The 288,358-nt window shown below is 46.0% G+C and overlaps 1 protein-coding gene across 5 annotated transcripts; it reads right to left on the bottom strand.

Annotated features, from left to right (window-relative positions):
• Positions 1–47,052: 47,052 nt before the first annotated feature.
• Positions 47,053–280,687, bottom strand: glra2 (glycine receptor, alpha 2). Of its 5 annotated transcripts, none has more exons than XM_038802489.1 (9): positions 280,547–280,687; positions 279,425–279,561; positions 213,852–213,919; positions 187,070–187,293; positions 173,725–173,807; positions 172,970–173,107; positions 149,765–149,979; positions 101,319–101,468; positions 47,053–47,659 (listed from the first exon to the last, which is right to left on the bottom strand). In XM_038802489.1, the coding sequence occupies exons 1-9, from the start codon at positions 280,612–280,614 to the stop codon at positions 47,381–47,383; spliced, it is 1,362 nt and encodes a 453-aa protein (XP_038658417.1). In that variant the 5' UTR covers positions 280,615–280,687; the 3' UTR covers positions 47,053–47,380. The 5 variants fall into 5 exon arrangements, with proteins under 5 accessions (XP_038658417.1, XP_038658418.1, XP_038658419.1 ...); XM_038802490.1 differs by lacking the exon at positions 213,852–213,919 and adding an exon at positions 213,691–213,758; XM_038802491.1 differs by lacking the exon at positions 280,547–280,687 and adding an exon at positions 213,691–213,758 and having other exon boundaries at positions 279,425–279,566.
• Between the last annotated feature and the right edge of the window lie 7,671 nt (positions 280,688–288,358).

The following is a 288,358-nucleotide window of genomic DNA, read 5'->3' as shown; positions in this document are numbered from 1 at the left end:
GACTATGTCGGCTTTCAAACTTCTCAAATGGGCAAAGGCTCTGGATCTTTTAACTGGGACGTTAAGTCCTCTGACATTCCAGGTGTTAATACTGATGGGAGATTTTTGTCCACACCCTTCCTGCAGGATCAACCATACTTACCTGGTGGATATTCCACCTTCATCGTTGCCTCGGCTGCCCCTTGTCCCGGCCGTTTGTCCACACAAATTTATTTGTCTCCGCCGGAATGTTAAAGTAGTGCTCCTTGTTCTGGAACGTGACCCAGAGCCTGGCTGGGAACAGCATTCCGAATCTTACCTCGTTCTTGTACAGGGCCGATTTTCCCTGATTACATTTCGCCCTGAGTTTTACCAAGTCTGCCCCAATGTCCTGATATACTCGGATTTTGTGTCCTTCCCAGGTACTCACCTTGGTCTGTCTCGCCCACCCCAGGATCCTCTCACGATCCTGGTATTGGTGTAGCTTCACAATGACTTCCCTCGTTGTTCCCCCGGCTTGGGTTTCGGCCTGAGCAACCTGTGCACTCAGTTGATCTCCGGGGTGATGGGGAAGCTGTCTCTCCAGACTAGGTTGCCCAGCATTTGGGCGACATAGTCCATCGGGTCTCTGCCCTCAATACCTTCTGGCAGGCCCATGATCTAAATGTTCTGGCATCAGGACCTGTTATCTTGGTCCTCGACTTTTGCTTTAATTTTCCCTTGGGCTGCCACCAACCTTTTAACTTCTGCGTCCTGGGTGACGATCCTGTTGTTCTGCTCATCGAGGCTTTCTCTCATTCGTGGATTATCCTTTCCTGTGCTTCTCCTTCTTCCCCAATCCGCCGATTGCTTTTTGCATGGTGACCATCGCCTCTGTCACCGCCACCTTGATTGCCACCTGGATTTAGACCTTTCCCACCTCTTTCATGGCAAACAGTTCCTTCATAAGGAATGTCTTCCATCTGTCTTCAGGTGGTGGGGGAGGAGGCTGATGCTCGGATCGTCGGCCTCCCGCTCTCTTGGATGGCCGGGGTCCCCTCACCTCATGGGTCCACTGGCTTGTTCGCCTGTTGCTCGTGGCCTTTTCTACCATTTCTGACCCCTCGACCTCCTGCTCACTGGCTCTATTCTTTTCTTCTCTCAGTTGAGGTTCATTTTCCTTCATGTTTTCAGGCAAAATTTACCTAAAGCTGCCTTTTTGGTTCTGGTCTGGAGGAGAGCTACCTGATTTGTGTCCACTCAGCACATCACCATCACTGGAACCCCACAAGTCAATCTTTAATAGTGAGAGATAAGGAGATATGTAGTTTGAAAGGAGTATTGCCAATAAAAGTTGGTAATATGTGGCTCAGTGGTGAGAGCTGTAGTGTGCCCTATCTAAAATAAGGTGAGAGAGTCTGGTGGAAAGTGGTGTATTGGTAGGAGTAATAGAAAAATTACTTTTTTCAGGGGTAAATTTGTCCTAGGTAATGATACAGCTGGATCATAGGTGGGATCCTACTGTGGTTACAAAGCTAGTGGAAAGTCAAATAACTGAGATGCTGCAAGAGGTATATCCTGGAAGTTTCCTAGTTGGATGGTAACCAGGTTAAAAAGCCACACATTGAGACAGGAGAAAGAGAACTTGAAGAGTGCCGATAGGGAGGCTGAGATTCAGTTATCAGAAACCATTTTTAATCAGGTGGTTAGTAAAGAACAAGAGATAGATGGTGGATGAAGCGGATATCTTCAGTTCAAGCAAGTTTGCTGAATTACAACAGAAAGATTCAAGGTAAAGCTATTGTATCAGAAAGCATATAATGAAATGGAATCAGAGTGGATGCCAGAGTGTTATTACCAGAGTGCTATTGCATTAAAAATAATGGATTCAGGAGAAAGCAGACGAAAAATTGGGCAGAAGTGCTGTTGTAACACCAAGTAGTGCCTTTCTCAACCTCAGGGGACCTCAAAGCAATTTACGATGAAGCCAGTGAAGTACTTTTGAAGTGTAGGATCAGATTTCCATGTCGGGTGTGCAGAGATGTGAGATTTCCCAGCTTTTCAAGAATGCTCCCTGCAAGTCAGGTTTTTTGTTCTGGGGCCAGCCTGGATTGGAAGTAGCATCCAACTCCAGTCCATGTCTCTCTATTCATGCCTATGTCCTAACATACTCCCTGTGCTCCTTACATCTCCACGGCCGTTTATCCTATAGAAACTAAGTGCCAATTCATGTCAACTGTCACACCCCACCCACCACCCTTTGCACTTATGCCCTCGATGCCAATCTATCTAGTATTCCTTGACAAGTTTGACAGTTCCTAGATAGGCTTTGACCACTATACAGTTATTTGACAGTTCTTTGACAGCTAAACTGTTTATGAAAAATGAAATGAAAAATGAAATGAAAATCGCTTATTGTCATGAGTAGGCTTCAAATGAAGTTACTGTGAAAAGCCCCTAGTCGCCACATTCCGGCGCCTGTTCAGGAAGGCTCTTACGGGAATTGAACCGTGCTGCTGGCCTGCTTGGTCTGCTTTCAAAGCCAGCGATTTAGCCCTGGGCTAAACAGCCCCTTTTATCCTGCCGTTATCCTACTGTTCCAAAGTATTCTCCATCAGGGGACCACTTCATGTTCCACTGAGTCTGTGCACATTTTAAGTACAATGAATTTGAATTTGCACAATCCCAATGAATGCCTTGCACTCTCAAAGAGCACCTTACTTCTCCCAAAGAGTACTTTACCCATCCAAAGATGTCATGTGACTATATCTAAAGGGGCATCTTTCGTCTCCAAAGCGATAGACTGGCTGAACAAACAAATCCACCTCTTAACGAGTCTAATCCGCACACTCTGGGTTCACCCCATTTCAATGGCAGAAGTTGGTGATTTTAATAGCCTCTGCGAATCACGGACATTGCAAAAATGGAACATGCCACCTTCGAGTTTGGGACTTGGAATTTTTGGCCATTTTGGGATTTTTGCAACAATTGAGAGCCTCTCTGTCATGAAGAAAACTGTCTCCGTTGTTACACAGGAATTAGATTTTTGGCAGATTTGTCATGGGAATATGTGTTTAGAATTTCAAGCCCTATGAAAATTATTAATTTACCAATCTACCTGCACAGAGGAATTGCTGGGATTATTGCAGCACAGGTTGAATGTTGTTCTTATTTTCACTTTCAATGGCATCCTAACATATCCAAAGGACCATTTGGTCTTTCTGTTATGCACACATTGTAGCCCTTTAAGGCTACTGTTCCTCTTGGAGCAATTGCGAATTTTATGGAATTTTACCCTCTTCCACTAATATTGGCTGTCTGCCATGGATAGATTATAGAGTTCTTGGCTGGAAACGATTACTGTCTCTATATTATTTTTGGCAAGTAATGTTCCCTCGGATTTTGCTTTGCGTGTATAGACTATAAATTGCAATGTATGATACATTAAAGATAGCTGTGTGGCTGCACAGGTGCACATCTCTGAGGAAACACAGTCCAAAATTGTCCAGATTAGATGGGTTGGCCATGCTGAATTGCCCCGGGATGCCTAAAAGATGTGCAGGTTAGTTGGGGTTATGGGGATGAGGTGGGGGAGTAGGCCTGGGTAGAGTGCTCCTTCAGAGGTCGGTGCAGACTCGATGGGCTGAATGGCCTCCTTCTGCACTGTAGGGATTCCATGATTCTATGATTATTTTCTTCATTTATCATCAATAGTGTGAAAATGCTGTGCCATTTGTATAAATTAGTGGACCCATCTACTTGTTTAATGCAATGTGAATTAAACATTATAGTTTAGCATAAATAGCTTCCAAGTGCAGAAATAAAATTGGAAGAATAAAGTTGCAGCTTTTTGTCGTTACATAGGTTTTGTTGATCTCTTGATTATAAGAAATGTTGCCTTGTTCTCAACCAGTATTATTTAAAAAAAATGTAAAAAATTAATTTAGAGCACCCAATTGATTTTTTCCAATTAAGGGGCAATTTAGCATGGCCAATCCACATACCCTGCACTTTGGTTTGGGGTTGTTGGGGCGACAGCAAGCATGGGAGAATGTTCAAACTCCACACGGACAGTGACGCAGAGCCGGGATCGAACCTGGGACCTCGGCGCCGTGAGGCAGCAATGCTAACCACTGCGCCACTGTGCTGCCCTCAACCAGTATTATTTAAACTTTTTTTTCCCAGGACTCACTTTTTCCAATAGGCTGATCTTCGGGATCCATGCCAACGTTCCTGCGCGACCCATGCCGGCCGACCTTCGCGACCCACGCCACCCAACCTTCGTGACCCATGCCGACCAATCTTTGCGGCACATTCCACATTCCCTTACCTTTAATGTGAAATCAGAGCCTGCTTGGTCCTCATGATCTCACTTGAATCAGGTTTAAAGGAAGAGCGGGCAATGCGCATATCGCATATATGTGCGCATAGGTTCAAACTTCAGTCGTTTCCTTTGTACTGTCTTTATCTTTATGAAAACTGAAAATCCAAACTCGTACATGGAGATCGTTGTGAAAGGCAATAGCAACAAACTGCCTGTTTTACTCAGCACCAGATACGCCTGGCAGATATTACACCAGAATGCTGATAGCTTCATGGGCTTTTGCCATGTTTTTAATGTCGTATTACATGTAAGCTACAGCAGTCTAGACTTTTAATTTGGAGTCAGCTTTAAGTTAATTACTGACTCTGGGGTCGCAACCTCAAAAGGAATTTTTCATTCACCACTTCTCTTTCAAAATCGGAAACTTCTCTCATTTGCCAGTACTTCCCTGTATATAACAAACATGGGCTTTGTATCTTTATTTGAATTGGCACGTAACAAAACCATAACTCAAGAAATCATCTTGATACTACCTTGTTCCCGAGTTAAATTTCTTCTTTGTAGGCTGTTAACCAGAAGCCTGGAGCTCTGTGCAGAGCTAACACTTGCATTGCTCTGCTCTGCTCTGGTAACTCCTGTCCAGCTCTCTCCAGCAGATTCTGTTGTAAGACCCTGTTCAATGGGTAAACTGTCTATTTGACATCCTGGCCTTCTCTTACATTTAAGGAAACCTTGCATCTTCACATTTCACTTGCCTTGCTTGCCAGAAGCTGGAAAATGGAAGCGACTCCACTCCGCGATTTTGCATCGAAAGCATGTACCTTGAGGGCACTTGATGTCAAGTGTATGTGCAGTACACGTGATCTGCTCTCTGCTGCCGCTTCTGCTGGAAGAATGCACACAGTCCCATTTACTTCCACTTAAAAGGAAGCAGTGGCTATTGGGCACTTCTCCCACGTTTTGGACCACCATGGCAATGGCACGACCGATCACTCTGTGATCCTCCCGAAACCTGCCCACAAACACACCCGTGGGTCACGACCTGCACTTTTAAAAACCCTGCTCTAAACAATATAAGGCAATGTTGTTCCACAGATAAACGCTTCATCTTCCAATCAACTGCTGTTAATCTAGCTCAGATAGGTTTTATGTGGATACTCTGACCTGAACTTGGGTGGAATTCTCCCATCCGGGACTAAGCCCCATGGGCAGAGGTGGGGTTGTGGACAGGGAGTGTTTTCTGCTGCCGAGGCTGACGGGAAACTATGCCATAACTTCCAGCCCTGACCTCAGTAATTAAACATCTGAGGGTTGAGCACCGTATTCCGTTGGCTGGCAGGCTTGACTGCATGCGTTCCGCCATCATATCTGTGTGCCATATGTAAGAGGTGCCTTACATCACTGACCCACCATTGAAAAAAGAAAACTGAATGAAGAAGGTGGACCTCCTGAAAATGAAGGTGGATCTCCAGGAACACACTGAGGCTGGAAGATGGACATCCTCGATGACTCTGCACCTGGAAGATCCACTTGATAATACTCCCCCGACCCACTGCTGTGGGTTTCCAGGGTTCGGGGTCACTGGTGGCTGTGGTGATAATCACTGTAGATATGCTTACATGCAGTAGGGGGATGTATGGCTGTACCTGTAATACAGGTTCCTCCGGTAAGCCCCTGCCGGCTAGCTCCGCCCACAGGGAACTTGTGTATAAATATGCGTGTGAGTCACTCAGACCCTAGTCTACAGTTGCAGCCGGAGGAATAGCATCACACAGCAATAAAGCCTCGATTGTACTTGTCTCTCGTCTTTGAGTGCAATTGTTAGAGTCACAGTGGCCTCCATCCCAAACTCCGTAAGCAGCCCCACGCATTCTTCATGTAAGCTCTGACTTCAGCACGCCATGTTGTTCCAGATGTGTGTTCCTGCTGACATTGTGGAGAATTGAGCATGAGTTGGATGGAAAATATTAGCTGGACATTCATCCGCATCCCATTTGCAGGATACAAATCAGTTTCACACCGGCCACCAGTGGGTTTCCTGATCTGCCATGGTGGCACCAGTGTAGAATCCGGTGGGAAATTCAAGGCAGCATAAGAACAATTTTTGGGCCTCCCACCGAATTCTACCCCCCCCCCAACAGCGTGCAGACCAGTTTCCAGCCACCAAGCCTGAAGGCCAAGTTTACAGAAAATAAGCTTCTAATTCTTAGAGCCAAGGCAGCACAAAAATCTTTTGTAACAGCAGTTTTAAAATATCTTTGCTGGACCAGGAAAAAGATGGTTCCCAGATTTGAGTATTACCTCTGCATTGTGTGCTAACAATAGTTGGTTATTCAATTTGGATGTTGTTTGGGGAACACGGGAAGTTTTACAGAGTTCAGATATCATAGATATGCTTTGTAACAAGGGGTACGTTCTGTATAAACTGTGTGTGTTTAATAATTCATACCTATGAGGGCAGAATGGTGGTGCAGTGGCTAGCACTGCTGCCTCACGGCGCCGAGATCCTAGGTTTGAATCCCGGCTCTGGGTAACTGCGGCCAGTTTGTGGAGTTTGCACATTCGCCCCGTGTTTGCGTGGGTTTTGCACCCACAACCCAAAGATGTGCAGGATAGGTGGATTGGCCACACTAAAATTGTCCCTTAATTGGTAAAAATGAATTGGGTACTCTAAATGTATTAAAAATATAATAATTCACACCTATTGATTGTGTAAGAGAAGAGTAGTCCTGTTTGTGTGTATTTGCCTTTACGTTAATAAATAATTTTTAGTAATTGTTACCTGATGACATTCTCACTGGGGTTTCACTTGTCTCCTCACACCCAAACAAAATAAAACTACACACCCCCAAGAACCGATGCTCCAATTTGGGAAATCCTCACAGATAACATCAGCATGCTTTGTGATAATATCCAATGATTTTTTAAAAAGCATTATTCCATTAGATAATAGGCGAAGCCACCACAGTCCCAGAGACTGCTTTTCTTTGTTGAGGAGGGAGCGCTGACTGGTGGTGATTTGACCTGAGGATCACCACACCTCAGGCAAGGGGCAAGCTTGAGAAGGCGGAGCCTTCATGAATAACCTCAGCTGGTAAGGAATTGAACCTGCTCTGCTGGCCTTCCCCTGCAACTTCATGCAATCATAGAATCTACAGTGCAGAAGGAGGCCATTCGGCCCATCGAGTCTGCGCCAGCTCTTGGAAAGAGCACTCTACTTAAACTCAGGCCTCCACCCTATCCCCGTAACCCAGAAATCCCACCTAACCTTTTTGGACACTAAGGTCAATTTATCATGGCCAGTCCACCTAACCTGCACATCTTTGGACTGTGGGAGAAACCGGAGCATCCGGAGGAAACTCATGCAGACACGGGGAGAACGTGCAGACTTCGCACAGACCCAAGCCGGGAATTAAACCCAGGTCCCTGGAGCTGTGAAGCAACTGTGCTAACCACTGTGCTACCGTGCTGCCCATGAACCAGCTGTCTAGCCAAGTGAGCTAAACCTGCTTATTTAAATCCTGTTCCTCCCTTAGTGATGACAACTGTCAAATTATAATTGTCCAAATTGATCAAATGTACACTCCTCTAAAGGGATTGCTTGATCCTAATGAATGCAAACTCCACTGTAAAATGGACTTTATAGTAATCTCTCAAGATTAAAAAAAATGTTCTCTGAAAATGCCAGGAAGAATGGCAAAGAAAAACCCTGATCTCACTAGCAATAGTTCAGAATGCCTGTCTCCTAGCTATACTCAAGCCTCGGACACAACAGCTAATATTATTCTCTGTATAAATCACAGTAACATTGGCTTAAATCACTGCAACATTATCAGAGATCACAACCCGAAGCTACAATTGCTGTCACTTTCAGTGCTAACAACTGAGTATGAAGTGTCTTAATATAGATGCTTTTCTGAAACCACAGAGCTCCTTTCAGTATGATTCAATCAGGATATTCTATTGCATTCAGTTTGGTTTTGAACACACTGAGGAAGCACTATATGATCCATGTTCTAATAGGGTGTGAGAATGTCTGTTAGCAATGCCTGATTGCAAAGTGTTTCAACGTATGCATTTATGTAGCTCAGCAGAGATATATCATGGCAAAAATGATCATTATCCAGCTGAAATCTTTTTTGTCTAAGGATTCTCGATCAACTACACTTTTTGTGTCACGAATCATAGCGAGAGAAATTGGAGTGTGCAAGTGATCTTTATCCCTTCCTTATGCTGTAGGTAACATGTTAAATTGGAGCTGCCTGCACCAATTCTGCATATAGCAATGTACCCATGGAGTACATCAGCATGGAGTCTTTCAAGAATGGCCAGTGCGATTTAAAATTGTTGTGAAATGATGACTTTAAGGGGGTTAAAAACTACTGGGTGAGATTCTCAGCTCCCTGTGGCGTGTTTCTCGGTGGCGGGAGGTGGCTCGGCAATGGCATCTTCTGGTCTTGCCGCTGTCAATAGGATTTCTGATTGAATCCACCGCAGGGAAATCCGCGGAGTACACCGTCAGCTTGACTGGATGATCCCGGCAACATGAATGGCAGGAAGATCTTGCCCACTACCTATCAAACAAAACAGGATGCGATGTATTCATTCCATGACTTGTAGTTAGTCTGCAATCTGCTAGGGTAGAGATTAGGGGATGGATTTTCTGGGCCCCCAGCAGCGTGTTTTTCAGCAGCAGGAGGCGGCACGCTGGGAAACCTGCGGGTATGGGTGCGCTGCCGGAGGGGCCAGAGAATCCCACCGCCGGTGAATGGACGTAGTATTCTGTCCAGGGTGTACAATGCTTAGTCTCTCAGTTGACACTATCAGTATAAAGTCTTACGTTCAAATAAAGAACCTGCATCATTGTTTCATCTAGCCTTGTGTTCGATTGGTACATTCACAGTGAAGAGGATAAAAATGTAAAAGGCAGCCCTCCCCTCTTCAAAAGGGGATACATTGTAGCTGCAAGAAGTGTTTAGAATTGGTTCAGAAGTCAACCTGGGCTGTAATACTTTGAGCAATTGATGAATACCTGAAGGAGCAGACAGCAATGATTGTCAGATAACCCACATCAAGTCTTCATGGAGGAAGTAAGAAAAGAGAGACATCCTGTATCAACATGGTTGTCAGGAGACCCTCCAGACATATCCTCATGCAACAGTGGGAAATAATGATGGTGGAGGTTGATACGAGGAATGTTGTCCCAAAACTTTGGAGCAGGCACAGGTAAAGACTTACCAATCTTACTCAAATTGGCAAGGTGAGTCCATCTTCAAATGGAATAATGACTTATCCTACCAAGCCCCATTTCTCCTCCAGTATTCCTCCCTCAGCTTTGATAACTCTGGGGCCCATAGCCATTTAGGTAAAGGATTTTGAAAGTGCACTGTGGTGTTTCCCCATCCCATATCTTTGTGCAGGCTCCAGTATAGTATCAATCTTCAGACAAATCTATAACATTTTGAACAACATTAGATTGTTAAAATGGCTGCTGAAGACCATGTGACTTTTAGCAGTAACAACTACAGACAGTTCTGAGACTCTGAATTAAATATTCACAGCCATCTGGGAAATTCAGATATCCCTTTGTTTGAGGATCGAATGTAAACAAAAGAACTATAGCATTCCAACCCATTCATCTTTCTGGTTCACCATGGACAAAAGACACATTAAAACTCAAGGTGCGATATACAAATGTGAAGGGGCTCCCATCGGCTTCCTGTTGTATAATGAATGTCCCACATCCGAACATAGATTGAGTAAATTTCAAAGTTTCACACAGAAACAGGTTAGTTGGGCGAGTTCATCATGTTTGTTGGCTGCTTTTAAAACAGCAAAAATAAGCTCTGCAGAGACAGAGTGATCATCAGAAAGCCTTTGAATAGCCGCTGTCGGTTTTGCAGCCTATGTAATAAACAACAGAACACTGAAAGTTGCAGAAGGACGGTCCCCGACCTGTTCCCCCTTCAGGTTCACCTGAGTACCAACTATCTGGAAATTCAACTACAGGAAGCCTCACCTCTTGCTGAGAAACCTCTGCTTACAAGACTTTTACTTCAACTAAAAGCATCAACTTACCTAAGAAACTGCAAGCCTGCCACAAAAGAGCCACTGAGGCAATTATACATTGCAATTGTAATTCTTCTCATCTGTATCTAATCTTTGTGTGAGTGATAGTGTGAGTCAGTCGACATGTTAACTCAGGGGCAAGTGTGAGATAATGAATAACATTAATTTTAAAATTCATATAACAGCTTGCTGTAGGGATTATTTAAATTGTCTGAGGGTAAAATATGCACACCTCACATACAAATAAAAAACACAGGAGGTGGAATTTTACAGCCCCTCTCATAGGCACGATTTTCTAGTCCTGACGAAGTCAATGGAATTTTGAATGGTGCGCTGCATTTCCAACCCCATCCCACTGCGACGGGGTTGTTAAGTTCTGCCCATAAATTCTGCCCAAGACATTTGTTAAGTCAGTCAAACAAGTATTACTGCTGCAGAGGCTGTTTTCCAGGATTAATTGCTCTTCTAACCTCCAGTTTTGTGAAAACTTTCAATGCAGTTTATGGAGAATATTCTCTGCATGTACGACCTCTTCTTCAACTCTGCAATTCTTTTAGTTTCTCGGTGAAGATTCCCGATGTCTTCCTTTACTTCATCTGCCACCTCGATTTCACAAGATATGATAGTATTAAAGCAGTTTAGATGAGAGCAAAGGCTACTAACGCATGATATATGGCCAGAAGGGGCTTGCTCTGATTTGCTTTGCCAGTTTTGGCGTGATTTGCCCTTAAACATCAACAAACATTTACAAAAGGCAATATTCCAAACTCATATTTTGTCAGTTCAAATGGTTAACTTTATGAAAGACTGTCAGAACCTCTCACAATCTGCATCCATCTTCCTACTGTGAATCGTGTGATTGCCTACTAGAGAGGTGTTAATATAATGTTGGTTATTCTTCTACCTGACAAACAATATTAGGAAGGATCATTTAACTTGTAGTGAGGAAATTATGTGGTGAATCTGATAGGTGATTGAAAGAAGGCAATTCCTGCAGTGCTGATAAACACGGATGGATTTGTAGATGAGTATTCAATAAACAGAATACAATGTTTTATTGGTTTAGTATTCTATTAAGATTGATTTGGAGATTATCCCTCATGTATTCTATTTGCAATATTTGTATAACAATAATAATTTGCATTTATAATCTAACAATTTTTAAAATTCAATATTGCAAAGTTGGCAAATAATCGTTCTTATCAGTTCTTAACCTTCGACTTCATTTTCTTCTTGGTTAAGGGTTGAATATTCAGGTTTCTCCTCGTGCTGGGAAAATCTGAGTAGGACAGCTGATCCCCTTTGTTAGCTATCATCTCCATTTTATATAATATTGGAACGTAAAATCAGAATGGATCTAAATTAGATCAAGTCACCTGGAATTAGCTGTGGACCTCTTGGAGCTGTCACTGTTTGTCTTTCATTTACATTCTTTCTGCGCATACAACATACCATCATTACATTTAAACACTTCAATAATTTTGTCGAATGTGCTTCTGGTAAACATCACACATAACTTCTGCTGCTGCATTTCAGGCATAAAGGGTGGGATCTCCGAAACGGCAGCTAAGTGTTCACGCCAGCGTAAACACCGGAGCGGTTCACGCCGGAATCAACGGGCCCCTTGGCCCAGCATTCACTTACCTGAAGGGGGCCAGCAGGGCACCGAGAGCTGTGTGCAGCTTCGGCTGCCAATATGAAGCCCTGCTCTACTGGCCGTGGGTCCGCACATGCGCGCGGCGGCCGCCAGTAGTGGTGGCCCAATGCATCATGGCTGATCCATACAGGAAGCTGACCCCAACAACATAGGCCACCCCCCCCAGATTGCATATGCCCGCCGATCGGTGTTCCCCGATCAGAACCCTGGCTGTCCTGGAGGACCCTCCCTGGTGACGGATCCCCTCGCCCCCCCCACCAGGACGGCTGCAATAGCCGGCACTCCGAGTGCCTGCCGGGTGGAACCATGTTAGAACCACACCGGCGGGAACCTGGCCAGCTGCCGGCGCAGTATCACCGTGGGGGCCTCTTTCAATGGCCCCCGACCGGCGCTGCGCCGACCGCGCTTGCGCGACTGGCGGCGATTCTCCGGTCTGCGGAGAATCACGGGAAGCGTCGGACCCGATTGTGGGTCTGACACCTCATTCTCCACCCCCGCACCGAGTGCAATTTCAGCACGGAGGCCCGGAGAATCCCAGCCAAATGGTTTACATATGCTTTGGCAATCTTTTGAGATCTTCTAATGACCGACTATGTCTTAATCATGGACGGGATTCTCTGTTGGCCGAAATCGGAAAACGTGATTGGGTGGAGAATAGGTTCCGATTACAAAATCGTGGGGGACATCGATTAGATGGCAAATCGCATTTCTACGTCAACTCGACAGCGGCGTCAATGCGGTCCGGAACGCACGTACAGTAAACCACTGTTTTCATATAATTAGCGGGTCTGACCTGGTATTCTCCTGGTCCTCTGTGATTCTCTGCCACCGATGGACCGATTTTCCGATGGCGCAGTTCGCTTGTGCCTTCAAAAATTGTGGAACCTGCGTCATGGCTGTTGAGAGAGAGAGGGGAGGTAGGACACAGAGAGGAGCGGCTGTGGGCTGCTGGGCCAGACTCTATCCGGGCCGGCTGGGATGGGGGGGGGGGGGTCCCTGGCTGGGCTGGAGGATGGGTGATGGGGGAACAGGACGAGTGGTCAGGGGAACCCCCCCTACAGGACTTGGGCAGTGTACAGGCATTGACTGCCATTGCCAGAGCCTGCAAGATCGCAATCTTCCTACACACCCAACTGACCACCCACCCTGGCCCCTGGTTTTGCAGAGTGACAATGGCCTGATGGGTGCTACAGTGTCCTGAGTCTCGGGTTGAGGGCTGTCATCCGAGCTGCTCTCCATGTAACTGCTCAGCTCAGAGTGGGGGTGGGCTCCGGCTGTGGCACTGGCTGGGGACGGGCCACTGGATGGACCTACCCCACCTCCAGCAGGTACTGCAAGCCACACGACAAGATGCACGATTAGACCGCGGGCCGGGGGATGAGTGGGAGTGATGGGGGTGTGGATGGTGTGGGGGTGAGGGTGGGGGTGAGGGTGGTGTGGGGGTGGTGTTGAGGCATGGGGAACTCAACAGGGTCTCACTTATTCGCCCGTGGCCGAACTCCACCCCAGCGACCTCCCTTTCCTCTGGGCCACTGACCAGATCTCTGCTCTGCTCCACTCAGGGGTTGCAAATCCGGTTGTTCACCTCCAGTTTTCTCCCACTTCCGTGGGTTATGGCCAGCCTTCTCCTGGGTGGGGGGAAGGAAATGGACGGCACACTAGGACAGTGGTTAGCACTGTTGCTTCACAGCACCAGGGACCTGGATTCGATTGCCGGCTTGGGTCACTGTCTGTCCGGAGTCTGCACATTCTCCCCGTGTCTGCGTGGGTTTCCTCCGGGTGCTCCGGTTTTCTCCCACAAGTCCCAAAAGAGTTCTGTGAATTGGAATTCTGAATTCTCCCTCTGTGTACCCAAACAGGTGTGGAGTGTGGCGACTAGGGGATTTTCACAGTAACTTCATTGCAGTGTTAATGTAAGCCTACTTGTGACAATAAAGATTATTGTTCTTAAACAGAAAATGACAGTGTTAGACAGTCCAATGCATGCAGCCCAGGGGTGGGTAGCTTTAGTGGCCAGGCTACCTGACCATGGTGGCTGCTATGCGTACCGGCATGTGGTGCAGGGTGGGGGTTTGGCCGCCCTCCGGGTTGTGGCGGGCAGGAGGGATTGGGGGTAGGGTTACAGGTTTGTTGGACAGGGGACAGGGTTAGTGACAGGCACGAGCTGCCTACTCACCCTGGCTACCTGAGGAGGTCATGCAGTTTCTTCCAGCACTGCTAGACGGTCCGGACAGTGTTGTTGGTGGCGCTGGCCGCCTCTGCCACCTGCGCCCAGGCACGAAGAATGGCGGTGGCTGGCAGCCTCCTTCCCAGGCCAGGGTACAGGGTCAATCGCCTCTCCTCCACTGCTCACAGGAGAGTCTCCAGCTCGGCATCAATAAAATTTGGGGCCAGCGGATGGAGGCGGCGTCATGTAAAGACACCAGTCTGGGAGCATTGGTAACGGCACCTCTGCCATTCCCGCTGGCCCAATACTCCACAAGTCCGGTGGTAGTGGTGGCTCTGAGGGTCTGGGGGCAGTGGAGGAGATATAAGAGAGTGGAGGGAGCATCGATTTGGACCCCGATTTATAACAACCACAGGTTTGTACCGGGTAGGCTATGTGGCGAGTTCCGTATTACGTATACGGTCTGCCAAAGTTCACGGTGGAAACAGACCATAGACTCTTAGTCCACATCATCCAGAAGGACTTAAATGACATGACGCCCTGGCTACAGCGCATTCTTTTGCGACTCCGCCGATAAGACTTTGACCCTGTCTACGCACCGGGCAAGGAGCTGATAATCGCGGATGCCCTATCCAGATCCATCGCCATGCCCTGTGAACATGTAGACTTCATTCGCCAAATCGAGGCACAGGTGCAGATGGTGCGCCAGCAATTTCCCTGCCACTGATGAACGTGTCATCCAGATACGAGCAGAAACTGGTCCAAGGCGGGAATAGACCTCTTTCACGCAAATAGGCGTGACCATGTACTTCTGATCAATTAATTTTCGAACTACTCAGAAGTTGTGAAGCTGGCGGACCTCACATCAAAATCAGTAATCAAGGCCTGCAAGGAGATGTTTGCCAGGTACGGTATACCACACACAGTGATGAGCGACAATGGTCCATGTTTCCACAGCCAAGTGTGGTCCAACTTTGCACAATCCTACCACTTCAAATATGTCACATCTAGTCTCCACTACCCGCAGTCAAACGGGAAGGTGGAAAAAGGGGTCCACATTGTCAAGCAGCTGTTCTGCAAGGCTGCAGACTCTGCATCTGATTTCAACCTTGCACTGTTGGCATACAGGGCAACCCCTGTCAACTGGTCTGTCTCCTGCTCAACTACTCATGAATCGCAACCTGTGGACAACTGTTACAACCATCCACATTCCAGACCTTGATCACCTCCCGGTGCTAAGCGAAGTGCAGCAACTCAGGAACCAGCAGAAGATCACGTATGATGCGCATGCCACTGATTTGCCTGTGCTGTCTCCAGAAGATGTTGTTCACATCAAGCTGCCTGAGGGAGGTTGGTCAGCCCCAGCTGTTGTTGTATGACAGGCTGCCCCCAGGTCTTTTGTTGTTCGCATGGCTGGATGGCTCCATTCTCAGGTGCAACAGAAGGGCACTGCACAAAGTTGCCTGCCCACCACGGGGATGGGACAATTGGGCGCGGCCGTTTTGGCGCGGCCGTTTGGACGCAGCCGTTTGGGCGCCATGGGACAATTGGGCGCAGCCAATTTGGCGCGGCCGTTTGGGCGCAGACGACAGAAAACCTTAAATTAGTTCATTTAGTTTAGTTCATTTGGTGATTATGAGCAAGGCTCCTCAAGTACTCAAATTTTCAAATATAAGAACACTTTCATGTATTCTTTTATCTTTATTGTAAATTAAAAACCTTAAATTAGTTCATTTAGTTAAAAACCTTAAATTAGTTCATTTAGTTAAAAACTAAAGTTAAAAAACCTTTAGTTTAGTTCATTTGGTAATTATGAGCAAGGCTCCTCAAGTACTCGATAGCATCCATGTTTTCAAATTTAAGAACAGTTTCATGTATTCTTTTATCTGCATCTCTATACTTTTTTAGTTTTTGTGGCGGTTCATGGCCGGCTAGTAACCTTTCATAATATGCATCTCTACCTTTCTGTACTTTACGCAGGCCATCAATTAGTTTCCATATGGTGGGATGATGCATGCCAAGTTCATATTTCAATCGACGGTGGGCTGCCTCCGCATTATTGTTTGTGCGGTCTTCCCCGTTTAATGTTCTCTGATAAAGGTTCCAAATCTCAGGGCGAAATAAAGGTGTTCGCCTACCATTTCCTCGTCTGTTCAGACGACCAACACATGTATCTTCAAACCAGTTCAGTAAATCTTGAAGTTCTTGCGGCAGTTGGGTCGCTAAAGCATCCAGATATTCATCGATTTTGTTCAAAGGGACGAAGGCAATGGCAATAATAATTTTAGCTTTTAACGCGAAATCTGGATCAGTGTTATACAAACTACGGAACCCCATACTAGCTAGATGTTTTTGCATATTTTGCGCTAAATGAAAAAAACATCCTTTTATTTGAACATCAGGGAATATGTCTTTCATAGCACTGTGCGCAGCTTGTTCATAATCACAGACGATTGAACTGGGTTTCAAGTTGGGTTCAATTTCTTTCAATAATGCGAACATTCTCGTATATGTGGTGCGTTGCTTGTTGGGCAAAAGAGCATAAACCGTAGGAGTAACTCCTCCGTGTTTTTTTACCATAATTACATATATCTGAGAAAAGAGACTGGGAGCAATACTGAATGTGCCATCTGCAAACCACATATCAGATGTCAATAAGTGCTGTAGCCAGCTCTGTCTTCCGAAGATTAATATCCGGTCGTGACCTGGTCCGCTATCACAAAGTAAAAATTTTTCTTCCACTCCTGGTTGAGGGACATATATCCTGTAGCATTCTGGCACAATCAATTGTTGTAAATCACTTGGATTGGTGGGGGCGTTCAATACATAATTACGCTTTCTGCTTATCATTCTCCTCAAAGCAGATATATTAGGAATGGCTGGTAGACTAGCTTGGGATATGTCTGTCAAACATTCATTAACAACTACAGTCGGTGCCTCAAGGGTTTCCTGTGCTCTCTTTTTTATTTTAGTTTTCACGAGTGCAACCTCTACTTGTGCAGCAGAAGCATCATGCGAATGGCTGTTCAGCTGCCTCACCACGTTTGCAACTTTAGTATGGAGACGTGCTTTGCACCGATTTTTTTGCTCACAACGCCAAAATTTCACTTCGCTGTCACCTTTGCTTGTTTTGTCAAAGACGTAAAGGAATCCGTTATGAACAAATTTTTCTTTACCACTTTTCGTTGATACTGCCTCAGCCATCATATGGGTATGCGAATTGGTTTAGTTACAAAATATATAAAAAGATGGTGATAGAACGCACCAGCACCCAACTCAACGCACCCGCACCAGCCAACTCAACTGAGGCTAATTCACAAATAAAGAAATGTTATTTTGGTGCCAAAACGTCAATAATGCCAATATATAACGCCAATATATAAACAGATGGTGATAGAACGCACCAGCACCCAACTCAACGCACCCGCACCAGCCAACTCACCTGAGGCTAATAATAAAGAAATGTTATTTTGGCGCCAAAACGTCCGGCGCCAAAACAGCCGGCGCCAAAACGGGTTGGCGCCAAAACGGCCGCGCCAAAACGGCCGCGCCCAAATGGCTGCGCCAAAAAGTACCTAACCCCCCACCACCACCTGGCCACACCCCTCTGTATGTCGAGGCACCTCCTCCGGACATTTCAAACTATGAGCCCGCCAATCTGGCAGCAACCCTGCCTGGCGAGACAATGGCGTCCCCCCCGCCACCTCTGAGGCGGTCGACACGAATCCGCCGCCCACCACAAAGACTGGACTTATAGACTTTAACTGTGTAAATTTTGTTCACCTTGTTCTGTATATGCACGATTGACACCTTCCCATGTATATATGTTCACTCACTCACCATTCTGCACAGTCGCACATGTAAATACAAGCACATAGCCACAAGCATCCAAAATTTATTTAATATATAATATGCACTTATATTCATAATGAGATACAGACACGCAGTGATGGACACACACAGGAACCAATCACCACACAGAATACAGAACAACCAATCACCAGGCAGGACACTACGGGGTACATTACCAGTATAAAACACACGAGGCAGGAAGGCTCGGTCTCTTCATACTGGTGGTAGCTGTAGCAACAGTCAGGGTGCAATGTACAGTCAGCACCTACAACACATAGCATAGAGCAAGTCTGGGCAAGCCAGACCAAGGTTAGCAAGCTTAGATTGATAGAGTGTCGACTCACAGCGCACTGTGTACATTACTCAGCAAGTTCAATAAAGAAGTGTTGAGCCATCTACAGCGTTGGAAGCCTGTTTTCAAGTGATACTGCATCGAGTTGCAGTCCGTGTTAATCCAACGTAGATAACACATCAGAAAGGGGCAGCATGGTAGCATTGTGGATAGCACAATCGCTTAACAGCTCCAGGGTCCCAGGTTCGATTCCGGCTTGGGTCACTGTCTGTGCGGAGTCTGCACATCCTCCCTGTGTGTGCGTGGGTTTCCTCCGGGTGCTCCGGTTTCCTCCCACAGTCCAAAGATGTGCACGTTAGGTGGATTGGACATGATAAATTGCCCTTAGTGTCCAAAATTGCCCTGAGTGTTGGGTGGGGTTACTGGGTTATGGGGATAGGGTGGAGGTGTTAACCTTGGGTAGGGTGCTCTTTGCAGGACTCCGAATGGCCTCCTTCTGCACTGTAAATTCTATGATTCTATGAAACCTCTTCGAGAACCCTATCTGTGGTTTGCTTAGCCTCCGTGGGACCCCAAGGGGATCACGACGCCGAGATGGCTGACGTTGTCGACTCAAATACAGAGATGGAAATACTGGTGATCTCTGCTGGGGAACAGCCTCAGGAGCAGCAGCCACCATGGCGTTCGTTCGCCCTCGCGATACAGGCCGCCCGACACCCAGCCAAATGGCAAGAGGGTCTGGCGTCCTCCTTCGCCATGGTCTTCGGAGGATTCTTCAGGCGTTTTGGTGGGGGTGGGGGTGGGGGTTGGGTTGGGTTGGGGGGGGGGGGGGGGGCTGATGGGACGTTATAACCTGCACGGGTCTTATAGAGTAGGGATGGTTCACTACCCCGTGGAGCTTGCCGAATATAAGCTCCCCCCAATAAGGGGAGGTGGAGAGTCCCGACTAGAGAAGACGTAGTAGGGAACTACTGGAGCTGTACATATTAGATAAGTGTAAAATAAAGTAAGTTTTGTTTTTCTCTGCCAACTCGGTGTGGACTCTTCCTTGCCCCTTTACAAAAAATAGTGTTAAGGGATAGTTTGCTTCCAGCTGAGAAGGCAGATGGAAGGCGGTATTTCCAACAGTGCAGCATTCCCTCAGCACTGCAATGAAGTGCTAGCTAAGGTTTGTTGTCAAAGTTCTTGAGTGACACTTAAACCCACAACCTTTGAGTAAGGGGCAGGGAAGCTATGACTGGGGAACAACTAATATTGCTGTTTCATATTCTGGACTTTGCAGTACAGTTCATTGTTAATTTTCCTACAAAATCAGCATGTATGTGCATAGGATCTGGTTCACAATACACTCGTTAAATTGCCTTTATTGTTTAATCTCATTCATGGGATGTCGGCATCACTAGCAAAGCCATCACTTATTAAACATCTCTAATTGCCCTTGAAAAAGCTCTGCAGTAGGTTTGGCCAGGTTCTCGAGTCTTCTAATGTGGCTAAGAGAGTTCTGAAGAAAATAAAAATGCAGGTAGCAAAAATAATTTAAAGGTTTATTGATCACATCTAAAGTAACTCCTTCCAAAGGGACATTCCTATCAGTTCCTTAAATTGAGAATCATCCAAGCAGAGCACTTTCAACACTTCTGCTGTTTTAGATATTTTCTCAGTAAAACGCTGCTCAATTAATTTTATATTAACAAAGAAGAGACACGTCATTTCCACATAAATGAATGGTATTTTGTGAAAAATATTATTGAGATCAAAAAGCCCATTAAGTCATGAGATACACGAGGAAGCAGTGGAATGTTTATGAGGAGATCTGAGAAATACTTGTGACACGGTCACACTTTAATGGTCTTTTTCACAGGGAGCTAAGTGCACAGTTTGCCCTTGTTGCCTCGTGATGAACACATGGCAAACCAAGTGCAGTTTCACTTGTATATTTTTGGACTTAAAAGACCTTTGTTCTCATAAAGTATTGAGCAAACAAGCGACTTTTCTGAAATTATTTGGTTTGCTTTTTTTAAAAGGAGTCTCATGATCCGTGTTCGATTCCCGGCTTGGGTCACTGTCTGTGCGGGGTTTACATGATCTCCAGTGTCCTCCAGCTGCTCCAGTTTCCTCCCACAAGTCCCGAAAGACATGCTTGCTAGGTGAATTGGACATTCTGAATTCTCCCCCAGTGAACCCCAACAGGCGCCAGAGTGTGGCGACTAGGAGATTTTCACAGTAACTTCATTGCAGTGTGAACATGAGCCTACTTGTGACACTAATAAATATTGTTATTATTGGCCTTCATTTCTCACTATTTCTGGAGGAAAAACTGTGTTATGTAACAAATACATGTGTGTATTATTCAGCGGCGACCATCGAAATGGTCTAAGATTGGGCTTACACCAAAGATTCTCAGTAAAGCAAAAAAAAAGTTTGTTTTATTTTTAAAAGGATTTGATTGAACTGAAAAGAAGTGAATCCATCACTCTGCCACAGAGATTGTTTCACTGAAATTAATTACTTGTAAATTATAATCAAAGCTTAGAAAAAAGGAGTAAATAAGGAAAGAAGTATGGAAGTATTTCTCCTAAAATAAGTACTTGTAAACAAAATGATTCAAAATGAGGTAAGGTACCATAGAAGGGACTTTTCATTCCCCCCCCCCCCCCCCCCTTAATGGTTTAAATTGTTAAAAATGGTAGACCTCACAAAATTGTTCTGGCACTGACCTCAAACCCCAATCCACTGCAAGTGTGTCTATATCCACCTCAACCACAATGGGTTTTGAGGTTGGCCGGGCAACCCATTCTGGAGAGACGGGTCAGTGATTTTCACATGGGTTACTGAGGTTCCATTCCTCAAAGTTTGACAGCCACTTAAATGTAATGAATGGTTTAACCAGGACTTCGGAAATCCGGCAGCTGAAGGGAGGCGGGAGCTGTCCGATCCTCCAAGCAAGCACTTTTCCAACAGTGCTTATGGGCCAGGAGAAACTAGGAGTGTTTCCACCACTAACCCTGGCCTCTCAAGCTGAGCTGCAGTGACTGCTCCCCAGTCTCTGTCTCTTTTGCCATCTCCTCATCTCCCATCATCTCTATATTCCTCAGTGCAGGAAATGCAACTGAGTGCGGCCTTAGCAGGGCGTTCCCCACTGAGGTCCGGAAAAATAACAGAGTGCCATTCAAAAGTGGGATCATTCCTGCCATTACAAGTGCTGGGAACACCCCATTAATCCCATCCAGAGCGGGACTCTTTTCAATAAATCGCAACCTTTAATTTTTAACAAAGTTAGTGTGAAGGCACCTTCTTGTTGAAGAACCCCCTCAGTTACCTATCCTTTACTGCAGCCTGCTGCTTTGCTTAATGTGAGAAGCCTCTGAATTGCTTTATGGTTTCAAGAGCCTGCCTTTAAATGGACAGCAACCTGTTTCCATGTCAATTAAGGGGGTTCCCTGGTCAAATCCCCAGGTCTGTGACTGTTTCCCCTGAGTTGAAGACCCGGAAACAAAACTGACTCCTGCTTCCTGTCCCTGAAGTGAAAATTCAACCTTCCGATGCCAGCATCAAAGGACTTTTAACGTACAAGAGGATGGAATGTTGTGGCCTACTGTGGTGGGGGCAGGGCTGGACAACGTGGCCCAGTATTTAATCGGACTTGATGCCAGAATGAGCCTACATGAGCTTCTCGCCATTACTGGCTGTCTCACTGTCTGATTCGCCAGACTCGCAACTCAGCATCTCGTCACTACCAAGGGGAAGCTGCTTTTAAATGTTCTCTCACCACTCACTCCTAGTCAACACACAAACATGGCAGCGCACAGACCTGCTCCTCACTTTGGTGATGCCAGCCTGGCCAGGCTTCTCAACGCCATCAATGCTGTCGCACGGCGAAGGTACTGACACAACTTGGCCCTCCAGCTCCAGGACCTTGGGACGACGTCCTCCAGAGGAATCAAAGGCCACAGGGCATGCAAGGCTGCCTCCATCTCTGATATGCAACCTGGGGACACACCTCAACAGCAAGACATAGCAGTATACCACGTAAGGCCAAGATGATTGAATATAGCCGATTGGGCACAGGGCGGGGGGGGGGGGGGGGAGGAAAGAGGGGGGGGGGTTGAGGTGCTGGCAGGATGGAGGGCTCTATCTGTAGCTAGGAGGAATGGATATGTCAAACGTTCACAATTATAACACTTGATACATGTGGAGCCTCTGATACGTCAATCTTCACAGTGGGCCTGCCTGCACCCCCCCGCCCAAGACAAAGATATATCAGCTCATTTTCACAAAAAAACCCCACACGGTATCACCAAAGTCCAAAGATGAGCAGGTTAGGTGGATTGGCCACGGTAAATTGTCCCTTTGTGTCCAAAAGGTTAGATGGGGTTACTTTGTCACGGGGATAGGGTGGAGGCATGGGCTTCAGTAGAGTGCTCTTTCCAAGGGCCGGTGCAGACTTGATGGGCCAAATGGCCTCCTTCTGCACTGTAGGGATTCTATGACCCCTCGCAGTTTCCTCAACAATAATGGAGGATAAGCCTGAGAATGTGTTATTATGTCTAGAACTTTGTCATAGAAATGATCTGTCCAGCAAGCACTCCCACAAGGACCAATCTCACTGGAACCAAATCCTGGCATCCACATATTCCACTGGCACTCAAGGTGTCATTGAACATCAAGTATGTTTAACCTGCAGTGACATGCAAGTTACATGTAGCACTCACCACACCAGCAACAAAAGCATCAGCAATCTGCAAAAGCATTTCTACAACTGCATCATCAGGTGACCCATTTGGATCAATGTAGCGCACCATGTCCCACAGCGTCTTCTTGCTTCAAACCTGGTTGCCTTCTGGACACATATGTCCCCATGAGCCCGGTTTCACAGGACCCAGATATCATAGCAAAATTGTTCTTCTTTCCGGGTACTGAAAAGGAAGGAAACAGCAACAGCAGCCTCCAGCCATCGGCAGCCATCAGCAGCAGCAAACAGCAAACACAACCAACAACTGTGAAGTGCTCTCACAAATAACAAGGTGAATTTTTCATTAGCAATAGCCTGTAGCTGTGAAGCTAGAGGCTGCCCACAGTCAAAGGGAGTCAAAATGACCTTCAGCTTAGAACCTGGAAGTGTTTGGTACGACAGACAGGCAGCAGCTCTAGTTGCCCCATTTATGGGTATGCACAACATTTTAAGATGGTTTGAAGGCCTCACAGATGAAATGCCCCTCACTACCCCCTCTGCCCTCCCACCGGCCCAGGGCGACCGCAATCTGGAACGCTTCAGCCCCCCGACCAAGCCCCAGCACCTTGAGGGGTCCCTCCTGCTCCATTGCTTCCCTGTTCCATGCTTCATTGTGCATTTGCTGCCCCTATTGAAATGCTTTCTCAGGAACCTGAACAGCAGTGAGTCATTCAGCCTCTCAAGTCTGTTCCTCCAGTCAATGACATCATGGCTGATCTGTATCCTAACACCATTTTCTCAGCTTGTCTCCATAACATAAGCAAAGTTTGCTTGAAATGCGATGCATTTATTGCTGCAAGGTTTAACATTTTAATGGAGTTAGCTTCTACTGATTTTAAGAGAGTTCCACACTTCGACCAAACTTTGTGAAAAAGTTCTACATCTCTTTCTGTCTTAGTTGCGTTGGCAGCAAAGATTCCGCCCATATATTAATGGGTGGTGCAAGCTGAACCAGGACCTTCTGAGGATGTAAACTTTCAAATCAAAATAATCTGAATATTTCAAGTGCTGGGGCTATGACTATTTCCTATGGCAGGTACAAATTTGTCCAGGCACCTGAAGTGCATCTTGAACATGCCAATGGATTGCATGATGACATATCTGTTTTGAGTTGCAATGTGACTAAACTTTATTCATGGTTCCTCAATGTGTCATCAGCCAGGGTGTGAAGTTGTGCACTTTGGAAGGAGAAATGGAGGCATTGACTATTTTCTAAATGGGTAAAGGCTCAGCAAATCAGAAGCACAAAGAGACTTGGGAGTCCTTGTTCAAGGTTCTCTCAAGTTAACGTGCAGGTTCAGTCAGCGGTTAGGAAGGAAAATGTAATGTTAGCATTAATGTCGAGAGGGCTAGAATACAAGAGCAGGGTTGTACTTCTGAGGCCATATAAGGCTCTGGTCAGACCCTATTTGGAGTATTGTGAGCAGTTTTGGACCCCGTATCTGAGGAAGGATGTGCTGGCCTTGGAAAGGGTCCAGAGGAGGTTCAGAAGAATTATCCCTGGAATGAAGAGCTTGTCGTATGAGGAACAGTTGAGGACTCTGGGTCTGTACTCGTTGGAGTTTAGAATGATGCGGGGGGGGGGGGGGGGGGGGGGGGGGGAGGGGGGGGGGATCTTAATGAAACTTACAGGAGACTGAGAGACCTAGATAAGGTGGATTTGGAGAGGATGTTTCCACTTGTAGAAAAAACTAGAAGCAGAGGACACAATCTCAGACTAAAGGGATGATCCTTTAAACCAGCGATGAGGAGGAATTTCTCCAGCCAGAGGGTGGTGAATCTGTGGAACTCATTGCCGCCGAAGGCTGTGGAAGCCAAATTATTGAGTGTCTTTAAGACAGAGATAGACAGGTTCTTGATTAATAAGGGGATCAGGGGTTCTGGGGGGGAAGGTAGGAGAATGGGGTTGAGAAAAATATCAACTGATTGAATGGCGGAGTGGACTCGATGGGCCGAGTGGCCTAATTCTGCTCCTATGTCTTATGGTCTTATGGTATGAGCTAATATTCAAACACTTGAATGAATGACTTTAATTAATACAGTTTTATATTTCACCTCAATCTCATCTGCATCTTGCTGGGTTATAGAAATTGAAAATGATGAAAACAGATATAAGCTGACAATGTAATTTCATGTCGTGACTATCACGCTGATAATATGACTGCCTTTCTGGAGGGAGGCTATCATTATGCAGTTGTCATTGAATCCTAAATTTGTTTTCTTTGATATTATTGTTATAGCCATGTAATAGCAAAGAATGCACACTGAATATCCTCTTTCAGGCAACAGATACCACAGTATACCCAATACTAGTATTTGAATGAGTATTTTGATACAGCTGAAGTCTAAGACATAGATTCAACTCAAGGACCATCGCGCCAAATGCAAGTAATGGAACATTGAAAAACAGGTTTGATGAGCATGGTGGTGATAATATTTTCTCTCTAATATTTATAACCTTGGGCGAAATTTTCCCCTACCCGGAGGGGCGGAGGGTCCCAGCGTAGCGGAGTGCCGCCAACCACTCCGGCGTCGGGCCTCCCCAAAGGTGCGGAATTCTCCGCACCTTTAGGGGCTAGGCCCACGCTGGATTGGCTCCCGCTCCGCCGACTGGCGACAAAACTGGCGCCAACGGCCTTTGGCGCCACGGCGTCCAGTGTCAGGGCTGGCCAAAAGGCCTTCGCCGGTTGGCGGGAGTCCGCGCGTGCGCCGGAGCGTCAGCGGCTGCTGACATCACCACCGGCGCATGCGCGGTGGAGGGGGTCTCTTCCGCCTCCACCATGGTGGAGGCCGTGGCGGCGGCAGAAGATAAAGAGTGCCCCCATGGCACTGGCCCGATCGCGGTGGGCCCCGATCGCGGGCCAGGCAACCGTGGGGGCACCCCGCGGGGTCCGATCGCCCCGCACCCCCCCCCCAGGACCCCGGGGGCCCGCTCGCGCCTCCAATCCCGCCGGCACAGAGGTGGTTTAAACCACGTTGGCGGGAGAGGCCTGACAGCGGCTGGACATCGGCCCATTGCGGGTCGGAGAATCGCTGCGGGGGACCCGCTGATCGGCGGGGTGCGATTCCCGCTCCGCCGATTCCCGGGTGGCGGAGAATTCCGGCCACGGCGGGGTCGGGTTTACGCCGGCCCCGGGCGATTCCCCGACCCAGCGAGGGGTCGAAGAATTCTGCCTCTTAAGTCAATATCCAAATCAAGAAAAATATGCCTGGATGCGGAAATTAAGAAACTTAGATTTAGATTGATTGTCATGTGTACCAAGGTACAATGAAAAGTATTGTTCTGTGTACAGACCAGACAGATCATTCCATACATGAAAAACATAGGACATTGTGCGGAATTCTCCGCAAGGCCCGACGCCGTCGTGAAACCTGGAGAGGTTCACGACGGCGTCGGAAGCCTCTCCCGGTTCCCTATTTGCCCCGGGGGGATAGGTGGGCCGCACCGGGAAACCCGGCTGCCAGGCCTTGTCCCTGGCTTCAAGGCCCGGCACGCCAAGAATGACGCCGCGGCGGCACCTAATGACGTCAGCCGCGCATGCGTGGGTTGGGCAGCTCAAACGCACGCATGCACGGTTGCCGTCTTTCCTCTCAGCCGCCCCCGCAAGATGTGGCGGCTTGATCTTGCGGGGCGGCAGAGGGGAAAGAGTGCGCCCCCTTGAGACGCCGGCCCGACGATCGATCGCGGTCCCGTCCCCTCCCGAGCACGGTCATGGTGCTCGATCCCCGATCCGCCCCCCCACAGGCCCCACACTTACCTGGCGCGCCATGTTCACGACGGCAGCGACCAGGTGTGGTTGCCGCCGTCGTGAACAGGTCGGGAACGGCAGGCCGCTCGGCCCATCCGGGCCGGAGAATCGCGGGCCGCTGTGAAAAATGGCGGCCCGCGTTTTTCCAAGTGGCGTGTCGCAAAACCAGACACGCCATTTTGGGGGGGGTTGGGAGAATAGTGGGAGGTGCGGGAGCAGACCTCCCGCTATTCTCCCACCCATTGTGGTTGCGGAGAATCGCGCCCAAGATAAATACACAATGTAAATACATTGATATAGATATCGGGTGAAGCATACAGAGTGTAGTCCCACAATAGAGAAGATGTGTAGAGAGATCAGCTCAGTCCATTAGAGGGTCATTCAGGAGTCTGATAACAGCGGGAAAGAAGCAGTTTTTGAATCAGTGTTCTCAGACTTTTATATCTCCTGCCCATTTGAAAAGGTTGGAAGAACGAATAACCTGGGTGGAAGGGGTCTTTGATTATGTTGCCTGCTTTCCCAAGGCGGTGGGAGGTGTAGACAGAGTCAATGGATGGGAGGCGCGTTTGCGTGATGGACTGGGTGTGTTTACGACTCTTATAACTTTCAAGAAACCTACTGTAAAAATGCCAACAAAATTCATTCATGTTCTTACATGATTACAAAAAATGGTTGGGAATAGGAAAGGAGCCAGAAATCTTTCTGTTCAAAATTCTATCCTTTCTGGGACACTTCACCAACAACAGGCTTTCAGTGAAAATTTTTGTATAGGTCATTCAACTGGATACTTGCTTACAAAGATTTATGAAATGAAAAATGGACAATAAATCTTATATAGAGGACTGCTGATTTTAGTGCCTTGCTGTAAATCAGTTCTAAATGTTTAAGGACAGGTGAAAATCATGCCAATAGCAATCAATTTCCAGGGAACAGCAATTTGCATAATTTTTTATGATCCGAGCTAATGTTACAACTGGATCAGTCAGATCTCAGGGTGGAACCTGGCTTGATAGGTCCTAACTTCTTGGGCTGGATTCTCCACCCCGACAGTAAAATTGCGTCTGGCGACGGAATGGAGAATCCGTTTTGGCGCACAAAATCGGAACTGGCACCGGTTTCGCAATTCTCCGGCCCCTGAAAATCAGCCTACTCGTGGAGTACACCGCACCGAGTATCCACCGCCTCAGGCCATTGCCTGAGGTCTGCCCCGTGATGCTACGTCCCCGGCTGCCCGAATTACCGACGGCGTGGGTCTTATGTGGTCCCACCATCAATGATCCTTGCATGGCTGCTGCGGACACAGTCTGGAGCCGCCACAGTCGGGGGAGGGCCGATTTGCAGGCGGGGGGGTTTCATTCGGGACTGGGGGAAATGTGTGATGGCAGTTCGGAGCACGCAAGCTGCCGATGCGGGGCACTATTTCGGCGGTCCAGGTCCGCGGACTGAGTCCGCCATCGTGCACGGCGCGGCCACTGGAGGCCACCACCGTGTGCATGCGCGACCTCTGACACAGAAGTGCGGGGAGCCGTATCGGCAGCTAGAGCTGCGAGCTCTACGACAGCTGCCTGCTAGCCCCCAGCAAAACAAGGAATGTGTCGCCTTTTGACGCCGGCTTTCCTGGCGTAAAAGACCACAGTTTTCCCGACGGCGTGGGAACTTAGTCCCAAAAACGGAGAATCCAGCCCCTTATTTTTAATGGAGGACAACGACTGAACAGAGCCACAGGAGTCTGTTGATGAACATTTAACAAAATAATAAAACATTTATCAAACAAGAAAAGATATATCAAAGAATTTACAGTGCAGAAGGAGGCCATTTGGCCCATCGAGTCTGCACCAGCTCTTGGAAAGAGCACCCTACTTAAACCCATGCCTTCACCCTATCCCCGTACCCAGTAACCCCACCTAATCTTTTTGGATACTAAGGACAATTTAACATGTCCAATCCACCTAACCTGCACATCTTTGGACTGTGGGAGGAAACCGGAGTACCCGGAGGAAACCCATGCACACACGGGGAGAACGGGCAGACTCTGCACAGACAGTGACCCAAGCTGGGAATTGAACCTGGGACCCTGGAGCTGTGAAGCAACTGTGCTAACCACGGTGCTACCGTGCTGTCCACGGATGAACTATAGTACATTACCCCTTTACCCAACTATATCTTTAGAGATATATACAGATTTGTAAAGATAACATTAGTTACAAAGTTTAACTTATACTCCAATGTTCACAGTAAGGACAGTCCATGTAAACAAATTGGTGTCCTGTGGTCAGACACACCATATTCTGAAACCAAGTGACAGATGCCACTCAAAACAGATGCCATGGATCTCTCATCAACTCACCCTCCAGACACTTGTCAAATCGTGAGACAACTGGTCTCCCAGAAGCTAAAGGGCTGGATTCTCGCATTTGGCTCAGGGGCGGAGAATCCAATTTCACACTAAAATCGGGCCTAGAGTTGGTCCGGCGATTCTCCGGGACTGAGAATCGGCATGTTTGTGGTGTACTCCTCGTGGCTGGGGGCTCATTGCCAGAGGCCCGCCCAGAGATTCTCCGCTCCCGACCGGCCGAGTTCCTGATGGCATGGTTCTAACCACCTATCGCCGGCCGGGATGCTCACTTGGCGGCTGCGGTCTCAATCCGCGTCCGCCCTGGTGGGGGGCGGGGGGAACGGACTTTGGGGAGAGGCCTTATAGGCAACTGGGAGACAGATCGGCATGGTCAGATCTTCGGGTGCGTAGCCGATCGGTGGGGGTGGGGGGGGGTTCATTTTTTATCTGACCCCGCGGTACGAGTCCATCATGTGCTTGTCATGGCCGCTGGAGGCCACCAAAGTGCATATGCGCGGACTCAAAATCGGAAGTGCGGGAACCCGTATCTGCAGCTAAAGCTGCGTGAACTACTCTGGGTCACTGCTAGCCCCCTGCAGTTCAGTGAATCGGCTCCACTTTTTCACAGGAATCTTCAGCATAAAATGCCAGCATTTTTACGCTGGCATAGGGACATAGTCCCATTTTGGGAGAATCCAGCCCAAGGTCTTTTAACTTGGGTTTCCAATCTCCACTCTCGAAAACCCGCTTTGGAATTTTCTCCGAAATTACACTTCCTCTCAGATGTGTTCAACATGGGTCCACCTCCAGAGTTTTGATCTCTCCTTCCGATGCTCTCTACCCTGGATTGCCATGTGCCTTCCTCGCACACTCTCAGAAACTCAGCCATGCCAACAGAACCCCACTGCTTCATCGGCCCATAATAAGGATTCAGAAACCTTGGGCTGTCTCTTGGGTCTTCTGGCTTCTCACAAGCCCACTTTGCCTTGATTCTGCTCCCTGCAGCTTTCACACTTTAATTCAGAGTATTTTCTTCTGCCGAACAGGACTTTGTTCAGATTCATGTTCTTGTTCTTTAATTTAGGTGTCTTCTTGGGCCTTTCTCTCTTGTCCCACTCCCAGTTTCCGTGATCTCCTCCTGTTCATTTGAGAAATCCACTTCCCGCAATTACCTCTCCTGTCCAGCTCCACCTGGAACCCGCTTCCAACTGAGCTGAAGCTGCTTACTGTTTCTCCTATGGGCCTCCTGTTGCTAAGCAACACCACAATTTTTTCTCCTTTAAGAGTCGTAACACCTCATTAACAATTCAGTAATGCTAACAAATCCACAGATGTGCAGGAAATTTTTGAAAGTGAAAGCAAAACACAGGTTCTCCCTTTCTTAACACACAAATACAATTTACTTAAAACTGTTGGTTAGGACCCGGGTTCAATTTTTATTTTTAAAAAATTGCCAGCTGGATTTTCCGTTGCCCACCATTGGTAGCGGAGTTCCTGATGCGGCGGAGAATCCAGCGCTGACCAGGGACTGATCCCTGGCATCAAGGTTGGCACCTGTGCCAACAGGAAACTGTAATGCGTCAGATTGACCCATTTGCATCCTATTAATGGGTTGGGCAATGGAGTCTCCAAGCCCAGGTGAATCTTCTGTCCTCTGGGCCAGGATTCACGCTGGTGAGAATTGGTGCAGGTATTTCCTAGCATGGTTTTGAGGCAGTGGACCTTGCGATAGACAGAGTGAGGTAACTCTTTAAGAGAGTTTCCCCAAAGTCCATCAGTGGGCACCCTCCTCCTCTTCACAATGCAAATCCTGCAAACCCCATCCCCACCAGACCCCTACTGGCCCTGACCTACCAGAGACCTCCCCCAACCATAAGAGGCACCTCCATCAGAAACCCCCCTTTTACAGCGAACCCCACCAGAGACTCCCCATAAGAGAAATCCCCATTATAACCCCCCCCCCCCCCCCCCCCATTACAGAGTCTCCCACTAGGTTTTGGCCCTACTTTAATGACTGGGCCTTATTATCTCATTAATGAATGACTTATCTGGCCAGCCAACTGCCTTCCCAAAGGGACCATCCAGTTGCAGCTTGCCATCTTTGGGCCTTCAAAAAAATCAAACAGCTTGAGACCATCAAGCAAGCAGTCAGTTAAGAATACATGCTCCAAGAACTTTATAAATAGGCAGCAGAGTCAAATTTTCAAAAGTTGAGCACTTACGTGTTTTATGTAGGTCCTAATTTCAAGAGAGGAACGAGGTGAAAAAAAAAACTGGTTGGTGCTTTGTACTTTTTCAAATCTCTCTTGCTCCTTGCCACATCCCCATTGTTCAGCTTGCTGCAGAATACAATAGCTCGAGTCCTATCCCATACAAAGTCCCATGCAACCATCACCTAACTTCAACTCTCACCTAATTGTTTCTAACTCTCTCTGTGGCTTATTTTCATAATGGTCTCCAGCCACACGTTCCAGCTTTTATCCTCGACAGTTTGTTTACTTGTTCTGCTATCCAAGATATGAAGGCCAATCTTTTAATTATGGCTGAGGTTTTGCAACTTGCCCCTCCAGTTTCCTAATACATTTAGGATAGGTGGCAGTGGTAATGTACTGGAGAATAAGCTGTTTCATTCCAAAGTCTCAGTCCTTTTCTGAAGGGCAGATTTTGTGGCATGAAATGCGTGCAGTCATGTGATGATGGGCATTTGGTGAACCCCGTTCTAATGAGGGAAGCATGGTTGCCCCCTTTTTCTTGTCACTCGCCCTGATTGAATTCTGGGCATCAGGCAATGCCAATTGATGGCATTGGCAATGCAGAATTCAAAGGATGACAGAGAGTGTCTCAGATTTTCTTTCTCTCTCTCAGAGGGCCTTGTGCATTTATTCTTAGAAAATGTCTCTGCACAGGCTCCAGCTGGAGCATTAAACATCTTCCTCAAAGAATGAGTCAATCTGTCAGGCTGTTCATCGACTGCCTGTGCTGCACCTGCTGAATCTTTGGCAGGGGTTGTAGGGAAAATGGCCAAGGTCAGACATCTTTTGTCTCACCAGAAGGTCCATATCACTGTCCTCTGGAATTAGCTACCCAAACCACTTTGATTTGCTAGCTCTTCCAGTCCATTCAAAAGACTCTTCGCCCTGAAATTCTGCAGAGGTTCTTTCATTGGGTCCCTGCTATTTATTTGGTGAGTGTGGCGGGAGATCTTTTATTAGAGTTACAGTGGGGAGAGGAGAACCTCCACAGAATTTCAGGACCCCTGTCTCTTCAACTATACATTCAGTCTTCCCACTTAGTTTCTCCCTTTCTGTTTACAGTCTGCATCTCCCTTTGGAAAATAGTCTCAGAGGTGAGAAGAATGAGATGAATATCAAAATAATGTGGTGGTGGAAAATAATATATTCAGGTCCCTGATTGGCTACAGGAATGTAAGTGTTGTCATTGAGAGAAAGATTCAAACTTCTCCTTCACCAGGAACCAAATGAGGAATGCAACTGCCTAAATGACAAAATAATGAGTAGCCACGCCAACATTTCAGGATTTTAATGAAACTGCTTTATGTTTGACCTTTGTGAATAAATATTAATTATTGTTACTCATACGTGGGATGTGAGCATCACTGGCAAACAAAGAACAAAGAAAATTACAGCATAGGAACAGGCCCTTCGGCCCTCCCAGCAAGGCTAGTATTTATTGCCCACCCTTAGGGTGGGGATTTCCTCCCCCTCATGGTGAATTTTGCAGGGGCCATTGACTGATGATATTCTGGTCACGCCGCTGTCAATGGATTTTTCTGTTGTTCACGCTCCCTGCCACAGGAGAACCCATGACAGGGTATCGCTGTCAGCGGGATTGGAAGACCCCCTTGGCGGGAACAGCTGTGAAATTTTGGCCCTGATCTCCTTTGAGATGGTGGTGGTGAGCTGTCTTCTTGAACTGCGGGCCATGTGTTCTCGGTACACCCACAGTGCTTTTGGAGAAGGAGTTGCAGGATTTTGACCAAGTGACCAAAATTCTGATGTAGTAATCGGTGTACAACAGCATGTATTAAGGATAAAACTCAAATCCATGCCAAGTAGCTTTATCAGGAGATCAGTATTAAAGAGTGTACATTCCCATGATGTTCTGTTTTAATTTAACATGATTCTTACCTCGAGGGTTCCAGTGTCCTGTGATGTATGTCTCAGCAGAAGACAGACCTCAGTGACGATCCATTCTAATGTATTCTGAAAGCCAGTGTGAGAGAATAGATCACAACGTGATGTATAGTTGAAGCTGCTTTGGAAACCACCTGTATAAAAAGGTCACCTGTCTGTAAGTGGCACCTGGCCCTAGTCTCAAGTGACATTGTTATAAATGGAGTGCAGAATTACTTAACAGAATGATCTATCTGGCTCGTCCTTCCAGTTTCTGTGTACACAGATTTCTTTTCCCCAGGTTCAGAGGTGGCTGTTGCAAAACAATGATCTCATAATCTGTTCCAAAGGCAATTCATCCACATAAATGAATGTACCTGTTTGTAAACAACTGAGTGGAGTGACATGCTTGGTGAATACAATTCATCAGGTGGTATAAAAATTCCAAGTCTGCCATCTCAGGAACTTCAATCGTCACAAGAGACAGGCGCACATACATCATTGAGCTCGCTGGCTATATTTAACATTCCAGAGCCAATTACTTTACTATTTTTCTATTATGAATAAAGTGTGAATTAGAAGAATCAGATTGGGCAGAGAAGAGTCAAAGCTGTAAATATTTTCGAAAGCTAAACTAGAATTGTCCAATTCCTCAACAAACACCTAAAACAGATGAGCTGGTCAGTACATTATTGTTTGTGGGAGCTTTTTTGGGGCAAATTGGCTGTCACATTTCCTATATTACAACTGTGACTATACTTTGAAAAGTACTCCATTGGCTGTAAAGCACTATTGGATGCCCTGAGGTTGTAAAGACATCCATGCAGGGAGACACAAATGGTTGAGGCACAGTTGACAATTTGAATTGTTAATGGAATATGAGGTTAGATGGCACCAGTTTGATATTAGCTTTTCAGGGTTAAGTAATTTTGTACTCCATTTATATAGCAATGCTGCCTCTCACTGCTCGAGACCCAGGTTTGATTCAGGCCTTGGGTGACTGTCTGTGTGGAGTTTGCACGCCCTCTGCGTGGGTTTTCTCTGGGTGCTCCACTTTTCTCCAACAGTCCAAAGATCTGCTGGCTAGGTGGATTGGCCATGCTAAAATTGCCCCTTAGTGTCCAAAAGATGTGCAGGTTAGGTGGGTTACGGGGATAGGATGGGGGAATTGGGTCTAGGTAGGGTATTCTTTCAGTGAGTCGGCGCTGATTCAATGGGCTAAATGGTCTCTTTCTGAACTGTAAGGATTCTACGGATTCTATGGAGACTTAACTCTTACCAACTTTTACAGATGTACCATAGAAAGCATCCTATTTGGCTGCAACACAGCCTGGTAGGGCAACTGCTCAGCCCAGGACCGCAAGAAACTTCAGAGTCTTGAACACAACCCAGTCCATCACACGAACATGCCTCCCATCCATTCGCTCCATTTACACCTCCCGTTGCCTGGGAAAGCGGGCAGCATAATCAAAGATCCCTCTCACCCGGCTTACTCACTCTTCCAACTTCTTCCATCGGGCAGGAGATACAAAACTCTGAGAACACGCACAAACAGATTGAAAAACAGCTCCTTCTCCGTTGTTACCAGACACCTAAATGACCCTCTTATGTACTGACCTCATTAACACTACACCCTGTGTGCTTCATCCAATGCCGGTGTTATGGAGTTACATTGTGTACTTTGTGTTGCCCTTTTGTGCATTTTCTTTTATTTCCTTTTCTTTTCATGTACTTAATGACCTGTTGAGCTGCTCACAGAAAAATACTTTTCACTGTACCTCGGTACACGTGAAAATAAACAAAATCCAAATCCAAACCAATGCAGAAGACCCTCCAGACACATGGGCCAGGATTCTCAGAGCCTCCTCTCCAAAATCGGGCTCGGCTCGGGGGCGGAGAATGGGGCGTCGGACCCGACCAAGGATCCGACGCGGGACGCAAACCTCCGGCGACCGGATAATCGGCTGCAGTCACGGGCGGTCGAGGCGGCGCCAGTTGGGGGCCATTGAAAGAGGCCCCCGCAGCGATTCTCTGCTGTCGACAGGCCGAATTCCCACCGGAGTGGTTCACGTATGATTCCACCCAGCGGGAGTTCGGCGTTGCGGCTACGGTGGCCGTCCTGGTGAGGGGGTGGGGGAATCAGTCTCCAGGGGGGCCTCCAGGATGGCCAGGCCCGCGATCGTTGGCCACCGATCGGCGAGCATGCACGATCTGGTTGGGGGGCTTACCTTCTCCCTCGCTGGCCCGCTGTGTGGCTCCGCCATGTCGCGCGGGCCCGGCGCGGAAGCGGCCACAGCATGCGGGCGCGGACCCACGGCTGGCAGTGCAGAGCCACGTATCAGCGGCTGGAGTAGCACGGAGCACTCGGGCGCTGTGCTGGCCCCCTGCGGCGTCAATACTTAGCCGCGTTTTTTGGAAAATCCTGGCCATGATAAGCAGTTGAAACAGATTCTGAAAAGGTAAATGCGAGGATTATAGTTCCATGGACCAAAATACAGCGCTTGAAGATGTTGAATGGTTTCACATGCATGGACAAAGTCAGTGCATGCAGTACCAGATACCTTGTCTCACCAACTGCACCAGAGGCCTCACACACTGCTCAACTCATTGCACCCCCATCACACACTTGCCAGCAGTCTTTATCATTTAGGACTCAAGCTGACCACTTATGTGCTTCATGTCACTCTCACACACTCAGCACTGTTACCAGCCTCACGCCTACATCTCATAGCACGCATGCAGTGGCAGCTATTCAACTATTACAGCTATAGCACTCAAATACCGCAGCACAACTCTCGCTGACACGCTTCCCCTCTTCTGCAGGAGAAGGTGGCACATAATTTCAGCCAGCAGGAACTAACCTAAGAGGGTGAGACTCACCTGCATGTTCTTCCCCTCCCATCTTTGAGGAGACAGTACTGTCCACTATGGGGCAGACATCGCTGAGGCTGGGGCCAACATCGGGGCAAGTTGGTTAATTTGGGATGGCAAGGAGTTTGTTTAGTTGAAGTAAAACTTTTATCCTTTTTTTCATTTCAAGAGGCCAATGACGAGAAAGAAACAAATTACAGAACTATACAAGGAAAAATCAAACAGTTAAGGTATACATTTCATCTACTAAAATTGTAAAAAGAGTAAATAACAGATTTTGATCACTGAGTAGGAAATTTAGATGCTTGAGGCTTTGTGTTGGAAAACTCTGACGACTCGGGGTGTGTGATTGAACAAAAAAATAGAGTCCTCTTGTGGGCGGGTTTAACGGGTGTTCGAACAGGACTCTGTTATTGTTTTGGGCTTCGGCGGGGAAGGCCCCATCAAGACTGTACTTACCTTTGTTTCCTGCACTGAGATAGTGGCCTGATCCACTGATCTCCCAACTCGACCCCTCCCAACTTACTGTTGGGGATCCTCGTGCCCCCCACACTCCACTACATAAGGGCGGGACACCTGTGGGCTTGATCCCCAGTGCAGGAAAAATGCAGTCCATTCTAAATCCTTTTTCCACATGTTGCCTCTGGTCCATTTGCCAATCACTCTAAATTAGTGTCCTCTCATTTTACTTTACCTTCCAACTGGCATTTGATAAGACATTGCATTCATCTTTTTGGCAAAATTGACAAGAGCAGCAAGGTACAAAATTGACTATGCCGCATAAAACAGAAAGCTGTGTTAAGTGGCTGTTTTTCAGATTGGAGTGAGGTGAAGAGTGGTGTTCCCCAGGGTTCAATACCAAGGGCTGTTTTAATTGATATACATGAATGACTTGGACTTGGACTTGGGGATACAGAGGGGACAATTTCAAAATCTGCAGGCGACATGGAATTTGGAGGAGTAAGTAGTTAGGAAATTGTAACGGATTTCAAGAGGACAGAGGATAGGCTTGTGGAATGTGTGATGCAGAGGAGATGAAATTGCACTCAGAAAGTTGGGGTGATACGTATAGTCAGCAAGAATAAATAAACAATTCATTCCAAATTGTACAATTTTAAAGTGGGTGAAAGAGGAGAGAAACCAGGGATTTATTGTGCACAAGTCTTTGACAGGTTAAATAAAGGAATTCATAAGGCAGATGAGTTCTTCAGTTGTAATAGTGGCGATCCATATTATGAAAGCGAGGAGGTTATATAAATATAATAAAACTGAAACATTAGCTTGGTCCCTGGTGGCTTATGGCATCAAAGTCTGAAAATCAGGGCTGGATTCCGCTTGTCGGGATTTTCTGTTCCCGCCAGCAATGGACCCCCGCCCACGTGTTTCCCAGCGGCATGTGTTGTCTTCAATAGGAAAGTGGCGAGAAGAGAGAATCCCACTAGCAGATGAAGGTTTGGAGAGCCTCCAGAGGGGTGAGAATTTCAGCTATTAGTACAGACAGGCGAAGCTAAGTTAACAGAGAAATCTGAGACGAGATTTGATGGAAGTGATTAAAATTATCTTCAAATTGTACCCTGTATTCCCATGACTATCTCATTAATGCATATCATGAAATCAGCAGTAGTCTAGTCTGGAACAATCAGGACTGCTGTAAACCTTCCTTCAGTCTGAAAAAAGCCATTCATCTCAACTCTCTGCATTTGGTTCCTTAGCCAATTTGTATCCATGTTGCTACTTGCTTGCCCCTTCATCCCATGGGCTTTAATTTTGTTGACAAACCACACATCTGAAACTATATCAAATACCTTCTAAAAGTTCGGGGGTGGGATTCTCTGACCCCGCGCAGGGTCAGAGAATTGGCGGGGGGAGGGGCACGATTCACGCGACACCGCTCTGACACCAGTCCACCGATTCTCCGGTCACCGGTTGGCGCGGCGCCGTTTGGGGGCCGCTCTACGCGCCCCCCCGGGCGATTCTCCGCACGCGATGGGCCGTGTGCCCGCCAAGATAGGCCGAGGAGTGGCGGCGCCATTCACGTGTGGTCCTACCCGGCGGGACCTCGCCGTTCATGCTGCAGGGGGGCGGTTTGGTGGGGGAGCAGGGAGCTCCGACCCCAGGGGGGCCACCATGATGGTCTGGCCCATGATCGGGGCCCACAGATCGGCGGGCGGGCTTATCCTGGTGGGGGCCTATGTTCCTCCGTGCTGGGCCCCTGCATCCCTCCATAATGTTGCGTCGGGGCTGGCACGGAGAAGGCAACCCACGTGTGTGCGCGAAGTCACGCCAGCCGTAGCGCGCATGCGCGAATCCGCGCCGGCCGTAGCGCACATGCGCGGACCCACGGTGTCCGTTCTGACGCCGGTATCGGCAGCTGGAGTTGCGTGAAGCGCTCCAGTGCCGTGCTGGCCCCCTGTGCAGCACAGGATTGCTGCTCCTCAGGGCCTGTTGACACCGTCGTAAAACGCGACGCCATTTACGACGGTGTCAACACTTAGCCTCAGGATCAGAGAATCCCGCCCCATATATACAACAATCACACTGTCCTCAACCACCCTCGATGTTACCTCATCAAATAACTCAATCAGGTTAATCAAATGTAATTTGCTCTGAACAAATCCATGCTGACTCTCCTGTGTTAGATCACGCTCGCCCAAAAGGCTATTCATTTTCTCCCAGTTTATTGTTTCTTAAAGCTGCCCACCATTCAGGTTAAACTGACTGACCTGCAATTGGCAGATTTATCCTTCCCCCATTTTCTGAACAACGGTGTAATATTTACAATTCTCCAGTCCTCCAAAACCACCCCTGTATCCAGAAGGATTAGAAGATTGTTGGCAGTACCCCTGCAAAACCCTGCTTCCCTCAGCAACCTAGGACAATACCACTTGCCCATTCCATTTGTCCCATCCAGTGCTGCCAGCTATTCCATTGCCTCTTGTTTATCTGTTTTTCTCAAATCCAGTATGCCAACAACCTCCTCATTTACCATAGCTTTCGAGTCCTCCCTCTTGGTTAAAACAAAATGGCAAATACAGGGGGCATCGAGTAAGTGGCACAGTTTTAATGTCCAGAATCTTGGTGTTACATGTTCATATCCCACCATTGCATCTAATGGAATTTGAATTCAATTAAGTAAAAGTCTGGAATTGAAAGCTAGTCTCCGTAATGGTGACCATGACAACCATCGCCAGTTATTGTAAAAAGGCATCTGGCTTACTAATGCCCTTAGAATCTTTGAATTTACAGTGCCAAAGGGTGCCATTCAGCCCATCGAGCCTGCACCGGCCCTTGGAAAGAGCACCCTACTTAAGCCCACGCCTCCACCCTATTCCTGTAACTCAGTAACCCCACCTAACCTTTTGGACACCAAGGGGCAATTTAGCATGGCCAATCCAGATAACCTGCACATACTTGAACTGTGGGAGCAAACCGGAGCACTCGGAGGAAACCCATGCAGACATGGGGAGAAAGTGCAAACACCACACAGATAGTCACTCAAGGCCAGAATTGAACCCAGATCCCTGAAGCTGTGAGGCAGCAGTGCTAACCGCTGTGTCACCGTGCTGTCCACTTCAGGGAAGGAAATCTGCTGTCCTTACTGGGTCTGGCCTACATGTAACTCCAGATCCAGAATGGTGCTGTTGATTCCTAAATGTGCTCTGGAATGGTGGATCAAGTCACTCAATTCAAGGGCAATCAGGGATGGGCAACAAAGGCTGACCTGGCAGTGATTCCCACATTCCATGAAAGAATCAATAAAAAAATACTAATTTCATGGGCTGGATTCTCTGTTCTGGAGACGGCGAGAAAACGGTGAGAAAGCTGGCGCAAAATGGCCACCGATTCTCTGTTCCAAGGGAGTCTAGCAGCTCCAGCTGCCCCCGGAGAAATGCCGGGTCCATGGCTGCGCATGCACACAGCAGTGGCCTACAGCGGCCATGCAGTGCTTCATGGCAGCTTCCGCTCACGGACTCAGCCCACAAAATAGTCCCGCCTTCGGCCGGCTCGCGCGCTCTGGACCGCCCCACCACAATGCCCCCCGCCCCGAATATGTCCCCCCCCTACCCGTGGATCGCCCCCCACCCCCGACTCTGGCGGCGCTGGACTGAGTCTGCAGCTGCCATGCTGGGTTCCCGGCGGGTGAGACCACACGCGCCGCACGCCATCGGGAACTTGGCCGGTCGGGGATGGAGCATCGCTGGGTGGGCCTCAGCCAATGTTCAGAGGTTGTGGATACGGCGTGCGGTGTATTCTCTGAGTATGCCACTTTTCATGGGGCGGAGCATTGAGAAAGCGGCGCTGATCCCGATTTTGGCATCATCGGGGATTCTCCGCTGGGTCACCGAACATAATTTCAGCGTCGGGGATGGGAGAATCCACCCCCATACTTCACCACTCCCTCTGCCTTTATCAATAGATCTCCATTTTGGTCTCTAATTGGTCCCATCCCTCCTTGACAACCTTTTCACTAATATACCTGGAGAATACCATTGCATTCCCTTTGTGGAAAAAATTTTGATTATTCAACAACGCAGAATTTTCATATTTCATGGAGTATTTGGCCAATCCTCTCTGTATCTATCCTTATAGCATTTAATTCATCCTAACCATATATTTATCCAGTTATCCTAGGCCAACAAGCTGTAATGTAATGCACTGAAAACATTGACCTGTATTGTGTCTGGAATGAAGCAGGGGGGTGTTTATCTGTGAATTTTCTGCACAGTAAACAGTAGGTTCTTAAATTTTAATGAGTGCATCCCCTTATTCTAAGAAAGCACTCATGCGAAAATGTAATTCTCAGTTCCAATTCGCCTTCCTGATTTATTCTAATGCAAGGAAGATTGAAATAACAAAATTCAGACGAGAAACCCATTGGAAGATATCAAAAAGAGAATGCAGCAAGATGTTGAGTTAATGCTATAGGTAAGTAACAGGGCATGATCGCGTGCACTTTTTTTTCCCCCGAGAACCATTCAAGCATTTTTGTAGTGAAAATCTTCCAAAAATAACATTCAGCATGAACAATGTATACTTTGCCAGTTAGTACAAACAAGGGGCTATATTAATATCTAGGAAGACAAGATCAGGAGTAGGTCATGCAGCCTGTTAAATGTTTTCTAATATTGAATTAGATTATTGCTGATCTGCATCTTAACATAAACTGCCATCCACCCTGTCCCTTTGATTAATACCTCGGTTCAGCAAAAATCTAACAATCTAAGTTCAAAAATTATGAATTGAACCCTAACCTCAACATGCGTGTGGACAGAGATGTGAATTCCACATTTCCAGTCCACTTTTTGTGAAGATGTACCTCTTGACATCATCCCACAATGACCTAGCTCTAAGTTGAAGGTTATATTGCCTTGTTCTGAATTCCCACACCAGAGAAACAAATTCTTTTTGCCTGATCAGAAATGGTATTCCATGGTCGCGAACATTGTGCTATAAAAATCAAAGGATTCGAGGCAGGAATCATGAGTAAGGAGATTTCCCGACATCAGGATCCTGCTTCCTCCTGGCCGTGCCCATACACCTTTATTTTCATGGTGGGGTTGCAGGGGTGGCCAGTTGGCGCCACGGCCTCCCTAAGCAGGCCCGAGGCAAGGACAGGGACAGGCCGAAGTGGTAGCAAGCAGGTTAGAAAGCCCACCTCTGTTCTCTGGGATAACAGCCCAGTTCTGCACATACGAGTTAAGCACCCTAGCTCTCACCCGCCCCAACTCACAATCCAGTCATCCCCTTGCCTCCTCCAAACCCACCCCGGACTTGCCATACTCCATTGCCTACATCTCTGTTCAATATACCTCATGCTGCCTGTCCCCATGTCCATTCAGTCGGTATCCAATATGGACATAATTCATGAGGCCTATGATAACATTGGAAGGCTTTGGGATGTGCATGAAAATATCAAAATAAACAAAGAGACATTCAAATTCACTTGAAAAAAATCTTAATCCTTTTAGGAAAGGCTTTTCAAAGTGTGGATCGTGATCCTTGGGTGGGTCGTGGGTGGGTGTTGGGAAGGGTGCAGGACAATCGGTTGCACCATTCCAGCAGTGGGCCTGATCGCAGGTGAAGCACCCAATGGCTGCTGCCAGCATTTAAATTGTGAATGGCTGCTGCGACCGGCTTTGAAATGAGAAAAAGATGAAGCTGTGAGCAGTCTTCTGACCATGAGTGGCAGCAGTGAGCAGGTCATGTGCCCTGCAGGTACACTTGACGTTAAGCACCCTGTATGTGCCATATCATGTAGAGCTTCTTTCATTTTCTAGTTGCTAGCAAGCAAGGCAAGAGGACTGTGAAGATGGACCATTTAGTTACAAGTAAGAGATGGCCAGAGATACAAATAGGCAGTGTACCTACTAGCCAGGATCTCACATCTGAATCTGATGGAGAGAGCTTTTCAGGCGAATCCATGGCAGGACAGAACAGTGCCAGTGTTAGCTCTGGACAGAGCTCCAGGGCCTCTGGTAAACATCTTACGAAGAAGGAACTTTACTTGGGGACAAAGACAGTATAAAGATGATTTATTGAGGTATGGGTTTGTCAAAGTGCCTGTGCAAATAAGGATGCAATGCCCAGGTGTGTTATATATAGGGAAATATTGGCAAATGAGAGGGGAAGTTTCAGATTTCAAAAGAGAAATGGTGCATGAAAAATTTCAGTCTTACAGCTGACTGTAAATGAAAAGACTAGGCTTCTGTAGCTGACCTATGACAGCACATTAAAAACACACCAAAAGTCCATGCGGCTGTCAGCATTCTGGTGTAGCATCTCCTAGGTGTATCCAGTGCTGAGTAAAATGAGCATTTTGTTGCTGTTGACCTTCACGACAACCTACATGTGTGAGGCTGGATTTTCTGTTTGAACAGAGATGAAGACAGCACAAAGGAACTAGCTGAAGTGTGCACCTTTATGCACATTGCCCTTTCCTCCTGTGAACCTGATTGGAGTGAGATCGTCAGGACCAAGCAGGGCCCCCTGCTGCATTAACGGTAAGCGAACATGGCGTGGGTCATGAAGGTCGGTTGGCATGGGCCGTGAAGGTTGGTTGACGTGGGATTGGATTGGATTGGATTTGATTATTGTCACATGTACCGAGGTACAGTGAAAAGTATTGTTCGGCGTGCAGCTCAGACAGATCATTCTGTAGATGACAAAAACCCATAATAGGGCAAACATAAAATACACAATGTAGATATATAGACACAAGCATCGGGTGAAGCAAACAGGACTGTAGTACTACTCAGTAGGGAAGATGTGTGAAGAGATCAGATCAGTCCTTAAGTCCATCAGTCCATAACAGGGTCATTGAGGAGTCTTGTAGCAGCGGTGAAGAAGTTGTTTTTGAATTTGTTAGTGTGTGTTCTCGCGTGGATCGCGAAGGCCGGCTGGCATGTGTCACGAAGGTTGGCTGGCATGGTCCCATGGCTGGTTGGCAAAAGTCGGTTCCGGGAAAAAAGGTTGAAAAACACTGCTGTTAGGGGCTCATGAAACTGCCAGTTAAACAGGAAGCCATTCATACTACACTTGAAAAAAATCATTAATCTCATTAAATGGTAATGAAACTAAACAATCCTCCTCGGAGCTCATAAAACTGCCAATCTGCACGGTGGCATAGTGGTTAGCACTGCTGCCATAAAGCCAAGGACTCAGGTTCGAATCCAGCCGTGAGTGACTGTCTGAGTGCAGTTTGCATGTTCTCCCCTTGTCTGCGTGCGTTTCCTCCAGATTCCTCCCAGAGTCCAAAGATGGGCAGGTTAGATGGATTGGCCATGCTAAATTTCCCCTGAGTATCCAAATATATGCAGGTAAGGTGGAGATACAGGGATGGGGTGGGGGAATGGGACTATGTACGGTGCTCTTTCAGAGTGTCAATGCAGACTCGATGGGTCGAATGGCCTCCTTCTGTACTGTAGGGATTCTATGAATTCTTTGGTAATAAAGCTCACAGTCCCCGTAATCATTGTATCAACAACCCCTCCTGAGATAAATCCATCACTGGGGTTTTGAGCCCTACCAAGCATTCAGAATGATATTCCATTGTACAAGTGTGTCAACAAAACACCACAGCTGGCGACATTAAAGCCTTTGACATAGTGTTGGAAAAGATGGCCATCTTTTGCATCACATCAAGGGCTGAACAGATGGCTAATTTGTCAATCAATAAAAATATCAAAGCCCTTGTTTAGTACAGAAGAGCACTTTATCCAGTGGATACATTAATCTATAGCATCTGAAGACTTAGCCACTTTCATAATGCTGTTCAATTTAATGGTCACTTACCTTTGCTAAACAAAGGCCTGTTATTAATCATTGCATTAAAAAAAACATACTTAACTTACTAAACAGCATCATATTATGACATGCAAAGTTAGCAACACGTTTTAATCTTGTCTGTCATCAGGTTCCTGACTTCCAAACAGACTGCCCCCATTCTTCATGGCATCTCTGAGCTGGTATGAACCAGGTTTCCTTCAGAAGTTGGCCCAACTCCATAAAAATTAAAGGAGCTCTAAAATCACCAACCCACAATGGAGCCACCATCATTGGGATTGCTGCATGCAGCCTTGCAACCTGCATCTTTAAACCTACCACACAATCAAATGTAGTTGGGGGTTTTGCAATTATGTCCCAACTGTGTCTTTCTACCCCGCCCAATGCAGGTTCGCCCTGCGTTCAGATGGCAAAATCTGGCGTAAGGCTTACTTTATTCTTATTCTGTCTTCATTCTCGTGACTGAGGTTTGAGAAACAGCAGACCTAATTAATGAGTAGAACTAGGAAGCAAAGTGCAACACAATTGTCATAATACTTTATTTTCTGTTTCAGTAGAGATGGTTCCTTCACATATGTACAGAAAATAATCCCCCTATTTCTATAATGTGCTCTATCGACAATACCTATAAATTAAATAAGTGTGGAATGAGATATCACATCTGATGTCTTCTATCCTCCATGGCATTCCTGGTCCTCACTTCTCCAAATCCTCTTCTGTGAAGTTGTCAGTTTTTTATCCTTTGTGTTCAACCTTGCCACAGATTCATGTCTATACTTAGTATCATAGCTGTGAGAGGCAGAATGCAAGGCCAGCTACTTGTCAATTCAATAATCATACACAATATTCCCATCTCCACCTGTAAATGCAGATAACAGGATTCCCTTTGGGAGACGGTTCCCGGATGCCTCCGGCTGCTGCTGTTGGAGGCAGCCAGAATGAATAGTGGTCAGCAGCAGCCATTAGGTGGTGTCCACCTGTTGCATACCAGCTACAAAGGGCTTCATTTCCCATTACTATTAGTCTGAACCTTTCCCCGACATCCAAGAAGATTGGCAAAATTGTGCATGCATGACATTGGGCAATTTTTAAAGCACTCTTGCAACTTTAAAAGAACTAATCACATGCCAAGTTTGAACTTGAAAGGTTATCCACCCTTTGCTGACTCTGTCCGATAGGATGATGGGGCAGAGTCGACTGCAGGGGAATGAGACTAAGGTACAGAGCCACATCCATCAGCCTACGCTTTCATTCCAAGGTCGCTACTAATGTTCATGTCCAAAGGATTTTGTATAGGACATAAATGATTCAAAGATGCACTTTGTTGCGTGAGATAAGTTGGCAGAAATTTCATTACAATCGACAGCTCAGTATTTTTCCAGCAATCTAATGTCTTTACTCTTTTCAGCAGAAGAAATTAATTGTGTTCCCAAGGTTGGAGTCCATCCAAATCTTTTTTCAGTACTTGACAGAGAGACAGGAAGGTTTGTAAGGTATTGTGAAATGGGAACAAAATATATTATAGCCACCTTATTTATGCTTTGTTTTAAATTAATTTGGCAGTTCCAGATAAGTAGACATGAACAGTTTCATATTTCTGAAAGATTTGCTTTACTGTCTCAGAATTGTTATTTTTTACGGGGTCTGTGAAGGTGAAACTAAATGAAAAAGTAAGTGTCTCTCATTTTGCTGTCAGCATCAAAACTTGTTAAATAATCTCTTGTTCAAAATAACCTCACACCAGTAAAAAAAAAGTGGTTAATTGTCTTTCTAATTGCATTAAAATCGAAGAACAATAAACATTTTATATCAGAAGCAGATTAAATAAGGAATAAATTAGAAGTATTTAATATTCTTTAACACAATAACCTATCTAAACGCTATTGGTTTTACTTATTACTAACATAAAAAGCTATAGCATTAAGACCTATTCAAGGCTAAACTGAGCTACACCATTAAGGAAACAACAATCTTATTAACTATACAATGGTGCAAGTTACACAAGATATTTACAATTTGGCACCTTGAGATACATATGAAGCAAAGCAACAGGATCTTTTAAAGCTAGTGCACAACTCCCTAAAAAAATCAAATTAATAATCAAAAGAGTATGCATTCTGAGTATATACCATTAAATAAATCACACAACATGAAACATTGTTTGACTACCTTAGTTTAACGAGCGATGGTTTTTCCTGAAGTGTTAACATTTTCAAATGTTTTACTAGAATATCAAAGTATATGATGTTTTTTGTTTTATATATATACATATGTAGAAATAATGTTTCAAAGCACAAAATGATTCTGGTAAACTGCTAACACCTATATGACCATGGAATGTAGCTCAGTTGGACATTGTTTAAATATAAAGGCAGTGATTTCTTGTAAAATTTTGGTCCACTCTTGATTCATTGTACTGGAACCATTGTAAACATACCAATCTTTGAAAAAAAATGTGAGATCTTGTTTCCGTTGCATGTCCGTAAAAACTACCATTCCTTAAAAATATGAAACAACTGTGGATTTGCTTTCTTCTTCTAGGTGCTTTCTTCCTCTTCCCTCCCCATGCCATCACCTACTTCCTCCCCTCACCCCTTCCCCTGTTCCCCCCCCCTCCCCCTCCCACCCACCAAATCCCTGCCCTTTAACATGGTGCGCTGGGCTCATTTGCCTCAGTCTGCCATTACTGGCATGGATACGTTTACAGGGGAAAAATATCAGCCAAGGTTAGACACTGGAAGAACATGTCCCAGCAGACAATGCAGTACGTTACGGCCTGTTTTAAAGTTCTCATAGGTGTTGCACTCTATTGCTGACCCAGCAGAATGCAAACATTCAGCCTTCTTTCAATCTGGGTTAGTCACTTAGCGAGAAACAGTCAGCAAACAACAAAGACAACTTAGCATAACTTGGTCACAAGCAGTCCAAGTGAAGAGAGGCCTTCTGGTGGGACATTGCCTACTGATGATGGACAGTTTCGTGCCGTATAATTTTGTACGTAATCCAATAAAAGATGTTAAAAATGAGGAATGCTAGAGGGAAGGCAGCTCGGGATATCATGTCAATCCTTTTCGCCCTGTCGATGAACTTCTTTCGGATGGCTTCTGCATCCTTGGGTTGTGGCGGCGGAGGATTTGGAGCGACTGTTTTGACAGCTGTTCCATCCTTGACTTGAAGGCAATGACCCATTCCATAGCCGCTGAAGTTAAAGCGACCCTCCCGAACGAGTTCGTCATCCTGTGAGAGAAACGGGACAACAAAACAGAGAGCTCAGAATAAAGTTGAAGCAAATCTGACAAGGTGGCAACTCGATTTGAATACAGTCCCATCATCTGTACCCTGAGGATGTTATCTCGGCAAACCATCTAATTGTATAATTGTGGAGATTATTTAATCTCATCCTTGAAGTTGTTTGAGAAACAAGTTTCATGTTACTTCCTGGATCAAAATGTTTAGATCTGTCCTCTTTCTGGACATTGGGGTGTTAGTAATTATGTTACCAACTTGGAACACTGCAACCTGATATCAGTCCTGAAGGCAGCGCCTGATGTAGTTTTTTAAAGTTCTGAACAGACTGAACATTTTTCTTCAATAGAAAATTAGATAAATGGTTGGTTTGCTAATGCCCAGCTGAGGGCAACATGACACGCGCAGATACAACTGTGGATCAGAGGTGTTCAGCAGAGTTAGCACCCAATCTGCATTTGGTCTCCCTATGTAGAGGAGGCTGCATCGTGAGCTGTGAATACAGTTTTGTAAATTGAAAGAAATTTCACGGTTGGACCTGTAAGGAACATTCAAGCCCAATCAAAGAAACAACAGTTTGACTGAATTTGCATCGAGTCAGGTAATGTGGGCTGATTCCATGGACACTCAGCACACTGGCCAGCGATTTGGGGAGGAATAAAATTGCTATAAATTCATTGCTTCAAAATCTGCAAAATACCAGAATCTAAAGGAATGATTCAATTTCATCCTGCCATTTGAGCAAAGACATTTTGCTGTTCCCATGAGGATATTTTGCACGAGAAACAACTGCCCAATCCTCAGCCCAGAATCTGAATCCCTGGCCAGGATTCTCCGAGACTCCGTGCCACAATCGCACCCGGCGCGGGGGCGGAGAATGGGGCGTCGGACCCGCGACACCTTCGCGTGATTCTCTGGTGACCCGAGAATCACCGGCAGTCGCGCGTGCGCAGTCGACGCAGCGCCAGTCGGGGGCCGCTTTCAACGGCCCCCACATCAATTCTCCATAGACGGCTGGCCGAGTTACCTCCGGTGGTTCACTTATGGTTCCACCCGGCGGGAGCTCTGAATCGCAGCTACCGTGGTCGTCCTGGTGGGGCGATCCGTCACCAGGTTGGGGGGGGGTGGGGGAGGGCTCCACGACAGCCCGCGATCGGGGCCACTGATCAGTGGGCACATTCGATCTGGGGGGGGGGGGGGCTACTTTTTCGGCGCCGGCCGGCTGTATGGGTCCGCCATGTTGTGCGGGGCCGGCGCAGCAGAAGGCTGCCTCGCGCATGCGCGGACCTGCGGCCTGACTCCGGGACCCTGCAAGCCCCGTGAAAAATGGAGAATCACCCCGGACTGTCTAGCAAAAGGTGATTCACGTCCATTTTCTCGCAGTCGTGGGGACATAGCCCCATTATTGGAGTATCTAGCCTCCTGTGTCCAAATCTGTTTGGACATAAAACTACCCACTTATCTGCATAAATCGAAGAGACTCTGGACTGGGTCTAACAGGAGAAGCACTAAGTGCGGCTGGGAGCGCGATTTCATAGAATCTTAGAATTATAGAATTTGCCGTGCAGAAGGAGACCATTCAGCCCATCAAATCTACACCATCCCTTGAAGGAACATCCTACCTAAACCCACACCTCCATCTATCCCCGTAACCCAGTAATCCCACCTAATCTTTGAACACTAAGGGGCAATTTAGCATGATCAATCCACCTAACCATTGTTGGACTGTGGGAGGAAACTGGAGCACCCGTTGGAAGCCCACGCAGACATGGGGAGAAAGTGCAAAGTCACCCAAGGCTGGAATTGAACCCGGGTCCCTGGAGCTGTGAGGCAACAGTGCCAACCACTGTGCCACCATGTTGGGTGCTTCCCGACGTCCCGCCCGGCGAGACCGTGACCGGTAACTAACGTCAATTAGGACCGCTAACGCTTGTCCGTGGGCTTCACAGTGGCAATGCCTGTCCCACCAGCTGATTCGGCCAGACTGCACCCGGCAACTCCGTGCTAACGACAGGGGGCAGCACATGAACCGCTTCCTCCAAACAAACCCCAGACAGCATGCAGCATGCCAACACGCATACCTGCTCCACGTTTTGGAGATGCCTACCTGATTAGACTGTTAGACACAGTGGAGTCGGGACTGGACAACCCGTTCCCCTGAGGCATTTGGAGGGTCAGCCACAGGTCATCCGGTGCCACCTGGCAGGCAGTGGCAATGGCAGTTAGCTCGTGGAGTGCGCCAAAGGGAACCTCAGCCCAGTGTCATAAGATGCACAACGACCTCCTCTGGGCTGGGCGGGTGAGATGGCATTGACCCCTGGCACCGCATGCCGACCCCGGACCTCACCCCCCCCTCCCCAATGAACTGGTGGCTGGCACCACACTCCACACACCCATCCCCAGCATATTACCATGCGTGTGCCCCGACACAACAGCACAACCCACCAGCAGCAGTGCCCACGTCTGTCTCCGCTGTAGACCAGCCGCCCCCACCTGATGCATGAAGTGTGTGGCTCACAATACCCTCTCTTTGGCCCTGCAGGAGGAGCTGGCACATACCGGGTGGGAAAGGGCTCAGACAGGGGGCGGGGTGCTGGACATCAGAGTCCTCACCCCCTCTGAGGAACAGGCCCTGGAGGTGATTGAATTGACCAAGGATAGAGGGATCACTGACAACTAAGTTGGCCTGTGTCACAGAGGAGAGGATCCACCGCCCTCCACCCAGATGACCTGTTGCAAGTGAATTGTTCATGTCAGACATGTTGATCTTTCCCTGTCACTGACCACAAAGCCATTCTCTTGCAGGATCTCCATCAGATGGTGCAGGCCCATTCTGAGTTCTCCCCTTCCAAGAGAACACCTCGGAACAGAGCTCCGAGGATGCCATCATCATCGCGTCACGGCTCTCATCTCCACCTTCCACCAGAGCAGACAAACACAGGCGGCATTAATGGACAGGCTTCTGGGGCACTATCTAGTGAGCACCACACAGACATTGCTGCACATCAGGTGGAGGCAGAAACATCGGGGGGAGATAGCAGTCAGAGATCTGCTGCATCCCAGAACCTAGTTGGGCCCAGTTAGATGCTGAGATTCTGAACAAGGTTATCCCGGAGCTGATGCAGACGCTAGGGTTAGGATTTTGATAGTTCACAATTAAACAATGTTACACCAGAGACCTGTGGAGCCTCTGTCACATGATCCCGCATTGTGGGCCGGCCTGCACCCTCACCCCCTGCTGCCCACGACTCTCCCCCAGCACCTGCCCCCTGGGCACAGTGGTCCTAGATCTGGGACCCGTGGCATACCACATGCAGATGATGGGTGTAAGCGGGTTGTCAGGGCGGGATTCCCCGTTTGTCGACACCACAATCAAATTTGGCGATCAGGCGGAGAATCCCCATTTCCAGCGGAATAGGGATTGGTGCCGTTTTTTGAATGTTCCGCCCCCTCCAAATTGGTGTCACCAAGGCGCGTGCCACACGCCATAGGGACAGTGTCAGCACATCGCTTTGAGGCCCTCCTCCAATGCTCTGTCCCCATGGGTCGAATTCCCGAATGCGCGTTTCCCTTGTGGTCTGAGTTTTCAGGAACCAGTGTGTCCAGCTCCATCACCGTCGGGTGGGAGCCGTGCGGCTGGCAGGGGGGCTTCAGCCAGGGCTGGGGGTACTGGTGGTAGGTGTCCAGTGGTGATGAGGGGGTTTCCAGGCTGACACCATTTATATGGCGCGACCGCTGCAGGTCGTCGCCGTGCGCATGCGCAGCCATGGACCTGGCAAATCTCCAGCCTTCCATATCGGCAACGCCGGCAGTTTTACTTGTTGCGGCTGCTAGCCCCCCACTGGGCAGAACAACGGTGGGAAGCTGGCGCCTACCTTTTCATTGTAAAACTAGATACTTCCTCCAGATCTTCCCTCACAATGGGTAATCATCACCCTCTTGTCTTGTTGTGGTAGTCACCACTGTTGTATTATATTGTATTTACTGGTATTATGGTAAGGCCCCTGTACTCCAGGTACGGGGGTAGATCCCTGTCTGCTGGCTCCGCCCAGTAGGCGGAGGAGAAATGTGTGTGCTCTCCGAACAGCAGCCATTTTGCAAGCTGCTGTAGGAGGCCACACATCTCAGTGTAATAAAGCCTCGATTACATTCTACTCTCGTCGCATCGTAATTGATAGTGCATCAATTTATTACACTGAGATTTTTCAGAGATGGACCTCCGCATCAAGCTGGATCGCCTGCAGCTGCATCCTCAAGCAGACAACGCCAAAAAGGACTTCGCACATTGGCTAGCTTGCTTTGAAGCGTACATCGGGTCTACGCCAGACCCAATCCCAGAAGCACAGAAGCTCCAGATTCTATACATGCGGCTGAGCCCAAACATTTTTCCCCTCATCCAGGACGCACCGGCGCTACTGAAGGAGAACTACGCTCAGCAGACCGACAAGATCGATGCCAGGCACCTCCTGTCCACGCGGCACCAACTTCCCGGTGAGTCTGCTCACCCTGGTGAGAGACTGTGACTGCCAGGCCGTTTTGGCCACTGAACATTCGAACCTGCTAATGAGAATCATTCGTTACAGGCATAGGTTTGAACTACATCCGCTAGCGCCTCTTAGAAGGGGCCACACTTGACCTCGCAGCGACCAAGAAACTAGTGCTCTCGCTCACAGTCGCCTCACGCAACGTACAGGATTATGCCCTCAACCACACGGCCCACCCCTCCTGTGCATCGTGGACCCTGCCAGCGGCCACCCCATCATGGACCCCATCAGTGACCGCCCTCAGCCTACCCCATGCCTATGCTGCACACTGCCAACCAAGTGCTACTTCTGCGGACAGAAAAAACACCCCAGACAGCGCTGCCCGGCATGGAGTGTGCTCTGCAAGGCCTGTGGCAAGTAAGGACATTTTGCTGCAGTGTGCCAGACCCGCTCAATCGCCGCTATTGGCCCTGCACCCCCCACTTGCGGCAAGTGGGCGCCGCCATCTTCCTCTCCTCAGACCACGTGCAGGCCGTGGGGGCTGCCATTTTGCTCCACCCGCAACACGTGCGGCCCATGGGCGCCGCCACCTTGCTTGCCTCAGAACCAATGGGCGCCGCTAACTTGTCTGCCCCAGGACATGTGCGGCCCAAGGGTGCTGCCACCTTGCCTGCCCCAGGACACGTGTGGCCCATTGGTGCTGTCATCTTACCCCCTCAGGACCCCTGCCTGTTGGGCACCTCATTGGGCCACTCATCGCCTGCAACCACCGATGACCAGCCGCGTTTCGCCTCCGTCACGATAGACCAGTCTCGACCGCACAACCTCGCGACTGCGTCAACAAAGATGAAGGTCGACGGCACGAGATCTCCTGCCTCCTGGACTCTGGGAGCACCGAGAGCTTCATCCACCCCGATACGGTAAGGCGCTGCTCCCTCGCGGTATACCCCGTTAACCAAAGAATCTCCCTGGCCTCCGGATCCCACTCGGTGGTGATCCGGGGGTACTGCATCACCAGCCTCATCACCCAGGGCGTAGAGTTCAGCGGCTTCCGGCTCTAGGTCCTCCCCAACCTCTGCGTTGCCTTGCTTCTTGGCCTGGACTTCCAGTGCAACCTCCAGAACCTAACCGTGAAATTTGGCGGGCCCCTACCTCCCCTTACTGTCTGTGGTCTCACGACCCTTAAAGGTGACCCGCCTTCCTTGTTTGCAAACCTCACACTGGATTACAAACCCATTGCCACCATGAGCAGACGGTACAGTGCCCAGGACAGGACCTTCATCAGGTCTGAGGTCCAGCGGCTGCTACAGGAAGGTATTATCAAGGCCAGCAACAGCCCCTGGAGAGCCCAAGTGGTAGTGGTGAAAACCGGGGAGAAAAACAGGATGGTCGTTGACTACAGTCAGACCATCAACCGGTACATGCAGCTCGACGCGTACCCCCTCCCACGCATATGTGATATGGTCAATCCGATTGCACAGGACCGGGTCTTCTCGACAGGCGACCTGAAATCTGCCACCAGCTCCCCATTCGCAAGGCGGACTGCCCGTACACCGCTTTTGAAGCAGACGGCCGCCTTTACTATTTCCTTAGGGTTCCCTTCGGCGTCACCAACGGGGTCTCGGTCTTCCAACGGGAGATGGACCGAATGGTTGACCGGTACGGACTGCGGGCCACAACGTCACCATCTGTGGCCACGACCAGCAGGACCATGACGCTAACCTTTCCAAATTTGTCCACACCGCCAAACTCCTCAACCTCACTTACAACAAGGAGAAGTGTGTGTTCAGCACAAACCAATTAGCCATCCTTGGCTATGTGGTTCAGAAGGGAGTTCTAGGGCCGACCCCGATCGCCTGAGCCCCCTCATGGAACTCCCCCTTCCCCACTGCCCCAACGCCCTCAAACGATGCCTGGGATTCTTCTCATACTACGCTCAGTGGGTTCCTAACTATGCGGACAAGGCCCGGCCACTCATCCACTCCACTGCTTTCCCACTGATGGCCGAGGCTCACCAGGCCTTCAACCGTATCAAGGCCGACATCACCAAGGCCGCGATGCACGTGGTCGACGAGACGCTCCCCTTCCAAGTCGAGAGCGATGCATCAGATGTCGCTCTGGGCGCCACCCTCAACCAGGCAGGCAGGCCCGTAACATTCTTTTCCCGCACCCTCCATGCCTCCGAAATTCGGCACTCCTCCGTCGAAAAGGAGGCCCAAGGGATCGTTGAAGCTGTGCGACATTGGAGGCATTACCTAGCCGGCAGGAGATTCAATCTCCTCACTGATCAACGGTCAGTTGGCTTCATATTTAACAACACACAGCGGGGTAAGATCAAAATGATAAGATCTTGCGGTGGAGGATCGAGCTCGCCACCTTTAATTACGAGATTTTGTATCGCCCCGGTAAGCTCAACGAGCCCCCGATGCCCTGTCCCGAGGTACATGTACCAGCGCACAAGCGGACTGACCCCAGACCGTACACGACGATCTCTGTCACCCAGGAGTCACCCGCTTTTACCACTTCATTAAGGCCCGCAATCTGCCCTACTCCATCGAGGAAGTCAGGGCTACCACCAGAGACTGCCAGGTCTGCACGGAGTGCAAATTGCACTTCTACCGGCCAGTCCGTGCGCGTCTGGTGAAGGCCTCCCTCCCCTTTGAACGCCTCAGCGTGGACTTCAAAGGGCCGCTCCCCATCCACCGACCGCAACACGTATATTCTCAGTGTGATTGATGAGTACTCCAGGTTCCCCTTCACCATCCCATGCCCCGATATGACATATGCCACCGTCATCAAAGCCCTCAACACCATCTTCACTCTGTTCTGTTTCCCCGCTTACGTCCACAGCGACCGGGGATCCTCATTCATGAGCAATGAGCTGCGCCAGTACCTGCTCAACAGGGGCACTGCCTCGAGCAGGACGACCAGCTACAACCCCGGGGGAAACGGGCAGGTGGAGGGGGAGAATGGCACAGTCTGGCGGGCCGTCCAGCTGGCACTATGGTCCAGAATTCTCCTGGCCTCCCGCTGGCAGGAGGTCCTCCCCGACGCAGTTCACTCCATTCGGTTGCTCCTTTGCACTGCGACTAACGAAACCGCCCATGAGCGTCTCTTTGCCTTCCCCAGGAAGTCCAACTCCGGGGTTTTGCTCCCAAAGTGGCTGGCAGCTCCAGGACCCGTTCTCCTCCACAGCATGTGCGGCTCCACAAGGTGGACCCATTGGTTGAGAAGGTACAGCTACTCCACGCAAACCCGCAGTACGCCTACGTAGCGTACCCCGATGGCCGCCAAGACACAGACACCCTCAGGGACCTGGCACCAGCGCCACCCTCCCTCCCCCCAGCGCACCCCACCACAGCCCCCACTCCAGGACAATCCGTCCTCCCCTTGGTCCCACCCGGGGATGAAAAGGATGTCGACACGCTCCCAGAGTCACCGACGACCAAGCCAACACCTGATTCACCACCAACACTGCGGCGCTCTCAACGACGGATCAAGGCACCGCTCGTCTAAATTTATAACCTTCTCTGTAATTTTTATGTCAATCTGTATGTAAATAGTTTTTCCACCGCCCCCCGCTGGACTCATTTTTAACAGGGGGTGAATGTGGTAGTCGCCACTGTTGTATTGTATTGTATGTACCGGTATTACAGTAAGGCCCCTGTTCTACAGGTACAAGGGTAGATCCCTGCCTGCTGGCTCCGCCCAGTAGGCAGAGTATAAATGTGTGTGCTCTCAGAACAGCAGCCATTTCGCCAGCTGCAGGAGGTCACACATCTCTGTGTAACAAAGCCTCAATCACATTCTACTCTCGTCTCATCGTAATTGATAGTGCATCACTTGTATAATGACACGCTGACAGTGCCAACACAGGCCTATCACCCTGGAGTGATGTTAAATAGTCCCTGGGAAAATGGAACAGGGTAGACGAGGAGGGAGGCAGGGGGGGAATAGGTGGGGGGGGGGGGTTAATGAGTGGGAGGGCAGGGAAATGGGTGGGAGGGTGAGTATGGGGAGATGGGTGAGGGGTTGAAATGGCTGGAAAGGAGTGGTGGGGTTGACAGACAAAGCAGAGAGGCGGGCGAGGTTAAGGGCCTCCCTGGCCCTCTGGGCATGTTAGACCCTCGCCTCAGCCTATCCTCCATCCTCCGGCTGCTCCTGCATATCCTCCCCTTGCTCACCCTCCAGCCCTCCTGGTCCAGCTCCTCTTCTCCCTCCTTCTCAGAGGAGGCCGCATGCCCCTCCTCCTCCACCTCCAGCACATGACCCCGCTGCTGTGTTAAGTTGTGGGAGGGCAGAGCAGACCACCACAAAGCGGACGAACCTCCAGCGGGTGTACTGCAGTGGACCACCAGAGCAGTCGAGGCATCAGAACCACATTTTGAGCTGTCCGAAGCACCGTTCAAAGACAGTGCGGCTGACAACATGCGCCACGTTAAAGCAGGTCTCCACCTCGCTCTCCGGCCTCAGCACTGGCGTCATTAGCTGGAACCTCAGTTGGTATTTCTTAACCCCCCCAAGAGCCAACCCATCATCCCAAGATGGTTCTCGAAGAGTGTCCCAGGAGGTGGCTGTCGTGCACACTCCCTAGGAAGTATGTACATACGTGCTTGATCTGGAGGTATTGGTCAACACGAGTTAAGCATTCTGGGAGTAGAACTCCTTGTAGTTAATGAAGGGCATTCCTTTTTCTTTAGCGCGTGCAAGGCGATATGTATGCTATCAATTACCCCTGGACCTTGGTATTCCGGCGATGGTGGAGAATCCTGCTGCCCGGTAATCCTGATGGGTTTGGTACAGTTCAAATTTTTTAGTAGTCTGATGCCTGGAAAACAGGGCATCCATGACTTAATCGATGCACTTGTGGGCTGTAGGTTGGGAAATGCAACACAAGTCCTCGCTCGAGCCCTGGAATGAACCCAAAGCATAGAAGTTCAGGGCTGCGATGACATTCACGGCAACCAGGAGGGGGTATCCTCCTCCTCCATGTAGTGCCCAATCTGCAAGGATATGGTACAAGTGCCATAACATTTCCTTGTTGAGGCGGAGCACATGCTGTCAGACATCTCCTCAAATGACCAATGACACCTGCACACGCTGGGTCGTTGCCGGCCTCCCCCTCTGAGTCCCTCTCTGGCCTGATGGGCAGCTGGGTCCTCAGGGTGTGGGGCGGGCCCCGTGCACATGGGCTGCCGCCTTGAGCCTACGTCGGCCCTGCCGCCAACGCCACCTCCGGTGTCTGGTCACCCTGGACTGTCACCAGCTCCGCGAGAGCAGCTGCTGCGGGATCCACGATAACATCCACAATGTGATACCTGTAAGGAATTGAAAAGGAAGAGAGACCAGCGATCAGTTATGGCTTCCACCCCGGGATGCTCGTGTTCCCCAAGCCTCCCCACTCTTAAATTCCCTGCCTTCACTCAGGGTGCCATCCAACAAGCTGATTGTGCAAAGGGTCTCCGCTCTGCACATGCACCCCAGCCACAGCAGGGCCCCCAGACTCCAAACACTGGGCCCCAGACCCTGCCGGGAACACTCGGTGGACCGAGCTCAAGTTCCCTCTCCGATCCACACAAATGCCCTCTGGTCGCGGAGATATCCAGATCTTGAGTGTTTCATTGTTTGCTGCTGCCTCTCCAGTGTTGATGCCTCTAGGGTTCAGGCTAATGAGTCCAGGCCTCATAGTTTCATTGGGTCACCCATGGGATTCCAGTCAAGAGCTGTGAAGTGCTTATGTGACTAATAATGCCAATTTTCTATCAGCAATAGCCTTCAGCTGTGCAGCCAGAGGCTTCTCACGGTCAAAGGGAGTTAAAGTGACTGTTACCCTATTACCATGGCTCTGCCCTGGGGATGTTCAGTGGGACAGACAGGCAGCCCGTTACGGGCACATACATCATCTGGGTGGTGGCCTGTGTGATCCCCAGGTTCTGAAGTACTCACCAGCCAGTCCAGGGGGGACATACTACCAATGGCACCCAGCTCCCCTGATCAGGCCTGCAATCCCCCTCCCCCACCGGGAGCTCAACCCCCCCCCCCCCCCCCCGCACCCCTCCCCCCCCCCTCAATCCCCCCTCTCCCCCAGCACTGAGGGAGTAGCTCCAGATTCCCCAGGCTGCATGCTCACTTTAGAAGATTGCTACTCACCTCCTCCGATCCCCTCAGCGGCCATAGCGTTAGGTTTCCATTTTAAAATAGATGTGTTAATTGGCGCCCGCATGCCCTCCCGCTGGGAATCCAATTAGATCTCAGGAGGATGGCAGATAGGCCGTCTATCCCATTAATGATATGGAGATTGGCCTTAATTGGAACCTCGCCACATCTAGGTGGGATCCAGATCCCGCCAATGGGAGGGGGCCAATTAGATCGGAAACTGATCAGTGCCAGTCACAGATCCCGATTTTGGCCTCTCCCGCTATCTAACCGGCTCTCACAGATCCACGCTGGGCACGACATGGCCGTTAGATCCCACTCTTTAACTTCCAATCCATGATACAGTAAAACACCCGCAGGTCAGGAATCCTCACAGCACCTGTTGTATAGATATCCAGAAGTTACACTAGGATTTTTCAGTCAAACATTTCCTGGATAACCCCTGGGTAAATCAGAATCACTCAAGTCTCCAACTCAAACTGAGTGTCTGAGAAATTTTTCTGAGGATCATGGGGAGCAAGGGAATAGTCCATCGGAAGTTCAGAATTGGCAGGCAATTCCCACAGCACGATGCATTGAGACTTTTAAGGAATCTCGTAACACATCTTTGAACATACTTCTGACTATCCATAAACTAATCTATAAACTAACAGAATGCATTAGAAATTCAGCAACCTTCATTGCATTTAGTAATGTATTCATGATCCAGTTTTGATTCTACACATATAAATATAATTTGTTCTTCTTGCATTTCAACAGTTATTCTATTTTGCCACAATGGTTTAACATACAGGGTCAGTAATAAGAACTGGGATGGACAAGTGGGTTCCTCAAAAGTTATATTGGCCCAGAGTTTCCATTCCCTGAGGATCATCCCACAGATGTACCTCAAAAGTTGCGCTGGGATCTCCTGGAAGTCCCTACACAAGGACAACATGACAATTGGCAGAAAGGTTAAATGTCTTATGGGCAAATATCCCAGACCAGGATTCATTGAATGCTCCTACTTAAATAGGAGACTTTGGCCACAAAACAGTTACCCAGGAAAAATTTAGAAAGATTAAAACACCTTCCAACCCCCCAAATAGACCCCGACTACTCCCACATTCCCGACCATCCTTCCCAGCTAACTCCCAAATCCATGACCACAAAACACCACACCAACCACTCACTGCCCTCGACGAACCGCCACCCTTCTGACTCTGCCCCGACTCCCCCCCCCAACTATCTCCGCTGACCACCTCCCCCACTCCCCTGACCACCTGACACCATCCCCAACCATTCACAGTCCTGGCTACTCTCTACACACTGATTACCCTCCCAACCTCCCATCTAACCCCCAACTATTTCCTCCCCCACTCACCTGACAGTGCCCTCAACCTCCTGACCACCTGACTACACCCAAACCCCTGACCATGTCCTGACCCCCTGACCACCTGACACCGTCCCCATCCCTGACTACCCTTCTAATGTCCTGACCACATGACCTCACTCCTCCTGACAACAGAACCTCCCTCCCTTGACCACCACCTCCTCTAACCCCTCACCAACTTACCTTAAGCACTTACCTTCTCCCTAATGTTTCAAAGTGGCTGGAATGTTTAAACTTACTACATTTATGACAACTAGTGCTGAAAAAAAGGGGTGGTGGCTTCACTATGCCCAATGCTTATACAGAAAGGAGTTCAGACTTGCTGCACTGCACATTTCTCACCAGGTCCAGGCAGGAGATTGAGTAAGACGTGTGCAGCACCAGACCTGGCCAGGTAAATAGGACAAGAGTGGCAATCCAATCGTGATTTCCATTCCATGCCGCTCTGGCTCGTTAATTCTTTGAAATGAGCGTGAATGGTATTGCATTCAAACCAATCAAAATAATAATAATAATTTTCATTGAAATAAACCATGATTTCAAATGCCAAAGGAATCTCGAGTGAAAGGAGGCTGAATTTATTTAGTCACTCAGTTTGTGTTTTCCACAAGATGTCAATATTGTACTGAAATGACTGCCCAATGATATTACTATAATCTCCTCTAACAGTTCAACTCCTGCATCATCTGCACAGCAGGGTATTTCAATTAAATGAATAAGTAGTCATATCCAAATAAAGTAAGCATCTGTGGGTTAACATCTTGCATGCCAGGCGCCTATTCAAAAATTTATAATGAGTCAGTAATTGTTTTTTCCCAGAGAGGAGATACTCAGTATACACAATAGACTTGTAATTTGGTTTGTACGCTAATAAAGAACTCATAAAATCCTTACAATGCATCGAAGGTGGGTAATATACTGTAAACGATCAGCTGAGAATTATAAGTTAAATTCCAATTTGAATCCACAGCTTAATAACAGCAGGTGTTGTAGGGGGAGGAATTCTTGCCATCTGGAGACTACAATTCCAAACAAGTAATTTTGAAACCATTGATTTACTCACGCTATTCAGAGTCTGTTAGAAGCAGTGGTGCAAATATAACAATGGTTATTGATTTACACAGTTGAAGTCTGGACTTGTCCAAGGCATTTGTGGGACAATGATCTGCTTCAAAAGAATATATCCATATATCCTTTTCACAGAGAAACAGAAAATGTACTGGACTACAAATTTTCAACCAGCTTCACAACTTGCTTTGTTGTCCGTGATCTCTGGGTGCAGGAGATTATGATAGATACATGATAGATACAGGCACCAACTGCAGAGACGGAATGATCACCCATCAGAAAATCTCTGTTGGTTTGCCCCCAAACCATGTTTGCTGAGGCAGGCAGCATGGTGGCACAGTGGGTTAGCCCTGTTGCCTCACAGCGCCGAGGTCCCAGGTTCGAATCCCGGCTCTGGGTCCCTGCCTGTGTGGAGTTTGCCCATTCTTCCCGTGTTTGCGTGGGTTTCGCCCCCACAACCCAAAGATGGGCAGGCTAGGTGGATTGGTCACGTTAAATTGCCCCTTAATTGGAAAAAATGAATTGGATACTCTAAATTTAAAAAAAAATGTTTGCTGAGGCAAACTATTGTATGATAATGACTTGCAGTTATGCATTAATCAGGCACAATATGGGCACACAGCTATGCCTCCCCAGAAGTGTGGTGCCCGGAATGGGATGCAATATTCTAGTTGAGACCAAACCACTGTTTTATATGTTATATTTATAGACCAGTACAGCACAGAAATGAGCCACTTAGCCCATTGAGTCTGTGCTGGCTCTTTCAAGAAGCAATTTAATTCCCACTTCCCTGTCTTTCCCCGTCTCCTTGCGATATTTTCTCCTTCACAATTTCATCTAATTCCCTTTTGAAGGCTATTATTGAATCTGCATCCTCTACCCTATCAACCGTGCCTTCCAAATCCAAACCATCCACTGTGTATAAAGATTTTTCCTTATGGCATCTCTTTTGCCAATCACTTTACATCTGTTCCCCCTCATTATCACCACTTCATTGGAAAGAGTTTATTTTTATTTACTCAGTCTGGACCCTACATGATTTTAAGTATTGTTTTTAAATCTTCTCTTGTCCTACTCTTTTCCAAGGCAAATAATCCCAACTTCTGTAGTCTATGTATGTAACTAGAAACCCTCATCCCTAGGACCATCCCAGTTAATCTCATCCGTAACCTCTCCAAAGCCTTCATGTCCTTCCTGACATGCAGCACCCAGAATTGGCTACAATTCTCCAGCCGACGCTAAATTAATGCTTTGGGTTGAGCATGAGTTCCTGAATGTTGTATGCCTCTCTTTATAAAGTCTGAAGTTCCTTATGCTTTATCAACCTCTTTATCAAACAGTCCTGTCAGCTTCAAAGATTTCTGTATAAAATCTCTGTTCCTGCATCACCTTTAAAATTGCACCATTTAGTATGTTTGGTCTCTCACTCTTTCTACCAAAATATGACATCTTGCACTCCTTTGTTGAATTTTATCTGCCATGTTTCCTCACTTTCCACCAGTCTGTTTATGCCCTCTTGAAGTTTGTTACTGTCTTCCTCACTTTTCACTACACTTCCAAGTTCCGTATCAGTTGAAAATTCCAAAAATGTACCCTGCAACCCCAAGTCCAACTTATTAAACTGTATTAAAAACAACAGTAGTCCTAAAGCATGGGAAATACCACTATACTCTCCTCCAGTCCAAAATATAGCTGTTCACCACGACTCTTTGCTTTCTATCCTTAGCTGATTTTGCATCCATGCTGACGCTGCCACATTTGTCCCAAGGTCTTCAATTTTCTAGCAAGCCTGATATGTGGCATTTCACCAATTGCCTTTGGAAGTCCAAGCACAAAACATTAACTCTATTGGCTTTATTTACCTTCCTTGCTCCTCATCAGAAAGCCGATGCGGAGCAAAGTTCATCATCAAGTTAGCCAATATGTTTTGCCCTTAACAAATCCATGCTTGGTCTCATTTATTAGTCTGTTTGTCAAAGTGGCTGTTAATTTTCTCTCAAATTATTGTTTCTTAAAGTTCCCCGTGCCTGGGTGGGGAAGGGTAAAGTTTAGAGGAAGGGTAAAGTTTAGAGGAGATGTGCGAGGCAAATGTTTTACACAGAGGGTGGTGAGTGCCTGGAACGCGCTGCCGGGAGAAGTCATGAAAGCAGATATGATAGTGACGTTTAAGAGGCATCTTGACAAATACAAGAATAGGATGGGAATAGAGGGATGTGGACTCCAGAAGTGTAGAAGGTTTTAGTTTAGACAGACATCATCATCTTCAGCTTGGAGGGCCGAAGGGGCTGTTCCTGTTCTATACTGTTCTTTGTTGACTGATGTTAAACTGACTAATTGTCACATTTAGCCAGGGTTTAACATTGGCAATCCTCCAGTCCATTGGCATTACCTCTGGTTCGAAGGAGGATTGGAGCCAGCATCTCCACAACTTCTACCCTTGCTTCCCTCTGTAATCTAGGATGTATCGAATCCTGATTGGGTGGCTTACTTATTTTATCTGCTGCTAGCCTTTCAGGGGTCCCTTATCTATTGTCATTTTATCCAGTATCAAAACAACTTCGTTATTTATCACAGCTTTGGCAAAGTTCTGAGCGCCAAATTCTCCGTTCTCCCTGGCAGCAGGGGTGGGGCAAACTCGGATCGGAGAATCCCAGCCATCATCCTTCAGATGAAACATTGAACTGAAGCCTTGTTCTTCCTGCCAGCTGGAGGTAAGAACATCTTGCAATATAATTTGAAGAGGGGTTTTCCTCAGCCAATACCCTCAAGCTAATGATCTGGTCATTTATTGCTGTATATGGGACCTTACTATGTGAACATTGGCTGCCATGCTTCTGACATTACAACAGTGCCTATGTTTTAAAAGTACTTAATTGACAGTAAAACACTTAGAAATAGGAACATTGGAGCAGTAGTACGTCCCTCAAGCCTGCTCTGCCATTTAACAAGATTATGGCTAATCTTCTACCTCAATGCCATCAATCCCCATATCGCTTGATGACATTGGTATCTAGAAATTTATCAGCCTCTGCTTTACTCAATGGTTGAACTTCAACAGCCTCTTTGGGTAGAGAATTCCAAAGATTCCCACCCTCTGAATGAAGAAATTCCTCCTTATCTCATTCCTAAATATCCTGGGCGGGATTCTCCGACCCCCCACTGGGTCGGAGAATCGCCGGGGGGGGGGGGGGGGGGGTGGCGGGAATCCCGCCCCGCCGTTCCGACGCGGCTGCTGAATTTTCCAGGTTTTGGCGGGGGTGGGAATTGCGCCGCACCGGTCGGCGGCCATTGGCAGCGGCTCCCAGCCCTCCCCCCCGGCGATTCTCCGCATCGCGATGTGCCGAGTGGCCGCCCATTTTCGCACAGTCCCACCGGCGTAAATCAAACCAGGTCCGGGGCGGGATTCTCCTCTACCCGGCGGGGCGGGCTGTACCGGCGTCGAGGAGTGTCGTGAATCACTCCGGTGTCGGGCCGCCCAGAAGGAGCAGAATCCTCCGCACCTTCGGGGCTAGGCCGGCGCCAGCGGGGTTGGCGCCACACCAACCGCCGCCGAAGGGCCTCCGCCGGCCGGCACAAGTTGGCGCATGCACGGGAGCGCAGCGTATGCTGGCATCATCCCAGCACATGCGCAGGGGGGTTCTTCACCACGCTGGCCATGGCGGAGGTTGACAGCAACTGACGCAGAGGGAAGGAGAGCCCCCACAGCACAGGCCCATCCACGGATTGGCGGGCCACGATCACGGGCCAGGCCACCGTGGGGGCACCCCCCAGGGCCTGATCCCCCCCCCCCCCCCGCGCCCCCTCGAGGACTCTGCAGGCCGTCCGTAGAGCCAGGTCCCGCCGGTACGGACCTGGTTTGATTTACACTCACGGGACTGGCCGAAAATGGGCAGCCGGTCGGGCCATCGTGGGGCGGAGAATCGCTGGGGGGGCCACTGCCAACGGCCGCCGACCAGCGTGGCGCGATTCCAACCTGGACCGGAGAATCCCGCCCCCGTACCGGCGGGATCTGGCTCTACGGGCGACCTGCAGAATCCTCGGGGGGGGGGGGGTTCTGGCCCCGGGGGGTGCCCCCACGGTGGCCTGGCCTGTGATCGAGGCCCACCAATCTGTGGGCCTATGCCGTGGGGGCACTCTTTCCCTCCGCGCCGGCTGCTGTCAACCTCCACCATGGCTGGTGCGGAGCATAACCCCCCTGCGCATGTGCTGGGGTAACGCCAGCACATGCTGGTGCTCCCGCGCATGCGCTGGCCATCGGAGACCCTTTGGCACCGGTTGGCGTGGCGCCAAGCCCTTCTACGCTGGCTGGTGTGGCGCCAACCCTGCTGGCGCCGACCGAACCCCTGAAGGTGCGGAGGATTCCGCACCTTCCGGGCGGCCCGGCGCCGGAGTGGTTCACGCCACTCCTTGGCACCGGTCCAGCCTGCCCCGCTGGGTAGAGGAGAATCTCGCCCCCTATCTCTTATTCTGAGACTGTGTACCCAATGTTCTAGACCCTCCAAGCAGGGGGAATATCCTTCCTGCATCTAGTCTGTCGAGCCCTGCAAGAGTTTTGTACACTTCAATGAGATCACCTTTCATTCTGCTAAACTCCAGAGAATACAGACCCTGTCCCAGGGATGGTGAACTCAGAGAACAATCCCACCATTCCAGGGATCAGTCTGGTGAACCTTTATTGCATCCCCCCAATGGCCAGTAAATCCTTCTTTAGGTATTGAGACCAAATCTGTCTCAGCAAAATTCTACACTGCTGCACGACTTCCTTACTCCTGTACACAAAGCCTCTTGCAAGAAAGGCTAACATACGATTTGCCTTCCTAATCGCTTGTTGGACCGACACGTTAGCTTTCAGTGACTTATGAAAAGGACATCCAGGTTCCTTTGGACATCAACACTTCTCAATCTCTCCCCATTTAATAAATACTCTGCATTTCTGCTTTTCCTACCAAAGTGAATAACTTCACATTTTTCCACATTATCTTCCACCTGCTGCGTTCTTACCCACTCATTTAGCTTGTCTAAATCTCCTTGAAGCTTCTTTGAATCCTCACAACACACATTCCCACCAAGTTTCAAGGCATCAGCAAATGTGGAAATATTTCATTTGGACCCCACATACAAATCATTGATTTAGATTGTAAATAATTGGGACCCAAACAATGATCCTGCATAACTTATGTGTAAGTAGATGTACTAGACATCAAATTCCATCACTGTTGTGAGCCCAGTAGTCACAGCCTGCTAATCTGAGAATGACCCATATATTCTTGCTCTCTGTCTTCTGTCCATTGGCCAATCTGCAATCCATGCCAGTATATTACCCCAAATACCATGAGCTCTAATTTTGTTTACTAGCCACCTGTGTGAAATTTTATCAAAAGCCTTCTGAAAATTCAAATGCATCACATTCACTGGTTCCCCCTTATCTATTCCACTGCTAACATCCTCAAGAAATTCCAAAAGGTTTGTCAAACATGATTTCCCTTTCATAAATCCACGAAGACTTTGCCCAATCCTACCATTATTTTCCAAGCACCCAGTTATCACATCCTTTATAATAGATTCTCGCATTTCCCCTACTCCTGATGTCAGGATATTCTGATCATGCAGAAAATGCTTCAAGTTGGTTATTTTCTTTTCACATGTTTTTCTATCCTAGTACATCTACTTAAAACAGAAGCACTTGGAGATTTTCAATTCTCAATTGACTATTTATTACTTATTAGAACAACTAACACACTTCAGTTCAGTGATGATTATATTGATCTATTGATCATAACCCCACAATCACCAACTAGGTGACACCGTCAATGCAGTTCCTTCATTGTCAGATTTCAAGTGTTAGCTTGGAATAACAAGGATGTGATATAATCCCCCCCCCCCCCCCCCCCCCCCCCACCGAGAGCCCTTACTCTAGACGTCTGGCAGGCAGATATCAAAGTCATAAATCACGAGCAAGGTGGCCGCAGAAGTCAAGTTCCAACACTATTGTGTAGGATTCCAGGACTTTCCCTGACATTTGCAAATTGTACTCCCTGTCAGCCAATAATTGGCTGTACAGTATACATGTGTAATGAGACAAAAGTGAACTAAGAAGGAGATGTTAGCTTGGTCAAGGAGATGTGTTTTATGGAGGGGCATAAATGGAGGTGAGGATGTTTAGGGAAAGAGAGGGAGGCTTCGGACCTAAACGGTTGAAGTTATGTAGACATGGTTGCTAGAGGAGGGATGCCCATGGGGTGCGATTTGGAGAGAGGCAGAGTTCTGGAGGAGGTGTAGGACTGGAGAAGAATACTGAGGTAGGAAGTGGGTACACCACAAGAATCAGATTTTAAGTTGGGGTATTGGCAGAGTTTTGGTTAATGGAGCTTTTGGAAGATGGAAAATGAGAGGTTAGTCCAGGGAAACTTAGAATAAATAAGAATGGAAAGGCCAGCCCATTTTCAGCCACAATATCACTCGCCACCCTCGGTGTTTTGACCCCATTAAGCAGTGAATGAATCCAACTTGCGGAATAGTGTTTCCTTCCTATCTGGAGAAGCATGCCTGTCATGATTTATTTCACAGTGCTATTTCTGAAGGAAATGGAATTACTGCCATTGAAATGAGTGACATTTAGTTATAACACTTCCCCTGTTGTGATGGATATCACAGTGTCCGCAGAATTCAAATTAGATTAAAGATAATTATAAGAATCACAAATTAATTCACAAAGTGGAATAAAAACACTATAACAGACATGTCTTTTAAAAGTCATTAGACAGCAAAAACATTAGCTCACTCTTAGTCTCATTAAGTCACCTCGGACAGACGCAGGGCCTATGAAAGATCCTTGAGTTGTCAGACCATAAGTTCTTCTGATTACCTTACTGCAGTTATAGCCACAAACCAGAATGCAGAAAGGTATATCAAGATGGCAAGTAGAATTAATTAAGCAAACTTACTGTTTTAGCTATGTAACTTTTGACACTTGTAATGGTGGCCATCTGAACATCTATATATTTAAGAATCTTGACACATCAGAAATAAACAAAATGTGGAGATGTTCCTGTAACAGCTCCCTGTCTGCCCATCTATTTTAAACATCTGACACTCAAGCTAATACTAAAACCATTGAACCACAGATTGCTGATGAACCACAAACATGCTCATTTGGCTCGAAGAAATCGCTCACTTGCGGAGATAAGACACAGGAAGGGCTATTCATGAAATAGGACAATATGTGTTTAAGGCAGGCAGATTCACAGAATCAGTACTTACTCTTTCATCCTGCGAAGAAAGCAGTCAAAGTTCAGTTCCTCAGCCTGCTTTGTCAAACAAAGATCATGGGCGGAATCGGGGGGTCGGAGAATCACCCAGGTCCGGCGTCAATCCCGCGCCCGCTGTGTCCCGAATTCTCCACCCCCCGAGATTTGGCAGGGGCAGGAATCGCGCCGCGCCAGTCGACGGGTCCCCCGCGCGATTCTCCGGCCCGCGATGGGCCGAAGTCCCGCCGCTAACAGGCCTTTCCCGCCAGCGTGCTTTAAACCACCTCTGGTACCGGCGGGATTGGCGGTGCGGGTGGCATCCAGGGTTCTGGGAGGGGGGGGGTGGGGGCGTGGGGCAATCTGGCCCCGGGGGGTGCCCACACGGTGGCCTGGCCCGCGATCGGGGCCCACCGATCGGCGGGCAGGCCTGTGCCATGGGGGCACTCTTTTTCTTCCGTCCCTGCCATGGCCTTCACCATGGCGGGGGTAGAGGAGACCCCCTCCCCTGCGCATGCGCCGTATGTCGTCAGCAGCTGCTGATGCTCCAGCGCATGCACGTACTTCCGCCGGCCGGCGAAGGCCTTTCGGCCCCGGCTGGTGGGGCACCAAAGGCCGTTCGCGCCGGCCGGAGGAGCAGAAACCACTCTGGCGCGGGCCCAGCCCCTAAAGGTGCGGAGAAAACCGCACCTTTGGGGAGGCCCGACGCCGGAGTGGTTCACGCCCCCTGGGTAGGAGAGAATCCTGGCCCATGTTTTTTTTAAACTTCTTGGAAATGTATTAGAAATTGATATGAGGTATTTCAGGATTTTCCATGTTTAGATGTAGCCTTCTCTTAGAGCAGTTGGTTTGTTAGCAGATAACCAAGGACTGTTAACTGGTTTATATTTTTAACAGAAAACAAAGGACTGTTAACAAATTCATAGTTTAACTGCACCTGTTATGTTATAAATCTGGAATGCTTTTTAATAACGTACCACTAAAAATAAACTGCAGTGTTATTTTGAATGAGTTTTAGATCCTAGACACTCATTCAGGAAGGATCCACGACTGAAAGAGGTAGGGGGTTTAGTTATGAGTGACGTATCCAAATACTACCCTTCAGAATGTAACTGAAATCCTGTTCAACTGTTTTATGCACAGAAACTTAATCTCCCTCTCGTGAGAGCCATGCAGTGTTTCACAGGAAAACAGATTTCCCTCCTTCGGTGGCTTAGCCATAAATAGACGAGTAAGATAAACCCTTCAGGTCCAGGAATACTACCATTGCGAGAATGAGAAAAAAAAACTTTCATCCCATTAGTCTGGATGGACTAAGTTAGAACTCAAATACATAACTGCAAGGACAATGTCCAAAGTCATTGCTTCATCAAAGCTCAGAAAAGATTATTCATTATTTTGGTTAGAAGTTTCTAGATATAAAGGGCCTTCTATTTTGAACATGTACATGCATGAACTTTAAGTGAGATTGCTGAAAAAAGAGACATGCTGTTGGAGCTTTTCTTCTGCAACAATACCAAATTTCAAAGGTTACAAATTAAATTTATACTGCATGATTAGAGGGTGCTGATTGGTAGAGTCATTGCCATGGAGACTGCCAAGCCCTATGTAAGAGTAACGAGCTGGTGTAAACAATAGGATTTTTCCTCATGGTTTGCTGCATCCACATATGAATGGGCTGCCCTCGACACACAAAGTGATGTCTCTTTATGCTTTATTTAATCTCTGACTAGTTCACACACTACAATTTGGCTGAATGATAGGGTTATGTTCTGTGTTGTGGCCATGGTAAAGATGCGCACAGAATATCTAGTTCTTTGACGAGTAAGATAGTTAATTCACATAATGAACACATGGAAAGATAACTAATGAATTATGATACAAACGGTGACGATAAGTGAATTCTCCTGGAGCAATTTCTAATGCGATTGTCCTCTAGTATGACTTACTACTAACTGCCGATTTATAGGGTCACAAGGTGGATCACCGTCCCCACCTGTTGGTCAGAGGTCGTACATCCAACTATATACATTGCTATGCATATGCATATTACCACAAGGGTCAGTTGCTACATCTGTCGTTGAGCCGGGTTTCCTCATACACATTGAAGGATTCCTTCACCTTTGCCAAGACCATACAAAACTTGCACATCGATAGCAAGGTTGTGTTCATGTGCCTGTTTGACATTGTTCGTCTAGTCACTAATGTTCCACTCAAGGAAGCCATAGACATTTGTATCATAGAACATAGAACATTACAGCGCAGTACAGGCCCTTCGGCCCTCGATATTGCGCCGACCTGTGAAATCCCGCTAAAGCCCATCTACACTATTCCCTTATCGTCCATATGCCTATCCAATGACCATTTGAATGCGTTTAGTGTTGGCGAGTCCACTACTGTTGCAGGCAGGGCATTCCACGCCCTTACTACTCTCTGAGTCACTATGTCACTATGATCTCTATGCACCACCATTAGCTGAATCTATAATCATTAAGCTTATGAACTTAGAAAATTGTGCAATTGAGTTCCGTTTTAACAACATCATTTATGCCCAAAGGGTTAGTGTTACCTTGGGATCCCACCTGGGCTTAACACTCATCAACACCTTTATCAGTTTCCATGAGGAATGTACCTTCCCTGAAATGACTTCTAATCACCTACCACTTACGTATTTCCGATATGTAGATGATACGTTTGCTGTAGTTAAATCTACAGCTCCATGTAAGAGTTTCCTTACACACATTAATTGGTTTCATCCTGTGCTTAAATTCACTGTTGAAATGGAGCAGTCAAATGATGTGGTAGTTGATAAACCTGCTGATGGATTCTCTAGCACTGTCTTCAACACATCCATCTTCGCTGGTCAATATACTCATTGGGATTCCTACAGTTTCACACTTTATAAGCTTGGCCTTATCAGCAACTTTACAAATAGGGCCTGCATCATTTGTTTACCATGCATGTTTGATGCTGAAATAGGGCACATCAAGGCCATCAGGCAGGATAATGGCTATCCCATTCAGATCATTGCTCACTGTATTTCACATTAACTTGTTAATGGGTCTAAAGTCACCACTTTCATAGAACTTTAATCATAGAATCCATATAGTGCAGAAGGAGGCCATTTAGCCCATTGAGTCTACACCGACCCTTTAGGAGCACTCTAACCATGTCCACCTGCCATTTCCCTGTAACCCTACGACCTAACCTGCACATTGCTGGATCCAAAGGGCAATTTAGCATGGCCAATTCACCTAACTCGCACATCTTTGGACTGTGGGAGGAGATAGGAGCACCCGGAGGAAACCCATGCAGACATGGGGAGAAACTGCAAACCCCACACAGACAGTCATCCAAGGTCCCTAGTGCTCCCAAAAAATGCTCACTATACCTCAGATTACCCTGGATGAGCGATAGTTGAAGCTAGCAGTTTCAGATTGCTACTATGCAATAGCAACACAAGTACTTTTCTCAGATGATGCTGCCAAGCCAAAAGGACATTCTCCCACCACACAAATGAGTAATAGGGTATATGAATTCCAGTGCTGGAGTGATGCCAGGTTTGTAGGCCATATTTCCCAATGACTGGTGGATTGTATCAAACATTACATCCATTTGGCTGTTTGCAACAGGCAAAATGCTGACAGTACTCTTGCAAACTCAGACATAGTGTCCAACATGAGTTATGATTCCGCAATTAAACAACACTTATTTAACAATTCTGATTGTGCTCAGAATTATACTGACAACCAACTTAACGTTGTCAGGCTTAGCTTGTGGCTCACTTATGTGTCGGAGAAGCTAAATTGGTGTCCGTTTTGAAATTTGGTATTCTTGCGAATCTATCCTGATGGGTGAACATCAGAAAGTTTCGTCAGCATATTTCTTTTCTCAGCAATACTCAAGCTCTGTACTGCTAAATGGTTGTTTAAGTGAGATGTTTTCTGAGAGAATGCTTTAGCAGGCAAAGCATTGTGATCTCCGAGGACTGATGTTCTTACACAGTATGTGCCCTTCACAGTACATATTGTAAGGTTTTATCCATGAATATATTGATCTAGATGATTTAAATGATAAAAGTCCCTAATGGGCTGTCTTAGTGCTCCCTCGATTGCTAGCCTTAGAAATAGTTTAAAAGAACATGTAAAGACATCAGAAGCTATTTTCATGCAGGCTTGTAATTTCTCAAAAGAAAAAATCTATACCAAAATCCTTGAGATATGACCAACTTCTGTTAAAATCCCCATCGAATTGCAGAAATATAACAGTGCAATTTTCTTTCCCTGCACACACTAATATTCCAGCAACCATGTGAACTAAGAGGACAATGATTCAAATCGAAACTGAGAAAATGAGAGTTGGAACTGCAGACGTGCAAAATTGCAGAGGAAAGTAAGTTATGAAATGTGAACTTTGATACAGGAATCTTGATTACACGGCATAATTGAACCAGATCAGGTCTCAGCCAATAGATCTGGTTCCAGGGACAGTTGCAGTGAAGAGGCAGCTCAACTTGAAATTCTTACTTTTTATTTGAACCACTTAACTTTCCCCAAGACTCAAGCAAACTGTTCCCTCGTTGTTGCAATCCGAGTGGAGTCACAGGGCAGGGAAGTGGAATCAACATGTACTGATATCAAAGGTAAGAGTGACGGGATAGCACATATTTCTCAGGCCTCGCCTGCAGACAATGCCTCTTCCTTCTCTGGCCCTGGGTGAAAAAGGGCATCTCAGCCCTGCTAAAGTGAACCTGTATCGTACTGGTCAGTGCAGCAGAAGTGGATATTAATGAAACTGGTGCGGTCATGAAAGATGTTACAGTGGGAATGCTCGTACTAGAGCTTACAAGCTTTATTTACAGAGACAAGCATTCCATCTCATGTGCCTCCAATCCAACAAATGCAGTTTCAGTCTGCTGCCATATATATAGAAAGCAAGTGCATCCCCACTTAATACTTGCCATTTGAGTATAATTCAACACTCAATTAGTACACAGTTAGAACAGAGACATCCATTACCAGATAATGAACTAATCTTTTGTTTTCAAATCATTGCACATTGTAAAAGGAAGTGAATGTCACTTTTGTTGAGCTGTTGATACAAGGAAAGGTAACCTTATAGGGAATTAACATTACCGATAAATACAGAGCATCCAATGATCTTTATTCATTCATTTTAAGCTTGTTTAAAAAAAAAGATATCTTCCATTGATTCATTTGTTGCAGCCCCGAATGGAATGGACACAGTGGAGTGGCATCAGGCAAACAGATCCTCATACCTGCTACATAATATTGGACTTCACAGTCCCTGGTGCCAACATAATCTGCCTTCCACCAGGCAAATGGTCTCGGCATTGATGTTGCAGGGACTGAGCGCAGATTCACCTGAAGCAATATGGCTTCACAGCACCAGGGTCCCAGGTCCGATTCCCGGCTTGGGTCACTGTCTGTGCGGAGTCTGCACATTCTGCCCATGTGTGCGTGGGTTTCTTCCGGGTGCTCCGGTTTCCTCCCACAAGTCCCAAACGACGTGCTATTAGGTACTTTGGACATTCTGGATTCTCCTTCTGTGTATCCGAGCAGGCGCTGGAATGTGGCGACTAGGGGCTTTGCACAGTAACTTCATTGCAGTGTTAATGTAAGCCTATTTGTGACAATAGAGAGTATTATATTATTACTATACTTAGGTTAAAAGAGTTAAATAAGAGGGAAACTTGTGTCGTTGAGACCTGTATTCCCTTCAGTATTGAACACTGAGGTGCGATCTAATTGAAAATGTAAGGTGATTCATGGAGTTGATAAAGTAGATAGATAGAGAGAGAGAAACTCCTCTGGTTGGGGAGCCCAGAACAAGGTGACATAACCCTAAAGTTCAAGATTACCATTAAGCTATTTTGCTGGTAGGGACAGCTGGTTTTCAAACAGTTGAGCCAGAGTGATGTCAGAAATCACGACTTCACATCAAGTGGGGTGGAAATCTGGAACTCTCTCCCTCAAAAAGCAGCTGAGGCTGGGTCAGGTGAAGCATGTCAAAACTGAGATTGGTTTTATTTGAAATTGCTAGATTTTTGTTGAGTGAGCGTTTTAACGGTCATGGAACCAAGGCGGGTGACTGGATTGAAGATGCACACCAGCATTGACCCAACAGGGTGGAGGAGCGGAATGGCCGACACCTCTTTCAGCGACCCAGTATGCTGCCTGTGTTGAACGTTTTCACTTTCTGGCCAGCTGCAAGCCAAGCAGGCCAGCAGAACAGTGATCAAGCAGCATGCTTCAATTATAGAGTTGAAGTGGGTGGGTAGCATGACAGTCAATCCTTTTTGACAGAATTATTGATTTTGTCTAATCAGTATGGTAAGTAATGCATCATTTGTCCACCCACCATAAAATCCATCTTAATCTAAAAACAACTTTCTTGCTGCTTGGTTTCTGAATGGGGAATTATTCCCACACTAATATTTCACCTCTGATCCGGGCGACACGGCGGCGCAGTGGTTAGCACTGCTGCCTCACAGTGCTGAGGACCTGGGTTCAATCCTGGCCTCGGGTCACTGTCCGTGAGGAGTTTGCACATTCTCCCCATATCTGCGTAGGCCTCACCTCCACAACCCGAAAGGATGTGCAGGGTATGCGAATTGACCATGCTAAATTGCCCCTTAATTGGAAAAAAAAAAACGAATTGGGGACTCTAAATTTAAAAAAAATACTTCACCTCTGATAAATCACAAATCAGGCATTTTCACTTTCATTTCTGTCACTAGACTGGACCATCCTTGATTTCTGGCCCACAGACTTACAAATACTTCCTGTCAGTGAGTAACCATGTGTTCGACCATTGGAATAATGCAACCGTGTTGAATTCTGAAGTTGTTCTGACCTCAGGAAATTACAAATTAAAAAGACCCATGGCTTTTGAATCTACCTCAACATTATTCAATATGGTCTAAAATGGCCAACCATCAGCTCATTTTATTTTTAAATTTGTCACCCCTCATCCACTTTTGCCAAACTGATAGTTAGGTGATTATCTAAAGTAACGTTTCAGAATATCAGAAGCAGCTGTATAACGGTAAAATCACTCTATGCTCCTTGAGTTTGTATATTTCCCTCTAACAGTAAATTAATTTGATGAATTATGGATGCCGAGGTTAATTTTACAGTACGGCTGGACTTAATCTAATTTGAGAAGTGACCTAAAGTCAGTTTGAGCTAGGCTAGTAATTTTCTATCTCAGCGGCAGTTTATGGATCGGCCTGGAGACACACATCAAAAATACATGTTAAAAATCACTTTAGTTTCTGTCTTTGATTATTGGAAATAAGGCAGGAATCTGTGACAGTAATGTATCAACTTTTGGATGGAACCCTGACAGACTAAGTAGATGGTGATCAATTCTCTGTCAAGCTTGTGCATGTATAGATGCTGAAACCATTGATAATGATATAGGAACCTAATTCCTAATTGTTTAATATGGGGATACGGGTCTGATCATTGACGGTCTTACAATAATATTTGGTATATCAAGCGATCTTTGTCAATTTGACAATTGTGTATGAATCTGGCACCTGACAGTGTCATCGTGATATATGGGTTTGATCATCGAGTGTATAATTGTGATATATAGGTCGATACCTATCAGTCTTGTGGTGGTTTGTGGCTCTGGCTCCTGACAATATATGGGTCTAATCCATAACACATCAGTCGTAACATCTATGGATTGGATCTCTGTTAGCCTCATGGGGGAGAAATCAGAAGCCTGAATTCTAATATCCACCTGTTAATTGGGGTTCAGATCCTGCAGCCATATTCTGATAATAGGACTTTGGTTTAAGTTTAACTTTGTAACAGACATGACTTCAAAAATATGAATAATTGTCCTTGAGAATGAGTGTAGCCTAAAATAGTCTTTTCTGAGGTGTAGCCAGAAGCATTTCATTAAATTTGTCACTATGACAACCCTTTTCTAATGCCGGTTCTTATGAAAATACATGGGTTTCAATTGAAATGCTGAATTAAGTTTGGATCCTAAATCGGTTAATGTTCAATCAACACTGCACTGACTTGAAAACACTTGGAGCCAGGTTTGCTGCCTCTGCTTCTGCTTTGGGTGTGTTGGTATCACAGACTAATATCTGTATTCTGCCAATATTTACATGGGTAGCACTGGCTAAACCAAGCAATAGCTGCTGGCATGGTAGTCCTGATTATGAAAACACTTAAATGGAAATAATCTAAAGAAGGGTCTTCCAGATTTCAAGTGATGGGGGCTGTGTCTATTTCCTTTGCCAGCTTGTTCTATTTCGCGATTGCCCTTGGGGAGAAAGATTTTTGGTAAACTATTTTGGAAACATATGGGGCAGGATTCTATAAAAATGGGGCTATGTCCCCACGCTGGCGGGAAAACCGGTGCCAACAACTCCGGCGTCAACAGCCCCCCAAAGTGAGGAATTCTCACCTTTCTATGGGGCTAGGTTGCCGCCGGAGATGTCCCCGCAGCTCCAGTTGGCGCCAAAGGGCCCGCGCGAGTCCGCACATGCGCGGAACGGCCGGCATGATCTCGTGCATGCGCGGAACGGTCGGCGTGATCTCGTGCATGCACGGAACGGTCGGCGTGATCTCGCCAAGCGTGGAATGGCCAGCGGATTTCCGTGCATGCGTGGGGGTTTCCTTCTCCATGCTGGCCCCTGGGCAACATGGCGGAGCTCTACAGGGGCCGGGTGTGGAGTAACCAGCCCGCCCACCAATCGGTAGGCCTTGATCGTGGGTCAGGCCACCATGGGGGGGGCATCCCTGGGGTCGGATCCCCCCCCCCCCCCCCACCCAGGACGGCCCCCACACACTTACCTTCCAGGTCCCGCCATGTGTGAGGTGAGTAATCCACACCAGCGGGACTGGACCAAACTCGTCGGCCACTCGGCCCATCGGGGCCCGGAGAATCGGCGGGGATGCGGCTGTCAACGGCCCCCGACTCGCGTGGCGGTGATCCTGGGAGAATAGGGGGGCCGGCGTTGGGGTGGCGCGGCGCGACCCCGGGGATTCTCCGACCTGGTGCCGGGTCGGAAAATCCCGGCCATGTTAGTTTGTGTGAATGGCTAGCTTATGTCTTATCATTGCCAGAGGGCACCAGGTAATTGTTTCTGTCAATTCTCAACAGTCCATTCCATATTTTACAGAACACAGTCAGTCTATTTTTCTCCCTCCTTTGCTATAGTGATTCCCATTCCAAAATTTGGATGAAAGATGCGAAGTTGGTGTATTTCCCATCATGAATTATGCAGAATGAGCTTTGGGTGTTATTTGCTGAATGTGCAATGCCCTTGAAGGTTGTTTTTAAATTGGACCCCCAGGTATGCTTGCACGTGTATCTATCTGTTGGGGAATTTGGTGACAGAACTTGGAGCTACCTGTTGGTAATGCACATGACATGGCATTGATGCCAAAAAATGCTGGCCGGAATTCTTCATCCAGTGACACCGGATATGCGAAGCATGATCAGGCGGAGAATCACATGTCAGCCGAAAATCGAGGCTGATGCCATACGGAATGCCATCCTCCGGTCCCTCAACAATGACGTGAAAGCGTTCCAAGCTGCATGCCAGCAAATTGTATAGTAAATGGCATTGACATTTCATTAACGGTCCTGATCTAGCATTCGCCAGGCCTCACGCAATGCTCCCCCTCTGCCAGGAGAAATTATCGACAACAAAGTTCACCTGTGATTTTTAAAATCAGGAACTCGGCACCATAGCTGCTGAGGGAGAGAGAGGAAGTAAGACACGTTCCCAAAGGCATCCCCATTTGCTGCCAGTCCTGCCACTGGCCAGGGGGGTGAACGCCATGGCCAGGGAGAGTTGTGGGGGATGGCCAGGTGATGGTCTGTGAGGTTCTGGTGACTCCCACGATTGTGGTATCCAGGCACAAACCACCATTGCCACGGCCTGCAAGGCAGCCATCTTGCAGTGCACCCTACTGACTGCCCGCCGTGCCCCATAGATGCGCACAGTGCCACCGGCCGTATGGGTGCCCCACCCACTCACGGCCACCCCTGAGGAGCCCCAGAACCCCTCCCACCCACAACCAGGCAGCCAACTGCTGGCGGGGCACCATGCAGCCCACCGGAGGGGGATGCTCACAGTAGATCCCACAGGAAGTTGTAGGACAGGGGTCGCTAGCCACCAGTACCCCAGCCATCAGGGGTGGGTGCTGGGGTCAGAGGCCTTCCTGCTTCCAGCACTGACGGGGCCATGGGTGCAGTGCAGAGATCAACGCGTCCGGGGACGTGCGGGTGGGGCTGGGGATTGGAGAGGAGTGGGGGAGGGAGACATGCTGCAGTGCAGGAGTGGACATCGTGTAGTCCATTGGACCTGGTTGGGCACAGGAGTGCTAACATTTCTGTTTTCACCCCCTCCAGAGATTGGACTTGTGTATTCAACCAGAGTTGGTTGGCATCTGCCTGGCTGCCGCTGATACCATGAGGGTGTAGGAGCAGGAGCTGCTTGGGGATGACCCTGCAGTACAGAAGCTTTCTCCACAGGAGCTGGGACCAGCTGATGAGGATGGAGAGCCGGTCATCCAATAGGCCGAGGAGGAGGTGGAAAGGTGGCACCGCATAAGACCTCATGTGTACCGGACCTGCCGAATCGAGCACGTCGCCAAAGGCTCCGCTGAGCAGGGGAACCATGCAACATTTCTGCAGCATGATGGCACACCTGGAACTGTGGGGGTATGGGGGAGCCCGCTCCCAGGAGCTGTCAAGGTGACGGTCATCCTGAACTTCTATGCAATGGGGTCCTTCCAGGCGCCAAGTGAGGACCTCTTTGGGATCTTGTGCACAGGTGGATCTGTGTCATTACGGAGGTGTGCCTGGTTGGCTCAATACATCAAACTGAATATGGACCGAGCCCACCGGGTTGCCTGGGAAGTGGGATTTGCTGCCATTGCCGGGATGCCCCAGGTCCAGCAGATGTTTGACGGGACGCATGTTCCCCCTGTGGGCGTCGCCGCATGCCCCCCCACAAACCGAAAGGGCTTCCACTTGATGAACATGCAGCTTGTGTGTTGCCCCCGATACCGGGCAGGGTGCACGATGCCTTTATTCTGGCACACTTGACATTTAAGGAGCACCCCGGGTGAGAGGTTGGCTCCTGGGTGACAGGGATTATCCGCTGCTGCCATGGCTGATGACAACTATCCGGAGGCCACAGACCAATGCAGAGACCAGCGACAATGATGCCCATGATGCGACCAAAGGCACGGTCGAGCATTCGTGTCCTGAAGTTGCGGTTCAGATGCCTGGACAACTCTGAAGGGCCCTCTAGTATAGCGCTAGGATGGTCTCCAACATTGTGGTGGTCTGCTGCATCCTCCACAACATTGCGCAGCAGAGGGGCGACATGCTGGACGAAGAGCAAGAATGCCAGGCCTCATCTGATGAATAGGATGCAGAAAAGGACCAGGATGGGCAGGGCATAGACTCCGGGCAGCCACTGGAGGCCGCTTAACATGTCCAATCACCCCTTCCTGCTGGCACCAGCACCTTCCCCCGTGCTTCCAACCTGCTTCACTACAGGGTGGGGGCCCTGGGTTGGCAGGATCAGGTGGTCTGCTTCATGGGATGGAGAATTATGACGACCTGCTCCATGATGAACCTTGGTGCTCCGCATCATTGGACGCAGTCTGACGTCTGCCCTCGGTAGCACTCTCCACTGTCCGACTAGGTGATCCCTGCATGCATGCTGTCCATTCCATCTCACGGTCCCATTGAACCCTTTGGGTGGTGGGGGTAGGGATGGGGTCAGGGGTTGGGTGTGGGGGTGGAAAGGGATGGGGCTGGGTAACAGGACAGCGTGCAGTGGCTGCTCAAGAGGCTGCCCCCACCTGCCCCCTCACCACCTGGCACACCCTCTACTCCCAACCCAGCCCATCCCTCACACCCAGATGACTGAGGCAATTTGGCATGTTGGTGAATAGGTGTTTATTTTGCTATTTACAGGTATCGTGCCCTAGTTCCTATTGCTAACCTGCATGCTGCACCCACGCCAACTTAACTGGTGTCTACCTTTCTGGCCTTACCGACCCTAACGTTCCATCTAGGTGGTTTCTCCAAAGGGTATATCAGGAGTGGACACTCAGCCATGGCGGATGGTATGGATATTGGCGCATGGTGGGTGAGCGTGGATTGCCGATGGGTGGAGTTTGATTCCCCCCTTGAAGGGGGATGTGGGGGGTGGTCCTACTGGTGTGTGGGGCAGGAGTTGATGCCAAGGGCATGGTAGTGGAAGTTGCTTACCCGGGCTGGCCTGGGGGGTTGCTCACCCTGAACCAGTGCAGCCTACCGGTCCACCAGATGGGGGCCACATGGGAGTGTGTGGTTTCTGAGTGTGGGGGTGTGGGATGGGGGTGGTGCCAGGAGCATGGAGGTGGTGACTCACCTGGGCTGCCCTGAGGAGGTCATGCAGCTTCTTCCTGCACTGCTGTCCGGTTCTTACGGAGGGCCCCACGGCGCTGACAGCTTCTGCCGCCTGAACCCAGGCCCGGTTTACATGTGCGGGTGGCGGACTCCTTCCCACCCCGGGGAAAAGGGTTTCCAGCCTCAACTCCATGCTATCCAACAATGTCTCCAGCTCCGCATCTGCGAATCTCAGGGCCGCTCCACAGGGTGGCATAATCTTGGCTGGAATGAGTGTGTATGGGGAGTGGGGTACTGATATGGGGTACTGATTCCCGTACCAGCCTCCCCGGACAGGCGCCGGAATGTGGCGACTAGGGGCTTTTCACAGTAACTTCATTGAAGCCTACTCGTGACAATAAGCGATTTTCATTTCATTTTTTCATATGTGGCTGGAGCCTATCAGGTTCTCCAGTGCCAATCCCAACCCCGGTGAATCAGACGCTGGCGTTCGTTGGAATTCGACTAGTTCCATGTGATGCCAGTGTTAGCCCATTAACGTGTCCTGAATCGCTCCAGGACCGGAACCACTTTCGTCAACATAGAACTCGTGATTCAGTCCCGGCGTCGGCACTTAACCTCTCAAATGGAGGATCCTGGCAACTATCTCACATCGATTCCGGAAGATCCTCTTGCAGTGAATGAATATGATCTCAAGTTTTCCCTGATGCATAAACCACACAGTCATCTGCAAATAGCCGCAACTTGTTTTTTTTAACGTGTTGGGAATATCGTTTATGTATGTCAGGAAGAGTAAAGGGCAGGGCAGCATGGTGGCACAGTGGCTTAACCCTGCTGCCTCACAGCACAGCGCCGAGGTCCCAGCTTCGATCCCAGCTCTGGGTCACTGACTGTGTGTAGTTTGCACATTCTCCTCATGTTTCACCTCCACAACCCAAAGATGTGCAGGCTAGGTGGATTGGCCACGCTAAATTGCCCCTTAATTGGAAAAAGTGAATTGGGTATTCTAAATTTTAAAAAAAAGAAAGAGTAAAGTACAACACAATTCCTTTGAACAGCCTAGAGAGGACATCGCTCGGAGAGGATGATTTCTGATCACTCACCACTCTTTTACTTCCTGTTAGTAAGGGAATGCTGAATCTAATTTAACAATGCCTTGATGAAGAATCTTGCAGCTGAACTAACAATGCAATTTGGTAGATAGCTTCCAAAGTAATTAGGATATTTTGAGTTCAGTGCAGGGATCTTTGATATTGCAGCAGAAGTATCAGAGTTAGCTTCCCGAACCTGGGTAATGAAAATTGTGTGGGACCCTTACCTGGTGAGAGAAATAAATAACATTGAAGCAATTCAAAGGCAACTCTGTATGAATCATTATATCAATGGATCAATTAGATATTCCAACACAAAGAAAAGCTCTTTTGGTTTGAAATAGCACTCAGGTTCAGCTCCATTATCCCTCGTTAACAGGAGCATACAACAAAAACTAAAAGACACCTTCGATAAGGTACTTCATCATACAACTACTGTATAAGGGCAAAGAATGAGGTCAAGTAGCAGAATGAATAGGTAACTAGCTTCAAAACAAAAATCGAGTAGGGGTGAACGTTAACAATTCAAAGTGTCTGAATGTGGTGTTCCACAAGGATCACTTCTGGGACAACAGCTGTTCACAATTTATAGCAATGATTCAGAACTTGGGGCGGTATTCTCCGACCACCCGCCGTGTGGGAGAATCGCTGGGCGTCAGCATGAATCCCGCCCCCGCCGTCCTCCAAATTTTCCCGCCCTCCAAAAACCGGCTCGGCGTGAGTCGCGCCGCCCGCCCGCCATGGAGAATGACAGGGTCTGGTATGACTCAATGGGCCGCGAGGCGGTCCAGATTCTCCGACCAACGATGGGCCGAAGTCCCGCCCATTCTATGCCGGTCCCGCTGGCGTAAATTAGAGTTGGTCCCTTACCGGCGGGACCTGGCAGCGCAGGCGGGCTCCGGGGTTCTTGGGGGGTCACCAATCACGCCAATCGGCGCCAAAGAGCCTCTGCTGGCCGGCGTGAGTCGGCGCATATGAGGGAGTGCCAGCGTGTGCTGGCGCACCCCCGCGCATGCGCAAAAGGATTCACTTCCGCACCGGAGGCCATGGTCATCCGCCATGGCCGGTGCGGAAGTGAATCCCTCTGCGCATGCACGGGGGTGATGCCAGCACGCGCTGGCACTCCCTCGCACACGCCAACTCACGCCGGCCAGCGGAGGCCCTTCTGCACCGATTGGCGTGGCGCCAGGCCCCTATCCCGCCAGCCAGCGAGGTGCCAAACACTCCGTGGCGGGCCTAGCCCCTGAAGGAGGATTCCGCACCTTTGGGGCGGCCCAACGCCAGAGTGGTTCACGCCACTCCGTCCCGCCAGGACCCCCGCCCCGCCGGGTACGGGAGAATCCCGCCCATGGTGGCAAAACAATTCTTGCAGCTGACACCAAACTAGGGTGGTTAGTCAATTCTGAAGAGTACTGCAACCAATTACAAGACGATATTCACAAATTTGCAGAAAGGCCATGTCATTGGGAAATTAATTTCAAGGTGGATAAATGTGAGTTATTACATTTTGGCCAGATAAATAAGGAGGTTGCATATTACTTAGAAATTAAGAATCTAAATGGGGTCAAGGAGCAAAGGGTTCTGCGAGTACAGAATCACAAATCATGAATGGCAGTGACACAGGTTACCAAACCATAAAAAAGCCAACTAAACACCAGGGTTTATTTCTAGAGAGTTGGAACGGAAAGGTAAAGGGGTTATGCATAGCTTGTATTGAACCTCTGTTAGACCACACCGAATGCTGCCTATATTTCTTGCTATCATACTGCAAAAAAGATATAGTGGGTGATTTACTGGCCACTTCCAACTGGAAGCGGGACGGGATGCGACCGGTAGAACCCGCGAGAGGCCTCTTCTGGGGTTCATGACGGTCATTAGGCCTGTAATATGTAACGAGATCTGGCGAGTGTTGCAATCTGGATCCTGCCCACAATGGGTGGGGTCCAAGCTTGCATGGTAAAGTGAGTTTAACTGCTCACTTAACTATGCTTATGCCAGATCTGACCAACCCCCGGGATCTACAGGCCTCACCGAGGAGACTCCAGCCAGGTGCCATTTAGCACTAGTCACAACAAACGGGGACAAGGCAGAACGGTACTTGGGGAGGGGTCTCCCAGGCGAACAGAGGCCCCCAGGTGGTTGGTGGCACTCTGACACTGCTGATACCACCCGGACACCATGGCACTGCCAGCCTGGCACCCTAGCAGTGCCACCCGTGTTCCATCCTGGCTCTTCCAGTGTGCTCAGGTGGCGCTGCCAAGGCTGACAGGGGCATTGCCAGTGTGCCAAACGGCCAGCGGAGGCCCTTCTGCGCCGATTGGCGTGGCGCAGGCCCCTATCCCGCCGGCCAGCTGGCAGTGCCAAACTGCTCAGGTGATATTTTGCCTGTGCAAGGCAGCGTGTCCAGAGGTGTACTGTCCATATGAGGTGGGGTGCGGGTGGGCTCAAATGCCCCCCAACAGGTGAATTGGGGCATTGGGGGGAGTCTCGGGGGTCCTGTCGGGGGATCAATTGATCGGGGTGCCATTTAAAATTTGTATGTGGGTGCTGGCGTGATTCCTGCGCATGCGCAGGAGGTTTCGTCTCCGCGCCGGCCATGGCAGAGCTTTACACAAGCCGGCGCGGAGGGAAAGAGTGCCCCCATGGCACAGGCCCGCCCGTAGATTGGTGGGCCTCGATCGTGGGCCAGGCCACCGTGGGGGCGCCCCTGGGGCCGGATCCCCCCGAGGACTCGGCAGGCTGCCCTCAGAGCTAGGTCCCGCCGGTACAGACCTGGTCTAATTCATGTCGGCGGGACTGTCCACAAACGTGTGGCCGCTCGGCCCATCGGGGACCGGAGAATCGCTGGGGGGGGGGGGGGGGGGGGGGCACTGCCAACGGTCCCGACCAGCGCGATCGCCGCCCCCAAAACCTGTGCCGGAGAATTTGGCAACCGGTGTCAGAGCGGCGGAGCAGGATTCACGCAGCGCCCCCCCCGATTCTCCGACCCGGCGGAGGGTCGGAGAATCCCGCCCATGGACAGCAGACACCTAAAAATTTTTGGAGAGATATCACCAACGCTGCATCCGCAAAATCCTGCAAATCCACTAGCAGAATAGGCATACCTATGTGAATATCTGTTCCCAGGCCAATATCTCCAGAATTGAGGCATTGGTCATGCTTTACCAGCTGCGATGGGCAGACCACATTGTCCTGTATGCCCTTCACAAGACTCCCAAAACTAGTGCTGTACCCGAGCTGCGCAATGGCAAGTGATCACAAGGAGGGCAGAGGACATGCTGAAAGCCTCCCTAAATAAATGCAACATTCCCACTGACAAGTGGGAATCGCTTGCCTTAGAACGCACAAACTTGAGAAAAAGCATCCATGAAGGCTCCAATCACCTCAAGCGTTGTAGGGTGGAGCACGCGGAGTCCAAGCATAAACAGTGAAAGGAGAGCACATCACCACCTGCAAAACCTGTGGCAGAGTCTGTGGATCCAGGATCGGACTATTCAGCCACCACAGAATCCACCTCCCTGGAGTGGAAGCAAGTCATCCTCGACCCTGATGGACTTCCCAAGAAGAAGAACTCTCATTGGTAATGTGGTAGGCCTGCTGCGACGCTTGAGGGGGACTTTTTATGAACATGGGAGAGAAGGCCAGTCGCCTTTTAGTGCATCAACTAGGGCGGCCTCCCGGGAGATTGTTCAGTTGTGGGACTTGGGTGGCAGGTTGGTCTCTCTCTCTCCCCCCCCCCCCCCCACCCCCCCCCCCCCCCCCCCCCCCAACGCAGGTTAATGCAGTGTTTAAAGAGTTTTATCAATGGCTGTACAGATCAGAGCCCTTATGGCTTATCGGACAGTTAAGACAAACTACATTGCTGAAAGTTTGGAGTCACATGTAAGCCAAAAAGGGTAGGTTCCTGCCCCGAAGGACATCAGTGAACCAGTTTTAATGACAATCTGATAGTTTCACGGTCACCATTACTGAGGCCTGTAGTTTATTCTAGATTCATTCAATTTATTCCCGGCTGTGGTGTGGGATTTGTATTCATGTCGTCGGAGCATACTGCAAGTTTCTGGTTCACTAGTCTACCATCGCCATTTTAGCAGCTTATGTGTCCACTTCCACCTTTCACTGGCAACATTGCTTTGGTTCATGATGAGTTGAACTACAGGCAATTCCACAGGTTTAATGCTACAGAAAGCCCACAAATCAGTTGGTGTGTTGAGAAAGTATTAAATGCTGACTGCCTTCCTTAATTATTTCCAATCAGAATCCTATAAGGCTACTTATACCTGCTAATGCAAACCATCAGCTCCTGGTTCATATTTAAAACCAAGAGTTAGATTTCAGGGGGTTTTCTTTAATGTACAATGGGAGTCAATAACTGCTAACTGTGTTAACATTCCTGAAATATGTTCATTGTGCATTTTAACAAGGTACACATGTCCAATTATAATGGAAGTGAGGCTAAAAACAGCTACACCTTACATAGAGGAATTCCAGTTTGAAAATGATACAATCTGCTCAATAATGGTCCTTGAAAACTCCCTTGGGAGAACAACCTTTCCCTTCAATTTCCATGATAAAATCATTAATATCTTCCAACTGCGGTAGTAATATTAACATTTCTTCTTATTTTGTGAACACCAATTTTAACTGGCTCCCTGGGGAGAATAATATTTCCCTTTCCTCACTTGACAGCAGAAATGATTACTTCATCTGACTACCCAGTTCAGACAGTGAGCAACGCAATCCCTTTACTTTCAGCAAGAACAGTTGTAAGTGATGAGTGAGTCCCTTGAGAATACGTCTGATTACTTTAATCGTTCTTGCAATCAACGAACAAACTTGAAGCTAGTTATAACAGATCTGAATTCATTAGAGCAGAGAAGCCAGAAACAGAAGCTTGCTAATTGAACATAAAAAGCAATGGAAAATTTCATGAGGAGGATGTGGAAGAATCTAAAACAATGTTCCTGCTGCTTTTTTAAGGGACCAGTGGATGTTTTTTTTTACCCGTGATGGTATTGCAATCAAATGCTTCAGAATTTACTTTTGATGGTAGATTTAGTGAAACCATCAATGAGCGCATAACAAATGTAGAGCTGTTGCAGCAACCCAAGGGAAATTGTCCTATTCCACATAGCAACTTGAGGAAATCTTCCCGACGAACATAGCAACTCGAGGAAATCTTCCTGATGCACATAGCAACTCGAGGAAATCTTTCTGACGCACATAGCAACTCAAGGAAATCGTACTGACGCACATAGCAACTCGAGGAAATCTTTCTGATGCACATAGGAATTTGAGGAAATCAAGAACCATAGAATTCATACAGTGCAGATGGAGGCCATTCAGCCCATCGAGTCCACACCAACCCTCTCTGAATGAGAACTCTACCTAGGCCTACTCACCTCCCAACCCCCATAACCCACATAATCTGCACATCCTTGGATACTAAGGGGCAATTTATCATAGAACATAGAACAGTACAGCACAGAACAGGCCCTTCGGCCCTCGGTGTTGTGCCGAACAATGATCACCCTACTTAAACCCACGTAACCCGTATACCCATAACCCAACAATTAACCTTACACTACGTACAATTTAGCATGGCCAATCCACCTAACCCGCACATCTTTGGACTGTGGGAGGAAACCGGAGCACCCGGAGGAAACCCACGCACACACGGGGAGGACGTGCAGACTCCACACAGACAGTGACCCAGCCGGGAATCGAACCTGGGACCCTGGAGCTGTGAAGCATTGATGCTAACCACCATGCTACCGTGAGGCCCCTAATCATGGCCAATCCACTTAACCTGTGCATATTTGGACTGTGGGTGGAAATCCACGCAGACATGGGTAAAAGTGAAAACTCCACACAGTCAGTCACCCAAGGTCGGAATTGAACCCGGGTCTCTGGTACTATGAGGTAGCAGGGCTAACCACTGTGCCACCGTCCTGCCCTGTTCCACATAGCAACTCGAGGAAATCTTCCTGTATTGCATATCACTCAAGGAAATCTTCCTGTTCCGCATAGCAATTCGAGGAAATCTTCCGGTTCCGCACAGCAATTCGAGGAAATCTTCCTATTCCACATAGCAACTCGAGGAAATCTTCCTGTACTGCATAGCACTCAAGGAAATCTTCCTGTTCCACAGAGTTACTTGAATACATCTTCCTGTTCCGCATAGCAATTCGAGGAAATCTTCCGGTTCCGCACAGCAATTCAAGGAAATCTTCCTATTCCACATAGTAACTCGAGGAAATCTTTCTGTTTCACATAGCAATTTGAGCAAATCTCTCTGTTCCACAGAGCTACTCGAGAAAATCTTCCTGTTTCACATAGCAATTCAAGGAAATAACGTTGTTCCACATAGAAACCCGAGGAAATCTTTTTCCGCATAATAACTCAAGGAAATCTTCCTGATGCACACAGCAACTTGACGAACTCTTCCTGACACGCATAGCAACTCGAGGAAATCTTCCTGATGCACATAGCAACTCTAAGAAATCTTTCTGACGCACATAGCAACTCGAGGAAATCTTTCTGACGCACATAGCAATTTGAGGAAATCAAGAACCATAGAATTCCTACAGTGCAGATGCATGCCATTCAGCCCATCGAGTCCACACCAGCCCTCTCTGAAAGAGAACTCTACCGAAGCCCACTCACCCACCGAGCCCCTATAACCCACCAAATCAGCACATCCTTGGATAGGAAGCGGCAATTTATCATGGCCAATCCACATAACCTGTGCATCTTTGGACAGTGGGAGGAAACCCACGAAGACATGGGGTGAAAGTAAAAACTCCACACAGTCAGTCACCCAAGGTCGGAATTGAACCCGGGTCTCTGGTGCTGTGATGTAGCAGGGCTAACCACTGTGCCACCGTGCTGCCCTGTTCCACACAGCAACTCGAGGAAATCTTCCTGTTCCACTTAGATACTCGAGTAAATATTCCTGTTCCGCATAGCAATTGGAGGAAATCTTCTTGTTCCGCACAACAATTCGAGGAAATCTTCCTGTTCCGCATAGCAATTGGAGGAAATCTTCTTGTTCCACACAGCAATTCGAGGAAATCTTCCTATTCCGCACAGCAATTCGAGGAAATCTTCTTGTTCCGCACAACAATTCGAGGAAATCTTCCTGTTCCACCTAGTAATTCGAGGAAATCTTCCTGTTCCGCATAGTAACTCGAAGAAATCTTCCTGACGCATATAGCAACAAATGGAGCATGAGAAAGAATTAAAGGAGCTTGAATACGAAAGAGAGGAAAAAGAAAAGAGTGGAAAATGAAAATGAAAGAGAGAGAGAGAGCGAGGACAAAGAAAAGGAGAGAGAAGAAAGGAGGAAAGATAGAATAGCCCTAGCAGAACAAATAGAAAGAGAAAGGGAGATACAGATCAGGGAAAAAGATAAAGAGAGAGACTTTGAACTTCAGAAAATGGCCATGAAACATGACAGTCAGTTAAAATTTGCAGACATAAAGGGAAACATACAGTTGGATGATAGTGATGAGAATAGTGTGAACGAGCGTCATAGTTGAAGGCTTGTTGGGGTTCTATTTAAATATGTCCAAGCATTGCCAAGGTTTGATGAGAAGGAGGTAGAAGCCTTTTTCATTTCATTTGAGAAGGCAGCTAAACAAATGAAATGGCCACAGGACATGTGGGTATTACTGATTCAAACAAAGCTGGAAGGTAGGGCTAGTGAAGTGTTTGCATCACTACTGGAGGGGTTAACTGGGACGTATGAGGAGGTGCATGTGAACTAGTGTCTGAAGCTTGCAGACAGAGGTTTAGAATTTTAAGGAAAGAATTTGGTCAAACATACATGGAGCTTAAAAGGATCAAGCAGAGTAATTTTGATAGGTGGATAAGGGCTTTAAAAATAGACCAAACATATAAAGCTCTCAGAGAAATTATACTTTTGGAGGAGTTTAAAAATTCAATTCCTGATGTCGTGAGAACTCATGTGGAAGAGCAGAAGGTTACAAGTGCGAGATCAGCAGCAGAAATGGCAGATGATTATGAATTAGTTCATAAATCAAAGCTTGGTTTCCGACATCAATTTCAGCCTGTGAGGGATATAAACTGGGGACATGAAAAATACTTGAAGTAAAAGTAAAGGTGATCTGATGGGAGATAATGAGAGTGGCCTCAGATTAAAAAAGAAATCCAGGAGGGTGGAAGAGACATGAAAAGTTTCAAATATTTTCACTGTAATAAACTAGGCCATGTAAAGTCACAGTGTTGGTGGTTGAAGAAAAGTACTGGGAAGGCTGATGTGGTAAAATAGGATAAAATAGGGTTTGTTGAAGTGGTAAAGGAAAACCCAAATGAAGCAAAGGAGGTGCAAAAAGTTGTACAGCCTGATCAAGAGGTGATTGATAAGAAGGTGCCTGATCTCTTTAAAGAATTTACTTGTGTTGGTAAAGTTTACTCATGTGTATCAGGAGGAGCAGGTAAAGAAGTCACAATTTTAAGAGATACGGAGGCTAGTCAATCTTTAATGGTAAGAGATGAGGAGTTATGTAGTTTGGGAAGAATGTTGCCAGAAAAGGTGGGAGCGATGCCTACTGTGGTTGATAAGCCAGTGGAAAATCAGACCACTGAAGTGTGACTCCAGATGGTATATACCAATTCAAAGTTATGCCATTTGGCATGCAAAACGCCCCAGCCACATTTCAACGGTTAACTAACAAAGTTGTTTCAGGATTACCCAATTGTGTGGTATACATCGACGATCTGGTAATTTTCAGCCAGACATGGAAAGAACATTTAAAACATCTGATGGAGCAATTCGATCGACTTCAGGAGGTGGGTTTAGTGATAAACCTAGCCAAAAGTGAATTTGGAGAAGCCCAAGTCACTTTCCTTGGCCAAATAATCGGACAGGTCGAATGGTCACACGGGATGTGAAGACAACAGCTATTGAGGAGTTTCCAATAGCCTCAAGACAAAGGGAAATAATGCGATTTCTTGGCATGAGTGGATTTGAGCGAATATTTGTGCAAAAGTTTTGTAGCGTAGTTGCTCCACTGATGGAATTGCTGAAGCAATGTCGAAAATCTCAGTGGACAGTAGACTTTCAACAGGCATTTGACTGCCTGGAAGCTGTGATAATCAATGCTCCTGTGTTGGAGAATTACAATGGACTCTGTGAACAGATTGAACTAAAGTATCTGACTTTAAAGTGAAATGCTGAGGCGGAGAGGAATGGATGGATTGTGCAGAGACCTTCTTGTTCAATGACACTGTCAATCGAGACGGATTTCAGTTGGAGGAAGAAGAACGAAAAAAAATGGACTATATTATTATACCTGTTTGAGTGTGTTGTTTTTTGAAATGAAAATGTATATTTACTGTGTGCATTTCTTAAAGGATAGGGAAAAGGTGAAAAATGAAACCATCTTTAAGTTGATGGTTTATTTTTTTTTCTTGGGGGAAGGTGTCATGTGAGAGTACCTTTAAGAAATGAGTGTTTAAGAAATGTACCTTTAAGAAATGGGTGTTTATCAGTGATGTCAAAGTGTGGCTGGAGCTGGGCTGTCTGTCAGCTTTTCACTTTCGTTTTAGGCTGTTTGCTGCAGGGTGTGTTTTTGGTTTAGTTTTCAGTGTTGGAGCTGAAGATAGAGCAGGTGTACTGTTGATCTCTCTGCCATGAAAATACTATCTCTTGATCATTTTGTGAATTCAGAATTATAAATGTTGTCAGTAGTGAATGTAAACCTAATGTGCTTCTCTTAAACGGTGTTTCTTTGGTCTTCTGGATGTTGTTTGGAAAGTTATTAAGGATTACTTAGTGTTGTATTTTTTGGGGCTTGTATTTGAATTGATGATTGCTGTGATGTTCACTGTATGTTTTAAAAAGGTTAACTTGAGTTCATAGAATAAACATTATTTTGCTTTTAAAAAATACTTTTCCATTTCTGCTGTACCACACCTGTAGAGTGAGCTGTGTGCTCCCCATACCACAATCTATTAAAGGTTGTGGGTCAGGTGAACTCCATGATACACTTTGGGGTTCTATAAATCCTGGCCCATAACAACATGCCGAGCAACTCCAGGAAATCTTCCTGTTCCGCATGGCAACTGGTTAAAAATTTCCTGTTCTGCATGGCAACTCGTGAAAATCTTCCTGTTCCACAAAGCACTCGAGGAAACCTTTCTGTTGCACATAGCAACTCGAGGACCTCTTCCTGACATGCATAGCAACTCAGGGAAATCTCCCTGTTCCTCACAGCAAATCATGGAAATCTCCCTGTTCCACATAGCAACTCAAGGAAATCTCCCTGTTCCTCACAGCAAATCATGGAAATCTCCCTGTTCCACATAGCAACTCAAGGAAATCTTCCTGTTCCATATTGCAACTCGAAGAAATACTCCTGTTCCGCATAGCAACTCAAGGAAATCTTCCTGTTCCACATAGCAACTCAAGGAAATCTTCCTGTTCCATATTGCAACTCGAGGAAATACTCCTGTTCCGCAAAGCAACTCAAGGAAATCTTCCTGTTCCACATAGCAACTCAAGGAAATCTTCCTGTTCCACATAGCAACTCAAGGAAATCTTCCTGTTCCGCATAGTAACGCGAGGAAATCATTCTGGCACACACAGCGACTAGAGGAACTCTTCCTGACACGCATACCAACTCGAGGAAATCTCCCTGTTTCACATAGCAAGTCGAGAAAACCTTCCTGTTCCACATAGCAACCCAAGGAAATCTTCCTGTTCCACATAGCAACTCGAAAAAATCTTCCTTTTCCACATGGCAAGTTTATTCAAGAGTTCAGGAGACCCAATAAAAATGTCAAGTTTATGGGGCAGTGTTGGATATTTCAAGGATCAGAGATACCAAGTAAAGCTATTTCAACCTCTGTACATTGACAATTTTATTTGCAAGGATGTACAACCATTGCTACATGTAACCTACCTTTCTCACCTCAACTAGAATGCCAGTGACTGGTCAGTTTTATAGTGATTACATATTCCACCACCCTCCCACTGTGTAATCATGGATCAGTAGAGACACAAACAGTATAATGAATTTTACACGGGGAGTAGGTGGGATTTCTGCATGCAAGTTGGTGGTGAGCCCGTCTGTTAATTTACTTGAATCGGGCTGTCAGCCCTTGATCATTGGAGAGAATGTGCTGCCTTTACGAGTACCAGCCAATCAAATGGCCAACAGCTCTCTTGTCCAAGCAGCGTTAATGGGTGTAGTGGCCATTACCGAGATGCCACATGGATCATGGCTTTCAGGTAAGTCCAGTGTCTCGTCAGGTCCGGGCCGACATGACCGGGCAAGTGGGGTGGGGGTCCTAAAATTCAGCGCGTGGCCTTTTCCTGACATAACTAAAAGTAATTGCATTTCCCGCTAAGGTAAACATGTAGTATACATGTTTAATTGAATCAATTAGGCTCATGTGCTTGTTTGTGATCTACTCAGTTGTATATTTAACATTTTTACACATATTTAATCAAAGGTTAATCTCAATATTGGGTTTTCTTGCCTTTTCTGCCAATTTCCTTCCCTCTCTTGAGGGCATTGACTCCTCACTGCGTTTTGATGTCACAGCTTACTGACCCATACCTTTCCCAAAGTGAAACTTTTTATGGGTCAGTCTAGATGTCCGATCTCATGAGGCATTATAGATAAACCTGATCCTGCCTTACTTAACGTCCATACACACACACACACATACACAGAGTTCTAGCAGGGGTAGCTGGATCGCAATAAAGAACAGGTCATTTATTTCCCTAATCCTGTAGCAAATATGCTTGCGAACATGCTTATTTGAAATTCAGGTCAGGGTGGCAGATTGGTGACCAGGGCATCCACTCAGCTCAGCCCATGTCAATTGACAGAACCCGACCCATTGTTCATGGTCAAGACTTAGAATAAAATCAGCCAGCTGTCAGGAGAGAGAAATCTGACAAGAGAGGACCTTTAAAGAAACTACGATAGGCCTAATGCAGGGGAGTTGGTAGAAGGTGCAGCAGCATCAGGAGAACATTTCGTGGGGAGGGCGGGCAGAAAGAACATTCATGTTTCTGCTGCCCCCAATAAATCCATCACGTACATGAATTGTGTAATTTTTAAGAGTTATTTTTCAAATCTATTTAAAGGACTTTGGATGTGTTACTTAGCACGCCGTGTAAGTAGGGAGGACGCATGCAGCAGGGACCAGTGACTTTAAACTTGGCTCAGGATTCCACAAACATCTTCAGACACCAACCTATATACAGTAATCAGATAAAATTATTTCTTTGTTAATTATATTTTCTCCCATAGTCACCCCTGTAATTGTAAGTTTCCAATTAATACTGTTACTAATATTACTGACATTACATGACATAATCACATAGATTATTTTCTGGACATTTCCTGGTCTGTTATTTTAATGCGATTCTAAGCCATTTATTTTAAATAATCTTTACAATGATAGACAAAGGAATATGCCATAGAAATACGTTAAGCATTTGCCCACAAGCATCTTTCTGATTCATTCTCTTTATGGCAGTATCACTTTCTTCTTCCTTTTCCCATACAATCCTTAAAACTGACGTCTTTGATTATGTCTTTCACTATCTACCTTAATATTTCTTAATGTGGCTCAGTGTTAAATTGTGTTTGGTAACACTCTTGTGAAGATGCTTAACTAATTAATTAATAATCACTTATTGTCACAAGTAGGCTTCAATGAAGTTACTGTGAAAAGCCCCTAGTCACCACATTCTGGTTCCTGTACGTGGAGGCCAGTATGGGAATTGAACCCGTGCTGCTGGTCTTGTTCTGCATTGCAAGCCCGCTGTTTAGCCCACTGTGCTAAACCAGCCCCACTATGTTATCTATGTTAAAGACGTGAAATGAATACAAGTTGCTATTTCCCCTTCTATTTTATTTGTCCTCCTCTCAAATATTCCTTCGCTGACTTACTTATTTTAGGATCTCATCTTTTTATACAGCAAAATATCGTTGACTTAGGAACAGGAGTAGCTGATGGTGTAGTGGTAATATCACTCCTCATCCAGAAGCCTATGCTAATGCTCTGAGGACAAAGGTTCAAATTCCACCAAATTTAAATTAAATTAATAAATCAGTAATGGTGACGATGACACCATCATCAATTGTTTAAACACCCACCTGACTCACTAAGGGGCTGGTTTAGCACAGTGGGCTAAACAGCTGGCTTGTAATGTTGAACAAGTCTAACAGTGCGGGTTCAAATCCTGTACCGGCCTCTCCGAACAGGTGCCGGAATATGGAGTCTAGGGGCTTTTCACAGTAACTTCATTGAAGCATACTTATGACAATAAGTGATTATTATTGTTATTATTAACTTCCTATAGGGAAGGAAATCTGGTGACTCCAGACCCCATAACACCTCTAAACTACTGGTCATGTCAGAGATGCACACATACTCCAGGAAAGAGTTTCAATAAAGGTGATGAGTTGGACAGGGATAGGAAGAAGAAGGTAGGGAGACATTATTTAGGACTTACTGCATGTGGAGTGGGAGACATTTGTTGCCAGATCTTGGATGGTATAGATGGGATGGAGTGGGGAGTGCTGGTATGGAGATGGACAATATCATTTTCTGAAGTGATGGGTCTGGGCTGCATACTTGAGATTGGATAAAGTTGAAAACCAAGGACTGAGGAGGAATATAGATTTCCTTTGGCCAAAAAGAAAAGGAGTGATGCCTGAAAATTTTGTGCTCCATCAAGTGAAGGATGGCAAAGTTTCACAGGGTTTATTCAGCGTAGGATATAGCTTAATTTTTATACTTTTAGGGTATGTACAAGATTAGCAAATAACGCTGGATGGAATTTAAACATTTTTACAATTCGAGAGTTGATCTTATGAATATGGACTCCTGGTGGGGAATATTTTTATGCTGTGAGTACGCCATGACCAATAGCCAACAAGGATCCTGAACTAGAAAGAGGAGCCGATAAACAATTAGAGTCTTCTATTCGCCCACCTAATGGAAGATGACACCATCTTGTATGATGACATTAGATGGGTTTAGACTAATAATAATATTGTAACAACCAGATTCTTCAACTAACTCATTATTAACTGGAAAAATAGGCATGATGTGACGGACTATGAACGAGTAAATGCAGTACAGACATTTATTAGAGATATACTTGCTCGGATCCCAGTAGTGAGAATTCACATCCAGAAAGGGATCTTGCAAAGAGCCAGAAAAACATCTTCAATTCAGACATGGAACCTTTCGAGTAGAGTGACCATAATTTGAGACCAAACAACATTACCAAGAGGTGTGTAAAAGCAAAGACAGTGGAACTAGGGTGAACAAATTGCAATGCACTTATGATACAGATGGATCATGACAGTGGAATTAATGGAAAATGTTTAAAACCATAAGGTCAAATTTGCAAAGCAAGTATATACCAGTGAGAAATCATATGAAGCTAGGGATAAAAACATACTGTACAAAGCCCACAGAGATAAGAGGTGTTTTGCAATCATTTGAAACAATATTAGCATGGGTTTTAATAGGCTTTTAGGGAGGCAGAGAAGAGACACCAGAGTAAAATGCAGCAAAGATTATTAACCATAATAGGTCTTTTTCAGAATGAGAGTGCTCAGGGAGAAAGTTAATCTTAAAAGATAAATATAGTGGCTTAATTGAAGATAAAGAGAAAATAGTTGTATTACTTAATGATTATTTTCTAGGCAAGTTCATCAGCACTGAATTTCATTACATAGACTAATATCATTACATTGAAATTAATGAGGAGGAAGTACTTGATAAATTAAAAAGACAGAAGATCCTTTGGTCTGTTACCATATATCCTAAGAATGTGAAGGACTGTTCGACCAAAGAGACAGCACTGCACAATAGGCCCAGTGGTTTCCCTCCATGCTGTAATCTAAAGAAAATTTAAATTCACTGCTGACCTCGGCAAAGTATTGCATATTGGAAGAATGGGCAGCACAGATGGACAATGAAGGAATCAGAATGACCACAGGAGCAGGGTTTCAAAGGGATGCAGGAATCATGATGGACTCATTACTTTCAATGTCAAGATAATGGGAGAAAGTATTCAAATGCAAAAAGAGCATCAAAATATATAACCAGAACAGTGGATTGCAAAAAGTATAGTAAAGGTTACATTGAAACATTAATGCTACTCTGGTAAGATCTTGGCCGGATTCTCTGAAATCACGGCCAAGTATTGACGCCGGCGTAAACACCGGGGTGGTGTACGCCGGTATCAATGGGCCTCCTGACCCTGCAATTCAGCGGTCATCAGGGGGGAGTGCTGCGCGCTGTTCTGGCGGCGAAAAACGGCCGGCGCGGGTCTGTGCATGCGCGGGTTGGCCGTCCCAACGCTGGCGCTTGTGCATGGTTGCCGTCTCCGCGTCGGCCCTGAGCAACATGGCGGAGACCTACAGTGGGCCCGCGCGGAAGGAGGTAGGCCTCCTCCAGATTGCGGGCGCCTACCGATCGGAAGCTCCCGATCGTGGGCCTGGACCCTGTGGAGGCCCCCTCCCGGAGTCAGATCCCCGCCCCCACCAGGACATCCAACGTGGCTGCAGGTCCGAGCTCTTGTTGGGTGGTACCAGGTTGGCATCACAGCGGTGGGACTCGGCGGGAGTTCGGTCGGTCGCCTGTGGAGAATCGGGGCCGCTGACCGGCGCTGCGGCGACCGCACGGGCGCGATTGGCGGCGATTATCCGATCGCCGGAGAATCGCGACCCGGCATCGGAGCGGCGTGGCTGGAATTTCCCTCCAACCTCTGAGTCTCTATTTCTCTATCTCTTTCGGAATCTAGGTACACAGGTAGAAAAACTTCCTGTAAGATACAAACTGTAAGAATATTTTGTTTAAGATGCTTTCCTAACATGTGAATGAATTCTAAGGTTTTGTTGAACATACTGAATGACCTCTGTTCTGTATGCTGAGGAGAGTCCCTACACTGTGTTGTGTTATTTCTGTTTTTGCTGCAATAAATATTCCTCATTTTACTTTACGTGTCCAACCCTCCATATAAAGCTGTCTTCTGTGAGGAAGGAACTGAGAGAATTTGAGACGAGAGAGTTCCACTTCTCTATTTTAATGGCCTAACAGAAGAAGGCTACAAAATGAAGTCCTCAGCTGATATCCAATTTACCGCTACATAGGTTCTGCTTCTTCAACTTGCGTGCTCAGGGAATGGAGTTAATTTCACTTTTATCCATTAAGAAGCATTATAAATTGCTCGGTCATTTCTAACTAAGAAAATGTCTCCACGGACACCGGCAAGCAGAGCTAAAACTCCTCACAATTCCTACCACATGAGTAATTTCATATAAAGTGCAATCTAAAACTGTATTTCAATGCATTCCAGCCAGCTTCCACACATTAGCTGCAATATTTTTAAAGCACAGTTTTGAATAGGTATTGATTTAAAAAGAAAATTCATTCAGGTGACGTGGGCTTTGCCGGTTAGGCCAGCATTTGTTCCCATCCTTAATTGCCCTTGGGATGGTGGTGGTGAGCTGCCTTCTTGATCTGCTGCAGTCCATGTGGTGTAGGTACACCCACAGTGCTGTTAGGGAGGGAGTTCCAGTATTTTCACCCAGCGACAGTGATGGAACGGTGATATAGTTCCAAGGCAGGATGGTGAGGGATTTGGAGGGGAGCTTGCTACCAATAATTATCAATCAAAAATGTTTTGAAGCAACCGATTTGTTACATTTGAAAATCTGTGACAAACTGCATGATTTCTAATGGCAGTAAGTGGCTCTGAACCACAGGTAGCAGATTAAATATTTCACATGCTGGTCTTCAAAAATAAATTATTTTGGAAGCCATTTACACAGTAACGCTGATATGCAACATTCAGAATTTGGAAGTGACGTGGTTACTGCAAACTTTGGACTGCTGTATTTTTTTTTAAGTGCACTTAGGAGCAGTATCTGTGAGATATATTGCAGTGCTCTGTCACTGGTACAATCAAAGGTACTTATAGGCATTTGAGCTTTCCTTCTTCACAACACGTTTAGAAAAGGTCTATCAGAGGAAATGATCGCCAGACATAAAAAATGGGTCGAGATATATGAGGGTAGAAATTGGAACACACTGCATCTGTCTTCTGTGTTAAAAATGACAAATTTCACAGAGCTACATCAGATGCTCCCACAGCTACCTGAAGGATGTTCGACATGTGCGATTTTTCAAACGTTACTGGTGGTTGTCTCTGTGGTAAGTCCTTTGCAGATGTTAATGTGCTTCTTGCCAGAGTATTGGTGCTACAGCATTGATATGTTATCTCCAACTCTGCTGGAATCACTGGCTCACTGAATTTATCCTTATCCTCACAACTTGCTAACAGGACATAGGGGTGGGGAAGGGCCATGCGGTTTAGTCACTTGCATTTCTCAAATCAACTCAAGATATATTTCAAACGTTAACAATAAATTAGAAGAAAAATGGTCAAAAGCAATGGAACTAAAATTGAGAAAGCAAATTACTCAAATTCACAACGTTTCTGATAGGATAACAGATAATCCTATTATTTTAGATTTGTATTTTTGTTTACATAGTTATGGTGAAATGAATAAGTCTGCTTGAACTAAGTAATAAAGAGAAAGGACTTGGGCAGCAAAATTCAATAGACCCCAAAACGGGCATTGGAATCTTGATGCACAATTGATCCATGCCCATTGATTCGATGCAGGCTGAGAACTTAGAATCCCTACAGTGCAGAAGGAGGCCATTCGGCCCATTGAGTCTGCACCGGCCCTTGGAAAGAGCACCCTACTTAAGCCTACACCTCCACCATATTCCCGTAACCCAGTAATCCCATCTAACCTATTGGACACTAAGGGACAATTTAGCATGGCCAATCAACCTGACCTGCATGTCTTTGGCCTGTGGGAAGAAACTGGTGCACTTGGAGGAAACCCACGCAGACACGGGGAAAAAGTGCAAACTCCACACAGTCGCCCAAGGCCGGAATTGAAACGGGTCCCTGGAGCTGTGAGGCTGTAGTGCTTCAAAGCAGGTCAGATTTATGCTGCCTGTTCATGACCATGAGAATGAAGCTAGTGTTAATCACACTACTGAGCAGCTGTTTGACTCAACAGGAAGCCCAAGAGTGGGTGAGGTTAGCTCCAGTTAAATATAGCCTGGGTTATGTGCAATAGGTGCTGGAAGTCAACCTACAATTGATTCTGACTTGGGAATGGCACAAGAATGCCACACCATGAGATAGAGCAGGATTCAAGGTTGAGGGTGTGCAGAGGAGAGATGGCGTCTATCCAGCCTACCAAACAATCCTCCAGACATGCTGATGAGGCAGTGGGAGCCATGGAGGATAGATATGTCTGCATGTTCTTAACTCATGGAGTGGACATTGCTCACCATCATTGGAGCAGCCATTGCTGAGGCGGGCTGAAGCCATAAGAAGAGGAAGGATGAACAATCAGAGGTTGTGGTCAATATCGGTACCAATGACATAGGTAGAATGAGGTATGAGATCCTGCAACAGACATATTTTAGGGAGCTAGGAAAGAGACTATTGCAAGCAGGCCCTCAAAGGTGGTAATCTCTGGATTACTTCAGTCCCGTGTACTAGTAACGAAATAGGAGTATTGAGCAGACAAATGCGTGGATGGAGAGATTCAGCATTTCATGCATTGAAATCAGTTCCAGAGGAGGTGAGACCAGTACAATCTGGACAGGTTACATGTCAACAGAGTTAGGGCCTTTCAGTTTGCCTGTGTAGCTGGAGAGTGGTTAGATGAACTTGGCAAGTGGGTGAGTACCTGGATGTAACATTATAAAGGAGAAACAAAATGGACTTGGGAGAGACAGATTTCACTTGAGAAAGAAATACCTAGGCATTAGGTGGGGTCAGAATAAGAGGGAATGCAATAAGATCTACACAAGATCATAAGACAGAGGAACAGAAGAAGGTCATTCGGCCCATCAAAACTGCCCCACCATTCAGTGAGATCATGACTGGTTTACAATTAATATTATAGAACATACAGTGCAGAAGGATTCACAATATATGCTGGCCCAGACAGCGACAGCCACATCCCATGACAGAATAAAATATCACTCCCGTCCTTCTTTCATTCTTTCCCTATCTTTCCTGAGCTGTGTGCATCCAGGAAAATTTAGTACCCAATCTTGCTCTTTTATGAACCAGGTCTCCATTATCGACAAAAAATTCCCATGTGGTTTTCTATGCCTGCAACTCACTGATCTTATTCATCATGCTTTGTGCTTTTACATAATAGGGGCAGCACGGTAGCACAAGTTATTAGCACTGTGGCTTCACAGCGCCAGGGTCCCAGGTTCAATTCCCCGCTGGGTCACTGTCTGTGCGGAGTCTGCACGTTCTCCCCGTGTCTGCGTGGGTTTCCTCCGGGTGCTCCGGTTTCCTCCCACAGTCCAAAGGCGTGCAGGTTAGGTGGATTGGCCATGATAAATTGCCCTTAGTGACCAAAAAAGGTTAGGAGGGTTTATTGGGTTACGGGGATAGGGTGGAAGTGAGGACTCAAGTGGGTCGGTGCAGACGTGATGGGCCAAATGGCCTCCTTCTGCACTGTATGTTCTATGTCTATGATCCACACAATTCACTGCATATTTCCACACACTACTCTGAACCAGCAATGCTAAATCATAAAACTTTTCCCTCCAATGCCTTATCAATCTCTCAAAAACGCCTCCAAATGGGTCATGCACAATGAAGTACGAATACCTGAAAGGCAGAGACTGTTGCTGAAGTAGCTTGAAGATGAACAGTATAATTTGGATGTGGAGTATTCATTATCCCCTTTTACAGTGCTCCTTATTTACCTTATTTTGTCTTCTTTGTCTTCTTCTCAGGCGCAAAAATTCTTTGTGCTGGCGTGATACAAAGTTTACAGCAGCATATTCCAACAAGGCAGAAAACACGAAGAGGAGACAAACTGCCATCCAAATATCAATAGCTTTGACGTACGAAACCTGGATGAAACATAAGAACGTTTTAGGAAAGGGTAATATCAGCAATTGATTTTACAATTTTTTCCTGAAATCAATCCATCCATTCCAATTTAAGATTTCGGCATTATCCTGTTTATTTGGGAATGGATGATAGGAGCAAATGGGACCATTTCTTACGCACTTTGAAATGAAATGAGAAGAGCAGCCATCAATTGACGTCATTAAGTATTTATTATTACTAGTTTCTGTCTATGAGACTTGAGCCACGCATGGAGTCACATGTTTCTCAGAGCACTAAAATATTAGTGTGTCCAAGCTATAACCCTGAACCATGGTCATAACAAGAAATAGTATTGGGCAGGCTGATAACCAGGGGTGGGTGGGTGGGGGGGGGGGTCATATAGGGCTTAAATTCATCAGCACCAAAAACCATCTGGGACGCCTGTGGAATGGGCCTAGGAACTTTTGAATTGAGAGGTTCACAAACCATCTTCAATTTGTCCTCTGGCCTCACCATCAAAATTGCAGCGAGCTGTGGCCACCATCCATTGCCCTAATGCAGGGCGCTGACCGTAGGCCCTTGGAATTTGATGAGCTCAGAAAGGTGGGGGTTGGTGGCATATGTTAATCAGGAGGTCAGAAAGCATAGGCCTGTAGTGGCTGCAGTATTAATTAGGAGCTTTTCTTGTCCACCTCCTGGCTCCACATTGACGCAATTGGAAAGGAGTCTTTCCCGCCAGCAAGATTTTCCGGTCCCATCGAAGTTGGCCCTCCTGCAGAAAGTTCCCCGGCAGCGGGACGGGCGAGCCAGGGAAAGTGTCATAGACATCTGCAGGACCAGAACCTCCCACCAGCGGTCAATGACAAGCGGCCTTCACCTTGGAAAACATGTCTCCAGAATTCGCCCTTGGCAAGACCGGAAGATCCCGCCAGTGATACGGGATGGAATATCCCACCTACAGCTGCAACCTGTTTTCCCACAGTCCCCAGTAGTTTTTTTCAATAGTTACTGATTAAGTTACTGGAGAGAGCCTGAAAAGATAGCATATTTTTTAACTTTTCACCAGTTTTGGGGATGGATTCAGAAACTAGCCTTATTTCAAATGACCACCTAAATTAAAATGTCCTGAGCACATCTAGAAGTCAGGTTCAGGCCTTCCTAGTGCAACTTATCACTGCTGCAACCATTTTATAAATGGGAACAACAATTATGAATTTAGATATTAAATCTGTCGGGAAAGAGTGTTCGATTGATCTCAATCGGTTTGTCAACAAGCATGATCATTCCATGATTTAAACTCTTTTGATGGTGGTCAGAAAACCAGATGGACATGGCTCAAAATGGTTGAATTCCCAGAAGGGTCATTCCATGACCCGGCCATCCCAGTGGGCAGTGGTATCTGCAAGAAGCATCGGATTGTCGAATTACTTGTGATATCCACGCCCGCTGTTAACACTGCACTAGGGGCACTAAATACAAAACTACACCATCGTAACCATTGGTATTATACAATTGGGCATTTTTTCCTCCAGACTTTCAATATTCAGCGCCATTAATACACGCTTAGCTCCTGCTTGCTTAACACATGTTTTTTTGTGATGCTTCATCAATCTGAATCTTAAAAGAAAGTCCAAGGTATTTACCAGTTTTACATTGACAGAAGAAATAAAATTTAGCAGCCGATAATATGTGAACGAGCTGTTACTTTTCCTGGATTATATATTAGATAACACAACTCTATATGCTGGCCAATATCTGAGATTATGTAGCAGTCCGTTGTATATTCTAGAGCGAGTGTTATTCATTATAATTCACATAATATAGGTTTTTGTAACTTCTGTTTACTTTTATCAATAGCAATCAGTCATGGAGACTCTTTCTGCCGTGCAAGTAGTCTCCAGTGCAAATGGCATTGCACTGTACACATTCAGTAGCTTCTAAAATTCCTCAACTAAGACACTCTCTGTGAAATAGAACTCCCAAGAAAGACCTCTCAAGCTGGTATCTGCTCAGGAGCATCCACAGAGCTTTCAGCTGGCAATGGGTCAGATCCCTGAGAATCAGTAAAGCCTTTCCATCTAAATTGCCTGAAAATATAGACAGTCATTAGAACAATCAATCCTTCTTAAATTTGAAAGACCCTAATGTATTATGAATTCTAAATGAGAAAGATGTATGTGCAGCAAGGTACAGAGGAATTCAATGCAAATGGCTAAAGGAGAGTTTGACCAACATCAATAACCTGGATATATTGTGTAATTCTGTGCACCACGTGTGACTAATGGAGGATTTTAATAGGTTTACTAAATGTCAAAACAATTTAAGGGTTAAAAGCCTAGGGTTATAGTGTGTTTGACTGCAGTGGTCATGTTTTTTAAAAGGATTTTGTTTCGTAAAGGTCTAGTAACTTTGAGGAAACAGTAGGTGAAATTGACCAGAGGAATGTGGATTGGCTGGGGAAGTCCCTGGGGAGTTAATGTGATTTTGCAGCCTGCAGAGAATCTTTGTTTTACAGCTTTGGGATATTAAATCATTGCTGGGTGGAGGCCGGGAATGCAGAGTGGCAGTGAGTTTTGGAGAAATTTCGGGAGAGAAAACAGCTGAATTCTGATCTGCCTAACCCAAAGCCCACAATTCTCCCAAAATAGGATAGTTATAAAATAATAATAACATGTAAAGCAGAGCAGTCTTGCCTGGAGACAAGGAAGAGCTCAAAAATGTCAGGTGAACCAGCTTTTTGAAGATATTCAGCCAGAGTCTGAATGGGTTCTATCAGGAGCCAAATCTGTTTTATAAAACAAGAATTACTCTATGCCATGCTGATTTTCAGATAGATTGAAAGCTGTATGTTTGTTTTCTTGTTGTTTAATGTACAATTCAGTAGTAGTATTAACGGATAATTGTAGATCATTCTTTTTGGGTGTGAAGTTTAAAAGTTTAATACTGTATTAACAACAAGGTTCTGTTTTAGAAATACCAAAGCACTATTGTTTAATGCAAAAACTCCTCCAGCAAATAATTCCTTCTACACAGCCTTAAAAGTAAACTACAATATTGGGGTTTCAGTCCAGTATCCTAGCAACTGTTGGGGTATATCCTAGGATCATAATACACTGACGGTTGAAACATTCTGAAGCATCTGAGGCACACCAGCAAAATGGTGGCAAGCCAGACAGGTAGATTACTGACTTTTGCTGTTCTTTCTCCAACAGAGGGAGAAAATATATACAAGAAGGAGATTAGATATGAAGCTAAGGTGGAGATAGTATGGAAACTGAGGGATGTCTCAAAGGCCAAATGGACTGCAGTTGCTGATCCTTCCAGGAAAAAAGAAAAGTTTGTACTTAGAGAGCGCCTTGCATGCCCACAGGATGTCCCAAAGCACTTGACAGTCAATTACATTCTTTTGAAGTATAATTAATGTGGGAAGTACAATAGTTAATTTGTGCTCAGCAAGACTTCATAAAGAACAAATTGATAATGATCAGATCATCTGCTCAGTGATTTTTATTGAAGGACAAACATGGGCTAACCCAATGCTGATACCCCTCCCCCTCTTCAAAATAGTGTCATAAGATTTTTTGAATCCACCTGAGTGGGTAAACAGAACCGACGGTTTCACCAACTGATGGCACCTCCAATAGTGCAGCACTCCTGCATTACTGAGCTGGACTGTCAGCCTTGATTCTTGCGCTCAATTCCAGAGGACCTAATCTGAGGTAAAGGCCAAAACGGAGCAGGTAAAGCACTGGATTTTACACATGGATGCAGGTAGGGGTAGATTTTTGTGTTCACCATGTGGACAGCAGTCTCGTGCAGCAGATCACCTGAATCATGTAAAACTTGCCTGATTTCAGTCCATTGATTCCAGGCAGTAAGGATGAAAGAAATTAGCAGCTATTTTTTCAACTTTCAAAACTGAGCCTCACAACATCAGAAACAAAAAAAGAAGCATTGGCTGTCTAAAATTCAACTCCCAGAGGTTTACCTCCTGTTACTGAAGTTCTTTGTATTGTTTTCCTGTTGTGCAGTAATACACGAGTATCACCAGCAAAAATAAGCCACAGCCTCTCAATGATTTGATATCAGGATTATTTTGATTCTTTCTCCCCAAAAAAGAGTGTGAGTGGCATCTGACAGACATTTTGTTTAGATGAGCAGAAGGAGGTGTCACGAATGTTGTGGAAGGTGCTAATTGAATATGATTCATTCGGTAATACAGTTTTGAAACACACCTCAGTAATCTTTGGGTTGTTTGGTTCAACATTACCCCCCATAAATGGACTTCTTAGGCGGGATTCTCCGACCCCCCATCGGGTCGGAGAATCGCTGGGGGCCGGCATCAATCCCGCCCCCGCCGTGTCCCGAATTCTCCGCCACCAGAGATTCAGCGGGGGTGGGAATCGCGCCGCGCCGGTCAGGCCCTCCCGGCGATTCTCCGGCCCGCGATGGGCCGAAGTCTCTCCCGTCTGCGGGAATCAAAACACGAACCTGACCAGCGGGACTGGTGGCGCGGGCGGGCTCCGGGGTCCTGGGGGGCACGCGGGGAGATCTGGCCCCGGGGGGGGTGCCCCCATGGTGGCCTAGCCCACGATTGGGACCCACCGTTCGGCGGGCGGGCCTGCGCCGTGGGGGCACTCTTTTCCTTCTGCCTTCACCATGGCGGAGGCTGAAGTGACCCCCTCCCCTGCGCATGCGCCGGGATGACGTCAGAAGCCGCTGATGCTCCGGCGCATGCGCGGACTTACGCCGGCTGGTGAAGTCCTTTCGGCCCCGGCTGGCGTGGAGCCAAAGGCCGTCCACGCCAGCCGGCGGAGCACCAACCACTCCAGTGCGGGCCTAGCCCTTCAATGTGAGGGCTTGGCCCCTAAAGGTGTGGAGACCTCCGCACCTTTGGGGCGGCCCAACGCCGGAGTGGTTCACGCCACTCCATCACGCCGGGATCCCCGCCCAGCCGGGTAGGGGAGAATCCCGGCTCAAAGCTCCTATGATCTGGAGTGCACTTATTTCTGTTCAACATTTAGATAAAAAACATGATGATACAGGCTTTGTAATAGGTAATCCTAGCTAATAAAGATGATATCATTATGTAATACATATATATATATATATATATATACATATATTACTGGACTTATTAAATACAGGAGATAATCATAAAACTGAGTATATTTAACTTCAGTTTTTGTGCTAATGCTTAGTTCTACAGAGGTGGATCCATGCCGGACTCTGGGTTGTGCTATACTACAAGACTGAGATTTCTTTTTGCTTCAGTGACACGTAATATTACAGAACTATTTGCTTTGTTTATACAACAACCCTATCGGCTCAGATAATAGATAGATTTCTGATCGTCTTCAGTCCAACACTGCATTCTGTACAATGTAAAAAATACACTATATTGTGTATTAACAGGTCTTTTTTTCATTAAAATCTAGACAGAACATGAAAATGCTAAGAGCAGAATTCATTTAAAGTAATGAAAATATGATGGTTCCTTCATTTTAATTGCCTACCTTCTCAAATGACTTGATTATCTTCAATAATTCTATAATTTAAAGCAGCTCATTATAACATTTCTCAATAACCCAAGATGGCTGGGGAACTGGAAATCTGCTGCAATCTTCTCCGTGATAATTCTTTTGAAGTGTTTTAATGAAAAACTGCAGGGAAGGTTTAGCAATATAAATTTATACGTGTTCAAGCAGTTACCTCACATCTTTAAAGTTAAAACTCAAATTTAAACTTAACCGGAGTACAGAGATGAAGAACTACACTGCCCTCCTTCCAGCTTTCGATCCATTGTTTACATCTAGCCAAAACCGATGTAAGGAAGACTACATATGTTGAAATCGTAACACAGTAACTTGTGGGAGTTCACCAACAACTCAACACATCCCTCAGCTTTGCATCACCATTTGAAAGATCATGTGGGGCTGAATTATCCACCATCGGGATTCTCCAGCAGCCCGGGTGTTTCCTGATGGCGCAGGACTGCCCCACAATGGGAAACCCCATTTACCTGCCGGCAAAACGGAGAATCCCGATGGCGTGCTGAATCAGAAATTTGGTGTGGCGGGACGGAGAAACCCACCCTCTAAAATAGTTTATCTGAGCCTTATGCAGTGGTAGATATCCACATAGAATCATAGAATCACTGTAATGCTGAAGGAGGCTGTTCGGCCCATCAAGTTTGCACCGACCCTCTGAAAGAGCACTCAACCTAGGCCCACGCCTCCACCCTATCCCCATAACCCAATAACTCCATGTAACCTGTTGGACTCTAAGGAAAAATTTAGCATGGCCAATCCACTTAACCTGCATATCTGTGGACTTTGGGAGGGACTTGTCTTTGGTTATGGTCAACAGATTCTGCAGTGAGAATGCAAGGGGGGCTTTACTTTAAGATAGGTTTGCTCGATGCTAATATTTGGCAATTAAACTGAAATACCAGTTCAAGTCCAATATTGACATCCTTCACGTTGATGGCTATGACAGCAGCCTTGAAATATTTTCTAAGTTTGCTCGGCTTTTTAATCTAATGACAGCTGTCCCATGTCTCTGAATATATGCAGTCATCAGACAACTTGTGCCCAGGGATTCTCCAGCTTCTAATCTGTGCTCAGACGGTAAATACAATTTATTATAAGTATAGAGCGTTCTTTCAACAGCAATCTTCTGCGTTCTTCCCAAAAGCACTTCTTCACACTCCTATATGATTTCACATCACTTTAGGGGCTTTGAAATGACTGAGAAGCACCTGGTGACGTAATGGGCTGGCTGCTGCAGAATGAACAAGAAACCATTTATTGTAGACAGGTTTCAATTCCATTTTTGTATAGATGTGACCATGAATTAGGACAATTTTCAAAAAATATGGATTTTGCTTCCTCTTCCCTAGAATATTCATTCACCATCTGATCTTTATCTGTAGGCCTCTGCATGAAAATTATATTGTTAAAAATTGACATAATACAAGAATACAATGCTTCTACAATGATAAATGTGTTGCTATTGGTAACAATGTAGACAGACTGAAGTTGCTCCAGTTATTGTTCAGCTGCCTGCACTTCTCACGAATACGATATGAACAGTGTAAGCAATTAAAAATTGTTTTGCATTTGACTAATCAGAATCTTTAATCCTGAAACAAAAAACTGATCTGCGAATGGGGGGGGAGGGTTCAATTGTATGGAGATGGATGGAGAATTAGAAAATCCAATTTAAAGGAGACAGTAGAAGTGCAGATTAATTATGAGGACTTTAAACTAGGAGCAAAGGGTTCAGGAGAGGTTAGTAAAGTTTCCAGATGTAATAGAACAGAGAGTACAGAAGGTGGCAGGAATCTAACTTCAGGCAAAGCAAAATAGGTGAAAAATATGAGAATGGGGGTGTGGTCAATGCAGGACTGAGGGTGTTGTCCTAAATGCACGCAGTATACGGAACAAGGTAAATAAGTTTGTTGCGCACATTGAAATTGGCCGGTACGATATTGTGGGCATCACAGAGACGTGATAGGGCTGCCCTATCGATAGGACAGGCAGATGGTCAAAGGGGGCGGGGTTGCATTGTTCGTAAGCAATGAAATTAAATTGACAGCAAGTGGCGATGTAGGATCAGAAGGCATGGAATTGCTGTCGGTAGAGTTGAGGAATCACAAAGGTAAAAAGACCCTGATGGGAGTTATGTACAGGTCCCAAATAGTAGGCAGGATTTGGGGCCTAAAATAAATCAGGAGATAGAAAAGACATAAGAAAGGCAATATTACAGCGGGAGCATGTTCCACCTCCGGAAGAAAACTCCCTCCCACCACTCTGAACGGCAGCTCCCCAGTCTCCTATCTTGTCCTCTCGTCTGGATTGCAAACACCTCACTTTTACCTATTTTCAATTTGTATCCCGAAAACTAGCCAAATTCCCCAAAGATCCGCAGAATCTTCCCCATCCCCCGCCGAAAAGGTCGGAAACATATAGGAGCAGGTTGTCTGCGTATAGCGAGACCCTATGTTCCACGCCCCCCCCCCCCCCCCCCCCCCCCCGGACTATCCCTTTTCAGTCCTTTGATGCTCTTAGCACCATCGCCAGTGGCTCTATGGCCAAAGCAAACAACAGTGGGGAGAGAGGACATCCTTGCCTTGCCTTGACCCCTGGTGCAGTTTAAAGTAGTGCTTACGGAGTGGGAGGAAACCTAGATAGATGAGCGAAAGGGTAAGTGGGAAGATGAGCTGGCAGAGGATGTAGAGGCGGGTCTGTGGGCGGATGCTTTGAGCAGAGTCAACACGGTCTCATCATGTGCCAGGCTCAGCCTGACACAATTCAAGGTGGCTCACCGGGCTCACATGACGGTGGCCTGGACGAGCAAGTTTTCTGGGATAGAGGACAAGACGTGCAGGATGGCCAGCAAACCATATGTTTTGGGCATGCCCGAAGCTTAGGGGTTACTGGCATGGATTTGCGGATGTCATGTCCATGGTACTTAAAGCAAGGGTGGCGCCGAGTCCAGACATGGCGATCTTTGGAGTGTCGGAAGATCCGGGAGTCGAGCGGGCGAGAGAGGCTGGTTTTTTGGCCTTTGCCTCCTTGGTAGCTCGGAGACGGATATTGTTAGCGTGGAGGAACTCGAAACCCCCAAAATCAGAGGTCTGAGTTAGCGATATGGCTGGGTTTCTCAGACTTGAGAAAATTAAGTTCTCCCTGAGAGGGTCAATGTTCGGGTTCGTCCGGAGGTGGCAGCCGTTTATCGACTTCTTCGGGGAAATCTAAACTGTTAGCAGAGGCAATAAAAGGGATGGACAGGTACACTGGATAATAATCACTAGGCCACTGGAAAATGAGGGTGGAGAAGTAGTAATAGGAAACAAAGAAATGGCAGACAAACTGAATAGTTATGTTGCACCAGTCTTCACAGTGGAATCCAATACGACATGAGACACAGTACTCCCATTCACATTGATGTTTATTAGAAACACAGTGTAGAGTTCAACAGGATATACCCCCCCATACCCTCATAACCGAACAACCCATGAAGGGTACCCAGTATTTATTCGGGCTTGATTTGGCCAGCCCCGCAGTCACCGCCCTGACCCATGAGAAAGCAGTCCAGCACATGGTAGAAAATATTAAAGCAGCACAGCTCGCTGCAGCTGTTCGACTGGGCACTAAACGAAAGCAGAGTAAGGCCTGCTTTGATAAGACAGTACACCCGACAGAGTATACAGTCGGACAGCAAGTGATGATCACCTTATACAACCCCAGCTCATTTCTCTCCCCAGAATTTGCAGGATCCTAATCAATCTCGGACAAAGTAAGCCCCTCAGTTTATAAAGTCACATATCCAAACGGTAAATCAGGATGGTTCCATGTAAACCAGCCGAAGGTTTATGGAACGCAGTGCAGCCACTCGCACCACCTCTCATTGGCGATGGCAGACAACGAGCACCCGCCCACTGACAACCCAATCCCCCTTAACCCACCAGCAGCAGCACGCCCTTGACCCCGCCCCCAGGATCAAATTTCATACTGACGATTGATTCGGCTGCTAGCGACAGCGACAGCGCAACTGAAGCCCCTGAGAAACCCGAACAATGGACACACAGACCAGGTCCCAGTCACTACAGCCCCCAGAAACATCGACCAGGATATGTTCAGCCCCTTTGAGACAATTTATTTGCCCAAACCGGAACCTGACCCACCACCCGACAATAGCGACACCCCCCTTGCCCAGACAGCCCTATGGAACATGAAACAATGACACCATGTTAATTCCTGTCGCCTGACACGGAATGACAAAATGGACCCCACATCGGCACGCGCCACATTAGCGCGAAAACTCCACACGCGAGTTTGGAACCCGGGAGATGGTGATGACTCTGAGTCTGACTCCCACCATGGTAACCCCTTTGAGGCCTTTTTTCAGAATGGAACCTTGAGGTGTCCAGATGATGAGAGTCAGGAACTGATTGAGATTTACAGTGTCCTCTGCTCTGATGGAACCTGCCCACTTTTCTTGTTCAGTTTGTTTTTAAACGTACGTTTTCTCTTGTATGATTTCTGTGTCGGCCTCATGGACACTTTCTTGATACAGTCATAATTACTCTTCTGACGCCACATGGCATTTAAAGAAACAAGTTTGTTGGAACCCATATATTTCCAAATTCTTACCGCTCTTGGAAGGTCACTCAGGCAGTGGAGTAACGGCACTGATCCCCATCCTGCCTGAAGACCCCCTATATATTTGGTCAGCCAACCTCCGATAGTGGAGTAACAGCACTGATCACCACGCTACCCCGGGATTCCACCCATTCTTGCCCACACGCACTCCATTCGGAGAATTGTTTTCAAAACTTTTTTGCTGTTCTTTTTCATTCTTGTGGTTTAAAGAATGCATTTTGCCACAACTTTTGCCCCTTTCTGGCGACCCTTCGGTTGCTATTTCCCCCCACCTACTATTTACATGTCAGAAGCACTTGGTTGGAAAAATAAGTTTGCAGAGGACGGAGAAATTGTCCGCCCACTCAGCCCATCAAACACAGGCTGCGAGAGTGCTCGCACTGTGACACAGAACCTTTTCGGATGCCTTGTCTCCCAAATGGTTGGTTTATTTAAAAAATGAGCGAGTCACATATGGTGATGATTCTAAATGGGAAATTGACGATAAGGAGAAACAGACAGACAGACGAGATATTAAACAACAAGATAATAATAGATATTATGCTTGTTCCCCCAGGAAGGTACGAAGATACTTTCAGATGGAGAAAAGCCCGAACAAAATGAAGACGGACCTGATAATCTACATCATGATCGTCGCTGGAACAGTTGCACGTGTTACCTACCTCTACCTCCCTCAACACACAGGCCCCGAACACGACTACCCAACTCAACACCCCCAGCCCGGACACTAAACCACACATAGACTCAGCCACTGATACTCCCACATGGTGTGAGAATCTCATTAAATGGTACTCGCTGTCATACACAGTGAGAAGCCTTTCTAGTGATAGCCATATTGTGCAGCATCATCCAGACAATCAGATTGCGGAAATGGAGAAGGAGAGCCTCCTGTCTTCCAGTGTACACCTTTAGAACCCCTTTCCTCGGACTCCAGCAAACCCCACACTCTTTAATAAATTCCGCGATTGTTGTTTCGTCAATAACGCTTATTTTTCTGTATATGAATGTTAGTGATAAGAAGGAATGTGATGCTGCTATTGGATTTTTATATTGTAAGATAAGTTCTTTGATTGTTAAATAGCAGCATGAGTGTAGTCAAGTTAGAGACAGTTAGAGGTCCCTTTCTAAAAATTATTTATAAGGAGAATGGAATATAGGATTGAATGTTAAATGCCCCTTAGGAATTTTTAGATATGTGTTGTATTAGGGAAATTTAGGTAAATGTTTTTGACCCATACCCTTTGATTAAGGGTACCCGGCATTTCAGAGAACGGGAGAAGGCCCAGTATTGTGATCCTTCACGGTTCGCGTTGAGAACCAAGAGAACGGAGTGTTGTCATCTGGGATGGCGACTCACAACCAGGGACAGAGAAACCCGCAAAGCCTAGCAGGTAAAATGGACAAAGCAAGACTCAGGCAGGCTCAGAGCCTGAAATGTATATTTGCAAGCAAGTAGTCCAGACGGTATCAAAATTACGCTCAATTAGCATTTTGGTCCTGGTGCCCCAGCAACGTCCATCTCCAATCGCAGCACCACCAGAAGCAAGTCCAAGTTCAATGTTCGCTACCAGATGGAGGAGCCTAACTGAGGAGCATTTACTTCTCCGGACTTGATAGATCCAGAATCGGATAGCGGCCACTGTTCCTCTGCCCTCAGCTGAGTGCCTGAAGTGAGGGGCACAGGGCTAAATCGCTGGCTTTGAAAGCAGCACGGTTTGATTCCCGTAACAGCCTCCCTGAACAGGCGCCGGAATGTGACGACTAGGGGCTTTTCACAGTAACTTCATTTGAAGCCTACTCATGACAATAAGCGATTTTCATTTCAAGTAGGTGTAGTTAACTAGTAGTGTTTATGTTGCATGACTAATTGTGTGTAAATAAAGTACCCTTGACCTTAAACTAACTAACTGGTGTTTGGCTCTTTGATCGATAGCCGGTTGAACCTTGTGGTGGTATCATTTGATACCTGTCGACTCCGAGCATTAGAACATAGATATCAAAAGAAAGGCGGGTAAACTCACTGATTGCTATAATTGGAACAGAGCCACAGAAAAAGACAGGTAAAAGAAGCACAACAGCGGCGCGGGTAGGGGGGTCATTGACAAAGGCAACCCCCCCCCCCCCGCCCCCGCGATACTCTGCGCGCAACTGGCCGAATTCCCGACGGCGTGGTTCTGACCACGTATCGGCCATCAGAAACCTCCGTTGGCGGCAGCAGATGCCCTCATGGGGGGGCGGGGGGGATAGTTCATCGGGGGGGGCTCATGGATGACCAGGGGAGTGATCGGGGGGACTAATCCACGGGGTACGATCTCGGGGGGTGGGGGCGTACATTTTCCATGGCGGTCCACGGTGCAAGTCCGCCATGGAAAATGTCCGCCATCGGGGGGCGGACTCCCAACCGGAATGCAGGGCCCCATATCCGCAGCCAGAACTGTGAGAAGCACTCCAGAGCACTGCATGCCTCCTGCAGGAAGGGGAATCGCTCAGGACTTTCTTAAGGAAAGTCCAGAGTGAAATGCCAGCTTTTTGACATTGGCGTGGGGATATAGCCCCATTTTTGGAGAATCCAGCTCAGGGTGTGCCTTGAAATTTCACAAAGTAGGCATAAATATGTATGGAAAGTGCAAAAGCATATTATTGTCAAACTGTCACCACACCTGTCAAAGAGAACTGTCACACTATCAAGGCATTTAAAAGTCCTGGGGTGGGATTCTCCGTTGCCTGTCGCCGAAATCGTGTTTGCTGACTGGGCGGAGAATGGGCTCCAACGGCGAAATTGGGACTGGTGGTGGTTTGACGCCGGGCAGCCATGCTCCGCTCCCTCCGAAATGGCGTAATTATGACACGCGCCGCATGCAGTCACAATGTTGTTGGCGCCTCATCGACCGACCCACTCGCGATGCGCCAAGTTCCTGATGGCGCGGACCACGTATGGTCACACAAATCATGAACCCGGCTTGGCGGCTGCAGACAGTGTCCAGTGTTGCCACACTCGGCTGGGATCCGTGCCGCTGGCCGGGGGGCTTATGCGAGGGCTGGGGAACTGGTGGGGAACTGGTGGGGTGGCCAGGGGCGGCTGTAAGGTCATGAATGGCGACTTGAGTCTGCACTCGGCCGGCGCCAAATTGTACCGACCGACCGATGCTATTCTCCAACCGTTTTCAGCGCAGGTGGCGGGAGTTCCAGTTGGTGCTGGTGCTAGCCCTCACTGGTACCGGAATCGGTGGGAGTTAGCGCCGATTTCTTTGACATAAATTAATTCTCAGATCAAGCCGGTACTCAGCCACAGAAACGGACAATTCAGCCCCTGATCTTTACATCTTTGGAAGAAATTCTGGAGGATTTAAACCAATCATTGCTTGCTATTTCACACTGTGTCTGTGAGGGTTTCTATTACTGTATTAGAGTTTTATGATTGATTTCACAACCATCCAATATCAGTTTGATTGACAGCTACAAGTAGTTATCGACGTATTGAAGTGGGACTATGAATTACAATGCTAGTTGCTATAAAGGATTGTGTACTTCAATGAAATGTTAGAACAAATGAATGAGGAGCAGGAGGAGTCAGTTTAACCCCTCAAGCCTGCTCCTCCATTCAATATGATCATGACTGATCTAATCTCGGACTCAATTCCACTTTTCTGTCCATTCCCCATAATGCTTCAACCCATTACCAATGAAAGTCCATGTATCTCCTCCTTAAATTTACTTAATGTCCCCTCTTCCACTGCACTCTGGGGGAGTGAATTCCACAGATTCATGACACTTTTGAGAGTAGCAATTTCTTCTCATCTCTGTTTTAAATCTGCTACCCCTTATCCTAAAACTATGACTTCTCGTTTTAGATCGCCCCATAAGAGGAAACATCTGCTCTACGTTTACTTTGTCAATACCTTATATCATCTTGTGTACCTCAATTAGATCTCCTGTTATTCTTCTAAACTTGAGTGAATATTGGCCAAAAGTTCAATCTCTCTTCATAAAATAAACCCCTCATCTTTGAAATCAATATAATGAGCCTCCTCTGAACTTTGCCGAATGCAACTACATCCTTCCTCAAATAATGGGACCAAAATTGTATACCATACCCCAGGTACAGTCTCATCAATGCCTTGTACTGTTGCAGTAACACTTCCCTACTTTTATACTCTGTTCCTTTAGCTATAAATGGTAAATTCCATGTGCCTTTCTTATTCCCTGCAGTACCTGCATGTTAGTTTTCTGCAATGCATATTGCTTGCTTGTGATCGGGTTTATTTATCTGAAGGAATGTAAATGGAGTAAATGTTTTCAATGAACGAGAGTGTTTTTCAATATAATGATGTCTACAATAGAACTAAGAATGTTATTTTACAGAACATTATTTTATCTCATCCCTCCATGCGACCTTAGATAAGCCAATGAAATTCCATGTATCTCCTCTTTAAATTTACTTAATGTCCCAGCTTCCACCGCACTCTGGGGTTACTTGGGGAATGCTGGGTTATTTAGCATCATAGGTTGGCACTAAATTAGTATAGGGGCTGTTAAAGGCTGTGAGGGGTGGTTGGAAAGACATTGGTTGCCATATGGACCATAAAGGGCCACTGGGGTAGGCAGAGATGCATAGGTTGGCATCGGGGCTAGAAAGGGCATTGGGTGTGTTTGGAGGGGCACAGGTTAGCACAGGGGCTTTAAAGAGCCTTCATAGAATCCCTACAGTGCAGAAAGAGGCCATTTGGTCCATCGAGTCTGCACCAACCCTTAGAAAGAGCACCCTACCTATGCCTATGCTTCCACCCTATCCCCGTGACCTCGTAACCCCACCTAACCTTTTGGATATTAAGGGGCAATTAAGCATGGCCAATTCACCGAACCTGCGCATCCTTGGACTGTGGTAAGAAACCAGAGCACCCTGAGGAAACTCACACAGACACAATAATAATAATCTTTATTAGTGTCACAAGTTGGTTTACATTAACACTGCAATGAAGTTACTGTGAAAATCCCATGGTCGCCGCACCTTGGCACCTATTCAGGTACACAGAGGAAGAATTCAGAGTGTCCAATTCACCTAACAAGCACGGCTTTCGGGATTTGTGGGAGGAAACTAGAGCACCCAGAGGAAACCCACGCAGACACAGGGCAAAAGTGCAAACTCCCACCCAGACAGCCACCCGAGGTTGGAATTGAACCTGGGTCCCTGATGCTGTGAGGTAGCAGTGCTAACCGCTGTGCCACCTTGCCACCTTGGGGATAGATGAAAGGGAACATGTTGAAATGGGGGGTATGAGGAACCATGGGAGTTGTGTAGAGGCTTAGATTGGTATGGAGGGTATGAGAGATGATTGAAGTGGGTAGAAGGCATGAGAGGGCATGGTTTGGCATGGGAGGTGTGGGAGGGGGTGAGCAGCTGTGAGGAGTGAGGACTGGAAGGATCTTTCAGATTTTATTCTTCTTAAATTTTTGTACACAATGCCAGATCCCTGGGCCAGACCTTCACCCAGCCCACCTGCACACACGGTAGCCGCCTCACTTCTTCCAGGGATTTCTAATCCAGCTCACACCACCGGCTTCCCAAGCCAAAAATCGGCAGCACAGTGGTTAGCATTGTTGCTTCACTGTGCCAGGGATCGGGTTCGATTCCAACTTGAGTCACTGTCTGTGCGGAGTCTATATGTTCTCCCCGTGTCTGCGTGGGTTTCCTCCGGGTGCTCCAGTTTCCTCCCATAAGTCCCGACAGATGTGCTCGTTAGGTGAATTGGACATTCTGAATTCTCCCTCAGTGTACCTGAACAGGCACCATAATGTGGCGACTAGGGGCATTTCACAGTAACTTCATTGCAATGTTAATGTAAGCCTACTTGTACTAATAAAGATTATTATTGTTAAATCTGACATCTGGGCAGCCATTTTTAATGTTCGGGTTCATGGAACAGGGAATTCACCCGACTCTGCTTGCCCAACCTGGGAGCGAAAATCCAGGCCTGAGTTCTGCAGAGATTTTTTGATTTCAAAATATGACCTTATTTTAAGTTCAAATAGCAAATGGACTGCTATCAGGAGCCGAGCTTTCCACAGGACTGCTGCATTATTGATAAGAATGGCAAAAATGGAGTGTTTGGAGAGTTCAGAATCTGTTGCTTAGTAACCTGCTGCAGACCTGAACAAGCCGTTGGATTATGTGCCCAGAATGTCTCATAAAGTGTTTTCCTCGATCATCCCATGAATCTTGCTGCACGGGAGTAGAATGAGGTGACTGAGCCAGCAGTCTTTTAGTTGGCTGACAATCGATCAGCTTTAATTTTTCTCACTGGTAGCCTCATAACTCAGGACATCTCAAAACCTATGTAATAAACTTATTGATCACATAATCCGCAACCACTCTAAAATCCCTCCTGCCACCATTTGTCTCCTGTTAGGCAAGCTTAGCCGGAACTCCGGCTATTTGTTGCGTTTTTAAGAAATGCCCTTGAAGATAATGATAATACAATTGTCACTGTTCATGGCTGTTAAAAAATTACATTCTCAACTGAGTATCCTTATGAGAGTAGAGCAGTGGATTCTGTACAGAAAGTAAGAACCTTCCCCACTGACCCACAACTGAGCCATCCGTGAATCAAACATCAGCAGGGAAATTCCGATTTGTGGGGAATGTTAGGGAGATAATATTTACTCCAATGTCAGAGCTGACAACTTTCACACATCAGAATCTTTAAGAGAAAGAAACGGAAAGAAAACAGTAAGCAGCAGTAGGAATGTGCACAGTCATTTTTTTTTCCAAATACGTGATAAGAAAGCTAAGCAGAGAGTGGGAGGAGACTGTCTCCTCTTGCTCACTTGTAAAGAAGCCCTAGGTAGTTAAATAGCATTTACCGTAGCTTCACTCCACAGCACAATAAAGAACACACTTGGCAGCTTATTCAATTGCAAAACTGCCGCGGTCAAGTGCTTGATTGCAAGTGATCTCAGGAAATGCTTACAACATTCATTTGTCCCATTTATCTTTTCATTTATGGTGCAAAATGTTCTCCCCTCTTGAAGATGCCGGCTGATTTTCCCAATCCTGCAGCCCCTATTCCACGCACCTTACCCAGGAATACCCAGAGCATCGGCGAGGAAATTAAAATTGAGTCAGGATCACATTCTGAGGCACAGCTTCACAGATGCAGACACCACCAGGTACCAATTGTTGAAGTAAACTTTCTCAGGGCTAGACCCACATAGTTACTGCTAGAAAAGGAGGGAACGGAGCACCATAGCCAAAGTCGGGCGGGTGGGGGTGACTTTGAGCCCTCTCTCTCTGTTCATGAGAAATTCGAAGCGGGCTCAAAACCCGCAGAGTGATAAACGTTATTCTCTCCGGCGCAATTAGCTTTTGGAATCTTACCACCCCCCGCCCCCCCCCGTCTCGCCAGTGATGTAGTGTGAATCGCATAGCACAAACCAGGTGGTTTAATTTTAATACTTTAGCATGTAATTGGCGGGAACTCTCTCCAGAACTTCCCCCCCCTCATGGAATCTTGACCCGGCGTGACATCGCCCCAGGGTGATTTACATCAAGTTTGGCCAGGCATGAGGCAGTCGAGGGGATCCCTCCAGGGGCACAGAGGTACAGTAACACAGAGAGTAGCACTGTTGCTTCACAGCTCCAGGGTCCCGGGTTCGATTCCCGGCTTAGATCACTGTCTGTGCGGAGTCCGCACGTTCTCCCTGTGTCTGTGTGGGTTTCCTCTGGGTGCTCCAGTTTCCTCCCACAAGACCTGAGAGACGTGTTTGGTAAGGTGAATTGGACATTCTGAATTCTCCTGTGTACCCAAACAAGCCGGAATGAGGCGACTCGGGGCTTTTCACAGTGACTTCATTGCAGTGTTAATGTAAGCCTATTTGTGACAATAAAGATTATTATTAAGATAAGCATAGCCCCCAGAAGGTTAGTGGGACATGGGACAGGCAGTGCCGAACATAAGAATCCTCACTTCCTTCGAGAAGTATGTGACTGGCGTGACCGAGGACAGAGCGATCACCCACGTGTAGGCTGGCGGATGCTGCAGAGGAGAGGATCCACCGGACCCCACTCAGAGGACCTGTCAAATGTGAGTTGTTACTGCCATATTGACTAACCCATCCCTCCCACTGACCCTCCCATTCTCCCACAGGTCCTCCAGCTGACGGCGCAGGCCCATCACGGGTGGCCCCCTCTCCAGCCTCCCAGGAGAACACCTTGGAGGATCAGCTGTCATCCCCACCCTACACCAGTGCAGATACACACACCTTGGTGAGAAACATACTGGACAGGCTTCTGGGGCACAATCTGGTGAGCACCACACAGTTACTGATGGACATCAGGTGGAGGAAGGAATCCCCAGGCGAGACAGCAGTGGGATCCCAGGGCCCAACTGAGTCCCAGCCTGACGCTGAGCCTCTGGTACAGAGTTACGCGGAGCTGATGGAGATGTTAGGGTGCGGTCAGGACATTCAGAGGAAGATGTCAGTGACACTCCAGCAGGTCCGTAGCTGATTGGAAGAGTTCTAGTGGCTATGGGCACTGGAGATGTTGTGGGCAATGTGTGACACTGAGACCAACACTGCTCGGGTGGCGCCCGCAGTGGAGAGCCTGGTGCACGATGTCAGCGCCATTAGTAAAGGTGACCAAGGCATGGTGCAGTCGTGTCAGCCATGACCGAGGGTCTCGACAGAATGTCCGACTCGCTGGGGGATGTTACCAAGTACCAGGCTGATCTTGATGAGTTTCTGCGGGACCTGTCCCGCTCTCAGATGGTAATGGCTGAGGCGCTGCGGAGCTTGTCCCAGTCGCAGGTGGGCATTGCCGAGGCACTGCGGAGCACGGCCCAATCACTGAGGAGCATCGCCAGGACTGGCAGAGCCAGATGATGCAGGGGCAGCCGGGGCTCGAACCAGCTGCCTCTCAGTCCCAAAATGAACCCAAGGACCTTATGGGCACCAACCGAGTTCCACCCCTTTGGTGAGGCTGCATCTTGGGGTCAGCACAAGGGACAGGGCAGCAAGGTTGTGCATGTGCCACCGAAAAGTGCGCCCAGGCTCTGCGGCCCCAGAGCCTCCAGATGATGCCCACCAGGGGCATCGAAGGCCACGAGATGAGGTAAGCAGCTGGCTGCCTCCACCTCTGATATGCATCATTAGCACACACCTAGACATAACGGTAGAGCTAGGAAGGCCAAGTACATGGAGGATCACAGGGGGCACCGGGGGAGGGGTGGGGTAGGTAGGGGGTGAGGGGGAGGGGGGGGCACCATCGGGAGAGTGGGGAATTGTATTTCATATTAAACACCCTTGTGCACAACCAGTATGATGCTCTGTCGCTTTCATCCGCAATGTGGGCCGATCCGAACCCTTGGCCCATCTCTCCAGGCATCTCCCCCTACCTTGGGCACACCGCGTGCAGATGATGGGTGTGAGTGAGCATTCAGCAGACAGACAGGGGTCAGACTATGGCATCGATTGAGGAACACTGGCGTTCAGCTCTCTGCGGGCTATTATCACCCCCCTACCCTCAACAGTGACCTGCTGACAGTGATGTGACACGACCCCAGGAAGGTGGGAAATGGGGTTGGGGTTTGGGTAATGTAGCGATGATGGACCAGGCCACGTCCTGTGTGAATCAGATGAATATGAAGGCATCTCTAGCCCTCCAGGCTTGCCGGACCTTTGGCCGCCTGTCCTGCAGCCTCCTGGTGGTCCTCTGGTTCCTCCTTTATCCCCAAGAGCCAGCCACCCATCCTTGGGTGCTCCTCGAAGAGGTCGGGGATGACGACGGCCCAGGATCTAGCTTTTGTGGAAACTCCCCAGGAAGCGTGCGCACACCATTTCTGTTAATGTAGGATACTCCCAGATGGTCCGGTGAGTGCAGGGCACCATGCATGCCATCCGCTACCCCCTGGATCTGGGACACCCTGACAATGGCAGAGAAATCTGTTGCCCGAGTATCCTGTTGCGTTTGGTCCATGCTAAAGTTGATGTAGTTTTCCACCCGGGCAAACAGGGCACCCGTGTCCTGTCAAATGCACCTGTGGGCTGTGGCCTGTGGGATGCCACACAGGTCCCCACTCGAGCCGTGGAGGGATCCTGAGGTGGAAAGGTTCAAGGTGTGGCGACCTTGACGGCCATCTCCATGTGGTGCCAAGTCCGCGGGAACGTGGCACAGATGCCACATAGTCTCCTGTGACAATATGTGTATTGTAAGAACAATGAAGGGTTAACGATTTACTATAACTACATCCAACCACTAGATGGCGATCAAGCGCATACATGTGGATTACGTGATACTCTTGATTCGGGGAGAAGGTTGTTAGGTGAGATAGAGGATAGTCATGTTATCAGGAGCTCTGTAGTTCAAATCATAGTTTTAGTCAATCTGTAATCTTTTATATCTTAGCAAGCAAGTCAAAGCTATTTAATTGTGGGCGGCATGTGGCGCAGTGGTTAGTACTGGGACTGCGGTGCTAAGGACCTGGGTTCGAATCCCGGCCCTGGGTCTCTGTCCATGTGGAGTTTGCACATTCTCCCCATGTATGCTTGGGTTTCACTCCCACAACCCAAAAGATGTGCAGGTTAGGTGGATTGGCCACGCTAAATTGCCCCTTAATTGGAAATAAAAATAATTGGGTACTGTAAATAAAAAAAACTATTTAATTGTAGAGTAAATAAATTAGCTTTGTTCAATACATCGCTTGATGGTCTTTGTGAAACACTACACTTCAAAGCCATTCTCATTCAGAAAGCAAAGAACATCACATCTCCTTGTTGAGGCGCAGTGTCCTGAGACACAAGCTGTCTGTCATGTGTTTGGATGACAAGTGACACCTGTACACCCTGGGAAAAAATGAAATAAAAATCGCTTCAAGTGAAGTTACCACATTCACCACATTCTGGTGCCTGTTTGGGGAGGCTAGTACAGGAAGTGAACTGTGCTGTTGGTCTGCTTTCAAAGTCAGTGATTTTGCCCTGTGCTAAACCAGCCTCTAGGGACGTTGCAGGACTCTCCCTCTGGGACGCTCCCTGGCCTGATGTGTGGAAGGGTCCTCAGGGTGTGGGGCAGGGTTCAGCACATGGTCCACCACCTCAAATATCTGCTGATGCTGCTGCTGGCATCGCCTCCGGCGCCTGGCCAAGCAGCAGCACCACTAGGGCAAGTTCTGCTGGGTCTGAAATCCATGGCGTAACGTTCAATATCTGGACGGCATTGGGAGAGGGTGTTAGACTGACAAACAGCGGTGGCTCCTAACCCGGGACCCTCCATTCCTCCATTGATCCCCCATACCCCGCCCCAGCCAGAATGCCCTGCCAATGCACTCCCGGCCCCAGCAGGTTCCCCTCACTGGACTCCAGACCCTGTACCCAGGTCACCTGCATATAACATCACCTTGACCGTGTGCTGATCCCTTCCCCATGGTACTGACTCACCCTCCAGCCGTGGACATGTTCCCAGAGCTGTGTCCCATCCCCTGGTGTTCGGACGTTGGCTGTTTTGTGCATAGTGTTGCCTCCCGCAGTGTTCAAGCACAGTGTCCAGGCATCAAGGTTCGATTGGAATGCTAGGCAATGACTCCCACATGCTACATGGCCCGCCCACCCATGGGAATCCACTGGGGTTGTGTGAAGTGCTCACTTAACCATGATGACCAATTTCCTATTCTCAATAGCCTTCAGCTGCACCTCCAGGCAGTCGTTGAGGGTTCGGTGGGGCAGACAGGCAGGGACAAGGGTTGCCTCCGGAACAGATCACATGATCCAGGGATTGGCATGGTGGTGCCATGCACCATTGCCGCCACCCGCCCCCCCCCCCCACCACCCTCCCATGGCTGCCCACCCTGCAGAGGGTCCCCACCCCCAGCTGGGGTTCCCACCCCGCCCCACCTAGCCAAGGGTCCCCCACCTCCGCCGAGAAAAGGGGCAGCAAGCCCAGCGCTCACGGGCTCTTTGCCTGTGAGGAAAGATGGAGCCCTTCCGTCAGGTTCACATTTTAAAAAAGGAGTACTAATCAGTGAGAGTGTTAACACTTGCTGGGGTGGTCGATAAATGGGGGAGACCATTGGTGGCTCCCATTAATTGTCTGGGAATAGTGCTTACGTGGTGATAATTGGTTTCTCGCCAGGCTACGGTGAGTTCTCGATTTTGCCTATGGGAGCAGGCTGGTTGCATCGCAAACTCTTTGGTGCCCGGCTCATTTCTCGTTTTCAGCCTCTCCCTCTAGTCATCGGCCTTGTTTCACTCGAGCAAGAGCGCAACAAGTCGGAGAATCGAGCTCTGTATCTCCTAACATTAGTCACCATTTTGTTTTTATTCTCGTTTGCCCTCTATACAGATAAAGCAATACTTTAAAAAAATTATGAACTATTTCTTGTTAATTTTAGAAAAATCATTTACTAATTTTCATCTTTGTCTCTGGTGATATGCCTGTGAATAATATTGCATCCACTCAGCTATGCGACCTCCCACCAATAGGTGGCATCAGACATCAGTTTACAAACGAGGTGATCACGGTATACACATTGGAGACCATTAAAATAAAGCTGAAGCATAACGGTTGGAGCACTCGCAAAACAGTTACTAAAACTGTTCTTCAATACCTTCAGTCATCCAGAAGCTCCGCAGCATGGAATGCTGAATAAAAGTTCTGCAGCAAGACTTGCTGCTGACTTTGAAATTGGTTGACTCCTATGTGTACACATAATTCCATGTGCAATGTTGTATTTTACAGGAGAAGTGATTGCCAATGACACAAACTTCGAAGATGAGTACATTGATGAATCCTATGAAGACTATGTAGACAATGAAATAAGCAAAGGTCTGCATAATGAGCCGGAGCTGGACGAATATGAAATGCTAGTGAAGCTGTTTCGCGGAGGAGATGCCGAACTCACTGAGGGAGCCTGTGCACCGCTACATTGGTGGTTTGGTGGGAATGACGAGATGAACACCACACCTGTGCCAGACCTTGAGCGGTGTGAATACTCTGAGGTGGCGCACGTAGAAATGGACAGCAAGTTTGCAGCAGCAGACACCACAGACGAAACTGATGTAGCTCCGAACCAACTGAAAACAGACAATATTGTACCAATTCTGGAGAAACTAGCTCCAGAAGCAAAAGTGGAATCATCAAAGCCCCATGAAGAAGTTCTGGTAGTGGACCCTCCGAGACATGAGGCCATGCCACTGGAGGGGCAGTTCGAAGAGCAAACGACAGCGTCCGTATGCAGTTCCACGGGTACAGGTGATACATACATCATAATCCATGACAGGGATGAACCATGGCCTGCATCCACATGCATTCCACGATGACAGTTGATACTGAATCTGGGTGCAGTTCCATGGCATACATACTATCACACGATGAGGATGCGTCCCCACCTGGGCTATCTGAAAAAGATGAGGGGCTGGATTCTCCGCACGCCGAAAAGCATGGAATCGAGACCGGTGCCTTTTTCTCGATTCTCCGGGTCCCAAAAAGCAACATAAACGAGGAGTAAGCCGCGCCGCGTATCCCCCACCTGTGGCCATTGCTTGATGTTCGCCCAGCTATTCTCCACCCCTGACCGGCCGAAATCCCGACGGTATATTTCTAATATAGTCCCAGCCATTCGGGAAACCCGCGAGGTGGCTGTGGACTCAATCCATGGCCGCCATGGTTGGGGGCGGGCTGATCGGAGGGCAAGGGGTCTCATACGGGACCAGGGTATTTTTGGGCGGGCGGTCTGGGTCGGGCGCGTGGCCGATCGGGGGCACTATTTCCGCGGTCCAGCTCTGCTATCTGAGTCCGCCATGGAGCACAGTGCGGCTGCTGGAGGCCGCCGCCGTGCGCATGTGCGGCCTCTGACCCGGAAGTGCGGGTGGCCATATCTGTAGCTGGAGCTGCGAGTCCCACGGCGGCTCTCTGCTAGCCCCCTGCAGGGTTGTGAATCTGTGGCCTTTTGATGCCAGTTTTTATGGCGTAAAAGACCACAGTTTTCATGACGGCGTGGGGATTCTCCTGAAACTGGATTCTCCTGAAACAGAGAATCCAGTCCCAGATGAGCATAGTGATATTGAATGACGAGGAGCCATCACTTGAGGCTCAAGCACAAGATGAAGGCGCAGTACATAGTGCTGATGATGCTAATCCTACCCAGATACCAGAAGGTGTTGGCAACCCAGACACCAGACGGTAATCCATCCCAAATACCAGAAGGTGAGGCTCTGCAGCTGGTCACTGAAGGTGCTGACTAACCTACCATCACACAGTCCCTCGGAAGCATGCCGACATGAGATGTCTCTGCAGCCCACCCATAATACACTGATTCAATGGCGCAGGCCAGTGACAAGATGGGTGCTAACAGAGCCAAACCAAAGACAAAAAGCACTCAAAAGATAGCTCGCAAAAAATGATAAAAGGAGCGGTCGCAAATTGTCACTAAAAACAAAAAAGAGGAAGAGAAGGAGAGTGGGGGATACTGTGAGTCCCACCGAGGACACCGAGAAAGGAGACATTGACAATGTGACCGGCAGGCCGGAGAGCACACAGCAGAGCAGCAGCAGAGAGCATCGCAAGAGCACACAATAACGCAGCACACAACAGAATCGAGCAAAGAAATGGAAGAAGCTGAAGACACCAGGGTGGCTTACAAGAATACCAGGTATAAAGGTGCATCGTCTGAAAAGGCTAAAACATAAAAGACCGGCACGGAAACCAGTCTTCAAAAAGGCTGACAACAGCCCAGACGACCAGCGGGGTGATACCGTGATAGAGGCACAATGAGCTGTGCACAAGGGACACACACCAGCAGGCACATCATGTCTACGAACGCATTAGTTAAATCTGTTTATACATAAACCACATATAGAAAGTAAAGATACTAATCATGTTTATATATAAAGATCAACACGTCCAAAGGAAGGGGGATGTGGTGATATTCCTGTGAATAATATTGCACACACTCAGCTGTGCAACCTCCCATCAACAGGTGGCTTAAGACATCAGTCATCTGACATCCGGCTACAGTCAGTTGGTAGTAGGTGTCCACAAGGACAGTCGCACATCAGGGAGTTCCAGAGCAAACTCGTCTGTACAGCATTTGGAATATTATCCTTCCATGTGTTAACCAATAAATCATCATTCTAAGTAAGTAAGTCATCAGCAGTTCTGTATGAATCACTGCAAGGACATGACAACAGAACACAACAGTCTCCTCCACCTTTCCGTGAGTAGCTGTGCCCCTCTCGCTTCCCCTGTTTCTCATTCCAACATGCTTATATTCTCTCACATTGTTTATTCCCTGTTAGTTGTTACAAAAAATGTCAACTTCTGTCTGCAGCCCTGCCTTCACCCTCCACTGGTGGACGCAAAGATAAAGTAACATATAGTAGCAGCAGTCTGTACCATCTACAAGATGCAATGCAGGAACTCACCAAGGCTCCTTCGGAAACAGCTTCCAAACCCACGGCTGCTTCCATCTAGAAGGACAAGGGCAGCAGATATATTGGAACACCGCCACCTGGAAGTTCCCCTCCAAGTCACTCAACATCATGACGTGAAAATATATCGCCATTCCTTCACTGTTCCTAGGTCAAAATCTTGCAATTGCCCGCCTAACAGCACAGTACCTATATCACAGGGACTTGGACGGTTCAGGAAGATAGTGCACCACCACCTTCTCAAGGGCAATTAGGGATGGACAATAGATGCTGGAAAGCCAGTGATATCCACATCCCATGGATGGTAAGGAGGCACAGTGCTTAGCACTGCTACCTCACAGTGCCAGGGACCTGGGTTTGATTCTGACCTTGGGTGACTATCTTTGTGGTTCTCCCCTTGTCTGGGTTTCTACTGTGTGCTCGGGTTTCCTCCCAAAGTCCAGTATGTGCAGGTTAGGTGGATTGACCATGCTAAACCTTAGTGTCGAAAAGGTTAGGTGGGGTTACGGAGATAGGGCGGTGGCTGGACCTAGGTTGGGTACTCCTTTGGAGGGTTGGTGTAGATTTGAAGAGCTGAATGGCCTCCTTCTGCACTGTAGGGATTCTATAGAATCAGCATTGCGGCCTACCTCTGGTGGTTGGGACTCGCGAAAAATGTTTGGGCTTCTGGCCTGTGATCCATCCCTCGTGAAAGCAAACAAAAGCTTTGACTTGCATCCCTGCTCTCCTCTAGATAATTCAGCCTCAAAGAGAAACATTTCAGACCTATGACACTGTTCCCACTCCTCGCTGGCTCAGAAACAAAAAACAATAAAACTCTTTGGATCTTCTGTCGAGATACCTGCTGGCTGCCCAACGCGGATAAAAAAAAACCTGAAAAATCTGGGGCCACCTCCTCAGTTTGCATTTCATATCCCCCCCCCCCATCAAATTGTAAAACCTAAGTGTTGTAACAGCAATTATCTGTCACAGCTGATGCTCTGTGATTTTCTTTGTGAGTTACGTTTTTTGGCCCCAATTGAAATCACTGCCTGGCTGTTGCTGCCTTTCGCCTGTGAATTTTAAGTTACGTGCCCCGCTGTGGTTCGTACCATTTGGTTTGACATGGTACCAACTGCTAATCTCTTTCTGAAGTGTGGTTTGCTCTGCCCATCAATTCCCCCCCCCCCCCCCACCCCCCACCCCCACCCCGCCACACCACCACCACCGCCACCAAACACCACTTCCGTCCCAGCTCTGCAGTATTACCCATAAAAATAAAACTCGAGCTCTGTCTCAAGTGTGCTGCCAAGAGTTTAAAAAATAGCTTTAACACTCTGTTCCCATTCTATGCCTTTCACACCTCAGTAATGTGGCTCCATTAGCAACTGTTCCAAACTGTTCAAAAATAAAAATTCTGGCCCTGTTTCTCATGCCTCCTGGCTCTGCAATATAGCTTCATTAATTGTAATAAAACAAAAACTATTATTTGGCACCCAACTGTTTAAAAAGAAAACTGTGGTCCTTTCTCCCAACTGTTTTCCTTGCCGGGGAAAATAATGGCACCTAACCCTACTGTTAGAAAGCAATGTGTCCTCTGACTCATGAGGAGCAGCATCACTGAAGTGCTATTCTCTCCATTGAGTGGAATATTAAGAATTAAGAAGACATATGAGATACCTGCCTTTATTAGCCGAGCAGGGAAATTTTGATGGAACTGTACAAAATGCTAGTTAGGCTACAGCTAGTGTATTATGGTCACCACACTATAGGAAAGTCCAGGTCACCACACTACAGGAAAGAAATGACTGCATTAGAGAGGATGCAGAGAGATTCACCAGGATGTTGCCCTGGGCTGGACGGTTTCACCTATGAAGAGAGGCTGGTTAGGCTGGAGTTTTCCTTAGAACAGAGAAGGCTGAGAGAAGACATGATCAAGGTGTATAAAATTATGAGGGGCATAGATCGGGTAGATAGCAATAAACATCTCCCTTTAGTAGAAGGGTCAGTAACCAGGGGGCATAACTGACCAATTTAAGGTCAGGGGCAAGAGATTTAGAAGGGATTTGAGGAAAAACATTTTCACCTAGAGGGTGGTTGGAATGTGAATCTCACTGACTGAAAGAGTGGGAACCTTGAGAACATTTAAGAAGCATTTAGATGAACATCTGAACTGCCATAGCATACCCAGCTACAGACCAAGTGCTGGATAATGGGATTAGAATAGATTGGTGCTGGCTGGCTAACGCAGACACAATGGGCCAAAAGGGCCTCTTTCTATGCTGTAAAGCTCTATGATTCGAATAGGATAAGTCAATGGATAATAGAGGGCTGATGCAACACCGCCTAGCCTGTGCTATTGCCCAAGACAAATTTCTACTCTGGTGTCTTCTACTGGGTAAGCAGAAAAAGTTCAGGGTCATTCAGTAGTAAATTTGTGAATTCCTATCTATCATTGTAAAAGCTGTCAAAGCTGTGAAGTGTTAGTGAAGCATGCTAAGACGTAATAGTCTGCTCAATAGAGTCATGTGGAAGTCAGCCGACAGTCTCTGGGGAAATATGAAAGCAATCAGTACCATGAAAGAATTTGCTGAGCAACAAGAACAGTCCTTGTCTTAATGCTGCTGAATTATCCAGAGAAAATGGCCCCTTTCACTGCATAATCCCAGGAATCATTGTTGTCGTTGGCTTCATGGAGAGCCAGGATCTATCAAGACGCTAATCGAGGTTCCAATTGAAATCTCCTTCCACAGGTCTGACATCCATTGAGGCTAATCAATGACGGAAAATATGTCACCAGAGATGAAGAAGTGCTTTACTTGGTGTTTCAGTGGGTTCATTCACAATGTAGAAGCATCTCATCAATCACCTACCCAGATAAACACTAAGATTAACTAATGATGAAGCTAAAACTCAAAGCAAATTCTAATCAATGGAAAACTGAACTATTCATTTTGTCAACCTATTTCAATTCTACTCAAGTTCATTTCCAGAATTTTCTGCAAGCATTGGGAGAGCGAAAGAATAAATCTGCATTTATGTACTGGGCGGGATTCTCCCTTCCTGAGACTAAGTGTTGATGTCGGGGCCGGATTCGTGGAGTTCCACGACAACAAAACTAGCGCCGCATCTGGACCGATTTGGCTACTATTAAGGGGCTAGCATCGTCACCACGTGGAACACTATTGATTCCATTGAGAAACGGTGCGGGATTCGCCGGTTTCACGACTGGCACTCAGGAGGCTGAGAAGCTGCAGCCGCATATACACACTTCACTCCCCACAAACACCATCCCAGCCAACAAGATGGCAACAAGAAGCGCGACCTCACGCCTCACGGATGCTGAGCTGGAGCCCCACCTGGACGCGGTAGAGGAGAGATGGATGACTTTGTACCCTGGCCCAGGAAGGGGACTGCCAGCCATCACCATTCACTGTGCCTGGCGCAGGTGGCAGAGCAATCAGCACCATGGGTAACACTAACTGGACCAGACAGAAGTGCCCAAAAAAACTGCACAATCTCCTCAGGGCGGCCAGGGTGAGTTGGCAACACTGTGCCTCTGGCACCAACTCCCGCCCCATACAACCCTATACCCCCACTCGGAATGCGGGCGAATCCCCACCCTGCACAATATGTCAGTATCCACTCCGGCCGCCATGGCTGGGTGCCCTGGCCACTGAGGCTACCAGCTAACCACCCCTGGGTTGCATCCGTTGGACTATCTAACACTGTTGTGTTCTGTTTGACGGCCGCCACAACCGGCAGGAATGGGAGAAGAATGGAGTGGGATGGCCGGACCTGTGGCCCCCTAACCATGGCAGAGCAGAGGGACCTGGATGTGGTCGGTGGCCCAGAGGAAAGTGATGTCGCCTGGCAGGAGCTCGTCTGGGGCAAGGAAGTGAGACCTTACTGAGTTGCGGTTTCCCATCACAAATGTGTCAAACCCCCAACACCCCCCCAACACCTCCCTCACCCCTCCACATGCTCACCCCCCCACATCACCCCTACACTACCCAAACTCCCATCCTCACCCCCAACCTCACCCTCATCCCCAAACCACCATCAACCTCACACCCACTCCACTCCAACCCCCATACCACCCTCACCCCCACCCCCACGCCGCCATTACCCTCATCCTCATACCCATTCCCCACACCACCCTCACCCCCATCCTGTTGTGTTCTGTTGTTTTGTCCTTGCAATGGTACATACAGAACTGCTGATGACTTCCTTAGAATGGTGTTTTATTAGTTAACACTTGGAAGGCTAACATACAGAATCTATACAGACTAGATTTCTCTGGAACTACCTGATGTGCGACTGTTCTTGTGAATGCCTTACTACCAACTGCCGGTAGCCGGATGTCACATGACTGATGTCTGACGCCACCTGCTGGTGGGAGGTCTCATTGCTGAATGTATACAATACTATTCACAGGCATATCCCCACATACACCACCCTCACCGCCACACCATTCCCACACCACCCACACCCTCCGCCCTCCCACCCCGGCACGCTTCCAACCTTGGGTCTTACAGGACCTGCCGGGTAAAAGTGAACTGCGCCATCGGAAACGCGGCCCATTGGTGGTGAAGAATGGCGGAGGCCCCAAAGAATACTGGGTCAGGTCTGCTAATGATATGCAAACAATGTTTACTGTACATGAGTTCCGGACCGTATTGACACCACTGTCGAGGCAACGGAGAATTGCGATTTGGTGTCAAATTGGAGCACATCGTGATTTTGGCGCGGGAACCGTTTCTTCGCCCAATTGCGTTCCCAATTTCGCTGTCAGCCAACGGAGAATCCCACCTATGGTGTGCCATCTAGTGGAGGCAGACGTGCAAATAAATACAATTACACAAAATTTACAGCACAGAAACAGGCCCAACTGGTCCATTCTGGTGTTTATAATCCACACAAACCTTCTCCAATATGTTTCATCTGATTCTTTCAGCTTAACCTTCATTTCCTTGTATTTATCTGGTTTCTCCTTAAATGTAACCTTACTATTTGCCTAAATGGAAGCGCGTTCTCATCTCCTTCATGAGTAAATAATAATTCTTTATTAAATTAATTAATGGCCATCTTATAGTTTTAGTGATGGTACAAATTAAATAAATGTCTATCCTATTTAACCACTTCATAATCTTAAAAGACCTCTATCAGCCATTTCAGATAGCAAACCTACATCTATTTACAGACTAATAAACTTTTCTTGCTTCAGACTTTGTTACACACGCAACTATTATGTGACCAGGAAGCTTACCACAGCCCAAACAGCATCAAGGCATGAATAGCGCTGGGCCATGAGGCATGTCTTGCAAATTGCTTCTGTCAAAGGTACAGCTGAGGAGCAGCAGAACAAAGAGCTTGAGGCTGCAGGATCTTCTGCCCCACGGGTCTGTTATGCACACTATGTGCAATAATCCAAGAATTATAGCTACTTTGGGAGAATCAGAATGCTCTGCCAGTTCCATATGAAAAGTAAATTTGAAAAAAAAACTTTGTGGACAACAGGTGGCACCTCGGTCTTTACTGAGTGCTGGCTGCTTCAGGGCAAACCAACCTTATAGTAGAGGTCTCATCTGGCCTTATTTGTAGATACCTACTTCAGGCATGGGCAGTGTGTGACAATTGCAGGCCGACTTCAGGCCCTCTTGATTCAGGCACACAAGAGCTTTGCATCGCTGAGACTGGGGCTCAGAGGGAATTTAACCTCAAGGGGCAGCATGCAATGTCAGTAATCCTAATGGGGAAACAGTGAACAGCAGAAAACAGAGCAGACATGAGCTTCTATTGTTCATGGTGCGGTTAATTTAACAAATGAGCACTATCCATAGGGTTTCATGGACAGACAATTGAGATATGTCTTTGAGCTCCTCTCTGCACCAGAAGTGGTCATTCATAAAACCTACTGGAACAATACAATTTGAGGAAGCTATTGCAATTTGAATGTTCGCATTCGCAGACATTACCAAGTTGAGTAGGGAATAACATCAGAAAGATAAAATACAGAAAGAATTTCAGAATTTTACAACCTGGAGGTTGGCATTTACTGCTGAGAGTGTTAAAATACGGACTTCCGGTGATGGCGATGTGCTGAGCACTTGCACTTCAGGTGGCTCTCCTCCAGAATACAACCAAACAGGCACTTTTAGTCGCATTTAGCCCGAATATTTGGACTTATTTCAACCATTAATAAGAAAGCGAGAGAAGGGGAATAACAACATGCCAGCGAACGGGTGCTCGAGAAGCCATAGAGATGGCAGGAGCGGAGGGAAAGTTCAAGAGCAGCGGGTGAACAAGTTGGCGGACCCAAGAGGCGAGGGGTCCGTGGCCACCCCAGAGAGAAGGAGACCGACGACTTGAGCAATGCACTGCCCCCCCCCCCCCCCCCCCCCCCGCCCCCTCACACCCCCACGCCATGCTGGGGATGGATGGCAGACATCCATAACCTAGGAACTATTCGCGATGAGGGAGGCAATAAAGATGGAGATCCAGGTGGCGGTCAAGGTGGCTGTGACAGAGGCGTTGGTTGCCATGCAGACAGCGATTAACAGACTAGAGAAGAAGCTGAAAGCTCAAGGGAAGATGATGCAGGAGCTTGAGAAGGCATTGATGGATCAGAGCGACAGGATTGTTACTCGGGAAGCAGGAATTAAAAGGTTGGTGACAACCCAGGGGAGCCTAAAGGGGAAGGTCAAGGACCAGGAGAAACCGGCGCCAATTATACGGATCATGGGCCAGCCAGGAGGGATGGAAGGCAGGTGCCCGGCGGACCATGTGGCCCAGATGCTGGGCAACCTGGTCAGGAGGAACAGCTTCCCCAAACCGACAGATAGGGCACACAGATCGCTCCAACCGAAGGCCAAAGCAGGGGAGTAGCCAAGGGCAATAATTGCCAAATTACATCGGTGTCAGGACCGGGAAACGATCCTGTGGTGGGCAAGACAGACAAAGGTGAGCAACTCGGAAGGACATAGAATCCAGGTCTACCAAGACATTGGGCCAAATTCAACCAAGTGAAATCGGCCCTGCACAAGAGCGGAGTGAAGTTTGGAATGCTGTTCCCAGCCAGGCTCTGTATCATGTTCCAAAACAAGGAACTCTATTTCAATATCCCGGCAGAGGCGGACAGGTTTGTGTGGAAAAACAATCTGGACAAGGGCAGGTGAGACAGCACTGAGGGAAAAACAGGGGATGAAAAAGGGGAAAGAAAAGAACTATACCGTGTTTGTGTGGGACAGTATGGCCTCGTTCTGAACAGAAATGTTAAAGCACAGCAAAGGGCGAGGGCAGTGGAGTGCAGGAGAAGTTGAAGAGGAAACAACTATCTAGCGAGTACAAGAAAGGGGTAAAATCAGCCCCAGGAGGGGGGTCGCTAAATAGTAAAGCTAGTGCAGGAAGTATGAGAACAAGAGGGGAGCCGCGGCACACTTCCCGACAGGGAGAGAACGTCTGGCCGGGGGGAGGGGGGGGGAATCACAGGGGCAGGGATGGGTAGTGCAAGGGAGGAGATAGGGAAGGGGGTACATGGGGTGGGGGGGAAATGAGTAGCAAGGGGGACAGAGGGGGAAAGGGGAAATACAAAGGTAAGAAAGGGATAGTTTTCAGATTGACTTCAGCAGGTAAGATGCAGGTTGAAGGAACAAGATGGCACCGCAAGCAACCACTTTGGAAGGGTCCCTAAACAAAGGGAAAACCCAGAGTGCAGGGGCACATCCACGTGGCATACACCAGTTGGCGGCCATGTTGGCTACTCCCCGGACAAAGGGAAACCCCGGAGTGTAGGAGTCCGGCCTCATGGTGAGAAGGGTGACCACGGCCATTTTAGACGGCCCCCGAACAAAGAGAAACCTCAGAGTGCACCGGCATGTTCACCAGGTAAGTATAGTTGACCCCGCAGGAAGGGGGGACAAACCCCCCCCCCCCCCCCCCAACCAGGATTATCACCTGGAATGTAAGGGGACTTAAAGGCCCAATGAAATGATCCAGCGTCTTCACCCATTTGAGGAGTTTGAAAGCTGACAAAGTCTTCAAACAGGAAATACACCTGAGGGAGAAGGACGGAGTGCGGATAAGGAAGGGCTGGGTGGGACAGACGTATCATTCATGTTACGGGATGAGGACCAGGGGATAGCTATCCTGATTAGCACGAGGAGGGTGTTTACGGTGATACAGATGGTTACGGACCCAGTAACAGGGACGGTACGTGGTGGTCACTGGTGTCCTGGACGGGGCACTGGTAGACCTGGTAAACATCTACGCGCCCAACTGGGACGACGTGGATTTTGTAAAGAGGTCCATGGCAGAAATCCCCAAAATCAACACACACTGAGTGATGATAGGGGGTAATCTTTAACTGGGTACAGGACCCATTGACATACCAATCAAACCCCAGAACGAGGAAAAGGACAGACATGGCCAGGGATTTGGGAGTATTTATGGAGCTGATGGGGACAGTGGACCCATGGTTGTTCCTATACCCCGGTGAGAACAAATTCTTGTTCTCACTGGTACACAAGGGGTACACCCAAATCGACTTCTTTGCAGTGGGCAAATTGTGCTTGAAGAAATAGTTAAAGCAGAATACACCATGCTTGTCATCTCCAACCATACTCCACATTACATGGATGTAGGGTTTGAGATGGGCCGAGCTCCGTTACCCACATGGAAGTTGGACACGGACCTCCTGACCGGCAACATCTTCTGCCAGAAAACATCACAGGCTATAGGCGAGTACATCACTACCAACCAGAATGGGAAAGTCTCACCTTCCACGTTCTGGGAGGCACTGAAGGCGGTGATTAGGGGACAGATTATAGCCTACAAGGCATGTAGAGACAGGGAAGAGAGGGTGTCCAGGCAGCAACTGATTGACTCCAACTTGGAGGTTGACAGATAATAATCCGAGGCTCCGATCGTAGAGCTTCTGGCAGAGAGGAAGAAGCTACAAATGGAGTTTAACCTGCTATCCACCAAGAAGGCGGCGGACCAACTCCGCCAGACTAGAGGGACTTTTAATGGGCATGGAGAGTAGGCTAGCCGCCTACTGGCTAACCAGCTGAGAACGCAGACAGCCAAGCGGGAGATAGCCAAGGTAAAAGACAGCAGAGGCAGACTGGTAGCCAAAACAAAAAATGTCAACCAAGCATTTGAGACCATCTACTAGGGACTGGACATCCCTGAGCTCCCCGATGGGGACTCAGGGATGAAACAGTTTTCCGGTGGACGGGACATAAGAGTCGAGGGGGACGATAGACAAAGGGAGTTGGAAGCGGCAATAGAACTGGGAGAGATCATGGAGAGCATCAGCACCATGGAGGCAGGGAAGGCGTCGGGACCCGATGGACTGCTATAAACAATGCGCACCAGCCCTGGCCACCTACCCACGGGTGATGTTCGCAGATTGGTTGGCAAGGGACATCCTGTCTCCAACACTAACACAAGCCACTATATCACAGATACCTAAGAAAGACAAAGACCCAATGGAATGTGGATCACATAGACCAATCTCGCTGCTCAACGTGGAAACCCTGGTTAAGCAACTGGAGAACTGCGTAGCAGAGGTGGTCGCAAAGGACCAGTCAGGATTTGTCAAGGGTAGACCCCGTCTGGGAAGGGAACACCAGAGGTGATCGTCTCCCTGGATGCAGAAAAGACCTTCGACACAGTCGAATGGAAGTACCTCATTGAAGTACTGGAGCGTTTTGGGTTAGGGGTGGGGTTCAACTTGTGGGTAAAACCCCTGTACAGCACCCCCAAAGCAAGCATTCGGACCAACACAAACAGCTCGAAATACTTCCAGCTGCACAGAGACACCAGGCAGGGATGCCTGCTGTCCCCTCTCCTGTTCGCCCTGACAATCGAAACTCTTGCGAGACGCAAGAGGCTGGAAGGGCAGCCAAGAGGAGGCAGAGAGCATAGAGTCTCGCTCTATGCGGATGACCTGCTCCTCTACATCTCAGACCTGCAAAGTGACTTGAAGGTAATCATGAAGCTCCTGGAAGAGTTTGTGTTTTCTTGGGTTACAAACTCAACCTGGGCAAGAGCGAGGTATTCCCGGTGAACCGAATGGGGGAGGGTCGGAGCTGGAGGGTCTACCATTCAAACTAGCCCAAAACAAATTCTGCTAACTGGGGAAGCCAGTTGATGACTAAAGCTAAAGCTGATGACTGAACACGGTTAGCACAGTTGCTTCACAGCTCAAGGGTCCCAGGTTCGATTCCTGGCTTGGGTCACTGTCTGTGTGGAGTCTGCACATTATCCCCGTGTGTGCGTGGGATTCCTCCGGGTGCTCCGGTTTCCTCCCACAGTCCAAAGATGTGCAGATTAGGTGGATTGGCTATATTAGATTGTCTCTCAGAGTGCAAAAAAGATTGGGTGGAGTTACAGGGTGGAGATTTGGGGATAGGGTGGAGGTATGAACTTAGGTAGGGTGCTCTTTTCAAGGGCCAGTGCAGACTTGATGGGCCAAATGGCCTCCTTCTGTACTGTAAATTCTATGATTCTATGATTCTATAATTCTTTGATAAGTGTAATCTGACCAATCTGGAGGAGGAAGTCAAAAAGGACCTACAGAGATGGGATGCACGCCGCTCTCCCTGGTGCGGAGAATGTAGACGATTAAGATGAACGTACTGCCAAGGTTCCTTTTCCCAGTTAGATGCACACTGACCTTCATCCCCAAGGCCTTTTTCCAAGGAATAAACAAAATGATCATGCCATTTGCCTGGGGAGGGGAAAAATCGAAGAATCCCCAAGTCTGCACAGCAGAGGAGAAGAAACTAAGCCGGCCGAGGGATGGGTAAGAGAACCGAGTACGGAATGGGTGCGGCTGGAGGAGTCCTCCTGTATGGCAGTGACCCTCTGAATCCTTGCCACTCAAGTGCTCCCATCCACCCCTCCTGGCAAAGTACACATCCAGTTCAGTGATGGTAGCCATGTTGAAAACATGGAACCAGATGAGACAACGCTTTAGTTTAACCGAGATGTCCTCAATGGCACCCATCTGTGGTAACAACAAATTCCCAACAGCCATGCTAGACGCCATCTTTAAGAAGTGGAGAGATGAGGGGGCAGTGGGTGGCGCGCCAGCGATCAGGGACTTTTACATAGGGGACAGACTCGCAACCCTAGACTAGCTAACGGAAAGACTGGAAGTATGAAAAACGTTCTCTGCAAGGAGCCGATGAAGTACCCTCTGGCCCCAAGAGGCACATTGCTGGAGGAACTGCTGGACGGTGACAGTCTGAAGAGGGGGAACTATGGGAACATTTCTGGATTACTTTTAGTAAGGGCGAGAGTTACATTAGACAGAGCAAGACAGAAATAGGGACAGAGGACACTAGGGTCGGAGGTAGGGTGGGGACTCTGGAGCGAAGCACTGCATAGGGCCAACTGCACCTCCTCCTGTGCAAGGCTAAGACTCATGCAGTTTAAAGTAGTGCACAGAGCTCACTTGACTAGATCTCGAATGAACAGGTTCTTCCCGGAGGTGGAGGATAAATGTAAATGGTGCCATGGAGGTCCGGCCAACCACACCCACATGTTCTGGCCTGCCCCAGACTTGTCGGGTTCTGGACAGCCTTCTTTGAGGTGATATCCAAGGTTGTGGGGGTGAGGGTGGAGCCATGCCCGAGAGTGGCAGTCTTCGGCGTGTCGGACCAGCCAGAACAACATATGGGGAAGAGGGCCAATGCCATGGCTTTTGCTTCCTTAATCGCACACCGGAGAATCCTGCTCGGCTGGCGATCAGCAGCATCGCCCAAAGCTGCGGACTGGCTGACAGGCCGGTCAAAATTTCTCCACCTGGAGAAGATCAAATACACCATCTAAGGGTCAGGCAAGGACTTCCACTAAGCGTGGGGGTTATTCATCAATGATTCGGAAGAAAGGAAGGAGAGTGGACCAATGTGGGCAGACAGGATCGCATAGAACAGATAGGTGGGAAAAGAGCGAGGAGGGGCAGAGAGCCCCCTCCAGCAAAGCCATAGGGGCAACAGCAACTAGCACGAAATGAAAGAAAGAATACAACACCCATGGTGGAAGAAGGGGCCAAGATGGAGCCCGACTGACAATAGGGGTAGGAGGGGGAAAGGGGGAGAGCTGGTAAAAGAGATACATGTAAATTGTATATAGAAACATCTCATTCAGTAAATATTCTGGGCTGAATTCTCCGCCGTTGGGATTCTCTGTTTTGCCGGCAGTCCGGGGATTTCCTGATGGCGTGGGGCAGCCCCACAACGGGAAACCTCATTGACCAGCTGGCGAAACAGAGAATCCCGACGGTGTGCCGCACCGGGAACCTGGTGAGGCGGGATCGCTAAAATTGCTAAAATTGGAAAAGTTCTGATAAAGATATATTTTTTAACTAAATGCAATTATGCAATATATTAGTATTAGAAATAAATTTAACTAAAAAACCATGGGCTCACTTTTTCAAATAGTTGAGTCATGTAAATGATCCAGCTGTAAGAGATGGCAGAAGCAAAGTGGTGAACAGCAGATGGGGCAGGATTTCCTGGTCCCCCAGCCGCATGTTTCTTGGCCGAGCCGTTCGCTGGCGGCGGGATTCTATCCTCACGCCGCTTGTCAATGGGATTTCCCATTGAAACCACCTCACATTGCCAATAAACCCGTGGCGGGATTGCACTGCCAGCGGGAAAAGTGAATCCTGATGACTGGAGAATTCCGGTTCAGATGTAGAGGTAAATGATACATTCCAGAAGATAATCAGATTGCCAGAATAGAAACCTCAAATTAAAGCAAAGCAAGAGTGCTAATGTGTTTTTTTTTAATTTAGAGTGCCCCATTATTTTTTCCCCCAATTAAGGGGCAATTTAGTGTGGCCAATCCACCTAACCTGCAGACATGGGGAGAATGTGCTAACTCCACACAGACAGTGACCTGGGGCTGGGATCGAACCCAGGTCATCGGCACCACAGGTAGCTGTGCTAACCAGTGAGCCACCCTGCCACCCCACAAGTGCTATTGTTGTTATTGTGGTTGCCATATCTAAAAAAATTGTATAGTCTCCAAAAATGTGCATAGGATTGTAACCCATGCCCTGTTGACTGAAACGCAGACATTACCCTAACTTTGTGCAGTCAGCATTAACCACACTATTCATTGATTGCATAGGGCAGCAGTGGGACCAATATTATTACTAACCTGCACTACTTAAACCAAAACTGCATCTCTTAAAGAGGACATGCATTGTGTCAGCAGCAGATGCTAGTAATTATTCAGCAAGTGATCTGTTCTGGGAAATAGTGGGAGCAGGCTCAAGTCATTTGGATGCTGCACTGGAGCTCTTGAAGGTAGAAAGGAAGAGAAACTTCCTGTGTTGGAGGCCAGGAAGCCCTCTAGATATATGTTCAAACGATGTTGAATGCGGAGCAGCAATATGTTCATGGAATTGGATTGGATTGGATTTTGCTTATTGTCACGTGTACCAAGGTACAGTGAGAAGTATTTTTCTGCAAGCAACTCAACAGATCATTAAGTACATGAAAAGAAAACAAAATAAAAGAAAATACATAATAGGGCAACTCTAGGTACTCAATGTAACTACATAACACCGGCATCGGGTGAAGCACACAGGGGTGTAGTTTAATGAGGTCAAGGGGACCGTTTAGGAGTCTGGTAACAATGCAGAAGAAGCTGTTTTTGAGTCTGATCGTGAGTCTGTTCAGACTTTTGTATCTCCTGCCCTATGGAAGAAGTTGGAAGAGTGAGTAAGCCACGAGGGGTTTTTGATTATGCTATGGGGTGATTAGGGTGTAATTGCTCTTCAGACGGTGGTGGTGAGCCACTTTATGAACCGCTGCACTCCAAGTGGTGTAAATACACCCACAGTGCTGTTAGGGTGGGAGTTCCAGGATTTTGACCCAACAAATGTGATGGAACAGTTATATAGAATCATAGAATCACAGAATTTACAGAGCAGAAGGAGGCCATTCGGCCCATCGAGTCTGCACCGGCTCTTTGAAAGAGCACCCTACCCAAGCCCACATCTCCACCCTATCCCCATAACCCAGTAACCCCACCCAAAACTAAGGGCAATTTTGAACACTATGGGCAATTTAGCATGGCCAATCCACCTAACCTGCACATCTTTGGACTGTGGGAGCAAACTGGAGCACCCGGAGGAAACTCACGCAGACACGGGGAGAACGTGCAGACTCCGCACAGACAGTGAACCAAGCCGGGAATCGAACCTGGGACCCTGGAGCTGTGAAGCAATTGTGCTAACCACCATGCTACCGTGCTTCCCTAAATCTCTATAGATCTCTCTTGTAGGAGATGGCCATTACCTGGCACTTGTGTGGTGTGAATGTAACTTGCCACTTGTCAGCCCAAGCCTGGATATTGTCCAGGTCTTGCTGCATTTGGGCATGGACTGCTTCATTATTGGAAGAGTCGAAAATGATGCTGAACATTGTGCAGTCTCTGCAAACATCCCCACCTCTGACTTTATGATGGATGGGAGGTCATTAATGAAGCAACTGGAAATGGTTGGGCCTGGGACATTACCCTGAGGAACTCCTGCAGTGATGTCCTGGAACTGAGTTGATTGATCTCCAACCACCACAACCATCTTCCATTGTGCTAGGTATGACTCCAACCAGCGGAGAGTTTTCCCATCGATTCCCATTGATTCCAGTTTAGCTAGGGATTCTTGATGCCATACTTGGTCAAATGCTGCCTTGATGTCAAGGACAGTCACTCTCACCTCACCTCTGGCATACAGCTCTTCTGTCCATTTTTGAACCAAGGCTGTAATGAGGTCAGGAACTGAGTGACCCTGGCACAACCCAAATTGCGCATCCATGAGCAGGTTATTGCCAAGTAAGAACATAAGAACTAGGAGCAGGAGTAGGCCATCTGGCCCCTCGAGCCTGCTCCGCCATTCAATGAGATCATGGCTGATCGTTTGTGGACTCAGCTCCACTTTTCGGCCTGAACACCATAACCCTATATAGTTCCAAGACAGGATAGTGTGTGGCTTGAGGGGCACTTGCAGATGTTTGTCCTCCTAGGTGGTAGAGCACACATGTTTGAAAGGTGCTGCTGAAGGAGCCTTGTTGCTGCAGTGCATCTTGCGTATATATGGTAGACACTGCTGCCAATCTGCACTGGTGTTGGAGGGTGTGAATGTTGAAAGTAGTGGATGGGTTGCTGATCAAGAAGGTTGCTTTGTCCTGGATGATGTTGAGCTTGTGGAGTGTTATTGAAGCCGCACTCATTCAGATAAGTGGAGAGTATTCCATCACACCTGACTTCTGCCTTGTAGGTAGGGTACAGGCTTTGAGGAGACAGAAGGGGAGTTACTCACCATAGAATTCCCAACCTCTGACCTGCTCTTGCTGTCACGGTACTTATGTGGCTGGCTAAACTTTGCCATCAATTCGGTTAGCCCTATGGTCAATTCAGTTTCAGAGGGGTCCCTATTCCATTTGTTACAGCACTGGACACTAGTATTGTTATGATGCAAATGATGAATGATAGGATAGATACTGTACTTATGCAACCTCTAAGCATTAGAATGTGCCTGTGGTTACATGAGCAGATATTTTCTGTCAGTTATATCAGGAAATCCTGGAAGTAATAGAGCAAGTATGAAGCTGGGAGAGAAGGTTCTGAAGAAGAATTCAGAGAGAGAGAACAAATGCCTGTCCTTGCATCATTGAACATGAAAAAGGCATCCAAATCTGAATCCGTATTTTAATTAAAATATATTGTAATGATGAATAACGTCCAAGCTTTGTAAAGGAAGAAAGGACTGATCAGATAGATAAAAACACCTTATTATAATCTAGAGAAGTTACAAGGTATACAAGTAATAACATCTTCACACTTAGGGCTTTTGACTTGTGGTATAAACTGTCATCCAATGTCATGAAGGGCAATTTGTTTAAAGCACGTCAAGGTAAATGGGTTCCATTTCTGTTTTAAGAGCAATAAAGGGGTTTGGATTAATATTAGTATAAAATGTTCAAATTACATCCCAAAACAATGATGTAGAGATGCCGGCGTTGGACTGGGGTGAGCACAGGAAGAAGTCTTACAACACCAGGTTAAAGTCCAACAGGTTTGTTTCAAACACTAGCTTTCGGAGCACTGCTCCTTCCTCAGGCCTTCCTGGTGTTGTAAGACTTTTTACTGATCCCAAAACAAGATATGGAGCACATTCGTTGAACATTAATATTTTCATAATATCAAACACCCAGAAAAAAAATATTTTATTTCTGAAGAAAGGAAAGGCAATAGAAGAAGGGTCACCTGTCAAGAAAATATAGGATGGGTAGAAGAAACAGGAGACCATTTGCCTTCAAGGAATACCAAAAGATTTAGATCCAGCAATGAGAGGCTGGTTAATGGCCAGAATTACAGACAAAGAATTCTGACAACCTGCAGTAACAAGGGTCAGATTTATCCTGTTGGTAAATTTTAACAGATGGTTCAGTTTGAGTGGAAAATTCTGGCATGATGGGTAGGTTGTATGAGTTTAATGACTGCAATTATACTCGAAGTTTTAAATGAAAACCTGTTATACATTTCATTACTGCAAATTTAAGTAGTATTAATTATTAAGTGTTTTCCTCAAATTGATGATCTATTACGTTGATCAGAATGTGCTGAGGATATTATCGTCCTCATGGTAGTTCAGTAATGAGGCAACAGTGTGTACTCCAATTATGTGTATAAAGAGAAGTAAAAGATTTGTATGCATAGCCACATGTTATCACAAATCTTACCAAGCATTCACCATTGTTAGGAAGAGGAAGCTCACTGAATGAGATTGCATTAAGTCATTACATGGAGGCAATGGAGAAGAACGGATGTATGTTTAAGATGCAAATTCACCTGAATGTCTGGTCAAGTTCAATTTGGTTGAATTGTTGTAACCAAATGCATTTACATCCATTTTGATGTAATTTTTTGCTAAACTAGTTTGTCATGCCAGCCTCCAGTCAAATCTGGGACATTGAGTCAAACACTCCAGATATGTGTGTGCTTATTTTTAATTAATTCTCAGAATATAGGCATCACTGGCAAGGCAGGCATTTATTGCCCATACTTAGTTACCCCTAGCAGGTGGTGATGGACCTTCTTCTTCAACTTCTATTGTTTATTTAGTGAAGGTATCCCCCACAATCTTGCTCGGTAAGAAATTCCAGGATTTTGTCTTAGCGGTGATGTATGTCCAAGTGTGTGACTTGGAGATGAGCTCAGAGGTGTAATCCTAAGCAGTTAATGCCTGAAGTTATGGGTTTGAGAGACGCTGTTAAGGAAATCTTGGCAAGTTTCTATAGATAGAACACACTGCAGCCACAGTACATTGATGGTTAAGAAGGTGGATGCTTAGCTCAGTGGGAGAGTTACTTATTGGTGTTGGATCCCTTGAATGATGTTGCAGCTGCTCTCATCGTGGAGAGTTTTTTTCTGACGCCCATTGGATCCAGTTTTACTGCGGCTCCTTGGTACCATACAATGTCAAATGCTACCTTGATGTCGAGAGCAGTCACTTCATCGTCACCTATCAATCAGCACTTGTCTCTATATTTGAACCAAAGCTGTGATGGGGTGTGGAGTCGAATAGTCCTGGCACAACCAAAACTGAGCAATAGGAAGTAGTTTATTGGTGAGCAGATCTTGTTTGACAACATTCACCACTTTAATGATGATTGAGAACAGGATGAGAGGGCAGTACAGCTGGGTTGTCGTCAGACCCGCAGCCGTCAGTATTTCCAGTGCAATTGGACTTGATGTCACAGGAAGTGGGAATCGAATTGTTTGAAGACAGGCATCTGTGGCTTTGGGTGGGGGGGGGGGGGGGGGGGGGGGGGGGGGTTTACAGGAGAAGGTAAAAAAGGATTGGTTCAGCACTTCTGACTGGATATGGGACGTGCTAAGCTTCTCCATTCTTGGGGATGGGATCTTCATGGATGCCCCTTAGTTGCTTAAATGTCCATCTCCATTCTAAACTCGATGTGATACAATTGCAAGCCTTTAACCTGGCCTATCAGTTGCTGGATCTCTCAACTCTATATATATCATGCTCCTTTTGGTGTTCAATGTGCAAACAATCCTGTGTGCAGCATCACATTTCTGTTACCAACAGGAATGCACACCCAAGTCAGAATGCAAAGTAAAATCTTCTCGTCAATAATTGTCTAAAATTCTTCCATATAGCACACCTTTGACTTAGCTTTATGTCACCTGTATTAATTTGGCTTGGCATTGCCATCTGATTACACTGCTCTGCAGTGCCTTACTAAAAGTTAGAAGGGCTAGATAAATGCAAGTCATTGTTATTGTTACTTGTCACAAATGTAGAACAATAGTGGATACGGAATTCTGCTTATGCGGTAAATGCAATGCATGATGGAAAGTTTGAACAAATATGTTTTAACAAGTGCCTAAACGAACACCAATTTAACTATCTTGTTAGGCAGGTTCAGCAAAAGAAAGTGAGCTTTTGCCTATTGGAAAACTGGAAAGAATCACTAAATGAAACACAAAACATGTCCCAGTTTGCTGAAGTGTGTCATCATTGGAGAGAAAGCTGTTTGCCTATTCCTTCAGAAAGATGGTGGGATGGGAAGGGGTTGGACAGCAAAAATGTAGAATAGAACGATAAAATCCCTACATTGCAAGAGGCCTTTCGGCCCATTGAGTGTCTGCACCGACGCTCTGAAAGGGCACCCTACCTAGGCTCACTCCCCCACCCTATCTCCGGAACCCTACCCAACCTTTAGACACTAAGGAGTAATTTAGCATGGCCAATCCACCTAATTGGCACATCTTTGGACTGTGGGAGGAAACCGGAGCACCCAGAAGAAACCCACGCAGATACGGGGAGAACATGCAAACTCCACACAGAGAGTCACCTGAGGCTGGAATTGAACCTGGGTCCCTGGCGCTGTGAGGCAGTGAGGCTAACCATTATGCCACCGTGAGGCATCAGCAGTAACCATTGTGCCACCATGCCGTATCTCTGTAACATTTGCTTTATCTGTGTAGGGCACGTGGTACCTGTTTTCCATCCTATAACGAATAGGAAATCAGGAGCAGAAATTCTTCATAAGGAGAAATACAAAGATTCATGCTGTGGTGGTGAGCTTAATATCAAAATCAGTAGTTTCATAAGACAGCCAATAATAATGTTATCTAGAATCATTTGTTGTGGATTAATCCTGGCACTCCACAGTATGCCACAGATCTTCATGTAGGTAATCTGCAAGATGCAAGATCTTTATCAGTGCAATGGCATTGAAACATATGCCTGAAGCACGGTTGCAAACCTTACTGTACTCAATTTATCATAATTAGTAAAATAAAAATACTGTCACCAAACTGTGAAAGAGCATCATTAATATTGCCGTCTCACTGTGATACTAGGATCTTTGAGTTCTTGAAGCATGTTAACTTTTCAAGATCATTGATCTGATTTTACTTCAGAAAAATTCCTGGGCTATATTTGATTGATGCATTTAATATTTATTGAATATTATTTTCATTGGAGAAGAGCACCATTGCATCACAGAGAATAATAAAATAATTGTAAGAATATAATTATTTTAAAAATTAAATATTGCAAATTACATTTCTCCTGTTGGCTGCAATATATCTCATATGTGTGATAAAACTATTTATGGATTGAATTACTTCAAGTTCTTGGCTTTTTTGTGGCCTGAAGCTTCAACTCTCTAAACAGTGTACTCTAAATCCATGCTCCCATACGCATCGGGAATGTTGTACTAATTTGCTCATGAGATCTGGACCACTATGTGAGCAGTATTTCATGTCTGTGCTTAAATCCACTAATGATGACCTTTGGGTGCGGAATTAATTGCATTGAATTCCAACTGGGCTCACTCATTACAAACAATGTTGAGGCTCAGCTGAAACATTTGATTCCAATGGAGTGGCAATTTAAATGTGAAAAGTTACAGACCAATTTTCAAGTGAATTATAGGATCATCATACAACTTCGAAGACAAAAGGCATTCACCAAGAAATGTGGATTTCCAGTTAAACCAAAAAAAGCTAAGTTACTGTTGGAACCAACAATTCTACGGACACGTGCTTGTAGGATTAGAATAGCGGTTTTAATATACTCACAACAGAGCCAGCCTATTAGCCATTGAACTTTAGGTGAACTGGCCGGCTGACCATGTGGCACTGATCTTTTATACAGCAGCTTCCGGGGGAGGAGTCCTGAGCAGAGCCAAGGGAGAAGCCCCTTACAACTCGAGCATTCCCAGAGCTACTCCCCCTGGAGGACAGGTAGTGCAACTGCACTTACAATACAGACACATCTATATACAGATTATAATCCGGTGTGAATCACATTCACCACAGTTACTTTCTGGCAGATTTCTGTAACAGGGTCTGAATGCACGTTTAACCTGGATAGGCTGAGTGCCTTTTCTCATTCTTACATTTTCATCTTCTAATATATTCCCGCTCCATCAGTAACTGAACAGATGAATGTTATGTTCCATGAAAAGTGTAGGGTTTTGTGAAATGTAAAGCGAATCTGGAGGACAATTTAATAGCTTTATATAATTTGTAGGCAAACCAGACTATGATAGGTACACCAATCTGAATATAACATGAAACATTTTCCCTTCAGTTTCTTCCTCCTCCTCTCCTGAAGGAACTGACACATGGAGGTTGGTTTCAAATATACTCAACACTTCATGCAAGTGTCCTTTCTTCACTGATACAGTAAGCATTGGCAGACATATCACAAAAGGCATCAGAAAAGCTAGAATTTGTCCTTTCCCAGTGTCTTTATTCACGATCTTTGCTGCAAGGACCACTCAATAGAGACAAAAGACTTATAGTCTCGCTTCTGAGCCTGAGGTCAGTAACAGGCCCAACCTCACAGAGATTGGCTCAATCAGCAAGATCATTAGACCTCCAGTCAGTTTGGTTCAATTACATCTGGTTTAGTGAATAATTGATCAAGGTAACTTCTGTAATCCCTCATTTAACACGGTCATGACTGTTAATGTATGCAACTGATCACCATTATGAAATGTAATTTTGGATGTAAAATTTTTATTGAAACAAAATATAAACAAATGTCATCAACCCGCCTCCAAATTATGTTCCTTTGCAACTGACCACTTCATTATGAAAACTCTTTGTCAACATCCTGAAATCAAAGCTGAAAGCTCATTGCACAATCTATTTAGGGCGGCACGGTAGCATAGTGGTTAGCACTGTGGCTTCACAGTGCCAGGGTCTCAGGTTCGATTCCCAGCTAGGTCACTGTCTGTGCGGAGTCTGCACGTTCTCCCCGTGCCTGCGTGGGCTTCCTCCAAGTGCTCCGGTTTCCTCCCACAGTCCAAAGACGTGCAGGTTAGGTGGATTGGTCATGATAAATTGCCCTTAGAGATCAAAAAGGCTGGGAGGGGTTATTGGCTTACAGGGGTAGGGTGGAAGTGAGGACTTAAGTGGGGTCGGTGCAGACCTGGTGGGCTAAATGGCCTCCTTCTGCACTGTATGTTCTATTGCTTGCATTCTTTGTCAGGACCTGGGTGGTATTTTCCAGCCTTTGCCATCAGCGGGACCTTCCGGTCTCGCTGAAGGTGACCCCCATGGCGGGTTCCCCTGCAGTGGGATGGATGAGACCCGCAAAATGTTATTGATATCGGTAAGACTGGAAGATCCAGTCGGTGGCCAGTGGCAAGTTACCTCCATCACCAGAAAACACATTTCCAGAAAATTCCCTGCAATGGAACTACTTTTGTATCAAATTCCTCCCTTACTCCAACAATCTACACACCTTTAAAGCCCAAGTTTGGTGCCACTGAGCTACTAACCTTTGACTGAGCTCATCTACTCCTCTTGATGAAGGCTCGGGTTCCCGCTTTAGGTATCTCAATTTTAAAATCATGGAAAATGTCACTCTTGTGATGTCAGTCGGGAGGCAAATATGGAATGGCTGAACATGGATGAATAGACTAAATTAAAGGTGATTAACGCCCAATCTATTGTTTCAAAAACTTCATAAAATTCCCGATTATGGAGGGGAGTTCATTGTTGCTGGAAGTGCCTCGCTATTCACAAGAAGTAACTTTGCAGAAGACCCAAGATGATCATCCTTCCTGAAATGAAATCTCTTAATACAATTTAACAATATTTTATCCATCGTGCGATTTTCAATTAATTACATAGCTAATCCAAATAACCAGCACCAATTATTAAAATATTGGACCCAAGCAATGAGCACCAATTACTCACATACTTAATCCAAACAACCAAATTCAAGTAACAGAATATTTGATATAAATTATAAGTAAAAGAACCTGTGATCTGACATCCAAGTCAACATAACCTGGGCCAATTCATGCACCTGCCTTTGGCATGACAGAAACATTCCAAAGTTGCAATAATCATAAATATTTAATGATAACCTTGATAGAAAATGATCCCAGTTAATCAGGTTTTCAGGCCACACCACAACCATTAATGGAATCCCTGTCGATTATCGCACACGCACCAAAAGCTATTTGCAAAGAATACAATCTGTCTGGATAATTTCATATTGTATTCCGATGTTGTATGAATCATTCAGCGAGCTAACATATTACAAATAGTTAGCAATAAGTAGACATCAGAATTCCTCGTCCAGGACAATCTTCATTCATACCTAAAATTTATGGATAAATTAATCATATGTTAATAAGAATTCAGCAGTATATGATTGGCTGCAAACCTCTCACCTTTGGAAGTGAAGCTCGAGAGCCGGAACTCTGTGTAGTCATGGTCAGCACTGTGGTGATGCCTAGAGCTACTCTCGCTGGAGCAGCGTCCATGTTAATCCAAAATGACACCCAGCTCAGAATGACAATCAGCAGACTCGGAATGTACATCTGGATTAAATAGTAACCCATCTGCCTTTCCAAATGGAACTTCACTTCAATGCAGGTAAACTTCCCTGTTGAAGAAAAAAGTGGCATCAGTGAAATAGATTCATGACATTGCCTTAATTCTTACATTGTAGCAGCATCCTATACTGCCCTAGTATCCCATTTTAGTCATGTTCCACTAATAATTGTATGACAAAGGCATTTAGAAATTCAACTTGGCTCAGTGTAATTTATGTCTGAATACAAATTCACGTACGGACATAAGAAATGGCAAATGTTATTTTGCTGGTAGAATCAGTGAGGATAAAAAGTAAAGTTAGTTAATCACACCCCATTCCTTACTTGTTGGAAGTCTACAATGCAAAATGCTCATGACTTATCACTGAATACCAATGTTTGAGGTAAATCCTAGATGAGTTAGCTGGTTGTCCCTGACATAAACTGGAGACCAATGTGTACCATACTATTCAGGTTCACCAAATTAAAATTCAAAATTGCAACTATGAAATAAAGGCCCCTTCAAAAGTTAATTGAAGAGTTGAAGGGGCTTTTATTTGGTGGTGAACCGGTTGATTCTCTGTTCAATCTTGTTGTGGGCCAGGGTTTGTTGTGTTCAATCTTGTTGTGGACCAGAACTCCAAAGTATATCATGGAGATCACCTGACCCACGACTTTTACTAGATTGTGGTATGGGGAGCACACGGCTCACTCTACAGGTGTGGTACAGCAGAAATCTAAAAGTAATTTTTTAAGCAAAACAATGTTTATACTATGAACTCAGTTAACCTTTTTAAAACATACAGTGAACATCTTAGCAACCATCAGTTCGAATACCCCCAAAGAATTCAACACTCTAAGTAATCCTTAAACTTTCCTTTCAACATCCATAAGACAAAAACCCTTTTTACAGAAGCACATCAAGTTTAAATTCTCTACTGAGAGCAGTTATCACTCTGAATTCACCAAATTATCTAGAGATAGTCTTTAGATGGCAGAGAGATCAAAATTACACCTTCTTTGGCTGGCTGCAGCTCCAAGACTAAAACGAAACTAAAAAAACACAGACACACTCAAGCTTTTCCTCAAAGCGAAACTAAAAAGCAGAGCCCAGAGCTCAGCTCCACCCCCTCTCTGACATCACTGCAGCCACTTGAGCAGACAAACATTTCTTAAAGTGAGTTAACCTCCCATCCATCATAAAGTCAGAGGTGGGGATGTTTGCAGAGACTGCACAATGTTCAGCTCTTTTGTCCATGTTTGAACTAAGGCTGTAATGAGGTCAGGAGCTGAGTGATCCTATCTCCCCCTTTCACACTTACATCTCTCCATAGCATCTCAAAATGGCTTTGGGGCATTTAAACGTACTGGAATACAGCAGCTAGTGCTGTGAAAAGGGTGCATGGCTTGGATTCCCCCAATAATTCTGCACCCCAATGAAAGACTCCAAGAACAGGTAGGCGCCACCTTTTTCAAGAGGCCCAATTCAGACATCCAGGCAAGAAATGCAGCACTCCGGTCCAAGGAAAGAAAATAATTATGCTACCACTCAGAAGATTCAGCCCATGGTATTTCTCAACCCGTGTTAGGTTCTGAACTACTGCATCATTTCAAGGACTATGGAGCCTCTCTGTTGGTGACTATGCATCAGGAATTTGGTTATGCATCTGATTTACAGCACTCAATGTTAAAGGGAACCTCTGCTGCTGGCCAGCAAAGGTGTCAATCACTAAAGGTTGCCACCGCATTAATGTTCACTTTAATCTGGCAAGCAGCACCGCCAACATTTTCAACACCTGCATAAAATGGGCAAGATGCTCATCCACTGATCTGGTTCATTAAGGGTGGATACTTAAAGCTAGGTTTCAGCTTTCCAAGTTAATTCTAAATATGTGTTTTCTTTTGATGTAAGCTTGAAGATATAACTGCATTTTTCACTCTGCATTCATATTGTTTGCTGCTTGAATGTGCCATTTGTGCCTAACATTCCTACAGCATCCCTGCTGTAAAGGAACTTGCCGCAACGCCTTTTGACATTCCTTTTTAGATTTACCTCTGATGCCAGAAACCTTCTTGCTCACGTTTTTACAGAAACAAGGAAACTTGGAGGCGACTATTATCTTGGCCGTCTCAATCCAGGGGACTTTTTCACTTCGGTTCTGGCATTGACGGTGGCCTTTCACTCCAGGACTGGCTACCTCCTTTGCTGCACCCCTTCCAGGGGAACTCCTGTGGTATTCTATTTTGTCTGCTGCACAAGCCCCGGTCATTTGGAGACCCCGACCTCATGTACCTTTGCAGGTAAGCTAAAGGAAGTCAGGTGGGCGACCCAATACAGCTCATTAGACTCAACAAACGAAACCCAGCTTTAATGACCAAGGAAGCCAACGGTAGGAATCACAAAGATGTATTTCAACTAGACATGAAGTGTGCCCATGGCTGTAACTATGTACACATGGCACAGTCCCCATTGGGACAACCAACATGCCGGTCTCTGCTTGGGCTGGCTCTTATGCTCAGGAGATCGATTATGGTTCCCCTGTGGGCCTTGTGGGATTTGTGACACCAGTCAAATTGTATTTGAAGCCAAATCCAATTGCTGAAATAAACAATTTAATGACTCATCAGGCACATTACCTAAAGCTTAAACATATACCCTTAAAGATTTTGGAGTCAGTACTTAGCTACAAAAGTGACCTAATTAATCTAGAACAAATATGTAGGAAAAACCCCCCAAAATTTGACATCCCTCTTGCAACATAACGAGCAGGTCTTTAGAGTTGCTGCCTCTTGGGGTTTGCTCTTACCAGTTAAATACACTGGTGGTTATGCTCCCTCCATGCAAGTTTTTCATTCAGTAGTAGTCTATAAATATACATTAATCTCTGTCATATAGCAGATTTTGATAGAGATCAAATAGCATTTAAAGTTTTGAATCAGACTTCCAGCCCAGTAGGTCCCTGCTGTGATTATGTTCCACATTAAGCAGATGCAGTGGATTTTCACATTGAGGTCTTGGTTGAAATCCAGCACATTTTTAGAAGTGAAATGAGTTGGACCTGTCGTTAAATATTTCCCACTGGAGCAAGTTCTTCAGGAGGCAATCTGCCATAATTTGGCATCAAATTGTGAATCACACTTCAGGGAGACCATAAAAATGGTGTACTCCTGAAGTAAAGTTCTCAACTCTAAAATCTTCAGGAGTTCCGAGAAGGTTACAGAAATGGAGGGTTATTTGGTGAAGAAATGTAAAGGCCGCAATGTACCATACACCATATAAATTCAAGCCAGGACTACCGATCATGTCGGTCTCAATCTGGACAGGCTTTTAAACTCTAGATTCACGAGCCCCAGCTGCTCGGCCTCTACCCCTTAAAGGCGGAATTCATACTCCATGAGCCACATGGGGAGATCTACTGGGTCATCCCTGTGGGTTTCGTGAGGGTTATTACATCCCTCCCCACCGAAGTCTGTGGGTGCCTCAGACGGGGGAGGTGGAGAGGTCTTCTTCGCCGCTTTTCCTGCAACTGTGTTTCCAACAGTTTGGGGCTGGGTTAAGTCGTGTGTAACATGTTAGAACATAGAACATAGAACATAGAACAGTACAGCACAGAACAGGTCCTTCGGCCCTCGATGTTGTGCCGAGCAATGATCACCCTACTTAAACCCACGTAACCTGTATCCCAACAATCCCCCCATTAACCTTACACTACGGGCAATTTAGCATGGCCAATCCACCTAACCCGCACATCTTTGGACTGTGGGAGGAAACCGGAGCACCCGGAGGAAACCCACGCACACACGGGGAGGACGTGCAGACTCCACACAGACAGTGACCCAGCCGGGAATCGAACCTGGGACCCTGGAGCTGTGAAGCATTGATGCTAACCACCATGCTACCGTGAGGCCCCTTTTTTTTTTTTTGTTGATGAGCATCGCTTCCCCGCTGATCATCTGGGAGTCTTGTTGGTGATCTATCTCTGACCAAACTATCATCTGAGATTATGGATGAATCCGTCTGCATTTCTGAACCAGAATCTTCCACCTCGTGCAGACCAATGTTCTGGCCCTTGATTCACCTGGCGGGGCTGGCCCTGATGCGCGTTACCTGCCTTTGAGATGGTCCACATGTGTGTGTACCATCCTTTCTCTGGTTTTGACTATACAAAATACTGATCCAGTCTTCTCCATTATTATCCCTGATATCCATAGGGCACTGTCCTGAAAATTGTGGAAGTGCACAGTGTCACCTGGCTTTAATCTTCGGTCCTGCTTCCAGTGGTCATGGCACTATTTCTGGAGATCTTCTTTCTACTCCACCTTCCCACCATGATTGGGAAAGGTTAGGTTTAGACAGGTTCGTAGTTTTCGGCCAATCAGTAATTCTGTCGGTGCTACCCTGGTTATCATACACGGTGCGGTCCAATAGTTGAACAGGAAACATGCGAGTTTTGTCTCAACTGACCCTGTAGTTTGTTTCTTCATGCCCCTCTTGAAAGTCTGCATAGGTATCAGCCTCTCTGTCCCGTCATCCATCCCATCTGACATTCACAACTCTGATGCTATATGTGGAGGCATTGCACATGATTATGAATGGTTTACAAGGGTCACAATTTGTTCGTAGCTTAGAGGACAAAATTTGCTGTTTTACTTTGGCAAATGCCTCCTCTTGTGGCACCGTCCATGTCCATTTCTCTTTTTATTTAAGAGTGCATGTAACAGTGCCAGTATCGTCGCTAGATTTGGAATGAACTTTTCATAATAATTTATGAGCACGAGGAATGACCTCAGCTCTGTCATATTCTCTGGAGGCTCGGGCTCCCACTTGGTAGCTCGAACTTTCTCTTCCACCAGGTGCAAAACATCCTTGTCTACCCAGTACCCAGGTATGTGACCTCTCTCACCTGGAAAACACACATGCCTCTATTCAGGCGGACATACTCGTGCAACTAGGCCAACATCGTCTACCTCATGGACTGCAGGAAAGGACGTCCCTAGGCATGGTACATTGCGAGACCATGCAGACGCTGCGTCAATGGGTGAACGGACATTGCGCGACAATCACCAGGCAGGAGTGTTCCCTTCCAGTCGTGGAACACTTCAGCAGTCAAGGGCATTCAGCTTCTGATCTTCGGGTAAGCGTTCTCCAAGGCGGCCTTCAGGACGCGCGACAACGCAGAATCGCCGAGCAGAAACTTATAGCCAAGTTCCACACCCAGGAGTATGGCCTCAACCCCCTTGACCTTAGATTCATGTCGCATTACATTCACCCCCACCATAGGCCTGGGCTTGCGAAATCCTACCAACTGTCCTGACATGAGACAATTCACACCTCTTTAACCGGTGATGACCCCTCTCTCCAATCACACCATCTGGAGCTGTAAAGACTTAATTACCTGCAAAGACTCGCATTCAAAGTATCATCTTGCACCATTGACCTTGTCTATATATGTGTTTGTGGAACCCACCTCTTCACTCACCTGATGAAGGAGCGACTTTCTGAAAGCTAGTGATTCGAAACAAACCGGTTGGACTTTAACCTGATGTTGTAAATTCTATGATTCTATGATTCGAACCATAAATTCGCCCTGACAACGCTGAATACCTCCTTCAAAAGCTGGAGACAGTATGAGGAGACACTGCAGTCAGGGACCGATATGTAGACGACAGGATAGCGACTTTGGGTGAACTGACAGACTGAACTCCAGATCCCAAAAGAGAACAGGTTGCGACACATGCAACTGAGGAACGTCCTCTGCAAGTAACGTTCTCCTGACAACCATAAAACTCCTTGTTGGACAGACATCTGCGCCGACATGTACAGACACCTACTGGAGGAAATAAGGGGTGGCATTCTCCCCTACCCGGCGTGACGGAGGGTGCTGGCGTAGGGGAGTAGCGCCAACCACTCAGGGGTCGGGCCTCCCCAAAGGTGGGGAATGTACACAGAGGGAGAATTCATAATGTCCAATTTCCCTAACACCACGGGCGGGACTCTCCGACCCCCCGCCAGGTCGGAGAATCGCCGGGGGGGCGGCGTGAATCCCGCCCCCGCCGGCCGCCGAATTCTCCGTCACCGGAGGTTGGCGCAAACCACTCCAGGGCCGGCCTAGCCCCTGAAGGTGTGGAGGATTCCGCACCTTTGGGGCGGGCCGACGCCTGAGTGGTTCACGCCTCTCCGTCCTGCCGGAACCCCCCCCCCCCGGGTTCGGGAGAATTCCGCCCAACATCTTTCGGGCCTTGTGGGAGGAAACCGGAGCACCTGGAGAAAACCCACGCAGACACAGGGAAAATGTGCAGACTCCCACAGGCAGTGACCCAAGCCGGGAATTGTACCTGGGACCCTAGCGCTGTGAACCAACAGTGCTAACCACTGTGCTACTGTGCTGCCCTCTGACAACTGGGAAAATGCTGAGGCAGCTTTGCTGTGTGAGGGGGGTCCAATATGAATGTGGTGAAAAGGCTGGTCGATTTCTAACTCATCAGTTGAGATGCTGGACTGGCACAAGGGAAATTGCATAAGTAAGAGAGGGAGAAGGAGAGTTGGTACCAACGCCGGAAATAATATATAGGGCATTTGATGGCCGGCCCTTAGAAAGAGCATCCAAGCCCACACCTCCACCCTAACCCCGTAACCCCACCCAACCCAACCTAACCCAACCTTTCTGGACACTAACGGCAATTTGGCATGGCCAATCCACCTAATCAGCACATCTTTGGACTGTGGGAGGAAACCGGAGCACCCGGAGGAAACCCACGCATACACGGGGGGAACGTGCAGATTCCGCACAGACAGTGACCCAAGCCGGGAATCAAACTTGGAGCTGTGAAACACCTGTGCTAATCACTGTGCTACCGTGCCTCCCGAATCATCGGTTTATGCCGGCAAAGATAGTTGCAATGTATGGTAGGCGGTACAGGAAGGGGTAGAATGGTTGAGGGATCTGTTTTTTGAAGAAAATTTGCGAAACTGGAGGAATTACATGGGAAATTTAAGTTGCCTATGAAGAGCAAATTTAGAGATATTCAAGTCCGGAACTTTGCACAGGAAGAACGACCCTCATTTTCTCATCTGCTAGAAAGGACGCTGCTGGAGAAGTTGTTGACTCGCGATGAGCTGGTTGGAGGGGAAGATTTGAGACATTTATGGGTGACTACTGGGAACTGATAGGCGGCAATGAAAGAAATAAGGAAGAACTGGCAGGAGGAGTTGGGACGAGAGCTTGGAGGGGGCGGGTCTGGAGTGAGATCATGCACCGAATTAGCTCAAATTCATCCTGTGTTAGGATGAGTCTCACCCACTTCACGACAGTACCCAGGACTCACATGATGAGAGCCTGGATGAGCAGGTTTTTCCCTCAGTAGAAGATAAGTGTGAAAAGTGCGGGAGGGGATTGACAAACCATTCACATATGTTCTGGGAGTGTTCAAAGCTGAGAGGTTTCTGGGCTGGAGTGTTTGACCAATATCGGAGATAGTGGGGATCAACTGGCATCATACCCTCAGGTGCAATCTTTGGGGTTTCAGAGTTGCTGGAGCTGTTGGTGGGGAGGGCCTTCGCCTTGCTAATTGCAAAATGACAAATCCTATTGAATTAGAGATCGGCAGTACCACCGAGAGTTTGGGCATGGCTGGGAGATCTGGCGGAATTCTTGAAGTTAGAGAAAATTAAATGAGCACTCAGAGGGTCAGAAGAGGTATTCTTCGTGAGATGGAAGTACTTTCTATCCCTGCTTCAATACATTTTTGTCACCAAAGGGGAGGGCGAGGATTAGAGGTAGGAGGGAATTATTTAGGGGAGAGGGAAAAAAAATGGGGGAAATGTTTTCAAACTGTTTGTAACCTGTTGCAAGTTGATTACTGTTTCTTGTATACTGAAGTAATGTAATAACAATCACTTATTGTCACAAGTAGGCTTCAATGACGTTGCTATGAAAAGCCCCTAGTCGCCACATTCCGGCACCTGTCATTGATGAAACAGCTGAAGATGGTTGGACCTAGAACACTACCCTGAGGAACTCCTGCTGTGATGTCCTGGGACAGGGATGATTAACTCCAAAACCATAACCATCTTTCAGCTTTGAAAAAGAGTCGTCCAGACTCGAAACATTAGCTCCCTTTTCTCTCCACAGAGGCTGACTGACTTGCTGAGATTGTCCAGTATTTTCTGTTTTTGTTTCAGATTCCAACATCCGCAGTAATTTGCTTTCATCTTCCTCTGTGGATGAGCGGGAAATTTCTTGTGACTTCGAGCACCTGTGTAAGGTCATTAAATGTCTTCCAGCCTTGCTGCCATGTTCTTGGGGCCAGACTTCAGGCATTGATGCCCTTTGCTACTTGCTCAAATTCCCTACGGAGGTTTTGCCGTGAGGTCTTCCTGACCACCACGCCCGCATCCTTCCCCATCCTTCCCCGCCGCAGATCATGGATGCTTTCCTTCACTCCGTCTCCATGATTGCAGCCTTCATTGTTGCATTAATGGCTGGTAGGCCGCTCTCTGTTCCCTTTCCCCTGTTCAGAAATGCAGCACCAGCCTTCCACAGCAGCTTCCTATTCTCCAGTGTAACTTCCCTTTGAGAGGTGTACAGAATGCTTTTAGGAAAAGCTGGAGTTTAGCTGGAGCAAGTGCAAAACTTGCACACTTTTTGGACCCCTGTTGATCACACAGCCAGCCAAAAGCATGGATCACACTGGTTTGCACACTGAGATTATTATACTGAGGAGGAAGCACAAAGTTTGCATGCTGTGTTCCTCAAGGGAACGGGTGCACCACCCCTCCACCAACCCAGAATTTTAGTCCAATGTAACAAAATCAAATAAGTTGTATATAAACCAATAAAGAATAATTCCAAGATCAATTCTCAACTATGGATGGTGATTCATTGAGGTGTGCAACTGTTCAATTTGATTTTTTACATGATTGCATGTTACAGCAGGCAAGGAAATTATCAAACACAGGTTACAATTGTAATCTTTGCACATGTTCGGAGGCCTATAGAGAGCAGGCTGGCAGAAGATGTCATAAAGCCTGTTTATTTAATTCATAATGAAACTGCAAATGTGTAACCTTCAATCTTTGAAATTGTTAAAACATTAACCTTAAAATTGCTATTTGTTCATTATTCTACTGTTAATTATGGGCTGCTGTGTGTTTTTGGGGTGTATTAATGCCCGACCTTTGATAAGGCTTCTTTTTGCAGGAGTAAGCTGCACACTATAATAGCCACACAGTGAGCTTGTTAACAGAGCAGCACTAACAACAAGCCCTGGGAGTTCTTAATTGTATTGTAGAAAGCCATTAAAATCCTTGCTGTTGTGAATTGAGCAACAGTGCCATACATTGCTGACATTGCCGTCATCACAGAACAAACCTGATAACTAGAACCAGTAGATGCGAAAGTCGAAGGGAGGAAGGAACTTCTTGAAGGAAGTGTTCAGATCCTAGAATAATGACGGGCAACCTAAACTAGTGAGTGGACCATGTGAGTGGCCTTCCTTCATCTCAAGTGGGCTGCAATATTGTTGACTACCCATAACTCCATGAATAAAATTAAGTATATTTACTGCTAAATGTCCTCTTAATTGGAAAAAGAAAGGAATTGGGTATTCTACATTTATTTATTTTTTAAAAACAGGGTAACCATAAATAGAACGTTAACTGGTACAATACTGTCATGGTAGAAAAATGGCAATAAATGCTTACTCTGAATGATATACAAATACAAATACTTCACAGTACAAATGCACAGTACTCCATCTGCAACATAACACGTGCTATTATGAGTAAAACTATCCCAAATTACACAAGTTATAAGAATTGCAAGTTCAATTAGTCTAGAAGGCACAAGGTCCACATTCCTCAAATTAGTGTTTTAGGCTCAACCATCTTCAGCTCCTTTCTCAATTACTTTCCCTCCATCATAAGGTCAGAAATGGGGATGTTGGCTAATTAGTGTTTTGTGTTTAGTTCTGTTTTCAACTCCTTAGTGAATGAAGCAATCAGTACCCGCATGCAGCAAGACCTGACACCATGCACGTTTGGGCTGATAAAGGATAAGAAATATTTGTGCCTAACAAGTATCAGACAATGGCCATCCTAGAGAAAGTCTAACTATCTCCCCTTTACATTTATTGGTATTACCCCACCAAATCCCGCACCATCAGCATCATGATGATGAGCACTGACCAGAAATTGAACTGAACGAGCCATATGCATACTGTAGCTATAAGGGCAGGTCAGAACCATGAATTCTGCAGAATGTGACTTGCCTCCTGACTTCCCAAAGCCTTTGCATCATCTGCAAGGCACAGGTCAGCAGTGCAGTGGAATATTTTTAATAATTAATAATCTTTACTGTCACAAGTAGGCTTACATTAACACTGCAATGAAGTTACTGTGAAAAGCCCCTAGTTGTCACATTCCAGCACCTGTTCAGGTACACAGAGGGAGAATTCAGAATGTCCAAATTACCTCTCAGCACATCTTTCGGGACTTGTGGAAGGAAACTGGAGCACCCGGAGGAAACCCACGTAGACATGGGGAGAACGGGCAGGAAGTGCATGTTAGGTGGATTGACCATGTTAAATTTCCCCTTAGTATCCAAAGATGTGTAGGTTGGGTGGGGTTACTCTTCTCGGCTTGCTTCACTGTGATGCTGACTGCAGGACACTCTTCCCAGACTGATTCATTGCAATGCATTATCAAGGATTTTGTAGCACAGCATTTGGAAATCAGTGGCATAATCAGACAAAGTCAGCATGGATTTATGAAAAGGAAATCCTGCTTGACAAATCTACCAGAATTCTTTGAAGATGTAACGAGTGGAGTTGACCAGGGAGAACCGGTAGGTATAGTTTATTTAGACTTTCAGAAGTCTTTTGACAAGATCTCACATAGCAGATTACTATGTAAATTTAAAGCGTATGAGATTGTGGGTAGTGTCTTGAGGTGGGTAGAAAGCTGGTTAGCAGACAGGAGGCAAAAAGCTGGAATAAATGACTATTTTTACGTTTGGCAGTCAATGATTAGTGGGATACCGCAGGAATCTGTGTTAGGCCCCAACTGTTTACATGATATATTAATGATTTGGATGAGGGAACTAAATGTATTATCTCCAAATTTGCAGATGATACAAAGTTGGGTGAGAGGGTGAGCTGTGAGGAGGATGTAGAGATGCTTCAGCGGGATCTGGCCAGGCTGACTGAGTGGGCACATGCATGGCAGATCCAGTATAATGTGGATAAATGTCAGATTATCCTCTTCGATTGTAAAAATAGGAAGGCAGATTATTCTTGAATGGGTGTAAATTGAAAGAGGTGGATACTCAGCGAGACCTTGGTGTCCTTGTGCATCAGTCACTGAAAATAAGCAGACAGGTACAGCAGGCAGTAAAGAAAGCAAATGGTAAGTTGGCCTTCGTAGGAAGAGAATTTGAGCATAGGAATGGAGATGTTCTACTGCAATTGTATAGGGCATTGATGAGGTCACACCTGGAGTATTATGTGCAGTTTTAGTGTCCTCATCAGAATGTCCAATTCAACTAACAAGCACATCTTTAGGGATTTGGGGAGGAAACCAGAGCACCCGGAGGAAACCCACGTAGACAAGGGGAGAACGTGCAGATTCACCACCTCCCTCTCCAACCTCCCACTTGCTGACCCTCCTGCCCCCTCCTTCCCAGTTGCTCATTCTGCCCCTCTCTGAGCATTTGCTCACTGCAAGGTTCAGGAGAAGAGAGCAGAGGGGGAGGAGCAAGTTGAAGGGCTGAGGAGAGATGGAGGGTTGGAGGCAGGAAGCGACGAGCAGGAGGTATGTTGAAAGAAGTAGAGGGCTATGAAGAATATTAAGAATAAGTAAGTTATTAAGAATCCTGACATTATCAATAAAAGGATTTTTGGACCAGTTAAGTTCAAGGCAAGGTTATTAATCTAAAAATTACAGGTCAGGAAATAACCCACCTTTATTCCATGTGGGAAAGGGATTTTTCTTTAGCACCTTTGGGTTCAGCATATTTTCCCCCCAGGAACACAAAGAGCACCAAACGAGGGATAACTATATTCAAGATCTTTATGGAAATCTATAAACTGAACATCAATATAGCATGTTCAAAATTGTAAGACATGGGCTCAAGATAAAATTCTGGAAAATGCACACATTAAACTTCTTTAGCACTGAAGTGGTAAACACAGCAAAGGACTATACAGGGGACAGTTGTGGCAAAGATTGAAGAAAAATTTAAGGGAGAAATAGAATGATATTCTAGGGAGCCAGCAATGGAGAGGTAGTGATTTTTGAGACCAGTCGGATGTGTCATGATGTGCAAACATGCAGCCAATGAATACTGCCAATGGACAGTCAGGACACTCAGAGATGGCATCACCACAAGGGGGCATAACATAAACACTATAAAAGGGATGAGGCACTCACACACTGCCTCTTTCCACAGACAGACATCTAGAGAGTTAGACAGGTTGATCAGCAGCATCACACCCCAGCACGTGGCTGAGAGCAAGCTGATACAGTTAGACTGAGTTACTACAGTTAGATTAGCAGAGAGTCAAACTCATTTGAGAACTGTGTTAATAGTTCAATAAATATTTTGAACTCATTTCAGAGTCTGGAGCATCCTTTAGTTAAGACTTATCATGTGAGAGTGCCTTTAAGAATTGGATGTTTAAGAAATCTACCTTTAAAAAATGAAGTTGATTATATTACTGAAGTAATGTCACGGGGGGGGGGGGGGGGAGGGGAGCTGAGCTCATTTCTGCTTTTTGGGAGTTTTAGTTTCAGTTTGAAGAAAGCTTGGGTGTGGCTGTGAGCTGCATTGCTGGTGATCTATGCCATGAAGGACTATCTCTTAATCCTTTGGTCAAATCGGAATTGTAAAAAGGTCTCAGTATTGAATATAAATCTAATGTGCTTCTGTTTGAAGGATTTGTTAACTCGTTTGGATGTGTAAAAAACAGTTTGCATGATTGGGTAGTGTTGTATTACTTTTGGGGGTTATCTTTGAAGTAAGGGGTGTTAAGAGATCCAAGGTTTATTTAAAAGGTGAATTTGAGTTCATGGAATAAACATTGTTTTGGTTTAAAAACCTCGTGTCCATAATTGTAATACTACACCTGGGAAACAAGCCATGTGCTTCAAAATCAACCATCCATTAAAGGTGGGGGTTGGTTGAACTCCATGATACATTTTGGGGTTCTGAAAACACCTCTCCCATAACAGACTGTATCAAGTAGCAGCCTGTGTTATCCGAAGATGCAAACACAACAGGAGGCACTAGCTTCAGAATCTTTTCTGTTCCTGTGTTTTGACCAGTCCAAGTACAACACAAGGTTAATGTATGAGTGCACTGTGGGGCGCAAGGTCCAAGAAACAAAAGTGCAACAGAAGCACTTTGCAGAATGCAAGGTAAAGATAGTACAAAAAGAAGAAACAGACAGCTTGCATTTATGCAGCACTTTTCAAATCTTAGGATATCCCAAAGTCCTTTACAGGTAATTTAAGTAATTCTGAATTATAGTCACTGTAAAGTAGGAAACATAATTTCTCCACAGTAAGATCCCCAAAACAGGATAGAGACAATTTGATATCATATAATCTTGTGATGTTGGTTGAGGGATATATATTGGTTGCGATAATGGGGAGAACTTCCAGTAGGTAATTAACTGACTGCCATGTTGGGCAATGACAAACAGGATGGCATCCTTTACACACGCCCAAAGAATATGCATAGGCACATAAGGGGGCTATCGCCTGCATCAGACCCCACTGAAACATAGTTTGTGCCTGAGGTAGCCAGGGCCATCAAAGGTTGCGACTCAGGGAAATCATTCTTAACAATCCCACGCCAACCATAAGGACAATCACGGCATCAAAGACATTCACCCCGGGCGAAATTCTCCGCCCCCCACGACGGGTGGGAGAATAGTGGGAGGGCCTTCCCGACATTTTTGCCGTCCTCCCGCTATTCTCCCCCCCCCCCCCCCCCCGCCGAAGTCCCGACTCGAATCGCTGCCGCCGTTTTTTTACGGCCGGCAGCGATTCTCAGCTGTTAGATGGGCCGAAGTCCCAGCCCTTTACGCCGTTTTTACGAACGGCAAACACACCTGGTCTTGCCGTTCGTAAAAACGGCGTGACAACTCGCTATTAATAACCATGGCACCGATTGGCACGGCCGTACCACGGCCGTGCCAAGGGTGCCATGGGCCCGCGATCGGTGGGCACCGATCGCGGGCAGCGGGCCCGATGCCCGCGCACTACTTGTCCTTCCGCCGCCCCGCAGTATCCATTCGCGGGGCGGCTGAGGGGCAACCCGGCCCGCGCATGCGCGGGTTTCGCGCAAAACGCGATGTCACCCGCGCATGCGCGGGTTGGAGTCTTCCAAACTGCGCATGCGCGGCTGACGTCATATGACGCGTCAGCCGGCGCTAACTCCGGCAAGAGGGCTTAACGATTTTCGTTAAGCCCGTCTTGCCGGAGCCTACGGCGTCGGGCTGCTAGCCCCGACCGGGGACCAGAATCGGTCCCCGGTCGGGAAGGGGCGCGCTGCCGTAAAACCCGCCCGGGTTTTACGCCAGCTTTACGATTTCTCCCGTTTTGGGAGAATCGCGCCCCTCATGTCTCACCCCACAACCCAAAGATATGCAGGATCGGTGGATTGGCCACGTTAAATTGCCCCTTAATTGGAAAGGTTAAAAGAAAACTATAAGGACAAGTAAGTAACTTATCTGAATGTGGAGGTCCACTCCTCCTGACTCCATTTTTAAGGATCTCCTCTGATCTCTGCTGCTGTTGACCTCTGATTTTATTCCTACGCTGGCTCTCAGCCTGGTCTCGACCTCAATGATAGACTCCAGCACCCCCGACCCGAAACCATCTTCTTCCCCAGCCCACCTCCCCAATCCCAACTCTAACTCAGGGCACTAGGGCTCCCAACCCCCTCTGACTGCCCTTCACCAATGTCACCCGCACCTAAAAAAAACTTGTGCTTTCAGAATTCGCAATTTCTTTCAGAAAGTTTTATAAAGGGTGCTTTTGCATATTTTGCACATCGTTTATTGCGATAAAAGTGATGGAATGTTGAACTTGCCTGTGATTATAACCAGCCACCATTCCAATTTCATTTTCAGTATAAACTCTCATTGTCACATTGTCACAAAACTGATATTTGAAGTTGTCAGCTTTAAGGAAGCTATCATTGTCTCTTCTGTCCTTTTAAAAAAGAATAGTTCGTAACTCATATTCCCCATTTGTAATATCAGTAAAACAGAACTTCACATTGTCACGGCAGGAGAAGTTCCACAAAAACATACTGTTCCCTGTCTGTAACCAGCAATTTAAAACATGAATCACGTCAACTAAATGATGACTGAAAGCCGCCAGTCAAGATCCTGCAATTTATTTTCATAACATTTAGATGCATGTAGTATTTAGATTCAAATAGTGCTCTATCATTGTTGTGATAGATCTGGTAATATTTCTGCGAGCAAACATCACGAATCAGCTGGTAGGCTAACGAAAGGACAAAAATAAATGCTGTGAGTAATGAAGAACTGTAGAAGCTATAGAGTTATGGTTAATTCATGCAATACCCAACAAGCTTTTGATACAAGCCAACAAAATGTGTTGTTTACATAATTATTTTTATTGCTAAAAGAGGGCAGGTGTATTTATCACTTGTTCAGCAACATCAATTTTCTGGCAATGAAAAGGTGTAAGATACAAGTCCTGCTTGTCTAATAATAATGCTGAGCATATAATTTTGTTCCCCATTTAGTGTTGAGAATATTTTCCTGGCTTTTACTGAAGCAGAGAACAGGAGCTCCAGTCAGGAAATGCAGACCATGAATACCATCGAGTTTTAACTTTAGTGTGATTTTGAAATATTTTTCCCCAGGTTCCCCACTGGATAGCCAGACTGATAGACAGCTGGGCTCGGCTGCCTGTCAGATGTGGAAGAAAACAACACTCGGAGCAGGTAGATTTAATGGTAGTGAGGGGTGCAGTGGGAGTGATTGAACAGTGGAAGTACAGAATGGTGGGGTGGGATTGGGTCAGGGATCATGGTGGGGAACGGGGAGGAGTAGGGGTTGCCTATTGAGGGAAGATAATCATTTGCAGGGGAGAGATCACGGGTTGGGTGGATTCGGTGATCGTGGTTGAACAGGAGTAATCGGACCAAAGTACGGGGGTGGTGCTTGACAGGGTTATTCTGTTAGGAGGAAAGATTCCTTCTGCCCCTGGCCCACAAGCTGCACCTTATGGACCCAGCTCTCCTTGTCTTCTTTTACCTGACAGATTTGTCAAGGCCGATGAAGCCTGGACAATGGTGATTAATGAAAACCATGCTAAAATGAAAGCAACCAGCCTTCAATAACCAACCCAGCATCTGTGAGTGGATTAAGAACTAGGAGCAGGAGTAGGCCATCTGGCCCCTCGAGCTTGCTTCGCCATTCAATGAGATCATGGCTGATCTTTTGTGGACTCACCTCCACTTTCCGGCCCGGACACCATAACCCTTATCCCTTTATTCTTCAAAAAACTATCTATCCTTACCTTAAAAATATTTAATGAAGGAGCCTCAACTGCTTCACTGGGCAAGGAATTCCATATATTCACAACCCTTTGGGTGAAGAAGTTCCTCCTAAACTCAGTCCTAAATCTACTTCCCCTTATTTTGAGGCTATGTATCCTAGTTCTGCTTTCACCCACCAGTGGAAACAACCTGCCCGCATCTATCCTATCTATTCCCTTCATAATTTTAAATGTTTCTACAAGATCCCCCCTCATCCTTCTAAATTCCAACGAGTACAGTCCCAGTCTACTCAACCTCTCCTCATAGGACATTAGGGCAGCACGGTAGCATTGTGGATAGCACAATCGCTTCACAGCTCCAGGGTCCCAGGTTCGATTCCGGCTTGGGTCACTGTCTGTGCGGAGTCTGCATGTCCTCCCCGTGTGTGCGTGGGTTTCCTCCGGGTGCTCCGGTTTCCTCCCACAGTCCAAAGATGTGCAAGTTAGGTGGATTGGACATGAAAAATTGCCCTTAGTGTTGGGTGGGGTTACTGGGTTATGGGGATAGGGTGGAGGTGTTAACCTTGGGTAGGGTGCTCTTTCCAGGAGCCAGTGCAGACTCGATGGGCTGAATGGCCTCCTTCTGCACTGTAAATTCTATGAATAATCCAACCCCTTCAGCTCTGGGATTAACCTAGTGAATCTCCTCTGCACACCCTCCAGTGCCAGTATGTCCTTTCTCAAATAAGGAGACCAAAACTGAACACAATACTCCAGGTGTGGCCTCACTAACACCGTATACAATTGCAACGTAACCTCCCTAGTTTTAAACTCCATCCCTCTAGCAACGAAGAACAAAATTCCATTTGCCTTCTTAATCACCTGTTGCACCTGTAAATCGACTTTCTGTGACTCATGCACTGGCAAACCCACAGCGGCATGCTTTAATATTTTATCGTTTAAATAATAATCCCGTTTGCTGTTATTCCTACCAAAATGGATAACCTCACATTTGTCAACATTGTATTCCATCTGCCAGACCCTAGCCCATTTACTTAACCTATCCAAATCCCTCTGCAGACTTCCAGTATCCTCTGCACTTTTCGCTTTACCACTCATCTTAGTGTCATATGCAAACTTGGACATATTGCATTGGTCCCCAACTCAAAATCATCTATGCAAATTATGAACAATTGTGGGCCCAACACTGATCCTTAGGGACACCACTAGCTACTGATTGCCAACCAGAGAAACACCCATTAATCCCCACTCTTTGCTTTCTATTAATTAACCAATCCTCTATCCATGATACTACTTTACCCTTAATGCCATGCATCTTTATCTTATGCAGCAACCTTTTGTGTGGCACCTAGCCACATGTGCTTTGTCCTCACCTCTACTAAACCCAAACTGGGCAGGTTTGAGGCACGTTTGAAATTTTTGGCATTTAAACTTTCCTCCTGACCCAGCCCACCCACTTTTGTGGTTTAAAATTATCTGATAGCATACAGATTCAAATTAATCTGCATGTAAATCTGATATTATTTTCCTTGCTGGCTGGTGAAGAGACACCATCCTGTGTTCCGTCTGTCAGCCGGGAAATAAATGAGTGCCGCTCTTTAGGCTGGCAGCTAGTGAGTGAAGCATAAATGAGGGAAAAGATTTTCACTTGCTATGTCTGCCCCAAGACATAGTTAGCAAGATGAAAATGACAGTGGGGCCTTACTCAGTAACTCTGTCAATTTATTTACATCTCGTGCCAAGAGCTGAAGTAAATTTGGACCAATTTGGAGTTCAGATGATTCACTGTACAGAAAAAGGTGACATGTGTCGGAATCATTTGATATGAACATAGTCATTGAGATGGGTTGAAATGTTGAAACATTTAAATTCACCATCAGGGCTGTATTGGAAATGTATGCACTGAAATAGCTAGTTTTACTGAACAGTGATCTAATTGAATGCACAAACATACATAGGTAGTACACGCACAAAAGCAACATTCTTAAAGCATATACCGATAATGTTGTTGTGCTGACAACTTGTGTTCTGTAACTAGCTAAACTGCTTGCCAAACTGTTCCAGTTTAGCTCCAACATTGGCATCTACCTGACAGTGTGGAAAATTGTCCTGTCCACAAAAAGCAAGACAAATACAATCCAGCCAATTACTGTCCCATCAGTCTACTTTCAATCGTTAGCAAAGTGATGCAAGGTATTGCTGACAGTGCTATCAAGCGGCGTTTACACAGCAACAACCTGCTCATTGACGCTTAGCTTGTGCCAGTACAACTCATCTCCAGACTTCATTACAGCTTTGGGCCAAACATGGACAAAGAAGTTGAACTCAAGAGGTGGGGCGAGAGGGACTGCACTTGACATCAAGGCAGCATTTGTCTATGTGTGTCATCAAGGAGCCCCAGCAAAATTGAAGTCAATGAGAATTAGGGGGAAAACTGTCCACTGGTTGGAGTTATACCCACCACAAAGGAAGATGGCTGTGGTTGGTGGAGGCCAATCATCGCAACCCCAGCACATGTTTTCAAGAGTGCCTCAGGGTAGTGTGTTAATGCCGACTGGGCAGCAGGATAGCACAGTGGTTAGCACCGTTGCTTCACAGCTCCTGGGTCCCAGGTTCAATTCCTGGCTTGGGTCACTATCTGTGCGGAGTCTGCATGTTCTCCCCGTGTCTGCGTGAGTTTCCTCCGGGTGCTGCGGTTTCCTCCAACAGTCCAAAGATGTGGGGCGGAATTCTCCCCACTCCAGCGTCGGAGGCCGCTCCTCGCCCCCTATTCTGCACCCCCCCCCCCCCCCCCCCCCGGGGGGGGGGGGGGGGGGCTAGGAGCCACGGCGCGTGAATGTCGGGCGCCGGGCCTTGACGCTTGCGTCAAAGCAGCGCGCCGGGAATGACATGGCCGGCGGCGCCTAAGTGACGTCAGCCGCGCATGCGCAGGTTGCCGTCTTCCCCTCCGCTGCCCGGAAGACATGGCGGCTTGATCTTGCGGGGCGGCAGAGGGAAAAGAGTGCGCCTTTTAGAGACGCCAGCCCGATGATCGGTGGGCACCGATTGCGGGCCAGACATCTCCTGAACACGCCCGTAGTGCTGGATCCTCCCTCCGCCCCCCACAGGCCCCACAAACACTGGTCGCGCGCTGTTCACGCCGGCACCGACCAGGTGTGGTTGGCGCCGGCGTGAACCGGTCGGGTTCGGCAGGCCGCTCGGCCCATCCGGGCCAGAGAATCGCTGGTCGTCGTGAGAAACGGCGAGCGCCGATTCTCCAAGCGGCCTGTCGTAAAACGCGACACGCCATTTTGGAGGGGGTGGGAGAATCACGGGGGGTGCCAGGGCGGTGTGGCGCCATTTGCCCGGCCCTCCCGTGATTCTCCCCCCCCGGCGTGGGGTGCGGAGAATCGCGCCAGTGGAATTGGCCATGGATTAGGTGGATTGGCCATGCTAAATTGCCCTTCGTGTCCAAAAAGGTTGGATGGGGTTAGGAGGCGAGGGTGGGCGTGTGGGCTTGGGTAGGGCCGGTGTAGACTCGATGGGCCGATTGGCCTCCTTCTGCACTGTAAATTCAATGATTCCATGTGTATAACCCCTACGAATACCAAGAGGGAAATCGTGATTGTCACCTCGTGAGCTTTGGGGAGTATGATGAGTTCCTGTATTGAGTGGGCAGAGGCCTGTCCAATAAGGACTCGCTAGCTGGGCTTTAAATATTGACCCAGAACCAGAACGGGAAGTTCCTGATGGTCCCAGCCTGGGACGTTTGTCCTCTACACTATGGCTGCGACTTTATTTTTGTGATAGAATACACCTTCTGGCCTGGATTCGCCTGGAATTATTACATTGGTAAGGGGATTCTGAGCAGTCTATAAAGTACAGAAAACAGCTCAAGGAAGAAAAAAATAACCCCGGAAAAGACTTTATTTGGCAAACTCAAGCTTTATGAAGCAAACATAGAAGAACAGACCCAGTATGCCGAGTGCATGGGCTATTTAGTTGCGTCAACAATATTGAAGGGATGCCAGACAGTAGCGTCCTTAAGTTAGGGGAAGGATCTCACATGGGGAAGCCTACCTTTCCGGTGAAGGCACCCACATGCCTCGCCCACTTGCAACCCGACATTCCTTGGCACTCGAAGGAATGGCTGGATAGCCCCAGAGGTACCCAGAAACCTCTCCGGAGGATTAGTTACTGGACTGTTATAGGTGCTGTCCCCGTACCACACAGGCAGGAAGCCAGACCAACCTCAAGCCCATGCTTTACAAGTGTACAGGCTCTCAGAGGAGGAAACAATGCAGTTGAATTGCATTTTCACAACCAAGATCACCCTGTTAAGGATAAGGTTGCTCATCAATGGTCGTTCTTTAGAGATAGAGGTAGACATGGGAGCTGTTGTCTCCATCATAGGGGAACAGATATTTTGATGTGTCTGAATGAGTATTCTGCCCTTAAGCCTAAGGGATACCAGGGCCAGACTAGCCACGTAAACAGGTGAACCTTCAAAGTTATGGGGATCACCTGGCAACTTATAGACAGCAGTCGGCCTGACTCCCACTCGTAGTCCTGAGAGGGTCAGGACTAAGTCTCAAGGGCAGGCATTAGCTCTAGATGATTTGACTGGACTGGCTGGAAATTTTTTAATTAGGGACTGGTGGATTATAGGAGGCTACTAATAAATACCCTAAAGTCTTTCAACAGGGCCTTGACAAAATAAAAAGAGCAAGGGCCAAAATCTATGTTGGCCCCAACATCTGGGCGCAATCTTCACGAATGGGGACAGAATCCCGTAGCTGGGTATTTCCCATGCTCAGAGTGCCGAGAAAAACTATTTAATGCACATCCAGGTAGATTGGGAACACCCCGACGAGGCCGCACTTAGCCCTGTTTCCTGCGCTGAGGTGCTCCGCTTGCTGCAACCCCTTGGTGCAGTGAGAGATCGGGTGCCATTTTTAAATGGCGTCCTGATTTCTCGAACTCCCAACGCGATCCCAGAATGCACTCAAGCCCCAACTCACTGTAAAGAGGCGTCCAGGACCCCCACACTCCCCCCACATCCATGCAGGCACACCCCGGCCTGATCACCACCAGCTTGCCAGTGCCACCTGGGCACCTTGGCAGTTCCAAGCTGGAACCCAGGTAGCACTGCCAGCATGCCAGCTGGCAGTGTCAGGGTGCCCAGTGGCACCAGCAGTACCAGGGTTCCACCTTGCCCAGAGGGCATACACCTGGGGGTCCCCATACCCTTAGGAGACCCCCACGAGTGCCGTTCCATCTGGTCCCCGTTTGTGGAGATCAGCACTGAATGACTCGCCCAAGGTCACCAAATAGTTATAAATTGAGGTCAAGGCTAAACATTGTAATGACCAATTTAGGAAACATGGGACTGCACTTTCCTCAGATGGTGGTTCCAACAGATGGATTGTAAGCCTACGCCTTCAACACCACTCTAGCCCAGGTCCACTTTCCTGGTCTTTGTGCTCAATATCCATCAACAGGAGAATCTCTATAGGATTCCTGTCCCAAAGAGCAAGTTCATCAATGTTGGTGAGGAAACTGTAGGAGTTCTGGAGCATCACAAGAGGCAGTGAGGGGCAGAAGGAGCAGATGAATCTCAAAGGTGCCATGAACTGCAGCTGGTGAAGACCTCAACCTAGTCAAGTGAGTTGTGAGGTCAGAACGCAGGGAGAGGAGGCCTCTACTGACCTCTTCTTCTCCATTGCTGCACTTCTGGGACACTGATTTCATTACCCTGAGCAGGCAATAATAGAAGATGCCAGGAAGGAAATGGATTGGGAGGTCACATTTCATCTTCCTGCCTACCTTGGATATTGACATACATCAGGCAGTTTAAGGATGATCAGCAAAGTCCCCACAGGGGTGAGGGGGAGTAAACATGAGGGCAGAGTGGGAGATGGTAGTAAGTGGGCTCTCCCTCTCATTTTCCTGCCATTTTGGGAAGTATAGAAGAGGAAGATTCAGCCCAAAGGAACAAGCACCACAACATTAAATAAACAAGTTAATTACAACACTTGAAGGAAACATAGGTTAATTTGATGATTCATTGCTCCATGTAACATGAGTTTATATCAAGAATTGATGGTCGGCAGTCATGATTTTTGTCCATTCAGTTTAATGGAAGGGAAATTGTGTGATGCATGCATCTAGTCCCAAATATTTGCGGTTTACTCACATCATGTTCCGGCAGTGTTAATTCCAGTTTCAATGAGGGTTGCTGAATCGTACAGCAGGAAATATTTTGTAAAGGTATCATTATGCTCCCTAGGAGGCTAAGAATTACCCCAGTCACCATGAGCAGTAGCAGTATAAATGTATGAGGAAGGTTTCCTCTCTTTGATATTTCTCGCAATATCATTCTTAAAGAATGGATTTAACATTTTGCTCTAATTACCAAATGGAAGTGACCTTCACCATGGGATTGATACTTTAATTAGACAGGCGGACCAGTCTAGTTCTTATCCTCACACAATGAATTCCTACAAATAGATTCTATTGTTCTGAAAATGAAACAGACCTACCTGTATTATAATGCTTTGTGCAATATCCTAGTTCCTTCTCATCCTTCAGCAGAAACTGTGGAAGAGTCAGCCCATCTGCAACCTGCACCGGCCCTCCATCCAGCCACTCAAAAATCAGATCGTTCATTGTGTATCCAACTGCAGGCCAACACAAAGGTATCAATTAACTCAATAAGATTTGATTCAATCAGCAAAAGACACCGATGAAGCGGCAATGGAAGTAAAGCCTGGCTTACTGAAGCTTTACCTTTGATGTCCGATGATAACATGTTTTCATGATCTGGAGCATGGAAGATATTCAGGATGTTGGGTATGGTGAAGGATACAATGGAAGCGATCGGAGACAGATGTAGGCCAAGCATGAGGAGAAGCCAGCTGTATTGGCATTGAATTGAAATGCTGTATTAACAGTGAAGTTAAAGCCAATTTCAGATTGTCTGAGGTGGAACTAAGATGGCAGTACATCAAAGAACATTTATTTATCTCCAATTTCTGACAGAGACAATTATTCCAAGGACTTTATGAAATAATAATTTCTTGGAGTTCATGTATCATTTACATTTTTAAAATTAATATGAAAAAAAATACAGTAGATGGCCTTGGTGTATAACTTATGACAGAGAAATGAATGGCTTAGATGCCACGAATGATTAGCAAAGTTTATGAATGTGTTTATTATTATCTTGTTAGCAAATATGGTTCATCAGAGGGTGAAATGAAACTTGTGGACGTGAACATGTAATCCAGTTACTTACAGCTCTCTAACTGCATTGCACATGTTTGTACATCCATTGGAAAGTTTTTCAAGTCCATTGGACAGGATAAGGTTAGTGTTAGCCTGAGAAAAATAGGAAAAATAAAGAGGATGTTTTTCAATAGAGGGCAAAGGATAATACATGGATTTACATCTGGAATTGTCATCTATCTCATTTTGAATTGCGGATATGGAAATGTCAAAGATCCATACTAAAGAGTTAATTTTGCAAGATTTCTCGAACAGCCCTTCGAAATGGGATGGCTATACAGGGATAGGCTTGTAGCATTGCTGATACTGCTTACCACTTGCAAGACTCCATGCTGGCACTGCAGCCTTGCAAAATTAAGCCTCAATAATCTGATTGTTAAACCAAAGTCCATCTTCTGTTTTTACCCCTGTCCTGCAAGGTGTGGAGACATTAATTATCCTAATTCAGGGCTAGATTTGTGACAACCCTACGGAAACATTTTCATATCGAATGAGTGTGAGGGTAAGAGAATTAGCTTTATTTTGCTGGTTGTTCCAATCGAAACGCATTTGATTTAATTTCAACACTGTCCTTTTAGTAGATGAGATAATGGTACAGAATTACCTATTATTTAAAGACAACCTTTGTTGGTTTCTGGGGGAGGAAGGGCTGAGCATGATTTTTTTTGAGGCTCATTAAGACATTTTGGTGCAAATTCCATTAGTTTGCTGACCATGGAATATTGGTTTACCCCGTAAGTTACCTTTTCTCATGCTTGATTATGAAGCAATCTTAGACACAGAGGTGATAAGGTGGTCACTATAAGAAAAGGAAACATTATGCTGTTTGGAAGACAAGATGATCAATTTTAAACTGCTGGAAGAGAACTGGTGGGCAGAAGGTCGTACCCAACTGTCTGACCTTGTCGACCGGAGGCCCAAGTAGAAACTTGAGGTTCTTTGCCATTAAACAAGTAAGCAGGACACCCCAAACGGGCATTCCACTGCAGCTCACTGGCATCATCCACTGCTACATTGGCTGCTTAGATACTAAGCAAGCCACAGGTAGCTCCTGTGAGCACCAAGATGGGTCAACCTGAGCTACAAGTGACCAAGATTTTTCAAGTGAAGCAAGGAGGTGCAGGAATCTTTCTGCTGGCTCCACAAAAGCAGAACACAAAAAATTAATTCTGCTCTCTTTTTGCAATATCACCAGTGCTCCCTTGAGGAAAAGTTTATTTAGCCACTCAAGCACTAGTGCAATTGGGAAGAACATGTTTGGGACTTACTTTGCCCATATTGTAGCACTGAATTTGCATCAGGACCTTACTACCATCATAGAAAACGGATCTGGATACTTAACTGAGCTTCCCACCTAATTCAGGCTGGGCCACCCATGTAAAAGTTCTGGGCCAAAGCTCATTAACCAGATAAGTGCATGAAAGGGTAGCAGGTACAGAACTCCAATTTTAGCGCCACCACAACATGTGTTTCATGTATAAGGAGACATTCTTCTCCAGTGTCTGGACGTAATCTAACTAAAAAAGAGAGTCCCATTTTGGGCAGGATTAGCAGGGTCATTCCTGGCGCTTGTCGCATTTCCTGCATGGAGGGGCTCTGCCCACCAGTACAGGAAGAGATTGGAATGTAGCCCCGATCTCTCAGCCCTCAGACTCTCCCAATGCCCCAACGCAACTTTTAGGGGGTACTTGAGCAATTCCCCCCACCCCACCATTCCCCCCCCCCCCCCCCCCCACCTCTCCGCAACCCACCTCATAAGGAAAGGGCACCCTCGGGCCCAATCCCCAGTGTGGGAAAAATGACACCTTGGCACCTTGGTACTTCCAGTTTGGCATCATGGCAGTGCCCCTGACAGACTGGCAGTCCAATCTGGGCACACGCACCCTGGCAGTGCCAGGCTGGCATCAGAGCAGTACTGCCAGGGTGCCCAGGCGGCATTTTGCCTGTGCCAGGGATCAGGTCCAGAGGTGCCAAGCCAAGGTATCCAGATGCCATCAGCAGTGCCAGTGTGCCACCCTACCCAGATCCAATCACCCGGTGGCCTCCAATCGCCTGGGAGACACCACCCCCCAAATGCTGTTCCACCTGGTCCCCATTTGTGGTGACCAGTGCTAAAAGGTGCCTAGCTGGGGTCTCCTCAGCGAGGCTGGTAAAACCTGGGGGATGGTTAGGTCTGGCGTAGGTATTGTTAAGTGAGCGATTAACCTCACTTAACCATGCAAGTCTGTATTCCGTCCACTATGGGCAGGATTCTGATCACAACGCCTTGCAAAATCTCGTTAGATCTCATGGAGCCTTAACAATCATCGAGAATCCTCATAGAGGGCTCTTGCAGGACCTACCGGCTGTCTCTTGTTCTGATTCTGGCTGGACAGGTAAATCACGCCCTTCATCTCTGTGAGAGGCTTTATTAAACTGCCTTAAGGTGTCTGCCTCCAGAGGCAGTCTCAAAGACAGCCATGCATAGTCACATTATTATGGAAAGCCAGATCTGTCAATTAGACTGGTTACATTTCAAAACCCAAACAAGGTGGGCTGAGTTCAAATCGGTCGTAATGTTCGTTTAATACCAGTGTTAAAAAGCTATTGGGACAGTGTGAGTTTACCTCCATAGTATTGTGTTCTATTTAATAACTAGGGGGAAGGAGATAGTGTGAGTGCTTGGTGCAGACGTTAAAAGAAACAAAATTGGAGAATTATATTAAAAATGTGTTGAATGACTCCCAGCATCTGAAAAGAGAAAGTGCACTCATTTCTCCAATGCAGGCCATTTACTAGAGCATTTCTAACAAAGACTTCACACTCAAAATAAAAATTCAAATTTTTCAAGCTGAAGGCATACTATGTATACCCAGTATTTTCTGGACATATTAGATACATATTTATTTCCCACATCTCAGCACTTTTATCTGTAGGTAGATAATTATTTGAACAAGTCTTCTTGTAAAAGAACAGTTTAAATTTTCCATTATTGCTTGGTAGAATTTACCAGAAAACATAAACTGGAAACAAAACAAAGGCACGTTCAAAGGTTGTAATTATTCAATGAAAACATTGGCTCTTTTTCTGGTATTTACTGTCAAGCTCTGTTATATTTTACTGTAGCCTAATGAGATTCAAACAATACCATGTCATTTTCTGCTTTTAAGGAAGTAGATGTTAGCTCTACTGCCTTATGCTGTTTCTTGGTTAAGTGTTTCTCCTGATATTCATTAAAAATGTGGCACCTAAGTAGAGCTTATCCAAAACTTTGTTACGCATATCCTAACTCTCAACAAGTTTGGCTCTCTGTCCACCAATTTTAAAAAAAATCTTTCTTGTCACAAGTAGGCTTACATTACAATGAAGTTACTATGAAAAGTCCCTGGTCACCACATTCAGGCGCCTGTTCAGGTTCACAGAGCGAGAATTCAGAATGTCCAAATTACCTAACCACATGTCTTTCAAGAATAGTAGGAGGGAACCGGAGCACCCGGAGGAAACCCACGCAGATATGGGGAGAATGTGCAGACTCCGCACAGACAGTGACCCAGCCGGGAATGGAAATTGGGACCCTGGCGCTATGAAGGCACAGTGCTAACCACTGTGCTACCATGCTGCCTCAATTTTAAAACTTCCAATCTCATGTTCAAATAATCCGTCCATGGGTTCACATCATCCCTCCCCACTCTGCTCTGTTTTTTGTTGAGAAGTTAGCTAAATGGTGCTCTTTGAAGAGGGGTGCTTTCTATAAATTAGGATGTTACTGTGCGAAAGATCTTTTAACTGAGACAAATAATTTCTAACTTTTTAAAACTTCCTTCTTTCTCTTCACTGCAACCAGTCATGTTGCAATAAACCTCAACGGGTTCCAGGAGATCCTTGGCTCCTCACCCATGACCACTTCTTACAAATGAAATTAGAGTTAGGGTCACAAAGACATCACCCAATTTTGGTTTTCAGCTAACGCCCATGGGCACCACTGCCCGGCAGTTATCATTGAATTATAATATGAAATTGGAAGCCACAATGGATCTTTCCCTTCACTGGTCCAGTTTAGTAACCCACCACCTCAGCTAAGGTTAGCTAACTCACCACAGATCAGATAAAGAACTTGGGAGCCTTCTGATCTGTATGGATCAGCACTCCAAAGTGAAATGTATTTACTCACTGAGTCATTTGGGGGAAGCTGTATGAAAAGCAATCCAAAAGATCATTAAGTGTGAAATAAACACAACATAGGCTATATTGAATGTATTTAGAGTCAGTGTTTATTTAAAAATCAGTCAAGAACTAATTCCTCAAAACTGTTGCTTCATATTCATCTGTCAATGCATGTAACCGATCTAAAATTAGACTATTGGAAAATAACTATTAATGTGTTCACCATGAGATTAATACTCCTTTGAGACCATTGCCTGTTTGGAGGAGTGAAGAGTTATTAGATCCAAATATACTGCTGGCTCTTTTGCCAAGAAAATGCAGCTTTGTGCATCCCAATATCTGTTATATATTCATTTTAACAGTAGGTTTATGCTACTATTAAAATAATTCAAAGTGTAAGTTTAAAGTTATCGTGGAGGTCCCAATGCATAATTTACATAAATTTCATATGGACAACTGCATGTGTCAGTTCTAACTCAGATTTTCCATTGATGCAAATTAAAATCCCTTCACATGGTCAAACAATGTATAGCAGAACTGCCAATGCAGGTTGTGGCTCTAGATACAGTGAATGAGCTAATAATCCATATTTTATGGACATGCATATCACAGGCTTGACAATAGCATAATAGAAGAGAGTTCACAAAGGCAGTCCAATATTTCATAAGCACCACATAAGAGCAGGATTGCTTTTTGCTCTGGTGGTTCTCAGTGGGATGAAAAGCTTACAAAAGGTTGGACTGAATACTAATGAAAAAGCAACACGGAATGTCTTTTAGCCTCTGTTGCACCTGATGCAATGGAATCCCCTCAACTCCAATACTGACCAAGTAATCTCTTAAAATGAAAATCACCTAATGGCAAGCACTGATTAGTAATTAAACAAGAGTAATCTAGATAGCAGCAGGCTTTCTGATCGAGTGCAGGTATATCACTTGGAACTGTTATGCCTGGGATTTGAGACTTGTTTTGCTTTATGGCCATTGGCATTGAAATAAAAAGTATGCCTATAAAGATGCCAATATGAACAGATGTGTACTCTGGCAATATTCCAACATGTGGAAATATCTGTTACCAGTGAGATATTTACTACTAAACAGATGCCTCCATTATATATTACCAAATAACAGCAATGCAAGTTGCCAGTGTCACCCAGCTAAGATTTAATTCATTATAAATGTTTGCAGCCTTCAATTTTAGAGATTACTTGACATTCACGGAACTGAATCTAATGACCACAAGAGAAAATGGTCACTAATGCAAGGTCCTTTCAAGAGACTTGTTAATGTCACCATCATTAATTTAATGTAAATGGTAGTAAAATGAAGGCGGGCAAACGGTTTTATGAAAATAATGACCTTTCTACATTCCAGGATTCATTTACCACAGTGACATTTAGCAACTTGACAGTGGCATGAGTCTCACAAAAAAGTAACATTCAAAGACATTGTGGCTTATACACAGCAACTCTGTGGAAATATCAAGGGCAGTCATCGTTTCCTAATAATTTGGAACAAAAGGAACAGATTTAAAAGAATAGTATGATGTTGATACTTTTGGAGGCAGAAATAATGAGTCCTATGAGTTTAATTATGTCAATAATGAAGCTACGTATAGAAGGTAATAATGCATTAATTAGAAATAAGTTTTCAAAAAAATTACTCTTATGTTTTGTGCCATGCAACATTCAGGTCATGCTTGCAAAGACCTTTGGAGGTTGTTAAAGTGAGAATAATATAATAATAATTGCTTATTGTCACAATTGGGCTTCAATGAAGTTACTGTGAAAAGCTCCGAGTCGTCACATTCCGGCACCTGTTCAGGGAAGCTGATATGGGAATTGAACCCGCGCTGCTGGCCTTGTTCTGCATTACAAGCCAGCTGTTTAGCCAACTGTGCTAAACCAGCACCAGCCCATGGTGTAAATAAGGTGAGATGGTGGAATAAGGTGAGATTGTTCATCAGTAAACATGCTTTGACCCAATACTCCTGAAGGGTTTTTTCCACTATGTTGCATGATCTTACTTCTAATTATTTAGCCAAAAATTCAAACAGATGCGCACAAGGGGATGATTAGAAGACATTCTGGGTTGATTTACCTTGATTTTAATATTCTTATTCTTACTTTCAAATCTCTCCATGGCCTCATTCCCCACCCCCATCCTCATCATTGCAATCTCTTCCAGCTCCCAGACCCTCTGAGATATCTGTGCCTATCGAATTCTGGCTTCCTGTGTATCTCTGATTTTAATTGGTTCAGATTTGTGGCCATGCACTCAGCTGCCTCAGCTCCGAGCTCTGGAATTCCTTCTCTAAACTTCTCCATCTCATCGCCACTCTTAAATACACCCCTTAAGCTGAACTCTTGACCACATTCTTCACCATCTGCTTAATATTGCCTATGTGGCTCAATTTCAAACCTGACTTTATAACCCTCCTGTGAAGCACCTTGGGGGCAGTTCTATTATGTTAAAGGTACTATAAAAATACAATTTGTTATTGTACTCTCATATAAAACATTGTAAAGTTTTGAGAGGCATGCTGTTTCTAATACACAAAGATTTTGGTTACTCAGACAATTTCAAAGTGCTTGTAGTGTCAGTAGAACATCTTGAGCTCTTAAAAGGTTTCTGACAACATATCTTTGACATCACTGGGGTCCTTTTAGTAACTCCACTTTGACGAGAGTTGAAAGCGGTAACAAAGAAACAATCAGGGCTGCAGTGACCAGGAAAGCAAATGCAAGGAAGTGCCTATGTAGAAATACAATCCTCTCAATGGAGGGTACAGACTCAGAACAAGATACTTGATTGTCTATGAGGAACAGTCTGCAAGGAAGCTGCAACAGACATATAGCCAGCTATCACTGCCAGCTTTGTCTGTTGACATCAAGGCCAATGTATCCTTCAACTTTTTTAAGTCCGGCTCTACTCAAGCTGCCACAGAAGATATCAGGAACATTGTTCAGTCTAATGACTTTAGCTTTAAAGACAATTTCTTCAGTTTTTCCAACGATTTGCAGAAGCAGCAGGATCGAGCGTTTGTCTGGATTTTAGATTTCTCCCATCTCCAAGTGCTCGTTGACTGCTCCATTCGATGAAGTTACTGCCTTCATGAAGTACAAAGCCATCCATTCCATCAATGTGCAGTACTGTACGATCATCAGCAACACTTCAAGCAGGTCTGTGCCTGCTTTCCTTGAAGCAGCCAAGATGCTTTTATATTGTCCCAATCCTTTTTCCCTACCCCGAATCTTTGCCCCTATAAAATAAGTGAAAGGTTGGCTACGTAGGGATCACTGGCACTTGGCTGATGGTTCCTCTCAGGAATCCATGCCCAGTGGGTCGACAATCAGATCCATGGCTTGAATGAAGCACTCATCGAGCAATAATTCCACTGCGATACTGCTTACAGGGAATGTCCCATATGCACTACTTTGCTGCATAAGTTGACTCTACAATGGGAAAAACTGGTGCCAACATAAGACGAGGACCTTCAACTAGGTGAACAAAAGTACACCATAGGCATAGATGTTGATGAGGAAGCTAGAAAGGTGCAACAATTCCCTCCAGTCAGAGCTCTTTGCAGCATCTCATGGAAAAGTGCTTCAGTTGAACAAATCCTATTCCTCTGTATTAATAGCTAGAAACCGGCATTTTTGTCAATCTTTCCATCCTCAAGTGCTTGGCAATTAAACAAAGGTTAGCATTAACATCCATACTGGCCTATTGTAAGACTGCCGTAGTATTGGAGTGTAATTCAGCTCTCACATTTTCTGTATGAGAGTGCGCTGGAGGAGACATGTGGCCAATTGAAGCTTATATTCATTCAGATTGCTACCTAGTTTCTGTTGAAGGAGGTAGTGGAGGCCAGAATCTGCATCACCCCATTATATCTCTGAGAGATGAGAGATACTGGTGCCAGAGGTTGGGCACAGTTTCAATGTTCATTGAGATGACCATGCTCTCCAGCCATTCATTGAGGACATCAATACCATGCACCAGGATGCCAAACAAGTTGGTAGTGAACTGCCCCACACTCTCTGGCATACTACAGCAGGCCCCTGGTAGGCAATCCAACATATTGAGCAATTGAGCTGTACCAAAAAAACCTTATGTTAAAGGCTGGAATTCATTTTAATTATTCATTTACAGGATGTGGGCATCGATGATTAGGCCCACATTTATTGCCCATCCCTAGGTGCCCTTCAGAAGGCGGTGGTGAGTTGCCCGCTTGAACCACTGGAGTCCTTTAGGTGCAGGTACACCAATTGTGTTGTTAGGGAGGGAGTTCCAGGATGTTGCCCCAGCGACTTTGAAGGAATGGCGATATATTTCCAAGTCAGGGTTGTGAGTGACTTGGAGGGGAACCTCCAGGTAGTGGGGTCTCCAGGTATCTGCTGCTCTTGTCCTTCTAAATGATAGGGGTCGTGGGTTTGACAGGTGCTGCCTAAGTAACCTTGGTGAGTTACTGCAGTGCATCTTGTAGATGGTAAACATGGCTGCCACCATTCATCAGTAGTGGAGGGTTTGAATGTTTGTGGAAGGGGGAGTAATCAAGCAGGCTGCTTTTTTCTGGATGGTGTTGAGCTTCTTGAGTGTTGTTGGAGCTGTACTCATCCAGGCAAGTGAAGAGCATTCCATTACACTCCTGAATTGTGTCTTGCAGATGGTGGACAGGCTTTGGGGGGAATCAGGAGGTGAGTTACTCAACGTGGGATTCCTAGCCTTTGACCTGCCCTGGTAGCCACAGTATTAATATGGCTAGTCCAGTTAAGTTTCTGATCAATGGTAACTCCCCGGATGTTGATTGTGGGGATTAAGCGATAGTAATGCCATTGAATGTCAAGGGGCGGTGGTTAGATCGTCTTTGATAGGAGATGGTCAGTAGTGCATGAGAAGGCTACTCAGAACCAAATATCCTACTCGTGTTTCCAAGTCCTCTGTTCCTAAGTTGCCCTCCGGTGAGTTTTTTTCCTGGGGTGTCATTTCTCCTTGCCTGCTCCTGCTCACTTATACTCCATGCATCATCCAGTGCAGGCCCATTGAATTCATCTGCTTGGAACTTCCTCTGGAAATTCTCCGGCTTCATGACCATGAAAACTGGCAGAGATTCTGTGGGAACTAAAACAGACATCTAAAAAGTTACAATAGCAGCGTTGGAAAAAGCTCAATGGAAATTCTACAGCAGGTGAGGCTGCCAGGGTCAGGCAGAGCACAAGCAAGTGACAGTACTTCTTAGAGAGTATTCTCTGCTTCAATGCATGCTACAACAAAGCCAATATGTGTCATGGACTTAGAAAGAGCGTATAAACTCAAGGGCTGGCACACTGAAGCAGGAACAGCAGGCCAATATACCACAAGTTAGCATGCTCAGTATGTTACTGAATTAAGCACAAAGAGAGAAGGAAGGCAAGATGCCCAGACATGCTGTTGTGCTTGGCCTCCAGCCTCATCATGTCAATGCTATGTGCCCTTTTTCTGCCAGTTATGTTGACAGCAGCATCCTCCATTCCCTTCCATGCTGTGAGATTCTGAAGAAAATCCCTGGTTGGGGAATAATGAAGAAATGTGACACAGCTTGGCATAGTCTCTGTGATGAGAGGAAGAAATTGCAAATGTAGACAAAAATGAAAAGTAGTTGCAAGGGTAGTAGCAGATCTTAAGTGTGAAAGTGCAAGCAGAAGAAGTGACAGTGCAATGACCTGTTGTGAGGTTGGGATTGTCATGGGAAGGAGGAGAGGGGAATATTGCTACTGTTGGGGTGTGGTGGTATGATTAACATAGCTGCCATTGGTGCAGAACACTGGCTTACCATTGGCCCTGGTCGGTCATGTGCCGCTTGACCGATTGGTTGAGACCAGTCATGTGACGGCTCCCCGATTGGTCGAGAGGCTGAGTTAACCCCGCCTCCAGGGCGAGGTATAAATACCCAGTACGCCCGGCGGTCGTCCATTTACTGTAGTCGACCGCAGGGCTAACATCTAGCTTATTAAAGCCTTACTTTTGTACAGCAACTCGTCTCGCGTTCAATTGATGGTTCATCATGGGGCAAAACCAGGGGCGCGATTCTCCGCTGCCCACGACGGGTCGGAGAATAGCAGGAGGGCCTTCCCAACAATTTTCACGGCCTCCCGCTATTCTCCCCCCCCATCGGCCGCCCCCCGACACGAAACGCTGCTCGCCGTTTTTTACGGCGAACAGCGATTCTCCGCAGGCCGATGGGCTGAAAACCATGGAGTTTACGGCCGTTTTCACGGCCGCTATCACACCTGCTTTCAGCGTTCGTGAAAACGGGCGCAAAGTGCCATCCCAGACAACCATGGCACCGATTGGCACGGCCGCATCACGGCCTGTGATCGGTGGCAGCGGGTCCGATACCCACGCACTATTTGTTCTTCCACCGCCCCGCAGGATCAGTCTGCAGGGCGGCTGAGGGGCATGACGGCCCGCGCAGGAGCGGGTTTTGACGCGTCTGCGTGATGACATCATCCGCGCATGCGCGGGTTGGAGCCGTCCAACCCGCGCATGCTTGGCTGACGTCATCGAGGGCGTCAGCCGTCGTGGCGCTTGGCGTGCGGATTTAGCGACGGTCGCTAAGGCCGCGATGCCGTGCTTCACGGGGCCCCGCTGCTAGCCCCGCCCGGGGGAGAGAATCGGGTCCCGGGAGGGGGCGCGGAGGCTGCCATGAAACACGGCCAGTTTCACGGCAGCCTTTACGACTCGCCACATTTGCGGAGAATCGCGCCCCAGGACTTTGAAAGACTAAACAGAGACTAAGAATGAAATTAGCTTTACCTTGGCTGTCCTGGTGAGGTCATCAAATTGTTTACTTCACAATTTCCTGGCCCTAGTATAATGCAAGCAACACTGATTCACTTTGTCACTGTATTGTTGCGAGTAACATTGTCTTGGTATCCAGTGGCATCAAAGGGAAGCAGACCTCCTTTCTGCTACTTACTTGCTCCATGAGTATAATTTCATTTTGCTGGCAGATTCAGAAAATCAATTGTTACAAAGCAACATTGAAAAATATGCCATCTCTTCAAGGAAATAAGGCTTTCTTTATGTGAAGACAACACGTTCAGATTTCCAATTCTCCCAATCAGTGAACTGTCTATAGTTAGTGCAATTAATGCAGATGGTTTACCAATTATATTTTAAGCAGACCCAACCACATCATGTTTCCTGTCACCATCATCAGGTACGTGGAATGATTCTCCCACTTGTTATATATATCTTCAGTCTGATTTATCTCAGATTAATGTAGGTATGACATTTGTTCTAAATCTACCAGTTTATTCACAATACTTTGAAACATCTCAAAACTTACAAGATTTTCTACACACACACACACAGCCTGAGCCCAGAGCCACAGGTATTTTCTCGAGAAGTCTCTCCTAGGATTCTTAGCTCTCCAGTTCCACACACATGCTTAAACAATCATGTACAGTGACACACATCAGCGAACCAACTAGCATAATAAAATACAGATCATTCAAGCCATTGAACAATATATTGCTCATTGCCCAGCTGATCTGTGCTCTTCATCAAATAGAACCTTTTCTGTGAAAATGGGCGGAATGTTAACTGGATCCTGGTATATGATTTAAATAAAAGCAAATTGCTGTGGATGCTGAAATCAGAAACGAAAAAGAAAATGGTGGAAAATCACAGGAGGTCTGGCAGCATCTGTAGAGAGAGGCGCTTTGATAAAGAGTCATCGGACTTAAAACGTTAGCTCTTTTCTCTCCCTGTAGATGCTGCCAGACCTGGTGAGATTTTCCAGCAGTTTTTCTTCCCTGGTATATGATTTCCTCTATGTGCCAGACACTTGAAATTTTTTTAATTAATTTTTCCAATGATGGGGCAATTTAGCATGGCCAATCCACCTATCTTTGGGTTCCAGGGGTCAGAGACCCACGCAGACACAGGGAGAATATGCAAACTCCACACGGACAGTGACCTGGAGCCAGATTCAAACCCAGTCCTCGGCACCTTGAGAGATATGTGAAAGTTAATAAGCCTTTGTTTTAAATATCTCCTATGATTCAGCCCTTGAAGATTCAAGTTGATTTAAACCTAATTATTACTTCCCGATTGTCCTCATCAACTCTTTGATTTGTTGTTCTGTACCAACACCAAACAATATTTCACAAAAAGCCAAATCATTCTCATAATGACCTCCTGATCGGACTAAATTCAAAACAAATTTACTTTTAGTGGTGATGTAAAAACATTAGTGACATTCATTGGGCAAATATGGTACCCAAAATAATAAAACCTGTATCTTACAAGATAAAAAACACAACCTTCTTCAAGACCATTACAAAATTATGGTAATGTAACTTGTTTGATCATATGCTCCATGATAAACAACCTCCTTTAGCATAAGAAGTTCCTCTATAGCTTTAATATTTAGTCCATGTGACACCACTAAACTGACTCAGACCAAGCATTATCATTAGATATATCCAGGAAGTCTTCCAGGTGGGCATATTTGCTTGAATCTTTGAAAAGCCCTCCAGTATTATCACAAAGTGCACAATCGACCTTGAGTCGGAGAGGCCTTGCCAGTTATCTGTGAACCCACCAAGTAGTAACTCTGAGAAAGCTCTTTGATATCCTGTGGCAGAAGATTAGCTGACTTACCCATGCAGCCGGCCAACAGATTAGGCTTGTTGTGTTAGGGGGGAGAATGTTCTGGGTATGGGTGAGAATGTGTTGGCAATGGGTTGGGAGATATTTTTTGTGGGAGTCAAAGGAGTCACTTCTGCTTCCCTTTTGGGATAGTGCTCCAGTGAACACTTTCAGGACTGTGATTAGACAACACTGGAGGAGTGTAAATGGGCACTCTCCATGCAGGTTCTGTCCATTTTTCCTGGACAGATTAAATTGTTTCCTGCAACAGATGCATAACCACCAATTTGCATATCTCAACAGTCACCCGTTCATTTAGTGTGATGTTTGGTGCCCATTTTAAGTCAACTCAGGCTGGGGAACAAATGTAAAGTCCCCACCAGATCTTTAAAAGCTGTTTGGCCATTTTTAAGGCCAAAAGTTGAAAGTATCTCTCAGTGTCCCTTTATTTTATACAATTAAAATCACTGGAGCAGTTGATATTATCAGAGACAGTCTCAGTCATAAGGGTTCCATCAATTGCTACAACCACATAAGGAAAAATATAAGCTATTATGGGAAAGCCAATCTTACCTTATACTGTACAAAACAGTTCCATTTTTAAAAATACGAAGCAGTTTGTTGTCAGTTGTCACTTCATGAAAGTTGGCGCCCTTTTCATTTGCAAAGAACAGATCAGGCTTCCAAATAGAATCCAACATGGAAGGATCCAAGTCTAAGGAATCGTCCGGGTACTCACTGTAGGCTAATCGTGGATCATTCCATGTTTGTCGCAGGAATATATTCACTCTGTAGTCCTAAACAAATGTGAAATTGTTTTAAAATTGTGTTCTTTTTCATGTTTGTGTTTCCATTTGAAGATGAATTATTTGGGAATCCAAGTTTATTTGAAGGTTTCGGCACCATAGTTCCCAGAACAATATGATCATTAATCCTTATTACACACCCTCCTTTTTTTCTGTATTTTCTTTCCAATTCCTTTTATTTTTTGACACCAAACCACTTTGAGAACTGCTGGGCAGACTCTTGAGTTAGTCTAGTTCAATAAGTGTAGTATTTGAGTTAAAGTAAGACAAAGGCCAACTTCTGCATTGAAAGAACCATTTGCAACACAAAACAAAACCTGATTTATTTAATTAACTTGAGGCTTCTTTTCAATTTAGAAGAAGTGCAGTTCACTGCAGCATGAACAGTGACCATTTAGTGACAGTGATCAATGCATAAGTTGGAGCCTTGTAACGCGCAGTCTGTAAAAATAATTGAATGCGTGCCCACATTTTGGCAGTCTCTCACTCATCAATAAAGTTTCACAGATGACCTACTAATGGAGCAAAGCTGTGTGTTGTAAAGACTCAATGCTAACACATAAAAGCTTATTTTAAAGGCCAAGTGAGGAGGAAGGGATCTTGTTCAAGCAATGCTCCAGGCCAGCATTTATTTTCCATCCTTGAACTGAATAGTTTGGTAGGTTACATCGGTGGATCTGGAGTCAACTGTCAGATGAGGTAAAGGCAGATTTCCTTCGCTAAGGAATATTAGTGAACCAAATGGGTTTTTACAACAATCAATGTTAGCTTTCATGGTTGCCAATATTGAAACTAGCTTTATTCCAGATTTATGAATTGAATCGGCAGCAGCTGCCATGATGGGAGTTGAACCCATGTTCCCAGAATATTAGCCTGGGCTGATTAATCACAAGGGCAGTGACATTACCACTACACCACAATCTCTCCAGTTATTGTCACCCATTTCCAAGGGAACTAGGTCTTCATCATTTAATGGATTTATTGGATCTTATTGGAAATTGGACTCTTGCTAGTTTCCATGGGCCTGTTGGATGTGTAATAATATTGTTACCATACCGAGTACCTGTATTCCTCCAACAGTATCAGCTCCATCATGCGAGTCACTGTTGTAAAGCAGTGCAATTTATAGCCATTCCTTTTAAAAGTAATTTATACTTTTCTAACATTTAACTTGCCATTAAAAATTCAGGAGTTGATTCACAAGCATGAACAAAACCTCCAATCATATTTATACATTGCAGTACTTTGCACTTCTCTTTCCAAGCAACTTAGATATATCTCTTCATAAAAGTTAATAAGGTTCTGATGTGACAGTAGCTCATTACTTAATGATGTTGAGGCAGCTGATAAGATTTGTTACATAATAGTTGTCAATTCAAAAAGGGTTCAATTTCATAGACATTACTTGATGTTTATACGATACATCAATAGAAGTCTTTTTCAATATTATTTTTAGTATATGGAAATGAATGAATTGATAATTGTGAAACGTCAGATACATGTGGCTTTCGTGAACCTCAAGAATATAATTTATTTGTACCTATTTTAATTTGATATGATAGCATTTTTCTAATGGAACTGGCTCCAGAAAGCTGCCAAATCACTTGACCACTCAGATTGTGCCAACAGATCTTTGGGTAAGTGATATCAGATATTTTTGTTTGACAGCGCCAAATAGGTTTAATCGAAATCAAGTAGGCAAGTCATATGACTCAAACAAACATCTTGCGGATGGGTGGTTAAAATGTCATCTTTTGATGACAGAAATCATAACCTGCTTGCTGTAATCTCGGGAGCTGTGCGAAGCACTGTCAACGGAAAGTCTGTCTTTGCATAAGTTATTGTTCCTTGGTCCCTGCATATAATGCTTAGATGCAATGGTTACAAATAGGTTAAGATAATAGCTCTTGAAGCTAAGTGAAACTAGACAATTTTTAAACTCTGCCTTATTTTCAAGCATCAATTTCACCTGCATATTTTATCAAGATATTTCAAATTTGATTGTAGAGTGCGTGAGGGTGGACTATATTGAAGCACTCAGACTCTTGGACTTAATTGGATTTATATTAGACTGATTCTGGTTTAACGACTGAAGCAATTTGTTTGCTCTTGGTCCTTGTTGGGTCTGGGAACACATTTCAAAAGTTTTGCACAAATTTAGAGTTTAAATACATTCTCTGCTGTATAATTATCATTGTTGACCATACAGGACTTCTCAATCCATCATTCTAATATTCATGTAGACGTTATGTAAATTACACTCCCTGTTATGTTCTACACAGCTGAAATCCCAATAAAAGCTAAACTAATTTAATGAAATGGTAATATCATGCAAATTTGAAAATCTTTACTGTTTTTATGTTTTTAATTAGATTTGATTAGATTGGATTATTCAAGACATGGTCATATTAAGGTTCATTAAATAATTGGTTTTAGTCACATCTACAGTCATATTGTATAATTCCACCTACACCACCAAAGCACATACACATTTGCTGCATAATGCCATGCTAATAAGGATATTATAACGAATGCAGAAGAAGCCAACCGGTTACAGTACAAAGTTTTGACCAAGTTATTAGGTCTCCATTAAATCAATCAACTCATTTTCTAATTTGTTTATCTTTTCCATTTTTCTACCCCTCCCCCTTTTTCAAAGGTGACAACTCGCAATAAGGCATTAATCCACAGGCAATGTTGAGCCATCTGGTACCATTTGAACTTCAGAGACTTCATAGAATTTACAGTGCAGAAGGAGGCCATTCGGCCCATCAAGTCTGCACAGGCCCATGAAAAGATCACCCGATCTAAGGCCACACCTCCACCCTATCGCTGTAATCCAGTAACCCCATCTAACCTTTATGGACACTAAGGGCAAATTAGCATGGCCAATCCACATGAAGGTGCAGAAAATAAGCAAGCTAAAAATTACTTTATTTTTAATAAGAAGATCGGGGTGTTGCAGTGGGTCAGACTCTGGCCTTACATCTTCATTACGAACGAGTCACTATAATAGATCTAAAAAACAAATTGATTATTTCGTATTTCAAAGTAGGGCAAAATAACTTTGAACTCCCCAATATTAAGCCCACAGCAGTCTGATAGTAATCTTCTGGCTAGTGGAAGCTAAGTCAAAATGTATTCCTGTCTTCTCAATACATCGGTCAACAGCTTAAAGCTAAAATTAATTCACATCTGTCTCAGTCATTAACCACAGTGTAATTGGCTTGAGAAAGTATCAAAGTCAAATTGGTTCACCTACCCAGGGGCTTAAGGGACAACCTAAGAACACTGTATTACATACATGGCCTGAGAGTGCTTAATGTTTCAAGTGGCTGCTCGAAATAAACACAAACAGAATTCCTCCATGTAAACAGAAAATGTATGGACATATAACTAAAGTTACGTTGGATAGAAAAAAGTAAGGTAAAAATAGTTAAATACAGGATAGGAAATTGAGAAGATGAGAGATGAGGAACAACAGACCATAGGACAGGTCATCACAGCAGAGTTGAATAAACCAGTTCAAATTTATTAATTTATAAAGAAGGTTAAATTCAAAATTATTCTTTTATCTAAATTGTTTTGCATTTTTCTGGATAAGGATAATATATTTAAGTAATAATTGGATTGTTGACATTTAATTACTGCTGTTGACATTTAATTACAGCTCACTCCAATACATCAAGCCCAGAATTTCCTAGAAATTTTGGATTAATAATTGCACTGAAGAAATGGCAACTTTTGAATGAGGAGAAGCAATATTGAAAGGGCAGAAAAATGAAATGCTTCCTTCAGAGATAGTTCAAGAATAGGACAGCCCATTTGAAGTACTTGTCAACATATTTTTACGTGTTGAAGTGCAATTGTGTTTATTTCAGCCTTCTTGACCAAGTAGTATGTTTACATATGCAATGTAGGTTTACATAATGCTCTGCTATTGCATTTGAAAGTTTATCTGTCCACCAAGGTTTTCCTTGAATTTTAGTTTCCCCCTCAAATAACATATGTTACGTTTCCCGATTATTCTGTTTGTCAACGTCTGCCTCCATCTGCTGCAACTAAGTTCAATTTCCAAGTTAGTAACAGTCCCCATTTATGTTTCGCTAAACCCCTCAGAGTCCAAATCGATCCCTTGACATGCAATCAAAGCTGCTTGATCTGTCTTACCAGGTGTTCATTCAAAGTGTTACATGGTAGTAATAGTATAATTCAGGATTATGCATGTTTAATACTGCATGTCCCATCTGCCTTAATTGTATCTTCTGCTAATGTGCTGTTTTTACTGGCACATATGTGGCATAAACAAATTTTCTGAAGAGATCCAACCTAAAATAAGAGGCTGTACACAGAAAAACAAACACAATCAGCTATCATCCAAAGGATTAACAGCTCCCATGTATAATAATAATAATAATCGCTTATTGTCACAAGTAGGCTTCAATTAAGTTTCTGTAAAAAGCCCCTAGTCGCCACATTCTGGCACCTGTTTGGGGAGGCCAGTACAGGAACTGAACTCGTGCTGCTGGCCTTGTTCTGCATTACAAGTCAGCTGTTTAGCCCACTGTGCTAAACCAACCCCTGCTAAAATGAATAAATAACAGTTTTGAATTTAACCTTCTTTATAAATTTGAACGGATTTATTCAACTCTGCTGTGATGATTTCAGTAACTCAGTGTTGTTTTATATTTTATACAGGCAGGTTATACTCTGTCTTGGAACTAGGTCCCTTTCTGACCACAAATATTGCTCTAGAAACCAAGGCTGAAGCCACTCAAAGAGGTTTGCTGTTGTGTGACTGCTGCCTCACAGCTCCAGGGATCTGCGTTTGATTCTGGCCTTGGGTGACTGTCTGTGTGGAGTTTGTACATTCTCCCCACGTTTGTGTGGGTTTCCTCTGACTGATCTGGTTTCCTCCCACTGTTCGAAGATGTGCAGTGTTGATGGATTGGTCATGATCAACGCACAGGATTACAGGATAGGGCGGAGGAAATGGGCCCAGGTAGAGTGCTCTTTCCAAGGGTCGGTGCAGCCTCGATGGGCCGAATGGCCTCCTTCTGCAATGTAGGAATTCTATGATGCAGTGGATAAAATTAGCAGGCTAAGCAGTGTGAAACTATCTATTTAATTTTGGGAGCTGGGATTTGAATCTACCCCGGGATCATGTGACAATAATCTCATCTCTGAACTGATTAGGAGAGTCTACTTAAACTGCAATTGGTCAGTCTCATCATAGTGCCCAGGGGATGTTGGACTATAGCATTAAATCCTCACACTTCAGCATTAATTGGACACTAAACTGACAAGCTCTCTGAGATAAGCCTTGAGGAAATCTGATGTGTGAGGTGAAAAAGTGTTTGCAGCAGTAAACTTCCAAGGCTGTGATTAAGTGTACTAGTGAGACAGAGTACAGCTGGTTTAATTTTGCATTTGATATTGCTATACCCGATCTATGAGTTCCTGACGCCGGCACTGGTGTGTGGATCATAGGAAATGTTACTGTCTTCAGTACAGTATTCAGTTACTCATAGAAAATCCAGCAAATGTTCTGCACTTAAAAAAAAATCATGGGATGTGGGTGTCGCTGGCTAGGCCAGCATCTGTTGCTCATCCTTAATTGCCCTTGAGTAGGTGGTGGTGAGTTGCTTTCTTGAACCGCTGCAGTCCCTGAGGTGTAGGTACACCTGCAGTGCTATTAGAGAAGGAGTTGCAGGATTTTGAGACAGCAACAATCTTCTTCTTGAGCAGTTCCTCAGCATCGAGGATGACTTGCTTCCACGCCGGGAAGGTGGGTTCTTCAATGGCTGAACGGTCCCATCCTGGATCCACAGACTCTGCCACAGGTTTGGAAGGTGGTGTTTGATGAGGTGGGTGGGACGCTCTGGATTCTGCACTCTCCTTGTGCTGTTTATGCTTGGCTTCCACGAGCTCCACCCTGTGACGCTCAAGGTGATTGGTGTCTTCACGGATGCTTCTTCTCCAGTTTGTGCGTTCCAAGGCAAGCAATTTCCTTGTGTTGATGAGGACGTTGCATTTATTTAGGGAGGCTTTAAGACTCTCCTTGTAGTGTTCCTCTGCCCTCCGGGTGATTGCTTGCCATTGTGGAGCTCAGACTAGAGCACCTGTTTTGGGAGTCTTGTGTCGGGTGTCGGGCATACAGACAATGTGGTCCACCCATCGTAGCTGGTTGAGTGTGACCAGTGCCTCAATACTGGGGATATTAGCCGGCAGAGAATGATCATGTTGGTAAGGCTATAAGGGCAGCACGGTGGCGCAGTGGGTTAGCCCTGTTGCCTCGCGGCGCCGAGGTCCCAGGTTCGATCCCGGCTCTGGGTCACTGTCCGTGTGGAGTTTGCACATTCTCCCCATGTCTGCGTGGGTTTCGCCCCCACAACCCAAAGATGCGCAGGCTAGGTGGATTGGCCAGGCTAAATTGCCCCTTAATTGGAAAAATTGAATTGGATACTCTAAATTTAAAAAAAAAAAATGTTGGTAAGGCTATCCTGCAAGTAGATTTGCAGGATTTTGTGGAGAGAATGTTGGTAATATCTCTCCAGGGGTTGAAATGACTGCTGGACATTGGCCATGTTTCTGATGAATACAGGAGGGCGGAGACCTGGGCTGTTCTGTAGACCATGAGCTTGGTGCTGAATTTGAGGTCTCAATCTTTGAACACTTTGTTCAACAGGCATTCGACGACTGGGCTGACACATCGGACACAGCTGGGTTTCATTGTTGAGTTCTGCCAAAGCCGAGAGGGAGTCTTGAGGTATGGGAAATAATCCACATTGTTCAGAGGCTCACCATTGATAGTGATGATCACGGGGCAGCTTTGTGTGGCAGGAATGAGCTGGTAGAGAACCTTTGTTTTCCGGATGTTTAGCCTGAAGGCCATTCTTTCATTTGCCTTGGTGAATGCGTTGATGATGATTTGTCGCTCAGCCTCTCATGTGTGCATTCACAGGCATTGTTTGCATACTGCAGCTCGATGACAGAAGTTGGGTGGCATTAGTTCTGGCCTGGAGGCATCAGAGGCTGAACAGTTTCCCTCTTGTCTGGTAGGTTAGCTCCACTCTATCATGGAGTTTCAAGGTGATGGGGTAGAGTATTGCTGCGAGAAAAGATGAAGAAAACAGTAAACAGCAATATATTTCCAAGTCAGGATGTTGTGTGGCTTTGGAGGGAATTTCCAGCTGGTGGTGTTCCCATGTATCTGCTTCCCTTGCCTTTCTAAATGATAGTGGTCAGGCGCTTGGAAGGTGTTATCTAAGGAGCCTGAATGATTTCCTGCACTGCATCTTGTCGATGGTACACACTGCTGCTGCTGTGAGTTGGTGGTGGAGGGAATGAATGTTTGTGGATGGGGTGTCAATCAAGTGAGCTCCTTTGATCTGGATTGTATCAAGTTTTTTCGTGTTGTTAGAGCTGCACTCATCCAGCCAAAGAGAGAACATTACCTCACACTCCTGACTTCTGCCATGTCGATGGTGGATAGGATACGAGTTACTCACTGCAGGATTCTTTGTCGCTGACCTGCTTTTGTAGCCACAGTATTTATATGGCTAGTCCAGTTCAGTTCCTGGTCAATGGTAACCCCCTGGATGTTGATAGCGAGGGATACAGCGATGGTAACGGCATTGAGTGCCAAGGGACAATGGTTGGAATCTCTCTTGTTGGAGATGGTCATCGCCTGGTACTTGTGTGACACAAATGTTTCTTGCCACTTGTGAGTTCAAGCTTGGATATTGTCCATGTCTTGCTACATTTGGACATGGACTGCTCCAGTGCCTGAGGAGTTGCAAATGGTGCTGAACATTGTGCAGTCATCAGCAAACATCCCCACCTTTGACATTATGATGGAAGAAAGATAATTGATGAAGCAGCTGAAGATGGCTGGGCTTAGGGAACTACCCTGCAGAAGAAAGCTACCCTGAGGAATCTATTCCAATAGCACTAACACATGCAACTAATAAGAATGTTCAGTCAACAATAAACTTTAATCAAATAATTCTTAAATCTTTAAAAGTTTGGTGTTCCAGATTTTCTAAAATATGAATATGAAGTAAATAGTATTAGAATGAAAATTATCAGTCATAAATAATACTTTTAATGTTGCTTAGCAGGAAAAGAATGTAACATTAATTATGTTATTACTCTGCACAGTGTGATTGTTGTTTTCTCTACTTAGTTTGCAGGGTACTGAATATGCCATTATATAGATAAACTGATGAAAATTATCGAGATAAATCCAGCTTGGTTGTGCCAGTACTAATGTTTCAAATGAACCTCATGGTCTTACTTTTAATTAATGGTTGTATGAGATGTACTTTACAATGAACAGATATGCAAATGTGACTGTTTATTAATGATAGTACGGTAATTGACAGTAAAAGATCTGAATGTTAGTTAATTGCGGAATTAGATTTGATGGTACGTTATCAGCAATGTGAGGTCTGGCAGTTAATGGTCGTGTGAGATTTGGCTGGAAGTAGCAGTAGTGAGATTTGATTGTCAGTTAATGGTACTATGGGATGTGATAGTATGCTCATGTGAGATTTGGCTGGTAGTTCGTAACAGTAGTGAGATTTGATTGTCAGTTAATGGCAGTTTGAGATCCAAGTGCTAGTTAAGAACAGTGTGTGATTTGACTGTCCTTTTATCACATTTTGGGAAATGACTGTTCATTATTGACTGTAGGACCACACCACCTATGGAGGACCTGTTGGTGTTAATGTTATTTGACCATTATAGGAGGGTATAAGTTCATAGTGGGAACTGAGTGGCAGAATTAAATATAAACAATCACACCTTAATGAGTGGCAAGGAGCTTGTTCAACAGCTGCTGGGAGACCTGAGATTGCCTGAAATCAGTGAAGCTCTTAAATTGGCAAGTACAGGGGATTGAGTAATCACATCTTCACGAGGAGTTTTTTGATCAGCAGAGTCTGCCTGAATTAGCCAGTGTACTTAATACATTGTCGCCTTCATAATTGACTTCCATGATGAAGGAAAATAGTTCATATTAATTGTCCCACATAGACACCTGCTTGCTGCAAGTTTATTTTTTATTACTTGATTGTTAGCTAGGCCAGCATTTATTGCTCATCCCTAATTGCCCTCAAGAAAGGGGCCATGAGCTGCTTTCTTGAACTGCTGCAGTCCATGTGGTGTAAGTATACCCCCAATGCTGTTAGGGTTGCAGTTCCAGGATTTTGACTACGCGCTGTTAAAGGAATGGCAATATATTTCTAAGTTAGGATACGAGGGGAACGTTGAGGCGGTGTCTGCTGCCCTTGTCCTTCTAGATGGTAGTGATCGCAGGTTTGAAAGGTGTTGTCTAGAGAGTCTTGGTGAGTTCCTGCAGTGCACCTTGTCGATTGTATACATTGCTACTGTTGTGTGTCAGTGGTGGTGGGTAAATGTTTGTGGATTGGGTGCCAATTAAGCAGGCTGCTTTATCCTGGATGGTGTCAAGTTCTTTGTGTTGCTGGAGTTGTACTCATCCAGGCAAGGGGACAATATTCCATCACACTCCTGACTTGGGCCTTGTTGGTTGTAGACAGACTTTGGGGAGGTAGGGGGTGAGTTATTTGCCACAGGATTCCTGGTGTTGGCAACATAAGTGATGATGACTCTATGGGCTTTACACTGGCCCTTATTATGATATGGTAATTAATTGTTACTGAGCGAACTAACTGGTAGTTAATAATTTAATGTGATTTTACTGGTACTTTATTACAGTGATTCAATTACAGGTTGGTATCCTTTATCCGGAACGGGTGGGGGTCAATTGCATTTTGGTATTGAGATATTTTTGGTTTTCTGATATACAGTATATACAGTTTTCTTGTATACAGTGGGCCAAATCCTCCTTGCATTACAATAGTCTAAACCTATGCTGGTTTTAGCCTATAAATACTAGCTGCTTCTCCATTTGCACACTCTCGCACACCATGCTTCTTACCTGTCAACACTTAATATACCTGTAAAATAATATTATATTGCTTTATTAACAAACAAATTAACTGCATAGCCTTTCACAAGAACATGTGTTTGGTTGTGCTTGGTTTTTGGATATATGGATAAAGAATCTTTGACCTGTGTTGCTGAAAGGCCCTGTGATTTTTGATTGATTTAAGAGAAAATATAATTTAACTGTCAATTCATTAAACTTTAGAGGTCAGCGTATCATTGCAGTATGAAGTTGGGGCTTTCACATTTATCTACACAGTGCTAAGTGGCTTCCTGGGCATCCAGTACAGTGGTCAGGGAGTGCACATTAATTATAAGTCAGGCATTTACAGTGGGCAAAAAAAGGGGTCCATACAATTCTTAGCCGCTCATCTCCTCTTTTGCAAGGCTGGTTTGCCCTGCATCAGTTGGTGTCAGGTTTACCTGCAGCCAGCTAAAGAATCCAAAAATATACAACACGGAATGTCAAGGGCTTGCTATTTTATCAACGTGTGCGTGAGATTTTCATATCCAGCCTCCTAAGAAATGTTCAAGGTAAATACATCTGTAAATAGTACCATAGGGCTGGAATGTCTATATTGGTCGGACGATAGTCACTAGTTAGCTGCAAAAACAAGTGTCTGCCCCAGAATGCCCTTGCTCTGTAAGTATAAAGTTAAACATGCTTGGCACTGCAGTGAGTGAAAACAGCCCACAACATGACATTTTTATTTCCCAACTGAGGAGGATGAAGCATTGCGTCTGTGTTGTAGTTACAAATGGTAACTCAAATCATTCCAGGATTCAAATTTGGAAGAGGTTCAATACTATCTTTCAAGCATGAAATTTTGTTCAGGGAGAATGGCTAGGGAAAAGAAAAGCAAGTGAAAAAATTACTTTCTCCCTAAACATTTTTAAATGGTTCTAATTGTAAACTGTATTTTGAAGTTATATTTAAATATATTCGTATTTTTGTTGTTGCTATTACAGAACCATTAGTTTATGCTCAATCATATAATGTGTACATATAGAATGCCAGAAAGTCTGTATTCTGCTGGAATCTGAAACAATAAAACAGAAAATGCTGGACAATCTCAGCAGGTCTGACAGCATCTGTGGAGAGAAAAAGGAGCTAATGTTTTGAGTCTAGATGACTCTTTGAGCTTTGACAACGAGTCATCCAGGCTCAAAACATTAGCTCTATTCTCTTTTTCTGTTTTTGTGTCCGTATTCTATACCTGCAGTAATGTTGGTGATACAATTGCCATTACTAGGCTTGTAACAAGAGGAGTAGGTCATTCGACCCCATGTAACCTGCTCCATCCTTTCGTTAATCATGGAAGCCTCTTTATGGTTTAGCACAGTGGGCTAAATCACTAGCTTGTGATGTAGAACAATGCCAGCAGCGCGGGTTCAATTCCCGTACCAGCCTCCCCGAACAGGCGCCGGAATGTGGCGACTAGGGGCTTTTCACAGTAACTTCATTGAAGCCTACTTGTGACAATAAGCGATTATTATTATTATTATTATTCTAATTATTATCTTATGTTTCTAGTTTCCTGCCCTCTCATCTTATCCTGCACTATCCTCATTTTCTCAATTCAGTTGACTTGATAGTACTCTGGTATACTATTTTTAACATTCACAAAACACATTGTCTGATTTACGTTTAACCGGCCAAGTTCAAATTCTAAGATAATGCCCCCTTTCTTTTGGCTCCCCAGGGTTTCACTGCCAGAAAATAAGAGTGTTCTCTAAATACTTTCAATTATCTACAAGCCATTTAATCAGTTTCCCCCTAACCTCCTCAGCTCTAAGGATTACATCTCAAGTTCACACAGTCTCTCATCTTAGTAAGTCCTTTCAGTCTGGTAAATGTTATTGGGCTTTCTACAAAGCCACTGTAGTCTTCCTAGAGTGGGTGTCCATTACAGCTGTGGCAGAGTTTCTTTTCTATCCTTCTTGTGCTGAAGTGTAGCAATAGCCTTATAGATCATTCTTTGCATAAGCAAGTGAGTTTTTAGTGGCACTGGCAATGATGGTGAAACAGTCAGTATTTGGCGTCACTACACTGTGAAACTGGCAGCAACGTCTGACATTGGTACATGTGCAGCAAAACCCAGAAATTGCTGTCAGAGGTTCCCTGCTCCTCCACAGCATGTGTTGTCAAAGTCCCCGCAGCCAGTAATCTTTAGAATCACTGAACTGACAAGAAATTCCCCTTTTGCATTGTAATATCACCGTAAAAAAAAACTCAATCATTTACACTTTTTAAATGAGGGGTTACTGAATTTGTAATGCCACATTAAGTCCTAACTACTGCTGAGTGACCTCTCCGCTTCGGGAAAACTAATTTGAAATTTGCGTAGATTCAAAATTTTCCATTATAAAAATTCTATTGTTTCAGAATAATAATTTTTTCAAAAGTTTGTTTATGAAGTTTTAACTTCAGATGTGTATATCCAATCCATTGATTTAATATCCTGAAAAGTTTAATTTAAAAAAATGATGGTTAATCGGTGCATTTTGCTTCCTGGTTTACTGTCTCAGAAATCTTTAATGTGATTGGCTGCTTGCACTACTTGATGACATTCAATTTGCTGAATGCCTGGAGACCCTTTGACATGGCTGCAGATTCAAATTAACATCAGGAAGGGTGAAAAGCATTGCCACAGATGACTAATATAAACCCTTTCAAAATCCAGCCACATTCACAGGTTAAAGTTGGGCCCTGGATCTTAGTGGGAGTCTTCCTTCAAGGTCACTGGTGGGTGCCAGGCACAACCTCTAGGCCTGCATATCAAGATGCCAGTTTGATGGGCCAAGAAAACGGTCAGCTGGAATTCATTATGATAGCTATTCCTGTGCTTGAGGTCAATTAATGCGGAGAATGCAATGCAGTCCAATTATAAACAGCGAACTTTGTGCAATACAAATTATCGGCACTGTATGTATTAATATGGTTCCTTTCTCTCAGAAGAGTCCATAAGCTTAAAGTGACCATTGGAAATTGCTAAGTCTAACTGCTAAAACATGCCACAGCTCATGGATTCACTGGACTTCACTGACATTTCTTTTGGCTGCTAAGGTTTCTGCTTTACTCCAATATATTAATGAATGTTTAAATTATATTTCTGGTAGCTAGCAGTTAAAACTACTTGTTCAAATTGCATTTTAACAATTGCAAAAACAAAAGCAAGCACAGTGAGTAGTTACTCATCACTGTTGATTGTAAGCTTCTTGATACTTTTATACATAAAAAATTAACTGTGTTGTGGGAAAAGCCACAAGTCTCCAGGGTTTCTTCACTTGTCTGCTTGTCATCTCACTTTCCAATTTTCAGTCAACTTAATGTGCAGGAAAATCAGGAGCTGGCATTCATAGAAGCAAAGAACCTCAAATCACCACTTGTTAAGGAAAGCTTGAGTTACCATTTTTAGGTAACATGAATAGTGAACCTCAATGTCCGAATGTTGCCATTCCCAACTTAATAGAAATTAATCGCACTATTTGTAGAGAAATGTAGAAATTTCTGCATGCATAACTTTTTAAGAGTAGTGTTTGAATAACTATGGAATCACTTCAGTATTTTGATCCCTGCCATGTAAATAATGTTATGCATGCTATGATTTAGCAATTAATGGAATAACAGAAACAGATCAATAAAAACTCTAAATTATTACTTAATTTTGCTTGTGTTGGATTGCATTTTCCAATAAATAATGGATAGTCAGTGCGATTCAGCAGACAGAAGTTAAGGTCCTTGCTGAGAGACATCTGGCTATCCAAAGACACTGCGTTTTTTGGGCCCTGAGGATTTTCTCTCCATCGAGGCTGCACTTAGAAGGATTTCTTGCTGGCAAGCAAAAGTCTCCTCGCATATCAAGGTGCCATTTTGTCCGGCAGCCCCTATCTTTCTCCTCTCTCTCTCCGCCCCCCCCCCCCCAAAAAACTTTGGGGAGGCCTCCAGACCCCCCCCCCCCCCCTTCAACCCCCCTCTGCTTGGCAAGGCCCCCCCACCCCTGGGCCTGACCCCTGGCAGTACGAAGTGGGCACTTGGGCACCCTGGCAGTGTCAGTCCAGCATGGCCCAGGCGCCCAGGATACAACCCTGCCCAGTCCCCGACCACATGTGGGTCTCCAATGGTCTGGGGGACCTCCCCATGTGCCATTACGCCTGATCCATGTTGTGTGGGTCCGTATTAAACAGCACTCTGGCAGCGAGGCCTCCCAGGCACAGCCGATGAGTACTAGGCACCAGGTGAACCTGACGTCTGGGTATTTAAATGAGCCAATAGGCAGAACAAGTTGTGACTTGCGATTGGTTTGCACCCGGTGCGAAGCACAATTTGGGGTACATAGCTGTCTTGCTTTAAGTCAATTACTATTTGAAAGGGAATTATTGCAAGGTCATGGAGAAAGGTCAGGTGCAGGTTTCAGTACAGGTACAATAGGCCATAATTATCTCAATTGTGCTACATGGTACTATGATGTGGATCTTTAATTTGCTAATAGATTGAAAACATCTGTTATTTATAGGAAAGCACAATCCAATACGAGCAAAAATTAGTAGTAAGTTAGTTTTCATTAATCTCTTTCTGTAATTCCATTAATTGCGAAATCATAACATGCATATCATTTACATGAGGGGGATAATAATACTGGGAAGTGATTCAGTATTTATTCAAACACTGCTCATGCATCTAGAAATATCTACGGGCGTTGTGCCTGAATGGGAGAGCAACACAGTGGTAGATCCTGGACTTCCCGACAACCAGTTATACCCAGGTGCCATGAAGCGTTGCGATCAGGATCCCACCCACAATGTGCAGGACCAAGCATCACACTGTCAGCTTAGGCGTGCTCACCCAGGATCTATCGGGCTCCCAGCATTTAGCGGCCTCCCCAAGGAGTCGCTACCTGGACCCAGTCAGTCGGATCTGTACCTGGGGTATTCTCCAGAGTCATGGGGGGCCCCTGGGTGTTCAGGGACCGGTTCCTGTAGCCTACTGGCCCTCCCCCTTCCATGCAGGCACCTTGGCACTGCCAGGCTGGTACCATGGCACCTCTACCCTGGCAATGCCAAGGTGCACAGGTGGCAGTGCAAAACCAGCAGAAGCACTCCCAGGGTGGCATTGCCAAGCCAAGGTTCAGGGCCTGAGGAGGGCCATTCCCATAAAAGGAAGGCAGAGGGGTTATGAAGGAGCCTCTGGAAGGTTGGGTGGGGTGAAGGGTGGGGTCCTGGAAGGGGAGAATTGAAAAGGGTGTGTGGGCAGGGCCTAGAAAGGGGGGGCCCACAGCATTCCCATAGTTGAGTTTCATTACTTGTTGGGTGGGGGGTTATGAATATATGGCACTCTGGCAGTGCCATCTGTATGCCAGCCTGTCACTGCCAAGGTGGCCAAGTGACACTGGCAGGGGTAGTTCCATGGTACCAGGTTATCACTGGCAAAGTACCAAACTGGCACTTTGCATGTGGCAGCGATAGGGCCAGGGGAGCACTTTGCAGGGGTTGGCTTGGGGGGGGGGGGGTTGGGGGTTGGCTTGGGGGGGGGGGGGGTTGGGGGTTGAGGCAGGACCCGAGGACCTCCTCATAGTGAGTTGAGACTTGGAGGTGGGTGTCGAAGTAGTTCTGGTGAACAGAGCTCCTCAGTGCAGAAAATGGGGCTGTGTGTGGCCTCAGCTGTTCATTCCCTGCTGAGGATGTGTTAAATAGCGGGGTGTTGCTCAGCGCTGCGAGCACCTGGTAGTGGCTAAACGCTCTCACTATGGGACTTTGTTCCCCTTTAGTTAAATCCAAAATCCGCCACAAATGACACTTAGAAATCTTTTGCGTTCTATCCAACATTTTTCTACAATAGCCATATTACATTTCTGTTTCATTGGGTATTGTTTGCCTGGAAATATTTTAGTTTGGTGTAACAAGATGGTTAATATAACCACAGATTACGATTACTGCCCTTGTTTCCTATAATGCTGTTCCTCTTTGAGGGGTTCTCTAATATGTAAAGTACATGGATCTTCAGATAGGCAGTTTGGTTTGCTGATGATAATTGCCTTGGAACAATAGATGAATTTCTGCTTATTAACCTGCCATTTATTATTCCTTGGCTCTGTGCTTCCCAAATGAGTTATTCACCATTACTAAAAATAACCTATTTTTCTACAAGATCAGGACTTAGAAGGGACAGAGAGCATAGAATTATAACTATGGGCTATGCTTGACTAATTTAATTAAATTCTTCAAGTGAATTAACAACTGGAGAGACAAATGACATGCAATGGTTTGTCATATTTGGACATTTGAATAGCACAATGTACAAGAGGTTTCTTACTAAACTTGAGGGCATAAAACAAATAATATCAAAATGTTTCATCTTGTTGATGCCAGATAAAAGGGAACAAGGAACTGCAAAGAACATTGTCTTGGACAACAGTCGGATTTGGACATAATTAAGAAGTGAGCAGAAATGGGACAATACAGTTAAATGTAAAGAACTGTGAAGAGGTCCAGTTGGAGTCCAAATATGTGCAGGGTAGGTGGAGTGGCCATGTTAAATTGCCCCTCATTGTCCAAAGTGCAGGTTAGATGGTTACAGGGATGGGTCAAGGGAGTGGGCCTAGGTAGGGTGCCCTTTTTGGAGGGGGAGTGCAGACTCGATGGGATGAATGGCCTCCTTCTGGACTGAAGGAATTCTGAGGAAAATTATAAAGAATTTTTCAAATAGTAAAATTGTTAATGGAGCAAATTGGACAGTGGAATCTAAGGTTGCAAACCTTTAAAAACAGAAATGCAGATAGAACAACCAAAAGGTCAAATGTGATACTGCATCTATGTATGGGAGCATTACAAACAAAAGCATCTCTATCGGACACTGGTTAGACTACAGCTGGAACTATTGGAGTTTCTGTATCCCGCTGTAGAATCACAGAATGATGTAGCACAGAGGGAGACCACTTGGTCCATTGTGCTGGTGTTCACTTGTTGAAAGAGCTGTCTGATTATTGCTATTCCACCACTCAGCCCCCATATCCATGAGACATTTTGTCTCTTCTCTTTTGAAGGTTACTACCTTCCACTAGCTTTTCAGGAAGTTCATTCCAGATCACGATCATTCAAATATCTAAAAAAAGAACATTGCTTCATGTTGTTTTGCCTCATGTTATTTTGCCTATCATTTAGAATCGTAGAATGTTTACAGCACAGAAAAGGCCTCTTGACCCATCATGTTTGAACTGGCCGAAATACAAACTAGTCAGCCTAGTCCCACTTTCCAGCATTTTGTCCATAGTCCTGCAGATTATATTGACCCTACTATCACTGGTCCATATTTACTCTATCAAAATGCTTCTAATTTAGATTCTCAGGCATGTAGGTAATGACCGGTGACCATGCCTGTAGTGAGGTAAGTCTGCATTATGCCACTAGAAACTGTTCACCAAATGCACCCCAGAGTGAAACATGCTCTATTTCAACCAAAACAAGACCCAGAAATAAATCCAAGACTTCCCCATCCTCATTTACAGAACTCATGAAAGTTCTCTTGTGCATGTTTCAATAATTTCTCTCTCTCTCCTCTCTCTCTCTACCCATTGCATAGTTACTATCCTAGTTCATAATAGGGATACTTGAAGTCCACCATTATCACCCCAGTATCATTCTGTAATTTGCTTGCAAATTCTCTCCTCTATCACCTTCCCACAATGAGGTGGTTTACAATGTACACCCAGCAGTGTAATAGCTCTTCTATTCTTTTCTTTGTTTTCAACAAATAGATACACTGTCTTTGATCCTTCAACTGCATCATCCCTTTCAGATCTACAATAATGTCCTTGATCAATACTATCAAATCCACTCCTTTTATTTCTTCCTGATTTTTCATGCATCCCCATGATAAAAAGTAATTAACACCTTAGTCAGAGGAACAGTATTTATTCTATTCAGAGTGATATCAGAGAAGCAAGGAAATATTACAGGTATCATGAAACAAAATAGGGCCATGTTCACAGCAACAATGGAGATAATGGCACATCAAATAGAAGCGTTCAGCATTTTGAAAGGGTTAGAGAGATTAGCTCCATTCATTGATGCATCAGGAACAAAGACGCACAAACTCGGGGTTTACCAAGCATAATGGTGGAGATTTCAAAAAGTATTTTCGCACAAAGGTCTACCAGAAAGTAAAATGCATTGCTACAAGTGCCTATTGAAGATTTCAATGACCATACTGAAAATGAACATTTGAAAAAAGAAATTTTTTTTTTTTTAAATTGAAAAAGAGATGGCAGAATTAGGATGAATACAGACACGATGACCAAATGGCCTCTTACTCCTATGGTTAGGTGGGATTACTGGGTTACAGGGATAGGGTGGAGGCATGGTCTTAGGAAGGGTGCTCTTTCCAAGGGTCGGTGCCGACTCAATGGGCCACGTGGCCACCTTCTGCACTGTAAATTCTAGGATTCCATGACTATAGAATATATTTAATTATGTTCGTAAGATATATTTTTGACACTAACTTTAAATGTTTTACAGTGCAAATACTTTAAAGTGACTGTTTACCCTACTTTCTGACAGCACTGTTGGGCATGCCAGGGGATTTCCTTGGCTTAGTGGTAAATTTAAACTGCTGTCGGGAAAAGGGAAATCCTCACCACACCGATCACTAGATCTTTTGCCGGCATTGTTTTTCGAGGTCAGTGTCGCTTTGCTGCTGACATCGCATGAGCCTTTGTTTAGATTGCGGCATCATTGAAATTCCACCAGATGCCCAATGTGTGCCTGAGAGGGCTCCACCCATTTATACCTGAAAATTGCAATTGGGCGCCCTTACCCACGGTAGGACTCCGATAAGCATTTTTTAAGCAGCCTTCTGCAATTGAGCCTTGTGCTCATCCATTTATAGCTGAGAGTGGTGTGGATGATTTAAATTGTGTGTCTGCCTCAGATGGCAATGGTGTGGATTATTTTGACCACATAGGGTTATAAAATCAGACAACCATTCATCCCATTGTGCATGTGGTTTGAAAGAGCTGTTCACTTAGCTCTGCTCTTTCCTCATAGCCCTTTAAGTATTCATCCAAAACCCTCTTGAAAAATACCACTGAATCTGCATCTACCCCATTTTCATGAATTGAATTCCATATTTAACAACTCGCTGCAATTTAAAAAAAAAACTCAACTGGCCTCCAGTTCTTTTGCCAATTACCTAAATCTCTGTCCTCTGGCTACTGACCAACGTGCAATATAAAGAGTATCTCCTTGTTTAAAACCCCTCTCATGACATTGGTATGGATTAATGACACTGCATGGCTGCCTCTGATGGCACAAGTGTGAATCATTTACCTGATGTGACTGTCTCCTGTCATCCGAAGCAGCCATCTTGCCTAACTGAGGCATAATGGTTAAAATCACCAAATAGTCAGGTCACCATTGTTGAGATAAAATGACAACTTTTGAACTTATTATTTATCCGGGACATTCAAGAACCTGTTTCATTTAACTGAAAATGAGTGAACGAAACTTATTTTCCGGATTTAAGCTTTTTTGTTTGCAATCGTGTTTTGAAACAAATATTAATGTAGACACATATAATGGGACTGGATTTCTCAATTTTGCAATGCACTGTAACTGCTGGAAGACCCATTGGGAACCAACCCCATCAGAAAATGGCATGCAGCAAGTAAAAGCATCATGAAAAAATAACTTCAACTGAATTTGTGTTTGACTACTATCAAGTTAAATACTGCAGCCTCTGTGCATGAGACTTTCAATGAATAAACTGTTCAAGTGTTCTTGAAAGCTGCTAGTGCGCAGTAAAATATGCATCTGATACATAGCTAGCATCCGTGCACAGACATCCATTGAGAGCCATCTTGTAATTTAAGTGTTAAGGCAGAGTTTCCCAGGTACCACATGATCCATCTGCCAATTGTAGAAGTGAACTCTGCCACAGTCTTCAAAGAGAAATGATTACAATTGATTTTGGCTTGACAGTGAAGGAGTGTTCCATTAATATTCTTAAGAGTGTGAAATATCTCCGCTATTATCGTCAACCATTGTACAAATCCATAATTGCTAACCATTCATGTTTTATGGGGACAATCAGAATTTCTGTGGCGCCATCTGCATGTCAGCAAATTAACTGCTTTTAATCCCCAGCAATTCTTTGGGCCTTGTCATCCTAAATACCCTTAGGAAAACGGTAGGCATATGATGGGCTGTAGCTTGGGAACAGTACCTAGAGAGCACTGCTACCTACACACCACTATTCGGGCTCAATTGTTTGAAGTTCATTGTACCCTGTCACTGTTAACAAAAATCAGTATGGGATTTAAACATGCTGAGTTTTCTCATAAGCAAACAAAGCTTTTCTGACCACACAATATGGTGTCAGGGGTTTGCAGACATCTTCATTCTCCTCAGCAGCTAACTTTAGGCAGAAGTAGGTGGAAGCAACATTTGCTGATTATGACAGCACTATACCATTTTATAGCATGAAAAATTGATTGAATAATCTACTTTTGAGTTCAAAATCAGAAAATGATATTATCCGATAAATTAACATCTTTAAACACTAACTTCCCATTACCGCTGCACAACATTATGACAGCAGAATTCAAAGCAGGGCCTTGATTTAGTACCAGTAATGTGCTTAACACAGGGGACTGTATTTAACCAGTGACGACAGCTGAACATTGAGCTTTATTCATCCATTCATTCATTCATTCATGGGAATGGGCATCACTGACTTGGTCAGTATCTGTTGTCCATCCCTAATTGTCCTTGAACTAATTAGAAGACAGTTAGGAGGCACATGTAGGTCAAGCAAAGGGCATTTGTGAACCAGATGGGCTTTTACAAAAATTGACTTTTAAGTTGCTAGATTTTTAAATCCCAGATATTATTTTATTGAATTCAGATTCTACCATCTGTCACAGTGGGATGGGGGTCTCCAGAGCATTACCCTGGGAGTCTGGATTATTAATACAGTGACAATACCATTATACCGCCATTTCCCCTGATTGCAGTGTGTTATGTGAAATTTTTGTATCTTCTGAAGTGAACAGGCTATTCAGAGAGGGGCTTGCACAATTTGGGTGTGAGGTTGCCTGGGCAGGGTTAAGCGTGTGGAGTGCAGGATGAGGTGCTCATCATGGTTGCAGTTGACACATGGTGACTGCATAAAAGGATTAGATTTGGAATTTGCGTAGCTCCCTCATCTTTTATGATCAAGTTGGAGCATGTGAGACCGCAGGTTAAGCTTGGAGGGGAAAAGACACAAGACGAGGAGATGGGAACAAGCTTCAAAGTATTGAAGGCTGGGTAATGAAGTACTTGAGATACTAGTGGGAAACAGAGGAAAATGATCTATTACCTTTTTCAAAGCTTTTTGAAATTTTGTAGGTCGGAAGGAAGGTATGCAAATTACATATTCTGGTCATTAAGGTACAGCGTGTTGAGCAGCAGTTTAAAATAATCTCTCAATACAGCCAAGAGGTACAAATTCAACTTTCAGCTTCCATCAAACAATGTGGACACAATGTAGGCTGGTGTAACTTCCCCAGGGGCCACCAGCACTGTGGGCCACTACTTGCACAGCCTTCTTCATTGATATCATTGAAGAACACTATGTGGGCTGCAGAGATACCACCTATCCTGATGCATCAAGGTATGTCTGTGCAGAGAATGAATTTTCCGCCCTGTAATTCCAGTCTGATCCTGATAACAGCTCATCACTTGCACAAAAACACATGAAACAGCCAGTCATTTGAATGAACAGGTGAGTGACGCAGAAAAGTGGGAATTTAGTATTTAGAAAGTTAAATGAATTTAGCCCTAGACTCTAAATTACCTGACCCACGAGAAGGTGGGCGCAGTGAGGAAGGCACAGGAACCTATGGGTCAGGATTGCCCGCAGGCGATGGAGCTCTCCTGCATGAGAATTAAATAGTTCCCTGCTTGGAAGCTAGTCTGTATGACAAACACAGTCCAAAGATGTGCAGGTTAGGTGGATTGGCAATGATAAATTGCCCTTAGTGTCCAAAAGATTAGGTGGGGTTACAGGGTAGAATGAAGGTGCGGGCTTAAGTAGGGGGCTCTTTCCACGTGCCAGTGCAGACTTGATGGACCGAATGGCCTCCTTCAGCACTGTAGGGGTTCTATGACACGGGGAGAAATTTACACACACCTTTTGTGTGGGGGGGGATTGGAGAATTGAGCGGGAGATCCGAAATGGCTGTTACGCTGGAAGGATTTCCTCACTCCATTGTCCCCGCCATCCCACCAATGGTGTAGCCGGTATCCCGACTGTAAAGTCTATATGAATTACTAAAGGTCCCCCATGACGTGCAGCTGCCGAACAGAACCCACCAGAGGCGTAAAAGTGAGTGCAGCCCTGACGGGGAGAGCACGATGCTTGGACAGTATCCTGGCACTGTTCCTTAGTAATGCTAAGGGGGCTCCAAAGAGTGTTCCTTTTTAAAAAAAATTTAAATTGGGGACCATTTAAAAAAAGGGGTGACTTGATCTTTTAATAGCTTAAAGTTGCTTGCGCCTGCCCCTCCAGCATGATGTTGTGGAACTCGCCCTTTCACTTTTTTTCCCGAAACCGATTTAAGGGAAGAGCTAGCAGCGCAGCCAAATGGGCATGACTGTGCTTTTACTGCACTTTTACTGTGCTTTTCCCACTCAAGCTGGCACTTTAGAAATAAATTGGGAAAATTCCGCCCTTTGACTTCTCGTTGGATGCCGAACCAGGCAGTGGCAACTACAGGACAAGGTAGATCCACGCTCGAAGGGGGAGGGGGGGGGGGGGGGAATAAGTGAGAAGTGGGGGAGGGGTAATCTGAGGGATGAGGGGCAATGGGATGGGAAGGGGGAATGCAAGCGGGATTCATCCTGAGGTGTAGGTCATTCAGTGTGGGTGGAGTGGGGGAGTCCCGTTTGGTGGGCGGAGAGGGCGCATGATTCGGAGTGCGAAGAATGGAGAGATTAATCGTGATGGGTGGGGTAAATTTGGGTGGCTCGCTTGCAGGGCTAAATCATTTGGAAGGCAGCAGGAATGTGTTGGAGATTGGCAACCCAAGAGCCAGTGCAACCCCCCACAACAGTCTGAGGCTCGCTCCTCCAATAACTTAATTCCATTAAAATGAGGCTGCCACTGTTGTACTGTGCACATTGTATTGCTGTAAGCCCTTAACTGTTTTATAGTGAAGTACTTCTTTAGCTCTCTAAAGAATGAGAATTATTAGTTGATATTCTTGTCTGATTCCCTGCACAGCAGGTGAAATATTGGATGTGAATTCAGCGGCTTCGTCATGCCTGACTTTGTGTTGGGACAAGGCTATTGAATCTCCAGAGGCCTCTAGAGATTTACGATGCTCGAAACGTCTCGCGAGATCCAACGTAATCTCACGTAACATCGCGATCTGGATCCTGCCCTCACTGGGTCATGCCCCAGATCAACATAAGGCTCATTTATTTACACATTCATGGTATTCTCCTGGCAACCAGTACTCAATGGCCGCACCTGGGAGACCTCGCCAGGGCGCAGTTTAGCACTGGTCCATACAAACCATGACCGGTTGTAACAGCGCCTTGGGATGAGGGGTCTTCCAGGGTATTTGAGAATCTGGGGGGCAGGATGGCACACCAGTGCTCCTCTTGGCACATGGGCCCCTTGCCAGGCTGGTTGGGAAAATGCTAGGTTGGCAGTGCCAGGGTGCCTGGAAGCCAGATTGTGAGTGCCAGATTGTGAGTGCCAGAGTAGGGCGGATTTACCAGGTGAGGGAGGTTCCCGGGGGTCCCTCCAACGTTGACCGGACTTGGAAATGGGGGTGGGGGGCTTGAAAGGGGGCAGGAACGATTGGGGCAGCCAGACTAAATGGTGCCCTGATATTTTGAGGAGACTTTTAGCTCGCCAGCAGGAAATCCATGGCCTCGCGGAGAGAAACCCCGAGGCCAAAATAAACGGCAAGTGCCGTTGAATAACGAGATGTTTCCCGGTGCTCTAGCCTCCGGGAATGCTGAGAACACATCTGGAACCAGACTTACAAATTTTCAGGTGAATTGCACCATTATTTATGGAACAGAGCATTACATCTTCAGTCTAATGCCGAAAATAAAGTTGGAAGTTTTTATCAACAAATTTAAAAGCTGTGTAATTCAGATATTCCTCTGTCTCAACAAAATGTAATCTGGGATATATAACAATAATTATTTGACATATCAGGGTCCATGGTACATTCCTTGTGCGTTATTTTGTGCTTGTATTAATCCATTTATTTTAGAATAAATCCTTAACGGTAGCACAATGTATGAAGTTTAAATGTGTTAGCTGTTTGAACAGAACGTTTGCTGATAGGAAAATGCATCTCTCAAGAAATTCTTACCTCAATGCAGTTAATTAAAATATTTTTTATTGGCGGCGCAGTGGTTAGCACTGCTGCCTCGTGGCACCGAGATCCCAGGTTCAATCCTGGCTCCAGGTCACTGTCCGTGTGGAGTTTGCACATTCTGCCCGTATTTGCGTGGGTTTCACCCCCACAATCCAAAAAAGATGTGCAGGTTAGGTGCATTGGCCACGCTAAATTGGCCATTAATTGAAAAAAATGAATTGGATACTCTAAACTTATATTTAAAAAATATATTTAAAAAAAATTAATTACAGGATATGGGCAGCGCCAACAAGGCTGGCATTTATTACCCATTCTTAGTTGTCCTTTGGTCACTGATTGAGACTGCCTCCTGAATACTTGCTGTTTTTAAAATTTAAGAAACTATGTTGCAGCAATAATCTGTTCCCCTTCTAAAATCTAATCTCCTCAGGATTTACTGTTCCAAGAAGATTAACATATCCCTGCTTAATGTGTTGCCATGGAATCCTTAGGCCTTCGATTTTTAAGGGAGGTGTTAATCTATTTAAAACAAATAGCTCCCATTAAAATATTGCACAAAGGAATTTAATTAACAAAATTATGCTGTGTGTGGGATTAGTGTGCACACAGATAAGTGCTCATATATTAATCTTCAGAAAGCGTTATTTCCTGCTCTCAAATATGTGCACCTTTACAATAATGGCCAGAATTTCCTGAAATATTTCAGCAACGCAACAGGGTACGTACATGTCTTCTGTGCAAAACATCAAGGAAACTTGGGCATGAATAACTGTTACCACTCAATGACAAATTTCTTCAGTCTCAACACAGATTCTGCATTGCCTCACAAATCCCTTTGTGTTCGATGAGGGGGTTCCCTCCATACCCACACCCGCCCAAGCAAAAGACCGAGGGCGGGATTCTCTCAACCCGGGGCCGGGCAAATCCCCGCGACCGGTGCGTATCGTGCCACACCGTCCCGACGGTGGCACGCGATCGGCGCCGTTGCCGCCAGCGGGACTCGACGTTTTCACGACGGCTGCCCGGGATAAGCCGAGCAGCCGTCGTGACAACGTCGAGTCCCGTCGGCGCCATCCACACCTGCTCTCAGCCGGCGGGACTTCGGCATGTAAGGATCAGGGGGGGCGGCCTGTGGGTGGGGAGGGAGGTCTGACCCCGGGGGGGGGGGCCTCCAATGTGGCTTGGCCCGCGATCGGGACCCACCAATCGGTGGGCCGGCCTCGCTGGCTGGGGGCCTCCTTTCCTATGCACTGGCCCCTGTAGCCCTACACCATGTTGTGTCGCGGGTGGCACGTTGAAGGAAGCCCCTGCGCATGCGTGGATCCCGTGGCACCCGGTTCATCCGGGATCGACAGCTGGAGCGGCGTGAACCACTCCAGTGCCGTGCTGGCCCCCTGTAGGGGCCAGAATTAGCCGTCGGGTCAGCCCATTCATGCTGTTGTAAAACGTGACTGCGTTTACGACGCCGTGGGCACTGAATCCTATAACTTTCCTGTATCGATGCCAGTTCTGAATTGTGTTTCCTGAAGATACTTTAAGCGATTTAAAAAAATGTCTATGTTCATACATAAAGAGGAATTTCAAAAAGGGATGTGGTGTAAATTTTGCATTTTCCTCAGATTCCGTTTTTTTAATGCTGATTTCTGCTTGATTAATGGCAGTTTTTACAGCTTTTCAGCCATTGAGAGGATGTGAAAATGTTGGTGTTTGGTTTGGTATGATTTACTGTTTACGTTTGTATTTTTAGCAAATGGAGAATGTCCATTTCAACAGAATGGTGGCATACTCGCCTTTCCACAATGTGAATGCTGAATTTTACAAAGAATATATTATGGGGTTTTATATTTTCGAAAAGTGTTTCTTTCTGATATTTTGAGTTGGAGCAGTGGTTGGGTACGCAATGATTCACAGATTAGGAAATAGCAGCTGACACAAGTGATTTGGTTTGGTTCTTCAGCTGGTTGGTAAAAGCCCTGGTGGTAGGCTGACAAACTAAGCAATATATTACAAGATGGCCTCAATATTCAGTCCCACTCACCATTGTAGTTTCTGCTATTGAACCAAAGCTGTTGATAAATATGTTGCATGTAACATTAACAGGAGGACCTGCAATTTGAATGATAAAACAAAAGAAAGAAAATTGACAAGCTGCTACCGTACAAGACATCAAGTTATTTGACCGTGGCCATCAGCACTTACCATTGTGGTCTCCGTGACAGAGCCGAAACTGTTGATAAAAATATTGCATGTAACGTTTACTGGAGGACCTGTGAAATGCAAGGACAATGTTGCAATACAAGTTGGAGCAGTGAAAGTACACATGGGAGATGCCATGATGACATTCTTTGATAAGTGAGGAAACATAACCAAACATTCCAAACAAACGTGTGGTAAAAATTTGTCTTTGGTGCCAGTATAAACAGGCAGCATAGAATAAGCAGCTGTTTATATTAACTTTAATGGAGCTGAACATCAGACAGGATATATAATGGACAATTTAAAAAATATATAATTTAGAGTACCCAATTCTTTTTTTCCATTTTAAGGGGCAGTTGAGCATGGCCAATTCACCTACCCTACCGTCTTTGGGTTGTGGGGGTGAGACCCACGCAGACACGAGGAGAATGTGCAAACTCCACACGGTCAGTGACCTGGGGCTATCACTAATTTAGCTCCACCAGCCAAGACATATTTCTACCCACGCACGTAATGCACTTTTTTTTGCTTCTCACCATCTTGTTTCATTATCCATTTTCCTTTCAATCACAACCTCCACCTCACCACAGCTCAATTTCCCCCTTTCTTCAAGGTATGTGGTAATTTGGAGACACAATTCTGTGGTTTCCAGCTACACACTTGAACCTCTATCCATCTACATTTGTGAGATACAAGAGTGAGCATCACCAGGGAAAGAGAGTGTAGCAGTCGAACCGATCCTTTCCTCACACATACTTGTCAGGTGTTGGGGGAATTATGACTGGCTTTCCATTTCTGATTGCTGACAATTTAGAGCAGTGAAAGATAAGTTAAATGCCCTGATGACAGTAATCCTCCACCGGTGTCCGGGTCCGAGGTAAAAACAAGCTGCCCAGATGGATATCTGACCTGAGGTCTTCCCAACCTGAATAATGTGATGTTACATCAGGCAAAGATTTAATTAATTAGCTCAAAAGAAGGCCCAATCCTTTTGGTGTGCTCATTAAAATAATTTGTCCTTTTGGTGATGTCAGATATATAAACATCTTCAAACTAAATATAGAAATTAGGCCACATCAGGCAGAAGAAGATAGGAGACCAACATGTAAATATAACCACCGTACCAGAGACTGCTCTCCCCCTTTGAGAGTTAACTGGCAGTGATTTGACCTGAGTCACCTCAGGTGAGGTTGAGAAGGTAGGGCCTTCATGAATAACCTCAGCCGGTTTGGGAATCGAACCCACGTTGTTGGTGTTGCTCCGCATCATAAAACCAGCCAACTGAGCTAACTGACCCCTTAAGCACTAACATAAGCCAGTATGAGAAGAAAAATGAGGAAAAATTAGAACAGTAAAAATAAAGCTTGCAGAAGCCTCCAGCAAGTTTATGTGCAGGAATTTGGGGCACCTAACTAATAAATACAACTCTTAAGTTTCCTATTCCAGGACACAAGCTATTTTTAACTGTATACATCAGCAAAGCTTCAGAGTCTCCTATTTAAGAAACATCTATCAGATGGTCTCTCGCTATACTGCTTGAGCAGTTGGTACATTAATGGCTGGATAATTAGTCTTTGAAACATGCATAAGCCTTTAACATTTTAATAATGAATATTATTCACTATACTCAATATGATGTGAGGAAGTGCAATGAATTATTCAAATGTTGTAATATTGCAATTTTACTCAAATGTCTATGAACAGAGTGAAAAACATAATGCTGGAAAACAGTAAGTGAAAGCAATACTTTCTGCAGTCATCTCTAATCTCATTTAATTCATACTACTGAAACCACTTGAATAATAAATTCTGTCTGTGCACTCTCTTTTAAAAAAAAAATTGGAACCTGTTTATAAAGAGCAGATTCATGAGACTGTACTCACTAAATAAAATCACACAATGTTCTGTGACATTGTTGCACAAGTCTAAATAGTTAATTTCTGGTCAGTGCAAATAATCTGTTATGAATATAATTCGTCTAATGTGCAAATTTGTCAATTATGGAGGTGACCAGAAAGCATTGTAAAAAATGTTTATTAAATAAATGTCAAAATTTTATCATCTTTTGACTTGTTTCATGGAATTTTATAATGTATGTGTTCAATCAGATTTTTAAAAATACTTCTTTAGCAAAAAAGTTTTTAAGCCAAGAATCAAAAGGTTAGCATATCTGATTTGCTCTGATAGCAAATTAAGGAATCTTGGGACCTCTGTTAAAGATCTGTCAGGGTCTGTCGGCAGAGAAAGATACAAACAGACAGTGCTGATAATTAAAAAAATTATGGGCTAGCTTTCGGAGTCGAAGCTTTTTGTTTAAACATGTTTATTTTGAACATGGTGTAAAAATAGTCCCACTCTATAAGAATATGATGCATAGTTAAAATATGTTTTACACAAATGCAATACACCCAAAGATCAGCTGTGCTATTTACCTGATAAACTGTAAAGAACCAATTGTAACTTTGTTTATCTTCTCCAAGGGCTAATATATTGTGCAACAGGAGTGTGGCCTTGGCATCAATGTTAATACCAACCAAATGAGTCAACAGCATATGGAGCACTTTAAAGTTAAGGAAATCTATGAAAGTCCCCCCTCCCAGTGTTACCCTGGGCATTTATCAACTGTCCTTCTGCCTCACATGCTGGTCCCATTTATTTCTGTTACTTTACAGCTTTTGCTGCTTGAAGAAATCAAGAATTAAAAGAAAAGTAAATTTGCATTTAGGAATACAAATGTCTTCAACATGAAATGGAGAAGTGTGAGGTGATGCATTTTGGTAGGGAGAACATGGTGAGACAATACAAAATAAGGGGTAAAATTCTTAAGGATGTGAAGGAGCACAGGAACCTGGGTTTATATGTGCATAGATCATTGAAGGTGACAGAACCGGTGGAGAGCAGTTAATTAATAATATTCTGGGCTTTATTAATAGGGACATAGAGTACAAAAGAAAGGAGGTTTTGCAGACCTCAACTGGAATATTGTGTACAGTTCTGGGTGCCACAATGTGAATGCATTGGAGAGAATGCAGAAGGGGTTTACAAATTTGGTTCCAGGGGTGAGAAACTTCAATTATGAGGGTATATTGGTGAGGTTTTGACTGTTTCCTTGGAGAGAAGAAGGCTAAGAGGAGAGATGTTTAAAATCATGAGGGGGCTGGACAGCGGAGGTAGGGAGAAACTGTTCCCATTCGTCAAAGGATCGAGAATGAGAGGACACAGATTTGAAGTGATTTGCTAAAGAAGCAAATCTGATCTGGAATGTACTGCCTGGAAGTGTAGTAGGGGGAGGTTCAATCTAGACATTCAAGAGTGCATTGGATGATTATTTGAATGTACTTAAGGTGCACGGGTAAGGAGAAAAGGCAGGAGAACGGCACAATGAGCCAAATGGTTCTGTGATTCTGTGACATAGAAAATTAAGTCAAATGCGGTGCAAGTTAATTATGCACATAAGGACTACAGATAGACAATATTTTATGACTTTATGTAGTTTTAGTTTATGTTGAACATATGAAAGAATGAATTCTAAAGTAATAATATTCGATGAAGTAAACTGCATCGTTAATAAATGTACCTTTCCATTCGTGAGCAATTTGATTAGAGAGCAATCTGCATATTATTTGCACTAAAATTTCTGTTGATTTTGTTTTTAATCTGATCCTGTGTTTGAAAACTTTTGTTCAAGTTGTGAATGTTTCTAACATGACTGCAAGTACCAGTTTTGAAATCCTATCTAATCCATAGATGTAACTGTGTGTTGAAATAATCCTGTTGTGAGTTAAATTATCTACAACATTGATGCAGCTTCAACTGTATGCTCTCTCCCGCCAACAGGTCTAACAATTCTCCTAATCCTTACCCAGCATCATCACATAAAGATTATACAAAAAATTTTATTCAAAATAAATATGCATTTAAAAAATAATAGTTAAGATAATAATTCTGATCAATGTGAAATTACACAAACAATAATGGTTACAGCAATTTTTAAGGATTAATTAAGAAGCTTTGTCTCAGTTAGACATTCTTACCACCGACTATGAAGTATTTTGTATCCCTATTTCTGTAAAATAGGTTACAATCCCCAGAAGAAGTCCATTCCAGCCAAAAGCCCAATCATACAACATTCGTGTGCAATTTACCAGATTGTATACTCTTAATTACTGATCGGTTGACATCTATTTCTTGCTCAGTAGCTCAGCTCTTTTCAATCATTGTTTTGGCTTTGATTGCTTTCTGCGTTTCTTGACATTCTGGTGTATTATTACAATTCACAATGATGATCCATGGTTTTTGAACAAACAAACAATTGGAGCAGAAATAGGCCATTTGACCCCTCACGCCTCTTCTGCCATTCAATAAGATCATGGATGATTGGTTAGTGCTTCGAATTCCACATTCACATTTATCCTCAATAACCATGATTCCCTCATCTAACAAGGATCTATGTGCATCCATCTTAAAAATATTTAATGACCCCCACCTCCATCGTCTTCCAAGGCAGAGTTCCAAAGTCCCACAACCCTCAGAAAAAACTTTCCTCTATTTCTGTTGTAAAAGGGCAACCCCTTAATTTAAAACGTTGCCTCCTAGTTCTGCATTGACCCACAGAGGGAAACATCCTTTCCAAATTCATCCTGTCAACGCTGTTCAGGACCAAGCCACCCCTCTAAACACAGTGGAAACAAGCCCAGTATATCCAACCTTTTCCTCATGGATGGAGTACTTGTAGTGAAAAGTCACCATAGTCCCATAGGCTGCTCACCCTTTTTTGAGAGCGGGCTGACTGGTGGTGAATTAGCCTGAGAGTCAACACATCTTAGGCAAAGGGCAAGGTTGAGAGGTGGGGTCTTCATGGAAAACCTTGGCCTGTGCAGGAATTGAATGCATGCTGTTGGCATCTCACATAGCCTTCCAGCCAACTGAGCTAACCGACCTCCTATGAATACAGTATGGTTACAAGGGTTGCGAGCTTCAGTTTCCATTCTCTGAAACATACAAAAAAAGTCTCATTGAATGCTCAACAGATATAACCTACCAGAGACACACTATTCCTCTGAGGGGAAGTGCACACTCTAGGTTTTAATGGCCTATTAGAGGCCTACTTCCTGAAAGGACTTGTTCTGTGATTGGGAGGCAAAGAAGGGATGTAACTGCATGACCATAGGCCTGGGCTATTCTCCTGGTTGCTGACATCAAGTGCTTCTGTGAATTTCTGGAAATTAGCAATCCCTTAAACTCAGGACAGCATAGTGGGGCAGTGATAGAATAAAAGTGGTTGGACTTCCCTTCTGCCACCAAAGGAGATTGGTCATGGAACTCCCACTGATCCATTGTGACTCCACCTTCTCTTCCTTTTTCAGGCCTCGGGGCCAATGCAGGACAAGTTATCCAGATGAGAACCCACTGCTGCCAGGCATCAAAAATCCAGCAGTACTGGAGCAGATGGCTACTTCACCACCAGGGGAGGAAGAAGCCACTTAAAGCTCCAGGAATCTATAATTGTTTTAGGTCTTCGATGAGGTCAAAACCAGTAAGTGAATTGGAAGAATGATCTGATTTGATTTATTATTGTCACATGTATTGATATACAGTGAAAAGTATTGTTTCTTGCATGTTGTACAAACAATGCATACCGTACATGGGGAAGGAGAGAATGAGAGGGAAACCCCCAAAAAAGTAACAACAAACATTCTGTCGCTGTGCCAGAAAACATTACTACTCTTCTCCTTGCAGCTGGCAGGATTAGGAGCATTGGCATGGTGGGTGAAGGGGGTGGTACTGAAGAATCAAGATGGGGAGGGAATGCAGAAATAGGTTTCACTACCTAATCTTTTCATTGTTGAACCATCTAATATGAGACCAAAGCAAATCCAGGCCAGTGAATCTCTGCAGGATTTCTCTTCACAGAAATTGGGTAATCCCAACCACAAATTAAAGATCCATTTTGGATCTTGTCTGGCCCACCTATTACCATCATGGGCGGGATTCTCCAGGAATCGGCGGGGCAGGCAGAAACAGCACAATGGAGTGGCGGGAACCACTCCAGCATCGGGCCGACCTAAAGGTGCAGAATCCTCTGCCCCTTCAGGGGCTAGGCCGGCGCCGGAGTGGTTTGCGGCCGGCGTGGAAGGCCTTTGGTACCGCACCAACCGGAGCCGAAGGGACTCCGCCGGCCGGCGTGGGTCCGCGCATGCTCAGGAGCATCAGCAGCTGCTGATGTCATCCCCGCGCATGCGCGGGGGGGGGGGGGTTCACCTCCGCGTCGGCCATCGCGGAGGCTTACACGGCCGGCGCGGAGGAATAGAGTGCCCCCACGGCACATGCCCGCCCGCGGATTGGTGGGCCCCGATCTTGGGCTAGTCCACCGTGGGGGAACCCCCCGGGGCCAGAACGCCCCGCGCCCTTCCCCTCCCGAGGACCCCAGAGCCCACCCGCGCCGCCAGGTCCCGCCGGTAAAGGACCTACTCCAATTTGCGCCAGCGGGACCTGCATTGAATGGGCGGGACTTCGGCTAATCGTGGGTCGGAGAATCGCCGGGGGGGAGCCCGTCGACTGGCGTTGCGCGATTCCGAACCCTGCCAAATCTCCGGGGCCGGAGAATTCGGCAGCTGGCGGGGATGGGATTCACGCTGCCCCCTGCCGATTCTCCGACCCGGTTGGTGGGGGGTGGGGGGGGGGGGTCATAGAATCCCGCCCCATATTTTTCCATTGTTTTCATTGTTGTACCATCTAATATGAGACCAATGCAAATCCAGGCCAGTGAATCTCTGCAGGATTTCTCTGGCCCACCTACATTACTATCATAAATAATGTCAACTGCATTGCTTAATTTTAACTTATAATTTCCATGTACCTCCAATTAGATGGCTTAATAATTTACCATCAAGTTAAAGTACAGAGGAACTACAAATAAGGTGCAATAAACTGATTGGTAATTGTATGTTATTACTGTCAATGCATAGAAATGTGTTGAATGCTTGGGAACCAGGATTCCAACGAATTTGATGTTCATATATTGTGATATAATCTAATGATTCTTTTTTCTAGGTTAAAGTAACTCAACCAGAAAATACTATTCTGAATTATTTATTCAGCAACCAAAAAGGGCACTCAGTAGAGCACATATCCCTTCTACACTATGCTAACTCTGCAACATTTGTTATTCTCTAACTCTTCCTTAAGGCTTTAACATACTTTTGTTGATGCTCTGCACTTAAAAAGCTGAAAAAAAAATAAGTAAGAGCTCCACCTCACTGAGGAGATTTCAGACAAATCTATCTCCAACAACCTGCTCTGAAACCTCTGCTTACATTTTGACAACCATGGTAAATCCTGGAAGCTGCGACGAGACGATCTACTTCATTCAAAAATAATCAACAACACTCTAAATTAAACAACCCACAACATTCTTTAAGAAAAAATTCAGTTTGTCCTATCTCCAAATTTTAATGGATTCTTAAAAATTCCTGCGTCCAGATTTGCAGCAAAAACGAATTAGTAATTTCTTGGGCCATACCATATCTATGCACCAAATTTCAGAAATGTGTCCATTCGTTTTGAGCTATTTTATTTTAAAACAACAGGGATGGAAACATTACCTCCACCCACATTCAATGATAATGAACAATACTGCTATATTACACCTAGCCTTGGCTCAATGGGTAGCTGGTCTTGGTATGCCTTCGTTTTAAGATGAAAGGTTCATGGTTCATGCCCTATTCCAGGCCTTGAGCATGATGGCCTGAATTTTGAGATAATGATGACAGCAAAACTACCAATGTCTTTGTTCCCCTGAAACCAAGTAGCAATCTGGAGTCTGTACATGTGCAATTAAATACTGAACTCTGAGCTTCTCCAGAGGTTGCACTGCATTTGTCCATGTAACTATTAATTTTGTCCGGAATTATTGGTTTTAGAAATTTCCCCACCATCAAAGTAAAACTGACTGGCCTGTGGTTGCTGGCCTTGCCTTTACACCCTTTTTTGAACAAGGGTGAAATGTCCTCTAGCACCACTTCCAAGCCTAAGGAAGATGGAAAAATTATGACCAGTGTCTCTGAAATTTCCACTCTCATTTCCCTCCGTATTCTTCGATGCATCTCATCTGGTTCCAGTGCCTTATCAACTTTGTACATTACCTTACTTTTTACCATGGCCTGGCCCTTTTTCTTCATAACGACACATGTATAATATTAATTTAGTCCCTCGGCTATGCTCTCTGCCTCCATGTGTAAATCCTCTTTTTGGTCCCTAATAGGCCCTAAATCTCCATTTACCACCTCTTTACTATTCAGATGCTTATCGAAGACCCTGGAATTTTCTTTTATCTTGGCTGCCAGTTTCTCCTCAAGGGTCTGTGCTTTTATTATTTGTGTCACCAGCTCACATTTGAACCTTCGATATTCAACTTGACTTTCAACTGTGTTTTCTACCTGGCACCTGTGATAAGCACATTTTTTCTTCTTTATCTTAATCTCTATCTCTTTTGTCATCCAGGGAGCTCTGGATTAGTTTGCCCTATCTTTTCCCTTTTGACGAAAATTACCTCAACTGTGCCCAAATCATCTCTTCTTTGAAGCCCACTGTTCAGTTATTGTTTCTCCTGCCAACTTTTAACTCCAGTTTATTTGACACAGGTCAGTTCTTACCCCATTGAAGTTTGATTCCCCCCCCCCCCCCCCCCCCCCCCCCGTTCATTTTTCTTACCCTGTATTGTTCTTTTCCCTTTTCCATTGTCAGTCTCAAACATATCACTCAATGATTATTATCCCCTCAATCTTCTCCTTCTGACATTTGATCCATTTGGTCCACCTCATTTCCAAGAACCTGGGACTGGATTCTCCGCCCCACCGAGCCAAACTTTTCTGTTTCACCCCACCAGTGGGATGCTTCATTGCGCTGGCTGGTCAATGGGGTTTCCCATTGGTGGGGCTGGCCCACGCCATCGGGAAACCCCTGGGCATGCAGCAAAACGGAGCATCCCGCCGGTGGAGAATCCAGCCCCTGGTCTAGCGGAGTCTTTTTTCCTCATTGGAATGGAAACATAATGGCTGAAGAGCATTTTCCTGAACACACTCCAGAAACACTTGCCCCTCTTTGCCCTTTACCATCCCAGCCTAGATTTGGATAATTTGAGTCCTCATTATAACTATTCTATGATTTTTGCACCTCTCTGTAATTGCTTTGCAAACGTGTTCCTCTATATTCTTCTGACTTGTTGATGGCCTGTAGACTGCACCGAACAATCTAAGTGCACCTTAGCTAGAAAACACAGTTGAAAGCCAAGTTGAATATCTTAGTCAAATTGATTCTGACCTAGATTTCCCAGGGACAGCCTCTTTCTTTCACACTTCAATACTCTCCTTTATCAGTACTGCCAGCCCCTTGTACCCAGGGATATTTAACATCCAAGTCCTGCCCTTCTTTCAGCCAGGTCTCTGTTATCGCCATGTTTCCACATGTCAATCAGCAGCTGTAATTCACCCATCTTATTGACCACACTCTGTGCATTCACATATATGCACACCACCTGATTTAGACTCTATTACTTTCCACTTTACTCTGACCCTACCTATTAACTTATTATTCCCTGCTCTAGTGCTAGCTATCTGTCCGAGCATTATGTACCCCTTGGTATTCCTCTCAATCTTATCTCCTGGGTTACACGTGTGCATCTACTATATGTCATATCTCACATAATGTCAATTTGAATACAGTCGTACTTCTCATGAGTCCTTAATAATTCAGTGACCCAATTTGAATGCAGCATTTTAGGTAAGTCCATCTCCAGTAGTTTGAAATCACCTACTCAAACTATAGTGGGGGAGGGAGATGGATGCTGCTGTGAGATCAAAGGGATAATTGGAAAGCAAGATTTAAACTGAAATAGCAAGACATCATTCAAACATCAGGTGGGAGCAAAAGTTGCAGAAAACCTGGGCAGCAAACAAAGAAATAGGAGAGAAATGCAGAGGGCAAGAAAAGAGGAAAAAGTAAATGAATCAAACGCAAGACATCCAAGCAGAAATAACAGGAAAAGGGAATAAAGGAGTCAAAAAGTGGAAGAAAGGGAAGATAAACTGAGGGGGAAAAAAAGCAGAAAAGAGGCAAAATACTAATTTGCCTGAATGCTTAAGCTTGGTTCCAACATGGGCCCTCCACACAAAGCATTTAATATCTGTCCTCAGACAAGGTGTCACCTTCTATTCTAACATGTTGGGGATAGAAGAGCTGAAAAGTGCTCTCCTAGATCTTGGGCGTGATTTAGCGGACTGCTGTTAAAGTCCGCTGTCAGGCACGTTCAGTTGGGTATTTCTTGGTGGCTGCAGGGCCAAGAAACATCCTGCTATTCAATGGCACTTTGCCCGTTTTCTTTTGGCCTCAGGGAGTTTCTCCCCTGCTTATTGACTCACCATCTACTTAGCAAGACCCCACCCCCCCCCCCTCAGGACTGACACCTGGCAGTGTTGAACTGCTGCTTGGGCACCCTGTCACTCCCAGTCCAGCAGTGCCCCATAGCACTCTGGAAGTGCCAGGGTGGCATTACCAGGGTGTCCAGATGACACTGCAAAGTGCCAGGCTGGCAGTGTCAAGATGCCAGGGAGAGTGCCTGGGTACCAGCCTGTCCTGTCCCCATCCACCTGGGGGTCTACAATGGTCGGGGAGGCCACCCCCCCCCCCCCTCCCAGGTGCTGTTACGCCTGATCCGCGTTTGTGTGGATCAGTACTAAACGGCACCCTCACGAGGTCTCCCAGGCACGGCCGGTGAAATCCGGGTGTCGGTTGAATCCATTTGTTGTGGTATAAATGAGCCATTAGGCTCATTTAAATATTCATGTCTGGACCTCGTCAAGTAAGGGCGATCAGCCCGGATTGGAGCACAATTTGGGTCTCTCGTGCAATTCATCCGTTGTGCTCGGATCCATGTCGGGCGCAACGGAGTTGTTGAGGAAAAACCGAGACACCATGAAAATTGCTGTCTGCTTCCAAATGGGAGGCCAAATAAAAAGGAAGAAGGTGCCGAATTTTCTCTAGATTTTAAGTCGCGTAGCAACAACCTTCTAACATCTTAGCTCAATGTTTGTTGAACGTCCAACTTTCGCCTTTTTTTTTAAAAAGAGTACCCAATTAATTTTCTTTTCCAATAAAGGGGCAATTTAGCGTGGCCAATCCACCTACCCTGCACATCTTTGGGTTGTGGGGACGAAACCCACGTAAACACGGGGAGAATGTGCAAATTCCACACAGACAGGTGACCCAGAGCCGGGATTGAACCTGGGACCTTGGCGCTGTAAGGCAGCAGTGCTATCTACTGTGCCAACTTTCATCTTCATATGATTTTACATGCTTGGAGTGATAATTTCCTGGATTGTTCTCCTGATCTGTTGTTATATCTTCTCCAACGTTTACATGGCGTATCTGGCATTTTCTACCATCTTCCTCTGAAGTTAATGATGGAAGAATCCTTAAGGAAATTCTACCTTGATGAATTTACTTGATGAACTATTGACCTAATTCAGTTGACTAGATTTAATATAGATTTCCACCTGTTGCACTGAATATCACATCTAGGCCCTGAACTGTGAGCAATGCCAAGAGAGATCCAAATCATAAAATTAAAAATTAATCAACGATGGAACGAAGATGCATTAATGCATCAAGGCACATATAATGCACAAGCCCTTTATCATTAAATCAATGCAAAGTATTGCAGTGTGGATGAACAGTGCACTCTGGAGATCAATATCATTAAATTAACTGCATTCTTATATCGGAGATTATAGTTCATGACAATTCTGTAGAAAGTACTTTTAACTTTAAGTCCCATCTCTAATCGATTATGAGATTTTTGTTCTTTGTCATAGCTGAATATCTTGCCACCTTAATTTGGGAAACAGTTGGGTTTGCTGAAATGCATGAGATTATTTGGGCTTTCCAGTCCCCCATTCATCGAGATACATAGTGGCTCCATACTTTTCTGGACCATTGATCCATAAACATATCAGAGACATTCCCTCCATCGTAAGGTTAGAAATGGGAATTGTACAATATTCAGCACCATTAAGATTCCTCAGACACTGAAGCAATCCATGTCCATATGCAGCACGATTAGGACAATGTTCAGGCTTGGCCTGATAAGTCGCAAGTAACATTTGCATTACAGAAGTGCCAGGCAGTGACCATCTCCAACAAGACAGAATCTAATCTGAGGCCCTTGACATTCACTGGCATTACCATTGCTAATTCCCCCACTAACAACACCCTGAGGGCTACCTTTGAGCAGAAACTGAACTTGGCAAGCCAATTAAATACTGTGACCATAAGGGCTGGTCAGAAGCTGGGAAACCTTAGGCGAACACACCACCTGCACCCCCCCAACCTCTTCCCGCCTCCCTCCCAACTCGCACGCATACATACACACACACACAAAGTCTGTCCACCACCTACAAGGCCCAAGTCAAGAGTATGATGTGGTAGAATACTCTCCACTTGTCTGGATGAGTGCAGCTCCATCAACACTCAAAAAGCTCAACACCATCCAGGACCAAACAGTCCACTTGATTAGCATCCGATCCACCACCTTTAACATTCAATCCCTCCATCACCGACAAACAGTAGCAGTGTGTACATCTAAAAGTTGCACAGCAGCAACCTCACCAAGGTGCCTTTGACAAGCCCCTTCCAAACCTACGACATTTACCAGCTGAAAGGGCCAGGGCAGGAAGTGCATAGCAACGTCACCATCTGCACGTTCTCCTCCAAGCCACATACCATCCTGACTTGGAAATATATCACCATTCTTTCAATGTCCCTGGGTCAAAATCCTGGAGCTCCCTCCCTGTCAGCACAGAGGATGTACCTACGCCACTTGGATTGCAGTGGTTTGATGCTCACCACCACCTTCTCAAAGGCAATTGAGCGTGGGCAATAAATATTAGCCTAACCAACCATATTCATAAAAGAAAGAAACCTACAGCTCCTTATGCTTCTTGCAGTTATGAATTACAATTTATGTTTAATTTATCGTACTTTTCAACAGCTATTGGATAAATCAGATTACGTTGGCTCACTAAATTATTTAATTTAGCTGAAACTACTTCAGCGAGAGGGTGGTTAGAATGTGGACTTCACAACCATGAGGAATAGTTGTGGTGAATAGCGTAAATGCAGTTAAGGTGCAAAATAAACACGAGGGAAAGAGAAATAGAACTTTATGCTGATGGAGTTAGATAAAGACAGGTGGGAGGAGACTTGTTTGGAGTATAAACAACGCCATAGTGTAGGTCACCCTGATATTTTCTGGTATGTTTTTGTATTAACAAAATGCACATCATTTATATGCCACTACAGTGCCATGCGTTTGCTGCAGATTTGCACCCCAGATAACTGCAACTCTGTCTCAGTCAAAAATAAAAGCATAATAAACGGAATATACAATATCCTGCCTTACAATTGGTTAATTTCACCAGCTATGGGCTTGCTAATTTCAAGCATTAGGTGAGGCCAGGATTTGAAACTGACTCCTGACAAATGTGCGTTACTGCATTTTGGAAGGTCGAATAAAGATGTGAAATATACAGCAAATGGCAGAACCCTTAAGAGTATTGATAGGCAGTGGAATCTGTGTGTACAGGTGCCCAGGTCACAAAGTGGAAATGCAGGTGGAGAAGGTAGTCAAGAAGGCGTACGGCATGCTTGCCTTCATCGGCCGGGGCACTGAGTTTAAAAAATGGCAAGTCATGTTGCAGCTTTACACAACCTTAGTTAAACCGCATTTGGAATTCAGTGTTTAATTGTGGTTGCTGCACTACCAGAAGAATGTGGAGGCTTTGGAGAGGGTACAGAAAAGATTTACCAGGATAGAACATAGAAAATAGAACAGTACAGCACAGAACAGGTCCTTCGGGCCTCGATGTTGTGCCGAGCATTGTCCGAAACCAAGATCAAGCTATCACACTCCCGGTCATTCTGGTGTGCTCCATGTGCCTATCCAATAACGGCTTGAAAGTTCCTAAAGTGTCCGACTCCACTATCACAGCAGGCAGTCCATTCCACACCCTAACCACAAAGAACTTAACTCGGACATCCCTCCTATATCTCCCACAGTGCACCTTATAGTTATGCCTCCTTGTAACAGCTACATCCACCCGAGGAAATAGTCTCTGAACGGCCACTCTATCTATCCCCCTCATCATCTTATAAACCTCTATTAAGTCGCCTTTCATCCTCCTCTGCTCCAAAGAGAAAAGCCCTAGCTCCCTCAACCTTTCCTCATAAGACCAATCCTGCAAACCAGGCAGCATACTGGTAAATCTCTTTTGCACCCTTTCCAATGCTTCCACATCCTTCCTATAGTGAGGTGACCAGAGCTGCACACAATACTCCAAATGTGGTCTCACCAGGGTCATGTACAGTTGCAGCATAACCCTGCGACTCTTAAACTCAAGCCCCCTGTTAATAAACGCGAACACACAATAGGCCTTCTTCACAGCTCTATCTACTTGAGTGGCAACCTTCAGAGATCTGTGGACGTGAACCCTAAGATCTCTCTGTTCCTCCACATTCCTCAGAACCCTGTCGTTGACCCTGTAATTTCAAAATTCCTCAGAACATCTATCTCCTCCAGTCTACCCACCTGTATCACACTCTCATCCTCAAAAATATGGCCCCTCTCCTTGGTGAACACTGAAGAAAAGTATTCATTCCACACCTCTCCTATTTCTTCTGACTCCATGCACAAGTTCCCACTACTGTCCTTGACCGGCCCTAATCTCACATGGTCATTCTTTTATTTCTCACATAAGAGTAAAAAGCCTTGGGGTTTTCCTTGATCCGACCCGCCAAGGACTTCTCCTAGCTCTCTTAAACCCTTTTTTTTAACTCTTTCCTTGCTACCTTGTAAACCTCAAGCGACCCAACTGAACATTGTTTTCTCATCCTTACATACGCTTCCTTTTTCCTCTTGACAAGACATTCAACCTCTTTTGTGAACCATGGATCCCTCACACAGGCCATTTTCTTCCTGCCTGACAGGGACATACCTATCAATGGCACGCAGTATTTGTTCCTTGAACAAGCTCCACTTTTCATTGGTGCCTTTCCCTGACAGTTTCTGTTCCCATCTTATGCTCCCTAATTCTTGCCTAATCACATCATAATTACCCCTCTCTCATTTATAAACCTTGCCCTGCCGTATGGCCCTATCCCTCTCCATTGCAACAGTGAAAGACACCGAATTGTGGTCACTATCTCCAAAGTGCTCCCCCAAACAAATCTAACACTTGGCCCGGTTCATTACCCAGTACCAAATCCAATGTGCCCCCGCCCCCCCCCTCTTGTTGGCCTATCCACATATTGTGTCAGGAAACCCTCCTGCACACACTATATAAAAACTGCCCCATCCAAACATTTCGACCTATCGAGGTTCCAATCAATATTTGGAAAGTTAAAGTCACCCATGACAACTACCCTGAGACCTCCACACCTATCCATTATCTGTTTTGCAATTTCTTCCTCCACATCTCTTGCTATTTGGGGGCCTATAGGAAACTCCTAACAATGTGACCACTCCTTTCCTATTTCTAACTTTGGCCCATATTACCTCAGCAGGCAGATCACTTTCAAACTGCCTTTTTGCAGCCGTTAAACTATCCTTGATTAACAATGCTACTCCTCCACCTCTTTTACCACCTTCCCTACTCTTACTGAAAAATCGAAACCCCGGAATTTCCAACAACCATTCCTGTCCCTGTTCTAACCGTAGTCCCAAGTATCAATCCACGCTCCAAGTTCACCTACCTTATTCCGGATGCTCCTTGCATTGAAGTAGACACACTTCAACCCACCTTTCTGTCTGCCGGTACATTCCTGCGACCTTGATACCCTCCTCAGTACCTCAATACTCTCAACACTGGCTTCTGGACTACAGCTCGTTTTCCCATCCCCGTGACAATTTAGTTTAAACCCCCCGAAGAGCCGTAGCAAATTTCCCTCCCAGGATATTGGTGCTCCTCTGGTTCAGGTGCAAAGCGTCCTATCTGTACAGGTCCCACCTTCCCCAGAATGTGCTCCAATTATCCACGTAACTGAAACCCTCCCTCCTACACCATCCATGCAGCCTCATGTTTATCTGCACTCTCTCCCTGTTCCTCACCTCGCTAGCACATGGCACCGGCAACAAACCAGAGATGACAACATGGTTTGTCCTAGCTCCCAGCTTCCACCCTAGCTCCCTAAATTTCTGTTTTAAATCCCCGTCCCTTCTCTTACCTATGTCGTTTGTACCGATGTGTACCACGACTTGTGACTGTTCCCCCTCCCCCTTAAGGATTCTGAAAACACGGTCCTTGACGTCACGGACCCTGGCACCCGGGAGACAACATACCATCCGTGGGTCTCTTTCGTTGCCACAGAACCGTCCATCTGTCCCTCTAACTATCGAGTCCCCAATAACTATTGCTCTCCTGCTCTCCCTCCTTCCCTTCTGAGCCACAGGGATGGAGTCAGTGCTGGAGATCTGTTCACCGTGGCTTATCCCTGGTAGGTCGTCCCCCTCAACAGTATCCAAAGCGGTATACTTGTTACTGAGGGGAACGACCACAGAGGGTCCCTGCACTGACTGCTTCCTCCCAGCCCCTCTCACCGTCACCCATCTATCATGATTCTTCGGAGTAACTACATCCCTGAAGCTATTATCTATGACCACCTCTGCCTCCCTAATGATCTGAATTTCATCCAGCTCCAGTTCCCTAACGCGGTTTCTGAGGAGCTGGAGATGGGTGCACTTCCCACAGGTGAAATCAGCAGGGACACTGACTGCGTCCCTCACCTCAAACATTCTGCAGAAGGAACATTGCACTGCCTTCCCTGCCACCCCCTCTAGATAAAACAAGAGAAAGAAAGAAATAGTTTACCTGTTATTCACTCTACCCCTTAGGTTATAGGAGGTGGAAGGGTGGGGGACACTACAAGTGTATTGTCTAGGAACTGCCCAACTTAAATACAGGTAAAAATAAAACACTTAACCAGCAACCACTGCGCCCTGCAAGAGAACAGCAATCAGCTGTTATGGACACGCGCAAACAATTTAACTCTTTACTACTTACCCAGCAGTCACTCTGTCCTCACTCCAACCGGATTCAGCTGGAAACTCCCAACAGTAATTTAAAAAAAATATATACTCCCCTTCTCAGCAAGCACTCACTCAGCAACCACTGCGCCCCGCATGATAACACCTCAAGGTAAAGAAAAACTACTTACCAGTCACCAGCCAATCACTTACCTACAGGCTGTGACATCACAGTTCAACTTCTTTCTACTTCTACCTGCCCACAAGTCTCCCTCTTGATCTTTACTCGGTTGGGATCCTTACAATGATTGTTTTTTTTTTGGTTAGAGGAGGAGGAGGTAGGGAAAGACTGAAGAGGTGTTTGGGGTTTAACTGTCACTTGACAACAGCTCCTCCACAAACCACCTTCTAGATACAGTGACCACAATGCACTGATGCAAATTTTCTCTGCAACAGCCAATCAGCAGCTCCATTCTGCTGGATGCTTGCCTTTATTTGAACACGGAGGGTGTCTTGCTCAGGTACACTTTCTGGATAGAGTGACCGTAATGCACTGATGCAAATTTTCCCCGCAACAGCCAATCAGCAGCTCCGCTCTGCTGCCCTCTGCTGGATCTATAACCTCAGGATGTTGCCTGGTATGGAGGGCAATAGCTATAAGGAGAGGTTGGAGCAACTTGGTTTGTTCTCACTGGAACGACGGTGGTTGAGGGTCAACTTGATAGAAGTCTACAAGACTATGAAGGGCATGGACAGAGTGGATAGTCAGAAGCTTTTTCTCAGCAGAAGAGTTAATTACTTGGGGGCATAGGTTTAAGGTGTGAGGGGTAAAGTTTGAGAGAGATGTACAAGGCAAGTTTTTTTACACAAGAGGGTAGTGGTTGCCTAGAACTCTCTATTGGGGGAGGTGGCGGAAGCAGATACGATAGTGACTTTTAAAGGACGTCTTGACAAATACATTAATAGGATGGGAATAGAGGGATATGGTCTCCGGAAGGGTAGGAGGTTTTAGTTCTGCTGGGCAGCATTGTTGGTGCAGGCTTGGAGGGCCTATGCTGTAATTTTCTTTGTTCTTTATTCTTTGACTCACGTGTTCAACTGTTCGAGCTACTTCTCTGCAATCGCAAAAAGATTGCTTTAGATTCCATACTGCATCTTTCCCAGTCGCCTATTTGAAACAAAGTCCTAGTTTCAAACAAATTATTCGTAAGTTTCTCTTCCATTCCTCTGTACTTTGATAATCTGACATGACCTAATCTTTTATCCCATAGCCTGCTTCATAATTCATCCATTAAAATCTATGGTCACGTAACAAACCCCTAAGGCTTTGCAAATGGATATTTTCATTACTGAAACCGCTTTATATATTACAAATCTGAAAAACAAGTGTGAAGGTCATAAGACCATGAGACATAGGAACAGAATTGGGTCACTCGTCCCATTGAGTCTGCGCCGCCAATCAATCATGGCTGATATTTTCTCATCCCCATTCTCCTGCTTCCTCCCATAACCCCTGATCCCCCTATTGATCAAAACCTATCTATCTCTGTCTTAAAGACACTCAGTGATTTGGCCTACACAGCCTTTTGCGGCAAAGAGTTCCACAGATTCACCACCCTCTGCCTGAAGAAATTCCTCCTCATCTGTTTTAAAGGATCGTCCCTTTAGTCTGAGATTGTGTCCTCTGATTCTAGTTTTTCCTACAAGTGGAAACATCCTCTCCACATCCATGGAACATACAGTGCAGAAGGAGGCCATTCGGCCCCTCGAGTCTGCACCAACCCACTTAAGCCCTCCCTTCCAATAAACTTTCCTAAACTTTTTGGACACTAAGGGCAATTTCGCTTGGCCAATCCACCTAACCTGCATGTCTTTGGTCTGCGGGAGGAAACCACAGCACCCAGAGGAAACCCACACAGACACAGGGAGAATGTGCAGACTCGTACAGTGACCCAAGCCGGGAATTGAACCTGGGACCCTGGCGCTGTGAAGCCACAGTGCTAACCACTATGCTACCATGCTGCCCATTCGGAGACATCCATTCTATCCATGCCTCGCAGTGTCCTGTAAGTTCCAATAAGATTCCCCCCTCATCCTTCTAAACTCCAACAAGTACAGACCCAGAGTCCTCAACCATTCCTCATACAACAAGTTCTTAATTCCAGGGATCATTACTGTGAACTTCCTTTGGACGTTTTCCAAGGCCAGCACATCCTTCCTTAGATACGGGGCCCAAATCTGCTCACAATTCTCCAAATGGGGTCTGACCAGAGCCTCATATAGCCTGAGAAGTACATCCCTGGTCTTGTATTCTAGCCCTCTCGACATGAATGCTAACATTGCATTTGCCTCCCAGCTGCCAACTGAACCTGCACATAAACGTTAAGAGAATCGTGAACAAAGACTTCCAACTCCCTTTGTGCTTCTGATTTCCTAAGCATCTTCCCATTTAGAAAATAGTCTATGCCTCCATTTCTCCTTCCAAAGTGCATAACCTCACACTTTTCCACATTGTATTCCATCTGCCACCTCTTTGCCCACTCTCCAGCCTGCCCAAGTTCTTCTGCTGCCCCCTGCTTCCTCAATACTACCTGTCCCTCTCCAGATCTTTGCATCATCTGCAAACTTAGCAACAGTGCCTTCAGTTTCTTCCTCCAGATCATTAATGTATATTGTGAAAATTTATGGTCCCAGCTCCGACCCCTGAGGTGCACCACAAATCACCGGCTACCATCCTGAAAAAGATCCCTTTATCCCCACTCTCTGCCTTCTGCCAGTCAGTAAGATGTCTAACAACACCAGGTTAAAGTCCAACATGTTTGTTTCAAACACTAGCTTTCGGAGCACTGCTCATTCCTCAGGCGAATGAAGAGGTATGTTCCAGAAACATATATATAGACAAATTCAAAGATGTCAGACAATGCTTAGAATGCAAGCATTTGCCGGTAATTCAATCTTTACAGATCCAGAGATAGGGGTAACCCCAGGTTAAAGAGGTGTGAATTGTCTCAAGCCAGGACAGTTGGTAGGATTTTGCAAGCCCGGGCCAGGTGGTGGGGGGGTGAATGTAATGCGACATGAATCCCAGATCCCGGTTGAGGCCGCACTCACGTGTGCGGAACTTGGTTATAAGTTTCTGCTCGGCGATTCTGCATTGTCGCACATCCTGAAGGCCGCCTTGGAGAACGCTTACCCGGAGATCAGAGGCTGAATGCCCTTGACTGCTGAAGTGTTCCTGGACTGGAAGGGAACATTCCTGCCTGGTGATTGTCGCGCAATGCCCGTTCATTCGTTGTCGCAGCGTCTGCGTGGTCTCGCCAATGTACCACGCTTCGGGACATCCTTTCCTGCAGCATATGAAGTAGACAACATTGGCCGAGTCGCACAAGTATGTACCGTGTACCTGGTGGATGGTGTTCTCGTGTGTAATGGTGGTATCCATGTTGATGATCTGGCACGTCTTGCAGAGATTGTCATGGCAGGGTTGTGTGGTGTCGTGGTCGCTGTTCTGATGTCTGGGTAGTTTGCTGCAAACAATGGTTTGTTTGAGGTTGCGCGGTTGTTTGAAGGCAAGTAGTGGGGGTGTGGGGATGACCTTGGCAAGATGTTCATCTTCATCGATGACATGTTGAAAGCTGCAAAGAAGATGTCATAGTTTTTCCGCTCCGGGAAAGTACTCGACGATGAAGGGTACTCTGTCGGTTGTGTCCCGTGTTTGTCTACTGAGGAGGTCGGTGCAGTTTTTTGCTATGACACGTTGGAACTGTCGATTGAGGAGCCGAGTGCCATATCCCGTTCGTATGAGGGCATCTTTCAGCATCTGTAGATGTCTGCTACGCTCCTCCTCGTCTGAGCAGATCCTATGTATACGGAGGGCTTGTCCATAGGGTATGGCTTCTTTAATGTGTTTAGGGTGGAAACTGGAGAAGTGGAGCATCGTGAGGTTATCCGTGGGCTTGCGGTAAAGCAAAGTGCTTTACTTCTGCATTCACCTGAGGAAGGAGCAGTGCTCCGAAAGCTCGTGTTTGAAACAAACATGTTGGACTTTAACCTGGTGTTGTAAGACTTCTTACTGTGCTCACCCCAGTCCAATGCCGGCATCTCCACATCATGGCTTCCAGTCGGGGAACACTTCAGCAGTCAAGGGCATTCAGCCTCTGATCTCCAGGTAAGCGTTCTTCAAGGCAGCCTTCAGGACGCGCGACAACGCAGAATCGCCGAGCAGAAACTTATAGCCAAGTTCCGCACACATGAGTGCGGCCTCAACTCGGAACCTGGGATTCATGTCGCATTACCAACTGTGCTGGATTGAGACAATTCACGCCTCTTTAACCTGGGATTACCCCTCTGGATCTGTAACGACTGAATTACCTGCAAATGCTTGCATTTTAAAATCCCCTGCAAGCATTGTCAGATCAACCTAAAAAGGATGATCTGACAATGGAGACTTGATCTGTACAGAGTGGCTGCCATGCTCCTGATATGAAAAGTGTGACACTTTGAAAATGATTTAATTATCTGTTAAGTACAATAGTCATGGAGAGCTTTATCTGTGTTTTTATCTTTTCTCTTTCTTTCCCATCATTAGAGATTAAAAGTATTGATGTTTATGAGAGCTCTCCAAATAAACATGGCTCGATATTGAACATACCATTTCCCGATGGTTCATGTGGATCTTCCATCAAAATTATAGTAGTCAAGTTTAGAAATGCAGGTTCCTTTGAGACTAAACCAGGACTTGGCTTAATTGAGAATAGATGATGCTCGTTGAAGGTTGTGTTCAAGAGATGAGGGGCTGGATTCTCCGATTCTGAGGCTATGTCAGGATGCGTCTGGTCTTACGACCAAAACGCCAGCGTCACCTCCGCACCGATGCTTCGCCCAGTGGGGGGCAAGCAGCCGCGCCATGTACAGCTTCCGGTTTTATCTGCCGATACAGATGCAGAATGGCCGGGTCCGTGGCCGCGCATGTGATTGACGGCCATCTGTGGCAGCCGCGCTGTACAACATGGCACCGGCCCCGCGCATACCCGGCCTGTCAAAAACTGCCCCACCCCCGGAACCCCGCTTGCCACCCCCGGACCACTCCCCATCCCCCGCCAAAGCACCCCGTGCCAGTGGAAAGACTCTTCCCCGGCTGATGCGGCACAGTCCGCTGCCATGCCAGGTTTACAAAAGATGAGAGGACATGCAACCAACACCGTCGGGATGTCGGCCCATCGGGGACTCGGGTGACGTCCTGAGGCAGTCCCAATGGCGTGCGGTGTACCCCTCGAGTACGCCATTTTTAAAGGGGCAGAGCGTCAGAAAAATGGCGCCACCCCTGATTTCAGCCGATTGCCGAACGTGACTTCTGCATTGCCAATCTGAGAATCCCACCCGAGATTTCCCCAGTGGAGTGGCTTCTGGACAGGCAGAGGATCCAGAAGGGAAAGTAGAAACCAATGTTTGTGCTGAACTATTGTACCACAATGCGACTATTGTGAATCATTAGTAGTTCCATGCTGCTTAATTCAATCAATGGATATTCACCTGTTCAACAGTTAATTGGGCAAACTGCCATGGAAATAAATGTTCCCACTTCCTGTGGAGTGCAGAGACAGTGTTGATTTCCATTTGCACACACTACAAGACACTGCAACAATTTGGTAAATACTGCCCACGTCCTCAGGTCTCCCGCTTTCTCTCTATGTCCTAAGATGTTGTGCCTGTGTTATCCTTCGCAGAAAGGCAGCCTGCTGGAAAGCTCAAGTCGCTACTCGAATACTAACATCTGAGCTACTTGCTACTTTGCTACTTATTAGGGACAGTAAGAACCATGAATGAAAAACAGCAAGCCAAACCCACCATCTCCACCACCCAGAAAGACAAAAGGAGCAGGCCTGTGGGAACACTATCACCTCTGTGTTCCTTCCAAGTCACAAATATTGCCTTTCCTCCACTGTCGCTGCGTAAATGTTCTGAATATCTTACCTAACCGCGAGATTACATTCACAAAGTGGATTGCAATGGCTCAAGAAGGTGATTCACCCTCACCGATCAAGAGCAAATCCATCTTCAAGAACTACATTTTCAAATTCTAAATTACCAGTACAAATGAGTGTTTATAATGACAATCAATTTAGCTACATCCAGCAAAGCATAGCTTTGGAACCAAAAGCTGCTATTCCATTTTTTAATAACAGGTGCCGAGAATTGCTCTGTAATGTGTAAAACTGCAAAGGCCCTTTGTAGAGCTTATGGTTTGCTATAAGTGCCTGTTATTGAGGGCATGACCAATTGGTGAACTTCCAACCCTTGCTCAATTGCAGATCACATGATCAATTCTACTCCTTGAAAACAAACCAACTCTTTTATTTTCCCATGTAGTGTTGCTGTACAATATAAACAACACATAGAATAACCCTGGTAATCAACTGCAGACCACTTTTCTATAAACCTGCAATGATGACCATATCCCTCAATGTGCTGCCAGCACTAAATGAGAACATAATTCAACACACAGCCTGATTTCAACAGAATAAAGCAGATGTCTAAAATGGAAATCTGTAAATTACAGGCATTAAGTATTTTTTTAGCAAATAATCTTATTTTCGGGTTCAAATAATAGTTTAGATGATAGTTACAAACATCCTCTAGATTCTTACAAGTAAGCAGCAACAATTCACATTTATAAATCAGCTCCACCTTTATGGAAAGAGCCAACTTGGAAAGTTCGGCAAAAGTAACAAAAAGATTGTTTTGCATTTATTTTAATAAGGGAAAATATTGCTTCTTTAAGGCGATTTGTACTAAAAATAAATCTATTGAGCACAGTGTTTCTCCACCATCCTCAATGCTGGGGTACTGTGAAGTGAAGCCCACTGTTAAATTTAAGTCAATAACTTTCCCTATTCAAACCATTCCAATTCTTGACAATGGAAGAGGACTGTTACACTATGATGCTGGTATTCCTATTTCATACATTATGTGAGATTATAGGGATCATGTCACAAAGCTCTGCTTCCAATGTAGAGCCACCCTGGATGTAGATTGGGTTTGAATGCGCTGGCCCTGATTTTCCAATCTGTGCTCTTCACTATTGTTCCAATCTTGCTAGTGACGGATAACTTTTACAAAGTGATTTGAACTTTCAGTTACTAACTAATAAAAAGGACTGATGACTAAACACTATTTTCTTTTTGTAGGCAACTTATACTCACTACGCGGGTACTGCCATTGAAGTTTGGACTTCCAATGAGTAATTCACCTACTCTGGCATTCTCCAAAAGGAATCTCCAATTCGAAGTTGGAGTCGGAGCCTTTGGATGGTTTTGACATAGCTACCTGGAAAGTTAGCCAGAAAAGTTAGACAGGAAAGGAAAAGCTGGGTAATGAAACATAATGCTTCAAACTGCGCAACCACCACGACTGCTGCACCCCCCCCCCAACTCCCCCTACCTTCTAAATCCCCCCTGACTCAGCTACCTGTCCAACCAGACCTGGCCCCCTGACGCCATCCGACACTCCTATTCTCCCCCTACCCTCCCCAACCCCTCTGCAAATCCAACTTGATTACCCCCTAAACTCTCCCTGACCCCGGCACACCTCGGCTCATCAAATCCTCCCAACCCTATAACTCCCCCTACCCTCCCCTGACCATTAGATCCCTACCATTCCTCCTATTCTCTTTGATCCCCCAGCACATCCCAGCTCTCAGATTTGTTCCCAACCATCCATCACCCCACGACCCACTGACACGCGCCAACCCGCCCTGACCCAACCTCCCACCCATCACTTAAACCCACCCAGCCATCCTACCCAGTTAGCACCCTAACCATTCTGCAAACTTTCTCCGTCACCATATACATCCTACCCATCCCCCTATACATCCTACCCATCCCATCACCTGCCACCCTACCATTCTACCCACCTTGCATACCCACTACCCTGCCACCCTACTTCATTCTCACACTCATTTCATTAACACAGTGAAAAGCTTCAGGACATTTCAATAGATTCTCACTGTGTTAGTGAATAAAACACCAAAGTACAGCAGCTGGTGCTGTACAAATGATACACAGCTTGACTTCCCCTGACAATCCTGCCCCACAAAAAAGGACTCCCAGACAGGGCAGTCCACATTTCTGAAGATGCCTGGTTTGGAAACCTGGGCAAGAAATGCGAAGTTTGGGTGCTGTCTGGGGAAATAGGAGCAGTGTGGTATCCAACACTCCTTGGAAGATCCGGCCCATCTCCTTAACCAATGGGATTTATGGACGGGGAAATAAATTTAGTGATGGACTGAGAAAGAAATGAATGAACTGGAATCAACTTAAACACAGAAGACTAAAATGAAAAGAGGGAAGGAAAGAAATTGGATAAAGAGAGAGAGAGAAACTTAAGAAAGAACATTTTAAAATGTTTAATTTAAAATTTGGAAAAATTCTCTCAGAACAATTCGCGACCTGTGAACATCGACTCCACAGTTTCAATTGGGCCCTCTCAAGTCCTCTAAGGTTGGGTTTCATGTTAGGACTATAAATTAGCTAATTAGCAAAGTCCTTACAACATGAGTTACCAGCATCAAATGACTGTGACAAAATTAATCATACTGAACGTGCAACAGCAACAATTGCATGACACAATGGGGAGAGTCACGGCGAAATGGTAATTTTTCTAGTTTTGTCAAGGCTACCAGAGGAACTGAGAAAATCATCCAGTAATTGGCAGTGAGTCAGAACTCTTTTTCCACCACAAGTTTCTGGGCTTTATTCGCACTAATAATGGCAGGAGCTATGAACTCAGTTATATTATCAGCAACTGCAGGGCAAATGAGCTAAAATGTTTGTGGGAAAGTACATGCACATTGTTGGGGGTTCAACACAGTGTGATGTATCATTCCAGTGCACTATCAGGAAAGGTTTAAATAATCTTTGGGGGAATCTGTTCACATTATAAACTGAAGCACAATTTGATTTTTAATAGTTTTTGGGAGTGCGAACGTTGCAGTCAGCACTCTTTAAAATAATTATAATTGGCACACACACATTATTTCCTGGTACAATTAACAGCTGAGGCAAGCTTTAGTGTGAAACAGGTGTTTCTGTAAAAATTATACTCAACAACGACATTAAACATAATGACTACTTCTATAGAGCAACTTGCGATTGCAATCAAATATTACCCAGATCTTGTGGAAGTATAGTTGTCATTGAAAGAAAAAGACTGATCTCAAAAAAGGAATCATCCCATTGACTGACCCCTATTAGCATATGTTTATCCAAACAGTAGCTGAGTCTTTCTGAACTGGGTAATCCTAGCTTTGTTAACTATCATTTAACGGTTTAAAAAGAAGTCCAAGCCCTGCCTGAAGAGGAAATTGGGCGGAATTCTCCGACCCCCCCGGGGGGGTCAGAGAATCGAACCGGGGCGGTGTCAATCCCGCCCCCGCTGTGTCCCAAATTCTTCGCTCCCCAAGATTCAGCGGGGGCGGAATTGCGCCACGTGGTCGGCACCCCCCCCCCCCCCCCCGCCGATTCTCCGGCCTGCGATGGGCCGAAGTCCCGCCGCTGACAGGCCTTTCCCGCCGGCGTGGTTTAAACCACCTCGGATACCGGCGGGATTGCCGGCGCGGGCTCCGGGGTCCGGGGGGGGGGGGGGGGGGGACATGGGCGATCCGACCCCGGGGAGTGCCCCCCATGGTAGCCTGGCCAGCGATCATGGCCCACCGATCGGCTGGCGGGCCTGTGCGTGGCGCCACTCTTTTTCTTCTGCCCCACCATGGCCTTCACCATGGCGGAGGCGGAGGACACCCCCTCCCCTGCGCATGCGCCGGTATGACATCAGCAGCCGCTGATGCACCGGTGCATGTGCGGACTTCCGCCGGCCGGCGAAGGCCATTCGGCCCCAGCTGGCGAGGCGCCAAAGGCTGTTCGCTCCGGCCGACGGAGCGGGAGCCACTCCGGCACGGGCCTAGCCCCTCAATGTGAGGGCTTGGCCCCTAAATGTGCAGAGAATTCCATACCTTTGGGGAGGCCCGACGCCGGATTGGTTCACGCCACTCCGTCCCGCCGCGACCCTCCACCCCACCGGGTAGGGGAGAATCCCGGCCATTGAGTTCATCTTCTCTGATTGGAAAGTCCCAAAAAAAAAGATGTGAACTATGGAGAAGGTGCGAGAACTGAAAAGAGAGACTTGGCTGTAATAAGTGTCCATAAGAACAATGAGTTGGGTTGATCTTTCTACTGTTGGAATACTCGAATGAGGCTATGACCCAGGTTGTACATTAAGAATGAAATAGAAGCTATCAGTGCTCACTGTTACTAGGAGGTGAATCAGCCTGCAATGCCCAGTGTCCCACACTCCTGCACATGTAAATGTGGAAATCAGGAAGTTCTTCTCTGATTTGAATGGTTTTCCCAGAAGCTTCGTGACACCAATACCTTGCCAAAAGTCACCAAAATACACGTAATGTTGGGTTACTTGACCAATCTGATAATCCTGAACCCTGCCAGAAATGTTCATGCTGGTCCATTGTTAGAAATAAGAAATATGTGTTTATTTGTTCAGTTCATTTTGACTGGAAGTTGCTTAAAGTTTACTGTCATGGAAACCAAGTTAGCAAAATCACTATTCTTGGATAATGTTGGTTATAAGTGGTATAAAGCTGTGTTAGAAGTTTCATTTAACTTTGATAAACTAAGATGCTTGCTAAAGCACACATATCCAGCAGGGTAGCATGGTGGTTAGCATAAATGCTTCACAGCTCCAGGGTCCCAGGTTCGATTCCCGGCTGGGTCACTGTCTGTGTGGAGTCTGCACGTCCTCCCCCTGTGGGCGTGGGTTTCCTCCGGGTGCTCTGGTTTCCTCCCACAGTCCAAAGATATGCGGGTTAGGTGGATTGGCCATGCTAAATTGCCGGAGTGTCCTAATAAAAGTAAGGTTGGGGGGGGGTTGTTTGGTTACGGGTATAGGGTGGATACGTGGGTTTGAGTAGGGTGATCATGGCTCGGCACAACATTGAGGGCCGAAGGGCCTGTTCTGTGCTGTACTGTTCTATGTTCTATGTACTTGGAATATTAGACAGGATTGCAGTGAACAATAGCCTGGTTCACCAGTTGATAAGTAAGAACATCTGAGTTTAATGGCTATTGCGAATGCGTGTTAGCAGGTCTCATGGACAAGCTTAGGCATAAATAATTGTTGGCGGGTTGAATGAAACCTTTTTGAGGAGTCAGTGTGGTACCAGAGATGGAATATTGTGGGAGAATGGAATTAGTCTGAGAAAGTCCGCTCGAGAGGTGTTAAGGAAGAAATGAGCGAAGTATGGTCAAATAGGACCATATGATACGTGCAACAGAGGATGTTTAACCCAAGGTTTAGATAAAGGTCTCCATACCCTTGAACACAGCCAGTATGACGTCTCTCTTCACTTTCTTCCACAATGCAGCCTGACCTCCGAACACTTGACCCATCTCTCCAGCATCTCCCCCTCCCCGTAGCAATTCACCCCCACCCACCAGCTGTGGACATGTCCCTGGGATGTGTCCCATCTCCTGGGTGTTCGATGTTGGCTGCTGCGTGTGTGGTGTTTGCCCTCCCGCAGTGCTCAAGCACAGTGCCCATGCATCAAGGTGTGATTGGGATGCTAGCAGTGACTCCACAAACTACATGGCACACCCACCTATGGGAATCCACTTGGTGTTGTGCGAAGGACTTAACCACGATTGCAATTCTCGATAGCAACAACCTTCAGCTGCACGGCCAGAGGCCTCGAGCAGTCGATGTGTGGGGGGGGGGGGGTGGGGGGGGGGGGGGGGGGGGGGGAGTCCAGTGGCCGGACGAGCAGGGGAAAGGTTTGTCCTCAGAATGGGTACACAATCCAGGGGTTGGCATGGTGGTGCTGCACGGGGTTGCCCCTCTAGCACCTCCCCTCCACCTCCCATGGTGGCCCACTCTTGTGGGGTGTCCCTCCCCCCCAGATGAGTGACCCCCAAGCCCTGCTGAGCACTGGGGTGGCAAGCCCAGAATCGCCAGACTTCTTTGGCTGTGAGCACAGATTGATACTACACCACCTCTCGCCACAGAAGCCCTTTCGCCAAGTTCACGGTTTTCAAAAGGGAGTACTAATCAACGCCAGCATGACCACCTGCTGGGGAGGCCATTGAATGACGACAGGCGTTGGAATATGGGGTCGCTCCCATGAATTGTATGGAAATAAGTGAGGAGAATTAGTTTCGTCATCATGCTACAACTAGATCCTGATTTTGCCTGTGGGAGTGGGCTGGTTGCATCGCAAATTGTTTGGCGCCTGGCGCGGTTCTCGTTTTCAGCCTCTCCACTATGTCACCGCCTCGTTATGCTCTCGCTCGAGCTCCACAAGGCCAGAGATTCGCAGCCCAACCTTAGCAGTTATTGTAGGATAGTATTAATGATAATACTAATCACCATGCAATTTTAAGTAGCTTTTCAAATAGTACAGTATCATGTTACTGTCACAAGATGTCTCTGGCACAGTTCAATATGCTCTGAGTTAACAAATCCCACCAATGAGACACAATATTGAAATAAATCCTTTCCAATGGCCAGAGCCATAAACTTGAAATAGAACAAATAAATAATTAGGAAATGTCAGCTTAATTGGGATTGGGTTCCCTGGATTTTATAGAATTTACAGTGCAGTAGGAGGCCATTCAGCCCATTGAGTCTGCACCGGCTCTTGGAAAGAGCACCCCCACTTAAGCCCACACCTCAACACTATCCCCTTAACCCAGCAACCCCACCTCACCTTTTTGGACACTAAGCGCAGTTTATAATGGCCAATCCACCTAACCTGCACATCTTTGGACTGTGGGAGGAAACCGGAGCACCCAGAGGAAACCCACACAGACATGGGGAGAATGTTCAAACTCCACACAGACAGTGACCCAAGCCGGGAATCGAACCTGGGACACTGGAGCTGTGAAGCAACTGTGCTAACCACTGTGCTACCCGTGCTGCCCACAGCGTTTTGAATGCCAGTTTTGTCTGGACTGGGGACCAGATAAGGTCCTTTGAGAACACTTCCGCATTAACGAACGTTGCACGAAGGATTGTAATATAACCTCAATATTAATATCTGACTGATTTTCATTGTTTTAACTACTTGAATAGAATTGTTTGTAATCTGAGTATTTTATGCAGGAACAACTCTTATCAATGACAAATTGCATCCTTTGTGACTATGACAAAAGTAAATTATCCCCCCCTTCACTTTCTCAGCCATTGATGTGGTTGATCTCAACATCGTCTTTTAATTCCAGCCATCATCAAGCTAGATGGCAATGTATTGGCCTACTTCCACTCAGAACTTTGCTGCCTGTGTCCTAACGCACACCAAATCCTCTTCACCCATCATCATTGTGCATATCGGCCGACACTAGATCCCAGTTAAGCAACACCTTGATTTTAAAACTTGTTTTCAAATAATCTTTCTTTCTCTGTAATCCTCTCTCCCCACAACCCTACACAATTCCTGGTTCCCCTAATTCTGGCAACTTCAGTATCCCAGATTTTAATTGCTCAACCATTCTTCAATTGCGTAGGCCCCAAGCTCTGGAATTCCATCCTTACACCTCTTCTATCTTGACCTCGCTTTCCTCCTTGAAGACACTCATAAAACCTACCTCTTTTACCATGCTCTCAATCATCTGCCCTAATATCTCCTTATGTGATTCAACATCATATTTATTTTAAATTGCCTCAAAAGTGTATTGGACATTTTATTACGTTTAAGGTGCTATGTAAATACAAGTTACTGTTGGTGTTTATTGTCAAATAGAATAGACTTGAAACAGGTTCTGTGGCAGTGTGGGAAAACAGGAAGAGTAGTAGATCATTTAGCTTGTTGAGCCTCATTCAACATTCATACAGGACATAGCTGATCTATATCTTAATGCAAAATACCCTCCTTAGTTACCAAACGGTTAACCTACATAGAATCTCCACCTACACAGAGGTAAAAATCTATCTTTATAGAATTAGATTAATGACAAGAAATATTAAGTAAATGGCTGCACAACAGTCCTTATTGTGGTATCTCTTTCTGGCTCTTCACTCAGATTGCTTTGTTGTTGTTTTTTCTTTGCTTCATATTTCACACCAGGAGGTCAAGGAGCGAGTCAGAATGAGAGGTGGGTGGTTTTGCTGCTATAATTTTAGTTATGGTTCTGAAAGTCTCATTAGGTAGCTCTGGCATTGTCAGCATGGGACAGGCTGCCCACATTTCTCGATCAATGGCACACACACAGACACACACACAGCTGGAGCTCAAATGGAAATGCTACAAATGCTGGGGATCTCAGACGAATGCAAGCAACGTAAGAGCACAATGTTAGAAATGTGTATTAGGTTGGCCTAAAAAATATAGCTTCTAGTCTCGCTCTGCCTTAGAACTTCACCGCGCACCCAAAATGTTGTGTATTTACTGCACTCAAGTAAATTTTCCATGACATATTCTTACTGACAACTTCAATGGATACAACTGCCGTTCAATGAGGCTTGTACAAAGGAACACTGATTTATAAATGTTTCACAGTCACAGACTGGTTGGATGTGAGCAGAGTACCAAATATTTGCCCACAGGAAGAGGGAAAAACATACAGCATACTGCGCTCATGCACATCATAAAGGTTGGCTCAACAGAAGATTTACAGAGGACTTGGAGAAGGTTGTAAACTCTTTGCTTTAGCCAGGGACGTGTACCAGAATTGGCAAAGTTTACCATAGTTAGGAGAAGTGCAAAGAGGTGAAAAGAAAACATGTAAATAACGCAAACATGAGGCTCAATGTGCATAATGTTGGCATTAAAAGCAATGTGTGATGCTGTTTGTAACATTTAATTCAAAAGGTTTCAAAGGGCACAGTCAATATTGTGATATCAGGATACTTTCTGATTTATATCAGTGAGACTGAATTCATCTCAGCAGTTTTTGATTAAACATTGCACGGTAACCTTCAGGAGATAAATGACATCAAAAGCTCTGTAAGAAACTGTGATAATCAGAGTTCACCTACACATTTTCTATAGTTAACTGAAAGATTACCAAGCTAACTTCAGATTAGATATCTGTAAGATCATACAACTGCATTGAAATTAAAATGATTCCGTTGAGTGGAGTAGGTTCACTGATTTATGGAAGCCCTGTTCTGTGGCCTAATTTGTGGTAAATCTATGATGACTCCAATCATATATGTTGTTTATTCTCACATGTTTTGGGTAATTAGTCCAAGACAGGGGAGCAATGGATCAGCATTGACATTGCGCCCCCGCCTCTTTCCCCCCCCCCCCCCCCCCCCCCCCAGTACCAGAGGTGCTAATGAGCCTACCAGAAGACTAAATTCCAAAGGAAGCTTCTTGAGAAGAGTCCACAAAAGGAATCCTAGTCAAAGTCCCAAAGCCGAAAGTTATAATGAAAAACTGCCCCAAGATCACATTGCAGTAGGGCCCGCTCTCTGAATCTCCCGACATAAAGTTTAGGGCCTGTCAGCAGCCAAGCGAAGCCTCATCAAAGTCCTTGCTACTTAACAATCTATTGATATTATTTGCCTGCAAGAAACCCACATTGGAATAGAAGAAGCAAGTCATGCCACCTATATCTGAACTGAAATTGCGTAAGCCAATCACCTGACAATGACCACTTTTCTGATACCTATCCTTGCGGTGGTGGATTCTACATAGCCAATGTCTACAATCCCCCAAGCACCAGCTGGGAGCAGAAAAAGGTTTGCCCACCCTCCCACACCCAGCCATCTATGTAGGGGGACATTAACAGTCACCATTCATACTGAATATGCCCAGTACTGGACTGTGGTGGTGAAGTGTTTTCAAAGTAGGCATCCAGAAATGATCTGCCACTTACACACAAGCCCAAACAGTGAGGAACATTCTATTCAGACAGATGTTGCAGGGATTACTCTCCCGACCTGGGTCAGTTCTCTTCATGGGATCTCCCACCCTGCACAGAGCCTTGCTATAGATGACTTCCCGATAGCCAAAATTATCCTCTATTCATTCATACAGGCCAACCTGTTCCAGTAGATGGAGCCCCAAAGAGATAGGATGGAACCTCCAGAAAACCAACTTGGCAAGACATAATAAAATCTTGGAACGCAGCATCGCAACAATCCCACTAGGAAACATCACTGTTGATGAAGCATATACCTGTATGGTGCCATCTACAAAGCAGTTGGCGTGGCAATTCCCCAAGGCTACATTCCATACTTAGACTATGCTGCCTCCTAAAGGCATAGGAAGTATCAGGGGACCCAGAGGTAGGAGACCATCAGATCGAGTCCCTCAATACTGTGCGCTGCACAAAGTGGGAGGAAACCATAGCAGAACTAAACTTCACACACTCCAGCAAGAAGTCCTGGAGACTAATCAGTCACCTTGGAGCAGACCAAAAGCTCTCACTCAAAACCTCCCCTCAGCTACACCTAACCATGTTTCCAGTTACCTGCTTGCCATAGCGAAGGCACCCCTGGACAAAAACACCAAAAACAAACACCCAGGGTGAACTAGGACAGCATCACCAGCAACAGAGAGAAGACGCCAGCCCTTTAAGGTTGCAGAACTAAAGAAGGTCCTACAGGGCTTGGTGTGGCAAGGGTGCAGCTTCTGGCAATATCACACCAGAATTTATGAAACACCTTGAGCTCTTGCCTGGCTGACCCGGTTCTACCTGATGGTTATAAATTCCAACATCATTCCAAAGAAAAGGTAAACAGCAAAAGTTATCGCCATGCCAAAACCCGGAAAAGTCTTCATACTTGCAGCTAGCTCACATCCAGTCTCTCTCCTGTTGGTCCCATATAAAATCCTTGATCGCCTCATCCTTCAGCGCATATCCTCAATCGCTGAAAAAGTTGTTAGCTTCGACCAAGCTGGTTTCTGTTAGGACCGCAGCACAATGGAGCAGGTGCTGTCCCTTACCGCCAACATTGAAAATGGCCTTCAGAAAAACTTGAGGACAGGTGCTGTGTCCCTCGACTTCACAGCTGTATCATGGGCACCCTCTGAACCTCAGCACTCGCATTCTCATGCTCAGTATCAGAACACTGCACCTCTGTTTAGTCAAGATCATCACACACACAGATAGTTGACACCCAGCTGAATGCTACTATGCGTATCATCACTGGAACACGTCCCAAAACTACCCTGTTGGCTCCCTGTCTTGGCAAACATCACTCCTCCACATATCCGCTGACTTTCAATAACGCACAAAATGGTAGAAAAAGTCCCCAATGCCCCCACCTGCCACTTCAAGCTTGATCTATTCAGCCTTCCCATTAGGAGGGCCGATCTGGAAAACACCTCCCACACAAATTCCACCTGGACCAATGAATGGAAATCATTGGACACGCTCAACAATTACCTAGTCTCAAATCCAACCCAACAGCTTCCTGGCTTCAACCTTCCAAGGAAAGAGTGGCAGAGTGGTCCAGTCTTAACAGGTTCAGGACTGGCCACAGGCCCTGCTTGGCCAACCTCCACAGATGGGGCACTACTGTCAGCCCCCCTATGTGCCTGAGGGATAGAGCGAACTATGCACCACATCAAAGAATAATGTCCAATCCACAGAATCAGTGGAGGCCTATCCACACTCAACACAGCAAGGCTGGAAGAAACTGCTTGGCTCAGGGACATTGTATTTGCTAAATAAATAAGAGCCCCCTCTGCTCCCTAAACATTTCTGCTCAGCTTTCTCACACAAACAAAGGCACAAGCCTGGTCCATGCAACATCTCCTCATAATGCAACACTTAGTTTCCTATAATCCTGGTGAATCTGGACCGCATCCTGTCCAAGGCCAATATATCCTTCCTCAGGTGCAGTGCTCACAACTGAATGCACGAGGGAGACTACTCATGGCCTCAATGAGTATGTGCTGGGAAGGGGGAAATAAGCCAAGTTTCCTTTTCCAGACTGCTCCATCGTGATTTCAATCTGGAAGAACAAGCGTGAAGTTGGGTGAATGTAGGGTCCTGATTGCCTAGTCTACCACTGAATGAAAAGATTTAAATCAGAAAAAGGTCTTCAGTACCCACAAGGAAACCCCTATGGTATTTTGTTGAGGGAGAAAGAGCAGTTGAGGTACTTAAAAGTGTCGAGAGCCCCAAAGAAAGCAAGAGTATTGGCCATTACAAATGAGTATTGAACTTAGGGCCCATCACTGAATTTAATTCTCTACTCACTCTTTAAGAGATTAAAAACCATTTTCTTACCAGCCAAGGAAAGCAGCAAAAATGACCAAAAACCTGCAGAAAAAACTGCAAATATCCCACAAAAAGTTGAGAATGCAAGAATGATTCTGATATACAAGAACAGATCAGAAGTATTGCATCTTAAGCTATAGGTATAGAAAGCATTTAATTGCTTGAATTAGAGAACAAAAGTGCAAGGGGAAATTCAAATGTTGACAGATTCAATTGGGAGTGAATTTCTCAGAGGTTTTGGAATATTTTCCCTGGAAACATTTACTTTTACATCAAACGTTATGCATTCTGATTCATTTCCAGCACAGCTCTACCTCAGAGTTACCATTATAATTGAGTTTTTAGCAGACTAGAGTGTCATTTATCCAAAAATAAAGTCACAGTCATGCTCCAACACTCAAAACCCACTACCACAGTTCACAAAAATAATTTTACCGCCTCAGGATCCAGCTCGCAGAGAAGCTGTGCTTCAACCTTCCACAGTGACTTTTCTCAAGTTCACGGGTCTTCAGCCTGGCACTCTTCTTCCCCTCTGATGCCTGATACGTAGGCTCGCTGCTTGAATTCCTTGCACCAGTTCAAGTTGGTACACTTCCCATTGATTTCATTGGCTGGCAAATGGAGGCAGCCTAGTTTTCCATTTAACGCTTGCGCTCCTTGGAGGGTTTGCTGGTGAGGTGAGGGCTCAGCACTAATTAACGTTTCCTCTTCAGTAAACATCTCAGTAAGGATTTATTATTTATGGCTCCCTCATTTACCAAATAGCCTTGCAAAACAATTTCTCAGGTGACACTGGGTGGACAACAAGAGATGAAGCGAGGTGTTGGACACTTTTCTCAAATTGCAGCTGTATTTCTAGTCCCGATTACTAATTTCAGCAGAGAGGGAATACTGCCAAATAAGAAATTGCTGGAAATACCTTCCTGTAATTCTCCAGTGTGCCAGACCAAACTGGTCAAAGAAGAACACTGATAAGAGCTACATTAATGTAGCACTTGCCTGGGGAATGCATTGGTCAAGCATTTGGAAAAAAATAATCACTGCCTCAAAGGCTCAGCAATGGAGAATGTTGGAGTTGGATTTTTCAGAATTCTCTACTCATTTCTAATCATACATTTCTATCCTTTGGGGGAAATTAGGAAACAAATGCTTCCCAAATCCATTGAGCCAGTGCAAGACATGCTCATATGTTCTCTGAACTCCTGACTCTGGCACTTTTGCTGATTTGTGTTCTCATGTACAATAACATTCTGAGGCTTGGGTATGGAATGGTGTTTTCTGAGACCTGTCATGCAAACACAGTACAAGGCTAAGTGGTGTCCGCTGGTGGTATGAAACTTTAAAACTCCTTACCACCTTTGGCCCTTTCTTATTGCAGGCCTTCAAATCCCACGATTGACATAGTCACTATTCTTTGATTTATCTTATCTCTTTGATGCTGATACCCTTGTCAACCTTACTGACGCCCTATACTGAAGACACATAAATTGTAGTGGATCAGAGATGAATGATCTCATCCCCTTTCAATCAAATCAGACAGGCTTGTGGAACAATAAGGCAGAGGTGAGTTTGAATTCCAAAAAATGTTCCAACGACAGAAGCAGTAACATTTCAGACATTCTTGCTTTGACTTATATTGGTTTCCTGCATGGCAGCTTACAGCAAAGGGAATTAATAAATGCATCATTTATGACATTATTATAGCCACATATATTGCTCTGATACAATCAGCTTACTAATGGACTTCATTGTAAACTGGCAGCATACCAATTTGTTAGATCTTTACTATTTTCAGTAAAGCCTTTACTCTAATGTTCCTCTTTACCTATGTTTCTCCCTAATTGACATTGATATTGGCTGCAATTACTGAGTAAAGCAAATTAAACGTGGCCTGAACATCACAATAGCGTACTTCTCCATGAACTTTACACTACTTTGACACTGGAAACACTCAGAATTGATGAAAGAATGTCACTGGAATGAGCAACAAGGTAAGTTGGCCAGTCATTAAAGATAACCAGGAATACGTGTACATGTGATACTATCCTGCTGTCTCAGCTGAAACAGTAAGCAGGGGACCATGAAATAGAAGCATAGATTTAGGAAAACAGATCAATCTATCAATTCAGGAGATCAGCATCCCATCCATCAAACCTAGCAGTAATGCATCCTTAAATTTCAATGATTGGAGATGTCAGTCTATTGTAGGATAGCAAGGAGGCTGAACTCCATTTTCTTTATCCCCGTGTAGACTGCTGTGTACCCAAGAGCGTCCTAGTAGACACAATACTAAATATGTCCAACCATTGCAGAGTAGCAACCAGTCAAGCCAATGGTATATTGAAGTAGTATAATAAAGGTTACAGATTGTATAGTCAGATCAGACCTCGAATACTGGTGCCAAAATAATACAAGTCACCAAGATAAAGGAAACAAAGAGAGAAGGAGAAGAACCATGAGGTTAATCCTCCAAACATTCAGGTCATGAAGAATGACTGGGGAAATTTGGATTTTTTCCTGGAGAACTCATCTTAGAAAATCTGGAAGATTGCTAAAGACATCCCAAGGTGCATGACAGAACCTTTATCAAACAAAAACATCAAGCCACATGAAGAGATCTTAGGATATGAGACAAAAAGGTAAGTTTTAAGGAGTGTCCTAAAGGAGTAGAGAGATTGGGACGGCACAATGGCACTGCTGCCTTTCAGTACCAGGGCCCCAGATTCGATTGCAACATTGGATGATTGTGTGGGGTTTGCATGTTTTCCCCGTGTCAGTGTGTGCTTCCTCCCAGTGGTCCGTCCTCCTTCCACAGCCCAAAGATGTGCAGGTAAGGTGGATTAGCCATGCTAAATTGACACCTTTGTGTCCAATGATGTGCAGATTAGGTGGGGTTATGGGGGTAGAGCAGGGGAGTGGGCCTAGGTAGGGTGCTCTTTCAGAGGGTTGGTGCAGACTCAATGGGCCAAAGGGCCACTTTCTTCATTGTAGAGCTTCTATGGAATGGTTTATGAAGGAAATCCCAGATCTTAGGTTGGAGGTAGCTGGAGGCATGACCACCAGTGGAGGAATGATCAAAATAAGGAATGCACAAAGGCAAGAATTAGAAGCGCATGACGATCTTGGTATTGTGATATGATGACATGCACTTTTGAAGGAGGTATATCTTAAACTACTGTAAATCAATACCTTTTTTTTTTTAAATTTAGATTACCCAATTATTTTTTCCAATTAAGGGGCAATTTAGCATGGCCAATCCACCTACTCTGCACATTTTTGGGTTGTGGGGGTGAAACCCACGCAGACACGGGGAGAATGTGCAAACTCCACACGGACAGTGACCCAGAGCCGGGATCGAACTTGGGACCTCCGCGCCGTGAGGCGGTTATGCTAACCACTAGGCCACCGTGCTGCCCTCTGTAAATGAATACCTACCGTAATAGGATATGATATATTAACTCCATGCCTTGAGGCAGTCTTTGAGCAGTTGTTGCACAAATCAGGTTACTGTACTTAGTTTTCAGGAGCATCCTCTATATATCGCCTTTTCATCAAATAAAGAACGCACATTATTCTTTCATCAAACCTTGTGAATGATTATTATGCTTACATTGAAAAAAGGCAACACGGAGGGTTGTAGGGCTGCAGGAGGTTACTGAGATAAGGAAGGGTGAGGACATAGAGGGGTTTTAAAGCAAGGATGAGAATTTTAAAATCAAGGTGTTGATGGACTGGGAACTAATGGAGGTCCAGGAAGGGTAGGGGTGCTGGGCAAATAATAACCGATGGTGGTTCCTCAGAGTGAAGCAGATACTTGCCCAGTTGTCCTAAAGTATAGAGATGGAGAGAGAGAAAACAAAGATAAGATTTTTTTCTTCAAAAAATGCACAAAAGGTTGGTTCGGGTGAGAAAAGCAGTGTGACGCTCGCAGGCTGCAGAGCCAGTTTGTCTCACTGTATTGAACAGCGCTCTGTGCAATTTCAAAGGGGAAGCGACATTCATACAATCAGCTGGAGAGGTGGGCCCAGAAAAGCCAGCAACGTTGGGAATCTTGAGACTGAGGCCCCTTTTTAAAGGATGCCCAATCTCAGACTTAATTAAACGGAAGCCACCTCCCCCCGGCAATGGTCATCGAGACCCCGCACGGACATTGTGACACACAGAAAGGCAACCCCTCACCCCATGCCCAATAAGGAGAACCGCACAATGGAGCTCCGCAGAGCCCCCCAGTAGTTAGGACGAGGGTGCAAGTAGCGGCGCCATGCCCGCTAATGTAATGTCAATTTATGCAAATCAGGCTCCTGCCACACCTGAGCGTGAGCCTAATTACAATACCAACGGGGGTAGTGAAGGTCTCATTTTGACATCTTGCCGGCACAAATTCGGCTTTTGGCCTCTTCCAAGATTTAGCGGCGAATATGGGATTTGCGCCTGTGGCTAACATGACCATTAAATCGCAGCCAAGGGGAGAGACAGAGCGAGATGCTCTAAGGAGAGCAGTGAAGTCGAGTGGCAAGTGGAGGACATGAGAAAGGGAAAGTAAACAGCATTCAGAAAAAAAACAGATTCTACAACGGCAGTCAGTTATTAGTCACTCAGTTCGTCAGTTCATGGTCGATGAGGGCCTTCTTTGTTTCTTTCTTTTGCATTTTTGATCTTTGTCACCCACCCTGTTTAAAAACTAGATACATGTTGGTAAAGCAGGGCACACCATCATAGGCAGTCAAACGCACACTCTTCCCTGCTGTTGAGGTCAAAGAAAATCCTCTTCAAGTAGATATCAGATTATCCTGGAACGGTTTCCGCCGGCCACCCTTTAATCATTGGCCAGTCGCAAGCTCGGAGTCGAGAGTGCATTTTTGAAGGCCTGCGTTCAGTGCTTTGATGCATTTACCTTGTCCAGTGCAGTTGCTGCACAAAAATGGCTCCCTCTGTGCTCAGGACATAGAACATAGAATTTACAGTGCAGAAGGAGGCCATTCGGCCCATTGAGTCTGCACCGGCTCTTGGAAAGAGCACCCTACCCCCTACCCAAGGTCAACACCTCCACCCTATCCCCATAACTCAGTAACCCCACCCAACACTAAGGGCAATTTTGGACACTAAGGGCAATTTATCATGGCCAATGCACCTAACCCGCACATCTTTGGACTGTGGGAGGAAACCTGCTTCCTGCAGGGTGCTCATTCTTCTACGGTGTTCCATACACTTTACCCAAGAAATAGGAGCAGGAAAAGACTAAATGACCCGTCAAGCATATTCAAGTCTTTTATTTTCTTATTTTTTCAACTTTCTCCATTCTTTCCTCTGAACTATTATAGTTTTTGTTTCCATTACTGTTTCATGCAATATTCCCTTCCAATTTTCTTCTCTAAGCAATTCCCACATCATGCTTTATGCCAAGGTGCAAAAGACAAGATTCTGCCACATTGGTATTTACAACACATTGGCCTCATCATGCCTGTCAGTATAGGCTCTTTGAATGAACTATCCATGCAGTCCTATTTCTCTGTTCCCCAAGAAATAGCAGCAGGAAAAGACCAAATGACCCATTGAGCCTATCCCAGCATTTTAAATTCATTCTTTCTTTTCTCATAGCATAACATAGAACATACAGTGCAGAAGAAGGCCATTTGGCCCATCGAGTCTGCACCGACCCACTTAAGCCCTCACTTCCACCCTATCCCCATAACCCAACAACCCCTCCTAACCTTTTTGATCACTCAGGGCAATTTATCATGGCCCATCCACCTAACCTGCTCATCTTTGGACTGTGGGAGGAAACCGGAGCACCCAGAGGAAACCCATGCAGACACGGGGAGAACGTGTAGACTGCACACAGACATTCATTTCTCGTTAACAAATATTACAAAAAACGTACTATGTATGTTCCCTCGGCCGCAGAAGAATACTTTTCACTGTACTTCAGTACATGTGACAATAAATAAAATCAATCGATTATAGATTTTGTTTCCATTACTGTTTCTTGTCGGGTATTAATAACATATTTGTAAAGCATTTCTTCTAACTTATTTGCATTCTTTGGGGACCAAGTTAAGTTTAGGTTTTTGTTATTTTTCATGGGATGTGGACATCAATGGCTAGGCCAACTTTTATTGCCATTATAATCTTAGGCCAGACCCCAACAGTGGCTAGGATACTGGACCGAAACCTCAATATTTTACTTGATTCGTAAGACAGTGCGGAAAGAACGATTTCCTCCAGGAGTGATTGCATGAAGAAATAGGGCTTGGATATTTTTAAAACAAAACTTTATTATGATTATAAATTTAGAATTTTTAACTTCACACTAAAAAAAAACAGCTTACAATTACCCCTTAAACATTACGACTCAATTTCCCATTAACCACAAGAAAAAAAACATACAGCTCTAGATCTATCTTACTGTGGGAGAATTGTTGGCTCAGCATCAGGGAGATCAGAATTCAGCTCCTCTCTCCAAAGATTTCTCCAAAAATTCCCTTCCTAAAACTTTTCAAAATGTATCTCAGCATTCCTTGGCTCCACCCATCAATTACCTTATCTCCCCAAGCTGAATTTTTTTTAAATCTCTGCTGGTCAAAAAACATATTCATTCCCCAGGGATGTTCTCAGTCAATCCACAGACGTTAGCCTAGACTAAAAAACACATTCATTTGTCCATTTCACCTTCTGGCTGCTAAAAGATTCAGGTTCTGTAAAACATAACGTTTTAAAAAACATGACCATTGCAGTCAAACATGCTCTAACTTCCTGCTTTTAACCCTTAAATGACCCAATACCTAGAATCCAATATTCTTAAAGTCTTCAAGTCGCCACTTTGCCCTTGCAAAGGTGGTGGTGAGCCGCCATCTTGAACCACAATAGTCCATGTGATGTCAGTACACTCACAGTGCTTCTTAGGAAGAGGCTTCAGCTTTCTGATCCAGTCACAGTGAAGAATGACGGTATAGTTCGACATTAAGATGGTGTGTGTCTTCTCCTCCAGTTACCAACTCATCAATAAGTGGATATTTTAGTTCACATTAGCCTGATCAAAAATGACTATAAGTTTGAAGACTGCATCAGACCTTCTCTTAATCTCCTAGTTTATAATAAACTGAGTCGAAATGAGTCCTTTTAACCCTAAACCCTCAGCAGAGGTTGGCAAGGTAGGCAGTTAAAATGGTCATAGAACTCACCTGCCAATATCACACGTTATTCTTAGGTCTTGATTTAACCTGTGCTTTAAGCTCACAGGAGGAACGCATCCAATCTTGAATACATAATCAAACTCTGATTCCAACTTGCATGCCCAGCGGCTATTTTAAATATGGACCTGAGCAGAAAGGTGGGCAAGTGAGCAGATCCAATCAGTAAGGGGATGATCAGAGGCCATAAGCGGTCCACAAAGTAAGGCTGTTCAAAAGTTTTTGTGCATTTATAAATGGAGACGAGAGAAGTAGGAATCTCTTCTACATCCCAAAAAATAAAGGTTAGAGCTCCCCTACCCCTGGTTTCCATCCCCCTAATTGCAAAACACTTCCCAAACTCCCCCCCAACTATTTAGTTGGGTATCAATCTTTAATTGCTGGCAATATCTTGTAGACTTGCTGCTAGCTTTGGACAAGGTAGGAGAGTGGACAGTAAAGTAGCAAATGAAATACAATGGAGAAGTGTGTGGTTATGCACCTTGGAAGGAGGAATTTAGGCACAGACTATTTTCTAAATGGGGAAATGCTTAGGAATCAGAAGCAAGGGCAGCACAGTGGCCTAGTGGTTAGCACAACCGCCTCATGGCTCTGAGGTCCCAGGTTCGATCCCGGCTCTGGGTCACTGTCCATGTGGAGTTTGCACATTCTCCCCGTGTCTGCGTGGGTTTCGCCCCCACAACCCAAAAATGTGCAGAGTAGGTGGATTGGCCATACTAAATTGCCCCTTAATTGGAAAAAATAATTGGGTAATCTAAATTTTTTTTTAAAAGGAAATCAGAAGCACAAAGGAACTTGGGAGTCCTTGTTCACGATTCTCTTAAGGTTAACGTGCAGGTTCAGTCGGCAGTTAAGAAGGCAAATGCAATGTTAGCATTCATGTCAAGAGGGCTAGAGTGCAAGACCAGGGAGGTACTTCTGAGGCTTTATAAGGATCTGGTTAGACCCCATTTGGAGTATTGTGAGCAGTTTTGGGCCCCGTATCTAAAGAAGGATGTGCTGGCCTTGGAAAGGGTCCAGAGGAGGTTCACAAGAATGATCCCTGGAATGAAGAACTTGTCGTATGAGGAACGGTTGAGGACTCTGGGTCTGTACTCGGAGTTTAGAAGGATGAGAGGGGATCTTATTGAAACTTACAGGAAATTGCGAGGCCTGGATAGAGTGGACGTGGAGAGGATTTTTCCACTTGTAGGAAAAACTAGAACCAGAGGTCACCATCTCAGAGTAAAGGGACAATCCTGTAAAGGAGAGATGAGGAGGAATTTCTTCAGCCAGAGGGTGGTGAATCTTTGGAATTCTTTGCCGCAGAAGGTTGTGGAGGCCAAATCACTGAATGAATTTAAGACAGAGATAGATAGGTTCTTGATTAATTAGGGGATCAGGGGTTATGGGGAGAAGGCAGGAGAATGCGGATGAGAAAATATCAGCCATGATTGAATGGCGGATCGACGGGCCGAGTGGCCTAATTCTGCTCCTATGTCTTATGGTCTTATGCTCCTGTCAGTTTTATAGCAGAAAGATGATCAGGGATATATAGATAAAGAGCAAGAGTTAAGATATCCTACGTCTGGTGCTACTGAATGCTTGATGGTCTGCCACTTACCTCAACTGATGTGCAGGCAATATATATCCAGAATTAAAACTGAGTTTAATGTTCGCCAGTCACTCCTCAGAATAAAAACCTTTTACCTCTGGAATTGCCCTCTTAAATCTCTTCCACGGCTTCTAATTTGCCCTGGCATCCTTCCTTAAGTAGGCTGGTGAAAACTGGATACAGGAAAGGAGGATTTCTCTTTTGGTTTTCCCAGAACATGCCAAGAAGCCACACGTGGAAACTGTGCGTCCCTATCTTAGAATTTTCCATTCTCTAATTTTAATGCATGGAAAACCATGGGTCGGGTTAAGTAATTTCTTGATTTGCCAGGAACTACAAAATGGAAGATCCCCGTCAACATTTCAGCTCTTGGTTAGCAAATGATTTCTTCAGGTTTAACAGCACTTCTTGGCATTTATATTCTATGACCCAATTTAAAATGCCAAGGATCATGTTTGGTTTTTAAATTTTTATTACCTTTTCCTTCCACCCTTAAAGATTCATGTATCTGAAACATTATGTCCCTCTGCTCTCCTTTGAAACTTTTATTATTTACTTAGTCTTTCTCACAAAATGCATCACTTCACATTTCTTCACATTGGACTGGATTCCCCATTCCTGCGGCTAAGTGCTGTCACCAATGGAGGATCCATGGTGTTCTGCGACATAAAAATCGGCGCCACACCCACATCAATTCTGCTAGCGGTTAGAGGTTAGCACCGGCGCCACGTGAAACACCCGCGGAACATGAGGATAACAGTGCAAGAATCACCGGGTCCGTGCTGGACTTGCGCCGGGCTGGCAAGCTGCAGCCGCACGTACACTTATACCCGACCGCACATGCGCAAATCGCACCCAGAAAAATGGCGTCGCTTGTGCTGGATTGCATACCCGTCCACCCTGACCCCACATCCCACCTCACGGCCAGCCCCCACTACTACCCCCGCCCTGGCAGAAGCCCCCCAGACAGTGGCATGACTGTCGTCGAAGTATGGCGGTGCTGGACACTGTCCATATGCCCTCTCTCTCTCTGTCTGCAGCCACCACACCAGGCTCACGACTGTTACAACCACATGTGGCCCACACTGTCGGGAACTCAACCCATCAGAGGCAGAGCATCGCAGGTGGGCCCAATAATGAGATGCAAATGCGGTCGCAACTACACGGGCCGTGCACCGCAATGACGCCAATTTGGAGGGGACGGAGCATCACGATTTCGGCTTCGGAAGCTATTCTCCGCCCATTGCCATTCCTGATTTTGGTGTCAAGCAACGGAGAATTCTGCCGGTAGATTCCATCTATCTGCTTCATCTATTAACACCCACTCCCCCATCCCCAACGTTGCTTACTGCCCTCTTTAATGTTTCCTTATGTTTGCATTGTTTGCAAATTTTGATAATGATATCAAGCACTGAAACTTAAGTCCAGATCATATATAATAAAAGCAACAAGTTCCCTGGAGGACTGTTGTATCCCTGCAGTCTGAAAATAGACATACATAATTATTCCTTGTTTTCTAATTTTAGCCAACCTCCTATCCATTTTGTCATAAAATCTTTAATGCAGTTATTTGACGAACAAGTTTCCTTTGTGGCACCCTATAAATGGCTTTTAAAATCCCTAAATGTGTATTTTCTCTGTCAGTACATACTGTTCTTTCTTCAAAATGCTCTGTTGAATTTGTTGCGTATAACTTACATAGAATTACACAGAATGCAGAGCAGAATGCAGGAACTGATCCATGCCAGAGTTTATGCTCCACATGAGCTTCTTCCCCCACTTCTTCATATAACCTGGTGAGCATGCGATTAATCAACTTCCATTTAAATCCTTTTGCAAATGAATTTTCACTGCCCTGAATGGACCTATGTAGAGGTCTTGTGGCATAGTGGGTAGTGTTCCTGCCTCTGAGTCAGAAGCTCCGGGTTCAAGTCCCACTCCAGGACTTGATGACTGAGGAAGGTGCGTTCATAAGCTTGGTCAAGCAGGTTGAGTGTGTCAACCTGCAAATCCTTCCAAACACACGAATGGCTGGCGGAAAGAGTGGGAGAGACTCCTGGTCAGCCGCCTTCGATGTGGAGTGGCACTCCTTAAGCTATTCCCCTGGTGACAGAGTAACAATCTGTTTCAGGAATTATCAGCTCTGGAAACAGGCGAATATCTGCCTTAGTGCACCATGAGGTGCGGAAAGAGAGTTGAAATGGATGTCCTTTTAGGGAGTGTTCATTTTAACCCAGTAATGTTAGCCTGGCTACGTCTGCAGGTACCTATTTTATTTCTTCCTTCTTCTGTGGGGATGTGACACTGGTGGCCCTCTAGTTGTCTGGCATGGCTTTCATATTCAAAGCTGTTTGAAAGACTGAATTAATAACAGAAAATGCTGGAAACACTCAGCAAATCAGACATTGGCCAGAATACTCATTGCGATTAAATTTTCCCACCAGCAGCACAGCCCCGCCAGCGAATTTCCTGGCCGTGTGGGGTGGTTGCAATGGGAAATCCCATTGACAATCAGCGGAAAGATAGAATCACACTGCCAGCGAATGGCACGCAGCCGAGAAACACGCAGCTGGCAATGTGGTGTTTTGCCTATGGGCTATATCATAGTTGGATGGTGTATGACCTCCTAGCAGCAGGTGGCAGTACAGACATACCATGCGGCCGCCAGACAAAGGTCATGTGACCTGTGACTTGGCTATAAAGGGAGGCATATCCGGCCATCTTCAGAAGATTGAGACGGTAATAAGACGTATATGTAATTGGTTGGTCCGAGGTGCAAGTTCCAGAGGAGTAGATAGCAGACTCCATGATAACATGCTCTGTGTCAGATTGCTATCGTACCACACGAGACTCAATAAAAGATTCTGGTTTGGGCAAGTCGCAATGTTTGGAGGATTCCTTTGAGAAGTACAAAGAACCAAACACAAAATGGTACCCCAAGTACTGAAGATTTAAAGATAGCGACGGCAGTGACAATGTTAGGCATTCGTTTTGAAGACCGGTCTGGTGAACTGCCACCTGAGATGACTCAACGCGCAAGAAAGTGCTGGAGCTCAAGATGGACAGACTGAGGGCCCCCCCACCAGTTTCAGATGTCCAATAATGTAGGTGAGAACTGTCGGCTGTTCAAACAGCAGTTCAAACGTTATGTTGCGGCCGTGGGCCTACAGGCCCAGCCTGATGAAAGACAAATCACATTGCTGCTAACAGTGGCAGGTCCACAAGCTCTCGAACTGTACAATTCGTTTGTGTTTGATAATGAGGAGGATCACGGGAAATTTGATGCATTGATGAAGCGCTTTGATAAGCATTGTTCCCCTAAGAAGAATGAAACGTTTGAACACCACACTACCAGAAGGATGTGAAGGCTTTAGAAAGGGTGCAGAAGAGATTTACCAGGATGTTGCCTGGTATGGAGGGCATTAGCTATGAGGAGAGGTTGAATAAACTTGGTTTGTTCTCACTGGAACGACGGAGGTTGAGGGGTGATAGAGGTCTACAAAATTATGAGGGGCATAGACAGAGTGGATAGTCCGAGGCTTTTCCCCAGGGTAGAGGGGTCAATTAATAGGGGGCATAGGTTTAAGGTGCGAGGGGCAAGGTTTAGAGGAGATGTACGAGGCAAGTTTTTTACACAGTGGGTAGGGGGTGCCTGGAACTCGCTACCTGAGGAGGTGGTGGAAGCAGGGACGATAGTGACATTTAAGGGGCATCTTGACAAGTACATGAATAGGATGGGAATAGAGGGATACGGACCCCGGAAGTGTAGAAGATTTTAACTTAGACAGGCAGCATGGTCGGCACGGGCTTGGAAGGCCGAAGGGCCTGTTCCTGTGCTGTACTTTTCTTTGTTCTTTGTTCTTTGCTATGTGTTCCATATGCGTACCCAGAGACCTTCCGAATCATTTGGCAGTTTTGTCACAGAACTGTGGCTGAAGGCCCAGTCATGCAACTTCAGTGACCTGAAATCTTCTTAATCCGCAACCAAATTGTCTTTGGCTTACTTGCTGATAAGCTTTGGCGATATTATTGCGGGAGGAGGATTTGGTGCTGGGAAAGGCAGTGAGGATTTGCCAGGTGCGCGAGATTGCTGCTCAAAACATATTGGCGCCAACATGGAAGAAGAAGCCAGCGCAATTAGTGCTGTGACGCACGTCATGAAGAAATGTGCTCTCAGTGCGGGCAGCCATCTTGTGCCAAAAGTGTGGCACTCGACATGCACCACGGCAATGTCCGACTTATGGGAAAGTTTGTTCCAGGTGCGGCCATGTTGGGCACTTTACAAAACAATGTTTTGCACGTTCCACCATGAACCATGAATGAGCGGTGAATGCAGTAGATGAGATAAACACATAAGAACAGCTTTTTGTCGATCTCATCGCAATGAGAAACCACACAACACTCAGAAACAAAAATGAAAGGAAAATTGAAACAAAGAATGAAGATAATATTAAAACCCTCTGAAAACCTTTACGTCTGTACTCAAATCGAAGGTAATGCTCAATGATGCCTTCATCCATTGTGATTTTGACCCTAAAGGGACAGCCAACCTCATGAGTCGACATGCTTTGCAGAAGCCTAGCGTGCAGTGGGTCTTTGCCGATCGGCCAGGGCTGAAGATAGACTTTGTAACAAGAACTTAATGTTCAATGTTTGCGAACTAGTGCTCTCAGTGACAGGCATGAAGCACACAATATTCTTTCATATTGTAGACATGGGTGTGGACTCAGTACTTGGGATAAAATTGTGTGAATCCTTGAATCTAGTTCAGTGGCTAAATATTCTAGGAGATAGTTGGTCACCTGAACACAGTGTATCACTGCACGGCATTACGGTGTGCACGGTGTAAGATGATTTAGAGGAAACCCTAGTGGAGGATGACAAATCAGACAAGGGGATGGAACTATCGGTGAGCATCCTGCAATTTTGGTTAACAGTCTTGAAGAACTTGCACAAGCTCAATGGCATGATACGAGAACATGATGAACCCATATTAAAGCATCTGCAAGATGTCAGTGCTAAATGGACAGAGAACGAAAAACCGTGGATCTTCACTTTGGAGTTTACATTCGGGCCTAATGAGAATTTCACGATTGAGGTGATCACTAAAGTGGATCAGTTGGACTCACGGCCGCTGAAATTATTCTTCGCTGGACCACAAATCATCGCCTGCACAGGCTGCACAATCGACTGGAGGGAGGGCAAAAATGTAACAGTAAGAACAATTCGAACAAAATCAAACAACAGGGGTCAGAGCATTCCAAGAACAGTGACAATAACCAGACCCAATGAATTGTTCTTCAACTTCTTTGGTCCCACTGAAGTTCCAAAGGGTGGAATTTTAAGCCAAGCTTCGGCGGCCAAACGAAAGGCTGATTTTGAACTTGTCGTTCTTTCGTGAACAAATAATTCCGTATGCAAAGTTATATTGTTCAGGTGAAAAGATTGACATTGATGATGAATCGTGGGCCGATTACTATGAATATCTGCTTGAATTATTGACGACGATGCAGAAAATGATGACATGGAAGGTGAGACGGATGACAAACAATATGAGCTGCCTGTACATCTCTTCTCCAGCAGCACAGATGAGGCTCCGGTGGTCTGCAAACAATGATGAGCTGGTTATGGGGAACGCCCATACCACGCTGGACTCTGTGGAGAGCGGGAGTTTGGAGATGGCGCATGTAGAATTTGAAGCTGCTGATACAACCGAAGACCAGCTATTGATTGAACCAGAGACGCAAGAAGTCGTCCCAATCTTGGTAAAACTGGCCTTGGAGATATGTGGTGACCCATTACAAGTCCTTGAAATGCCTCCGGTAATTTACTCCCAAGTAGACAGTGACACCGATGATGAATGGGAGGACGTAGATGAAGATGCCGATTACAGCGATGTGGAGATTGCAATAGCAGGCAACTCTGACACTGACTCTGAGGACAACCTAATGGCTATCTCATTATGCAGTACCACGGACCACTCGCACATTTGCTCAGCCACAAAGTATAGTCATCTCCAGTGATGAAGAGCAAGTCACCGCTTCTTCAACAGGGCAAGAAGAGTTGCAACCGACAACCCCAGTTCCATCCCTCATGCCGGCCCTAGAACCGAGGTGATCCAGCACGTCGATGAAGCCGCAGAAGTGGGCACGGTTACACCGCCCAGGGATGGTGCGATGACTAAACCTCTGCAAACAGCTCAACATACACCGACAGCCAGAGGCTGCTACAAAGAAAACAACCAAAATCAAGAGACAAACCAAAATACAGCACCATGTCCTAAAAATTAAAAGAAAAAAGAGGCGAACACGGGGAAAACTACCTCGTCCCACCAACCAACTAGCGATGAAAGCAGTTGCAAGTAGCAAGCAACATCATACAAGAAAGAGGAAGAGAAAGCGACTGATAATACCAGTATGGCAGTCTCGGACACAGTCCTTTCAAAGACACAGGTCGGCGTGCAAGAGAAGTAAGACGGCGGCAAATAAACCAGGCTCTAACGAGGTGGGCAACAACTCAAAAGAATGAGATCTGCACAAAGGAAATGGACACTTGTCTGGAACAGCATATAAATGGACGCTTTAGTAAAACTTGCTCACTGTACCAGCTACGTATGATGAATTGTATAAAGTGTAATGTTTATTGTTATCTGTGAGAAAAAAATATCTCAGGCCGTGATTCTTCGAGCTCGTGACGGGTTGGAGAATCGCCGGGGGTGCGGGAAATTCCCGCCACGCCCCTCCGATGCCGGGCCGCCAATTCTCTGCCAACCGGAGAATTGGTGCCAATCGCGCCCGCGCCGGTTGTCGGCCGCTGAAATAGACCCGGGGTGATTCTCCCGCTGAGTTCCGCCGAACGCCACCGGCGTGTTTCAAACCTGGTACTACCCGGCAGGAGCTCGGACCCGCGGCCACTGTGGACGTCCGGGTGGGGGGGGGGGGGGGCAAGGGGATCTGACTCTGGGGCAGGCCTTCACGGGGTCCATGCCTGCGATCGGGGGCTTCTGATCGGCGGGTGGCCGTGATCTGGAGGGGGCCTACCTCCTTCCTCGCGGGCCCCCTGTTAGATCCCCAACATGTTGCTCTGCGCCGGCGTGGAGACGGCAACCATGCACATGGGCCGGTGCAGTGACGGCCGTCACGCGCATGCGCGGACCCGCGCCGACCGTGCAGGGCTGTCTTTCGGTGCCGGAGCTCAACACTTGGCCGGGATTTCAGAGAATCCCAGCCTCAATGTTTTGTGAGGAAGGGGATGTGATGATATGCCTATGGGCTATATCATTGTTGGATAGAGTGCGACCTTTAACCAGCAGGTGGCGGTACAGACACACCATGCGGTCTCTAGACCAAGGTCATGTGATCTGTGACTCCAATATAAGAGGAGACTCATCTGGCCACCTTGAGAAGAATATTGAGAGGGTAATAAGGTGTACATGTGAATGGTCAGTGCTAGGTGCAAGATCCGGAGGTGTAGTTAGCAGACATCATGATAACGTGCTCTGTATCAGATTGATATCTTACCACACGAGACTCAATAAACAATTCTGGTTTGGACACGTCAAAGTGTTTGGTGGATTCCTCCGTGAAGTACAAAGTACCAAACACAACAGAGACTCCCGCCCGGTATCTGTGCCTCCTGGTGCCTCCCACAGTGTGATCGGAAAATCCCACCCAAAGCCAATGGGCATTTGTTTGCCTCTCCCAGTTTTCAATCCCACTTGCGATGGCATTGGGCTGGAAAATCCCAGCCAGAATTAACATTGCTGGTTATTTACCTTTTACCAAAACTGAAGAAAGTTGGAGGCAAGAAAAGGGCTGGGGATGGGATGAACAAAAGGGAATGTCTATGATAATATGCAATAAAGGAAAGATTTAATTTTTTAAAAAAGATAACAGTACAAGACAAAATGCATTACCACTCCATTAAAAAATATATTGGAATTTTTGCACTTAATATCAAAACTTTTCAGAACAATATAAAAACAGTAATAATAACCAAAACAATAACAGGACCAACACAAGCCACCGTGTCAGTGACAATAGTTCCAATACTATCATTTCCCGACATTATTTGCATTAGTTTGTATCATGCCCTTTTTTTTTAAAAAGTGTTCTTATTGAGATTTTAAGAATTATATCCAACTTTCCATACGTATTCATAATTACTGCTGGAACTCTACATTGTTTCCAATTACATTTGTTTTACTGGGGGGGAGGGATGTCCTGTTTCCCTTGAGTTCTCAAGGAGGTTAGGATGGTCAGTCTTCCCGGTTGGATACGTGTGGGAGCGATCCGTGTCCCCTCCTTCGAATGACCTTCCTTCCCGTTTCTTCTCTGCTAAACACGAGCTCCCTTTGATCCAAGCAGTGCTCTCTGCCCCCTACTTCCTGCAGGCCTTTCCTATCCCTCCCCATCATATCTGCTGTCACACCCCCTCCCCCAGTTAGTCGCTGGTTGCGAACAGGTCTGCAAAGAGGTTTGTGAACTTCTTCCACATGTTGTGGAATCTCTCCTCGGACTGCCTTATCGAGTATATTTTCTGTTCTAGTTTCAGGAACTCGGCCAGGTCTGAGAGCCACTCTGATGCCCTGGGAGGTGCATCGAACTTCCAACTTAGCAGTAGTCAGGACATCCCTGTCCAGAGTCCTGGATGCTCTGACACCTCGAAGATCGCTAGTCGGGCACGGCTCCATCTGGACCATCACAACCCTGGATATGACCTTGAAAACGGCTGTCCAGAACCTCCTGAGTCTGGAACAGGACCAGATCATATGGGTGTGGATGGCGAACCCCTCTGACACTGCTCGCACTTATCCTCCACCTCCGGCAAGAACCTGCTCATGCATGTCTCAGTACGGTGCGCTCTGTGCACCACCTTGAGCTGCATCAGGCTTAGTCCAGTGCAAGAGGAGGTGGAGTTGATCCTGTGCAGCGCCTCGATCCAGAGTTCCCCCTCTCATCTCCATGCCCAACTCCTCCCATTTCTGTCTGGTCTCGTCCAGTAGGATCCTGACTTTTACTATAAGTATTCCGCAGATGTCTCCACATTTGTCGTCCCCTAACCAGTCCAGCCCTACCATTGTGTCCCAAAATGTGTGTCCGGGTCCCTGGGGTAATGTTTTTGTCTCTTTGCAGAGGAGGTTGCGCAGTTGCAGGTGCCTGAGCTCATTCCATTTCGGGGATTTGAACCTCTCTAAGAGTTCACCCACGGCCGCCAGTCTATCGTCCACATACATGTCCTCTACTCTCAGTGTCCCTCTATCCTCCCTCCATGTCCCAAATGTGGCTTCTATCCTCGCCGGTGTTAACCAAAGTTTGTTGCAGATGAGGGCCATGATGGACATCTCAGCAAGCTTGAAATCTCGCCTTAACTGGTTCCATGTCCTCAGTGTGGCCACTGGCACCAGGCCCCTGGAGTGTGTGGGGGGAGGGGCAGGGGTGGTACGGTGGCAAGTGCGCGGAGAGACGTCCCTGTGCAGGAGGCCTCCTCCATTCGGACCCAGTCCGCCTCTGGTTCTCTTCATCCACCCAATGATAGAATAGGAGGTTCGGTAGGGCTAGACCTCCCACGTGTCACCCTCGCTGTAAAATGGTCTTGCGTATCCTTGGGACTCTAACCCCGCCCCCCCACCCCCGGATGAAGGCCATGATTAACTTGTCGATGTTGGTGAACAAGGATTTGGGGATGAAGATCGGGAGTGTTCTGAATACGGGTGAACCTAGGCGGCACGTTCACTTTGACCGTCTTTAATTTTAATCAAAAATTCATAAACTACATTTGTCTATTTTCGGGGGAGTCTGTGGCATTATGGTATTCTCACTAGACTCATAATCCAGAGAACCAGGACAAGATCGGGGACCCGGGTTCAAATCCTAACACGGAAGATCATGAAATCTGAATCCAGATCGGTTATTAAAAGTCTAATTTTGCTGATTGTCATAATAAGCCATCTGGTCAAGACTTCCGGTGTCGGCTATGAAGGAGTAAGTCGCACATTTGGTGGCTCCCGCTTGGATTGGACTTTTGAACCTTTTCCCCCGATTTTCTACCGGACTTATAGAACATAGAACAGTACAGCACAGAACAGGCCCTTCGGCCCTCAATGTTGTGCCGAGCAATGATCACCCTACTTAAACCCACGTAACCTGTATACCCGTAACCCAACAATCCCCCCATTAACCTTACACTACGGGCAATTTAGCATGGCCAATCCACCTAACCCGCACATCTTTGGACTGTGGGAGGAAACCGGAGCACCCGGAGGAAACCCACGCACACACGGGGAGGACGTGCAGACTCCACACAGACAGTGACCCAGCTGGGAATCGAACCTGGGACCCTGGAGCTGTGAAGCATTGATGCTAACCACCATGCTACCGTGAGGCACTTGAACTGTGAAACTGAAGACAGAGGCGATTGTGTATTGAATTCCCACATCGGCGCATGGAGAGAAGGACTAGAAGTGCTCGTAAAGGCAGAAACAGAAAGACAGAGAAGGCTTGGGCTGAAGCTGCAGCAGGACACAGCATGGCGGAGGACCGGATCTCTGGTTTGTCGACCCAGCAGTCAACGGAGTAGCTGATGCAAGTTATTCAGGAAGGCTTTGCTAAGCAAAAACGGGACTGCTTGGACCCGATAAGAGAGTCAATTGAGCAGCTGGAGCTTAGATTGCATGTCCAAGATCGGGTGATCCAGAAGGTGGAGAAGGCGCTGGCTGAGCAGGGGGAATATCAAACTACGGTGGAGCTGGAGGTGGGGATGCTGAGAAACCAGCAGAAGAAGCTGCTGGAGGAGGTGGAGGAGCTAGAGAATAGGTCCCGTTGGCAGAAGTTGAGAATCGTTGGGCTCCCGGAGGAGTCCGAAGGAGCAGACGCTGGGGCATACATCGCAGATATGTTTGAGAAGCTGCTGGGGGATGGGACATTCTCCCGACCCTTGGAGGGCAGGGCTCACAGAGCACTCATGAGGAAGTCCAGAATGGGAGACCCCCCCTCTCCCCTGAGGGCAATGGTGGTGAGATTCCACAGGTACTTGGATATGGAGCGCATTCTACAGTTGACCAAGCAGACACGGAGTTGTAAGTGGGACAATAGTATCCTGCGGGTCTACCAAGACCTGAGTGTGGAGGTGGCCAGGAGAAGAGCAGGCTTCAACCAGATTAGGTTGATTCTTTTTAAGAAAAAAGTGAAGATCGGACTGTTGTATCCAGCCCGTCTCTGGGTCACGTATGAGGAACAGCACTTTTAGTTTGAGTCGCCTGAGGATGCGCTGGACTTTGTGAAAAGGAAAGGACTGGTGGTGGACTGAGAACTTTTGAACTTTGCTGCAGCGTTCATATTTATTTTTATTTTTCTTTCTCTGTTCTTTAAAAAAAAAGTTTCTTGTTTTATGTTTTGTGGAATCTGTTTGTAATGCTTTCTGTATTGATTTGGGACCAGTGGCAGAGCTGAGTGAGTTAAGGTTTTCATTTGCACTGTTGGGGGATGGAGGTGTGCTTGTTTAGATTTTGGTGTTTTTCTGTTGGGCAATTGTGTGGGGATTGTTTGATGTTGGAGTATGTTTGTATGAGTGGGGGGAGGGGGGGAGGGAACAATAGGTGGGAGACTATCCGGCACCAGGGATGGGGGGTCACCAAGCTAGCTGGGCAGACTAGCTCATGGAAGCGTAGTGGGGGGTATGCATATGTTTAGTTTATCAAAGGGGTTGGGTTACAGAGTGTTGTTACTGGGGGGATGGGGGAAAGTGTTCTGCTGACGAGGGAGGGACTTGGGCCAAGGGTCAGAGAGGAGGTTGGGGTGGAGGCTACCTGGGTCAGGCCGGTAGAGGTGCGGAGCATGGGCTGGAGTCGGGTCCAAAAAATGGGATGGCTGATCGGCGAAGGGGGGGCAATGAGCCCCCCAACTAGGCTGATCACCTGGAATGTTCGAGGGTTAAATAGGCCGGTCAAGAGGGCACGTGTGTTCGCACATCTTAGGGGACTGAAGGCGGACGTGGTAATTTTTCAGGAGACGCACCTTAGAGTAACTGACCAGATTAGATTGAGGAAAGGCTGGGTCAGTCAGGTCTTTCACTCGGGACTTGATTCAAAGACTAGAGGGGTCGCGATCCTGATCCATAAGCAGGTGGTGTTTGAGGTGGGTAGAATAGTCTTGGATGTGGGAGGTTGGTACATTATGGTCAGTGGGAAACTGGAGGGGGTGCAGGTGGTATTAGTAAATATGTATGCGCAAAATTGGGATGATGTGGAGTTTATAAAGAGGATGCTGGTGAAGATCCTGGACCTGGACTCGTACAGGTTGGTCATGGGACGGGACTTCAACACAGTTATTGACCCTGGCTTGGACCGGTCAAGCTCAAAAATGGGCAGGGTGCCAATATTGGCAAGGAACTAGGGGGGTTTATGGAGCAGATGGGGAGTGGATCCATGGAGATTTGGGCAGCTGAGGGCGAAGGAGTTCTCCTTCTAGTCACACATGCATAAAGTGTATTCCCTGATTGATTTCTTTATTTTGAGCAGGACCTTGCTGGCTGGGGTGGTGGACACGGGGTACCCAGCAATCACAATCTCAGACCATGCTCCACACTGGGTTGACCTGCAGGTTAGTAAAGACAGTAACCAGCGTCCACACTGGAGGTTAGATGTGGGACTTTTGGCTGATAAAGGGGTGTGCGAGTGGCTGAGGAAACGTATTCAGAACTACCTGCAGGTCAACAACACGGGGGAAATTTAAGCAGCGATGGTCTGAAAAGCACTGAAGGCAGTGGTCAAAGGGGAGCTGATCTCGATACGGCCCATAGGGAGAAGGTGAACAGGGCAGAGATGGACCGACTGGTTAAGGAGATAATACAGATTGATAGGAGGTATGCAGAGACCCCAGAGGCAGGGCTTTTAGGCAAGTGCGGCTTGTTAACCACAGGGAGGGTGGTGGCGCAGCTGGAAAGGTGAGGGGGCAATCTATGATTATGGAGAGAAGGCCAGCAGAATTCTTGCACAGCAGCTTGGAAAGAGAGAGGCAGCCAGGGAGATAGGGAAAGTAAATGATGGAGATGAGAACCTGGCTGGAGATTCAGCAGGGGTGAATAAGGCGTTTAGGGATATCTACAGTCGGCTGTATAGGTCGGAACCCCCTACGGGGCCGGAGGGGATGGGGCACTTCTTGGAGGGGGCTGAATTTCCCAAAGGTGGACGGGGAGCTGGTAGAAGGGCTGGGGGCCCCGATCGGGTTGGAAGAGAAAGTGGAGGGTCTGAAGGCCAGGCAGGCGGGTAAAGCCCCGGGGCCGGACGGGTACCCAGTGGATTTTTATAAGACGTTCTCTGGAATATTGGGGCCGGTGTTGATGAGGATGTTCAATGAGGCAAGGGAAAGAGGACTGCTGCCCCCGACGATGTCACAGGCCACAATTTTGCTGATTCTGAAGCGGGACAAGAACCCGGAGCCGTGTGGGTCCTACAGCCCAATATCCCTGTTGAATGTAGACGCCAAATTGCTGGCCAAAATTTTGTCCTCCAGGATTGAGGATTGTGTTCCGGACATTGTGGGGGAGGACCAGACGGGATTTGTTAAGGGTAGGCAGTTGGTGGTCAATGTAAGAATGTTGTTAAACGTGATCATGATGTCCCCGGAAGGTAGGGGGTTGGAGGTAGTGATCGTAATGGATGCAGAAAAGGTTTTTGATAGGGTAGAATGGGATTAGCTGTGGGAGGTACTGGGATGGCTTGGATTTGGGCAGGGCTTTATTGACTGGGTCAGGTTGCTGTATCAGGCTCCTGTGCCAAGTGTACGGACGAATAGGAAACATCGGACTATTTTAGACTGCACCAAGGGACGAGACAGGAATTCCCCCTCTCCCCACTGTTGTTCGCGCTAGCTATAGAGCCGTTTACAATTGCTCTGAGAGCCTCAAGGGGCTGGAAGGGGTTGTTCTGGGGGGTGGGGGGTGGGGGGTGTAGCACAGAATCTCGCTGTATGCAGACGACCTGCTTCTGTATGTATTGGACCTATTAGAGGGGATGGAAGCAATCATGAGGATTCAGGGGGAATTTGGCCGGTTTTCGGGGTATAAGCTAAATATGGGGAAAAGTGAGATGTTTGCGATCCAGGCGAGGGGACAGGAGAGGCAATTGGGGGAGCTGCCGTTTTGATTAGTAGGGAGAAACTTGAGGTACCTCGGCATTCACGTGGCGCGGCAATGGGACCGGCTGCATAAATTAAATCTGGCCCGGCTAGTAGACCAAATGAAGGATGATTTTCGGAGATGGGACGCGCTCCCGTTGTCATTAGCTGGGAGGGTGCAGACGGTGTAGATGACGTTCCTCCCGAGATTCCTGTTTGTGTTTCAATGTTTCCCTATCTTTACTCTGCGGTCCTTTTTTAACCGGGCCAACAAAGTGATCTCTGGCTTTGTTTGGGTGGGCAAGACCCCGCGGGCAAGGAAGGTAATGCTTGCACGGAGTCGGGAGAGGGTGGGCTGGCGCTTTCAAATTTTAGTAACTATTACTGTGCGGCGAATATAGCCATGATCAGGAAGTGGGTGGTGGGGGAGGGGTCGGCATGGGAGCGTATGGAGGTGGCTTCATGCAAGGGCACCAGTTTGGGGGCTCTGGTAGCTGCACCTCTGCCATTCCTGTCGGCATTGAACTCCATCAGCCCCGTGGTGGTGGTGGCCCTGGGAGTCTGGGGGCAATGGAGGAGGCATGTGGGAGCAGAGGGAGCATCGGTCTGGTCCCCAATCTGTAATAATCATCGGTTTGCCCCGGGAAGTATGGATGGGGGATTCCGGATATGGCGGAGAGCAGGGATTGAGAGGATTGGGGATATGTTTATGGAGGGGAGATTTCCGAGTATGAGGGTGCTGGTGGAGAAGCTTGGGTTGGCAAGGGGAAACAAATTCAGATATCTGCAGGTGCGGGACTTCCTACGTAAACAGGTGTCAACCTTCCCGCTCCTACCGCTAAGGGGGGTTCAGGATAGGGTAGTTTCCAGAGGGTAGGTCGGAGAAGGGAGCATCTCGGACATTTACAAGGAACTTATGGGTTCAGAGGAGACGCAGACCGAGGAGCTGCAGCACAAGTGGAAGGAGGAGCTGGGGGGAGAGATAGAGGATGGTCTATGGGCGGACGCATTGAGTAGAGTTAACGCGTCCGCAACATGTGCCAGGCTCAGCCTGATACAATTCAAGGTCATTCACTGGGCTCACATGACAGTGGCCCGATGAGCAGATTCATTGGGGTGGAAGACAGGTGAACAAAATGTGCGGGAGGACCAGCGAACCATGTCCACATGTTCTGGGCATGTCTGAAGCTTAGGGGATTTTTGCAAGGGTTTGCAGATATCATGTCCACGGTGTTAAAAACAAGGGTGGCACTGAGTCCAGAGGTGGCGATTTACGGGGTGTGGGAAGACCCGGGAATCCAGGAGGAGAAAGAGGCAGACATTCTGGCCTTTGCTTCCCTGGTAGCCCGGAGACGGAGGGACTCAAAGCCCCTGAAGTTGGAGACCTGGCTATCGGACATGGCTATCTTTCTCTTTGGAGAAAAGCAAGTTCGCCTTGAGAGGGTCACTGTTAGGATTCGCCCGGAGGTAGCAACCATTCGTCGACTTCTTCACGGAAAATTAATCGTCAGCAGAAGGGGGGTGGGTTCGTTTAGCTTAGAGTAGGGGGTTAATAAAGGTGGGACCTGTAAGGGAGGGAGACGGCTTTTGCACGATGTTTATAGTTTCATGTACATTGTTTATTGTGTTGTTTTTATAATACCAAAAAACACCTCAATAAAATGTTTATTAAAACAAAAGTCATCTGGTTCACTAATGGAAGGAAATCTGCATCCTAACCGGGCTTGACCTACATATGATTTCAGATCCACAGCAATGTGGTTGATTCTCAAATGCCCTATGACATGGCGCGCAGTTAGGGTGGTCAATAAATGCTGGCCCACAGCCGGCAATGAATAAAAAATAATCATACCTCTGTTAGAAATCCGCTAGTGCTTGCCCTAAACTTTCCATTAGACTTTATAAGCAATATTATTGGACATTCACTAACATTACGAAAACCACTGCAATACCTAGAAAATATGGGGCTGGATTCTCCCCTACCCGGTGGGGCGGGTGTATCGGCGGGATGGAGTGGCGTGAACCACTCCGTCATCGGGCTGTCCCAAAGGTGCAAATTTCTCTGCCCCTTTAGGGGCCAAGCCCTCAGCTTGAGGGGCTAGGTCCACGCCTGAGTGGTTCCCGTCCCGCCGGCTGGCGTGGAAGGCCTTTGGCACAATGCCAGCCGGGGCCAAAGGGACTTCGCCGGCCGGCGGAGGTCTGCGCATGCGCGGGAGCGTCAACGGCTGCTGATGTCATCCCCGCGCATGAGCAGGGGAGGGGGTCACTTCCGCGTCGGCCATCGCGGAGGCTATGGATGACGTGGAAGGAAAAGAGTGCCTCCACGGCACAGGCCCGCCCACAGATCGGTGGGCCCTGATCGCGGGCCAGGCCACCGTGGAAGCACCCCCCCGGGGCAGGATTGCCCTGCGCCCCCCCAGGACCCCGGAGCCCGCCAGTTCCGCCGGTAAGGGAGGTGGTTTCATTCACGCCAGCAGGACGGGCATTACAGCAGCAGGACTTCGGCCCATTGTGGGCCGGAGAATCGCCGGGGGGTGGGGGGGGGCGCAGACCGGCGTGGCGCGATTCCCGCCCCCGCCGAATATCCGGTGCCAGAGAATTCGGTGGCCGGCGGGGGCGGGATTCATGCCACCCCCCCCCCCCCCCCCCCGGCGATTCTCCGATCCGGCGGAGGGGGGGGGGGGAAGGAGAATCCAGCTCATGATTTCCTAAAGCTGTCATATTAGAATGGATCATTGGATGGCTCCAACGTATATTGACAACAAAAGTTCCTCTTTGATATATTGTATGGGTATCTACAGATAACGGGTTCTGAGGGAATAGCACATAGGCCAATTATCATTCTTGCTTACCAGCATGTACTTTTATGAGAATTGGTACTGTAACTAGTGCTTTAGCTCTAAATAAAGTAAAAGGAAGTGGAGTCACATGAAGACACCCCTTTCTGTTCACCACTGCCTTCCACAATAAGATTGAGCCTGAATGGATTTACCAATGTTTTACTGCTTCACTCATTAACAGTGGTTGTATTTGGCTGTTAATATTGAGTCATATGATGGTTACAGCATCGAAGGAGGCCATTCTGCCCATTGTGATAGTGCCAGCTCTCCCCAAGAGCAGTTCACCTTGTGTCACTCCCCTATCTTTTCCCCATAGCCTTGCAAATTTTCCCTCTTCAGATCATGATCCAATTCTCTTTTTGGTAGCAATAATTGAATCTGCCTCCACCACGCTCTCAGACAGTATATTCCGGATCCTAACCACCCGCTATATGGAAATGTTTTTCCTCATGCCATTATTGCATCTTTTGGCAATCATCTTAAATTGGTATCCAATGGTTCTTTATCTTTCGGCCAAAAGAAACATTTTACCCCTTTCTACTCTGTCCAGACCCCGCATGATTTTGAACACATCAAATCTCTTCTTAATCTTGTCTTTTGAGGACAGTAGCCCCAGCTCCTGCAATCTATCTACATAACTGAAGTTCCACATCCCTGGAATCATTCTCGTTGATCTTTTCTGCACCCACTCTAATGCCGTCACATCTTTCCTAAAATGTGGTGCCCAAAATGAATGCAATATTCCAGTTGAGGCCAAACTTGTGTTTCATGCAGCTTCATCATAACTTTTGTTTTTAATATTCACTCCTGTATGTGTTTTAACTCTCTTTTAACCTGTCCTGTTACCTTCAATGATTTGTGCACATATACATCCAGTTCCCTCTGTTCCTGCGCACCCTTTAGAACTGTGCCCTTTATGGTCTTTCCCCATTCATCACCTACCAAAACAAATCATTTCTACTCCTCTGCATTAAATTTAATCTGCCACTTATCTGCTCATTCCACCAACCTATGTCCTTTTAAAATTCAACAATATCCTCCTCACAGTTCACAATATTTCCACAGTTCGTGACATCTGCTGATTTTGAAATTGTGCCTGTCTACCAAATTCTAGGTCATCGATATATATCAAAAAGAACGCAACTTTTAGCATCAATCCCTGGAGAGCCCCACTATAATACCACTTCCAGTTTGAGGAAAAACCATTCACCACTACACTATTGGTCAGCCAATTCTGCATCCATCTTGCTGCTGTCCCTTTTATTCCATGGGCTCTAACCTTGATCAAAGTCTGTACTGTGACATTTTATCAAATGTCATTTGCAAGTCCACAGTCTGACATTTTTTATTGATACAATAAGTTTTGCACAGTTCAAATAGTATCCAATCAACCAGTTTATATTTGGAGATAGGTTTTAAAGAAAACAATTGCAAAACGATGACAGAAAATGTCAGCGACTATTTCCAGAAAAACCTTTCTGAAAATCTCCTGCTCTGAAGGAAATCACACAAGTAGAAGCATCTACCTGCTGAAGTTGAAGAGACTCTGCGTCATTATTCTTCACCAGCAGAGTATTGCTCCTTGCCTTCAAACAAAAGCTTAAGTGAACAAATGGGAAGCTTCACATTTACAGCCCTTCTTGTTGGCTAGATTTCTTCACCCTGTCTCTGAAACTCCTCTGAAACTGGTGTGCCTAATGCAAAAATATTCAGCTGATTATTTACATGTTCAATTAATTGCCACTGGGGCAATGGCCAGACGAGAGAGTTTTACCAAGAAACTAACTCACGTTGACAAGCAAAGTAAATTTCATACTGAAGGAATAATTGCCATTAATTCTTTGCAGGCACTTTGCAGAATAGTTTTATTATCTTCCTGAATTTCAATTTTCCTGACACCTTGGAAACTTGACCCACATGTTTTTATAAAACAAAACTCTCATACTAAATACAAAAGAGAACTGAAATAAAGAGAATAAAGAGCATGGTGAAAAAAATGTCCCTTAATAGATCTTTAAAGAAAGTACAACATTATAGTATTCAGAAGGGACAAGAAATTGGCAATGCATCACCATGTAATTACAACTAGAGTAATTTCTCCCACACACTGACTAAAGACTGCTGTATAATATTTGCAACAATTTAGATCTAATGCAAATCTATAACTCAACCGTGCATATTCTATTAAAGTTACACATTGACCTTTTTAATGGATTACCAATGTATCTGTGAAGTGATTTAATCATTTATTTTGAACTATCACTGTAATTTAGTGCTCATACATGCAGATACCTCAAACTAAGTATTAGTGCCTTTGGTCAAAAATTAGAGAATTGTTGAAGACATTTTGACCCAGCATGAGGAGTCTAGGCATTCTTGATATTAATTCTATTGTATTTGTGTGATCAAAAAAATTCTCAGAGATATTCACATGGTTTAGTGACCAGAAAATATTGTATTTTAAAATTATAGGTTAGAGAAAAGATTCTACGAATGACAATGAAATAGGTTGACCATGTTGGATTTTGAAGAGTTCCGTACTATACGTGCTGCTGTAGTTATTAGATGATATTTCTGATATACTGGGATCGCTCTTCATGTATGATCCAGATTCTGAATATGTGCAAACTTCTCATTTCTTTCCCTCTGTTTATCATTGAATAGTGAACGACTGATTTACTGGATTACACGTTTGGTCGGCACACATCCAGAGTCCTGCCACTAACTTTGCTCACATTGTGGAAATAGCAATTAATCATTAAAGCAGATTGTGTGCATCATTTTAAGGGAGGCAATTAACCCGAAGATGAGGCAAATTGCGGATGCTTCTGAGTTTAAATTATGATTGCGTGCCCCCAATACCCTCCTCCTCCCGCTTCACAAAATAGTTACCCTCTTTACACAACTGGATGTTGGGACAGAATTGGTATCTTCCACTGAAACAAATAAAGCAAGCCACACCCCACAAATCACGATATAAATCAGATATAGAAAATTAACTAGTAGTGCTGATCGTGAAAGAGAAAAACATGTAAAGATAAAAGTGTGTACTCCATGCTAATATTTGACCCACATGCATAAACTAATATACACAAGTGAATATACATGCGGACTCCATCAACCAGAAATTATATCTACCTTTGAGCTTCTGCCTTCAAAGGGAAGTATCATAAATCACAATAATCGTTATTGATTAAGAAGTTATTCGTAATCTCGAGCCCTACTCCTCTGCAAGAGACTGAAATATCAAATGTTGATGCCACATGCCGAATGTTACCTTCTCCACACTCTCTATCTCACAAACACACGGGCATCACATATCATCTGTTGTGGTCCCCTCCCTTGTCCCACCATTGATTCTGGGATCGAACAACGGGCAGGTTATCACAAGATATATGAAAGGGGGTCCATGCAAATATATCTGACATAATCAAGACGACAGCTGCACAAATGACAGTCTAGGGCAACATCCGTCTTGAAGGATCTTTTTAGTATTAAATCGTTTGGTTTCTCTGCTTCATCATGCCTACTGTGGGGCATGTGCGGAATTGGGAGTTAGAGGAGGATAGATTGTCTAGGAGAGCCTTTCACGCCAATAATTCATTATTGAATTCTCGGTATCCAGATTTAATTACCTCAATGTGTTCCCTCAGGTAATAAACTCTTTGGTCACCAGTGGTCCGAAGAGATATCGATTTCTGGGGTAACACGGCACGGTGTGGCAGATAGGGCAGAGCGAGAGCATTGACTCGCAGTACTCATAGGACCCTGTTGATGGTGTATTAATATTCCAAAGAGCACCTCAGTGTTCATCAGGTGGAACACTAGCTGTAAGCGTTCACATGTGCATCACACTGTCTACCTTATAAACAAATTGCAAAAGCAAGCGATCACTGTGTGCCCCCCCCCCCCCCCCCACCATCCTGCAAAATGCTGCCCTCCATCCAAACACATTTAATGTTTGCTTATAGTAGTGAGATTTTTTTTAAAAAACACGGTTTCCCGACATAAACCTACTTTAGCTTTCCCACCGATTATATAATTCGGGACACACACACACCAGAAACTCGCTGCATTATTAAAGGAGAAACGGGTGTCAACACCATCAGCGGGCCTCAGAAAGGACACATCCCTCAGGTAAATTGCACAGGAATGGCACATGACTCATTTCAGCGTTCGCATCAATGATCCTGATTCTCGGCACTCCATTGTAGTTGTGTGGAGCAGACGTAAATAGTACAACATACTTGGAAACGGGGCACTGCCTTCTAATATATACTTTTTAAAAACATTCTGAAGACGTTAGGAATTCATCCTCTCGTCTCCATGTGTAAAATCCGAGTGAAAGTTGCTCACTTCAGCCGAAGTTGGCAAATAGGTGTTTAGCAAAGTGTCTCAAGACAGCGGTTATGCCTTTCACACAGATAGAATTCCTCACTGAATTCAGGGGGCACTTGAGTTCCCAGTACAGAGAAACACGGTCAGACTCCTCCTGGCTGCAGCGATATTGGCCGTACGCCCCTTTTACCTTTAAAGTTTGGTCTGATTCTGGCGTCGTATCCTGATGTCCTTCCCATCAATTTGTCCAGAAAATCTGAAGGGGACATGGCCTGCGAGGCCGGTTTGGCTGAAGACCTAAAATCATGCTCCTTGGAGAGAGCTAACCTAAAGGAAATACAATCCCAGCGTTAGGAAGATGTGCGCTGTGCATTTGCTTCGAGTACACGAGACTTGGCGCTGGATTGTACAAGGATCGACAAGGCAGTCAGTCTGAATGGAGATGTCTGGGGCGCTCTCAACATTTTAGTAAGGAGGGTCAAATGCGCCCGGCACAAAACCATCCTCATTCTTTCTTCAATCGCAGCATTTTGTTTTCCAATGACTAATGTCAGGGTCTGGCTTCAGGGAACGATACATATTAAACATGATCGCAATCCAGACAGGATTCATTTCACTGAAAGCCATGTTACCAAAGCTCTTAGAAGCAACAGGAATGCATAACAAGTCGTCCACTAATAGAGCTCAGCGATCAGACCAACCTCAAAAAACACACACAAATAAAAACTTAACACTCGTTGTCAGAGTTATAATAGTTTCGGTGAGAAAACCGTGTATAATTTACACATATTGCTAACAGGTTAAACCAATCTCAAACCCAAACGTCAAGAATGTAATCATCTGAAAGAAAATTGCCCGGGTGTCTGAAAGCACTAACGCTACACATAGCTTCACATTTGGCGAAAATGAGACAGAATTTCAACAACTTCTGCCACCACCTCCATATGCTTCGTGTGTTGGCGTTTAAAAGGAATGTTTTTGACCACCCCCCCCACTTGAGATTTTTTTTAAAGCAGCAAAATTAGGGGCGAGCTTTTACGTGGAAGTGTCCTCACGTTTAAAGGCATCCGCTACTAGGGTGTTTACAATATATCATCAGGTTCCGATCCGTCACATCGGTCGGGGTTGCTTTGCCTCACTACGATGCATCACTCAGGAAGACCAGGACACATTGGAAGTAATACTGCGTGCTGTGCAATTCCCCATTGTTCAAGCCGCCGACCTCGCTTATGCTAATAACGTGCACAAAACGGCAAGACAACCATGCACCGTTTCCGCACACCCCTCCCAGCAAACAAATGGCAAGCCATACCTGAAGTTGCTGGTTTCCAAGATGCATGCAAAGAACGTTGTCAGGATATTCACAGCTGCTCGATTCATTCCGCCAAACTCTTATCTTTCTATCTCTCTGGCAACGCGGGCAATGTTCTGGAAAGAAAGTCCCTCCCCAACAAACCCCCCCACCCCCCCCCCCCCCCCCAACCCCCCCTCCTCCTCCAAAAAACGAATGAAGAATCGGTTGATCGTGTGAGGAACTCAGATCCAAGTGGCAGAAAGTAGCTCTGTCTCGAAGCAGGCGGAGAAGGAACAATACAGGGCATCAGTCCTCAGTATCATTGTTCAGTGGGAGAGCTGGAGACTGAGCTGCTGCAGCGGAGAGTAAAGAGCGTCAGAAATGGCATCTTTTCCCAAAGCACCTCTGTAAACACGACGTCAGGGAACGGGAGGAATCAAACTTCATGTTCCGGCAAACGGGTGAGAGTCGGCTTGCCCACCGTGCAGCCGCAGCAGCAGCATCGGGTGAAGAGGGTGCGAAGGGGTGGCTGGGGAAGAAGCTCTGATTCAGGGGAGAGCAGAGAGTGAGATCTACCCTCAGCACCACTGGTACATTTCAGTGCCACTGGTACATTTCAGTGCCACTGGTACATTTCAGCACCACTGGTATATTTCAGCACCCCTGGTATATTTCAGTGCCACTGGTACATTTCAGCACCACTTGTACATTTCAGCACTTGGACAGCTCCCTCGGGGTGCTCCCCACTCCCAGCACCGCGCATGCTCCACAAGCCCCCTTTTAAAGGGACGTGACCGGGCTCCTGACGAGGGGATGGGCAAGTCACATCGCTCGTGCAAACCCAACCGCGACCAGCATTTGTAAACGATCGAAATCCTTTCTCCTCCCCCTTTTGCCCGCTCAAATAGAAAGCAGTGTGTCCAACCCATTGTGAACGCCTGATGCTCTTCCCCATCAGCGCAGACATGTGGAGCATCCGCCGTGCTGGCAATTTCGACATGTCAAATCCATCGGGTGAAATCAGCAGCTTATTTGTCTCTCTCTCCTACCCCCCCCCCCCCCCCCCACCCCTCCTCCTAAAAACAATAGTTTCACCGCCCACCTGATGAAGCTGTTGCCCTGTTATTCCTGCACATTTCACCCGGACGATTTACTGCCCGTGTGTTTGTCCAGCGGGTGAAGGACTGAAGCAGCGGAGTTGCTATCGAGGTGAGGACTATGAAGAAACGGCAGTAATGTATTGGACTATAGTGGCCGCGTCTTGCACCTTGCATGGTTGCAAATCTGTACAAAAATCAGGCAGTCTGTCTGATGGTCTTGAAGAGCTAACTTGTGGAGGCACATGAGAAGTTTACAGTCCGTTCAAATTTCCGACCGAATTTGTTATGAATTTAGTAGCGACATTCCGGGCATCAGTTGGACGATGGGATGTCCCATGGCTTTTTCACGGTGTAGCATTTACCTAAACCCGTTTCCACTGTGACGCTTTGTGTTACTGTCTCACTTTCCAATTTTCTACCTACAACCAAATATATATTTACAACGACGGCAGTGTTCATTGTTCTCCTGTCTGATATTTTTTTTCTCCAACGATAAACTAAAATATCTCCATATAAACGAAACGCTAACTAAATGCTGGTTTAGCTCACCAGGCTAAATCGCTGGCTTTTAAAGCAGACCAAGCAGGCCAGCAGCACGGTTCAATTCCCGTACCAGCCTCCCCGGACAGGTGCCGGAATGTGGCGACTAGGGGCTTTTCACAGTAACTTCATTGAAGCCTACACGTGACAATGAGCAATTTTCATTTCATTTTTCATTTCAATGCCTCAGAAACTCAGGTTTGTGGGAGTATTACAGACTTGTGGAGTCAAAGGTACTTTCTGCCGAGTTATGTTTAATTACTGCCCAGACAGCAGTGCTGCAAGTTCACGGGAAAGGCTATTGGATTAGCAACATAAATCAGTCTCTAATCGAAGATAATGTGCATTATTGAAATCTATCAACTCGATTATGGATTCTGCATACTCTAATACATTTTAATTAATGTCATACTAGTTTAGCATCAATTGCTGTTGATAGTAGAGACAAAGATCATGAAGATCAAGTTAGATTCAGCCACACAAGGGCTAGGCAAAGACCATCTCCAACAGAGAAAATCTAACCATCGCCGGGTGACAATCGATGGCATCATCACTGAATCTCCCACTATCAATGTCATGGATGTTACCACTGACCAGGAACTGAACTGGACTAGCCATAGAAATGCTTTGGCTCCAAGAACAGGTCAGAGGCTCGGAGCCCACCACGAGTTACTCACTCACTGACTCAACTACTTACAAGTGGTTTGAAACTTTGGCAGATATTTCATCCCTTATACTCAACTTCCTTCTTCCCAGCTGTTCAATTACCAAAGTTGCTTTCTTTAACTTTGTGAAATATCACCACTTCAGCTCTTGCCTCATCCCATCCCAACACCCTTTTCTATGCAATTGTGATGTGAAGGCTCCATTTCTCCTCTTAAGACCCCCTGGGCTTGTAGAAGGTCAATTCCATCCCCACTTGACCTGGAGTCAGAGTAGAATTTGAATTCATAAATAATTCTTAGAAAAACACCCAAAGTCTTTGGCCCTTGGCTGCCAATAACTAAAGTCATCAGGTTTGTAAATTTAAACACAATTAATTTTATTAAGAACAATAACTATGCAGCAAATACAACAGGTTAACTATTATCGACTTCTGCCCCCCACACACACTTTAACCTGCCCCACCCTCTACACACAAGACAGGCAACTACTGGGGGGGGGGGGGGGGTAGCAAGAGGGATATAAAATAATAAGTAAAAGGACATGTGTCTTTCTTTCAGATACTGGTCTTCTAACAGACCTTCTGTTAGTTTAAGCATACAGTTTGAAGTTTCTGCCTTCAGCCTGTAATAATTTTTACTGTAGATTCATTCAGGTCTCTGCAGTTTCAGAAATACAGCAGCTATTCAGCTTTTCTGTAGATTAACAAGAGAGAGAGAGAGAGAGAGAGAGCATGTCCTTTCCTCTGAGAACCCAGGAATCAACTGTCCTTCCTTGATTCTCTGAAAACATCAACACACTCGGGTAAGATCCAGCCACTGCCTGTTACCAGGCAGAATACGTCCTTTTGGCCAATTAATTGACCACCAGCCAACCAATTTAACCAAGTCCCATCGATCTCGCGGGTGCCAGAAAGTCTGAGTTCTGCTGTCTGAAGGCTAGCACAGTGTTCTCTTTTGTAACTTTTAAGTTCCTCACTTCCTCTGTACGACTTAAAAATGTATGTCCAATGAGCATCCATGGGTCAAAATGATAACAGCAAAAATAAAGAAATGGGAAATAAGGAAATCAACAGCAAGGGCCCTTACACTCCATTGATTGTTTTGTATTGTCGCACCATCTATCAGCACATTGCAGCCTGCATCCTCACCCTGCAAAATCTGCATGAAAGGCAGTCCAAAAGCAACATGCTCTCCCAAACCAACTTAGCCAGCACTGAGGCAGCAGTCACTCAAAACCAGCTCGGCTGGGTGGAACATGGCATTTGAATATCTGACACCAGACATCTCAAGGTAAATTACAACTCGGTCATGGCAAGAGACTCCCAGGAGGACAAGGATGTCCTCAGAGCATCCATGAAGAGATCAAACATACTCATCGATTCATGGGGAGACCTTGGCTTTAGGCCGAGTAAAATGCAGAAGCCAATTTGTAAAACCACCAAACACATTGGGCGGGATTCTCCCGAAACCCCGAGATGGCCCAGCGTGAACCACTCCGGCATCAGGCCGACAGGAAGTTGCGGAATCCTCTGCACTTCCGGGGGCTAGGCTGGCGGCAGAAGGGTTGGCACCGCGCCAGCTGGCGATAAAAGGGCCAGTGCGAGTTAGCGCATGCGCAGAACTGCCGGCGCGGTTCTGTGCATGCGCAGACCGGCCGGTGTATTATAGTGCATGCGCAGGGGGGCTGTCTTCTCCGTGCCGGCCGTGGCGGAGCCCTACAGAGGCCGGTACTAAAGGAAGAAGTGCCCCCACGGCACAGGCCCGCCCACAGATCGGTGGCCACTGATTGAGGGCCAGGCCACCATGGGGGTCCCGCTCCGTGCCGAATCCCCCCACGCCCCCCGAGGACCGCACCAGCCGGCCTACCAGCCCGACTGGTGTGGCATGATCCGCGCCACCGCCCAAAAACCGGCGCCGGAGAATACAGCTGCCGGTGTCGGAGCGGTGGGGCAGGATTCACGCCACCCCCCGGGGATTCTCCGACCCGGCGGGGGGGGGGTCGGAGAATCCCTCCCATTGTCTCTGCATTCACAGTTAAGTTTCCCAAAGTTTAGATGTCAGAGGGAGACCACAGACATCCAAATAACACACCTACCCTTCTCTTCAAGTACCATGTGCCCCACATGTGGCAGAATCTGCAGACTGCACGTTGGACTTATCAGCCATCTCAAATCCCATTGAACCAGAATGGAAGAAAACCATCCTTGATCCAGAAGAACTGCTAAAGCAGAAGACATTTCCTCATGTCTATCTATATCAGCTTCACTAGCTCTCACGTGCAAATTATTTCAAGATTGTTCTTGCCTTAAAATCCCTTAATGTTGGTGTGTAAACTTACCTCAACAGCCTTCTTCAGGTATCTGCACATATCCTCTGATCATTTTTGGCGACCTGCCATTTGGGACAATTTTTCCATCTTGCCACTACCCTCTTGGCTCTTAGAAGTATCCCGAAGAGCACTTTCTCTGTGTTTTCAGTTCCCAAGCTTCTGCATCCCTTTCACCCTTTGGTGCAGTTTTTACTTCCTCCTCTACCTGTAAAGCCTATTTTTTTGTTCCTGTGGAGGGTTAAGAAATGTGAATTTTTGTAAATGTAGCCAAGTAAATGCGGCACATTAGCACAGTGGTTAGCACTGTTGCTTCACAGCACCAGGGTCCCAGGTTCAATTCCCGGCTTGGGTCACTGCGGAGTTTGCAAGTTCTCCCCGTGTCTGCGTGGGCATTCTCTGGGTGTTCCGGTTTCTTCCCATAAGTCCCGAAAGACGTGCTTGTTAGGTGAATTGGACATTCAGTGTACCTGAACAGGCGCCGGAGTGTGGCAACTAGGGATTTTCACAGTAACTTTATTGCAGTGTTAATGTAAGCCTACTTATGACAAAAATAAAGATTATTATTATTATAAGTCATAAATGAATGAATTAAAATGAATAAATATTAGCAGAGGAGTCTGATCTGTGTTTCAAACCTGGGAGCTTAACAAAAGGGACTCCATGACTGTTCTTCTTCATGTCCCCTAGAAGACGCACATTCAGCTAGCTGCATGGTATACACTGTCAGTGCTGGGCTAGCTTGCCCTTTTTCTCTAGCGGAAAGAGATTCCAGAAGAATACCTCTTGAAGGATGACAATTCATCCGCGGAGGCATCATCATGCACTCCATCTTTTGTCAAGCACCGGCACAGAGATTGAAACCTCAGGTGGGTTGATGAATACATTCCAGAGGTCTGCATGTGGTGAAGCAACTAACATGAGGCAACAGGTACTGGTGGCAGGGAGAGTTCAAGAGAGGGGCGGGCTGGGGATTCTCTTTGATCTCATGGCCAGAACTGAGGTCCAGATTTGAGGTGCCCAACCAAGGAAATAAAATTGATTGTGCCACACAAATATTTATACAGGAGGTTCATACAGGAGCAGTCAAAGGCCTATTGAGCGGTTTCAGAGTAAGAAGTCCACTTCCAGCTTGGGTAGCAGCATCACCATTCTGAAGCCTTTCTTGGAGACTGCGGCTAGATCCAGGGATGCCTGAGTCAGATCATCATATCAGAGGTCAATGTTACCAGCCTTTGTAAATTTGATGGAGTTCGAATAGTTGCCAAACCGCCTCTAAAGGGTTTGATTGACTGAACATGCAGCTCCATGGGCATGGTAGAGGAGCTGCAAGATTACAACATGTTTTATTTCTTCAAGATGTCAGCCATACTGTTTCCTCACTACCCTTTCAGCTAATACCTGCCAGATGGGCCAGAATGCCTGGTAATAGCTAAAGTACTGCACTCTGCAGCCACGTCCTTAATGGTTCAAACATCCAGAAGTCACCAGTCATGAGCATCTCAAGGGCTCCAACATAAGCAGCAACAGCCTTCCACCAGCATTGCTGAAGTTACTGGACAGTCCCTCCACATGTCAGCTCAACTCAGGCATTCTTCACAATGGCCTCCCCTTTCAGGGTTTCAATATTGTCTCCCAAGATTCCCCTCACCTGGATACCTGGATCTGCACTCAACCATCAAATCATAAACTTAACTTTAGCTCTGGCCACGCACATCAGAACACTATTTCTGCAAAGGTGTGCCTTCACCCCAACAACCTGCTGTACAGAGTCACCAACCATCTGCTTCCTGCTTCCGTTCTTTAGGACTTCAACACCCTCTTTGATCACCAGGGCTTCTCCTGAGCCTACTTCAATTGCCAGGCCTTCTCCTTAACCCTCCTCATTTAATGTCTACTGGCTGCAGAAGCCTCTTTTCTACTTCTTTCTTTTTCCTTATCTTGGACCTCTTCCTGTCCCTGTTCCCTGTCTAAAACTCTTCTTTTGGGACCTCTCCCTGTACCCTCTCCCTTTGACAGTTCTTCCTGTTCTCTTGCTTGGGAATTTTAACTTCAATAGTGCTCCACTCCCATTCACCTGACCCAGGTTTACACACAATTTTTTCTTTATGTACAGATGGCTGGGCCGAAAGAACATAGAAAGGCAGACCTGCGCATACACAGCCCAGCCCCAACCTGCACACCTGTAGAAAGTTTAGGGTTCATCGGGATTTCAAGTTCATGACCTCCCACTCTGTGAGCCAAGGTAACTTCCTTAACAGTCCTACATCAAATGGTAACCTTTGCTTCTTACCAAAATCTTATGGTTGGGTTTCTGGTGCCTTGATACTACATGAGTGCAGTCTATAATGCCCTGGACGAAGGGAAGACAATCACTGCTGCGCATCGCATTTTGGCTGTTGGCTTGCAAGGCAAACGTGGTGCATTTGTTGGCCCAGGCAAATAGGGCTTTGGTGAGACCCTAAACTGTCCATTGGGAGACAAGGGTGATATCCCCCGTGACAGTGAAGAAAGGGTTAAAAAGTTTCAGGGCAGCAATAGTCAGTGGCAATAAATCTGGACCAGTAGGCAGCAAGTCCTGTTGAATCGAACAGCCAAGCTCCTGCCTCGTGAATTGCAGGCTCATGATGCTGTGTTCCTCAGACATATCTAAAAAAGTGGCCTATGGAGCATGCTTCTGCAAGCAGCTCTCCTCACCTTCTGTCTTCTAACAGTCTCAAATGCTGCATGAACTCAATGCTGAGGCTGCCACTTCTCTTCATCCGTCCAATAGAATGTAGCAAAATTGGCACCCAAGATAAGCTGTGGCAGCATAATCAGGATGAATAATGCTAAAAGGGAATACAAACAAGCAATGTGAAGGCATAAGTAACCCTTGGAAATCCACTGAGCACAATAGCACACAGATCCTGAGCTAAATGCCCGCACTTCGACATCTCATGTTTAACTTTTTAATCCTTATTCTCCCACACACATTGCATGGGTGTTAATATTGATGTAATTGTATCTAAATGTGGTCCAAAATGGTAATTTCACGATCCAGGGAAAAAGGAGCAAACAGACTTATATTTCCTCCATACTTTGATTAGGGATGATCATAAATTAGTTTCCATGCCAACTTGAATGCTACTAGTTCTGTGTTGATGAGAAAGATCAAAATTGGATCATGTTTCCAACATGCAAGTCCCTTTTAAGAAAA

Source organism: Scyliorhinus canicula, chromosome 7, assembly GCF_902713615.1.
Source record: "Scyliorhinus canicula chromosome 7, sScyCan1.1, whole genome shotgun sequence".
NCBI lineage: Eukaryota > Metazoa > Chordata > Chondrichthyes > Carcharhiniformes > Scyliorhinidae > Scyliorhinus > Scyliorhinus canicula.
Note: the sequence above shows the minus strand (reverse complement) of the source record. Positions and strands in the feature narration are given on the sequence as shown.

Bases quoted from the DNA above. Each gene is read 5' to 3' on its own strand.
- glra2 (XM_038802489.1), bottom strand. From the start codon at position 280,614: ATGAATCGAGCAGCTGTGAATATCCTGACAACGTTCTTTGCATGCATC. The intron at 279,562-280,546 runs GTATGGCTTGCC...TATTTCCTTTAG, and splicing joins TTGGAAACCAGCAACTTCAG to GTTAGCTCTCTCCAAGGAGC. The intron at 149,980-172,969 runs GTAGGTCTGTTT...TTTCTTCAACAG, and splicing joins CACAAAGCATTATAATACAG to GGAAGTTTACCTGCATTGAA.